The sequence below is a fragment of the Dendrobates tinctorius genome, unplaced genomic scaffold, assembly GCF_039654945.1.
Source record: "Dendrobates tinctorius isolate UK_male_01 unplaced genomic scaffold, ASM3965494v1 ptg000103l, whole genome shotgun sequence".
NCBI classification, from domain to species: Eukaryota; Metazoa; Chordata; class Amphibia; order Anura; family Dendrobatidae; genus Dendrobates; species Dendrobates tinctorius.
Window position 1 is genome coordinate 18436042 of NW_027361771.1, and position 278959 is coordinate 18715000.

Here is a 278959-nt window from a genome sequence, read left to right on the forward strand (position 1 = left end):
GATGTCGATGGATAAGAGGAACGTCGTGAGTTATACACTCATCTCTGCACAGGACTGCTGCACTACACACTTCCAGTTCGGACCTCTGAGCGGGTTGGGGTAATTGAAGAGCTACAGTGGCACGTAAAAGTTTGGGCACCCATGGTCAAAATTACTGTGATTGTGAACAGTTAAGCAAGTTGAAGATGAAATGATCTCTAAAAGGCCTGAAGTTAATGATGACACATTTCCTTTGCAATTTTGGCAAATATATATATTTACAGTGGTCTTAAAGTGTTTGCCCCCTTCATGATTTCATATTCTTTTGCATGTTTGTCACACTTAAATGTTTCATATAACCAAACAAACATAAATTTTAGACAAAGATAGCACAAGTAAACACAAAATATAGTTTAAAAATGAAAATCTCTATTATTATGGGAAAAAGAAATCCAAACCTACAGGGCCCTGTGTGAAAAAGTGATTGCCCCTAAACCTAATATCTTGTTGAGTCACCCTTAATATGAACACCTGTAATCAAGAGTTTGCAATAACGGGCAATGAGTCTTTTACAACACTCTAGTGGAATTTTAGCCCACTCACCTTTGCAAAATTGTTTTAATTCAGCCACATTGGAGGGTTTCCCAGCATGACCCACCTTTTTAAGGTGATGCCACAGCATTTCAATTGGATTAAGGTCAGGACTTTGAATACGCCACTTTTTTATAAGCCATTCAGAGGTGAACTTACTGTTGTGTTTTGAATCATTGTCCTGCTGCATAACCCAAGTGCATTTCAGCTTGAAGTTACAAACAGATAGCCGGACATTCACCTTCAGGATTTTTTGGTAGACTGCAGAATTGATGGCTCTATTTACCACAGCAAGTCTTCCAGGTCTTGATGCAGCAAAACAGCCCCAGGCCTATATACTACCACCACCATATCTTACTGTTGGTATAATTTTCCTTTTCTGAAATGCTGTGTTACTTCTATGCAAGATATAATGGGACAAACACCTTCCAAAAAGTTTTGACCTTTGTGTCGTCAGTCCACAGAATATTCTCCAAAAAGTCTTGGGGATCATCAAGATGTTTTCTGTCCAAAATGAGATGAGCCTTTATGTTATTATTGCTCTGCAGTGATTTTTGTCTTTGAACTCTGCCATGCAAGACCTTTTTGCCCAGTCTCTTTTTTTATGGTGAAGTTGAGGGAATGCCAGGGCCTAGTTGTGGCCAATACAAATGACTCTTGCGCACCCTGGTCTCCCGTCACATACCAAGAACATCCTTTAAACAGTGAACTTTCCTCTCTGCTCTTTGAACCTTCAGGGTCTCATCTGAGCTGCTGCAGACCATTTCCATACGATTATGTACAAACAGAGACATAGTCCAGTTGCAACTTAAAACATAGAATTTTACTTTTTCCTTTTCGTAGCACATCCTGTCAGACACAACATCAGCATAGGGTTCCATACAGTCCACATTCTCCACTTTCCCTGCACTTCTTCCTATGGTCTTCAGTACATGCCTGGGTCATACCGCCTCTTGTGGTAATGCAGTGTCCTCCCTGTTCAGACTCGCTATGCTCAAGAGTTCCCTCGTTTGTTTGGCCCTGGATACGAGAGCATCTGCTCATGCAGTTAACTGCCACATTGTAGAGCCACCTGCATCCCCATATTGTTGTGACCTTGCCTTTAGCCTCTGTTCCACCACTGCTGTCAGACTGCTAATAAGGCTGTACTTCTGGCCCACTGGGCCCTGGATGGCTGGGTTCCACACTTAAACGTTGTGTGGTCCCTGTATAGCCCGGGTTCTAATCCTACCCGAGCTGCCTGGGCCCCTGTCCCTACTGAACTAACCAGGAAACTATTTTGCCTTATCCACAGTGACCCCTCCTATGTTAACTATCTCCTATACTAGTTACCTATTCCCACTATACTATGTACCCCCATCTAGTGTTGTAACTGAGGTACTATGCTTTCCCTATTAAAACTGTACAAATAATAGCACTAGATAAAATACAGTAATAAATACATTACACAGCAGCCATATACATACAACATATATACGTGTGGTAAAAGGGGTGAGCCTGGTACACCCTTTACAAAGTCATAAACACTGACATTAACTGTGGCAAATGAGGACTGCAGTTCTTTAGATGTTGTGGAGTCTTTTGTGATCTCTTGAATGGGTGCAAAGCCTGCCAAAAATTAGAAGCAGAGTCACTCATACACCGTTGAAGACACAAACTGGATTGCCTCATTCAAATATTGTGAACAAAGTGTAGTTGTGGTACTCCTACACTCATAAAAACTCTGCACACATTGCAAAACCTGTCGAAGATTACAAGCATAGTCATCCAAACACCGTTCACTGCACCAACTAGAGTGCTTCATTCAAATACTCATATTAAGAAGCTGTAGTTGTGGTACTTCTACACTCATAAAGGCTCTGCGCACAAAAAATACGTAAGGAGGGTTACCTGTTGTGAACTATCTCAATTTGACTTCTGAGTCGGGTCTCCCTCTGGTGGTTACTGTGGGTAGTGGAGCTGGCCAAAGTCTGCCCCTGACGATGAGGATTGGAAATCAGGGGTTACAGATTGGAGTATTTAAGTGAGCAGGCTTCCTTCAATCCCTGCTGGTGATTAGTTTTCTTCCTGTGCTTTCTGAGGTCTGCTGTCTCCTGCCTGATCCTGCATTTTTCAGTTGTTTATTTGATAATCCTTTGCATCTGATCTGGTTTTGCCTCTTTCTGCTTTGCTGTGAGGGTTCAACGTGCTCCCTGCTGGGGCTGTGCTGGACCCCACTCCATATGTTACAGCTTTTGTCAGTTTGTTCATTCCCCTGTTATATTAGTCTCTTTTGCTTTGCTGCCAGTTCATACCAGAATGCTGATATAGTAGGGGAGAGGTCGTGAGACCTCAGTGTTTTTTTGTACATCAGACGTGTTGGATTTTTAGGGTTTTTGTGTGATAGCAGACAGTGTCTTTCCTTTCCTATCCTATCTAGTCAGTTTGGGCCCCATCATTTGCTCAGTCTATTTTCTGCCTGCATTTGTGTCTCATCTTGTCTCACCAACAATATATGTTTGGGGGCTATCTATTCTTTTGGGGGTCTGCTCTGGGGCGGTTTAGATTTCACCTTTCTTGCTTTAGGCTTAGTTAGCTCTCCGGCTGTGCCGAGGCGTCTAGGGCATCGTAGGTACGCCCCACGGCTACTGCTAGTTGTGTTGTTAAGATTAGGGGCCTGCAATCCACTAAGTTACCAACCTTTCTGGTTTCCTGGTGGCCTAGTCTATTCCTGCCATCCTCCTCAGTGACCTGTTCACAACAGTTATCTATACACCTTTGAAGGCGCCAGAAGTGCCTCATACAAATTTAAGAAAGTGTCATTGTGGTACTTCTACACTCATAAAGGCTCTGCACACAATGCAAAGCCAGAAAAATTTTAAGAGAAGGGTTATCCATACACCCTTGAAGGAACCAACTGGAGGGTCTCATTCAGATATTGAAAGTTAAAAACACTTTATGTGCAGCTGTCATCTGGTGGTGTGGAAAAAGTCGTGGCCAATCCAAGCTTTGTCCGTTTTTATCAGACTGATCATATTTTGTCTGTTATGACCATCACGGTGGCACTAAAAACCAGCTCAGACAAGAAGCTAGCGGCAGGGCAGCACAACACCTCCAAGGCTTTGAGACCCAATTGTTGAAGGTTGTAGAGGACTTAGGGAGTACGCTGGTGTTGTCAGCAAAGTATTGCTTGATCATATTTAAAAACTTTTCCCTGAGGGGCTGTGCGACAGGTGGAATAACCTGAGGGACTGTGCAGATGAAGGTAATAAACTGAAGGGCTGTGCAGATGGGGGGATGAAATGAGGGACTGTGCAGATTGTGGTTAATAAGCTGAGAAGCTCGGCTGATGGGTGAATAATTTGAGGAGATGTGCAGAGGGGGGAATAAAATGAGAGGCTGTGCAGAGGGGGGAAATAAACTGAGGAACTGGGCAGATGGGAGGAACAAACTGGAGTGAAAAAGTGCAGGTCATGGGCATGCCGGAAGAGCTAATACCACAGAAAGCCATGCAATTGACAGGGAAACGGGGAAAGCTGGACAGTGGCCGTAATGGTGTCCTCCTAACCAGGGTCTAACTACTTAAAGGAAGGACGTCAAATTCTGGAGCAGATATGGGCTGAATTAACTGAACTCTCCCCTCAACAGGTGGGGTCTATGATAGAACGATACTAGGACATTTTTGCTCGTCATGACAATGATTTCAGGTGTACCACAGCTATCACCCACAAGATCCCAACGGGAAACACTGCACCAATTAGGGAACGTCGATATCGACAAATTCCATCACAAATGTACCTGGAGGTGAAGGAGATGCTGGCGCATATGTTGTAGAATGGAGTTATCTGAGAGAGTCAAAGTCCGTGGGCTGCATCCATTGTCCTAGTACGAAAGAAGGACAGGACTTTGCACTTCTGCGTAGACTTAGACTATCAGAAACTGAACACCTGCACCGTGCGAGACTCGTACCCCCTCCCGAGAATTGAGGAGTCACTGTCTGCCCTTGGAAATGCAAAGTACTTTTCGTAGTTGGACCTGGCCAGTGGGTATTGGCAAGTGCCCATGTCAGAGCATGACAGGGTGAAGACAGCCTTCATACTGCCTATGGAGTTGTTTGAGTTCAACCAGATGCCCTTTGGCCTTACAAACGCCCCCTTGACCTTCCAGCGATTTATGGAGAGATGTTTAAACTTTGATGCTACCCTCATCTACTTGGATTATGTCATTGCCTATGCAGCCACGTTTGAGGAGCACCTGCAATGGCTGGAACAAGTGAAGAAGCATGGCCTGAAAGTGAAGCCCCAAAAGTATTACCTCTTTCGCAAACAGATTAAATATCTGGGGCATGTTGTATCTGCTGAAGGGGTAAGACCATCACATGAAAAGATAGCAGCGGTACAGGACAGGCCCACCCCGAAGACTGTAAAGGATGTCTGGGCTTTCTTGGGACTCACTGGATACTACCGACAATTCGTTAAGAACTTCACTTGCATTGTTAACCGACTGCTGGAGTTTTTGAAAGGAGTACCATCTGGTGCAAAAAATAGGACCATTCAGTGGGGAAACAGTCAGGAAGGAGCTTTACGAGCCTTAATGATGGCTCAAACTTAAGCACCCGTACTGGCTTATGCAGACTTCTCTTAACCTTTCATCCCTCACACCGATTGAAGTCTACATGGATTAGTAGCTGTGTTGTCACAAATGCAGGACAGGAAAGAACGAGTGATTGCTTATGCGAGCTGGTCCCTCCACGATTCCTAGCAAAATCCAGACCACTAGTTTTTTCAAGTTGGAACTGCTGGCGTTGGTGTGGGCAATGATTGAGAAATTTGCTGAGAATCTGTTTGGATCCAAAGTCCTAGTACGCACTGATAAAAATCCTTTAGCTCACATGGAAAATGCAAAACTAGGGGCCCTGGAGCCGCGATGGGTGGCCTGTATGGCTTAGTACTGATATAAGATCACTTATCGGAAAGGAGTTGAGAACACCAACGCCGACGCTCTATCCCAGGTGATGCATGAACGACCTAGACCTAACCAAGATGAAGAACTGGAAACTGAAGAGATCCCATTCCTTAATTCCGCAAGGATGTTGGTGGTCACGCAGGGACAGATCGAGGAGACGTCCAGAGGATGCACCCTGGGACAATCCCATGATGACTGGGTACAACTTCAGCAGAAAGATTGGCAACTCGCTCAGATAAGGCAACAGGTGGCTCTGGAACAACTTTCCAACCAAAAGGGAGAGGGACGTCCTGTCTTCGGGAACTCTGAAGATCCTTCCGCAATGGGAAAGGCTCCGACTGGAAGATGGTCTATTGTATCGAAAAGTCCAGCTGACCTGAGAATTGGGAGTCACCTGCCAAAGGGTGCTCCCTGAAACATTGCTTCACCAGGCAGCCACAGAGGCTCACAAAAGAGGGGTTCACTTCGGCCTGGAGAAGACGTTCCGGTGGAGCAGAAGTTAGTCTAGCATCTTCGCCTGAAAGCGGTGGTAGATGAGGCCTTTCGTTGTGCAGAAGTTGTGAGATAGCTAAATCTCCAGAACAGAGGGCACCTACGCAGACCATCGTGACTTTTGCTCCCTTAGAGGTCTTGATGATTGACTTCTTGACTATAAGCCTGGCTCACCTGGGATATTAATCTTTATTTTTATATAGCCCTAACATATTACGCAGCACTTTACACACATTATCATCACTGTCCCTGATGGGACTCACAATCTAACTTCCCTATCAATATGTCTTTGGAATGTGGGAGGAAACCTGAGTACCTGGAGGAAACCCACGCAAACACAGGGAGAACATACAAACTCCTTGCAGATGTTGTCCTTGGTGGGATTCAAACCCAGGGCTCCAGTGCTGCAAGGCTGCAGTGCTATCCACTGAGCCACTGTGCTTAACACAGAACCAGACTGCTGAGTTGGCGGTGCAAGCCATTTGCTGAGACTTCATTCAAGTGTATGGCTGTTCAAAGAGGATTCAATCTGACCAGGGCGCCTGTTTTGAGGGATGAGTGATGGAAGAACTGTATCGTCTGTATCAGATTGAGAAATCCCAGATGATACCTTTCCACCCCCAAGGAAATGGGGCCTGCGAAAGTTTCAATCGTATGTTGATTCAGATGCTAAGGATGCTAGAGGAAGACAGGAAAGTTCGCTGGCCTTAGTTTGTGGCTGAATTAGTTTCGATGTACAATAACCAAGTACATCAAACCACTAGATTTAGATACACTCCATACACCCTGCTGTTTGGCCGACAGGGGCGAGAGATTACTGAGCTGGAATTGGAACCAGAGGAGGACTATCCACGGACGGGGGTGTCCACCTGCATCTGTGGACATCGACATCGGTTGCAGACCTTACATCTCCTGGTGCAGACCAAGTTCCGGAAGCTTGCACATCCTGAGACAGCTCCCTTGCGAGGGACAGCTCTTAAGGCAGGGGACCGCATGTTGGTCCGAGACAAACGTCCTCAAGGCAAGTTGGAGTATTGGTGGGGAAAAGACCCCATATAAGGTGAAACACCGGATCGGAACCAAAGGTCCTGTTTATGTGATTCAACCTGAAGGGGAAGAAGGGGCTCCCACTTGAGTAGTGCATCAGAGCAAGCTACATCCTTGCTTGTCACAAGACCCCAACCAACCAGAAAGAGCACAAATTGCTCCTGAGCCACCCCCTTCTGCAGCTTTTGACTATGACAAGGAAGAGTTCTCTGACGCATCACCCATTGGCCCAGCAAAAGAACAGGAGCATAAGCTCCCAAAATGGCTACTCCATTGAACCTGGGTGCATTGCCACCCTCACCCATTCAACCTGACTCCACTACCCAACCTGACTCCACTACCCAACCTAACTTCACTACTCAAACTGGCTTACGCCGCACCAAACGGACAACAGCTGGAATGCCACACAACTGATATGAACAAGACCAATTTATTTGGCAGCGAATTATTCAAGAGATGGAAAAGTGTCAGCATTTCTTACAAGAACTCTTGCCCGTGGAATGGCGAGCAAAAGGAGAGGGGGGTGTAAGCACCTGCTTTGCGCCGGGTGCGGAACTGTCGGGGCTGTCTCCTCAGTTGTCTGGGGGAAAGCTTAGGGGACCGGACCTACACTTACATCCAGAAGCAGGGGTGTGGCTAAGCTAAAAAAGCCACAGCATGCACAGAAGCAGTCAGACTTGGCGGGAACTGACAGCACACAGCAGAGGGAAGTGAGGGCTCCAACCCTCGAGCAGCACAGGCCCACGCCCGAGCATCCCCACAACCACCCGCAGAGACTGTGCCCAGAGACGTGCAGCATGCCCGCTAGCCTCCACAGAGCAAGGTGCAGAAAGCTTCGGGCCCGTGAGTACTGTGTATGTGCTGCCTGAGAATGACCGGGAGTGCAACCGCTTTCTGTCCTCTGGCCTTCCACTCCACATTTGCTGAACCACATTGGGCTCAAGCAGTGCTGTAACCTGTATCCTCTCTGCCACACCCATATATGGACTAGGAGCTCAATGGACGATGTCAGAGAATAACCGCTGCCGCCAGAAATCACCGGATTAACCCCGCGCCAGCCGTTGTTGATACCGTCACTTGTCTTGCAACCTCACAGCCTGAGAACCGACTGGATAAGTGAACCCTACCCGAATTATTATTTCTACTGCATACGTTGTTCCTCCAACCAGTATACCCTTCACAGGGGCTAAGTGCCAGAATTGGCACATCTTAGAGATGCGCCATTTCTGGGGCGGCTGCAGGCTGGTATTTGTAACCGGGGGGGCAATACCCATGGCCCCTTCCCAGGGTATGAATATCAGCCCGCAGCTGTCTGCATAACCCTTACTGGCTATTAAAATAGGGGGACCTCTCCCAAAAAATGACATGGGGTCCCCCTATATTTTATAGCCAGAAAGGCAATGCAGACAGCTGCGGGCTGATATTCATAGCCTAGGAAGGTACTATGGATATTGCCCCCCCGGTTACAAATACCAGCCTGCAGCCGCCCCAGAAATGGTGCATCTCTAAGATGTGCCAATTCTGGCACTTAGCCCCTCTCTTCCTACTCCCGTGTAGCAATGGGATATGGGGTAATAAGGGGTTAATGTCACCTTGCTATTGTAAGGTGACATTAAAGGGGTTGTCCATTACTTTATATTAACCCCCCAATGTATCCCCCAGGGGCTGCTGTCACTCATCAAGAGTGACTGGGCTGTGGGCGGTGCTGCACTACACGTCGCAACCCAGTATGCCATTCCATCAACATTGCTGGGGCTGTGCTGGGGGGGTTACCGGGGCTGTGCGGGGTGTATGCTGGGGCTGTACGTGGGGGGTCTGCCGGGCTGTGCGGGGGGGTCTCCCAGGGCCGTGCGGGGGGGCCTGCCGGGGCTGTGTGGGGGGGTCTGTGGGCTGTTCGGGGGGGTCTGCAGGCTGTGTGTCTGTGCATGCGTTTGTATGTGTATGCAGGCATCGTCCAATGGGACTACAAGTCCCATCCGGCTAAGCTTGCTACACTAACAGCGAGTGACACATTAGCCAATGAAGGGACAGTAGTAGTCCCATCATCCGGCTAATGTGTTGAATGTTAAAAAGAAATTAAAAAATGACAGATACAGAACATACAACATACAGAACATACACATAACATACAACACGTAGCATAGAGTACATACATACCAATCACCTAATTCCCCGAATCCCTCATCTCCTTTAATAAAAATAAAATAATAAACCAACTTATACTTACCTTTCCACTGTAGTCCAGTTAATAACGAGGGTCCCATGACAATCTCCGGTGTAGAACACTGACATCGGGTGATGTCAGTGCTCTACAGGGGCTCCAGCGATGAAATGACAGGTGGAGGTAATCCTCCACTGTGTATCCCTCCGCCGCCGGGAAAGAGGTCCCGTAACCCTAACCCTAATTCTCACACAGCATTGCTGTAAAATGAGAGCCTGAACTCAAGTAACCTCAGTGATGCACTGCAGGAGGCATTGTCTCCTGTCAGTTCATCACTGGGAAGCCCTATAGAGCAGTGCCATCACCTGATGTCACTGTTCTATAGGGGAAATTGCTGTGGGACACTCGTTATTAATTGTACTGCGTCAGACAGGGAGTATACAGTTGGTTTATTTTTTTACTTTTTATTATAGGAGACCGAGGGCGTCGCTTGGATCTGGGCGTGCAATAAAAATATGAAAACTGTGTTGTGTTTTATTTCATTAAAATACTTTATTCTTATGTGTGTGTGTTTTTTAACCCTTTCAAAATATAAGATTAGTAATGGATAGGTGTCTTACTGATGCCTCTCCATTATTAACTGGGCTTAATGTCACCTTACAATAGCAACACGGGAGTGGGAAGAGAGGGGCTAAGTGCCAGAATTGGGGCATCTTATAGATGCGCCATTTCTGGGGCAGCTGCGGGTTGGTATTTGTAGCAGGGGGGAACAATATCCATGGCCCCTTCCTAGGCTATGAATATCAGCCTGCAGCTGTCTGCGTAGCCTTTCTGACTATAAAATATAGGGGGACCCCACGTCATTTTTTTTGTGGGGGTCCCCCTATTTTAATAGCCAGTAAAGGCTATGCAGACAGCTGGGGGCTGATAGTCATAGCCTGGGAAGGGGCCATTGGTATTACCCCCTTCCCAGGCTACAAATATTGGCCCCCAGCTGTCGGCTTTCCCCTTCTGGCGCAGAAAATTGCGCGTGAGCCCACAACATTTTTTTTTTAAATGAAACATATTGTTCATTAAGAAACATGGATATGGATATATCTATGGAAATATCTATTGATATATGTATGGATATACAGTCATGGCCAAAAGTATTGACACCCCTGCAATTCTGTCAGATAATATTCAGTTTCTTCCTGAAAATGATTGCAAACACAAATTCTTTGGTATTATTATCTTCATTTAATTTGTCTTAAATGAAAAAACACAAAATAGAATGAAGCAAAAAGCAAAACATTGATCATTTCACACAAAACTCCAAAAATGGGCCGGACAAAAGTATTGGCACCCTCAGCCTAATACTTGATTGCACAACCTTTAGCCAAAATAACTGCGACCAACCGCTTCCGGTAACCATCAATGAGTTTTTTACAATGCTCTGCTGGAATTTTAGACCATTCTTCTTTGGCAAACTACTCCAGGTCCCTGATATTTGAAGGGTGCCTTCTCCAAACTGCCATTTTTAGATCTCTCCACAAGTGTTCTATGGGATTCAGGTCTGGATTCATTGCTGGCCACCTTAGAAGTCTCCAGTGCTTCCTCTCAAACCATTTTCTAGTGCTTTTTGAAGTGTGTTTTGGGTTATTGTCCTGCTGGAAGACCCATGACCTCTGAGGTAGACCCAGCTTTCTCACACTGGGCTCTAAATTATGCTGCAAAATTTGTTGGTAGTCTTCTGACTTCATAATGCCATGCACACGGTCAAGCAGTCCCGTGCCAGAGGCAGCAAAGCAACCCCAAAACATCAGGGAACCTCCGCCATGTTTGACTGTAGGGACCGTGTACTTTTCTTTGAATGCCTCTTTTTTCTCCTGTAAACTCTATGTTGATGCTTTTGCCCTAAAAGCTCTACTTTTGTCTCATCTGACCAGAGAACATTCTTCCAAAATGTTTTAGGCTTTTTCAGGTAAGTTTTGGCAAACTCCAGCCTGGCTTTTTTATGTCTCGGGGTAAGAAGTGGAGTCTTCCTGGGTCTCCTACCATACAGTCCCCTTTCATTCAGATGCCGACGGATAGTACGGGTTGACACCGTTGTACCCTCGGACTGCAGGGCAGCTTGAACTTGTTTGGATGTTAGTGGAGGTTCTTTATCCAACATCCGCACAATCTTGCGTTGAAATCTCTTGCCAATTTTTCTTTTCCGGCCACATCTAGGGAGGTTAGCCACAGTGCCATGGGCTTTAAACTTCTTGATGACACTGCGCACGGTAGACACAGGAACATTAAGGTCTTTGGAGATGGACTTGTAGCCTTGAGATTGCTCATGCTTCCTCACAATTTGGTTTCTCAAGTCCTCAGACAGTTCTTTGGTCTTCTTTCTTTTCTCCATGCTCAATGTGGTACACACAAGGACACAGGACAGAGGTTGAGTCAACTTTAATCCATGTTAACTGGCTGCAAGTGTGATTTAGTTATTGCCAACACCTGTTAGGTGCCACAGGTAAGTTACAGGTGCTGTTAATTACACAAATTAGAGAAGCATCACATGATTTTTCGAACAGTGTCAATACTTTTGTCCACCCTCTTTTTTAAGTTTGGTGTGGAATTATATCCAATTTGGCTTTAGGACAATTCTTTTTGTGTTTTTTCATTTAAGACAAATTAAATGAAGATAATAATAACAAAGAATTTGTGTTTGCAATGATTTTCAGGAAGAAACTGAGTATTATCTGACAGAATCGCAGGGACATCAATACTTTTTGCCACAACTGTAATACACCACATAGTTCTCCACATAGTATAATGCACCCCATAGTCCTTCAAATTGTATAATGCACGTCCCATAGTCCTCCATATAATATAATGTGCCCCATAGTCCTCTATATAGGATAATGTGTCCCACAACACCCCATGTAGTATAATACACTCCCCATAGTCATCCATATAGTATAATCCACTCCTCATAGTCCACCATACAGCATAATATACTTCCCAAAGTCCTTCATATAGTATAATACACTTCCCGTTGTTCACCATATAGTATAATAAACTCCCTATAGTCCTCCATACAGTATAGTACACTCCCCATAGCCCTCCATATAGCTTAATACACTTTGCATATTCCTCCATACAGTATAATACACTCCCCATAGTCCTCCATGTACTATAATACACTCTCTATAGTATTCCATATAGTATAATGCACAGCCAATATTTTCGCTATAGTATAAATCACACCTCATAGTCCTCAATATAGTATAATGCATCCCATAGTCCTTCGTATAGTATAATGTACCTCCCATATTCCATTCCTCCATATAGTACAATGCACTCTTTATAGTATAATGCACCCCATAATCCTTCATATAGTATAATACATTCAACAAAGTCCTAGTTTAATGCAGCCAACCCATAGAGTATAGAGCAGCCCTGTGAGGCAGTGAGGTGTATCATATGCGAGGGTCAATATGTACCGTATTTTTTGAACTATAAGACGCACCGGACCATAAGACGCATCCCAAATTTTCAGAAGGAAAAAAATTAATGTGTCAAATGGGGGTCCGTCTTACAGTCTGAATTCAGCTCACCAGGGAAAATCAGTAGCGCTGATGGAGCGTAGTCACAGAGGGTGTTCGGTGGTCTGACAATATGAATCCCATCCCAGGCTGGTGCAGCAGGTTTTGCGGCGGTGCTCGAGGCTCTGCCAACATCTTGTGAAAGTCCAGAGGCCCCGCATATATATTGCTGCGATGCAGTGGCCTCCGGAAAATCCCATCCCAGGCTGGTGCAGCAGGTGTGGCGGTGGCTCCACCAATATCTGGTGAAAGCTCGGATGCCCCGCATATCCATTGTTGTGATGCGGTGGCCTCCGGGAAAATGACTGCCGGGGCAATGCATGCTCAGATTGAGATCCCGGCTACGATCTTATGCACCCAAGAGACACGGTGATGGATTTTGAACATGAACTGTATTGGCTGAAATCCGGCTGCTATACGGAGGATAACACTCCTGTATGTGAGTCTGAGAGTAAATACACTGTTTATGTTGAACTTTCTGTGGTACCTGCCTATCTGTTGCACTGCACCAACCCCGCTGCACTACAAGCCCCATAGAGTATCATGCAGTCCCCTATAGAGTATAATGCAGCCTCCTCATAGAGTATAATGCAGCCAACCCATAGAGTAAAATGCAGCCCCCTAATAGAGTATAATGCAGCCCTCCATAGCGTATAATAGAGCCCCCTAATAGCTTATAATGCAGCCCCCTCATAGAGTATAATGTAGCCACCCCACAGAGAATAATGCAGCCTCCCCTTAGAGTATAATGTAGTCACCCCATAGAGTTAAATGCAACCCCCCAAAGTATAATGCAGCCTCCCATAGAGTATAATACAGCCCTCCATAGAGTATAATGGAGCCCCCTAATAGAGTATAATGCAGCCCCCTCATAGAGTATAATGTAGCCACCCCATAGAGAATAATGCAGCTTCCCCATAGAGTATAATGCAGTCACCCCATAGAGATAAATGCAACCCCCAGAGTATAATGCAGCCTCCCATAGAGTATAATGCAGCCCCAATAGAGTATAATGCAGCACCACAGTCCTACAGTATTATGGCCACCACATACTCATTGATATATACAGTGGGTACAGAAAGTATTCAGACACCTATAAATTTTTCACTCTTTGTTTCATTGCAGTCATTTGGTAAATTCAAAAAAGTTCATTTTTTTCTCATTAATGTGCACTCTGCACCCCATCTTGATGCTCAATTGGGTTTAGGTAAGGGCTCTGGCTGGGCCAGTCAAGAGTGGTCATGGAGCTGCTCCAAAGCCACTCCTTTGCTATTTTAGCTGTGTGCTTAGGGTCATTGTCTTGTTAGAAGGTAAACTTTCGGCCAAGTCTGAGGTCCAAAGCACTCTGGAAGAGGTTTTCATCCAGTATCTCTCTGTACTTGGCCACATTCATGTTTTTTTCAGTTGCAACCAGTCGTCCTGTCCCTGCAGCTGAAAAACAACCCCATAGCATGATGCTGCCACCACCGTGTTTCACTGGTGGGATTGTATTGGGCAGGTGATGAGCAGTGACTGTTTTTTTCCACACATACCACACCACACCACACATACACATAATGCTAAGGCATTATCACCTAAAATTTCTAGTTTCGTCTTCATCAGACTAGAGAATCTTATTTCTCATAGTCTGAGAGTCCTTCATGTGTTTTTTAGCAATCTCTATGTGGGCTTTCATAAGTCTGGCACTGAGGAGAGGCTTCCGTCGGGCCACTCTGCCATAATGGCCCAACTGGTGGAGGGCTGCAGTGATAGTTGACTTTGTGGAGCTCAGCCACAGTGATCTTGGGGTTCTTCTTTACCTCTCTAACCAAGGCTCTTCTCTCAGTTTGGCTGGATGGCCAAGTCTAGGAAAACTTCTGGTAGTCCCAAACTTCTTCCATTTAAGGATTATGGAGGCCACTGTGCTCTTAAGATCTTTGAGTACTGCAGAAATTCTTTTGTAACCTTGGCCAGATGTGTGCCTTGCCACAATTCTGTCTCTGAGCTCCTTGGCCAGTTCCTTTGACCTCATGATTCTCATTTGGTCTAACATGCACTGTGAGCTGTGAGGTCTTATATAGACAGGTGTGTGCCTTTACAAATCAAGTCCTATCATTTTAATTAAACACAGTTGGACTCCAATGTAGGAGTAGAACCATCTCAAGGAGGGTCACAAGGAAATGGACAGCATGTGACTTAAGTATGAGTGTTTCAGCAAAGGGCCTGAAAACTTATGGCCAAGTGATATTTCAGTTTTTCTTTATTAATTAATTTGTAAAAATGTCTACATTTCTGTTTTTTTTCAGTCAAGATGGGGTGCAGAGTGTACATTATTATTATTATTACTATACATTTTATAGCGCCATTTATTCCATGGCGCTTTACATGTGAAAAGGGGCAAATATAGACAAGTACAATAAACATGAGCAATACAAGATACACATAAGTACAGAAGGAGAGAGGACCCTGCCTGCAAGGGCTCACAGTCTACAGGGGACAGGTCTCCCTTTTTCCCTGCTGCTCCCGTGTCTGCAGCACGTCTCTGCAGCTCCACTGTCCAGCACAGCATGGAGCACGATGAAGTGATGTCATCATGCTTCTCCAGCATCAGAGGCAGAGGGGGAATGATAGGATAGGGAATGTCACCTAACGCTTTCTCCTTCATCATTTTTTTCAACTGTATCGACATCTATGAGGCTGATACAGTTGAATGCAGGGTCGGGGAATGGCACTGGTGCCGGGCCTCCCTGACTCATAGGCCCCATAGCAGATGCATGGCTCTGAGGTAGCTGGGGCATAAGGCAAATGCCTAGTCTGCCTGCTCCTAACGCTGGCCCTGGCCTTAGACCATCTTCAGCCAGAAATCATGCAGGTGCATTTCCTATGGCTATTAGATCACTACGGTGTCACTATCACTAGAGGTTTAGACATTGTGCCCTAAAATGCCTCCACTATGCATTGGTTATACCGTGACCGTAGGGAAGTTTAGCAGTATTTTTTATAATATGATAGGTTCATTTGTATTTTTTGTCATTGGCTTCCTGTAAGTGAATAGCAATAGTAGTATACAATTTGCTATCTCTTAGTGGCGTTGCCTATACTGTATAAACATTTAGTAGTATAGAGGTATGCAGATTTACACTCATGCTAACGGCAATGTACCTCATACACTTGTATACTGTACATATGCCCTGGATTATTTATAAAGTAATTTCAACAAAAGGGCAAGTACTGTATATGGGAATGATGGGATTTTTGTAGCTCAAAGACACACTCCTTCTTCATTACAGATTAATTCTCTTCAAGGAAGTCCTCCTCCAGGGACAACAATGAGACCTTCCTGTATATTCAATGTAACTAAACAAATAGGAGACTGAGAGCAGTCTAGTTTTCATAGGAAAAAATATCTCTTTGAACAGTAAGGTAACAGCAGAATGTGTCCGTCTAGTGATTTCTTTAAGAACTTGATTGGAAAAGAAACAATAGAGTTCAGATCTTAATTTGGTTTGGCAAATTCTCCTATTTCCCTCTCCACACCCAAGAATCATCAAAGACTTGTACGTGGATGGAGACAACTTTCCAAATGTTTCCTTCCAGGCTGATGTTACTTCCAGCAAGTGGCCATACACAGGGAAGAGGGAGCAGTGACATCTGCCTTTCCTGCAATCATCTCTCTGTGTTATTCATTAGGAAACTTGGAGTCTACATTGGAGCAGAGGCTTTACTGATGAGAAGTCGTGCACATCAGCTTCACTAAGCCACATACAAAACCATTCATGGACTGAAAAGCAAAGAACACATGCCGAGCGTCAAGGTACTACGGACAATTGTATACTAATTCGAGATATGTAGCACACAAAATCAATGTGCAATTTCCATAAGTAAGGTTTGTAATTTCTATAAAATTGATTATTTAGTATTGGATTTGCAAATGGAAGAGGTAGTTCCTTCAGCTAATCCTGTATATTTATTGTACTCTGACAGGCCCTGAAGTCAGTGGGATTTCTCAGTGATCGTTTGGCTCAATATTGTCATGGTTTCTAATGTGAAGTTGTATGTACTGTAGTGAATTTTTGCTTGGGTCCATAGTGATGGTCTTTGATAGCTCATCATTTTTTCAATCTCAGTACATGTGTTACATGTTCATGTATTAATTGTACAGTCTGTAAAAAACAAAAATAGAGCAGCTCCTGAAGTTGGAGCTTGTGCACACTTTTTTAGGGGTTACAATTATAGAGCTGTGGTGCCCAAACCTTTTTGAATGATAAAAAAAAAATTCAACTCACCCCTGAGATGCTATTCCAATCCGGGAGGAGCACGGTGTCCTCACTGCTGTGCAGCGCTGAAGTTGATTGAGGAAAATAGAAATGGAGCCAGCTCAATACACTGGAAAAATGCACACATTTTTTTATTGGAAATCCTTTAAAAATTAAAGTGATGGAAAAAAATAAATTGGGCATCTCAGACAACAAAGCAATAAAGATGGGTGGTGTGTATAAAAAAGATCAATCCATACACGTTTCGATCTACATGGCTCTTGAACACTGGATCCAGTGATCAAGAGCCTTGTAGCTCGAAACTCATATGGATTGATCTCTGTTATACACACCACCCCTCTTTAATGCTTTGTTGTCTGAGATGCCCAACTTTTTTTCATCATTTTCATTTTTAAAGGATTTATAATAAAAAATGTTGTGCGTTTTTAATTTTTCTGGTGTGTTGAGCTGGCTCCATTTCTATCTTCCTCGCCCAAACTTATTTACCTTGAGAGCTAAATTCACCTCTCAAACATGGTCGCGAGCCACATCCAACCCTATTCTCCCCTCCCAGTAGTGACACCGAAAGCTCCCCATTATTGGTAAAATCACAGCAAAAGTTTCCCCACTGAAAGAACACTGAGACTTTATACCCCATTCCTTCCCTTACGTATAGTCAGGATACTTACAGCCAGGGGTTCCTCACCTTACCCACGTTCAGTATTCTTGCATTAGGAACTCTCACCACTATTGCAAGCCACTTCAAGCAGCCCTCTCACTGGCAATATCATCCTGTCTCTGGAATTACTATACTTATCCCCCCTATGCCCCCGGCAATGTATGCGCTCACAGATTTGCTCTTCTGTGTAGGGCTAACCACAAAGTCACCATCTGGAGTCCCGCTCTTCATGACTGTTTGCCAGGCCTGGTGTTAATGCACCAAGGTGGCAGACAGCCGTGAGCCCATGTAGATCCCGAGCCACAGATTGGGGACTCCTGTAGTAGAGAATAAAAATCTATGCAGTGCTCGCTTGCATTTATTGTTATTTATAAAACCAATTGAAAAGACTTAATAATATATCAAACTGTTCTCACCGTGTGTTAGCAATCTACGTTTACCAAGAAGGCACCCAGAATATACATTAAGTGGGTCTGATTCACCAGATGGAGGCGAAAAAATTATTCTTTTGGTCTTTGTTTTTTTTTTTACCTCTATGGAATAGAGTAGCACAGCTGTATGTTCTATTTCACATTCATCCATCTAACGTATACATCGTGCTTTTTATGACGCATATGTTAAATGAAAACCATTATAACCCACTCAGTGACATCTGTTAATTGTATATGCCTGCCAGAGCTTTCCAAATGTAATTCCTACCAATGGAAACCTTGGACTCACAATGCAAATAGCTGTGAAATGTAGACTAAATTACACCCTTGCAATGCCATGAGGATGAAACGTTATGACTGGATGGTTATTGTAGTTGAGCCTGGGTTTTGACTATTCGAATCTGTACCATGATCAGGAAAAAGTCATCAGTGTGACCACTGACTGTATACTTTATCACCAGGACAAGAGCTCATGATTTCTCAAAGTGTCTGTACAGAGCTCTTCTGATGACTTGCATTGTGAGACGTCATGTGTTGCAGGAGAGAATAAGGGTTCATTTACACAACATGATGCCTGTCGGCAGTTGACTGTGGAAACATGCCGACCTCGTTCCAGATGTGCACTGCGCGATTGCTCAGTGCGCATAGGCTGCCATTTTTTTCGGCAGCGCAAGTCCTGTTTACACAGGAGGACGTGCTGCCAAGAAGAATGATCTTTTATTCAGCACAAAAGATCATTTCACCCGACGAACAAGCATTTTACTCGTTTATCGGGTGTTTAGACAGCACAGTTATTGGGAAATGAGCATTCTTACGAACGCACTCTCACAATAATCATGCGATGTATTTGGCCTTTGCGCCTCTACTACACAGGACGTCACTTAGACTGAGGAATTTCTCTGGCAATGAGCTGTTGACAGCTTCCAATGACTAACAGCAGGATGATGACTGTAGATTGAATAAGTTTGTAGCTGTAATTTAGGTTTAGACCTCATCCACGTTTCCTTTTTCTCAATAACACACACAAACATTCTATCCATAGGTTGGTTTCAAATGTTTTGGCTTTTTGTGCCAATGGTCTGCAAAAAAAAATAATAAAGATATGTTAGAGTTGGGTCTGACTTGGCACCAAACTCAAACATTTCGGTGAATGAGTGCATAAGTCACAACCTAAAAAGTGCACTATCATCTCAGTATCTAAGCTGCTCCAGAATATTCAGGGTATAGAATGCTGATAGCAAATATTGCCTGATTGTTCTATTTTTTCACATGTTGGCAGTACTTTATCAGCAAATCACAGGTCTCGTATCTCTGACGGCAAACTGATTGTAGGGGGCACTGCAGCTTGCCCCCATTAATTAACTGTTATTGCCAAGGGAGGAAGCCATCATTTTCCTGACACCAAAGCTGCAGGAAAAATGAAGCTTTACATGACACCCATTAAAAACCGCGAGCCCTTCCTAGATTTAACCAATAATACAGAGCCAAAGCTTTTTTTTTTAAATTGCTCTAGATAATAGCAGGGACATCAAATTGACATACTGTATGCTGCAAGGTGTGTACCCCAGATATACTATATACCTATGCAGTTGTCTACATCAGCTATTGACTCAAATAGTGGAAAAATGCGTTATATTTTTATGCAGAATCCTACTATACTCCACGCACGTATCATTCATTTTTATTTTATATAAGCAGCAAAAGAAAAGGGAAACCCGAGTCTAAAAAATTCAAAACCCAAAATGCTCCACAAGGTACAGTACCACGTGTGTCCAGCAGGTGGTGTCAGATTTTGTATTGTATTCCACATTTTTTAGAGTTTGTTACAAAGCTGATTTATAGTATAACTTGTAACATTTTTTACGTGGTGCATGAATATGTGCCTATCTAAGGATTCCATATCTCTTAAATCTAGATGTTTATGGTGTATCTTACATACTTTTATCAGTTTTTCGTACATTTGGGTTTTTGGAAGTACTCGAATAAACTCTCTTCTGCATGAAACTCGCTCACTTATTGACAAGGGTCCGTATAACAGAATGAAATGATTAGTTGTGTAAGATGACTGTGTATGTAACACATGTCATAGCATTACCATTCAGGAAATGATCAGCTGCCAGCTGGAATCTCTGATTTAGTCCCACTTCATATTTCTTTTTAAGTCTTACAATATGTTTTTCTGGACATGAAAAGTGTAACTTTAGCTGAGGTTTGTCAATAGGATTGCAAGTTGAACTCAGGATAGACAACACCCTTTAAAGGTCAGACAAAATGAGATTACATATTCTAGGGCAGGATATCCAAATGAGATTAAAAGAGTGATCATGGCATGTACTGGAGAAGGGCAATTCCTAAAAGAGGAAGACCCAAAGTTGTTATATTCTTACAAAATAATGTTATAGATGTTAATAGGCGGATGTAGTCAAGATCTGACCAACATTCAGTTAATGATCCCCACAGGGCCGGTTTTAGACAAAGTGGGGCCCTAGGCAAAAGTTTAAAATGGGGCCCCAAATGCTGACATATTGCACATGACACAGAAGCATTTCGATTGTAGTTACATATTTTCAATTGTATTCAGGCCACTAAATGAGTGTGATCGACAATATTATTATTATTTACTATTATAGCGCCATTTATTCCATGGCGCTTTACATGTGAAAAGTGGTATACATAATAAACCGAGCAAAGTAATCTTAACCCCTTCCTGACATCTGACGTACTATCCCATCCATGGGACCCAGGCCCCTATGCCCATGGATGGGATAGTACATCATAGCGATCAGCGGCGCTCACGGGGGGAGCGCCGCTGATCGCGGCCGGGTGTCAGCAGATTATCACAGCTGACACCCGGCACTATGTGTCAGGAGTGGTTACAGACCGCCCCCGGCACGTTGCAGGAGTGGTTACAGACCGCCCCCGGCACGTTAACCCCTGGCACACTGCGATCAAACACAATCGCAGTGTACCGGAGGATCAGGGAAGCATCGGCAGGGAGGGGGCTCCCTCCATACTTCCCTGACACCCCCAGTGCAGCGCAATGTGCAGTGCTGCTGCTGGGGCCTCCTTCCCTGCAGGTCCCCGGATCCAATATGGTGGTGGGGACCTTCGGGAGCCTGCAGGGAGCCAGCATCCTCACTGTCTGCAGAGCGCAGGCATGAGGAAGCCTGCTTCAATGCCTCTGTCAGATAGCTGATCTATGATGTGACAGATCAGCGATCTGTCACATGACAGTGATGTCCCCCCCGGGACAGTATAATAAAGTTAAAAAAAAGTGTAAAAATAAATTATAAAAAAATCGCTAAATAAATTAAAAACAAAAAATATTCCCTAATAAATTCCTTTTTTTGAAATAAAAAAAAACAACAATAAAAGTACACATATTTAGTATCGCCGTGTCCGTAACGACCCACCCTATAAAACTGTTACATTAGTTAACCTCTTTAGCGAACCCCATAAAAAATAAAAATAAAAAACAAAGCAAAAAATAATGCTTTATTATCATACTGCCGGACAAAAAGAGGAATAACGCGCGATCAAAAATACAGATATAAATAACCATGGGACCGCTGAAAACGTCATCTTGACCCACAAAAAACGAGCTGCCAAACAGTGTCATTAGTGAAAAAATAAAAAAGTTATAGTTCGCAGAATAAAGCGATGCAAAAATAATTATTTTTTATATAAAATTGTTTTCATTGCATAAAAGCGCTAAAACATAAAAAAATGATATAAATGAGGCATCGCTGTAATCATACTGACCCAAAGAATAAAACCGCCTTATCAATTTTACCGCACGCAGAATGGTGTAAACGCACCCCCCAAAAGAAATTCTTGAAATGCTGGTGTCTGTTCATTCTGCGTCCCAAAAATCGGAATAAAAAGAGATCAAAGAATGTAACGTGCCCAAAAATGGTACCAATAAAAATGTCAACTCGTCCTGCAAAAAATAAGACCTCACATGACTCGGTGGGTCAAAATATGGAAAAATTATAGCTCTCAAAAGGGGGAGATGAAAAAACTATTTTTACAATAAAAAAGCGTCTTTTAGCGTAAGACAGCTGAAAAACATAAAAACCTGCCATAAATAGTAAATCAAACCCCATTTATCCCCCCCTTAGTTAGGGAAAAATAATAAGATTAAAAAAATGTATTTATTTCCATTATCCCATTAGGGTTAGCGTTAGGTTTAGGGCTAGGGTTAGCGCTATGGTTAGGGCTAGGGTTAGGGTTAGGGCTGAGATTAGGGTTAGAGGTGTGTTGGGGTTAGGGTTGGAGTTAGAATTGGGGGTTTCCACTGTTTGGGCACATCAGGTGCTCTCCAAACGCAACATGGCGTCTGATCTCAATTTCAGCCAATTCTGCGTTGAAAAAGTCAAATGGTGCTCCTTCCCTTCCAAGCTCTGCCATGCGCCCAAACAGTGTTTTACCCCCACATATGGGGTATCAGTCTACTCAGGACAAATTGCAAAACAACTTTTGGGGTCCAATTTCTCCTGTTACCCTTAGAAAAATAAAGCATTGGGGGCAAAAATATCATTTTTGTAGAAAAAAAATGATTTTTTTATTTTCACGCCCGCGTGTTACAAACTTTTGTGAAGCACTGGGGGGTTCAAAATGGGTCACTTGTGGGGGGTTTCCACTGTTTAGGTATATCAGGGGCTATCCAAAGGCAACATGACACCCACAGACCATTCCATCAAAGTCTGCATTCCAAAATGTCACTACTTCCCTTCCGAGCCCCGACGTGTGCCCATACAGTAGTTTTCTCCCACATATGGGGTATCAGCGTACTCAAGACAAATTGGACAACAACATTTGTGGTCCAATTTCACCTGTTACTCTTGGGAAAATAAAAAAATTGGGGACTTAAAGATCATGTTTGTGGAAAAAATATGATTTTTTTTATTTTCATGCCCAGGCGTTATAAACTTCTCTGAAGCCCTTGGGGGTTTAACGTGCTCACCACACATCTAGATAAGTTCCTTGGGGGGGTCTAGTTTCCAAAATGGTGTGATTTGTGGGGGGTTTCCACTGTTTAGGAACATCAGGGGCTTTCCAAACGCGGCATGGCGTCAAATCCCAATTCCAGCCAAAAAAGTCAAATGGCACTGCTTCCCTTCCGAGCTCTGCCATGTGCCCAAATAGTGGTTTACCCCCACATGTGGGGTATCAGCGTACTCAGGACAAATTGCCCAATAACTTCTAGGGTCCTGTTACCCTTGGGAAAATAAAAATTGGGGTGAAAAGACCATTTTTGTGGAAAAAATATGATTTTTTAATTGTACTGCTGTACGTTATAAACTTCTGTGTAGCCCTTGTGGGTCCAAAGTTCTCACCACATATCTAGATAAGTTCCTTGGAGGGTCTACTTTCCAAAATGGGGTCACTTGTGGGGTCTTCCACTGTTTAGGCACATCAGGGGCTCTCCAAACGTGACATGATGTCCGATCTGAATTCCAGCCAATTTTGCATTGAAAAAGTCAAACGGCGCTCCTTTCCTTCTGAGCTCTGCCATGCGCCGAAACAGTGGCTATCCCCCACATATCAGGTATCAGCATACTCAGGAGAAATTGCACAATAACTTTTGCAGTCCAATTTCTCCTCTTACCCTTGGTAAAATAAAAAAATTGGACCTGAAGAAATTTTTTTGTGAAAAAAGTTAAATGTTCATTTTTTTTTAAACATTCAAAAAATTTCTGTGAAGCACCTGAAGTGTTAATAAACTTTTTGAATGTGGTTTTGAGCACCTTGAGTGGTGCAGTTTTTAGAATAGTGCCACCACTTTTGGGTATTTTCTATCATATAGACCCCTCAAAGTGACTTCAAATGTGATGTGGTCCGTAATAATAAAATGGTGTTGCAAAAATGGGAAATCGCTGGTCAAATTTTAACCCTTATAACTTCCTAACAAAAAAAATTTTGGTTCCAAAATTGTGTTGATGTATAGTAAACATATGTGAAATGTTACTTATTAAGTTTTATGTATGCCATATCCCTGTGATTTAAGGGCATAAAAATTCAAAATTGGAAAATTGCGAAATTTTCAAAATTTTCGCCAAATTTCCATTTTTTTCACAAATAAGCGCAAGTTATATGAATGAAATTTTACCAATAACATGAAGTACACTATGTCTCGAATCAATGGGATCCATGGAAGCGTTTCTGAGTTATTACCTCAAAAAGGGACAGTGGTCAGAATTGTAAAAATTGGCCCGGTCATGAACATGCATACCACCCTTGGGCGTAAAGTGATTAAACAATACAAGTCACGAATGGAACAGGAGGAGAGAGGATATTGTTGTCGTTCCAAGCTTGTTACCCGGCTTTTTTCCACTGGCTGAGGAATAATGATGGGACAGAACAATCACTAATAGATCAATCTGTCCCCATACAGTATCATGTTATCAGCAGCACATCTACAGTTTACACCAGCGATGTGCTGCTGAGAACAATAATTTTTGTTCTGGCATAAACAATCCAGTCACTCAATGAATATGCAGCATTTTGCTTGTTCAGTATAATACACCCCATAGTCCTCCATATATTATAATGTGCACCACAGTCCTCCATATTGTAAAATGCACTCCCCATCATCCTCCATACAGTATAATATACTCCCTGTAGTCCTCCATATAGTATAATACACTCCCTATAGTCTTCCATATATTAAAATACACTCCTCAGTCCTCCATATAGTATTATACACTTCCCATAGTCCTCCATATAGTATAATACACTCTTTGTAGTCCTCTATATATTAAAATACACTGCTTAGTCCTCCATATAGTATAATACACTCCTCATAGTGCTCCATATAGTATTATACACTCCTCAGTCCTCCATATAGTATAATATACTCCTCAGTACTCCATATCGTATAATACACTCCTCATAGCCCTCCATATATGAAAGTACACTGCTTGGTCCTCCATATAGTATAATACACTTCTCATAGTTCTCCATATAGTATAATGCACCGCCATAGTCACCCATGTAGTAAAATTCACTTTTTGTAGTATGCACCCCATAGTTCTTCATATAGTATAATGCATTCTCCATAGTTCTCGATACAGTATAATGCAGCCCACATATAGTATGATGCAGCCACCCCATAGAGCATAATGCGGCCACCACAAAGAGTATAATGCAGCCACCCCACAGAGTATAATGTAACCTCCCACAGAATATAATGCCCTTCATATAGTATAATGCAGCCCCTGCATAGAATATATGGTATCCCCCTCATAGAGTATAATGCAGCCTCTCATAGAATATAATGCAGCCCCTCCATAGAATATAATGCAGCCCCCTTATATAGTATAATGTAGCCCCTCCAAAGAAACAATGCAGCCCTCCTCATATAGTATAATGCAGCCTCCTATAGAATATAATGTAGCCCCATAGAATACAATGTAGCCCCCTCATATAGTATAATGTAGCTCCCTCATAGAGTATGATGCAATCAACCCTCATAGAATGTAATAAATACAATACAGCCCCCATAGAATATAATGTAGCCCTTCAAAGAGTATGATGCAATCCTCAATCAGAATATAATACAGCCCCCCCATAGAATATAATGTAGCCCCCCCAAGAATGTCCCCACAGTCCAGTACTCACTCACTGATATATTTAAAAAAAACACACACAATCCTCTCCTCGTGTTCTGCTCTGCTCCAAGCCCAGCTCTGGTCTCAGCGGCGGCACACACTGGGTACACGATGAAGTGACGTCATCCCGCACCCGCAGTGTCAGAGGCAGAGGGGAATGATGGGAAAGGGAGCATCATCTGACACTCTCTCCTTCATCATTGCTTTGAACTGTACCGGCGTCATAGACGCCGGTATAGATTAATGTGATGCGGGGTGGGGGAGTCAGCGCTGGTGGCAGGCGGGCCCCCCTGACTCACGGGCCCATAGCGTGCCCCATAGTGGCTATGTGATGTGCCGCTATTAGCGGCATGCCACTGGCTGGGGACCCCTGGGGGAGCGGGGGCCCTAGGCAGCTGCCTGGTCTGCCTGCTGCTAACGCCGGCCCTGGATCTTCACCATAGCTCTACTCCATGGATTCTGGAACAGTGCTTTTCTTTTTCTTTTGTACTCTCTGTTCCAAAGTTATGCCCCACTGTAATAAAGATACACATTTTTAATTCAAACAACTGGGCATATACCACAGAAGCAGGGGCGGACACTGACACTGGAGGGCCCACCGATGCAAGAAGCTTGCTTGGGGCCCCTTCTTTTCGATACCAAACTTACAAAAGGTAAATACATATTTACAGATGGAGCAATTATTAACTTGATGTAGTCTCAGATGTGCAGTTTGATATACTGCGGATCTATATGTGAAGTAACTGTCACGTTGCAGCTCTGCAAGTAAATGCAAACTCCACTGGATGTCAGCAGAGTGGAGGTCTGCAATACAGCACAGAGCAGACCCACAGCACTGCAGCAAGGCTACCAACAGGTGGCAGCAGGATAGTCAAAAAAGCCGGATTAATATCCGAGAGTAACTGAGTACCAAGGGGAGTACCAATCTTAGTCAGAGCCAAGCTAGAAGGTCAATGGTGGCCAGAAGTAGAAATAACAGAAACAAGAGACAAAATCAGGTCAGAGCCAAAGCTGAATCAGATACCGGGAAATGCAAACACTAAGGGAGACACAGAGTCGGGGTGGGAGGAGAGGAATGAACAGACACGGGTGAAGTCAGCTAAACACAGTAGGACAAATCAGGGTATCACCAGAGTCAGCTACTCATGCCATAAGCAGAAAATATAACTGACACTGCCTGCAGTAAGCAGTGGAGAGAAATAGCAGTCCTGACACCAGAACGAGACAGAGAAAAGTTAACCCCTGACATGACCAGACCGGGAAAGAGGAATGCAGAACTCAATACTCAGCATGGATCATGACAGTAACCCTATTGAATGGAGATACTCTGCATGTGGAATGTGTGCCATTTCCTGCACAGACTCCACCTAAATGGGTGACCTGTCACTAGGGCAAGGCATGTAAGGGGCTGTTCAGTACTTTAATATTGATGGCCTATCTTTAGGATAGGTCATCAATATCAGATCAGTGCAGGTGTGACCCCCATTGATCAGCAACTGCCGATCAACTTCTCCCGAGACCAGCTGTTGCCAGAAGTGCTCAGTTGCGGAGCAGAAGAGTTCAGCTTCATCAAATATATAGTGTCCACAACTAGGTACTGCATATCCGCCTCTATTCAAATCAAAATGGGGGCATCTGCAGTACCCAGCCATGGCCACTATAAAGTTAACAGAGCTGTACTGTTCTACAACACCAAAAATCCACCGCTGCTGGCCATGTTCTTCTGTAGGTTGGGGTGCGGGCTGCCATCGTATGTAGCAGGGAGATGGCCCTGTGTATCCGATTGTTTGAGAATGACCCATCAATAATACAGAGAGGAGGACACTACACAGAATTGACAGGTGTTTCTTAAGCACAGGTGACACAATAATGAACTTTCCAATGATTGACCCTCCCTCCCTCTCTGGTCCCACGAACAGCTGCATCGGCTGCACAGGCAGTATGTCCACCCCTGCGAAGAAGCTATCTGTGGGCTTTAATTTTTTCTCCTTTGATACTGACCAATTAAAACAAGTCTGCACCCACAGAGGAGTTCTGTGACATATGCCTGTTATGAACTTGTACCTCCAAGTCTCGCCTGATGTCACTATTACATCGAAGGGATCACTCTGTACGGTTCTTCCCACTTGCATCAATGTGACGTACCACACCCAGACCGTAAAGTCTGTTTGACACAGAGGTATGGGGAGTGAGAAAATGTGGCCCACACTTTCTCAAAACCGTGTCAGGCTGAGAAGCCCCTTTCAATAGCCTCAGTAAAACAGAGCCCTGCCAGCCCGACTGGACTGCCACCAGTTCCTCATTAGATAAAAACCAGGTCTGATAACGGGATTATATCAGGCCAGAAACCTGCCCTGGTGGCATATGAAGTTAAAACAGAGAACACGGACGTGTGGAAATATGAATTGAGCTAAAAGAGCAGCCCAAGGTTAAATTATATATTTAATCACTTTAAGAGCACACAAGACAATACACTATATCCATAATGGTTATACATACACAATGGTCTAATATCCAAATATAGGATATTGTACAAAAAGTATAAGCATATAAAACATGTCAGTTACCTTCTTATATCTCCTTATGAAATCCTATCTGACTGGATAAAGCAGTGACACAGTGTGGGCCCTATAGGGGATGATCTTGTCATGGCCTGGATAGTAGATAAACTGCTGGAGGTGTGAGTTTTCACTTTGAAGCTGAGGAGGCTAGACCACCTGCTGATCCAGGTGTCCTGTTGCAACTACACATTATGAAGGAGAATTGTAATCTGACATTAAAATCACCCATATTCTTCACACCTCCCCCTTCAGAGGGCATGCTTGGGGGCAGCATTTTCTGGTGTTCCCCCGCCCGCCCGTCTGCAATCTCCCCTCATCGGGATAACCCATCGGTGTTTCCATTGCCCCTCTTGTGGCGAATGGCAAAGTGGTTCTGCTTGAGCGCATGGCTCCAACATAGCAGCCTCTCAATCTTTTTGGATATGGTGTGTAAGCTGCTGAGGGAGTTCCCACAGCGAATTGGCAACTGTACAATAAGAGCTACAGATGCTGCAGGGCGCACTCAATTGTGAGACATTATCTTTCCATCATGAAGTAGGGCACCTCCCTCAGCAGAAACTTCTGTCTCAGGAACAAAACAGGGTGTTCTTGGCCCATAGAGTTGACCTGGCTGAGCACAACACCGATGCCAAAGTCACTGGTGTCAATCTGTACTACAAATGACCGTGTGAAGTCGGCTGCTTGCAGTACTGAGAAGCTGGAAAGGATGATCTTCAGCACTCAGAAGGCCATTTCACAGTCATTTGTCAAATCGACTGCAAGGTGCAGCTTTTTCTTGATGAGACCTGTCAGGAGCTTCACCAGATTGCTATAGTGGGGGAAGAACCTCCTATAGTACCCGACGGTGCCTAGGAAGGATATCACTTGTTTTTTGGTCCAGTTGATGGGCCATAATGTGATGGCATCCAGCTTCCTTGGCTCCAGTTTCAGAGCTCCCCCCACCTACCCGGTGTCCCAGGTAGTGGATCTCACTCATGCCCAGCTGGCACTTTTCCGACTTAATGGTCAAGTCTGTCTGGGGGATTCACCCAAGCACCTGCACCAGATACTCTAGGTGATCCTCCCAGGTCACGATGAAGATGGCAATGTCATTCAGGTATGCCAACGTGTACACTTCAAGTCCCTTGAGCAGCAATTTCACCATCTGCTGAAAAGTGGCAGGGGCATTCTTCTTGCTAACTGGCATCACTGTGGACTCATTCAGTCCAAATAAGGTGAGAATGGCAGAGACTTCCTGTGCTTCGCTGGAATCTGCCAATTTCCCCTGGTCATATCCACGATGGTCCGGTACTTGGTCACAGCCAACTGATCGATCAGGGCATTGATGCTCGGCATGAGGTATGCATCATTGACTGTGACAGCATTGAACCCCCTGTAGTCCAGGTTGTCTTTCCTTTTTTGCGATTAGGATTATAGACATACAGGCAAGGCACAAGTAATACAGGATGTTTAGATTACCCCCAGCTTCAGCATCTCATCAGTCTACTAGTGCATTTGCTGTTGCACCACCAGGAAGACCCGATATGCTGAACGCCGGATTAGGGGGTGAACTCCCGTGTCCATTTGATGGATGTCCAACTCTGTCCTTCTGTGCTTGTTGCAGAACAAATCCTGGAAATGGTGTACGGTTGCCCATAGCTGGGACCATTGGTGCAACAAGAGCTGGTTGCAAACCTCCACATCCTCAATGGTGTCATCCACCCTAGCCTCTGTAAGCATATACAGGAGGGTCTCCGCCTCTCCCTCTTCTGGCAGGTTTCATGTGGCACAGACCTTCCATCATGATGTGCCTTCATCATGTTCATGTGGAAGGCCTTCCCCGGGCAAGGTCCAGGGAGACCATGTAAGTTGTGATGTTGAGACACTGGTGCACAAGGTACAAGCCTTCCCAGGCCATCTTAAGCTTGTCCAGGAGTATGGGGACCAGTACTCACATCTTGCGTTCCACCTGGTAGACCATCTCACAAGCATACTGGTTGTATCATCGATTCTGGGTGACCTGGGATCTTGTCCCAGAAATGCACAATGTACTTGATGACCAACACTCCAGGGGTGGCTAAGTCTCCTTCCCAGACCTTTTTCATCAGAGCCAAGGGCCCCCCACACACAGACATCACCCATACAGGAGCTCAAAGGAGGGAACCCCGTTGAGGCCTGTGGAACCTCCCAGGAGGCAAATAGCAGGTGTGGGAGACAACTCTCCCAGTGACACCCATGGGAGTCACCAAAAATCTTAAGCATTTGATCAGGGTGCCATTGAACCAGATGCTGCACTTGTATCTGCTTACAGTTGGACTCCATCAACTGTGGCATGAACTGCATGCACCAGTCAGTGAGCATTTTCTGGGGGAAACCCACTCAGGAGAAAATCTCCATTAAGGCGATGGCCACCTTGTTGGCCCGAATGGACATCAAAGCTACCACTTCCAGTGACCTGATGGCATATTCTACTACTGCCAGTACAAAGCATTTCCTGGAGCTACAGGGAGTGAACAGCGATCCAACAAGATCCACAGGCACCCTACTGAAAGGTTCTTCAATAATGGGCATAGTTACCAGTGGGACTTCAGAGCGTCACCGCACCTTCCACACCCTCTGACAGGTGTCACAAGAACAGCAGGCGGTAGTCACATTGGCCCCCACCTTTGGCCAGTAAAAATGCTGGGCTAGCCTAGCCTTAGTCTTCTGTAACCCACCACTCCAACCACATGTGACGAACCTGCAACTTGCAGCTCCATCTGATGTCACTATGATGTCAGAGGGATTACGCGATATGGTCTCCCCTCTATAGTACCCTCTGGAAATATGTAAGGTCTACTTTGCAGAGTTTTACACAGGGCACACTAGACAAAACACTATATACACAATAGTTATACATATACAGTGGTCACATATGCAAATACAGAATGTTGCACAATTGTAAGCTGGTGAAACATGTCAGTTACCAGTTTTATTTTCGACCATGTGTACTGGGCAGCATGCAAGAATGGGGTGCCAGTTGTGTCAACTTCTTTACAACATGTAACACAACATGCTGCTGTCTGAAGTGAGCAGCAAGCATGACATAAAGAGAGCAAGAGCACATGGTCATAGACAAGGAATTAACTACTTGGTGGGTCACTCCCTGTTCCACACCAGAGATGGTCCTAATCCCCCTCCCCTGGGTCATAACTTCCCTATGGAAGGTCATAGGGCAGAGATTTTGCCACCATCGGATCACTTTGAGACCTTTACGCTTGAAAACCAAACAGAACTTTGCTACCCAGCTTGTACTAACTGTTCTGTGTAACTCCCCACCTTGGGATGCTAGAACAGATCAACAAAACTTACATATGAATGGTAGACTCACCAAACCCTCACTGATGCACTACCTTTCATATATAAGTTTTTTTGAATTTTTTCTTATGTTAGAACAGATCAACACCCTAGAAGACGTTCGTCCCATTCCAGAGAATTTGAAAATGTAACCGGTATGTAGTTAGAACATGCAATAACTCCACATTCTCCTTAAATATTGTTATGAAATCCTAGCTGACTGGATGAAGCAGTTATGCACTGTGGGATCAACAGGGGGTCATCTTGACATGGCCTGGACACTAGCTAAACTAGCTAAACTAGGGGGTATGAGTTTTCACTTTGAAACTGAGGTGGCTGAACCACCAGCTGAGCCAGGTGTCCTGTTGCTGCTACATATTATGTAGAGGACTGTAATCTGCCATCAAATCCCCCATGTCCTTTACAATGCCCAATTAGTTAAAGACAAAGCGTGCATCTTCATCTCCAGTGGGCATTGAGGGAGCACAGAAGAAAAAGTAAAACTGTTACAGAATAAGGGGAGCAGCACCCTTTGGAACAGGTACTCAGTTTTAATTGAAGAAAAAAACAGTGAAAGGTCCTTTAAAGACCTTAATAGGAAAAATATCTACAAAGGTATGCCACAAGCATTAGCCTAATCTTATTAATATATTCATGTTATATATATATATACAGCTCTGGCAAAAACTAAGAGACTACCATATCAAAACCCTGTCATGGGCAACCCATTCTCCAGACCTGAACCCCATTGAAAACCTCTGGAAGGTAATCAAGAGGATGTTGGATAGTCACAAACCATCAAACAAAGAAGAACTGCTTACATTATTGCACCAGAAGCAGTGTGAAAGACTGGTGGCAAGCATGCCAAGACGCATGAAAACTGTTTTTAAAAATCATGGTTATTCCGCAAAATATTGATTTCTGAACTCTTTCTGAGTTAAAACATTAATATCGTTGTTTCTAAATTATTATGAACTTGTTTTCTTTGCATTATTTGAGGTTTGAAAGCAATGATTTATTTAAATTTTGATCATTTCTCCTTTTCAGAAAAAAAAGCAACATTTATTGTTTGGAAATTCGGCGACATGTTGTTAGAAGTTTGTAGACTAAAAGAACAATTTACATTTTACTCAAAAATATTCTTATAAAGAGAAAAATCAGACAAACTGAACATTTGGAAGTGGTCTCTTAATTTTTGCCAGAGCTGTGTATATGTTTATATATATGTATACTAGCTGTATAGCCCGGCATTGCCTGGGCATAGTAACCAACTGTGGTTAGTTATAACAAATTATAATGATTATATTGCACATAAAAACATTTCACATCATATATTCACCACTACAGATTTGCAACACAAATTAACTAAACGATTACCCAAGTATTGATAGTATTTTATTTTCAACTCATTCAAGAGCCTTTTGATAAACAACATGTGTATCTGTGTATCTAACCCTATCCTGTGTGATAATGTCTGCTGAGCTGTGTACCTAATCCTCTCCTGTGTGATACTAACTGCTGAGCAGTGTATCTAATACTAGCCTGTGTGATACCATCTGCTGAGCCGTGTATCTAACCCTATCCTGTGTGATACTGCCTGCTGAGCTGTGTATCTAACTCTATCCTGTGTGATACTGACTGCTGAGCCATTTACCTAATCCTCTCCTGTGTGTTACTGACTGCTCAGCCATGTATCTAATCCTATCCTGTGTGATACTGACTGCTGAGCCATGTGTCTAATCCTATCTTGTGTGATACTGACTGCTGAGCTGTGTATCTATTCCTATCCTGTGTGATACTGACTGCTGAGCTGTGTATCTAATCCTATCCTGTGTGATACTGACTGCTGAGCCGTGTGTCTAATCCTCTCCTGTGTGATACTGACTGCTGAGCTGTGTATCTATTCCTACCCTGTGTGATACTGACTGCTGAGCTGTGTATCTAATCCTATCCTGTGTGATACTGACTGTTGAGCTGTGTATCTAATCCTATCCTGTGTGATACTTACTGCTGAGCCGTGTGCCTAATCCTCTCCTGTGTGATACTGACTGCTGAGCTGTGTATCTAATCATATCCTGTGTGATACTGACTGCTGAGCCATGTATCTAATCCTATCCTGTGTGATACTGACTGCTGAGCAGTGTATCTAATCCTTTCCTGTGTGATACTGACTGCTGAGCCATGTATCTATTCCTATCCTGTGTTATACCGTCTGCTGAGCCATGTATCTAACCCTATCCTGTGTGATACTGACTGCTGAGCCGTGTACCTAATCCTATCCTATGTGATACTGACTGCTGAGCCGTGTATCTAATCCTACCTGTGTGATACTGACTGCAGAGCCGTGTATCTAATCCTATTCTGTGTGATACTGTCTGCTGAGCCATGTATCTAGTACTATTCTGTGTGATACTGACTGCTCAGCCGTGTATCTAATCCTATCCTGTGTAATACTGTCTGCTGAGCCGTGTATCTAATAATATTCTGTGTGATACTGTGTGCTGAGCTGTGTATCTAATCCTATCCTGTGTGATACTGTCTGCTGAGCCGTGTATCTAACCCTATCCTGTGTCATACTGACTGCTGAGCCGTGTACCTAATCCTATCATGTGTGATACTGACTGCTGAGCCGTGTATCTAATCCTATCCTGTATGATACTGACTGCAGAGCCGTGTATCTAATCCTATTCTGTGTGATACTGTCTGCTGAGCCATGTATCTAATACTGTTCTGTGAGATACTGACTGCTAAGCCATGTATCTAATCCTATCCTGTGTGATACTGACTGCTGAGCCGTGTATCTAATCCTATCCTGTGTGATACTGACTGCTCAGCTGTGTATCTAATCCTATCCTGTGTGATACTGACTGCTGAGCCATGTGTCTAATCCTATCCTGTGTGATACTGACTGCTGAGCCATGTGTCTAATCCTATCCTGTGTGATACTGTCTGCTGAGCTGTCTATCTAATACTATTCTGCGTGATACTGTCTGCTGAGCAGTGTATCTAATCCTATCCTGTGTGATACTGACTGCTGAGCCGTGTGTCTAATCCTCTCCTGTGTGATACTGACTGCTGAGCTGTGTATCTAATCCTATCCTGTGTGATACTGACTGCTGAGCCTTGTATCTAATCCTATCCTGTGTGATACTGACTGCTAAGCAGTGTATCTAATCCTATCCTGTGTGATACCGTCTGCTGAGCCGTGTATCTCTTCCTGTCCTGTGTGATACTGACTGCTGAGCCATGTACCTAATCCTATCCTGTGTGATACTGACTGCTGAGCCGTGTATCTAATCCTATCCTGTTTGATACTGACTGCTCAGCCGTGTATCTAATCCAATCCAGTGTGATACTGACTGCTGAGCCATGTGTCTAATCCTATCCTGTGTGATACTGTCTGCTGAGCCGTGTATCTAATCCTATTCTCTGTGATATTGTCTGCTGAGCCATGTATCTAAAGCTATTCTGTGTGATACTGTGTGCTGAGCTGTGTATCTAATCCTATCCTGTGTGATACTGACTGCTGAACCGTGTATCTATTCCTATCCTGTGTGATACTGACTGCTGAGCTGTGTATCTAATACTATCCTGTGTGATACTGACTGCTGAGCCATGTATCTAATCCTATCCTGTGTGATACTGACTGCTGAGCAGTGTATCTAATCCTTTCCTGTGTGATACTGACTGCTGAGCCATGTATCTATTCCTATCCTGTGTGATACCGTCTGCTGAGCCATGTATCTAACCCTATTCTGTGTGATACTGACTGCTGAGCCGTGTACCTAATCCTATCCTATGTGATACTGACTGCTGAGCCGTGTATCTAATCCTACCTGTGTGATACTGACTGCAGAGCCGTGTATCTAATCCTATTCTGTGTGATACTGTCTGCTGAGCCATGTATCTAGTACTATTCTGTGTGATACTGACTGCTCAGCCGTGTATCTAATCCTATCCTGTGTAATACTGTCTGCTGAGCCGTGTATCTAATAATATTCTGTGTGATACTGTGTGCTGAGCTGTGTATCTAATCTTATCCTGTGTGATACCGTCTGCTGAGCCGTGTATCTAACCCTATCCTGTGTCATACTGACTGCTGAGCCATGTACCTAATCCTATCCTGTGTGACACTGACTGCTGAGCCGTGTATCTAATCCTATCCTGTGTGATACTGACTGCAGAGCCGTGTATCTAATCCTATTCTGTGTGATACTGTCTGCTGAGCCATGTATCTAATACTGTTCTGTGAGATACTGACTGCTAAGCCATGTATCTAATCCTATCCTGTGTGATACTGACTGCTGAGCCGTGTATCTAATCCTATCCTGTGTGATACTGACTGCTGAGCTGTGTATCTAATCCTATCCTGTGTGATACTGACTGCTGAGCCATGTATCTAATCCTATCCTGTGTGATACTGACTGCTGAGCCATGTGTCTAATCCTATCCTGTGTGATACTGACTGCTGAGCTGTCTATCTAATACTATTCTGCGTGATACTGTCTGCTGAGCAGTGTATCTAATCCTATCCTGTGTGATACTGACTGCTGAGCCGTGTACCTAATCCTATCCTATGTGATACTGACTGCTGAGCCGTGTATCTAATCCTACCTGTGTGATACTGACTGCAGAGCCGTGTATCTAATCCTATTCTGTGTGATACTGTCTGCTGAGTCATGTATCTAGTACTATTCTGTGTGATACTGACTGCTCAGCCGTGTATCTAATCCTATCCTGTGTAATACTGTCTGCTGAGCCGTGTATCTAATAATATTCTGTGTGATACTGTGTGCTGAGCTGTGTATCTAATCCTATCCTGTGTGATACCGTCTGCTGAGCCGTGTATCTAACCCTATCCTGTGTCATACTGACTGCTGAGCCATGTACCTAATCCTATCCTGTGTGACACTGACTGCTGAGCCGTGTATCTAATCCTATCCTGTGTGATACTGACTGCAGAGCCGTGTATCTAATCCTATTCTGTGTGATACTGTCTGCTGAGCCATGTATCTAATACTGTTCTGTGAGATACTGACTGCTAAGCCATGTATCTAATCCTATCCTGTGTGATACTGACTGCTGAGCCGTGTATCTAATCCTATCCTGTGTGATACTGACTGCTCAGCTGTGTATGTAATCCTATCCTGTGTGATACTGACTGCTGAGCCATGTATCTAATCCTATCCTGTGTGATACTGACTGCTGAGCCATGTGTCTAATCCTATCCTGTGTGATACTGACTGCTGAGCTGTCTATCTAATACTATTCTGCGTGATACTGTCTGCTGAGCAGTGTATCTAATCCTATCCTGTGTGATACTGACTGCTGAGCCGTGTGTCTAATCCTCTCCTGTGTGATACTGACTGCTGAGCTGTGTATCTAATCCTATCCTGTGTGATACTGACTGCTGAGCAGTGTATCTAATCCTATCCTGTGTGATACCGTCTGCTGAGTCGTGTATCTAACACTATCCTGTGTGATACTGACTGCTGAGCCATGTACCTAATCCTGTCCTGTGTGATACTGACTGCTGAGCCGTGTATCTAATCCTATCCTGTGTGATACTGACTGCTGAGCCGTGTATCTAACCCTATCCTGTTTGATACTGACTGCTCAGCCGTGTATCTAATCCTATCCAGTGTGATATTGACTGCTGAGCCATGTGTCTAATCCTATCCTGTGTGATACTGTCTGCTGAGCCATGTATCTAATCCTATTCTCAGTGATACTGTCTGCTGAGCCATGTATCTAAAGCTATTCTGTGTGATACTGTGTGCTGAGCTGTGTATCTAATCCTATCCTGTGTGATACTGACTGCTGAGCCGTGTATCTCTTCCTATCCTGTGTGATACTGACTGCTGAGCTGTGTATCTAATCCTATCCTGTGTGATACTGACTGCTGAGCCGTGTATCTAATCCTATCCTGTGTGATACTGACTACTGAGCCGTGTGTCTAATCCTCTCCTGTGTGATACTGACTGCTGAGCTGTGTATCTAATCCTATCTTGTGTGATACTGACTGCTCAGCCGTGTATCTAGTCCTATCCTGTGTGATACTGACTGCTGAGCCGTGTATCTCTTCCTGTCCTGTGTGATACTGACTGCTGGGCTGTGTATCTAATCCTATTTTGTGCGATACTGTCTGCTGAGCTGTGTATCTAATAATATTCTGTGTGATACTGTGTGCTGAGCTGTGTATCTAATCCTATCCTGTGTGATACTGACTGCTGAGCTGTGTATCTAATCCTGTCCTGTGTGATACTGACTGCTGAGCCTTGTGTCTAATCCTCTCCTGTGTGATACTGACTGCTGAGCCGTGTATCTCTTCCTATCCTGTGTGATACTGACTTCTGAGCTGTGTATCTAATCCTATCCTGTGTGATACTGACTGCTGAGCTGTGTATCTAATCCTATCCTGTGTGATACTGGGCTCCCCCTGCAGTCTGTGTCAGAGGGTGGTCTGAGTTATCACGGTAATAAATTGTGTTATTTCCAGCTGTACAGAAGGATGATAACACCATAGAAATGATAAGAATAATAGGCAAAATTGTTTGGTGAATTGGAAAGCGCGGGGTTAAAATTTCACCTCACAACATAGCCTATGATGCTCTTGGGGTCCAGACGTGTGACTGTGCACAATTTTGTGGCTGTAGAAGCGATGGTGCATGTGCCAATCCTGGACATACACACATACACACACACATTGAGCTTTATATATTAGATATGTGTATATATATACACACATACACATATACACATGCAGAAGTTTGAGCACCCCTGGTCAAATTACCATACTGTTATTGTGAACAGTTGAGTAAGTTGAAGATGAAATGATCTCTACAAGGTCTAAAGATAAAGAAGACATGTTTCCTTTGTATTTGAGGCAAGAAGGTCAACTTTTACATTTGAAAAATTGCAAAAAGAAGATAGGCTGATGCAAAAGACTGGGCATGCATGGTTAGTACCAAGTAGCACCTCCTTTTGCAAGTGTCACAGCTTGTAAATGCTTTTTGTAGCCAGCCAAGAGTCTTTCCATTCTTCATTGAGGGATTATCATCCATTCTTCCTTTGAAAATGTTTCCAGTGCTGTGAGTTTCCTGGATCGTCTTGCATGCACTGCTATTTTAAGGTCTCGCCACAGATTTTCAATGATGTTCAGATCAGGGGACAGTGAGGGACATTGAAAAACCTTGAGCTTGTGCCAAGAGCGACTGTAGATTTGACACTAACGGGTCCCCTCTTTCCCACAGAGGATTGAGCCAGGCTAGGGCCTCACCAGATAGGTGTGACATGATGAAGGCCACTTTTACAGTCTGTTTAGAAAGGATCGTAAAAATCGGAGAGGAGGAGGGGTTTGTCTTTATGTAAAGTCTTGTCTAAAGTCCACTTTAAGGGAGGATATTAGAGAAGGGAATCAGGATGTCGAGTCCATATGGGTTGAAATACATGGAGGGAAAAATAGTAGCAAAATTCTCTTTGGGGTCTGTTACAAACCCCCAAATATAACAGAAATCATGGAAAGTTTACTACTAAGGCAGATAGATGAAGCTGCAACCCATAATGAGGTCCTTGTTATCGGGGACTTTAACTACCCGGATATTAACTGGGAAACAGAGACCTGCGAAACCCATAAAGGCAACAGGTTTCTGCTAATAACCAAGATAAATTATCTTTCACAATTGGTGCAGAATCCAACCAGAGGAGCAGCACTTTTAGACCTAATACTATCTAATAGACCTGACAGAATAACAAATCTGCAGGTTGTTGGGCATCTAGGAAATAGCGACCACAATATTGTACAGTTTCTCGCAAGGGGGACTTGTCAGGGAGTCAAAAAAAACACTGAACTTTAGGAAGGCAAAGTTTGACCAGCTTAGAGATGCCCTTAATCTGGTTGACTGGGACAATGTCCACAGAAATAAGAATACAGAAAATAAATGGGAAATGTTTAAGAACATCCTTAATAGACACTGTAAGCAGTTTATACCTTGTGGGAATAAAAGGACAAGAAATAGAAAAAACCCAATGTTGCTAAACAAAGAAGTAAGAGGGGCAATTAACAGTAAAAAGAAAGCATTTAACTCCTTCCTGACATCCGACGTACTATCCCGTCCATAGGACCCGAGCCCCTATGCCCATGGACGGGATAGTACGTCTACCGCGATCAGCGGCGCCCACGTGGTGAGCGCCGCTGATCGCGGCCGGGTGTCAGCTGATTATCACAGCTGACACCCGGCACAATGTGTCAGGGGCGGTCACGGACCGCCCCCGACACGTTAACCCCTTGCACACCGCGATCAAACACGACCGCGGTGTACCGGGAGTTAAAGGGAAGCATCGGCAGGGAGGGGGCTCCCTCCGTGCTTCCCTGAGCCCCCCACGGCAGCGCAATGTGCAGCGCTGCTGCGGGGGGCTCTTTCCCTACAGGCCTTCGGGGGCCTTCGGGGCCCTGCAGGAAGCTGGCTTCCTCAGTGCCTGCAAAGCCAGGCATGAGGAAGCCTTCGGCACTGCCTGTGACAGATTGCTGATCTGTCACAGTGATCTGTGATGTGACAGATCAGCGATCTGTCACAGGACAGTGATGGCCCACCTGGGACTATGTAATAAAGTAAAAAAAGAATAGAAAAAAAGTGTAAAAATAATTTTAAAAAAATCGCCAAATAAATTAGTAAAAAAAAAAAAAAATATTCCCCAATAAATTCATTTTTTGAAAATAAAAAAACCAAAACAATAAAAGTATACATATTAGGTATCGCCGTGTCCGTAACGACCCGCCCTATAAAACTGTCCCATTAGTTAACCCGTTTAGCGAACCCCTTAAAAAATAAAAATAAAAAACGAAGCAAAAAATAATGATTTATTATCATACCGCCAAACAAAAAGTGAAATAACGCGCGATCAAAAAGACGCATATAAATAGCCATGGTACCACTGAAAACGTCATCTTGTCCCACAAAAAACGAGCTGCCAGACAGCATCATCAGCGAAAAAATAAAAAAGTTATAGCTCGCAGAATAAAGCGATGCAAAAATAATTATTCTTTATATAAAATTGTTTTCATTGCATAAAACCGACAAAACATAAAAAAAGACCTAAATGAGGTATCACTGTAACCGTACTGACCCGAAGAATAAAACCGCTTTATCAATTTTACCGCACGCGGAACGGTGTAAACGCACTCCCCCAAAAGAAATTCATGAAACGCTGGTTTTTGTTCATTCTGCGTCCCAAAAATCAGAATAAAAAGCGATCAAAAAATGTCACGTGCCCGAAAATGATACCAATAAAAATGTCAACTCGTCCCGCAAAAAATAAGACCTCACATGACTCGGTGGGTCAAAATACGGAAAAATTATAGCTCTCAATATGTGGTGATGCAAAAACTATTTTTCCAATAAAAAGCGTCTTTTAGCGTGCGACAGCTGCCAAAAATAAAAACCGCCATAAATAGTAAATCAAACCCCCCGTTATCACCCCCTTAGTTAGGGAAAAATAATAAAATTAAAAAAATGTATTTATTTCCATTTTTCCATTAGGGTTAGGGTTAGGGCTAGGGCTAGGGTTAGGGTTAGGGCTAGGGTTAGGGTTAGGGTTAGGGCTAGGGTTAGGGCTTGGGTTAGGGCTAGGGTTAGGGCTGAGATTAGGGTTAGGGGTGTGTTGGGGTTCGGGTTGGAGTTAGAATTGGGGGTTTCCACTGTTTGGGCACATCAGGGGCTCTCCAAATGCAACATTGCGTCTGATCTCAATTCCAGCCAATTCTGAGTTGAAAAAGTCATATGGTGCTCCTTCCCTTCCAAGCTCTGCCATGCGCCCAAACAGTGTTTTACCCCCACATGTAGGGTATCAGCCTACTCAGGACAAATTGCAAAACAATTTTTGGGGTCCAATTTCTCCTGTTACCCTTGGGAAAATAAAAAATTGGGGGCAAAAATATCATTTTTGTGGAAAAAAATGATTTTTTTATTTTCACGTCCGAGCGTTATAAACTTCTGTGAAGCACTTGGGGGTTCAAAGTGCTCACCACACATCTAGATAAGTTCCGTGGGGGGGGTCTAGTGTCCAAAATGGGGTCACTTGTGGGGAGTTTCAATAGTTTAGGTACATCAGGGGCTCTCCAAACGCACATGACACCCGCAGACCATTCCATCAAAGTCTGCATTCCAAAATGGCACTGCTTCCCTTCCGAGCCCCGACGTGTGTCCATACAGTCGTTTCCTCCCACATATGGGGTGTCATGACAAATTGGACAACGACTTTTGGGGTTCAATTTCTCCTGTTACCCTTGGGAAAATGAAAAAATTGGGGACTAATTGATCATGTTTGTGGAAAAAATACGATTTTTTTTATTTTCATGCCCTGGCATTATAAACTTCTGTGAAGCCCTTGGGGGTTCAAAGTGCTCACCTCACATCTAGATAAGTTCCTTAGGGGGTCTAGTTTTCAAAATGGGGTCATTTGTGGGGGGTTTCCACTGTTTAGGTACATTAGGGGCTCTCCAAAGGCAACATGACACCCGCAGACCATTCCATCAATGTCTGCATTCCAAAACGTCACTACTTCCCTTCCGAGCCCCGACATGTGCCCATACAGTAGTTTTCTCCCACATATGGGGTATCAGCATACTCAGGACAAATTGGACAACAACTTTTGGGGTCCAATTTCTCCTGTTACCCTTGGGAAAATAAAAAAAATGGTGACTAAAAGATCATGTTTGTGGAAAAAATACGAATTTTTTATTTTCACGCCCGGGCGTTATAAACTTCTGTGAAGCACTGGGGGGTTCAAAGTGCTCACCACACATCTAGATAAGTTCCTTGGGGGGTCTAGTTTACAAAATGGTGTCATTTGTGGGGGGTTCATGCGCCCAAATAGTGGTTTACCCCCACATGTGTGGTATCAGCGTACTCAGGACAAATTGCACAATAACTATTAGGGTGCTGTTACCCTTGGAAAAATAAGAATTGAGGGTGAAAAGATCATTTTTGTGGAAAAAATATGATTTTTTAATTGTACGGCTTTATGTTATAAACTTCTGTGAAGCCCTTGGGGGTTCAAAGTTCTCACCACACATCTAGATAAGTTCCTTAGGGGGTCTAGTTTCCAAAATGGTGTCATTTGTGGGGGGTTTCCACTGTTTTGGTACATCAGGGGTTTTCCAATCGCGACATGATGTCCGATCTCAATTCCAGCCAAAAACGTCAAATGGCGCTGCTTCCCTTCCAAGCTCTGCCATGCGCCCAAATAGTGGTTTACCCCCACATGTGGGGTATCAGCATACTCAGGACAAATTGTATAATAACTTTTAGGGTCCTGATACCCTTGGGAAAATAAAAATTGGGGTGAAAAGATCATTTTTGTGGAAAAAATATGATTTTTTAATTGTACCGCTGTACGTTATAAACTTCTGTAAAGCCCTTGTGGGTTCAAAGTTCTCACCACATATCTATAAGTTCCTTGGGGGTTCTAGTTTCCAAAATGGGGTCACTTGTAGGGGGTTTCCACTGTTTAGGTACATCAGGGACTCTCCAAACGTGACATGGCGTCCGATCTGAATTCCAGCCAATTTTGCATTGAAAAAGTCAAACGGCGCTCCTTCCATTCTGAGCTCTGCCATGCGCCGAAACAGTCATTCCCCCCCACAAATCAGGTATCAGCGTACTCAGGACAAATTGCACAATAACTTTTGCAGTCCAATTTCTCCTGTTACCCTTGGTAAAATAAAAAAAATTGAACCTGAAATATTTTTTTGTGAAAAAAAGTTAGATGTTCATTTTTTTTTTAAATATTCAAAAAAATTCCTGTGACGCACCTAAAGGATTAATAAACTTTTTGAATGTGGTTTTGAACACCTTAAGGGGTGCAGTTTTTAGAATGGTGTCACTTTTGGGTATTTTCTATCATATAGACCCCTCAAAGTGGCTTCAAATGTGATGTGGTCCTAAAAATTAAATGGTGTTGTAAAAATGAGAAATCGCTGGTCAACTTTTAACCCTTATAACTTCCTAACAAAAAAAAATTTTGGTTCCAAAATTGTGCTGATGTAAAGTAAACATGTGGGAAATGTTAGTTATCAAGTTTTTTGTGTGCCGTATCTCTGTGATTTAAGGGCATAAAAATTCAAAGTTGGAAAATTGCGAAATTTTCAAAATTTTTGCCAAATTTCCGTTTTTTTCACAAATAAACGCAAGTTATTTGAATGAAATTTTACCACTAACATGAAGAACAATATGTCACGAGAAAACAATGTCAGAATCACTGGGATCCATGGAAGCGTTCCAGAGTTATGACCTCATAAAGGTACAGTGGTCAGAATTGTAAAAATTGGCCCTGTCATGAACGTGCAAACCACCCTTGGGGGTGAAGGGGTTAAACAACTAAAGCAGGATGGCACCATTGAAGCTCTAAAAAAGTATAGGGAGAAAAATAATTTATCAAAAAAGTGAATTAAAGCTGCCAAAAAGGAAACAGAGAAGCACATTGCTAAGGAGAGTAAAACTAATCCCAAGCTGTTCTTCAACTATATCAATAGTAAAAGAATCAAAAGTGAAAGTGTAGGCCCATTAAAAAATTGTGAGGAAAGTATGGTTGTAGATGATGAGGAAAAAGATAATATATTAAACACCTTCTTCTCCACGGTATTCACGGTGGAAAATGAAATGCTAGGTGAAATGCCAAGAGACAAAGAAAATCCTATGTTAAGGGTCACCAATCTAACCCAAGAAGAGGTGCAAAACTGGCTAAATAAGATTAAAATAGATAAATCTCCGAGGCCAGATGGGATACACCCACGAGTCCTAAGAGAACTAAGTAATGTAATAGACAAACCATTATTTCTTATATTTAGAGACTCCATAGCGAAGAGGTCTGTTCCACAGGACTGGCGCATAGCAAATGTGGTGCCAATATTCAAAAAGAGCTCTAAAAGTGAAACTGGAAATTACAGGCCAGTAATGTCATAGTCATGAAAATAAAGAAAACTCTTTGAATGAGAAGGTGTGTCCAAACTTTTGGTCTGTACTGTATTTATTAATGATCTGGTAGAAGGTTTACACAGTAAAATATCGATATTTGCAGATGATGCAAAACTATGTAAAGCGGTCAATACAAGAGAAGATAGTATTCTGCTACAGTTGGATCTGGATAAGTTGGGAACTTGGGCCGAAAGGTGGCAGATGTGGTTTAACAATGATAAATGTAAGGTTATACACATAGGAAGAAGGAATCAATATCACCATTACACACTCAACAGGAAACCATTGGGTAAATTTGACATGTAGAAGGACTTGGGGATTCTAGTTAATGATAAATGATGATGGTTAGATTGTATATGGAGTACTGTGTACAGTTTTGGGCACCGGTGCTCAGGAAGGATATACTGGAACTAGAGTGAGTGCAAAGGAGGGCAACAAAATTAATAAAGGGGATAGGTGAACTACGATACCCACAGAGATTAGCAAAATTAGGATTATTTAGTATAGAAAAAATATGACTGAGAGGCGATCTAATAACCATGTATACTGTAAGTATATAAAGGGACAATACAAATATCTCTCCGAGGATCTGTTTATACCAAGGAATGTGATGGTCACAAGGGGGCATTCTCTGCGTCTGGAGGAGAGAAGGTTTTTCCACCAGCATAGAAGAGGATTCTTTACTGTTAGGGCAGTGAGAATCTGGAAATCCTTGCCTGAGGAGGTGGTGATGGCGAACTCAGTCGACAAGTTCAAGATAGGCCTGGATGTCTTCCTGGAGTGTAACAATATTTTATCTTACAGTTATTAGGTGCTTTAGAAGCACGTAGATCTGGGGATTTATTCTGACGGAATATGGGCTGAACTGGATGGACAAAGGTCTTTTTTCGGCCTTGCTTACTATGTTACTATGTTACTATGTTGGCTCAGTCCAAGGTGAATTGATGAGCCAGGAGTTCGAAGTGCAACGTGCACTGGTTAATAAATCCCTGGGTGGGATCTCCGCCAAAGTGCGGAGGAGCCCACAGATGAATTCTGGAACTTGGTGCATAACTGGCTGCCTGGTGGGTCACTGTGGTGATAACTGCCACCTAAAAGGCTGTGGAAGCGGCCGGTACAGGCAGTGTATCGAGACAAGTATTCACAGACAGTAGATAGGTGTCATGTCCGCCACGTCCGCCATGTCTGTTATGCCGCAAGTTGCCTGGAGCAGTGTGCACGCGCGCCTTTCCTCATGACTGCACACTGTTGCTGGGTAACCATCCATCTCTGTCTGATTCTGCTATCCGCTGTACTCCTGGAACCCCTGATCATGTGACCTTTCCTATGTTCCAGCCCTGCTCTGGTTCTGCAATCCCCTGTATTCCTGGAAATCCCTGATCATGTGACCTTTCCTATGTTCCAGCCCTGCTCTGGTTCTGCAATCCGCTGTATTCCTGGATCTTCTGATCATGTGACCTGCTCTATGGTTCTACCCAGGCTGTTCTAGCGATTCTCTCTATGATCCTGGAGGATCTGAACCCAAAGTCCCTCCCTGGTCTTGACCCGGAAGTACTGGTGCTATGGTGCTATATCAGACCGCCCCTCCCTATGGTCAGGGCCTGAGTATTGTGTTGCTTCCCTGCATGGCTGCTTGGTCTGCTGGATCGCTCCCTCTATTCTGTGCCCCTGCACTCTGCCCTGTCGTTCGTCTCTGCCCCCGCTCTGTGCTTGTACACCGTCTCTTGTCCCGTGCCTTGTCTTATGTTTGTCCGTTGTGCCATGTTTTGTCCTTGTCCTGCTTGGACTTGTTGTCCTTCCGTTGTTCTCTGCCTTGCCTGTTTCTGTCTATGTTCCCCTCCGTGCTCCGCCCCCTGCGTTGCCTTGCCTTGTTTCTTGCTTGGCCTTGTCTTGTTGCTTCGTGTGCCCTTTGGATGCGCCTGGCCTTCCTAGCCTCCTGTTTGTACCTCAGCCGTGCCCGCCCTAGCCATGCCCGCCTGCTTGTGCCTCAGCCGTGCTCGTTGGTCAGTGACAGCTGTGTTGCCTGCTATGCCTCAGCCAGGTTCGCTGGAGTCTTGCCCGTCTGTCAGTGCTGCAGTCCATCCAGCTAGCCAGTACCCCAACCGTGCTCTCTGTGCTTCCTTGCACCTCACGCTGTTTCTGCACTGTGCTCTACGTGCTCTCTAAAAAACGTGCAGGTCCTCGCCTGCTACTTGGCATACCTCCCCGTGCTTCTGTAAAAGTATTCGCAGGCTTTGCCATGTACTCGCTCATGCCCTCTTGCACGCACATGCCCTAACCCTGGTCTTGAACCCTGACCCTGGTGTGCCCTTTGCATGCGCAGGACTCTGCCTTGAACCTGTTCTTGGCGTGTCCCTCTACACGCGCAGGCCTCCGTCCTTGTACCTGTCCCTGGCATGTCCCTCTACACGCGCAGGCCCCCGTCCTTGTATCTGTCCCTGACGTGCCCACAACACGCACAGGCTTCCATTCTTGAACCTGACCCTGGCGTGTCTCCTAGCACGTATCCTGCCTCATATCCTGGTTTGTCTGCCGGATTCCCGAAGTCTGCCGACCGCTGCCAGAGGTCCGGAACCAGATGACTACATCCTGATGCCTGGATCCTGTCAGTCCTTGCCAGTCTTCCGGAGTCCGATGCCTTCGCACCTGCCTTGGACCCTGGCGTGTCTTCTTGCACGCACTCTGCCTTGGACTCAGGCATGTTTCCTAGCACGCACCTTGTCTTGGACTCTAGCGTGTCCCAGCACGCACCCTTCCTAGGAATTCTGGTGTGACCCCTAACACGTACCCTGCCCTGGACTCCGGTATGTTTTCTGCATGTGTTATGTCTGGAACATTTGGCGTACCCTTGCACGCACCTTGCCGTGTTTCACCGTTTTTGCCCTGCACCTGATTCTCTGTTTTTGCCTTGTATCTGATTAAAGTGTGTAACCACTGTAGCGTTCCACCATGTGAGTGGACGGGGATTACCCACTTTGCAGATCTTGGAGGTAAACACTGGCACATTCAGGGTTAAAACGAGTCCTTTCGGTTTATTTGCTCCATAAACCTCACAGTAACAAAACACGGTTTCCAGCCTTCACAGCAGTCAAAAGCAACATAAACAGTCCTTAGCTGGGCTGTGTTCCCTCAGGTCCTGTGCACACAGGCCAGGGCAATATCCATAGCAGAGCTCTATCTGCAGCCGCAGACACAGGAAGGCTTCTCCTTCCTTAGAACACAGACCACTGTGTAGTGTCTCACCTGGACACATGGAAGTCTCTCCACACTCTGACAGACTCCCTCACACTCACTCACATGTGCTAAACACCTCAATTACATAGACGTGTAACCACATCCATAGGTGAGGTATGGATCACATGAGCTAGTCACAAGGTCAGGACCTCACCACAGGTCCTGAACATACACATATCTTCAGGCAAAATGGAGTACAGTCCGCACCCTCACCCAAAGGAGAGGCAATATGGGTAGCCAGACCCTCCCATCTCTCATAGCTACCCTCAACCTGGACCAAGTGCACTAAATGACATCTTTAGTGCTCATGTACACTATAGACAAAATACTCCGGGTTGCATCGCAGGGAGCATCCATCCATGTGAAATATACCTCCCATTAACCACGCAACCACCCGTCACACCACACCACGTTTGCTGAAGAGACCCTGTGAGCTCGCTTATGTTTCATATCCTGTTCGTCCTGTTGCCAGGCACTCAATGGTGAGCCGGCCGTCTGGTCCAGCTGCCGTGGTGGCTCATCCCCTTGGTCTTGCCCCTGACACTCCCTGTACAGGGGATGGGTTCTCACTAGGTCAGCTCGCCCTAGGTGGGTGGGTGCCACGGCCCAGAGGATCCACTTTAAGAAGACAAACGACTCAGCATAAGCTGATGCTCGTCACAATAGGAAAGAATCATTTCCTGCTGATCCTTCTGGTGTGAGACCTCCTGGTATAGGTCCGAGATGGAAGACGCCAGGGAGCCAGAGGATTCCATGGCCTGTGCAAACTGTAATGGGTTGGGTTGTGGAACCACTGTGCCTAAGTCCAATTAAGACCTAGAGGGGCATGACTAGGAGCCTCACCCAATCCGACCACGGACACACAGCAGCTAATGACTCCACAGTCCATGGAGAGACAAGGGAGGTGATCCAGGTGCTACTCCAGGACTGACCTTGGGTAGATGGAGGCTGACCCCTAGGAGTGGATAGCCTGAATGACCTGGGGAAATGTCCAACAGATGCAGACATGGGGAGATGTCAGGAATCGCAGGTGCAGACAGGACAGTCTAATGGACAGATGAGCACTGATGAGTGCAACTAACTGGGTTGACTGCCATTGAGGTGAGCAATGGCAGGTACGGCTGGCTCTGTTGCCATTGAGATGAGCACTGGCGGGTGCAGCAGGCTCTGCTGCCATTGAGGTGAGCACTGGCGGATGCAGCTGGCTCTGCTGCTGTTAAGGTGAGCACTGGCGGGTGCAGATGGCTCTGATACAAGTACAGGGACCTAAGAATTGACAAGCATGTTAGAAACAAACTCACAACATTGCACAGGCACCACCATGTTGAAGAAGACAGTTTAAATAGAAAGCGCACGCGCTCGAAGTACAGTGCTTGGAGACCTGCTAGTAGTGCATGCACTCCGGGCAGCAGCAGACTTGGAAGGGGCAGGGGGACAGGCGGTGAGTATGCTGATGTCTCTGCAGGGAGAGAGCGACTGCAGGCAGAGATGCGGGCGCTACAAAGGCAATCTTTTCTGTGTGCAGAATTCTTATCTGAAGTTCTACTTGCTCGGTGTCCACCCGAATGGCTTCGGAAAGCGGCCTGCCATCAACAGATGACACCAACAACAGATTCTGAAGCTGTTGAAACGGGACCTGATAAAGATCTACCACATCTTGCTGTATGAAATTCCCTGACACACTGGAATCCAGGTACGCCGTCTCAACAGACTGGGAGCCTCCACAAGTCATGAATATAGTCAGAATTAACTGTGGAGAGGAATTGCTTTTGCCTATGTTAGCCTCTCTTACCGGCCCTAGGCTTGAGAGTTTTCTGGCTTCTTGGGACAAGAACAAATGAGTTATCTGGTGTCTTCACAATAGAAGCACAAGCCTTTGGTTTGTTGAAGCTCCTGCTGTAGCTCTGCCAACTCCTCGCTGTCAACCTGCATAGGCTATAGAGAGGCTATGGCAATGAAAAGCTGAGGAATGAGTGGCTTTTGAAAGGACAGAGCGGCTTTCTTTCAAGTGTTGTCTCTCATGAGAACCGGATGTCTATTTTGATGGCCAGGGAAACTTGATCGTCTAGAGTAGTGGAAATGTCTCGACATGCTAGCTCATCCTTAATCCTTCTAGACAGTCCCTCCCAGAAGTCAGCTATCAGAGCCTTGTTGTTCTCGCTGAGTTCAGAAGCCAGGGTGCAGAACTAGATGGCATATTAGCCTACTGACTGACTGGCCTGGTGTAGTCATAGGAGGGATGAGGCAGCACAGGTTACTCTGCCTGGCTTATCAAATATCTTGCAGAACACCTCCAGGAAAGCCTGCAGATCCAAAATAATAGCATAGCCTCTTTCCCACAAGATGTTGAGCCATGCCAGGGCCTATTCTCCAAGAGAAGACATCAGGAAGGCTACTTTTGACCAATCAGAGGAGAACTAGTGACCCAGTAGTTCAAAGTGCAGTGAGCACTGCTTGATGAACTCTCAGCATTGCTTTGTATCCCTTTTGAAAAGTGATGATGTAGACAGACTGGGTCCAGAATCCGGGGCATGACTTGCAGACTGAATAGTCCCTGTCGAGGTTGCCACAGCTTGAACCGGAGCGGTTGCGGCAGCTGATGCCAGAGCGTCCAGGCAGGTGTTAACAGTCCATAGATAAGATAGGATCTTGTCTTGTCAGACAGAGCAGGCAGGATCATGAACAGGCAGGGCGAACAGGATTAGGTTCAGGGAGCACAGGGACAGGGACCTTACAACTTGGTAGCAGGAAACACACTGAATACTAAAACTGCAACGGCATTTAGTATTGGCAGAAAAGTACCGCTCACTAGAATGAAAAATGAGGTCTGAATGTGAAGCTAGCCTTTTTTGGGGAAAATGCTATAGAAGATTTAATTCCACATTGAAAGTGCATTATGATGATGGATGCTTTTTAATAATCATTGGAAATGCTAAAGTGATTAATAACACATGTAACACTTAAAGGGAACCTGTCAGATGCCCAAACCACAGGTAGTATGAATTACATGAATCAGAGCTTGGCTTCATGTTAGCATTCAGGAATATTTTTCTAAATTTCTCTGAAATATAGTCTGAAAAACCAGTCAGTGACTGTGGTGAGAAATGAGACTAGTCTGGCTCTGTCCCTGGCAGGCTTCTCCCCCCCAATGTTCTTGTTGATTGATAGATCTATTCCTTAAGTGTGCATTGCAACACCTGCGGCGATGTTGGAAGATGCCGGACTAGTCTTGTCTCCGGCTATGATCCCCAGCTGACTTTTTCAACTATATTTTCACTTTAATGTCGGGTCCTGATCAAGCAGGGTGGCAATGTCTGGCAAAAAGAGCAGCAGCACACAGTTCTGCACCCTGCCCTGGCCCTCAGGCTTATGTGTGGAGCTCAGCTGTACAGGGGCCTCAGCTCTCTCCCTGTAATTGCGGTGGGCTCTGGCAGTGTCCTGGCATTGGGTCAGCCGTGTTTTGTTATGGTCCGGCTGCACACACCGCGGAGCACGCTGCACACTCACCTTGCTTCTCACTGCTGGCGGGAAAATCTCTGATGCTGCGCGCGCTTTTACTTTTGACTTCCGGGTCAGGGTACCTGTCTGGTTCTTTTTGATTTCCCCCCGGACAATATAGGACGCAGCCTCGACAGTTCTTGACCCGGTTTAGTACAGGTACCCGCAGTCCGGTCTTCCCCCTTACACTTCAATACAAAAAATTAAACTCATATATTATGTAGAGTCATTACAAACAGAGTGATCTATTTCAAGTGTTTATTTCTGTTAATGTTGATGATTATGACTTACAGCCAATGAAAACCCAAAAGTCATTATCTCAGTAAATTAGAAAACTTTATTATAACACCAGCTTGAAAAATTATTTTAAAATCCGAAATGTTGGCCTACTGAAATGTATGTTCAGTAAATGCACTAAATACTTGGTCAGGGCTTCTTTTGCATCAATTGCTGCATCAGAAAACATGGCTCACCATAATCAGTGATGGTTTGGGAACTTCACACTAGACCTCAAGCAGCATAGATTCTGTGCCTCTCCACTCTTCCTCCAGAATCTGGGACCTTGATTTCCAAATTAAATGAAAAATTTGCTTTCATCTGAAAACAACACCTTGGACCACTGAGCAATTGTCCAGTTCTTTTTCTCCTTGGCCAATGTAAGAGGCTTCTGGCATTGTCTATTGGTCATGAGTGGCTTGACACAAGGCAACACTTGTAGCCCATGTCCTGAATATGTCTTTGCGTGATGGCTCTTGAAGCAATGACTCCAGCAGCAGTCCACTCCTTGTGAATCTCCCCAAAATTTTTGAATGGCCTTTTCTTAACAATCATTTCAAGGCTGCGGTTGTCCCGGTTGTTTGTGCCCCTTTTTTTACCACAGTTTTTCCTTCCTCTCAACTTTCCATTAATATGCTTGGCTACAGCACTCTGTGAACAGCTAGCTTCTTTAGCAATGACCTTTTGTGGCTTACTTTCCTTATACAGTGTGTCAATGACTGCCTTCTGAATGTCTGTCATGTCAGCAGTCTTCCCCATGATTGTGGAGCCTACTATAACAGACTAAGAAACCTTTTTAAACGCTTAGGAAGCCTTTTCAGTTTTTTTTTTTTTTTAATTATTCTAATTTACTGAGATAATGACTTTTGGGTTTTAATTGGCTGTAAGCCATAATCATCAACATTAGCAGAAATAAACACGTGAAATAGATCACTCTGTTTGTAATGACTCTATATAATATATGAGTTACACTTTTTGTATTGAAGAACCGAAATAAATGAACTTTTTGATGATATTCTAATTTTTTGAGAAGCACCTGCATATAAAAGTAATGTCCAGCCCGAAGGAAGGGTGGTCACACCCTTACATGCACTGAGTGCAGAAACCTGAAACTTAACCAAAAAATTAACTGTAGTATAAGTTGGTATGCATGCAAAATATAGAAGCATGTTCACACTGGCCGTTGAGCAGACAGAACCTAAGATAGAACCAAAATGAACATATACCCTACTGTAGGTAAATAAGTAAAAACAATTGTTCATATAAATAAAACAGTACTGGGTAAACACTTTCTTTGATAAAAAAAACAACTGTAAAAGTCAACCCAACAGCAAAAGAGGTGTACTCAAATCGGTTCTGATTCATGCTGGTTTGGGCAACTTGAATCAACTGACAGGTTCCCTTTAAAGAAGGACTCCCATAAAATTTTTATCCTATTTATATATTGCAGTCATCATATTATACAGCACTGTATACTTTCAATTGCTCATTTTGCCTTTTTACCCAGTAGGACCGGTTTTAGACAAATTGGGGCCCTAGACAAAATTCAAAGTGGGGCCCCCCATGTCAATATAAAACACGTACATGTTACACCGTTATCGGTGTCAACAGTGTTTTCAATCAGTGTGCCGTCTATGTGCCATCCATGTTGTTCCGGTATGGATAATGAAAATGAAATTACAAAGCTTCTCATATACTTTCCATGTTAAACATGGACAGCACACGTACAGCACACGGACCGCATGTTTGCACGGCCCCATAGACTTGTATTGACCCATGTCATCTGCGCTGCTGGGAAAACATGGACATGAGTGCAGCACCGTAAGTCAAATAGGGGACACGTGGCATCTCTGAAAAACATGATAGGTCGTGTGAAGGGGGCTGTACAGTCACATAATAGAAAACATTAGCAGAATAGTCATCTTTTTCTACATCTTACCTCACAAACCGCAGAATAAAAAGCGATAAAAAAAGTCCTACATGTCACGCAAACTACTCTTCTAAATCCCCTCTGGCTCCGAGGCCGATGATTCGGGGTCAATGATGGTTATTATTCACTTTGCAGCTATAATATAAGGTGATGCCACAAGACCCCTGCAGCCCACTGCTAAGACTGGTAGAGACCCCCTGAGCCACAAGACCACTGCAGCCCAGTGTTAAGACTGGCAGAGACCCCCAGAGCCACAAGACCACTGCAGCCCAGTGCTAAGACTGGTAGAGACCCCCAGAGCCACAAGACCCCTGCAGCCCAGTGCTAAGACTGGCAGAGACCTTTAGAGCCAAAAGACCACTGCAGCCCAGTGCTAAGACTGGCAGAGATCACCAGAGCCACAAGATCCCTGCAGCCCAGTGCTAAGACTGGCAGAGACCCCCAGAGCCACAAGACCACTGCAGTCCAGTGCTAAGACTGGCAGAGACCCCGGAGCCACAAGACCCCTGCAGCCCAGTGCTAAGACTGGCAGAGACCCCCAGAACATCAAGACCACTGCAGCCCAGTGCTAAGACTGGCAGAGACCCCCAGAACATCAAGACCACTGCAGCCCAGTGCTAAGGCTGGCAGAGACCCCCAGAGCCACAAGAATACTTAAGCCTAGTGCTGAGAATGGCAGAGACCCGCAGAGCCACAAGACCCCTGGACCCGCAGGGGGCTTATCATTTCATGCTAATTATTTTTACATTATCAGAAAACCCATTAAGAGACTGTTCACACACACCATTTTTGCTGTGGATTGATCTACAGTGTTGGCAGGAAATATTCAGTGTTTTTTAAGCCTTTTCACTTGCATTTTTATGTCCTATTAGTTTGAATAGGGAAAATAACGCTGCAGAAACTCTGAAAGATGACAGCAACAGATTTATAAAAAAAAGTCTTCTGGCCGCTCTCCGTGTCTGGCCGCTGTCTGTGTCTGGCTGCTGCACTGGGAAAGTGCGAAATAGTATAGTAGACTGCACTATTCCACACAATAGGATATTAAGCCCTGTCCACACTGCGCTTCTGCAGTGCGTCCGGGGGCTCTGCCTGAATCCCTCTAAAATAGGATTCACGTAAATCCCCAACGGAGCCACAGACGGCACTGACACAATCAGAGGTCAAATGAATTTGTTTTTTTTTTCTGAAATTGACTATTTTATTCTCTTAGGCAGAGTGCACACGATCAGGAATTGGCAGCGCTTTGGACGCAGCACATGTCCGCTGCCGGCTATTGAACGCATGTGACTCCACATGTGATCACTGAACCGTGCAGATTCACTGCATCTAGTACATTGTGCGGGTGAGATTCATCGCGTCTCCGCAAATAAATAGATATCTTGCGATCTGGAAAGACGCGTCTCATGTCCGTCTCCGCAGGTGAGCCGCGGCGTCTGTGCACACAGTGGGCATGGGATTTCTTGAGATCCCATCCAGTATGCTGTAACATCTGAGCGCTGCACAAGTATGCAGCTTCCAACCTGCAGCGTTTACTGATCATGTGCACCTACCCTCAGAGTCTGTTTGTGCTTTTTTGTCTAAAAATGTCCACTTTTCTGTGGCTGTTGGAACAGACACATCAAATATGAAATATATGAAATGTGAATAGCATAATGACTTTTGTAATCTAGAAAAAACATATGAGATACTTAGCACAAAATTTGGCCAAAAGATGTGAGCCCATTCACCAACGTCAAGGTGATCTCATTGAACGGGTCCACAGGCTGGGATGAAGGGGTGCCGCTGAGGGTGTTCGGTACTGCGGGTGTATGGTGCTGTGGGGGCTCTGCCAACATTTTGTGAAAGGCCAGAGCCCCCTCAGTTGCATGGTTTCCTATGGTGCGGACTCCAGGAAAATGGCTGCCTGGGGCGGTGCATGCACAGATGGAGATTTCAGCACCAAGATCTCGGAAGATGAGATTTCAGCACTGAGATCTCATTTCCCAAGATCTTGGTGCAGAGTTCTCCATCTGCGCATGTGCTGCCCCCGGCAGCCATCTTCCTAGGAGTCCACCGCATAGGAAACCATGCAACTGGCACGGTGGCTCAGTGATTAGTACAGCAGCCTTGCAGCGCTGGGGTCCTAGGTTCAAATCCCACCAGACAACATCTGCAAGGAGTTTGTATGTTCTCATCGTGTCTGCATTGGTTTCCTCCAACATCCAAAGATATATTAATAGGGAATTTAGATTGTGAGCCCTATTGGGGACAGTGCCACTAATATTTGTAAAGCAATGTGGAATTAATGGCGCTATATAAATGAGTAAAAATAAATAAATACAATAAAATGAGAGGTTTCTGGCCTTTCATAAAATGTCGGCAGAGCCCCCGCAGCAATGAACACCCGCAGTGGCATGCAGCACCAGACACCCGCGACAGCACGCCACACATCCAAAGACCCCTTATCCCAGCCTGCAGCAACACTCCACTCTTGCCCTTTCAGGCAACGACCCTGGGACCCCACTTCACCACAGCCATCACGCCCCGGTAAGCAATGACACATGGATTATATGAAGCTCCACCATTTTATTAAAACATTTTTTTCCTATTTTTCTCCTTAAAATTTGGGGTGCGTCTTATAATCCGGAGCATTTTATAATCCGCAAAATGCGATAAACTACTGATTCCTTTTAAGGCGACACTACAATTACAGTATATGCAGCAGATATAAACAGATGAATATATATACATGAACACACATAAAATATACTTTATAAATATAGAAACATGCACTATGTACTGTATATACACAATACAGACACATACAGTGTGCACAAGCACATATATAAAGCATATACACAGAAACATTCAGTTTATATACAGTATATACAGTATACTCATATACATATACAGTTTATATATATATGAGTCATCACTGCAAAAGTCCCTGGTGGGAGGAGCAACTGGGTCAGGAGTTGAAGAGGGGATGACTCATGCAGAAAAAAGAGACTTCCTGTTTCTACACAGAGCAGAGAAAAGAGAAGAATTGACTAGGTAGAAATGCTAAATGACCATTTATAAGTGTACAGTGCTACAGTTTTGTGAAAGTGTTAGCCCCGTCCTGATTTCCTATTCTTTCGCATGTTTGTCACACTTAAATTTTTCACATCACCAAATTTAAATATTAGACAGATAACACAAGTAGGTTTTTAAATGAAGGATCTTTATTATTATTAAGGGAAAAAGAAATCCAAACCTACAGAGCCCTGTGTGAAATAGTGATTACTAGAGTTGAGCGAAACGGGTCGAAAAAATTCAAAAGTCCCCGACTTTTGGCAAAGTCGGGTTTCATGAAACGAAACCCGACCCTAGGATGAGGTCGGCCACGAGGTCGGCGACTTACGCGCCAAAGTCGCGTTTCAAAAGTTTGTTTTGCGCTCTTTTTCAGCCAATCAGGATCCACGGACACTGTGGGCAACGTGATGACATAGGCACGGGTCACCACCATCTTTCAGAAGGGCATGCAAGTGATTGGCTTGCTTTGGTGGGAGTCACAGGGGGTATAAAAGGGCGTGCACGCCGACCGCCATCTTACTTCTGCCGATCTTAGTATAGGGAGAGGTTGCTGCTGATTCTGTAGGGAGAGCGTTAGGCAGGGAAGAAGACAAAAAAACTGCTTCTGCTGCTAGCGATTTGGCCTGCACAACACACCAGTCACTGTGTGTGCAGTGCAAGGGGAGGCTATATAGTGGTGTATCAGTGGTGTTGGTTGTTGGGCTGCCTTTTAAGGCTTCCTGACAGGCTGGCATTGCTGTTTACCCACTGCTCCGCAAACTGCTTTTTTAAAAGCAATCCCAATTTTTTTTTTTTTGTCCTGCTGAGAAGAAAAAAAAACTGCTTCTGCTGCTAGCAATTTGGCCTGCACAACACACCAGTCACTGTGTGTGCAGTGCAAGGGGAGGCTATATAGTGGTGTATCAGTGGTGTTGGTTGTTGGGCTGCCTTCTAAGGCTTCCTGACAGGCTGGCATTGCTGTTTACCCACTGCTCCGCAAACTGCTTTTTTAAAAGCAATCCAATCTCCCTTATCCTCTAGTCACTTTTGTCACAGCTGTGCCATCGAGCCTGTCACATAGCGCTCAGATATTCATTGGGCCTCACACAATCCAAAAGTGTCCAGTGTCCAAAAGTGTGTGCAGAGATTCAAAATCTCCCTTATCCTCTAGTCACTTTTGTCACAGCAGTGCCATCGAGCCTGTCACATAGCGCTCAGATATCAGTGGGCCTCACACAATCCAAAAGTGTCCAGTGTCCAAAAGTGTGTGCAGAGATTCAAAATCTCCCTTATCCTCTAGTCACTTTTGTCACAGCAGTGCCATCGAGCCTGTCACATAGCGCTCAGATATCAGTGGGCCTCACACAATCCAAAAGTGTCCAGTGTCCAAAAGTGTGTGCAGATATTCAAAATCTCCCTTATCCTCTAGTCACTTTTGTCACAGCAGTGCCATCGAGCCTGTCACATAGCGCTCAGATATCAGTGGGCCTCACACAATCCAAAAGTGTCCACTGTCCACAAGTATGTGCAGAAATTCAAAATCTCCCTTATCCTCTAGTCACTTTTGTCACAGCTGTGCAATCGAGCCTGTCACATAGCGCTCAGATATCACTGGGCCTCACACAATCCAAAAGTGTCCAGTGTCCAAAAGTGTGTGCAGATATTCAAAATCTCCCTTATCCTCTAGTCACTTTTGTCACAGCAGTGCCATCGAGCCTGTCACATAGCGCTCAGATATCAGTGGGCCTCACACAATCCAAAAGTGTCCAGTGTCCAAAAGTGTGTGCAGATATTCAAAATCTCCCTTATCCTCTAGTCACTTTTGTCACAGCAGTGCCATCGAGCCTGTCACATAGCGCTCAGATATCAGTGGGCCTCACACAATCCAAAAGTGTCCAGTGTCCAAAAGTGTGTGCAGATATTCAAAATCTCCCTTATCCTCTAGTCACTTTTGTCACAGCAGTGCCATCGAGCCTGTCACATAGCGCTCAGATATCAGTGGGCCTCACACAATCCAAAAGTGTCCAGTGTCCAAAATTGTGTGCAGATATTCAAAATCTCCCTTATCCTCTAGTCACTTTTGTCACAGCAGTGCCATCGAGCCTGTCACATAGCGCTCAGATATCAGTGGGCCTCACACAATCCAAAAGTGTCCAGTGTCCAAAAGTGTGTGCAGATATTCAAAATCTCCCTTATCCTCTAGTCACTTTTGTCACAGCAGTGCCATCGAGCCTGTCACATAGCGCTCAGATATCAGTGGGCCTCACACAATCCAAAAGTGTCCAGTGTCCAAAAGTGTGTGCAGATATTCAAAATCTCCCTTATCCTCTAGTCACTTTTGTCACAGCAGTGCCATCGAGCCTGTCACATAGCGCTCAGATATCAGTGGGCCTCACACAATCCAAAAGTGTCCAGTGTCCAAAAGTGTGTGCAGATATTCAAAATCTCCCTTATCCTCTAGTCACTTTTGTCACAGCAGTGCCATCGAGCCTGTCACATAGCGCTCAGATATCAGTGGGCCTCACACAATCCAAAAGTGTCCAGTGTCCAAAAGTGTGTGCAGATATTCAAAATCTCCCTTATCCTCTAGTCACTTTTGTCACAGCAGTGCCATCGAGCCTGTCACATAGCGATCAGATATCAGTGGACCTCACACAATCCAAAAGTGTCCAGTGTCCAAAAGTGTGTGCAGATATTCAAAATCTCCCTTATCCTCTAGTCACTTTTGTCACAGCAGTGCCATCGAGCCAGTGACATAGCGCTCAGATATCAGTGGGCCTCACACAATCCAAAAGTGTCCAGTGTCCAAAAGTGTGTGCAGATATTCAAAATCTCCCTTATCCTCTAGTCACTTTTGTCACAGCAGTGCCATCGAGCCTGTCACATAGCGCTCAGATATCACTGGGCCTCACACAATCCAAAAGTGTCCAGTGTCCAAAAGTGTGTGCAGATATTCAAAATCTCCCTTATCCTCTAGTCACTTTTGTCACAGCAGTGCCATCGAGCCTGTCACATAGCGCTCAGATATCAGTGGGCCTCACACAATCCAAAAGTGTCCAGTGTCCAAAAGTGTGTGCAGATATTCAAAATCTCCCTTATCCTCTAGTCACTTTTGTCACAGCAGTGCCATCGAGCCTGTCACATAGCGCTCAGATATCAGTGGGCCTCACCCAATCCAAAAGTGTCCAGTGTCCAAAAGTGTGTGCAGATATTCAAAATCTCCCTTATCCTCTAGTCACTTTTGTCACAGCAGTGCCATCGAGCCTGTCACATAGCGCTCAGATATCAGTGGGCCTCACACAATCCAAAAGTGTCCACTGTCCACAAGTGTGTGCAGAAATTCAAAATCTCCCCTGCCCTATAGACACCTTGTTTTACATTACTATATAGTTTGTTGGATTTTGTCTACATTTCTACCAAAAATGAGGAAGGCTGGTGGAAGAGGCCGTGGAATTGGGCGGGGGTTGGCAGCTGGTAATGATGGTGTTGGTGGTGGATCTGATGGTAGTGGCAAGAGCAAAATAGGACCGAATGCAGGAGGTGCTGACCCTGCGTCATCGTCTGGCTACATAAGGCCTCGAACGCTTAGTTTTCTAGGAGTTGGCAAACCGCTTTTAAAGCCAGAGCATCAGGAAAAAGTTTTGTCTTACATTGCTGACTCAGCCTCCAGCTCTATCGCCTCCTCTTCTTCAGTTGTAAAAAGTAAAAGCACTGAGTCGTCATTGGAGGCTCATGTTCATGAACCACACCTTTCCTTGTGTCCTTCACCCCAACCAAGATTGAAGGATGACGCAGGCCATACTACTGATTACTCCATGGAGCTGTTTTCACATACCATGCCTGGATTATCAAGTCAAATGGTGAATTACCCAGGCCAAGATGAATCTGACATGGAGTGCACTGATGCACAGCCGCTGATGGATGATTCTGCTGGTACATTCACTCAGAGCACTACATTGTCCTCGCAGTGTACAGAGCCAGATTCTGACCCTGATGAGACTCAGGTGCCCCTTCCCGCACACTATACCACCATACACGGTGACACAGAGGAAGGTGCACATGACATAGAAGAGGAGGTGATGGATGACCCAGTTGTTGACCCAGATTGGCATCCATTGGGGGAAGAGGGTGCTGCTTCCAATAGCTCAGATGAGGAGCATCCACAGCAGACATCGACATCGCAACAGCTGTTATCTGGCAGGCCCGGAGCACTCCAAAGACAGGTTCCAAACATCAAAAGAGTTGCTGGACAGCTTGTCCAGAGGGTCAAAAGATCACAGCGTGCTAGGCTGCAAAATGTCTGCCAAAGTAGGAAGAGTGCAGTGTGGCACTTTTTTGAACAAAATCCTCATGATCAGGCCAAGGTTATCTGTAAGAAGTGCGCAAAGACCTTTAGCCGAGGGAAAAATCTGAAAAATTTGAATACCAGTTGCATGCTTAGACATTTAACCAGCATGCACTTGCAAGTGTGGACACAACACCAAACCTCAAGTGCCACATGTGCAACTGATCACAACGAAGGTAGTCAGCAACGCTACATTGTTTCCCCCACTGTAAGCCCACCGGTTAGCACAGCAGCAAATGTTGAGGTGTCGGTGCAAGACCACAGCAGTCAGGGAATCCCACTGTTATATCAACGAAATACTGATTCTAGGCCATCAGAAAGAACACCAACTCCATCACCATCATCAACCCACTCTCAGTCCGCCCTGTCCACCGCTACTTCCACCATATGCAGCTCTCAAGTCCAGCTCACCCTCCCAGACACTATGAGTAGGTCAAGAAAGTACTCAGTCTCTCATCCGCGTACACTTGGATTGAACGCCCACATTGCCAAACTAATCTCGTTTGAGATGATGCCCTTTCGGTTGGTGGAAAGCACAGCTTTCCACGAACTCATGGCCTATGCAGTACCACGCTATGACCTACCCAGTCACCACTTCTTCTCTCGCAAAGCCATCCCAGCCCTCCACCATCATGTGAAAGACCGCATTGTCCATGCACTCAAGCAGTCAGTGAGCGGAAAGGTGCACCTCACAACTGATGCATGGTCCAGTCGGCATGGCCAGGGCCGTTACGAGTCCATCACTGCGCACTGGGTTAATGTGGTGGATGCAGGGTCCACAGGGGACAGCGGTGGTGGGACAGTGCTGCCTAGCCCACGGTATAGGAAACAGTTGGCTGTAGGCGTTCGACCCTCCTCCTCCTCCACCTCCTCCAGAAGCGAAAGCTCGTCCACAGAGCGCAGTCGTACGAGCACTCCATCTGCAGCTGCCACTGTTGCACACGATGTGTCCCCCTATCGAGCAGCTAGTGGAAAGCGTCAGCAGGCTGTGTTGCAGATGATGTGTTTGGGCGACAGACACACCGCCGAGGTGCTGGCCGAGTACTTGAAGCGACAAACTGAGTCATGGCTGGGCAGTGTACATCTTGAGGCAGGCAAGGTAGTTAGTGATAACGGGCGTAATTTTGTGGCAGCCATAGCCCTTTCAAAACTCAGCCACATACCTTGCTTGGCTCACACCTTGAACCTGGTGGTGCAGTGCTTCCTCAAAAATTATCCGGAGTTAACAGCCCTGCTCCAGAAGGTGCGAAGACTGTGCGCGCACATCCGCCGGTCACCTGTACACTCCGTTCGTATGCAGAAGCTGCAGCGATTGCTCCACCTTCCCAACCACCGCCTCATTATCTACATTGCAACAAGGTGGAACTCCACCCTGCACATGGTGGAGCGGCTGTGCGAGCAGAGGCAGGCCATAATGCATTTGTGGGAGGATACACGGCCAGGCACTTTGAGAGCAAACATGGAGTTGACAGGTGTGCAGTGGTCGAAGCTGAAAGACCTTTGTAAAGTCCTTCAGTGTTTTGAGGAATGCACACGGCTGGTAAGCGCAGACGACGCCATCCTGAGCATGAGCATCCCACTTATGCGTCTGCTCATGCAAACTTTGACGCACCTTAAGGAGCAGCGTCTGCAGCCAATGTTGATGAGGAGGAAGAGGAGGAGGGAATCCTTGATGACATTCAGCCATTGTCTGCTCAGGGACCTCTCCTGGACGAGGTGGAGGAAGAAGAGGAGGAGGAGGAGGATGATGGGGATGATTACTTAGGGGAGGAGGATGCATCTCGTGGGGCAAGTGAAAATGTTGGCGTGGCAAGGTCTGGTACAGGGTTTGTGCGTGACTGGAGGGATGTGGATTTGCCAGAAAGTGCTCCTCCACCCAGCACTCGCAGTGCATCATTGACACCGGGAACATTGACCCACATGTCAGATTATGCCTTGCGGATCCTAAAAAGGGACCCCCGCATTGCCAAAATGATGAACGATGACGACTACTGGTTGGCCAGCATCCTGGATCCACGCTATAAAGGCAAATTACAAAACATCATGCCACAGGAGAACCTTGACCTAATATTGGCTAATAAACAAGCAACTCTGGTAAATCGGTTGCTTGAGGCATTCCCAGCACACAGCAGCGGTGATGGTTCTCACACGAGCCGTACGGGCCGGGGGCAGCTTGGCAGAGGTGTTCGTGGTGCACACAGCAGAAGTGGCGTTGGAGACAGGGGTTTCATGACAATGTTGTGGACTGATTTTTCAAATACCGCTCACACAACTGGTAATACTGCATCGATGGAAAGTGACAGGAGACAGCAGTTGTCAACTATGGAAACAAACTACTTTTCCTCCCATATCGATGTTCTCCCACACAGGTCATTCCCCTTTGACTATTGGGCCGCTAAACTGGACACCTGGCCTGAATTGGCCCAATATGCCTTACAGGAGCTCGCTTGCCCAGCTGCAAGTGTGCTATCGGAAAGAGTCTTCAGTGCAGCTGGATCAATCCTGACAGAAAAAAGGACCCGTCTGTCAACCCAAAATGTGGATGATCTAACCTTCATTAAAATGAACCACGCATGGGTTTCCAAGGATTTTGTCCCACCTTCCCCTAATGACACATAGGGTGACAGAAAAATGGCTTGCTTTGGTCCACCTCTTCCTGGTACTTCACCTATTTCGCCTTTTGCATCAGCTGAATGTCCAACATCAACATATGCCACTTTCTAAAACTCCCTAACTGTGCTGCCTCCCCCCCCATGGCCGGGGTCACCACCTACCGCATGACACCGTGCGAGTGCCGTTGCCCTGGACAGGTGGGTAGGCCGACTCTTGGGCGCGGGCACTGGCACAGGGTCCCTCATAGTGCAATCAAGTGTCTCTGACGGTGGTGGTGGTGCACACCCGCCGTCAGACACACCGCTGTACTATGAGGGGCCCAGTGCCAGTACCGACGCCCATGAGTGGGCCCCCCTTGCTTGGGCAGGGCCCCAGCATTTGCAATCTTTACCTCTCCCTGCTCCTCCGCTGTGTAATCTGGGCCGTCAAATCCATACTGTGCCTGACACCATCTGAGCCTGCCTCATGCTGTATAGACATATATTTTGAATGTGTACGCTATCCATACATGTTATCCGGGGATACGGTACCCTTTCTAACCTTTGTGCAATGACGTGCAATCCATACTGGGCCTAACACCGTCTGAGCCTGCCTCATGCTGTATAGACATATATTTTGAATGTGTACGCTATCCATACATGTTATCCAGGGATACGGTACCCTTTCTAACCTTTGTGCAATGACGTGCAATCCATACTGGGCCTAACACCGTCTGAGCCTGCCTCATGCTGTATAGACATATATTTTGAATGTGTACGCTATCCATACATGTTATCCAGGGATACGGTACCCTTTCTAACCTTTGTGCAATCACGTGCAATCCATACTGGGCGTGAGAACGGCTGGCGAGCTGTTAAGCAAGCTACAGCACCTGTCCAGACAAGTACAGGGATTCCCTAGCGAGGAGACTTATTTGATTGTTTTCAATGTTGGGACAGCAATTTTTGGGGAGCACTATACTCTGGAGAATGATAGATGGGGCCCACCATACACTGGAACATTCCAAAGGTGGACATCAGACACTGGAGCAGCATTTACAGGGCCCATTATACACTAGAGCATTAGAAATGGGGCCCATTATGTTTGGAGCATTATTTGGGCCCATAAGACAGTGGAGCTTCATCCATGGGGACCAACATATACTGTAGCATTATGTGGAGCTCATCATATACTGTTTCAAACATTATATGGGACCAATGATTCTGTATGGAGAAATAGATGGGCCTCGTCATGAGATGTAAAAAGTGAGGTATTTTTCATTGTACTATACCGCTATTTCTCTGCCGTATCGGAGCATGATGAGTTGTGGTATGTGTTAAAGGGGCGCTCTTTCGCCCAGGGCACATGAAAACCTGGAGCCAGCCCTCCCCCCCCACAGTTTGTAGCCAAATAACCCCCATTTTTCAGTGAGTAACTTGTATTATGAAGTTAATTAAGGTTGACAAGCTTAAGAAAGAAGAATTGATGCTTTTGGCATTCAAATGGGCACTGTTGGTGTGTTTCCTGTCCTCCTCTCACTGCCGACTTTTATTCCCCATTGACTTACATTGGGTTTCGTGTTTCGGGACGACCCCGACTTTTCCCTATAATCGGACGATCTTGCTCGACCCGACTTTTGGAATAGTCGGGTTTCACGAAACGAAACGCGACCCTAAAAAACCAAAAGTCGCTCAACTCTAGTGATTACCCCCCCCTTAAAACATAAATTAACCGTGTTTAACACATCTTTGGAAAGCTGAGTTCAACTTGAGCCACAGGCTCCGGTGACTCCATGGGAAAAAAAAATTCTGTTCTTCATCTGTTTTGCAGGCCCTGGTTCCACAGGCAGATTGTACTGACAAATTGTACACCTCAGTGTATTTCTATATATTTGTATTCTAGATGGAGAATAAAAAATAATTTTTACATACTATAAAATTACTAAAAAAATGAAAAACATTTGATAACGAAAAAAATAAGGTAATTTTTAATACTTTTTTTTTAAATAATAAATATCACAAATCAGAAAATAACAGAAAAAATTGGTGTCCTTGTAATAGGAACGACCCGCACAACACTGATCAGATTATTTACCGGGAGCAGTAAATGACGTAAATAAATGTTGTGATTGATATTTTTTTCTCTTTTAAAAATGCAGCTATATTCAGAGAAGATTGTTGTTGTGCACGTTGGTGCATAAATCAAAAAACACAGTATTTCTGCAATGTGTGAACACGGCCTTAACAGACATAAAAAAGTCAGATGTCATATAATGAAGCTATATAAAGAAGAAAAAGTTCTGGATGCTATGACTATAAATGAATGAACAAAAAATAAATCTTCAGGTCCCAACTAGAGATGAGCGGGACACATCGATGACGATGGAGCAAGTTCAGAAAAGAGCGACCAGAATGGTGACTGGTCTGCAAACCCTGTCTTATGAGGAAAGGTTGCAGGATTTGGGAATGTTTAGTTTGCAAAAGAGAAGACTGAGAGGAGACTTAATAGCTGTCTACAAATATCTCAAGGGTTGTCACATTGTAGAAGGATCAACTTTATTCTCATTTGCACAAGGAAAGACAGAAGCAATGGGATGAAACTGAATGGGAGGAGACACAGATTAGATATTAGAAAAAACTTTTTGACAGTTAGAGTGATCAATGAGTGGAACAGGCTGCCACGAGAAGTGGTGAGTTCTCCTTCAATGGAAGTCTTCAAACAGAGGCTGGATAGACATCTGTCTGGGATGATTTAGTGAATCCTGCTTTGAGCAGGGGGTTGGACCAGATGGCCCAGGAGGTCCCTTCCAACTCTACCATTCTATGATTCTATGATTCTATGACGTTGCACCAGCTCTGGGTGATCAAAAACCATTCAGGGAATGCCAGAAGGTAAGGGTTTGTGGCCTCCTGTCCAGCCACCAGGTAGCACTAATCTAGACGGTAGACCCTAGTCCTGTGAACCGATCTGCTCATCTCTAGTCCTAACGGGATACAGCCCCAGGTGTCTTCTGAATGTCCCTCACTGCCACCATCCCTCTGCCATCTGCTCCTGCCAGGGGAGAAAGAAATGGGAAATTTGTGTGGACTGGGTTGTGGTTAAAATTGTCTTGGCGCGCTATGAACGCTATGTAATTTGTCCCTTCTTCTGTTCTTCAAACGTTGGGAGGTATGGTGTTGTATACTTTGTACTGATGATTACGATGATGGAATAAAGGAAGCAAAGCACAGATCAGATGGTTCTCATTAACATTTCTTCACCAGACATGTTTACATTGTGTTGTAGGTGGAACTGTTCAACTTTTTTCTGCATGGGTAAGACTAGAGAGAACTGTCCCATATTTTACCACTCTCCCTAAGAGCTCCTTCCCAGCCAAACAGCAATTTGAAGCCATTCCCTTCGAGTGTGCGATTTGCATTCAGTCCCTGACTCTCTTCTGTACATGTGTCTGCCTCAGTTCAGTTGCAGCCTGCCTGTGGAAAGGTAAGGTCCGGCTCCTACTGCTGCTAGATCTGTTCATTTGCGCAGAACATTAGTCATTCTTTGGTTATTGTTTTTGTTATAAAGCTGATTTATTTTTATTTGCAAAAAAATCATAATATTCATGCATGCTTTAGGGTTATGGACTAACTTTAGGCTAATTGTGTAAAGTGCGTGTACAATCAATCCTCAGAGTTAATAATAATAATAGAGTTAATAATTCGCCATGCTTTGGGCTATTATTTGTTGTTGCCTGAACATTTTCATATAATTGCATTGTATTATTAGCAATGAATACTTACCTATGGATCGTACAATACTTCCAACTTTAGGAAACAAAGGACAGCTGCAAACACCATATTCAGACCTTCTGAGCCCTTCTTTTATGAAGTGAGCAAATAAAATGTTGCACTTCTCCGTTGAGCATCTTTACGGAGTCTCTAGAAACCCACTACGTTAGCTCCCGAAACTGATCCACGTAGCGAGATGTTGTAGAGCGGAATGTGTCATCCGGAGCAAGTCTGCAGTGTAATATCGGAATGTGTTATGTATGGTTTCATATTGGTCTACCGGCATATTTACTACATTATCTGGCTTGAGAGATAGCATTGTGCACAAAAGCCAACTGCAAACTCAGGTCTGCTACATCTGCATAAGCTTTTAGTGGCTACAGTTATGTGCAACCACATATAGTTTAGGAGCGGATATTCCAAACACTGGATACAGCTCTTAAAAAATTCTTCGTTTTTATGCCCTTATTATAAACTTTGCTGGAATGTCTTCAATTGACTTGATAAGTTTGGATGCCATATTTTGCAAATCTACGATTGGACACGTTACGACTAGAGATGAGCGAATTTGTTTGGATTTTGTCCTCGAATCTGATTTTGACATATTCGGGCCGTATTCGAACAATATTCATGCCGAATATGTGTCTTATGATCGGTTCCGAACATATTCGGTAATTTCTACTCCCATTGACGCTAATGACGTTCGGCCGTGTTTGACAAATGTTAAAAAAAACAATATTTGATTCCGATCATATTCAGAACCGAGTCTGAACTATTTTGCTCACCTCTAGACTGTAAAATGTATTAATTGAGATTAGTTCCTACAGAGGACTTTACTGCTACTCTACCTTGTTGTCATTGTATGGCAGAGGCATTTTCTTGCTATGTCATCTGAGGTCTATAGTGTACATCTGTTTGCTATGTCTGAGCTGTACTGTCAGATGGTAACTACTATTCTTAAGAACAGATTTGACTTTTAAACTATAAATTTACAATGTGCTGTAAATGTACATGCATTTTGCTTTGTCTGGCTTTTCATCTATCTATATATCTATCTATCTATCTATCTATCTATCCTGTCATCTATAGATATTTTCTTATTTTCTTTTGTCTTTTTTATTTAAAAAAGATAGCTAGATGACAGATTTATAGATAGATAGAACGAATGAGATAGATAGCTAGATAGATAGATAATACATAGATAGATACAGTGGGGAAAAAAAGTATTTAGTCAGTCAGCAATAGTGCAAGTTCCACCACTTAAAAAGATGAGAGGCGTCTGTAATTTACATCATAGGTAGACCTCAACTATGGGAGACAAACTGAGAAAAAAAAATCCAGAAAATCACATTGTCTGTTTTTTTTTCATTTTATTTGCATATTATGGTGGAAAATAAGTATTTGGTCAGAAACAAAATTTCATCTCAATACTTTGTGATATATCCTTTGTTGGCAATGACAGAGGTCAAACGTTTTCTGTAAGTCTTCACAAGGTTGCCACACACTGTTGTTGGTATGTTGGCCCATTCCTCCATGCAGATCTCCTCTAGAGCAGTGATGTTTTTGGCTTTTCGCTTGGCAACACGGACTTTCAACTCCCTCCAAAGGTTTTCTATAGGGTTGAGATCTGGAGACTGGCTAGGCCACTCCAGGACCTTGAAATGCTTCTTACGAAGCCACTCCTTCGTTGCCCTGGCGGTGTGCTTTGGATCATTGTCATGTTGAAAGACCCAGCCACGTTTCATCTTCAATGCCCTTGCTGATGGAAGGAGGTTTGCACTCAAAATCTCACGATACATGGCCCCATTCATTCTTTCATGTACCCGGATCAGTCGTCCTGGCCCCTTTGCAGAGAAACAGCCCCAAAGCATGATGTTTCCACCACCATGCTTTACAGTAGGTATGGTGTTTGATGGATGCAACTCAGTATTCTTTTTCCTCCAAACACGACAAGTTGTGTTTCTACCAAACAGTTCCAGTTTGGTTTCATCAGACCATAGGACATTCTCCCAAAACTCCTCTGGATCATCCAAATGCTCTCTAGCAAACTTCAGACGGGCCCGGACATGTACAGGCTTAAGCAGTGGGACACATCTGGCACTGCAGGATCTGAGTCCATGGTGGCGTAGTGTGTTACTTATGGTAGGCCTTGTTACATTGGTCCCAGCTCTCTGCAGTTCATTCACTAGGTCCCCCCGCGTGGTTCTGGGATTTTTGCTCACCGTTCTTGTGATCATTCTGACCCCACGGGGTGGGATTTTGCGTGGAGCACCAGATCGAGGGAGATTATCAGTGGTCTTGTATGTCTTCCATTTTCTAATTATTGCTCCCACAGTTGATTTCTTCACTCCAAGCTGGTTGGCTATTGCAGATTCAGTCTTCCCAGCCTGGTGCAGGGCTACAATTTTGTTTCTGGTGTCCTTTGACAGCTCTTTGGTCTTCACCATAGTGGAGTTTGGAGTCAGACTGTTTGAGGGTGTGCACAGGTGTCTTTTTATACTGATAACAAGTTTAAACAGGTGCCATTACTACAGGTAATGAGTGGAGGAAAGAGGAGACTCTTAAAGAAGAAGTTACAGGTCTGTGAGAGCCAGAAATCTTGATTGCTTGTTTCTGACCAAATACTTATTTTCCACCATAATATGCAAATAAAATGAAAAAAAAACAGACAATGTGATTTTCTGGATTTTTTTTTCTCAGTTTGTCTCCCAAAGTTGAGGTCTACCTATGATGTAAATTACAGACGCCTCTCATCTTTTTAAGTGGTGGAACTTGCACTATTGCTGACTGACTAAATACTTTTTTTCCCCACTGTATATACAGTAGAGAGCTAGATAGATAGTAGATACATAGATAGATATGTGATAGATGATAGATAGATAATAGATAGATAGATTGATAGATAGATAGATAGATAGATAGATTGATAGATAGATACATAATGTGGATAGATAGATAGATAGATACATATCAATAGAAAAAGGGAACAGCACAATACTTTACGGATGCAGAGCCCCCAGGCAAACTGTCTATTCATTGCCCCAAATACATACAAGTTTCAAAAACGAAGTCAGCACTCCATATTCTTGATAAAAAAAATGTGCAGGATCTATTCAAGGCTTGAGAAAGGCTCAGTTAGAGCCGAAACGTCACCCAGCCCAGACATGTGGGTTGAATAAATCCGGCACATTTTTTTTTAATCAAGAATATGGAGTGCTGCCTTCGCTTTTGAAACTTGTTAGATAGATAGATAGTAGATACATAGATTGAAAGTAGATACATATGGGATAGATAGGTAGATAGATAGATAGATAGATAGATATGAGATAGATAGATAGATATGAAATAGATAGATAGATAGATTGATAGATAGATAGATAGATTCAGTAGATAGATAGATAGATAGATAGATAGATACAGTAGATAGATATATATGGGATAGATAGATAGATAGATGATAGATAGATAGATACAGTAGATAGATAGATAGATGATAGATAGATAGATAGATAGATAGATAGATAGATAGATATGGGACAGATAGATATATATGGGATAGATAGATAGATAGATAGATAGATAGATAGATAGATAGATAGATAGATAGATAGATAGATAGATATGGGATAGATAGATAGATGTACTCCAAAAAACAGTCAAGTAAAAAAAAGACTTTTTCACCCATATTGTGGTTGTGGTGTTTTGGTTCCAAGCACAATACTGAACCTTCCTGGAGCTGACATGCTGCCCCTTCACTATAGAAGAATGAGTCTGTTTTCTTCTCTTGAATGGTTGAGGAGGACTGCCTTTTTCCCAGACTGTATACATCGGACATTTTGGTAATTGTCTAGGACCTGCACCCGTAGTTATTATATAGAAGTGCTGCTTTAATTCTGTCCACATATAGATAGTTTTCTTTATTTCTGTTAACACTTTAGGGGCCTCAGCATCACTGTGCCCAATGGGTCTCACAATCTAGATTCCCTATCAGTATGTTTTTGGAGCGCGGGAGGAAATTGAGGAAACCCACGCGCACACGGGGACAATATACAAGCACCTTGCAGATGTTCTTGGTGGGATTTAAACCTAGGACTGCAAGGCTACATTGTTAACCACTGAGCCACCGTACTGCCCAATAATGTGCGTCTTCTATTCTAATAATGTATCTGCTCAAAGATTTCTTATTGTAAAGATTCACTATTTTCTGGGAATTTTTGCAAGTTCTTCATACAATATTCAGACATGTTAATATTTTAGTTCACAAAATGAATCCATTGGAGAATTACCCTATAGGGTAGAATTGTGTTTCTGTGCCTATCTCCAATGTACAGCAATGCAGATGAACACCCGGTCTATTGTTTCCCCAGACAAAGTGCTATATGGTAAATTGGGAGTAGAGGCTGCGGCTGGTACAGCAGCTTACAGCTTCCCAGTCCCATCCATCTGAGTGACCTATAGTGCTAGGTACAGTCACAACCTAATATACATCACTGTGTCCGGTAACCAATATAGGGGATGTGGTGCTACATGGAGTGCTGTGGCCCCATCACCTTCAGCCGGCTTATTGGCAGTGGTGTAGGAGCCCTACCCTTACCGATCAAGTATTCATGTCTTATCAATGACAAGCTGTGGAAATTCCTTTAAATGTTGCTTCATATACAGTACATACTATCCTTTGAATTACCGTATGTACGTGTCCATGTGTGCTTCACATGCTATTAGTAAATGGAAGCTTTTTATTATACACTACAATGTCTCTGATTTGGTGTAACTGTCTCTCCATGGATCATTTTGCAAAATTCATTTTTAAATCCTGTTACAATTGAACATTGTATTAAGGCTACTTTCACACTTGCGATTTTTGCTGCGCTTTTTTTGCTCACACAAACACATGAAAAAAACGCATCATGCGTTTGTGTGCGTTTTTTGCGGGTTTTGGTGCATTTTTTTAAAAAATGCATGCGTTTTTTGCGCATATGTGCGCATTACAATGCGCACGTATGCGCACCCATAGACCTTAATGGGTGTTTTGCTGTAAAAAAAAGCATGCATTTTTTGGGGGCAAGTCGGATGCACAAAAAATGCAACAGGATGCATTTTGTGCGCCCAAGCGCACACTGCAAAAAAACGCATGCGCATACAAACGCGTACATGCGCATATGTATGCGCACATATGCACACCCATGTTAAAGTATAGGGGAAAAAATGCATGCTTTTTTTGCGCTATAAAGCAGCGCAAAAAAACGCAAGTGTGAAACCAGCCTAATACATTTTTTTTTAACATTTTATTGTATTCAATCTCAAGAGGCTAGAGAATCTTTTTACCCCATAGATTTTGATACTTTAATAATGGTCTCCAATTGGACGTTCTTCACTAACTGCCAAAAATGTCTGTAGAGCTCTATGGAATTAATGGCATTGTATACAGGTGCTTCTCACAAAATTACAATATCACAAAAATTTAATTTATTTCAGTTCTTGAATACAAAAAGTGAAATTCATATATTATATAGAGTCATTACAAACAGAGTGATGTAGTTCACGTGTTTATTTCTGTTAATGTTGATGATTATGGCTTACAGCCAGTGAAAACCCAAAAGTCATTATCTCAGTAAATTAGAATACTTTGTACCACTAGCTTGAAAAATGATTGTAAAATCTGAAACATTGGCCTACTAAAATGTATGTTCAGTTAATAGCACTCAATACTTGGTCGGGGCTCCTTTTGCATCAATTCCTGAATTAATGCGGAGTGGCATGGAGGCGATCAGTCTGTGGCACTGCTGAGGTGTTATGGAAGCCCAGGTCACTTTGATAGAAGCCTTCAGCTCGTCTGCATAGTTTGGTCTGGTGTCTGTCATCTTCCTCTTAACAAAACGCCATAGATTCTCTATGGGGTTAAGGTCAGGTGGGTTTGCTGACCAATCAAGCACAGTGATACTGTTGTTTGTAAACCAGGTATTGGTACTTTTGGCAGTGTGGACAGGTGCCAAGTCCTGCTGGAGAATGAAATTTCCATCTCCAAAAAGCTTGTTGGCAGAGGGAAGCATGAAGTGCTCTAAAATTTCCTGGTAGATGGCTGCGCTAACTTTGGTCTTGATAAAACACGGTGGACCTACACCATCAGATGACAAGGCTCCCCAAACCATTCACTCTTCCTCCAGACTCTGGGACCTTGATTTCCAAATGAAATGCAAAATTTACTTTCATCTGAAAACAACACCTTGGATCACTGAGTAACAATCCAGTTCTTTTTCTCCTTGGACCAGGTTAGATACTTCTGGTGTTGTTTATTGTTCATGAGTAGCTTGACACAAGGAATGCAACACTTGTAGCCCATGTCCTGGATACATCTGTGTGCGGTGACTCTTGAAGCAATGAGTCCAGCAGCAGTCCATTCCTTTTGAATCTTCCACAAATTTTTGAATTGCCTTTTCTTAACAATCCTTTCAAGGCTACAGTTATCCCAGTTGCTTGTGCACCTTTTTCTATCACACTTTTTCCGTCCACTCAACTTTCCGTTAATATTCTTGGATACATCACTTTGTGAGCAGCCAGCTTCTTTATCAATTGACCTTTTGTAGCTTACCCTCCTTGTGGAGTGTGCCAATCGCTGCCTTCTGGACATCTATCAAGTTTGCAGTCTTCCCCATGATTGTGGAGCCTACTGAAACAGACTAAGGGACCTTTTTAAACGCTTAGGAAGCCTTTGCAGGTGTTTTTTATTAATTCTAATTTTCTGTGATAATTACTTCTGGGTTATCATTGGCTGTAAGCCATAATCATCAACATTTGCAGAAATAAATACTTCAAATAGAGCACTCTGTTTGTCATGACTCTATATAATATATGAGTTTCACCTTTTGTATTGAAGAACTAAAATAAATTAACAATTTGAAGATATTCTAATGATGTGAAAAACACCTGTATCTGTGAGTTGCAGTTTTGAAAAAAAGCTGCAGGGACACAAGTTGGATACCTCAGCTTGCCAGCATGTTGGAGATTTGTTGTAGAAAGACCAACAACTATAAATCAAGTCAGTTAACTTTGATTGGGTTTTTTATCTCCCTGCAGCATGTGCATTGATTTCAGCATGTCTCATTCAAATGAACTGGACAATCACCAATATTTCTGCAACAAATCTACCTTATGTGAATATACCCTTACATATACCGTAACATCTTCCAGTTGCAACATAGGTCATGATGTCCATTATTGATCATTCCCTTCTAAAGCTTAGTTCAGAATGGTTGACTTACATCTGGTGCTCATTACTTTGTTACATTATTCTAATACTGATATAGTAATATTTTTCCTGAGGAAACAATGATAACTAAAGTTTACAATGGACTGGAATCATTTAAATTGCTGGGAATTCAGCTCTTCAATCCTTTTAACTAGGTGAACTTAGAGAACTACCATTTAACACCACTGACTAGTCTTGAATTATCAAGTTAGAGGTTCTTAAGAAAATAATGCCAGCTATGATTGCTTACTTACTAACATTCAAATTTGGTAAACCATGGATATGTAAGTCTCATCCTAACGACCACTTCCAGAATGTCAAAAACCATGTGAGTATGCCCACATTTGGAAGGAGTTTACTTAATTCTTATCCATTCTTAAACTTTGCTACCACGGGCGGTCAGGTGAGGAAAATCTCCAGGAGTGGACCATCTGGATTGTGGCACCGAGGGGACCCCGTGCGAGCCGCCAGGTAGAGCCGACCCCTATACAGAGATCGTTAGGAGCAGGCCCAGGGGTTCGGGTAACACGATAGCCAGTACCAAGAGGGGCGGCTCAGAACAGACTGGAGTAGGACCATGGGACTGTAGAAGACAGGACCAGAGTAGGATTGCTGGACTGGAGCACAGATGGCAGAACACAGCAGGGACACCGGAGTAGGACTGCAGGACTGGAGCACAGAGAGCAGGACAGAGCAGGAACACGGAAGGCAGGACTGGAGTAGGGCTGCAGGACTGGAGTACAGATGGCAGAATGGGGCAGGAACACCGGAGCAGGACTGCAGGACTGAAGCACAGACTGCAGGACGGAGTAGGAACACGGAAAGCAGGACTGGAGTAGGACTGCAGGACTGGAGTACAGAGACAAGCGAGTGTACGATGGAACAGGGGCCCAGTGTACTAACAAACACAAAGATCAGGCGCCTCCATCAAAGAAGGTCGGCCTGATATACCCCTGCCTGGTCTGACATTGGTCTGGTGGTGCTTCCGTGTCAGGGCACCGCCGGCGCACAAGTGACAGGAGAGAGGAGCGGCCATGGCCTACGGCGCATGTGGATTGCATGCAGAGACGCCGACAGCCACAGACCTATCAGAAGGGAAGGCTGACAAACGGCGGGGGACTGCGGCGCGGGAGCGGAGGCCGGGTGAGTATACAGCAGCGGCATGACAGACTTGAACATGCTATAATTGAACATGATTGTTCCCAAAACTAGATAATCATCCTGGCAATTTAAAAACTGGTGGCATCTATGTGGTTTATCATAAGTAAGCCAAATTCAAACTAGCAGTGGGGTCAACAGATATATGCTAGTTTATCAAGTGAATACATTAATCAAGCACATAAATGCGATGGCTAGATTGCATAAAGCTCTTTGGTGCTTGTTTGCCAATGTTTCGTGTTTTTTCCTATTATGATTTACATTAAAAAAGGAAAACTTGAATTTTTTCATTTTTATATTTGTCACTTTGGCTATTATAACCTCATTAGAGGTTGTATATGATTAAAGGTAACAAATCTGTACACAGCAGCATACAATCCACAATTTACCATAGGTGATATCACAGCTCCCAACACATGATCCACCAGTTTTATTTATTTATTTATTTTAATGGCCTTTGACTCAATCTCGAACCAAGGCAACTTAAAGGGAATCTGTCACCTAGTTTTGGCCGGCTATTTAAATGAGGTGTGTCCGGTCCGATGGGCGGTGTTTTTGATCTTTGACACCTCCCCATCCTTGGCCGCTGTCCGCAGTTTTTTCATGAATAGGAGTAGGTGTCTGCCATCTTTCGCGCGTGCGCTAAGCATTCTTGGCTCGCACACGCACAGTATGCTTTGCCCAACTGCGGGCAAAGCCGAAAAGCCTTACTGCACATGCGCCGGTTAACTAGGCCCCGGAACACAGCAAAATACTTCCGTGCTTAGCGCATGCGCGAAAGATGGTGGACACCTACTCCTATTCATGAAAAAACTGCGGACGGTGGCTAAGGATGGGGAGGCGGCAAAGATCCGAAACACCAACCATCGGACCGGACAGACCTCATTTAAATAGCCCGCCAAAACCAGGTGACAGATTCCCTTTAATGGATAAACAATTTGTAGGAAGATGAATCTTGTGCAAGCCTAGATAGGTCTATTAGGGTCTTTTCCACCATTATTTTGATAGTATCAAGCCAACCAGTTCCTGGTCTTCGATCTTGTTCTTTCTATTCTTCCGAACATGATGTCCTTCACCAGTGATTGCTCTCTTCGTATGATGTGTCTAAGATAGGCAAGTCGTAGCTTAGCGATCCTTGTTTCAAGTGACACGTGTGGCTTAATTTGTTTCAAAATTGATTTGTTTGTTCTTGCCATTCATGGCATTAATAACATGCTTCTCCAGCATCACATTTTGAAGGCATTGATTCTTCTTCTGTCTTGTTTAATATTGTCAAAGTTTTGCATCCATATGTTACCACAGAAAAGAGAAGACTATGTACGAGCCATGTCTTTGCTGCCTGTGAAATGTTCCTTGATTTAAAGAATTTGTCCATTGACTTCAATGTTGATTTTTCCATAGCTATTCTCTTATTGACTTCCGGTGTCATCGCTGCATCTTGACTGATTATTGATCCGAGTAGGTTAAAGTCTTTTACAACTTCCAGTTCATCGCTATCTATCTCAAATGTGCACCTTTCAGTAGTCAATATCTTTGTCTTTTTTTGTGTTGCGTCCCATGTTTGAGCTCTCCATCTAGACACTCCCTAATAAGTTCTTAATTCCATCAATGCTTGTTGCTATCAATATTTATCGTCTGCATATTTAAGACTGTTGTTGATTTGTCCACATATTTTGATTCCTTCTTCTTTTTTGACAAATCCAGCTTTTCTGAAAATAGCTTCTGCATATAAATTGAAGAGAAATGGTAGCAGGTTGCAGCCTTGTCTGACTCTTTGCTCTACTTAGAACCATGCAATGTTGCCGTGTTCCATTCATACTGTTGCTTCTTGGTTGATGTAAGCGTTACAAATGATGCTGATCAGATGGCTCAGCACACGCATATCATTCATGGTATTCCAAAGTTTCTGGTGATTAAAGCTGGTTTCACATTTGCGTCTGTGCGCGCAGTGTTTGATCCGCATAGATCCGCATGCGTCATGCATACATATATTTAACATGGTGAACGCAGGGACATGCGCTTGCATGTTTTCACTTGCGGATGCGCACTTATGTGTCGTTTCTCGGTCTGCGGTGGTGTCCGGCAAACGCAACATGTTGCATTTTTGGAGGCATCAAAAATCTGTCAAATATTTGCAGGCATGCGCATGCGGATGAGTGCGTCCAAAAAATGGATTACTGTCTATGGGAACGCTTGCATACGCATGTGTTTGATACACATGCATTATTCAAAATACATATAGAAATCCCATGAGGCACGCCCATTTTTGTCTGATGTCATATCGAACGCATGCGCATAAACAACGCAAACACTTACAAATGCATGAACACGCAGCGGTTTTTCCCATCATGCGTAAGATGATGCGCATAAAAAACGCTGCGTAAACATGCGTTTTGCATGCGTTTTTGCATGCACTTGCTGATGTGGATGATACGCTGCAGACTCAAACGCTAATGTGAACTTAGTCTAACACAGTCAAACACTTTGCTATAGTCGACGAAGAAGAAATAGATCTCCTTTTTGTAATCTTTGGCTTTACATTATCTATCTAATGTTAGCAATCACATCTCTTGTTCCTCTGCCTTTTCTGAATCCTGTTTGTTCCTGTGGCAGCATTTTATCAAAGTAAAGCTGTAGCCATAGTTTCTTCAGTACTATTTTGCTGGCATGTGGTATGTGCGTAATGGTCAGATAGTTTCCACATTCCGTGGCATCTCCCTTCTTTGGAATAGGAAAGAACACCAATCTAGTCCAGTCCTTGGGCCATTTACCAGTTGTCCATATCTGTTAATGGAGGCATGTGATAACATCAACTCCGGCTTTACAAGACTTTATGAGCTTTATTGGAATATTGTCACATCCAGGCTCTTTATTGTTTGACAGAAGTTTTATCACAGCAATGACTTTATCTTTCAGGGTGTTCAGAATGTTTGGCTCTCTATTTTTTCCAGTTTCAGTTTCTTCCCATATCACTGAGTCGTTCTTGTAGAGGTGCTCTGTGTACTCCTTCCATCTTTCCTTCATTTGTTCTGGCTCATTTAGTTTGTTCCTATTGGCGCCTTTCAACATGCTTACTTTTGATGAAACTTTTGTCTTATCTCTTTGAGCCTTTGGGCTGCCTTCTCCGTCTTGCCCTTCAGATGTTTGGTTTCTATCTTTATGCATATTTTTTGGTATTGAAGTTGTTTGCTCGAATGGCTCTCTTTAGTATTTTTACTGATGCTGCCAGCCTCCTGCCTTTTACCTTTTGCTTTTGCCATTCTTCTTTAATTGGATGATCTTTATTGTCTCTTGTGTCAACTATGGCTGGTGGGGGTCTTTTCTGCCTCTTATTTATTGTCTTACTGGTTTCTTCAGTTATACTACTCTTTATATGGGTACATAACTTCTCATGCTTTCTTTCTTTCATCCATGTCCAGTGACTTAAATCAGTTGAACAGACCATTAAAAAAAACTTCAGGTAGTTTGGTCAAATCAAAGTTGTAAGGCTGGTTTCACATTTGCGTTTTTTAGCGCTGGAAAAAAACGCATACCTGCGCATGCGTTTTTTCCCCTATATTTAACATGGGTGCGCATACCTGCGCGCTGGTAAGCGCACGTATGCGATTTTCATGCGCTGCGTTTTTTTGGGGTGTGCGTTTGTATTTTCCAGACGCAGCATGTTGCATTTTTTGGCCCTGCAAAAAAGCGCATGCGCACGTATGCGCACGTTTTGCGCTAAAATTGGCCATTATAGCCTATGGATGCGCATATGTGCGCACTGGCATGCTCATGTATGCGTTTTTTTGCACATGCGTTTTTTTTTTACCATTAGTTTAGACAATGGGATTTAGGGGTTTGGGTAAAGTTAGGGTTAGTTAAGGGGGTTTAGGGTTAAGGTTAGGGTTAGGGTCAGGGTTAGGGTCAGGGTTAGGGTTAAGTATGGTTTGTTTAAGGGTTAGGGTCAGGGTTAGGGTCAGGGTTAGGGTTAAGTATGGTTTGGTTAAGGGTTAGGGTTAGGGTTAGGGTCAGGGTTAGGGTTAGGGTTAGGGTCAGGGTTAGGGTTAAGGTTAGGGTTAGGGTCAGGGTTAGGGTCAGGGTTAGGGTTAAGTATGGTTTGGTTAAGGGTTAGGGTCAGGGTTAGGGTCAGGGTTAGGGTTAAGTATGGTTTGGTTAAGGGTTAGGGTTAGGGTCAGGGTTAGGGTTAGGGTTAGGGTCAGGGTTAGGGTTAGGGTTAGGGTCAGGGTTAGGGTCAGGGTTAGGGTTAAGTATGGTTTGGTTAAGGGTTAGGGTCAGGGTTAGGGTCAGGGTTAGGGTTAAGTATGGTTTGGTTAAGGGTTAGGGTCAGGGTTAGGGTCAGGGTTAGGGTTAAGTATGGTTTGGTTAAGGGTTAGGGTTAGGGTTAGGGTCAGGGTTAGGGTTAGGCTTAGGGTTAGGGTTAGGGTCAGGGTTAGGGTTAGGGTTAGGGTCAGGGTTAAGGTCAGGGTTAGGGTTAGTTAGGATTTAGGGTTTGGGTTAGGGTTAAGTATGGTTTGGTTAAGGGTTAGGGTCAGGGTTAGGGTTAGGGTTAGGGTCAGGGTTAAGGTCAGGGTTAGGGTTAGTTAGGGTTTAGGGTTTGGGTTAGGGTTAAGTATGGTTTGGTTAAGGGTTAGGGTCAGGGTTAGGGTTAGGGTTAGGGTCAGGGTTAGGGTTAAGGGTTAGGGTCAGGGTTAGGGTTAGTAAAGTCATGGTTTGGGTTAGTGTGAGGGGCCACCTAATGTTGGAAAAAAACGCAAACGCGGTAAAAACGCACTAAAAACGCATACAAACGCTTAAAAACGCTGCGTTTTTTTCATGCATGCTCATAAAAATGCTTGAAAAAAACGCAGCAGTTGTATGCTTTTGTATGCGTTTTTTTCAATGCGTTTTTTTGCGGGAAAAACGCGCTGCAAAAAAAAGCAAGTGTGAAACTAGCCTAAACAGCCTATTGTCTAATCTGTTGGCACGGCTTTAATGTTTAATGTCAAAAATTCATGATCTGTTCCACAGTTAGCTCCTGCCTTTGTTTTCATAATTTTTAAGATCGACTAACTCTATTATTGGTGAAAACATGTAGTCAATCTGATTCTTATAGGCCCTATTTGGTGATGTCCATGTGTGGAGACTTCTTTGTGATTTTGGAAGGTGTTCCTCCATTTGCAATAGTTGATATCCCAGCTCCTCTTTCCCTTTAAAAAGACCTTTGTAACTAGATGCTTTAATAGAAAGGAAAGGGTCTGAAAAATCAGAATATGGAAAAAATAAAAACAACAATAAATAAATTAGAAAAAAATAAATGTTTTTATGTGTTGCTATCTGGCATTATTATAATGGCGTGATACATTCCCTATTAATACATAGGTTAGGATCTAAACCATGTAATGGCAATTTCAAATCTTTTCTTCATTAACATTCATCTTTGTTGAGGTTTTTGAATGATTCACACTTCTGTTTAATATTCTTTTATTTTTCTTTCTTCATCACAACCCACATAGAACAGAGAGTTGAATTCTAAGAAATGTATCAAAAAAGTTCTTATATCTCATAGCCGTCAAGCTGACAAGAGCAAATATTAACAGCTCAATTTTATGTAGATTATGCCATTATATGAAATGTAGATAGAATTTTTAAACTATTTCCCTATATTCAAATCCAAACATAAAATAGTGATTTGAAAGATCCTTGAATGCGTAACATCTAACCTAAATCCAGCATTTACATTAGTCACATCAACTGTAGAATTAATTACTGAGTCACGATTCTATGAGAGAATGTCATCTAATTTAAGTCTATGACAATTTACTATCATTACATAATCTGATCTTTCTACACTGCCATAAAATTGAACATTTTCCATTTACTAGTGCTATTACTTTTTTCTTGATAGCTTCCTATCATATATTTAACTGGCTATTGCAACATGCATTTTTAAAAGTAAATATGTATTAGCTGATAGTAAGGTAATCTGATATAATATACCTCCACTATAAGTTGCCATTTTATTGGGGGCAATATATTCAGCTACTGTGAAGCTAGTCACTACTCAATGTGACGCTAGTCACAGCTCACAGACCTACTGTGAGGCAGGATAATCAAGAGGTCCAGCTGGTGTCAGTACCAAGAGGGCTCGTAATAGACAAAGGGAAAATACAAAAACGTAGTCAAGTAACAGCCGAGGTCAGCAAAACGACAAAAAGAGGACTGAGAAATCCTCCAAAAATTATTTAAAAAAACACCAGAAAAAAGGCAGAGATGCTTATCTGCCCAAGCCTCCAAACAATTGCACTGGACCCAATTAAAGATGGCAGCAACACAGGAGCAACAATACCGATGAAATAAATACTCTCAGCCTACCAATCCTCGGAGGGTTGTTTGGTATATTAGTGCACAAAAAATAATCTGTATATGACGCTGTTCACATACAGGTAATGCAGAGCATCTGGCTTACAGCCTATTAGTGACGCCCATACTTTTAAATCAGGTGGGCTGCCCAGTGCTAACCAAAATGCGTCCTGTTGTGAATTCTCTTCTGAGTCGGGGCTCCCTCTGGTGGTTACTGTGGGTAGTGGAGCTGGCCGGATTGACAGAGGTCTGCCACCTGATGATGATTGGAGATCTGGGGTTACTAATTGGGAGTATTTAAGTGAGCAGGCTTCCCTCAATTGTTGCTGGTGATTAGTTCTTCCTGTGCAACTTGAGGTCTGCTGTCTCCTGCCTGATCCTGCATTTTTCAGTTAAGTTGTTCATTTGCTAATCCTTTGCCTCTGATTTGGTTTTGCCTCTTTCTACTTTGATGCACTGGTTCTGCGTGCTCCCTGCTTGTGTCAGTTTGTTCAGTCCCCTCTTATATTAGTCTTTTTTGCTTTGCTGCCAGTTTAAGCCAGAATGCTGATATAGTAGGGGAGAGGTCGTGAGACCTCAGGGTTTTTTGTACATCAGACGTGTTGGATTTTTTAAGGTTTTTGCATGATTGCAGACAGTGTCTTTCTTTTCCTATCCTATCTAGACAGTTTGGGCCCCATCCTTTGCTCAGTCTATTTTCTGCCTGTGTTTGTCTCTCATCTGATCTCACCGACAATATATGTTTGGGGGCTATCTATTTCTTTGGGGTTCTACTCCGGGGCAGTTTAGATTTCACCTTTCTTTCCTTATACCTATTTAGTTCTCCGGCTGTGTCGAGGCGTCTAGGGCATCCTAGATACGCTCCACGGCTACTGTTAGTTGTGTTGTTAGGATTTGGGGTCTGCAATTTTCTAAGTGACCAACCTTTCTGGTTTCCTGGTGGCCTAGCTATTCCTGCCGTCCTCCTCGGTGACTTGTTCATAACAGCATCCCGTGTGAACAGACGCCACAGTTTACAGAGCCATCTGGGGCCAACTGCACTCTGAAAGATACAGTGCAAATAACACATATAAATATATGTGAGGTATTAGTTGATATTAGGGCCAAAATATGGAAGCTCGCAACCCACATCAAGGGTCCTCAGACTTACGTGTCTTATCACTAAACAGCGAAAACACAAAAAGAGCACTTAGAAATCCTCCAAAAATTATTCAAAAACACCAGAAAAAAGGCAGAGATGTTTACCTGCCCAGGCATCCAAATAAATGTGCTATCAGGGTGGAGTGGACCCAATTAAAGATGGCGGCAACACAGGTGCAACAATACTGATACTGATGAAACAACCACTCTCAGCCTACCAATCCATGGAGGGGGTGGCTGTTTGGTATATTAGTGCACAATAAATAATCTGTATGCGGTGTTGTTCACATACAGGTAATTCAGAGCATCTGGCTTACAGCCTATTAGTGACGCCCATACATTTAGATCAGGCGAGCTGCCCAGTGCTAGCCAAAATGCATCCCATGTGAACAGACGCCACATTTTACAGAGCCATCAGCATTTACATAATGCTCTTCAATTAGTTACATCAACTGTAGAATTAATTACTGAGTCACGATTCTATGAGAGAATGTCATCTAATTTAAGTCAATGACAATTTATTATTTCTATATACTGGTCTTTCTACACTGCCATAAAATTAAACATTTTCCATATACTAGTGCTATTACTTTCTCCTTGACAGCTTCCTATCATATATTTAACTGGCTATTGCAACATGCATTTTTTAAAGTAAATATGTATTAGCCAATAGAAAGGTAATCTGATATAATATACCTCCCCTTTAAGTTGCCTTTTATTGTGGGCAATATATTCAGCTACAGTGATGCCAGTTACTACTCAATGTGAAGTTAGTCACTACTCACAGACCTAATGTGAGGCAGGATAGTCAAGTGGTCCGGCTGGTGTCAGTACAAGGAGGGCTCATAATAGACAAAGGGAAAATACAAAAGTGTAGTCAGGTAACAGTCCGAGGACAAAGCGCCAGGATGGTAACAGATCAAGACAAAGAGGTAAATCAAGCAGATGGTCAAAGGTAAATATCAGTTCTGCAACAGAGATCAGAATACAACTCAGATTACAGAGCAAACACACACATCACTTGAGCAAAGCTACATTTGGCAATGGTTTCACCATTGTTAGAGTACTAAATAGCCCTGTAATCACACAGAACAAATGACACCTGGAGAACATCCTATAGACCCAGCCAGATGGGATTGCTGAGCTGTCAATCACAATACTCAAACCTTTTCCTCAGATTGAGTGGTAGAGCTGTCACTCACAATCCTGACAGCTCAAAAAGCCCTTGATCCCATAAGGTAGCGGAACTGTCATTCTCAAAGTTAATAGGACACAGTGAGTGGTAGAATTGTGACAGCTACATATTCTATAATACATTTTAAATTGTTGTATATAGGTTTTCATATTTTAAATCGGTCCCAGACATAAATCTGTTATGTTCATATCTGAATACTCTCCTACAATTTCTGCAACTTCAGAGTGCTGAATTTCAGTTGTATCTGTTGTAATCAACTTTTTGCTGTGAGCCTTGGGTGGAGCTGCTCCCTATTTAAAACCCCCAGCAACTAATTCTGGTTGCCAGATATCGTTTGTTACTGCCCTGGTCCATTGCTTTGTCTAATCCTCGTAACTTTCGCTTGTTTTTCTTTTATCTGATTGCCTCACAATTCTGTCACTTGCTTTGATTTCCTGATGAGGACCAGACTTGATGACAATCCTCTGTCCCAGCTTATTTCTCTGGCTACCAGTCTCTCTGTGGATGTAACTCAGGAGACACAGCATAACTCAAAATCACTATAAAGGCATCAAAAGGTGAAGGCTAAGGCTATCCTGGGATCTTCTAAAGTGACTTGTGCAAAGTATTTCCATGGAAGTCTTATTATAAGCTGTCAGGTGAAGAGAGCTATATTTCAAAACATAAATCTTAATGACGCACAATGATGCCACTATGACATGTAGCAGAAATGCCCCTCAGATTGTGCAGAACCATGTTCAAGCTTTGCTGGCATCGAATTTGATGCAAAAATCAGGAGCAATTAGAAATAACTTGCACTTTCACTTTAGCGCCATTCCAAACAGAGGTCCTCATTTCTTCTTGTGACATAGCATTAAAACTATTAAAAAATGACTAAAAAAACTAAAATGGGTAAGAACCCAATTAATCCATTGAAACATTTTGTAATTGCAAATAGTTATTCTGAAGCAAATTATCCATCCATTTGTGAGCAATGGCAGATCCCCACCAGTCAGAAGAATGAAGCGGCAGAAACATTTTGTATAGTGCCTTAACTCCTGTAAAGCAACCATGTGTATACAGCTTTGTATACATCTCATATAATAATTCTTTAAAATTCCTTGTGTTCCGGCACCGTCTCTGCTTCTTCCTAGCCCCAACTGATTGCAAAGTCAAAAAGAGAACATAGAAGAGCAAAATACAGTAAGAAGGCTGAAAGGAGTTGCCCAGTTTCAGAATAAAATAATCTTAAGGCCTGTTTCACACTTCAGTTATTTGTGTAAGTTAAAATCTGCCAAAAAGGCAGAAAGCGGATCCGTTCCTAACTGTTGTGAACGGATGCCACCGGATCCGTTTTTTTGACGAGTCCGCCGAATGAAGAATTTTAAAGGAACCGCTGCCCGGGAAGGAGAGAGAGAGAGAGAGAGAGAGAGATTTTTTTTCTCTGTCCGCCAGAAATGATTTCAGGGTTAAATTTCCTCCTGACTTCATTCCTCCGGGCATGCGCTCTATAAAAATGTGGATCCTGCAGTACAAAAAATGTTACATGGTCCGTCCAGGCATCTCGGCGGACACAAAAAAATTGACGGATCCGCAAACAAACGGATGCAACGGATGGCCATCCGTCAAGATCCGCCGGTAATGCAAGTCAATGGGGAAAAAAACAGATCCGCCAAAAAAAAGTTGGATCCGTTTTTTTGCAAAAACGGCGGATTTTGACTGATGGTCAAAAACGGAAGTGTGAAACAGGCCTAAGACATGATCTGTTTAAAAACAAGAAACTCAGTATGCTAACTCTATGCTAACTAAATCTATCTACTTTTCCTCATTAGTCTTTGTTGACATGTTGGCACCGGGTACATTACAAATACAGCATGTGACCGATACAGCCAATTACTGGGCGCAATACTGTAGAGGAGAAAATCCTGCACCGCTGCAACACCTGAGCCCCAATATCCACTACGTATGATTACCTCGTCAAATACACCGCCCTTACGGATTCAAGGGTGCCAACCCATATACACAATTGCATAAATCCGTATACTGAAGAGAAAAAAGGGTGGCACTCACCGTTTCTAAAATCCAATCTTTATGGTAACAAATTAAAACTTCTTCAGCAGGGGGGTAGAACGGGAAGAAAAAGTCTGACGACGGCCGTTTCCCTTCGAGTGCGAAACTGCCGTCCGACTTTTTCTTCCTGTTCTACCGCCCTGCTGAAGAAGTTTTAATTTGTTACCATAAAGATTGGATTTTAGAAACGGTGAGTGCCACCCTTTTTTCTCTTCAGTATATGGAACTACTGGGAGCAGCATTATATTTAGGCCCAACCCAATAAATCAAGAGACGTAAATCTACGAAAAAATTGAAGTATATATATAGTAGCTCATAAATTCTGCTTTGAAACTGAATCTTTCAAACTCTATTTTCTGTTTATTTCTCAGACTTTCTTATCTTTAAAATTTCCCCAAATATTAAGGGGTTATTTGGGAATAGAAAACAAATTTATTTTTTTTCCAAAAAAACACCATTCTTGTCTGATGACTGCATTGCAATGCCTCCCTATAGATGTGGATATACCTATGCTGCAAAACCAAACACAGTCTATGGCCGGGATCAGACATGCGAGAAACTCGGGCGAGTCTAGCATCTTAATACCCAGCAGTATTAAGATGCGAGACTCGCAAGAGTTTCTCGCATGTGTTCAAAGGCTGGGGTCAGACTTGTGAGAAACTTAGGTGAGTCTCGCATGTTAATACCCGGCACTGCCGCCGGCACTCGTGAGTGGAGCGTACGGTGCAGCCACACGCTCCGCTCCCGAGTGCAGGTGGCAGTGCCGGGTATTATGATGCGAGACTCGTCCAAGTTTCTCACAAGTCTGACCCCAGCCTTTGAACAAGACTAGCATATGCCTGGATATAATCAAGAATATTCTAAGTTTACTGACAACAAGCAGCAAGCAGAAATGCTTCCGAGCCAGATTTTTTTTTAGTTTTAGCCCCAGATCTTGATAAATAATGTAAGTAATGACTTGGCTAGTAACAATCACTAAAAGTACAAGGTGCCACTAGATGCATGGAAGGAACACTATGAAGCACATGCAAAAAAGACCATGGCATATGACTAGTGCACACATATAAAAAATTGGTCATTTGAGAAAGATTTTTCATTATCTGGTATGGTGCTTCTAAAATATTATACCATTCTAAATTTATACACATGGTTTCTATAATTGTGAGAAATATATTTCCTCTTTTGCCCATTTGGTAGGATTGTAAAGAGACATTCCTGCAGGCTTTCACATGGATAGCTCATAACTTATTTCAAGAAGCAGAGGTCACAAAAGTCAATTGTTCCCCCTTTTATAATTACTGTTCCAGTGAGGCTGCTAGAGGGGGAAGATTTGTTACTGTGTGATGAGGGCGTCTTCATGTGGACGGGGAGGGCCTGTAGCTATGGAGGGTGGGGTTGTTGCTACAGAGGGCATGTTTGGAGTAGAGTAGGAGGTTACGACTAGTTCTCATTTCAATGCCATAACACCCCCCCCTTGGATGTTTTGTTCAGAATATCTAGAAAACTGTGCAAACTAGTGGCAGAAAGTAAATTACTTATTGTCATAATTCTGTAGCCCATATATGTACTGAGATTATGTGAAAAGCCCGGACAAACCCTTTAACGGTCGTGCCCCGCTATTCAGTTTGTTGGACATTTCTATATTGTGCAGTGCACTTCGCTACAATTGCAGGAAGATCTCTGTTAGTTTTTTTTCCACTTCTTACTTTGTTAAATACACTCGTTTGCCTCAGCTTTGGTCTTAGATTCATTTTATCCCACGCAATCAGATTCCATAGTACCCACATTATTGTTACACCTGCCCAGGACTCTGAACAAAGGCACTACAGGATCCAGCCAGCCCATGTAGCAAAGATGGCAACACAGTTGCAAACTACCAGACAGCCAGTCACAGCCTACCAATTAATGGAGGGGTGACTGCTATGTTTGCACAATATTGGCCTGTATAGGGTTCTATTCACATGCAGAGAATGCATAGTGTCTGGTTCACAGCCTATTAGTCACATCCATACTATTCGATTAGGTGGGCTGGCCAGCACTCTCAATGAATCCCATGTGAACACCCCTGTATGCAAGACCCAACTTGCTGGGCTGGCTGCATCCTGAAAAATAAAGTGTACAAAATACATATAAATATGTGAAGTATTGGTTTAATATTTTGGCCAAGATATGCAAGCTCGCAACCCAACGTCAAGGGTCCTCACACTTGCGAGTCCTATCACAAAACCAATAACAAAGCCACAAAAGATGACTAAAAATCCTCAAAAAATTCAAAAAACACGGCTGAAAAAGGGGCAGCACCTCCCTGTCATGCGCTGCTTGCAAGCATGAAGCAGTTGCTGGCAGTGGAGCAGGACTGTTAGGCGTCAGATTCCTGACACTGCACAGCAGGAATCCAGAGCCAGACATCCAGCGGTCTCCCATTCTCCTCCGACCGCTCCGTGTGCTGCTCAGACTCGCTCTGACAGCCTGGATGTTGCTGCCACCTCTGGTGCAGTAATGGTAGCGCAACCTGCTCTGCAGGGAACCACTCCAGAGGCTAAGTCCTTGTGCCGTGCTACTGGTCATGCCCGCAAGGTGACCTCTCACTGGAGAGCAGGGGTCACATGCTCAGGTCCTGCGTCGGATCTGATTGGTCCTTTCCAGGGTACTGGAAGGTCCCGGAAGCGCATGGCTATAAAAAGCCTGCATGGCGGCTCGGCCATGCACTAGTGTAGACTCAGATTGACATGTGTGTATGATGATGGATGCATGGACTGGTGACTGACTTATTATGAAGCCCCTTCCCTCTGACATTACAGATGGTGACAGTATGTTGGTTTAGTCAGCGCCAGGTTGTGGCAAGCTACACGCCACTGTGCTTACCACACCTACACCTGCGTCCGTCGGTGTCCGGCTCCTCCGGCACCGTCATTCAGCGGCTATCCTTACTGCAGCGCTGCAGTAGCAGTATCTATTGGCGATTGCGGCTGCAATGCCACCTGCTGGTTTCCTGTGAGGCTAACAGGGCCAGCATCTGTCTCTTATTTTTTTTTAATCTTTTCTGATAGGAGCCATGCATACCAGGAACGGGATGGGGCCAATCATACCAGAATAAGGATGGGACCAATCATACCAGAAACGGGATGGGGCCAATCGTAGCAGGATGCCCAAAAGAAATGAATTAATTATCATTGCCTTCCACACCCATGGGTGTGGAAGGCAGTGAATATTCACTTCTCTTTAGCAGCAGGCACAGGAGTTAACCAAAGCCGCCAGCTCTTGCGTCTGCGAAACCGCTTCCCCACCTTCCCACCACAGCCAGAGCTGGTACATCCTGACTATAAGACGCACCCCCCATTTTCCTCCACATTTTGGGAGGAAAAAAGTGCGTCTTATAGTCCGAAAAATATGGTTCCTTTCTTTCTCGAAGAATTCTGAGTAGATTCAAGCATATTTGAGGTTTTTAGAAAGTTTTGTTATACAGTACTGTACTTTAAGAAAAACCCATACACATTAGCCTTAGGGGAGCCAAAACCACTGATATCGATGGGTTTGACAGACCGTCTAATGTGTATGTGTATGGGGGTCACAGAGAGATGATTGTTGGGTGAGATAATGATCTGGCATGTCAAATTTCAGACTGTCAATCCTTTTGTTTTTCGTGACATAAGCCACCACCAGAGATGTCTGGCAGATCTCCCATAGAGTACACTAGAATAATCAGCAGGGTAAGTGTACCTATCTATAGGAAAGATGGCCAAGATAGCCTCCGTCTGTAAGATCTGCTAAACCACACATGCTTTCTGGTGGCTTTACAGTAGAATAATAATGTGGATAAATATATCAAATAAAAACCAATTATTATCTTTTAGTTGTAATCTGCATATAATAATTAATTCTAAACTTTGTAAGGACCTTGAAAGGAACAGAAGGAATGGTTTTCTAAACTTCATTCAGCATGTACTTATGTTATACTGTATATTATCCATCATTACAATGTATAACTTTGCAATGATAGAAGCTATTAACTTAGTAATGTATGTCTTCTAATGTGAGTGCGAAGTCATAAAATGGTTAACACTAGTCTTCTTCCAGGATCTATGTTGTCTTTATTCTTATCGCTTGGTAACTTGATAACTGACAAGAAAAGTCTTAAAAACTAGTTATCTTGAGCAGAACCTGTTACAACAGTATTCCACAGGATATGCCATAAATGTCTAGTACAATGTCAAGTGCAAGTTCCACTTCTGGTATCTTCAACTTTCTTGAGAACAGATGCAAGAATGTTGTACGTGTTTTTCTTTTCTTATGCTTAACATATCACGTTATACATCTCTGGGATACGTTTGGTTTAGGGGCAAGTTAATGGGGCTCTTGGAGAATTAGAAAAATTAAAGATAATGTTATTAAGGAAAAAAATCCTAAATGCATTTAATTAGGAAATCATACTTGTTTCTTCAAGAAAAATGATCACGGTAGTACTTTAACCTTGCTGTTCTGTTCAGGTCTTCTATACACTTATAAAGTTCTGGTCATTTTTGACCGGACCTACGAAAGTCTTGATTTTTAGCTAATTTAAGTGTTTTATTTGAATAGCTGTGGCATTATTATACTGTATGTGAACATGGTTGTTCATAAACAAATCAAAAATGAAATCTAAAGCTTATTTTTTATTTTTTTCTTGTCAAAAAATGTTACATGGCCTTATTGCAATATTCAGGCATATTGCACATTTGCACATAAAAAGATATTCTTTATATAACTGAAAATATAAAAACATCAAGCTATGTAAATATATATAAAAAAATAATAAAAATAAAAAGTTCATTTTTTTCTATATAAAATCCTAGAATCATAGAATGGTAGAGTTGGAATGGACCTCCTGGGTCATCTGGTCCAACCCCCTGCTCAAAGCAGGATTCGCTAAATCATCTCAGACAGATGTCTGTCCAACCACTGTTTGAAGACTTCCATGGAAGGAGAACTCACCACCTCTTGTGGCTGCCTGTTCCACTCATTGATCACACTCCTTACTGTCAAAAAGTTTTTTCTAATATGTAATCTGTGTCTCCTTCTATTCAGTTTCATCCCATTGCTTCTAGTCTTTCCTTGTGCAAATGAAAATAAAGATGATCCTTCTACAATGTGACAGCCCTTGAGATATTTGTAGACAGTTATTAAGTCTCCTCTCAGTCTTTTTTGCAAGCTAACCATTCCCAAATCCTGTAACCATTACTCATAGGACATGGTTTGCAGAACGGTCATCGTTCTGGTCACTTTTCTCTGAACTTGCTCCAGTTTGTTGATGTCTTTTTTAAAATGTGGTGCCCAAAACTTGACACAGTATCCCAGATGAAGTCTGACCAAAGAGAAGTAGAGGGCAATAATGACTTTACGTAATTTAGACCGTATGCTTCTGTTAATACATCCCAGAATTGAATGAGCCCCTTTTGCAGCTGCATCACACTGTTGACTCATGTTAAGTTCATGATCTATTAGTATACCCAAGTCTTTATCACATGTGCTGTTGCTTAGCCCTATTCCTCCCATTCTGTATATGCTTTCTTCAGTTTTATTGCCCAGATGTAGTACTTTGCATTTTTCCCTGTTAAAATCCATTCTGTTAGTTGCTGACTACTGCTCCAGTTTATTTATATCTTTTTGAATCCTCTCTCTCTCTTCTTTAGTATTTTAGCTATCCCTCCTAGCTTTACCTCATCAGCAAATTTATTCAGTGTACCCACAATTCCTTCATCTAAATCATTGATAAAGATGTTGAACAATACAGGGCCCAGGACAGAACCCTGTGGTACCCCACTTGAGACATTCTTCCAACTGGATGATTTACAACCACTCTTTGGGTCCAATCACTAAGCCAGTTATGAATCCACCTAACAGTTGCCTTGTCCATTCCATACTAAGTAATTTTTTCAAGAATGGTGTGAGATACTTTGTCAAGTGCTTTGCTGAAGTCAAGATATACTATATCTACAGCATTTCCCTGATCCACCCAGTCAGTGATTCTGCCATAGAAGGAATTTCAGTTAGTCTGACATGACTTATTAGTTACAAACCCAGGCTGACTCTGCTTGATCACTTCATTCTTATTCAGGTACTTAAATACATGTTGTTTAATAATTTGTTCTTGGTATAGAAGTCAGACTCACTGGCCTATAGTTCCCTGGGTCCACCTTGTTTCCCTTTTTGAAGATATGAACAACATTTGCTCTTCTCCAGTCTTCTAGGACTTCTGTTCACCAAGAATTTTCAAATTTCTTCTGTTATCTCCTTCAGTACTTTTGGGTGTATTTCATCTGGACCCGGAGACTTGAATTCATTTATGTTAGCTAAGTGTTTCTCCACTATCTTTCTGTTTATAGATATCCTGGATTATTCTATTCCTTTAATAGGACAGTGAAGATCAGTTGATGTTATATTTCCTTTCTGAGAGAAAACAGATACAAAATAGGAATTTAAAAGTTTGGCCTTCTCAAGATCCTTTCTTACCATTTCATAATTTTCATCCTATAAAAATCCTATAGCATCTTTGCTTTTCTTTTGCTTTTGACATATCCCCCAAATCCTTTTTTATTGCTTTTGAAGTTTCTTGCAAGCCTTAATTCATTGTCAGCTTTAATAATCTGATTCGTACCCTGCAGGTTCTGCAGACAGCGTTATATTATTCTTTAGATATGTCTCCCTCTTTCTATTTGATAAACATGTCTTTCTGCCTTTTTAGCATGTGTTTAAGTTCTGTGTTCATCCATCCTTGTTTCCTTAAATGCTTCGTATTATTCCCTCTTTTGCAATTGTTAACGATTGTGCTTTGAGAATCTCATTTTTCAAGATTCCCCATCCTTCCTGGACATTTTTATCCTTAAGGATATCCAGCCATTGGATCCCTCCGATTCTCTTTCTGAGTCCCTTAAAATCTGCCTTTCTGAAATCTAACCTTGAAGTTTGAGTCTTCACAGCTCTTCCTCCTCTAGTTATCCAAAATTTTAAAATAGTATGGTTGTTACCTCCTATGGTCCCAGTCACTCTTACCTCCTCAACCATTTCCTCCCTGCTTATAAGGATTAGATCCAAAGTAGCAGATCAACTTGTTTTTTCCCCTACCTTTTGGAAGATAAAGTTGTCAGCGAGAGAGGATAAGAATTTGCTTGACCTGTTAGTTTTGCCTGAGAGAGATTCCAAACAAATGTCTGGATAGCTGAAATCTCCCATAACCACTATGTCATATTTTTTGGAGTACTTGGCCATTTGATGCATAAAGTGTTCATCCACATCTTCAGCTTGCACAGGCAGCCTGTAGTAAATGACTACAAAGATGTCCTTTCCGCTGTTCTCTCCTTGTATTCTTATCCAAACAGTTTCCACAGAACTCCCAGTCTCTGAAGCTTCAATATCTGTGTAGATATAAGCTTTTCTAAAGGCCCCATTACACACAACGATGTCCCAGCGATCCCACCAACGATCCAACATGGATGGGATCGCTGGGACATAGACAGACTCACCAGCGATCAGGACCAGTGAGCAAGCTGGTATCTAGGGTAAACAGCGGGTAACTAAGAGCCGCGTGGCTCTTGGCTATCCGCTGTTTACCCTAGATACCAGCGTGCACGGTATACAAGAGCCACGTGGCTCTTAGTTACCCGCTGTTTAGCCTAGATACCAGCATGCAGCGTCACTGATCTTTGGTCTCCCGCTGCCACACGCAGCGATGAATGGGCTGACCATGACAGGGTTTGATGTGGTGGTCTCTTATTTTTTGTCAGAGCTGTAAGTTGTAGCCTTCTAGCCCAATCATGTGTATCGTCCCACCAAGTTTCAGTGATTCCAATGACATCATATTTCTTCTTCTGTGTTAGTAGTTCCAATCATTCTTCTTTGTTGCCCATGCTTTGTGCGTTTGTATAGAAACATTTTAGTTTGTGATTGGTTTCTCTTCCTCCAATATTTTTATTATTTAGATTTTTTTGTTTTTGTTCTTCCTTTCCATTTATAATAGCAGAATTCTCAATAGCATTTGTCAGGTGTGTGGCTTTTTCTGGCCTTTTGCTTCCCTTCCCGCATTGTTCTAGTTTAAAGCTCTCCTAATGAGTGTAGCAAGGCGATTTCCAAATACATGTTTTCCAGTCTTCGTAAGGTGCAACCCATGTCTAGCAAGCGGTCCATCGTATAGGTAATTCTCTCCGTGATCCAGAAATCTAAATCTTTGCTGACGGCACCATCGACATAGCGAATAAGGTTCACATTGCTAAAATTAATGTTTGCATTCGTCACAAGTATAATATACATGTCTTTTGCATAAGTACTTTGCACAATTGCAACATATCACACTTGTTTTCTGATTACTTGATGTTGGACAGAAGGTGCATCATGTCTGTTTTAGGCTGGTTGCATTGCTGATGGAAGCCGTTGTGTTATGATTGAGTCACCGTAGGAGGCAAAAACAGAAATGCTAGCTAAGTCCTGAAAACCAGAGAAGTTGGCAACTATCAGATTGCAGACCCCTGAACCTATCAACACAACTAGCAGTAGCCATGGGGGGTTCCTACGATGACCTAGACCCCTCGATCACAGCCGGAGAGATACATAGGCCTAAAGAAGGAAAGGGGAAATCTAACTGCCCCAGAGCAGACCCCAAAGCAATAGGCAGCCCCCCACATATAATGACGGTGAAGCAAGATGAAAACACTTACACAGACAGAAAGACAGGCTGAGCAAAGACGGGGCCCAAAAACTACCAAGATAGGAACGGATAGGAAGGCTGCTGTCTGCAATCTGCCAAAACCCTATCAGGGACAAAAGCCAACAAACTGATATAAAAATGGCCCTGAAGCAACTAAGCTTCAAAAACTAAATCAGCGCTCAGGTACATTCAGAAGACAGAGCTCAAGGAACACTGCACACTCCAGCAGGGAGTGGCAGAATCCAAAAAGCAAGAAAAACAAAAACAAATCTTAAATGCAAAAGGCAAAAACAGAAAACTTAGCTTTAGGAGAGCAGGAATCAGACTGGTGTCCAAGAGTCCACAGAGAAATCACCCGCAGGGCAGAAAGGGCGTAGGCTGCCTTAAATCCAGTCAGTGACTCCACTCAGCCAATCGTCTTCATTAGTCCCAGGTGTCTGATAATCAGGCTCACTACCTTCCTTCACTAGAATAGGGAGTTCACCAGGCCTCAGTGACGGAGGGGAAAATGAACTCACAACAGTACCCCCCCTTGAGGAGGGGTCACCGAACCCTCAACAACGCTACCAGGGCGATCAGGGTGAGCCCGATGAAAGGCACGCACCAATCTTTTGGCATGAATATCAGAGGCAGAGACCCAGGAATTATCCTCCTGACCATAACCCTTCCACTTAACCAAATACTGGAGTCTCCGTCTAGCCAGACGGGAATCCAGAATTTTCTCTACCTCATATTCCAAGTTACCTTCAACCAATACAGGGTCCGGAGGTGCCACCTCAGGCACAACTGGCTCAACAAACCTCTTCAACAAGGACTTATGGAACATATTATGGATCTTAAATGTGACAGGAAGAGCCAAACGAAAAGAGACCGGATTAATAATCTCCAAAATCTTGTAAGGTCCAATAAATCTAGGCTTAAACTTAGGAGAAGCCACCTTCATAGCAATATTTTTTGATGATAACCACACCATATCACCAATCTTAAACTGTGGACCAATGGTCCTATGTCGATTGCAAAACCGCTGGGCCTTTTCCTGGGAGAGAGATAACTTATCCACCACTTGGTCCCAGATCTGGTGCATTCTCTCCACCACAGTGTCAACACCTGGGCAGGCAGAAGGCTCCACCTGCCCTGAAGAAAATCGAGGGTGAAAACCAAAGTTACAAAAAAAAGGTGACATCAAAGTGGCAGAACTAGCTCTATTATTTAAAGCAAATTCGGCCAAGGGCAAAAATGAAACCCAATCATCCTGATCAGCGGAAATAAAACATCTCAAATACGACTCCAAGGTCTGGTTTGTTCTCTCTGTCTGCCCATTGGTCTGAGGGTGAAAAGCAGAGGAGAAGGACAACTGAATTCCCAACTTGGAACAGAACATCCTCCAAAATTTAGACACAAATTGAACTCCTCTGTCAGATACAATGTTCTCAGGAATCCCGTGCAAGCGAACCACCTGTTGCAAAAACAGAGGCACCAACTCCGAGGAAGATGGCAACTTAGGGAGTGGTACAAGATGAACCATCTTAGAGAACCTATCACAAATCTCCAAATAACAGTCATTCTTTGAGAGACCGGCATATCAGAGATGAAATCCATTGAAATATGGGTCCATGGCCTCCTGGGGACCGGCAAAGGCATCAACAATCCACTAGAGCGAGAACAAGATTTAGACCGGGAGCAAGTCCCACAGGACTGCACAAAATTCCTGACATCATGAGACAAGGTGGGCCACCAAAAAGAGCGACTCACCAGATCTCTAGTACCAAAAATACCTGGATGACCAGCCAATACAGAGCAATGAACTTCAGACATCACTCTCTTCTTCCACTGGTCAGGAACATACAACTTTCCACTGGGGCAACGCTCAGGTTTGTCCTCCTGGAACTCTTGCAGAGCAAGTCTCAAATCAGGCGAGATGGCAGAAAGAACTACTCCTTCGCCTAAGATGGTGGCAGGCTTGGTCACCACAGGAAAATCAGCAAAGAAACTCCTAGAGAGGGCGTCTGCCTTGACATTCTTAGTTCCAGGAAGGAAAGAGACCACAAAATCAAAACGTGTAAAAAACAAGGCCCACCTAGCCTGTCTAGGGTTCAAGCGTTTAGCCGACTCTAGGTAAATCAAATTTTTGTGGTCAGTGAGGACCACAACTTGATGTTTGGCTCCCTCCAACCAATGTCTCCACTCCTCAAATGCCCATTTCATGGCCAACAGTTCCCGATTCCCCACATCATAGTTACGTTCAGATGAAGAGAACTTACGGGAAAAGAAAGCACAGGGATTCATTTTGGATGTTACCGGATCCTTTTGGGACAACACCGCTCCTGCACCAATCTCAGAAGCATCCACCTCCACCTGGAACGGGAGTGAGACATCAGGTTGCCGCAGAACCGGGGCGGAGGTAAATCTACGCTTCAGCTCCTGAAAGGAAGCAACCGCCTCCGGAGACCAATTCAACACATCCGCACCCTTCCTGGTCAGGTCAGTCAATGGTTTGGCAATACTAGAAAATTTTGCTATAAATTTCCGATAAAAATTAGCAAAACCCAAAAACTTCTGGAGGGCCTTCAAAGAAGTGGGCTGAACCCAATCATAAATGGCCTGTACCTTGGCCGGGTCCATTTCAATAGTTGACGGAGACAAAATAAATCCCAAAAAAGAAATTCTCTGTACTCCAAAAAGGCATTTTGATCCTTTGACATACAGAGAATTCTCTCTCAAGATCCGGAAAACAGTCCGAACGGAACACAGTCCGAACATGTTCCACATGAGAATCCCAATCCTTGGAGAAGATCAAAATATCATCCAGATAGATAATCAAAAATTTATCGACAAAGTCTCGGAAAATATCATTCATGAAGCACTGGAAGACAGAAGGGGCATTAGTGAGCCCAAAAGGCATCACCAGGTACTCAAAATGTCCCTCCGGAGTATTAAACGCCGTCTTCCATTCATCCCCCTGCTTAATGCGGATAAGATTATACGCCCCCCTGAGGTCCAGCTTGGTAAACCAGCAAGCACCTCTGACTCTAGAGAATAGATCTGAAATCAGGGGTAACGGATACTGATATTTAATAGTAATTTTATTGAGGGCACGATAATCAATACAAGGCCTTAAAGAACCATCCTTCTTGGCCACAAAAAAAAAAACGGCACCTAAGGGTGAAGAGGATGGTCTAATATGACCCTTCTCCAACGCCTCCTTAATATAGGACCGCATAGCCTCGTGCTCGGGTACAGATAAATTGAAGAGCCGACCCTTAGGAAATTTACACCCCAGGTTTAGTTCAATTGCACAGTCATAACTCCTATGAGGAGGCAAGGACGCAGACTCATTCTCACTAAATACATCATAGTAGTCTGCCAAATAGTCAGGAACCTCATGCGACTGAGGAGAGGTGGAAAAAACCAGAGCCTCACTAAAGGTACACCGGCAACCCCAACTCACCACAGACACAGACTTCCAATCCAAAACTGGATTATGAATCTGCAACCAGGGAAACCCCAGAACAACGGCATCATGCAGACCATGCAACACCAAAAATCTGCAATTTTCTTGGTGGTCTGGGGCGACCCGCATGACCAACTGGGTCCAAAACTGAGGTTTATTTTTAGCCAGAGGGGTAGCATCAATCCCCCTCAAAGGGATAGGCGTCTGCAGAGGTGTCAACGTAAATCCACAACGTTTAGCAAAATCCAAGTCCATTAGGTTTAGCGCAGCTCCCGAATCCACAAAAGCCTTGGCGGAAAATGTGGACAGGGAACAGATCAGAGTAATCGCCAAAAGAAACTTAGGCTGAACCCCACCAACAGAAAAAGTGTGTGCAAAGCGTTTTTCACGTTTAGGACAAACAGAAATAACATGTGAGGCATCTCCACAGAAAAAACACAGCTTATTACGCCTTCTGAATTCCTGACGTTGCGCCTTAGACAAAACTCTATCACATTGCATAGGTTCAGACGTCTGTTCAACCGGTGGCAACACCTCTCGTGTAATCCTGCGTTCACGTAAACGCCGATCAACCTGAATGGCTAAAGACATAGAATCGTCCAAACCAGAGGGAACAGGAAATCCCACCATAGTATCTTTTACGGCTTCTGACAAACCCTTCCGAAAGAGAGCAGCCAAGGCACTATCATTCCAGGTAGTAAGGACTGCCCACTTTCGGAACTTTTGACAGTACAACTCTGCAGATTCTTGACCCTGGTTCAATGCTAACAGGGTCTTTTCAGCCTGGTCAATAGCATTAGGTTCATCGTACAGCAACCCCAAGGCTTGAAAAAATGCGTTCACATTAGTCAGGATAGGGTCATCTGGTTTCAAAGAAAACGCCCAATCCTGGGGATCGCTGCGCAGCAAAGAGATAACAATTTTAACCTGCTGCGTGGGACTCCCTGACGAGTTAGGCTTCAAAGCAAAAAATAATTTACAATTATTTTTGAAACTCAAAAATTTAGATCGATCCCCAAAAAATACATCAGGTGTGGGGATCTTTGGTTCAACAGCATGTGAATGAGCAAGATAGGCGGAAATTCCTCGCACTTCAGCAGCGAGCTGCTCCACACGATCAGACACTTGCTTTATCTCCATTGAGAGAAAAAAAATTCCCCCTACGGCCTCAGAGATATAGAGGAAAGAATATACACTTTTTTTTTTTTTTTAAACACAATTCTTTCCTGCTATTGAGTACCCCAGGATCTGCGGTTGGGCGGGTGATTCTGTTATGATTGAGTCACCGTAGGAGGCAAAAACAGAAATGCTAGCTAAGTCCTGAAAACCAGAGAAGTTGGCAACTATCAGATTGCAGACCCCTGAACCTATCAACACAACTAGCAGTAGCCGTGGGGGGTTCCTACGATGACCTAGACCCCTCGATCACAGCCGGAGAGATACATAGGCCTAAAGAAGGAAAGGGGAAATCTAACTGCCCCAGAGCAGACCCCAAAGCAATAGGCAGCCCCCCACATATAATGACGGTGAAGCAAGATGAAAACACTTACACAGACAGAAAGACAGGCTGAGCAAAGACGGGGCCCAAAAACTACCTAGATAGGAACGGATAGGAAGGCTGCTGTCTGCAATCTGCCAAAACCCTATCAGGGACAAAAGCCAACAAGCTGATATAAAAATGGCCCTGAAGCAACTAAGCTTCAAAAACTAAATCAGCGCTCAGGTACATTCAGAAGACAGAGCTCAAGGAACACTGCACACTCCAGCAGGGAGTGGCAGAATCCAAAAAGCAAGAAAAACAAAAAAAAATATTAAATGCAAAAGGCAAAAACAGAAAACTTAGCTTTAGGAATCAGACTGGTGTCCAAGAGTCCACAGAGAAATCACCCGCAGGGCAGAAAGGGCGTAGGCTGCCTTAAATCCAGTCAGTGACTCCACTCAGCCAATCGTCTTCATTAGTCCCAGGTGTCTGATAATCAGGCTCACTACCTTCCTTCACTAGAATAGGGAGTTCACCAGGCCTCAGTGACGGAGGGGAAAATGAACTCACAACACCGTTGGTTCACTTTCTTTAGCATGATGTTGGATCCTGTTGACAATGGCTGCCGCTCCATCATCTCTGGTTGTTACTTTTCTTTCTTCGATATATGGGCTAACCAGTGATTTTCCCAACTCCTCTATAAAAATTATTCTTTTATATAATTTATTTTTGTTCCAATTTGGGTTTATTTGACACCAGACCACAAATGGATTGCATGCATCTCTCTGTGTTCTCTCCAGCTGTAATAAAAGTGAAGTAAGGGCCCCGTCACACATAGCAACTCACCAGCGATCCCAACAACGATATGATCTCATCAGGATTGCTGGTGTGTCGCTACATGATCGCTGGTGAGCTACCAAACAGGCAGCTTCACCAGTGATCAGGACAGCAACATGCGGGTAACTAGCGATGCACGTCGCTTAGTTACCCACAGTGTACATTAGATACCAGCGTGCTGGTGCAGGGAGCTGGTAACCAAGGTACAAATCGGGTTTCTAAGCGCCGCGCGGCGCTTAGAAACCCGATGTATACCTTGGTAACCAGCTCCCTACACCAGCGCTCTGGTATCTAACGTACACATCGGGTTTATAAGCGCCCCATGGCACTTAGAAACCTGATGTTTACCTTGGTTACTAGCTCCAGCGTCGCTGATCGCTGGTCTCCCGCATGCCACACGCAGCGATGCGTGCTGGCCAGCGGGAGACCAACGATGAAAAAAATGTCCTGGCCATTCCAGGACGATCAGCGATACCCGGCAAGGGGGCCGGTCGCTGATAAGTGTCACACACAGCGATCTCACTGGTGAGATCGTTGTTGCATCACAAAACTTGTGACTCAGCAGCGATCCCGCTAGCATGATCACTATGTGTGACTGGGCCCTAAAGGGGGTTTTACACATAGCGATATCGCTAGCGATATCGCTATAACGTCACCGATCCAAACAGAGGCTGGACAGACATCTGACTGGGATGATTTAGCGAATCCTGCTTTGAGCAGGGGGTTGGACCAGATGGCCCAGGAGGTCCCTTCCAACTCTACGATTCTATGATTCTATATCGCTAGCGATATCGCTATGTGTGATACTTACCTCCGACCGGCTCCCCCGCTGTCCATCGCTGATCGCGCGAGAATGTCAGGCTCCATTTCTCGTCGTCAGCTTCCTGCTGTGATGACGTGCTACGCGTGGAGGCGGGCGGGAGGACGTCAGGATCGCTGTGTGTGAAAGGTGAGTATCGTGCGCTGCGTCGCTGCTGCACTGCTGTGAGATCTGCCTGTTTGGCAGCTCACTAGCGATCATTTAGCGATGCACCAGCGATCTTGACCGGGTCGGATCGCTGGTCGGATCGCTGGTGCATCGCTAAATGTACAGGGGCCTTAACTGTATAGACTAGTATGGTAATTGTCTACTGATAAGATCAGAGAAAAAAACACCATTTAGCTCAGATAGCCCACAGTAAAACAAGCACATTTGTCAGAGAGAATTTATTAGTGCTCTTTTCAGGTCAGCATTGCACCGTAATAGAATCTGCTAACACAAGGAAAATAAGAAAATCTTTTCATTTACAATGTGAAATGTTGACAACAGAATTTAACTATTTCTATATGAACATCAGAGTAAATAAGATTCAGCGGAAAAATTTTGCACATAGCTACCTTATTTTTTGGATTATAAGATGCTCCGGATTATAAGACGCACCCCCAATTTTGAGGAGGAAAATAGGAAAAAATTATTTTTTTTAATAAAATGGTGGTGCTTCTTATAATCCATGTGTCTTATTGCTTACCAGGGGTGGAGACTGTGGTGATGTGGGGTCCCAGGTTCGCTGTTGGAGGAGGCAGGAGTGGGGTTATTCTGCAGCTTGGGATGAGGGGGTGTTCTGATGTGCGGCGCACCGCTGCGGGTGTCTGGTGCTGCAGAGGTGTCTGACAATGCAGGAGTGTCCATCGGTGCTGCCCGGCGGTGCTACGGGGGTGTCTGGCACTGAGGGGGTGTCCGGCAGTGCTGCTGTGGGTGCCCGGCGGTGCTACGGGGGTGTCCGGCACTGAGGGGGTGTCTGGTGGTGCTGCAGTGGGTGCCCGGCGATACTACAGGGGTGTCTGGCTCTGCGAGGTGTCCAGCGTGCTGTACAGTGCTGCTGCGGGTGTTTCCGATGCTGCGGGGGGTTTCTGCTGACATTTTGGGAAAGACCATAGCCCCCTGCCGCAGTTCCATGGTTTCCTGTGCGTTGGACTCCAGGAAAATGGCCACCGCGGGCAGTGCATGCGCAGATGGAGATCTCGACACCAAGATCTCGGGAGATGAGATCTCAGTGCTGAGGTAAGAAGACGTTGCTCACACTGCTGACCACCCTACCTTTCTGATCTAAACCAGGGGTGCTGAGGTAAGAAGAGACTGCTCACTTTGCTGTCCAACCTCTCTTTCTGGTTTAATTCTGGAGATACCAGGGGTGCTTAGGTAAGGGTTGCCTGTACCTCAGTTCACACTATCTATCTGAATGCTGAGCTTTACAGTGTGTGGTATAGGTTGTTTCCAGGTCACAGCAACGGAGCGTCCTACTGCACATGCTCGCAGGCACTTGTCAAATTAACATGATAGGATGGGTTTTTATCAGTATAACAAGACAATAGCCATCTTAATGTACTTCATTACCTTCATATACAAAATGATTGTGATTTGCTAATTAAAAGGTATTTACTGGAATTTATTAATAATGACACTTTCTTTCTTTTCAATCCCGCTAAGGAATGATACATCTGTGCACCCTTCTATAATATCCTTTATCTTGAGATTTTATTTCATGGGATATCAGAAAGGTATTATAATTTTGCCTCCTGATGCTCTGCATGGCAGTCAATTCATCTTAAATTCACTTAGTCACAATAAACCACAAAATAGGTGACCAAGAGGTCAGAAAGCTAGACATTACTGCCAAGAAATGAAATCTCCACAGAGGGGTAAAAGGACGAGATTTTCCCCGGGAGCCTGGCCCCTTTCTCCTCAGTACGGCCCAGTAATAATCGCTAACAAACGCCTATTCACTCTCTTCTGATTCGTGTCCCCTTTTTTTTTTTCTTTCCATAGAAAACCTCAGCGCTAACTATGTGTCATCTGTAACTCAGCCTCAAGCTGCAGGCTGGTATTCAAAGCCACAAGCACACAGCATTTCCTCTTGGTGTTCCTGCCGAGCACAAACTGGATCGAGACAAAATACATGTTTTGTTGACTAAGAACCCTCGGGATTTGTCATACCATGGATTACAGATTTTCACGGTAGGTTCAAATTTTAATGCTTGCTTGTAAATCTGAATTGTTACACGTCTATTAGCTTTTAAGATTGTTGGCGTTTAGCTCTACAGACGTCTTGTGGAATAATTACGCCTTCTGCTAAAATAAGAACTTGTAAAGTTTTACGGTAACAGATTTACAGTCCCTCTATCGAGAAGCCAACAAAGAACATTGCAATTTGGCATGAAACAACAATATATATTGTAATCCTGCAAACAAAACCACATGGTTCATATACTCGAATCGCTGTACTGTATTGGCCGGCATATAATAAGAGCAATATATTATATCGCGGAATAATGATTAGAATAAGGTGCCTGAAATAATAATAATCCTTAATTAGGGAAATAAATATGAAAGCAGAGAATTGGTGGATATTGGTCTGATTGAATGTATTACTGCATGTAACGTTGTATCGGAGGATATTCAGAGACGTGGACCGGTCTGATTGAATGTGTGACTGCATATGGAGCTTAATTCATATGCTGCCCACAAAATGATATAGTATCAAATAACTGTTATCATACATGCATACACTTAAACAATCAAGTCTGTATATGAAGATGTTTAATACATTGATAAGGGTAGTTTGTCATGTTTTTTTAGGAAGTTTTTTCTTTTATTTTTGCATAATATTTTTATATAATAATATAATATATTATATCATATATAATAATAATATTTCATATTCTGATAAAAAGAGCTGTAAAATAAGGTTAAATATTTTTAATTTGTTTTACCATAAAAATACCATATCTAATTATTAAATATTATTTACAACTGTTAAGATTTACTGACTAGCAAAATTGCTAGTAGAGATATAGATATAGTATAGAGATGCAGAAGATAGATAAATGATAGATAGATAGATATGGGATAGATAGATAGATAGATAGACAGATATGGGATAGATAGATAGATGATAGATTGATAGATGATAGATAGATAGCTAGATATGGGATAGATAGATGATAGATAGATAGATGATAGATTGATAGACAGATAGATAGAGAGATAGATATAGAGATAGATAGATGATAGATAGATAGATAGATAGATATGAAATAGATAGATAGATAATAGATAGATGATAGATAGATATGAGATAGATAGATAATAGATAGATAGATAGTAGATAGATGGTAGATAGATAGATAGATATGGGATCGATAGGTAGATGATAGATAGATATGAGATAGATAGATAGATAGATAGATAAATAGATAGATAAATAGATAGATAGATAGATGGTAGATAGATAGATAGTAGATAGATAGATAAATAGATAGATGATAGATAGATAGATAGATAGTAGATAGATAGATGATAGATAGATAGATAGATATGAGATAGATAGATAGATAGATGATAGATAGATAGATAGATAGATAGATATGGGATAGATAGATAGATAGATAGATAGATAGATATGGGATAGATAGATAGATAGATAGATATGGGATAGATAGATAGATGATAGATAGATAGATAGATAGATAGATAGATAGATAGATAGATAGATAATAGATTGATAGATAGATGATAGATAGATAGATAGATGATAGATAGATGATAGATAGATAATAGATAGATGGTAGATAGATAGATGATAGATAATAGATAGATAGACATGAGATAGATAGATAGATAGATAATAGATAGATAGATAGACATGAGATAGATAGATAATAGATAGATAGATAGATAGATAGACATGCGATAGATAGATAGATAGATAGATAGATAATAGATAGATATATACTGTAGATGATAGATAGATATGAGATAGATAGGTAGATAGAGAGATATGGCATAGATAGATAGATAGATAGATGATAGATAGATAGATACATAGATGATAGATAGATAGATAGATAGATAGATAGATAGATAGATAGATAGATAGATAGATAGATAAATAAATAGATAGATTAGGAAAACGGTAGCAGTCTACAGTAGGGTGTAATTTCAATTCAGATCTCAACCTTCCACAAGGTTCCAGGAGGAGCTGAGACATTGCTGTTGGATATTATGCACTAATAAAGGATCCTTATTTTTTCCACAAGTTGGAGGAGAACTGTCATTTTTTGGGATTTTAGATAGATAAATAGACGTATGATAAATTAGATCTAACTGGTTACAAATAACTTTCTGAATATGGAGTTTCATTGTGCTTTGATACCGAGATTCTGTATTTTAGACACATTTTTTGTGGTATGTTGGAAGTATGCATTTGAATCAGAAAAAAAATACTCCGACAGAAATGATGTTATTTAGATAAAGCGTAATGGGTGAAACATATGTCATATTCGTATTTGACATATGTTTGTGCATATTTCTATTTGAATCTGTTTTCTTAAGGTATCAAAACAGCATAATCTGCTGCGCCTTTTTAACCTTAAAAAAGGAAGCTAAACATATCCATTTTTTTCTTCTTTCTTTTTTACATTAAATTTATAGCTGATATATGCAAATATTTTGACTTATGATTTTTTGTCCGTTTTTTATCAGTTTTCTCCAAACACCAGTCATTAACCCTCTCCTGTCCCCTCTAAAATAAATGTCACTTTTTTAATCAGATGCAGTGTATATGTTAAAAAACTGACATGCTTTAAAAAGCAGCTTTTTTTTCTTACACTATAAAAATGCATAGCTTTAGCAGATTGCAAAGACATGGTGTGAAACTGGTCTTACATTCTATATTCCCATTGTTTGAGACGTCTCATGTGGTTTTATATGGGCCTATAGTATCACTTCTATTTTAGAAAAATGAATTTATTGTTAATGAATCCTCAATTCATTTCTAGAAGCTAAGTTTGCAATTTGCCATCATGTGTCAGAGCCAGGTGCCATGATTTTTCCATAGATATACAGGTCAATCCATTACTTTCATATATACAGTGGATATGGAAAGTATTCAGACCCCTTTCAATTTTTCGCTCTTTGTTTCATTGCAGCCATTTGGTAAATTCAAAAAAGTTCATATTTTTTCTCATTATTGTACACTCTGCACCCCATCCTGGTTGAAAAAAAATACAGAAATGTAGAAATTTGTTTTATTAAAAAGAAGAACTGAACTATCACATGGTCATAAGTATTCAGACCCTTTGCTCAGCATTGAGTAGAAGCATCCTTTTGAGCTAGTACAGCCATGAGTCTTCTTGGGAATGATGCATCAAGTTTTTCACACCTGGATTTGGGGATCCCCTGCCATTCTTCCTTGCGGATCCTCTCCAGTTCCGTCAGGTTGGATGGTGAATGTTGGTGGACAGTCATTTTCAGGTCTCTCCAGAGATGCTCAATTGGGTTTAGGTCAGGCCTCTGGCTGGGCCACTCACGAATGGTCACAGAGGTTAGGGTTATTGTTTTGTTCAGCCAAGTCTGAGGTCCAGAGCACTCTGGAAGAGGTTTTCATTAAGGATATCTCTGTACTTGGCCGCATTCAAGTTTCCTTCAAATGCAACCAGTCATTATGTCCCTGCAGCTGAAAAACCCCTCCATAGAGTGATGCTGCCAGCACCATGTTTCACTGTTGGGATTGTATTGGGCAGGTGATGAGCAGTGCCTGGTTTTCTCCACACAAACCACTTGTGGAGCTCAGCCACAGTGATCTTGGGGTTCTTCTTTACCTCTCTCACCAAGGCTCTTCTCCCACAATTGCTCAGTTTGGCTGGATGGCCAGGTCTAAGAAGACTTCTGGTGGTCCCAAACTTCTTCGATTTAAGGATTATGAGCTTGAGGAAAATAGGTTTATTGAATTTACCAAATGGATGCAATGAAACAAAGAGTGAAAAATTTAAAGGGGTCTGAACTGTAGACCCCTGTACACTGACCCCATCTACACTGTAGATGTATAGTCCATATTTTATTAACGGATTCAATAAAATTACCCTAAACAGAAAGGAAAAATGCTATCTGAAAAAATGTAAATCTAAATACAGTAAATTCAGAAAAAAATCCTTTTTCCCTGCAAGATTCAGCATTAGAACTACATTTGTACATCACTGCAAAGGGGGATGAGCAGAGCAGCTGGATCAGAAGTTGAACAAAGAGGTAACTCATGCACGGAAAAGAGACCTACTTCTCCTACATAGAGTTTAGAAAGATTCAGTTGATGTCATAGACCTAAAGGGAGAGAGAAGAATTAACTGGGTATAAAGGCAAAATGAGCAATTGTAAGTACACAGTGCTATATAATATGATGATTGCAGCATATTAAGATGATAAAAACTTTGATGGGAGAGCTTCTTTAACCCCTTTCTGACATAGGGCATAATAGTACGCTGATATAAGACTCCCCCTGTTTCCAGGCACATGTCAGCTGATATGTGCCCACAACAGCCAAGGGTGGAATTGCGATCCAACCTCGGCTGTTAACCAGTTAATTGCCACTGTCAATCTCTGACAGCGGTATTTAACTCACGCTTACTGGAAGCACATCACTAAACCCGTCCATCGGTGACCCCACCACTTGATCGCAGGTCACCGATGGGTCAGCATGACAACGAGAGGTCTCCAGCAGACCTCTATGGTTGTCATAACCAAATTGCAAGTGAGCATTTCTGCTACACACTGGCGATCTGATCATTATTATTTTTATTATATATTTTAATAGCGCCATTTATTTACATGAGAAAGGGGCAAATATAGACAAGTACAATAAAGTACAAGTACAATAAACATGAGCAATACAAGGCACACACAGGAACAGAAGGAGAGAGGACCCTACCCGTGAGGGCTCAGAGTCTACAGGGGATGGGTGAGGATACACTAGGTGAGGGTAGAGTTGGTTGTGCGGCGGTTCAGTAGACTGAGGATCATTGCAGGTTGTAGGCTTTACAGAAGAGGTGGGTCTTCAGGTTCCTTTTGAAGGTTTCCATGGTAGCTGAAAGTACAGAGTTCCAGAGTATAGGAGAAGCAAGGGAGAAGTCTTGTACGCGGTTGTGGGAAGAAGAGATAAGAGGGGAGTAGAGAAGGATATTTTGAGAGGATCGAACGTTGCGTGTAAGGTAAGTACCATGTCACAGATGTATGGAGGAGACAGGTTGTTGACGGCTTTGTATGTCATAGTTAGGGTTTTTAACTGGAGCCTCTGGACAATAAGAAACGAGTGAAGGGTTTGGCAGAGAGGAGAGGCTGGGGAGTAACAGGGAGATAGGAGGATTAGTCTGGCAGCAGAGTGAAGGATGGATTGGAGTGGTGCAAGAGTGGTAGAGGGGAGGCCAAAGAGTAGGAGGTTGCATTAGGCGAGGCGGGAGATGATGAGGGCAAGCACTAGCATTTTTGCAGTTTCTTGGTCAAGGAATGTACAAATCCAGGAAATATTTTGAGTTGGAGTCAGCAGGAGGAGGCAAGGGCTTGGATATGTGGCTTGAAAGAGAAGGCAGAGTCGAGGATCACCCCGAGACACCGAACATGAGGGACTGGGGAAAGTGAGCAGCCACTGACATTGATGGATAGGTCTGTTGGAGGGGTAGAGTGAGATCAGAGAAAGATTATGAAATCTGTTTTATCCATGTTCAGTTTCAGATAGCGAGCAGAAAAGGAAGCTGAAATAGTGGACAGACATTGTGGTATTTTGGTCAGTAGGGAGGTGATGTCAGGTCCAGATAGGTAGATCTGTGTGTCGTTGGCATAGAGATGATACTGCAAACCGTGGGATTCTATGAGCTGTCCCAGGCCAAAGGAGTAGAGGGAGAAGAGTAGGGGTCCTAGAACTGAGCTTTGGGGAACAACGACAGATAAGGGGAGAGGTGGGGAGGTGGTGTGGGAGAGGGAGACACTGAATGTCCGGTCTGTTAGATATGACGAGATCCAGGATAGGGACAAATCTGTGATGCCAAGAGATGAGAGAATCTGTAATAGGAGGGAATGGTCCGCAGTATCAAAGGCAGAAGACAGATCCAGGAGAAGGAGGACAGAGTAGTGTTGCTTGCTCTTGGCGGTTAGTAGGTCTTTGGTGACTTTAGTTAGGGCAGGTTCAGTTGAGTGATGTGGCCCGAAACCAGATTGTAAGTGGTCAAAGAGGGAGCAGGGGGAGAGGTGGGAGGACAGTTCAAGATGGACATGCTGTTCCAGTAGTTTTGAAGCAAAAGGGAGAAGAGATATTGGGCAATAGCTGGACACAGAGGATGGGTCGAGGGAGGGCTTTTTGAGGATGGGTGTGATTGAGGCATGTTTGAAGGATGAGGGGAATACACCATTTCTAAGTGAAAGGTTGAAGAGATGTGTTAGGGTTGGGATGAAGACTGTGGCGAGGTTAGAGCTGAGGTGGGATGGGAGCGAGTCAAGCGTGCAAGTGGTGAGATGTGATCTTGACATAAGGGTGGAGAGCTGATCTTCTGTCATGGTGGAGAAGCTGGTTTTGGAAGACCAAGGCTGAGCAGATAAGAGGAGGGGCATTGGGGGCTGCGGGTTAAAGCTTTCTCTGATGTTATCGATCTTCTGCTTAAAGAAAGAGGATATGAGAGATGAGAAGTAAACTTGTTTTGCGGCAGTGAGCAGGGGCTTGAAGCTGGCAAGGGACTGTTTGTATGCAGTAAAGAGCTTGGCAGAGCGTGATCTCTTCCATCTCCGCTCAGCAACCCTGGAAGCCCATCTCAGTTCTTTGGTCAGGCTGGTTAGCCAGGGTTGTCTGTTGATTGTACAAGCTTTGCTGTGCATGAGGGCGGCAGCCTAATCAAGTGATGCTGTTATTGTGGTGTTATAAAAAGTGGCAGCAGCATCTGTGTCATGTAAGGAGGCTAAGTCTGTAAGAGAGAGAAGGGACTCAGAGAGTGATTGTAAATTGAGGTGTTTGAGATATCTGTGAGGGTGAGTGAGTTTGTGGAGTCAGGGATGTGGACTAGGAGAGGAGAAGGAATAGAATGTCAGTAGGTTGTGCTCAGACAGGGGGAGGGGTGAGTTAGTGAGATTAGTAAGGGAACAGAGGCGGGTGAAGATAACCCAGGGTGTGGCCATCTTTGTGAGTGGCCGTGGAGGATCATTGAGTGAGGCTGAAAGAGGCAGTCAGTGATAAAAATTTAGAGGCAGCTGATGTGGAAGTGTCAATGGGGATGTTGAAGTCACCTATGATGATAGTGGGGATGTAAGCAGTAAGGAAATGAAGTAGCCAGATGGTGAAGTGGTCGAGAAAGGTGGAGATGGCCAGTTCTTGGGGTCAGTAGATGACAACCAGCTGGAGGTTGGAGGGGGAGTAGATGCGGATGGAGTGCACCTCAAACGAGGGAAGAGTAGTGTTGAGCGATACCTTCCAATATCGGGAAATATCGGATCGGATTGGATCGGACCGATACCCCAAAAATATCGGGTATCGCCGATTCCGATACCGGAAACCCATGCAAGTCAATGGGGCACAAATATTGGAATGAAAATAAACCCTGTCTTTCCTTGCACATCCAGTTCGGGAGGGGGGAAGAGTGTGGGCGGTGCGTGGGCAGAGACTGTGCGTGTGTGTGTGCGTGCGGGGTCTGTACGGGCCTCTCAGAGGTCTGAGCGGGCCTGCCGGGGGTCTGTGCGATGCCTGCTACAATGACAGTGATTGACATGTTAGCCAATGATGGGACAGTAGTTGTCCCATCATCCGGCTAATGTGTTGAATGTAAAAAAAACCATACATACTACATACATACTACATATATACAACATTCATACAACATACATACATACTACATACTACATACATACTTCATATATGCTACATTCATACAACATACATACATGCTACATACATACTACATTCATACAACATACATACATACTACATAATACATACACATACTACATATATACTACATTCATACAACATACATACATACATACTACATACTGTATATACTACATTCATACAACATACATACAAACATACATTTTACATACATACTACATATATACTACATTCATACAACATACATACATACATACTACATACATACTACATATATACTACATTCATACAACATATATACATACTACATAATACATACATACTACATATATACTACATTCATACAACATACGTACTACATATATACTACATTCATACAACATACATATATTCTACATACATACTTCATATATACTACATTCATGCAACATACATACATACTACATATATACTACATTCATACAACATACACACATACATATATACTACATTCATACAACATACACACATACATATTACATACATACTACATATGTACTACATTCATACAACATACATGCATACTACATTCATGCAACATACACACATACATAGTACATAGTGCATACATACTACATACATACAACATACATAAAACATGCTACATACATACAACATACATACTACATACATACTACATACAATACATTCATACATTCACACAATACATACATATAGACATACAGTACATATAACATAGAGTACATACTCACCATCACTTGTCACTTTGATCCCCGAAGCCAGTGTCATCTATAAAAAATATTAAAATAACAAGCAACCAATATACTCTCTGATCCGCAGAAATCCACGAGTGTCCCACGACGATCTCCCGTGGAGAACAGCAGCATCAGCTGATGCGACCACTCTCTAGGAGCTGGAGGATTACAATGACGGGATGTAGGTATCCTTCCGCACTGTATTCCTCCGCCACTGTAAAAAAATAGTCCCTAGTTTCACTTTTGGCATTGCTGTGTGAGAAAGTTCCCACGCAGCCTTTGCCATAAAGTGAGACCAGTGAACTATAGTAACCTCTCAGTGATGCACTGCAGGGAGATCGTCGTGGGACACTCACGGATTTCTGCGGATCAGGGAGTATATTGGTTGTTTGTTATTTTAATATTTTTTACAGGGAGATGACACTGGCTTCGGGGATCAAAGTGACAAGTGATGGTGAGTATGTTCTCTATGTTATATGTACTGTATGTCTATATGTATGTATTGTATGAATGTATGAATGTATTGTATGTAGTATGTCTGTAGTATGTCTGTAGTATGTATGTAGTATGTATGTTGTATGTATGTTGCATGTTGTATGTATGTTGTATGTATGTAGTAAGTATGTAGTATGTAGTATGCAGTATGTATGTATATTGCATGAATGTAGTATATATGTAGTATGTATGTATGTTGTATGAATGTAGTATATATGTAGTATGTATGTAGTATGTATATATGTATGTATGTTGTATGAATGTAGTATTTATGTAGTATGTATGTATTATGTAGTATACATGTATGCTGTATGAATGTAGTATATATGTAGTATGTATGTATGTTGTATGAATGTAGTATATATGAAGTATGTATGTAGTATGTATGTATGTTGTATGAATATTGTATATATGTAGTATGTATGTAGTATGTATGTTTTTTTTTTTACATTCAATACATTAGCCAGATGATGGGACTACTACTGTCCCATCATTGGCTAATGTGTCAATCACTGTCATTGTAGCAGGCATAGCCCGATGGGACTTATAGTCCCATCAGACGATGTATGCACACGCACACAACCCCCGGCAGGCCCGTACAGACCCCCGGCAGCCCGCACAGACCCCCGGCAGGCCCGTACAGACCCCCGGCAGCCCGCACAGACCCCCGGCAGGCCCACACAGACCCCCGGCAGCCCTCACAGACCCCCGGCAGGCCCATACAGAACCCCGGCAGGCCCGCACAGACCGCACATCATGATGACATCATTTCAGCAGCCAATCACAGCCATGCCATTAGATAACATGGCTAGCACAACTGGCTCATTGCATTATGGGAACTTCCTATTCCAGTATTCGATATTGTAAAAATATCGGAACTCGGTATCGGAACTCCGATACAGCGAATATCGGCCGATACCTGATATTTGCAGTATCGAAATGCTCAACACTATTGAAGAGTAGTGGAGGGTGGTAGCAGAATTGGGGTAAAGGAGCAGGTATCGGACATGAGCAAGCCAGCTCCTCCACCACGTGTGTTGCTGGGGCGAGGGGTGTGAGAGAGATTGAATCTGCTGTAAGAAAGGGCAGAAGGAGAGGCTAAGTCAGAGGGGGTAAGTTAGGTTTCAGTTATGCCAAGGAAGGAGAGCTTGCAGGTGATAAAGAGGTCATGGATATATGACAGTTTGTTGCAGACAGAGCATGTGTTCCATAAAGCTCCACGTAGGAGGACCAATGGAGTAGGGGCTGGATGAATGGATATGAGGTTATCATGGTTGCAAAAACGTGTAGAGGATCATGGTAGGGTGTTAGAAATGAGTGTGGGGATATGTTGAGGAGGGCAAGGATTTAGGGATACATCGCCAGCAAGGATTTACGGATACAATCGCCAGCAAGGATTTAGGGATACAATCGCCAGCAAGGAGTAGCAGACAGAGCGTTAGAAGGTGGGAGTAGGATAGGACATGATGTGGCCGCGTGTACCTTGAGAAAAAGTATTGTGTGTGGGGGAACAGTTCTGAAGAGGAGGTGTGATGGTTGTGGAGGATGGAGGGGGAAATGACTAGTTCCTTACTAGGTTGGGGGATTATAGGAGATAGTAAAAAATTACAGTAGTATGGGGGTGAAAGTGAAAAGAAACTAAAACATTGTAGTAGTTTTCTATTTCATTACCATACAGTCAATTCCAGTCCAATTCTAGTCTAATTCAAAGTAGTGCAATTAGAAATCTGTAATTTGAAAGATGCCTGGATCAGACTCACATCTGGATCAGACGCATGACTCAGAATCTGATCATAGCTTGTGTGTAGCACAAGTGATCAAAGTACTGTAGCTTCTCGTCTTCCATGGAGACTATTGAAGCATGCAAAAAGTAAAAAAAATGTTTTTAATAATATTAAAAAATAAAAGTTCTAATCAGCCCCCTTTCGCCCCATCTAATATATACTTTCCTTGTAATGTCTTCACATCTAGATCCATCCAGATGTGTCCAGAACCCAGAATTTCAAGTGGTGGAAGTTCGCCGACTGCCAAATTAGGACACCCAAGTGATGGGTGTCTCAATATGGAAACTGCTGGTGGTACCAGTCTCTTGTGCGGTACCACGAGCAGAACACCGTCGCACCACACACACTGTCTACGCCGTACGCACCACACACACATACAAATACACACTGTATACACCGTATGCACCACATACACACTATATATGCTGCAAGCACCACACACACTGTATATGCTGTACGCAGCCTCTTGCGCGTTACCACCAGCGGAACACCGTCGCGAACACGCCGCCGCCGGGATCAGCCGAATGATTCACTGAGAGCAGTCAAGGGGGAGAGCACATGGGGTACACAGGTCAAAGAAGAGATCACATGAGAGGAGGAGACAGCAGATGGGGGAGAGAGAAAGTGCACAGGGGTGAGAGAGACAGAGCACAGGGGGGAGACAGCTTAAACGGGACAGCACATGAGGGGAGAACACAGCACAGGAAGGAGAGAGACAGTAGACAAGAGTTATAGCACATAAGGTAGACAAGTCAAAGAAGAGAGCACAGACGGGAGAAGTCAGCACATGGGGAAAGAGAGAGTGGATAGGTGGGTGAGCGGGGGAAGAGATTCTCAACGCTGCAAAGCCTGCCCCCATCATGACATTACCGCCCTCCCGATGCAATAGCATCGGGCTTCCATCTAGTTCATAATAAAACAATTTAAAAAAAATCAAACATACACATATTTGGTATCGCCACATTCAGAATCGACCGGTCTATCAAAAAGAAAAAGAATTAACCCGATGGTTAAACAGCGTAACAAGAAAAAATGTAAAAACACCGGAATTACCTTTTTTAGGTCGCCGCAACATTGCATTAAAATGCAATAACGGGCGATCACAAGATCATATCTTCACCAAAATGGTATCATTAAAAATGTCAGCTCGGAATGCAAAAAATAAGCCCTCAGCCAGCGCCAGATAAGATTTCCAGGTGTCGGAAAATGGCGCAATTTTTTTTTAAACATAATAGGGAAAAAAATCCTTCTTTAATCCCATATGGCCATCAAGCTGGTTCCCTAGATCAACAGCTGGTTGTAGAATATCTACTTCCCATAACCTATAACACAGGTCTACAAAAAAAATCTTTGTATTGTCCCTCCATGTATTTGTACACTGTAATAAGATCGACCCTAAAACCAATGTTTTTCCAAGATGAATAACCCCAAATGTATTAACCTGTCTTGGTACTGCAGTTCACCTATTTCCTTAAAAACCTTAGCCACTATTCTCTAGTTCAACTATGCCTTGCTATAGACTGGATGCCAAAATTGTACCCTGTAAGCTAAGTGTGGCCACACTCTTCACTTGAACAGAGGCAAAACTATGTTCCTGTCATGAACATTTATGACTCTTTTAATGCATCCCATGATTTTATTTGCCTTGGCAGCAGATGTCTGGCACAGGTTGCTAAAGTTGAGTTTGTTGGGAACCCAAACAGTCAAGATATTTTCAGTGACTGTTATGCCCAGTGTTTTCTCATTTGTTACATTATTGTTCATTTTATTTTCTCCGCCAAAGCACATGACCTTTCATTTATACATATTAAACTTCAATTGCCATTAATTAATTATCCTCCTCTGTGTTGATTAGTTGCACAGTTTAGTATCATATGCAAATATTGAAATTCTACACTGTATACATGCTACACAATCATTAATGTGTGGAAAAGAAGAGGGCCCAATACTTATCCCTGTTGTACATAACTTTGACCCAATCAGTGTGTGTTTCAATAACCATCTACAATTTCCTATTAATGAGTCAGATGTTAACCCAATTACACATATTTTCCCCTAGTCCTCTTGCTCTCATTTTATGTATTAACCTTTTTGTGGTACTGTATCAAATTCCTTTGAATAGTAGACATCATCTTCCGCCTCAAACAAAAAAACAAAAGCAATGAATTTGAATGTAAGTTGGTGTGCATATAGCATGTAGGTGCATGTTCATACTAGCACTAAAGAGATAAAACCTAAGATAAGAACAAAATGAACAAATACCCTGCGATTAATAAATAAATAGCAATAGTACGTGGAAATAATATAGGGCACTTAGTTAACATAATTCTGATTAAAAAACAGTAAAAGCCATCTCACCACGTCACAGTGACCCTATTTGGGATGTTACTAACCTCCAGTATTAAAACCTTACCATGTAATAATGTTTATATGAATAAGGGCTGAGAAGGACTGAGGCCCCTACCAATGGACACCCAGCAGTTGGGAACTATATAAACATGATGTCCAGCTCAAAGAAAAGTGAGGCCATGTCCTTATTTGCACAGAGTTAGGACCATCCTAAATAGGGTCACTGTCTCATGGTGGGATGGCTTTTACATTTTTTTAATCAAAATTATGTTAACCACATAGCCTATATTTTTCATGCAGTATTGCTATTTATTTACTGCAGGGCATTTGCCCATTTTGCTAGCATCCACAGCCTTACCTGGTTCAGACTGGTACTAACCCTCTTATAACTGCTTATCAGTTTAATTTGACAAGACAGATAACTTTTAACCCCATGTTGATGTTTGGTTATGGGGTCATTTTTTATTAGGAAAACCCAGGACAGCATCTCTTAGGAAATTTTTGTTCAAAAGTTGAGGTTATACGTATAGGCCTATAGTTTACGGGCTCAATTTTGGACTCCTTTTTGAATTTGGCCCCCATTTACTATGTGCCAGTTTTCTGATATAGACTTATTTATTTTTGAATCCTTAAATATTAGAAATAATAGTCTGTTCTATCACAGTACTTAATTATTGCAGTACTCAGAGGTGTATGCCATCCATGCGCATTGATTTGTCTATTGATTTTCTTTTTGAGGTAGTGCAGTACTTCCTGCTGGGTTATGCAGGTTACATTTAATGGACAATTTATGGTATCTCTGATTGTGTCATGTCATGTGTCATGGGATTTTCTTGTGTAAATACTGTAGAGAAGAAGGAGTTTAATAGATTGGTCTTTCCTTCATCCTCTTCCACCATTTCTCTCAGACTCAAAAATTATAGTGTTTGTCCCCTTAAAAATAATGTATTACTGTTTAGTTAGTTAAAGAATACTCTTGGATTATTCTTACCTTCTTTGTTAATGAAATTTGCATTTTACGCAGTTTATTTTTCTCCCTATAATTGTAGTACCAATAAACTTGGCACTCAGAACTGTATAAAGGTATACCAGATTTATTGGCAATCCACAAATTAACGTTTTGGTCTATTTTGACCTTCATATGTGTGAAAACATACAAAAACAGTAATAAATGACAAAATAAAAAATAAAAAGTAACATAAATAGATACGCCATATATAAGTTAATTATCAATGCAGGATACAGCAATATTGCATCAAAATAATTTTTCAGAAATGTGAGAAATTAAATTCTTCCAAAAGTACACATTATGACAATGAATATAGGTAGGTCAAACGGATATCATAAGGGATCTGGAGCGAGGTCCCACAAGACTATATCACAATGGAAGCCTGTCCAAAAAGAGACAGAGTTAGTAATGGTTGCAATACTGTCAATAAATTAGACTTCCAAACTGGATTTAGAAGCAATATTGAAAGATGGAAGTAATATGTCCACTAAATGGGAAGGAAAAATGTGTTATTATGTCCTAATGCAGAATTATGGAAAAGCGTACTACTGTAGAATCAAATGAACAAATAGAGCTGTACCTTTAAAGGCCCTTTTACATTTAGCGATGCACCAGCGATCCAACCAGCGATCCGACCCGGTCAGGATCGCTGGTGCATCGCTAAATGATCGCTAGTGAGCTTTCATACAGAAAGATCTCACAGCGATGCAGCAGCGACGCAGCGCACGATACTTACCATTCACACACAGCGATCCTGCGTCCTCCCGCCCGCGTCCAGCGTCGCTCGTCGTCACAGCAGGAAGTCTCAGCAGGAAGCGCCCGACGAGAAATGGAGCCGGACATTCTCGCGCGATCAGCGATGGACAGCGGGGGAGCCGGTCGCTGGTAAGTATCACACATAGCGATATCGCTAGCAATATCGCTATAACGTCACAAAACCAGTGACGTTTTAGCGATATTGCTAGCGATATCGCTTAGTGTAAAACCCCCTTAAGAGTGGAACAATGTACCGTATAGGGTAAAAGACTGACAGTCTTAAGGCAAAAAATGACAAAAATCTGTAACGTACTGGGTAAGTAAAATGAGATACCTGATTGCCATACGGGAACTGCTGATCATCAGAGAAAATAGAGTTGTGTAGAGGTGCAATCTAAATTGCTGCAGAATGGCGTCATTGGATAATGTCAGTGGCCATCTTAACTAGGCGGTGCACTGGACATGACCTGGGAAAGCGGTGTTGTGTAGGCAGGGGGTGTAGTAAGCTGCGTCACGTGATGTGGCGGCAGCCAGGTCCTTCAGAGAGGGGAGGATACCCATGTGATGTCAGATGATGGGTGGGGAAGGTTTTCTCCTCCATATTAATTTAACACTATGGTAGTAATACCCAGCAGAGCTGAAAATAATTATGAGGATGGCGATGGGCGGGATTGCGCCACATGAACTTTAACTTTGACCATGCGCTGTTAATGTATGTGTGGAAGGCTGTCAGTGAATCTATTTGTCTGTATCAAATGCAGAAAATGTAGTCAATAAATCTAGTGTCATTTGAGTGCCAAGTTTATTGATACTATTGGATTACAGGTTGGAACCCTATTTGGGCACCGGAGTCGCTCACCAGAAGTGCCGTATATCCCTTTTCTCCTTATAATTATGTAATGCCTGATTACTCCCCTTGGTTTAGATCGTTAAATGTTTTCCTTTTGTCAATTAGTGTGCCTCTTGCAGCTCTTTTTAGCCATAGTTGTTTTCTCCTATTTCTAGCTTATTTTTTTCCCATTGTTCACAGCTTCTATTCAGGATGCTTATAAAAGTGTCCCATTTGCTATGGGTACTTTTGTATCTCAGGACATTGTCCCAGTTTATGACACTAAGATCATCTCTTAGCCAATAGAATTTAGCCTTCTTGAAGCTTACTAGTTTTCTAGCCCCTCTATTAAATATCACAGCAAAGGATGAGTAAAACTTATTTTTGTTTATCACTATTTCTAAAGTGATCTCAAATGTCTACATTTTATATACCCTGGCATTTTGGTTAAAATTAGGTGTAAAACTGCCCCTCCTCTTGTTGAATCCCGCATCACTTGTAATTGTAATTGTCCTTTATTGTTATGAAAAATGTCACACCAGTAACTCATATGCCTCATCTGTGCTGCCATATTCACAATGGTCACCATGCAGAGTCTCCTCACATCAGGTTGGCTTGCTGAGGTTTGCTTCTTGCAGCACTCCCCTGCATGGCTGCTACAGCATTATGCTTTCATTTGGTCTTAGGGGCATGGCCAGTCTTTGCAGGAATTTAACCCTGCTGTGTCCTGCAAAGATCTGGCTCCCTGGCCTATCCCATGCAAACAAGCACTATATTAGGAAGCTCCTCTCATCACTCCTTGCTCGTTTGTTTGGTTCCTACCATGTAGTCCAGATTCAAGCTCTTCTCTGTATTCTGCTTCCTGTTACCAACCTGGCTAATTTTACCGTCCTGCCTGACCTCTCTGCTCCTGACCTCGGCTATACCTTCTTATCCTGTGCTCTGACCTTGAACCCTCTGACCATGTTTTGTCTGTGACCTCCTATTCTGCGTACCTGTGCCTCTGACCCTACTGTCAGCTGCTGCAGTCTGAGGGACTGCCCTGGAGTAGAATCTAGTGACTACCTGCGGCCAAGCCTAATCTCATCACCAAAGGCTCTCGTAAAAACCTGGTAGTAATTTAGTCATGTCCCTCCAGGGTAAGCACGGCCCGTGGCGCAGTGGGTCCACACCCTCCAGCGTTACAAGTAACCTTTACTGGACCTAAAGGTTTCTGCTCCCTAATTTATATTACAGTACTTGAAGTAAATAATAATTACTTTACCCTAATTTGTTGCCTCATCTATTTGGCATTATGAGGATTTTTTCTACTGCTTCAACTATACTTGTAGACTTATTTTATTATTTTTTCTCTCTCTGATTATTTCCACCCATAAGCACTCTACATTTTCATTGTCCTCATATATATTATTATGCTGTTTTAGGGAAGGTTTCATATATAAGCAAACCACCCCCCTTGCTTATTTGTACAGTCAGTCATGAACAGACTATAACCCTGTAAATTAATAGCCCAGTTATAGCTGTCATCTAGCCATGCCTCTGTTTATCTCCACTATATCACATTTTATTCCAACATTTTTCTAACTGCTCTATTTTGTTGGTGAGGCACTTTATGTATTGCTCTGTACCTACAGTGGGTACAGAAAGTATTCAGTCCCCTTTAAATTTTTCACTCTTTGTTTCATTGCAGCCATTTGGAAAATTCAAAAAAGTTCATTTTTTTTTCTCATTAATGTACAATCTGCACCCCAACTTGACTGAAAAAAAAACAGAAATGTAGAAATGTTTGCAAATTTATTAAAAAAGAAAAACTGAAATATCATGTGGTCGTAAGTATTCAGACCCTTTGCTCAGTATTGAGTAGAAGCACCCTTTTAGCCTAGTACAGCCATGAGTCTTCTTGGGAATGATGCAACAAGTTTTTCACACCTGGATTTGGGGATCCTCTGCCATTCTTCCTTGCAGATCCTCTCCAGTTCCGTCAGGTTGGATGGTGAAGGTTGGTGGACAGCAATTTTCAGGTCTCTCCAGAGATGCTCAATTGGGTTTAGGTCAGGGCTCTGGCTGGGCCAATCAAGAATGGTCACAGAGTTGTTCTGAAGCCACTCCTTTGCTAATTTAGCTGTGTGCTTAGGGTCATTGTCTTTTTGGAACGTGAACCTTCGGCCAAGTCTGAGATCCAGAGCACTCTGGAAGAGGTTTTCATCCAGGATATCTCTGTTCTTGGCAGCATTCATGTTTCCATCAATTGCAACCAGTCGTCCTGTCCCTGCAGCTGAAAAACACTCCCATAGCATGATGCTGCCACCACCATATTTCACTTTTGGGATTGTATTGGGCAGGTGAGGTGCAGTGCCTGGATTTCTCCACACATAGCACTTAGAATTATCACCAGAAAGTTCTATCTTCATCTCATCAGAACAGAGAATCTTATTTCTCATAGTCTGGGAGTCCATCATGTGTTTTTTTTAGCAAACTCTATGCGGGCTTTCATATGCCTGGCGCTGAGGAGAGGCTTCCGTCGGGCCACTCTGCCATAAAGGCCAGACTGGTGGAGGGCTGCAGTGATTGTTGACTTTGTGGAACTTTCTCCCATCTCCCTACCAGTTTGGCTGGACGTCCAGGTCTAGGAAGTCTTCTAGTGGTACCAAACTTCTTCCATTTAAGGATTATGGAGGCCACTGTGCTCTTTGGAACCTTGATTACTGCAGAAATTATTTTGTAACCTTGGCCAATTCTGTCTCTGAGCTCCTTGGCCAATTCCTTTGATATCATGATTCTCATTTGGTCTCACATGCACTGTGAGCTGTGAGGTCTTATATAGACAGGTGTGTGTGCCTTTACAGATCAAGTCCTATCAGTTTAAATAAACACAGCTGGACTCCAATGAAGGAGTAGAACCATCTTAAGGAGGATCACAAGGAAATGGACAGCATGTGACTTACGGTAAATATGAGTGTCTGAGCAAAGGGTCTGAATACTTATGACCATGTTATATTTTAGTTTTTGATTTTAAATACATTTTCAACAATTTCTACATTTCTGTTTTTTTTCAGTCAAGTTGGGGTGCAGAGTGTACATTAATGAGAAAAAAATGAACTTTTTTGAATTTACTGAATGGATGCAATGAAACAAAGAGTGAAAAATTTAAAGGGGTCTGAATACTTTCCGTACCCACTGTATTTTCCGCTTCTCTGTAATAACTATTCTAACTACTTCCCCCTCCATGTTCATTCTGAACGCCCAGGTCACAAGCTGCACTATCCTCTCCTGCGCAGTAATTATTCTTCCCAGAGTCCCTAGTTTAAACACTCCTCCAACTTGCTAGCTATTTTTCCCCCCAGCACAGCTACACAATGTCCATGGAGGTGTAGTCCATCCCTACCATAAAGCCCATAGTCAACAGAGAAGTCAGCCTTATTCTTCAGGAACCTAAAATTCTCTTTCCTATATCTATTGCTGAGCCACTTATTTACCCTCCTAGTCTCCCATTACCCCACTGGGGTGGCACATGATACAAGTAGTATTTCAGAGAATACTACCTTTGAGGTTAAGCTTACAGTATAATTCAGTGAAACCATTTTTAATCTTTGCCATTGATGCCAATGTGCACCATGACCACTGGGTCCTCATCAGCCCCTCCCAGTAATCTATTAACCTGATCCGCAATGTGTCAAACTTGAGTCCCAGGAAGAGAGTACACTGTTCAAACATCCAAACCTTGGTGACAGATTGCCTTGTCTGTTTCCCAAATAAATGACTCCCCTACTACCTTCACCTGTCTGGCCTGCCTTGCACTGTTTTCCCCTTTACTAGTGCAGACACTCCCACGGCTTACTGAGTCTGGCTGTTCAATGATTGAAAAAATGTAGCAAGATGTACATTAGATTACATTGTGTATAATGGAGCTAATTTTAGTCATAAGGATTGCAAAAATACAGGAAAACATACAAATAAAAAGATCCGCGACCTGGAAAAAATGGACCTTCATTTTCATACAATGTAAAATAAAAATGTACAGTATACTGTCTAAAAGGAGAAACTACCTTTGTTGCCCACAGCAACTAATCAAAGTCTAGCTCTCATTTTTTAAACATCTCTGATAAAATGAAAGTTGCTCTGTGATTGGTTGCTATGGACAAAAAAGACGTAGGACAGTACATATAGGGAAATATATCTGGAACAGTTACAGAATTAAAGGATGGAGGAATGGAAACCTAAACACAGGATGGAGGGGACAGAGAAGAATGACTTTTGTTGATAATATACTAGAAGCAGTGCACCGCACCATGTTACTGTCAGCTCTTCCTCAGGAGCCATTAGCAGACCACAGAACAGTTTGGAGGGGTTGCTAATGTTATCAGTACATGGAGAGCAGCACGCCTGGAAAAGAAGTAGGTTATTGTGAGAAATGTAGTCTACATTGGTCACATGTCAGACAGCACTTAAGCACGGCCTGCTTCACACTGAGCAGACAGACGCAGTTATAGAGGAGAAAAAGAAGAAATTAGCCAGTGGGTATCTGAAGGCATGGCTGGGGTTACTTTAGCGTTATTAGACTACAGGAAGTTTGGAAAAAATAAAATATTCTGGAATAATACCTTTAAGACAAACCACACTGTGACGGGATGGGTGGTGGAACTACTGTGCAGAGGACCAAGGAAAGCCTGGAGCAGCATAACTAGGTGCCTCACCAAATCCAACCTCGGATACAGGGCGGATACAACACTACTGTGATCCGAGGAGAGACAAAAGAGGTGGGACTAGGTGCTATACCAGGACTTACCTAGGGTATATTGTAGCTGACTCCCAAGGAACGGGTAGCAAGGATGGCCTGGAGGAAGGAATAGTAGATGCAGGAAGGCACTGTAGGAACACAGGAACCATGGATACAGACTGGATCTGCTGTTGTACAGATACGTACTCGCAGGTATGTGCAGGACTGACCATTGAACAGGTGAGCACTGGCAGGTGCAGACTGAACTGGTTGATCTAGAGTTGAGCTCTGGCAGATGCCTGTGGTACTGACTGATGTAAAAATATGCACTGGCAGGTGTGTGCAGGTCCGGCTGATGTAGAGATAAGCATTGGCAGGTGCGTATGGAACCGTCTGATATTGAGATGAGCACTCGCAAGTGCGGACTGGTAGACAGGCAGGCGGACTTGGCTGATAGACAGGCAGACAGGCACGGCTGGTACCCATGGAGGTGGGCACAGCTGATAGACAGGCAGGTATGCAGGAATACGAGCACTGAGAAATGAGAAGATTTTTTAGGAACAAAGTTACTACATAGCACAGGCACCTCCCTTTGGGTGGAGGAGCCTTAGATAATGAGTGTCTCTCAGCCATTTTCTGGGGACACTTCAGGATGGCATGTGCTGCTCGTTTAAGAGGACAGGACTGCATGCTCCGTAAGCACATTGACCGGGGATCTGCGTGTGGTGCGCGAACCCAGTTATCGGCAGCCGGTGCGGGAAGTATGGGAGAGAGGCCGCAGTGGTGATTAAGTCAACATCTTTGCAGGGAAAGAGGTCAGAAGGCAAAGATGCCATCGCTGCACACACTATAGATAAAGCTCTAGGAACACTTTTAAAATGCTTTCTTGTCCTTTTCTGCAATACAGCCTCTAATTCCCTAAAAAAATGGATAAAATTTACAAGCTCACGACGGATTCTCCTTTAACTCATTCTGCAGCCAGAAGTGGATTGTGCAATTTAGAGGCTGTAGAAGTGCAACATTTTTAGTGCAACCCAGTTGTAAAAATTATTTTTTTTGCCCTAAAATTATGCATTTAAGTAAAAAGGAAAAATGCTTAAGGTGTCCATATTTTGTTTTACTCTTAACTGCCTTGGAAAGATCAATTGACATGTATGTACTTTATGTATATATGTTAAAGGGAACCTGTCACCAGGTTTTTATCATATAAAGTAAGGCCAGCACCTGTAAGCCCTTTATGTCAACATTGTAGAATGTTATCTATATGTTTCCAATGCGCTCTCCATAAAACAAAAAATAGCTTTTATTATACTCATCTATGGGGTGGTCCAATCTAATGGATGTCGCTATTCTTGATCTGGCTCCTCCTCTCTTCTTGCTTCGTGTAGATAACCACGTTCTACCTCATCCACACAGTGTGATTGGCATTTCGCTTCTGCGCACGTGCAGTTCTCTGCCCTATCGAAGGCAGAACAAAGTATTGTAGTATGCATGCGCCGGTTCTCTTTAGCCTTTTCCCTCGCATGTGCATTACAGTACTTTGCTCTACCCTCGGCAGGGTAGAGAAGTACGTTTGCACAGGGGAGGACACTGAGAACACTGTGTGGATGACTTGGAATGCATCATCCATATGAATCAAGAAGAGAGGAGGCTCCAGATCAAGAACAGCTATGCCCATTCGACCGGACCACGCCGTAGGTGAATATAATAAAAGCTGTTTTTATTTTATGGAGAGCGCATTGGGAATGTATAGACAACATTCTAGAATGCTGTATATGAAGAATTACAGGTGCTGGCCCTACTTTATATGGGATATACCTGGTGACAGCTTCATCCTCCAGTCCCTACTAAATCTACTACTATAAATATGTACGCTATTACATGTACAATGTTTAGTAAGCATGAGGAAGCCGCAGGACAGGACTATGATACAAATCTAAACATGTTCCTAGACCTAACCAGGCCAACCAGAAGATAAATCCTGCTTTGTTCTCTATGCTGCTAGGGGCCTTTACTAAGCTCTGGATGCAGAGCTGATTTTGACTGATTACACTTCGAAACCTGTTAGTGCTTAATATTAATACTGTGTATATAAATACAGTGTGGCCAGTTTTATAGTGCCGGTCCCCATAAAAGCACGTGTTAAAGTGATTGTATCATTTTGGCAACAAACCTATCTTCAAATTAAAGATGCGGATCCAGTTGCAAAACTCTACCGTAGAAACCTATCTGCAGTTGCACTCTTTTAAATGAGCTGACATCCATGTAATATTTTGGTCTTAGATATAGAATTAAATGATATGCTTATATATTATATATGGATTGTATTTAACTAATTTGTGTTTTTTCTTTGCCCAGTTTAATTAGATTTGGACCCAATAAAGAAGTTGCATAAATTCACACCTTAAACTTGATGGAATCAAAATGATGGAGCAGCCTATCAAAGATATACTTTTGGGTTCTCCAAAGTCTTCGGACCCTATGATGGTGGAGAAGCGTGCCAATGACTGCATCATTACAACTATTCCAAGAGTAAATGAAACCCAACTAACCGCAGCGACTGGCGGAGCAGAGCTATCTTGCTATCGTTGCACTATCCCTTTCGGAGTGGTTATTCTAATAGCAGGCATTGTAGTTACAGCTGTGGCTTATAGTTTCAACTCTCATGGATCCATTATCTCTGTCTTTGGGCTGGTCCTACTTTCTTCTGGACTCCTTCTGGTCTGCTCCAGTGCGTTGTGCTGGAAAATTAGGCAACGGAAAAAGAGAGCTAAAAGGAGAGAGAGCCAGACAGCATTAGTGGCAAACCAAAGGAGTTTATTTGCTTAATGGTGGAGGACATCTTGAATAATGTGGTCTTAAACTGGTATGCATCAGTTGGACAGATTGGACATTTTTTAAACAATTGAGCTTTGGCATTTAATTGTGCATTGAGCTGAAGTTGTGATGAGTATGATGGGGTTCATTTTGACATTTAGGGTCAGTGTATTTCTCATACAGTTCCTGAAATTGTGCCATGCTGATTGGTTATTATGAGGACTTCTGATTATAATAGCAATATTTGGTTGGTCGATTCAAACTATCTTTATTGCACCTATTCTGTAACCAGAACAGGAATGTTAATGTTATGTACATACTTGCATTTTTTTTTTCTATCCAGTGTTATACTCACTGCTCCTCAATGGGAGCATTTCTTGCCCAATAGTTGTCCATTTTTGCTGGAAAAATCGGACACACAGATTAAGTTTACTTTGTTTTGTTAGGCAGGTTGTGTTATTAAGTCATTCTTTTAATGTGGATTATAGTAAAGTAGCAGCAGTCGTCATGTTTTTGGATGTTGACTCCTCTGTTATAACTCAAGCCACATTAAACTGAAATCAATAAGGGGAACTGCACATGAATAATGTAATAATAGTGGTAAAGATGTTAGAAGCCTATTAGAAGTATCATTGGATTAACAATTACAGCCTAATGAGTGATTCATGTCTAATTTGCACAAAATATACTTACAGACACTAGTCATAATAATTATATTAAGCCTAGAGTGATACACGGTATTAAACATGAATAGATATTATCGGCACAGGAATATACTTCTGAAGTGTATTAAACTCAGCTACGAGGCTTTGGCAATATACGCATACTATTCTAATATTATAAAAATATTCTAAGTAAAAGCAAGCCAGACACAGAAGAGATATTTCAGGCAGAATCTAATATATTATGATGTCCCAACTTCTTTTTATTTCCAGTTGCCACCTAACGGCAAGATAATTTCTTCAACAAGTTGCCAGGCAAATTGTGACTTTCAGTTAATAATTTCCAAGTGCAAATGTTAAAAGCAAGAACCAGAAAACTTCAGGTTGTAGGTAATCCCCATGTAGATGCTTCTTCTCTATTGTCATTATTTTACAAAACCTGTAAATCGGTAAATTTTGAAGACATTTCAGCATAATCGTACTGTATTATAACAAGGATATAGGCTGTGGAAGGAAAATAGAAAAATTAGTATGAGTTAATATGGGTCCAACCCAAAACTTCAGCCTCCCCCCCCGCCCTCGTTCCTCTACTAGAGCTGTTCCTTTGAAAGGAATGTATGCTATGATGGGGTAAGATGAACCATATAGTAGGATTGATTATTCAATCACCTCCTTTTCCATTCTGCCCCTTTACCTACGGCATTTTCAAATTGACACGTGAGTAATTTTTTCAAAATTTATAGAAAATTGGTATTATAGTCCTACGGTAAAGACTTGGACGAATTCTCCATAGTGTCATATTTTATGGGTGAATCAAATATACAGTTAGGGCCATATATATTTGGACAGAGACAACATTTTTCTAATTTTGGTTCTAGACATTACCACAATGAATTTTAAACAAAACAATTCAGATGCAGTTGAAGTTCAGACTTTCAGCTTTCATTTGAGGGTATCCACATTAAAATTGGATGAAGGGTTTAGGAGTTTCAGCTCCTTAAGGCAAGTTTCACACTAGCGTTTATTCGACGCAGCGCACGGCGCTGCTAAGCCCCGCCCCCTGCCGGCTCCATTTCCACCCCATCCGGTCATCGCCGCCTACTATCGCACATGGACGCTTGCGATCTGAGAACCCTATCTTTAGCATAGGGTGCGCAGATCGTGCGCTGGCCATGCGCTAGTAGGATTTTGGCATGCACTGCGCACTTTTGAAGGTGCGCCCGTGCGCACCGAACGCAGCATGTTGCATTTCGGCATGCACGGCGCACCTTCAAAAGTGCGAAACTAGCCTAACATTTGCCAACTTGTTTTTAAAGGGACCAAAAGTAATTGGACAATTGACTCCAAGGCTATTTCATAGACAGGTGTGGGCAATCCCTTTGTTATTTAATTCTCAATTAAGCAGATAAAAGGCCTGGAGTTGATTTTAGGAGTGCTGCTTGCATTTGGAAGGTTTTGCTGTGAAGGAAATATGCGGTCAAAGGAGCTCTCCATGCAGGTGAAACAAGCCATCCTCAAGCTGCAAAAACAGAAAAAACCCATCCGAGAAATTGCTACAACACTAGGAGTGGCAAAATCTACAGTTTGGTACATCCTGAGAAAGAAAGAAAGCACTGGTGAACTCATCAATGCAAAAAGACCTGGGTGCCCACGGAAGACAACAGTGGTGGATGATCGCAGAATAATCTCCATAGTGAAGAGAAACCCCTTCACAACAGCCAACCAAGTGAACAACACTCTCCAGGAGGTAGGCATATCAATATCCAAATCTACCATAAAGAGAAGACTGCATGAAAGTAAATACAGAGGGTTCACTGCAAGGTGCAAGCCACTCATAAGCATCAAGAATCAAAAGGCTAGACTGGACTTTGCTAAAAGACATCTAAGAAAGCTAGCACAGTTCTGGAAGAACATTCTTTGGACAGATGAAACCAAGATCAACCTCTACCAGAATGATGGAAAGAGAAAAGTATGGCAAAGGCGTGGTACAGCTCATGATCCAAAGCATACCACATCATCTGTAAAACATGGCAGAGGCAGTGTGATGGCTTGGGCATGCATGGCTGTCAGTGGCACTGGGTCACTAGTGTTTATTGATGATGTGACACAGGACAGTAGCAGCCGAATGAATTCTGAGGTATTCAGAGCCATACTGAGTGCTCAGATCCAGCCAAATGCAGCCAAACTGATTGGTTGTCATTTCATACTACAGATGTACAATGACCCAAAACATAAAGCCAAACAACCCAGGAGTTTATTAAAGCAAAGAAGTGGAATATTCTTGAATGGCCAAGTCAGTCAACTGATCACAACCCAATTGAGCATGCATTTCACTTGTTAAAGACTAAACGTCAGACACAAAGGCCCACAAGCAAACAGCAACTGAAAACCACCGCAGTGAAGGCCTGGCAGAGCATCAAAAAGGAGGAAACACAGCGTCTGGTGATGTCCATGAATTCATGACTTCAGACAGTCATTGCCATCAAAGAGTTTTCAATCAAGTACTAGAAATGAACATTTTATTTACAATTATTTAATCTGCCTAATTACTTTTGGTCCCTTTAAAAACAGGGTGGCAGATGTTAAGGAGCTGAAACTCATAAACTCTTCATCCAATTTTAATGTGGATACCCTCAAATGAAAGCTGAAAGTCTGAACTTCAACGGCATCTGAATTGTTTTGTTTAAAATTCATTGTGGTAATGTCTAGAACCAAAATTAGAAAAGTGTTATCTCTGTGCAAATATATATGGACCTAACTGTAGTTCACTCTGCAAGACAGCAGACATTTAGTTAATATTGTAAAATTATTTTTAATTAATTTTATCTGAAAAAACCTATGAATGTCCCTAGTTTCCATGTAACCCAACTTGTACACGATTTTCAAAGCTAATGAAAATACAGTACTGTCATTTTATTGACTTCTAAAGGGGAAACGGTTAACGTTAGAAAGTTTGAGCATTTGTATTCTATTTAAAGGGGATCTGTCAGTAAGATAAACCCTCCTAACCTGTCTATATGGGCACGAAGGTCATAGAAAGCTGAATATAATGATACCTTGATATCTGCGATCTGAGGTCTTATGCCACGGAAATCTGTGTTTTTCTTAATATGCTGTTAAGATCAATAGCCTGGACACAGATCTACATGTGAATATGCCTCCAAAGCTTTTTTTAAATGAAAGGAGCCTTAATAGTGTGAGACATGTAATGACTGACTGTCTACTTTCCCGATCTACATATCACACTGGTATTGCTCCCTTTTATTTATATTAAACTCTGGAAACAGACTCTCTGGAAGATCTGTCATGCATTAGATCTTAACAGTTCATTTACATAATAAGAACATAGATTTCTCTGGAATAAGACATTGAATCACAGATATCAATGTATTTTTGTAATCAACTTTCTATGACCTACATGCCCATGTAGATGGCTTAGGAAGGTTGAACCTACTGACAGATTCCCTTTAATAGGTATAACTTGAAGCTCCATAGCCCCTAATACAAAACATTTCAAGGGCCTCCCCAAGCATCATGTGGTGTCCTACTATGTAGTAAGGAGGCCATTAGGCTTTATGCGGGCCTCCTCAAGCATCATGTGGTGTCCTACTATGTAGTAAGGAGGCCATTAGGCTTTATATGAGTCTCCAAATGCATCATGGGGTGTCTTCCTATGTAGTAATGAGACCATAAGACTTTATGTGGACCTCACCAAGCATCATGTGGTGACCTACTATGTAGTAAGGAGTCCTTGTTATCTAACAATTTTGGTCCAAGAGTAGAATGCCTTTAAACCTGCTCTTTGCAATATCTGTACATGGGATATATTATGAATTGTACATAACAAGCTTTATTTCTCACTTGTAGAAACTCCCTTAAACCCTATAAAAACACCCAGTGATGACATATCTGGCAAATATTATAATTGCTTTTCTGTTTCCGCAATTAAACTTATTGAAACGTTCAGCTTTGCAGATAATGAAAACTGTATCTTGGAAATTCAATGACGGATGAAATGTCCGTAGCTGTAGCAATTATTCCATGAGACTAAATGTGCAACAAAACTACGGTAATCTAGTGTCTGAAACATAGGTCTGAAATCAAATCTTGGATGTCAGTACTTCATTGTGCTGCGGTGAATGATATTGGTGGTACTTGTAGATTTTTTTTTTTACTCATGTTGTATTTACAGTGTATTTAGATGGCTAATGGTAATTCTGTTTGTCTTAAATTTGATTTATACTTAAATGTGTCACCTTTTGTAAATTAACGATAAATTTATTCAACCTAGCACTTTTTGGTCTGTTTTTGTATGAGATGTATGTTTTATTAAAAAATAGTGCTGCTATTAAAGCTGTGTTTTTTGTTCGGAATTAATGCATTTAAAATCTTTTCTTTGCAGGTTACCTTGTTGGTAATTTTAGAGGATTTTGTAGCAAATTTTGCTGTAATGCGTATTAAAAATTATGACATGATCTTCATATGATCCATGTGGATTATACATGCATTTCAACCCCTTCAGTATTGGGCGATTTTCCATTTTTCGCTTTCTCCTCCCCTTCTTCCAAGAGCTGTAACTTTTTTATTTTTCCAGCCATATAACTGTATGAGGGCTTGTTTTTCTCGGGATGAGCTGTACTTTTCAATGACACCATTCATTCTGCTACATAGTGTACTGGAAAACTGGAAAAAAAAATTCCATGTGAGGTGAAATTTCAAAAAAAAAGTGCAATTCAGCAATGGTTTTTGTGGTTCTTTATTTACCATGCTCAATACATGATAAAACTGACCTGGCAATATGACTCTCTAGGTCAGTACGACTATGAAGATACCATACATATATAGTTTCCATTAATTGGTAAAAAATTTCAGAAACTTGTAAAAAAAAAAAAAAAAATTTGCTTTTGTCCCCATTTTCCGAGTACCTGTAACATTCTCTTTTATTGGGATCTGTGATGGCTTACTTTTATTGCCCTGAGCTGAGGTTTTCATTGGTACTGTTTTGACATAGATATGCGGTTTTGATTTTATTGCAATGTTGCAGTGACCAAAAAATTGTAATTTTGGCATTTTGTTTTTTTCTCATTACACTGTTTACCATACAGATTGAGTTATTTTATTTTTTGATAGATCGGACATTTCTGAGCATGGTGATACCAAATATGTGTATTTTTTGGTGTTATTTTTTTATGGGACAAATGGGGGCGATTTGAACTTTTGTGTTTTTTTATACTATTAATATTTTTTAAAACTTTTTTTTATACTGTATTTATTAGTCCCCTTAGCAGACTTGAAGATATGATCGTCCGATCGCGTGTGCTATGTATGGCAAGATCATGTTCTCCTTTGAATGCTGGCCACAGGCCGGCGGTCACAGGAATAGGGTGATTACAAGCACAGGTGGTCTTCCGCAGACCTCTGGATTTGATCACAGCCCTTTGGTGCCACGTGGCGAGCACACCGATGGGTGGGATCAATGACACGCTTCCTGTCTTCACGTGTTAAATACCGCTATCTGTGATTGACAGCGCTATTTAACTGGTTAACGGTTCCACCTGTGGCTGTTAACATCAGCCATCAAGTGAGGGGAAAGATCCAGGTTCACACACTGAGCCTGCATCTCTCCCCTCACTTGATGGCAGGGACACAGCGGATGTCATGAAGGAGTTAATGCAAATGTCACCAGGTTTCCGCAGAATAAATTGTCATGAAACTGGATTGAATTCTACATCAATGGTTAATTTCTTTCCACATCATGTGGAGAAGATCTGAGTTGAAAATCCACAGTGCACTCACTTGTTGTGAACATACCTTAATGGCTGTGACTTTTTTAAATTCTGCATTGAGCTAATATTACTTTTTTATATATATTTTTGATAAAGTTCTTCAATAGGAGCTATGATAATAAATATTTTATATGTTTTGTTTGTCTGAATTCCCATTTGTGTCATGTCTGAAATAGAGGGCTAAGTTGGCCCTTTTATTCCTGATCCTCTTTTTAATTCAATGATAGTCTACCTATATGCAAATGGGTTTATATGCTGTAGAAGATGACCCAACCATCGTTAAAAGACCCTGGTTTTTTGGATGCTATCATATATGTTTTTAGGTGTTAAAAATCTGCTCAAGATTCCTTTAGCCACAAATAATGTATTTTTACAAAAGAACCTTGTAGGAGGAAACAAAGCCCAGTCCATTTTTGTCCTGGGTAGCAAAGTCCAACTTATGATGAGTTGCCGCTATGTGAAATTTTGGGCTCCATCTTTTATGTGTCTGCCACAGGAAAGGCCCTACCTTAGTAGCCAAGATGCATGAACATCCTTCTGATTAGCAAGCTATAAGAATTGGTCAGCTAAAAGACAGTAGTGGTAATCATGGAAAAAATGCTGCTTTTGTAAAGTCTTTCCTATAACCAAACATGAATCCTGCGGCTCTAGAGGAAAAAATAAACTCAAAGGAAGTTCTCACTGTCATATCGCTTGTTCAAAAGAACAATTACATCCGACTTTCAACACAGCAATATCCACAGGTTGCTCAGCTTGATGTGCAATATGAAATCAACAGGGATTTGTATGATCATGTGAAGACTGGTTAACTGTTTCCCTACAAAAATATAAATCTAGGAGAGCTACACTCATACCGTAGAGCTAGTTTATAAATTTGGTCAGCAACGTGCCAGGACTTTGTTTCCTCGGTGTTCATACTATAAATGTATAAAGAAAACACCACTACTGAACAATCCCTTATTAATGATTGCAGGGATTTGAGAATAAGGGCTCATACCCATTTGCGAGAAAAACAGACGAGTTCAATCCGCTAAAAAAATCAGATGGCGCTTTGACCAATCTTATTCAATGGGTGACATCTCATCTGCGATTTTTTTCTCAGCTCAAATCGGACTCGTATCTTTGACAAGACTCGTTAATGCAAGTCAATAGATGCGAGAAAAAAATCGCACAGCACTCGCACCATGCATATGCCATCCATTTTTTACAAATACCTTACCCTTCTGTGGCATAGAACACTGTAAATGATTGTAGAATAATAGTTTCAGAGAAAAAAACGCATTGCATACGGATTGCAAATGCATGTTCCACTTAAAAAATCCCATGCTACTTGCATTGTACATGACACTCGTCCGTTTTTTCGGTCCTGATATCGGAACGTTTTTTTACTCACATATGGGTATGAGCCCTTATACTAGGGCCGCTCCTCTGTAGTCAGTGTTTCTTTTTGCTCTCAATGTGATAGATGCTTCTGTGGAGCCCCTGAGGCTCACTCGCCACAGAGGTACTGCACCTCCTCCTGAGGTGTGGTATCCCACCATCCAGGTAAGGTGGAGACTCCTGACCACACTCCAACACCCGCACCCCACACCACAAGGTAGTGTAGCAAAGCACCTTCGGCAGCTCTCTGCTTGGAGTGTAGCATAGCACCCCTTGGTGGCTCCCTGCTTGGAACACGAAACGTGCTGGGAGGTGGGTGGAGTTGATTTTGCACTAAAAGAGTGGGAAGAGTGGGGCAGAGAGGTCAATTATGGAGGAAGTCAGTTGTTGAGGGAAGAGGGAGAAGAAGATCTCCGGAGAGAGGGATAGATGGATGGAAGTGCTGCAGCAGATCCAAGTGACCTGGGTCTGCTGGCACGGGAAAGGAAGAGAGAGAGAGCAACATAGACTGAAAGACTGATTTTCCATAGAAAGAAAGATTAGTATGGAACGTGATGAGTTAAAGGGAACAGACGACTTGGGTTAGAAGAGGACCCTTCCTAGAAGTTCCAAGCGCAAGGCCAGGGGCCCGGACCCCGAGGTTGTATGGATTCTAATGGTCCTGCAGCAGACACCGGAGGAATAGAAGTAGTGACCGCTTTATTCTCACACAAGACTTGGGGGCACAACAGCAACTGGATAGTGAGCCGGGACTTAGTAGCAAGGAGTCCCCGAAGCAGGCTACAGCTGTCTACCGTACAAGTAGAGTTCATAAGAACATCGGACAGGAGGAACTCTAGTGTAACTCAGTACTAGGAGTACTTCATTTAAAGGCGCTATAAGAGGAGACGTTCAGAAAGGCACATGTTGTCAGAGTGTTGGAAAGGAGTATTCCATCTGGCCTGGAGGTTGACTGAGTCCCTGACCCGGAGGACATGGCAAGGAGGCAGGCACCTGTTTGTACAACAGACTGTGAGTAAAGCTTTGGAAATACATGCCCTGGTGTCCTCCACTTACTCCCTGCGCCAACCTGCCCAGCACTGCTACCTCATTTGCGCCTGACACTACACCATCTACGTGTCACTTCACCTACACTGCCCTGGGACTACAGCCTTGCCTGTGGAGGGCTATAACATCATTGCTGCACCACACCATCTGTCCCAGAGGATCTGTCTGCAGCGTCGGCTTACATCTCTATTGCCGAACACCACAGGTGGCATCACGAATCACTTATAAACTTTCACCACCACAAGCACACTGAAACAACTCCATTTACAATGGGCGCCCAGGGCCATGGACCAGGTCCCAGCTGCCGTGACATCTCCCATTAAAGCTCATCGGGCCCAGTGCCGAGTACCCCACGGCCCTGGGAGGGCGACACATTTCTGGCGTCACGAACAGGATTACGAGACCCGATGCCATCAGGTTATGTGTGCCTAAGATGTACCGTATTTTTCGGACTATAAGACGCACCGGACCATAAGACGCACCCCAATTTTCAGTAGGAAAATAGGGAAAAAAAAATAATGTGTCAAATGGGGGTCCGTCTTACAGTCCGAATTCAGCTTACCTGGGAAGGGATCCGGCACAGGTGGAGAAGTAGTCACAGGGGTCATTCAGTGGTCCAGGCTCGTGCAGTGGCGTCTCTGTGCTGGGGCAGCTGCGCTGGGGTAGGGGCAGCTGTGCTGGGGCAGGGGCAGCTGTGCTGGGGCAGGGGCAGCTGTGCTGGGGCAGGGGCAGCAGTGCTGAGGTAGGGGCAGCTGTGCTGGGGCTGGGGCAGGTGGGCTCTGCGGTGGTGGCAGCGGGCGGCGCTCTGCGGTGCGGTGGTGGCAGCGGGCTGTGCTCCGGTGCAGGGGCGGCGGGTCCGCCGGCATTTCTTCGCAGCCCGGAGGCCTCCGCACTTCCCTTGCTGGCCGTCGCCATGTTGCGGTGGCCTCCTGGAGCATGGACACCGGAAAGATGGCCGCCGTCCGGGGATGGCGCATGCGCGGGATCAGATCTCGTCCCAAGATCTCGGGGGACGAGATTCAAATCTTGGCAACGAGATCTCGTCCCCTGAGATCTCGGGACGAGATCTGAAGCTGTGCATGCGCCATCCCTGGACCGGCGGCCATCTTCCTGGCGTCCATGCTCCCAGAGGCCACCGCAACATGGCGGCAGCCAGCAAGGGAAGTGCGGAGGCCTCCGGGCTGTGAAGAAATGCCGGCGGACCCGCCGCCCCTGCACCGGAGCACAGCCTGCTGCCACTACCGCACGTAGAGCGCCGCCCGCTGCCACCACCGCACCGCAGAGCCCCGCCCGCTGCCACCAGCCACAAGGTTAGTACCGTGTATTGCGACCATAAGACGCACCCCCCACTTTCCCCAAAATTTTTGGGGAAAAAAGTGCGTCTTATGGTCGGAAAAATACGGTAAATCTTTGAAATGTGCCGAAGACCCAATTTAATAGACTGTGAAATGAACGCTAAAAATGGCCGCCGGTGCGGTGAAGAAGGGCGTGACAATATGGGTGGTCCTAAGAAAAGAGCGTGGACTGTCCTTGGTCTCCCCTGTCTGAACTTCTATGCGACAGCAACATGGCCCACCCCCGAGGGGTTCGCATACTGGCTTGGTATGGAGGAGTAGGAAGAAGACGCCGCCCTCGGAAGGAGGGACGAGAGCCAGTGGCGGGAAAAGAGCCGAGGCAGGAAGAAGAATGCCAGAACGCCATATTGGAAGGAGAAGGGAGGAGGCCTGCGGAGCGTGAGGAGGTTGAGCTGAATCTCCCCGGCGCAATGGCTGAAGGCTCTGACCTGGCTTCCAGGATGGACTGTCAACAGCTGGAGCAGGAGATTGCCCTGTTGACTCACGAACTGAGGCTGAAGCAGGAGGCGCTCTGGAGGAAGGAGTGGCAGCCCGCCTTGGAGGGGCCTACACCCGCGGTACCCCAGTCACCGGTACCCGCCATCGCTGCACCGGATCTCCCCCAGGCAAACCCTGTAGAGCCTACAACTGCTGCAATACCACCGGCAGCATCCCCTGCAATCTCTCTGTTGCCACCGCTGCAGTGTGAGACGCTGGGAGCTGAAGCGGAGGAAAAGGAGCTCCCGCCTGGACCTGGCGCGGCCGCACAGGTCCCACTGGAGATCCCTGCGGACCCGGAGCCGCCATCTGCCCCACCACCACCGGCATCTGGGCCCGCTACCCCTGTGGATACCCCTGCAACTGCCCACCGTCTCAGGCCTGCACTGGAACTGCAACACCGCCAGGAAGCACCAGGTATGCTCGTCAGCCGTGAAGTTAGGGAAGCCACTGGGTGCCCGCCGGCTACAGTAGCCGGACAGGTGGTGCTGGACTTGGTTTGGGACCAGGATATCAGTCCCCGGGGGGAAGCACCTGAACCCCTGATGGTGGTGCCGCGGTCCACAGTGGGCAGGGGCCGGTCCCGGGAAGAGGAGGAGGAAACGAGCGCCCGATGCCAGGAGACCATCTGCCAGCTGGCAGCCGAGCAGCGGTAGAGAGAACAGCGGAGGTTGGCTGTGCTGGGCCCTGATCTGGACCGCAAGGAGAAAGCCCGTGCTGGTCACTATGGGTCCCGGGACTTGGCAGGATGGGGCCAGGTCGTTAATGTGAACCATAAGCGGGGGTTTGGCTTCATCACAGACCCCACACGGATCTCCGACCTGTTCTTTAGCCGGAGAGATGTGGAGTCTCACCTCCGGAAGGGACACCCTGCTCGAGACCTGCAACCAGGGGAATATGTGACCTTCACCCGGCATGAAGGGCTTCGTGGCTGGTACGCTTTAAACGTATGCCGGATACCAGAGGATTTCCTCGCCACCTTTAAGAAGGAAAAGGCCTGCACTTCCCCGGTACTTCCCACCGTGATCACCAAAACTGTGTTGGTACCCACGCCTGTGAGCCAAGCTACGTCTGTACCAATCCAGCATCCCTTGGTACAAATCATTACCCCTGCTGTACCTTAGGCAGCAGCTGTCTCCAGAATTCCTACCGAGGATCAGCGATTCATCAACCCATCTGGACACCCAGAGCATCTCCCCTGGAAGCAGCCCAAGCAATCAGCTTCCAGAACCCCAGGAGGGGATAACTAGCCATGATGTTGATTTAGACTAACTTTTGTTACCCAGGAGGGTATTAGTGCTTGTTTTTTCTATTTTGGTTATCATGTTTTTTTTGTTTTCCTGTTTTTTTCCATTGGATCCAGTTGTTGTCCAGTTTGATTGGCAGCCGTTCACTTGAACTGTGGAGATCATGGACGCTGAGTGATCCAGAACTCCTAATGTAAATAGTTTGCACCTCTTTAGGTGCTCTCTCTTGGTTTTACATATGAAACTTCCCTTGGAACAAGGACTACCTCGATATAGGGACTTTTCCAGACATGATGGCCGGTCCAATGTCTACTATTTGCACTTATTAATAATGCTTAGTATTTCTGAACCAGAAACTAGAAAGTGATAGTGTGTAGTGAAAGTATTAATGACAGATTTCATAGGGTTTAATTGAGAAAATAATATAGTGAATGTTTTACCATATTTGAATAAAGATGTGAGAATTGAACAAAAATATGCAGATGATGAATCAGACACCAGCAGTTGTCACTTAAGGGTAAGAAGAAGAAAAGTAGAAAATGTGAAAGATAACAGAAAAGAAATGTGTTGCTAGAAAAAGTGTTCTGATAGTGAATTTGCTTCCATAGCACTTTAAATTAGGTAGCATAACTTTCAATATTGATAGACAGTTAAATTGTTTGTAATGTTCAAGAAACAGTGCCTCCCACATTGGGAAGTTTAGTATAAGATATGTTCATTATGCAATATAAAAAATTTGTATGTTCCTGTATTGTCAACTTTGTTTCCCTTGCAGCCCGCAGACGTGCTGTGTTTAACGGGGGTATGTGGCGCCCCTGAGGCTCAGTCGCCACAGAGGTACTGCACCTCCTCCTGAGGTGTGGTATCCCACCATCTAGGTAAGGTGGAGACTCCTGACCACACTCCAACACCCGCACCCCACACCACAAAGTAGTGTAGCAAAGCACCTTCGGCGGCTGCCTGCTTGGAGTGTAGCATAGCACCCCTTGGTGGCTCCCTGCTTGGAACACGAAACGTGCTGGGAGGTGGGTGGAGTTGAGTTTGCACTAAAAGAGTGGGAAGAGTGGGGCAGAGAGGTCAGTTGTGGAGGAAGTCAGTTGTGGAGGGAAGAGGGAGAAGATCCCCGGAGAGAGGGATAGATGGATGGAAGTGCTGCAGCAGATCCAAGTGACCTGGGTCTGCTGGCACAGGAAAGGAAGAGAAAGAGAGCAACATAGACTGAAAGCCTGATTTTCCATAGAAAGAAAGATTAGTATGGAACGTGAGGAGTAAAAGGGAACAGAGGACGTGGGTTAGAAGAGGACCCTTCCTAGAAGTTCCCAGCGCAAGGCTGGGGCCCGGTCCCCGAGGTCGTATGGATACTAATAGTCCTGCAGCAGACACCGGAGGAATAGAAGTAGTGACCGCTTTATTCTCACACAAGACTTGGGGGCACAACAGCAACTGGATAGTGAGCCGGGACTTAGTAGCAAGGAGTCCCCGAAGCAGGCTACAGCTGTCTGCCATACAAGTAGAGTTCATAAGAACATCGGACAGGAGGAACTCCAGTGTAACTCAATACTAGGAGTACTTCATTTAAAGGCGCTATAAGAGGAGACGTTCAGAAAGGCACATGTTGGCAGAGTGTTGGAAAGGAGTATTTCATCTGGCCTGGAGATTGACTGAATCCCTGACCCGGAGGACACGGCACGGAGGCAAGCACCTGTTTTCACAACAGACTGTGAGTAAAGCTTTGGAAATACATGCCCTGGTGTCCTCCACTTATTCCCTGCGCCAATCTGCCCAGCACTGCTACCTCCTTTGCGCCTGACACTACACCATCTAAATCACTTCACCTACACTGCCCTGGGACTACAGCCTTGCCTGTGGAGGGCTATAACATCATTGCTGCACCACACCATCTGTCCCAGAGGATCTGTCTGCAGCATCGGCTTACATCTCTATTGCCGACCACCACAGGTGGCGTCACGAATCACTTATAAACTTTCACCACCACAAGCACACTGAAACAACTCCATTTACAATGGGCGCCCAGGGCCACTGGCCGGGTCCCAGCTGCCGTGACATCTCCCATTGAAGCTCATCGGGCCCGGTGCCGAGTACACCACGGCCTTGGGAGGGCGACCCACTTCCGACTATCAGCTGCTGATTGGCTACAGCGCTCATGTGATCTAAGCACACTACTGGGGGACACAATGCTAACTATGGAGGAGCAGCACCTGTCCAGGAGGTGAGTATCTTTTTTTATGGCCGTTTTTACTTCCTTCGGCCCACTACTAAGATGTTTTCCAATAGTGGATAACCCTACTAAAAAAAAACATCTGTCGTAAATGCTCTAGCACGTTCATCGTAAATCTTAGTTTAAATAGATTGGTCACATCTGGAGCAATCACATGTACGTTTCCATCAGAAAAGAATACTCGAAGACCTTTGGAGAATTCGAGCATCTCTATAAAGGAGCTGTGGGAAATCCGGAGATGAGTAGATATTTTTTTTTTTTGGACCTGTTTGTGACAAGAAGGTCTGAACAAGCCAAGGAAGGGCCCACTTAATGCTTGCACACTTCCAACTGAACTACACTTGAAAGTTATAAGTTTGGGTGAAGCCGGTAACCGATAAACCAATAAATATATGTTTTTTGATGCCACAAGATGTTCCACTCAATGTCTTTACTCAGTGAGTAGGGTGGGACGATCTACTTTTACAGTCAGGAAAATTATAAAGAGAAGGGTGATCTGAGTGACTAGGTGAGAAAAGAAGCAACCACATAAAAGACAATCTGGTTGGCAAAAATGGAAGTCATGGATCCACATTGTGATATAGAAACAGAAGACAGGTAACATCTGGAGTTAAAACATCTATGCTCACTAGGCAAAGTGTTATCGAGACATAGGCTATGTTCACACGTTGTGTTTTTGATGCATTTTCTCCACAGGCAAAACCTGCTCTCTTGGCAGTAAAGACTAACTGCAGCATTTTTTGGAGTGTTTTTGCTGTGCTTTTTACTGCGTTTTTGTCAGGAAACATATGATTTTTGTGCAAGCTGATAATGTTTAGTGCATAAAAAATAATCTGATTCCACTTCCTCAGGTTTTGGCACCAAAAAACGCAGCAAAACTTGCATTTTTGCAGAATTTTTTCACTACCCATTGCTTTCAGATGATGAGAAATGCTGCAAAAATGCTGAAAGAAGTGACATGCTGCATTTTGCAACAATATAACTCTTTGAAAAAACAGTCAGAAAAAAGCAAACAAGGAATATACAAGTCTCATAGACTTTGCTGGTACTGTGAAATGCAGCTGAAAAGTTGCATAAAAATGCCATTAAAAAATGCTGTAAAAATGTAACGTGTAAATATAGCTTTACGGTATGTAGAAATTTGTGAGCACAGTCAATTACATATTTCCAGTATGCTTAGACCACAGCTGAGGTTACATTTGTAACATAAAACTCATAATAATAAAACGAGTAGATGAAATCTGCCTGCTGGGTGTGAATGATGGATGAGGAAGTATCAGGCCATTATAATGAGTTAAGTTAGGTATGAAAAGACCTTTCAGTTTGCCTGATGTTATCTTGGAGCACAGCTTAATAAAATATTCTCCATAAATTATGCTAAAGAACAAGCAGAGACCATTTATATTTGAAATGTGGAGGGGTCTACACAATAAGTGCTACTAATTTAGGATCATTGACTTCCCTTTTACACATTTGAACATCTGTCACATTTTTGGGGAAAACACAAATCACTTTTTCCGTCAATCATTTAGTCATCTGCTTAGTTCGACGGGTATGTGTTCGGTCTTGTTGAATCTGTCCTCCGTAAGGGTTTCTGCTTGAACATCTCATTCATAGTCTCCTCCTCTCTCCCTGTCCATTGTCTTTAGACATACCCATTCTACCAATGTCAACTTTTTTTTATTCATCATGCTTTATCCTGCTGTATAAAGTGGGCTATTGTCATTCTTATTTTGTTAGTGTTAATGTTAAAAATGTTAAAATGTAAAAAATTTAATTAAAAAAAATGTGATGTGTTAAAATGCGCAACCCAGAAATCTAGAATTCCATATACCCATCTGGAATTGTATTCTATGAAGGATCTGGAGGCATATACAGATAAATTCTGGGTGCATCTGGAGATTTGAGGGCACATCGGTGAATTGATAAATATCTCCGATGCCAGTGTTTTAAAATAGGACTTGCTATACATGTAGAAGGTTGGATGGGGGGAGAGCGGAGCAGAGCGGTGTATTTAAAGCCACTGTTTGCGTTGCTACATTGCTCTGTTACCAGACACTATAATAAAATGTCTTGCATCAGAGGAAAGTTGACAACACATTTTGTTACATTCATAGCTCCAACTTAATCACGACAGGAAGCTTTCCTGCTGCTGGGAGAACATATTGCGTCACTAGGAACACCTGACACGGCTATCCAATGTCAATCACTTTGCTTAAGGTCATTAAAAATATTAGGGTGTCCACTTACAACATAAAGCCTGTGCATGAGTGACAATTAACAGGAAACACATAGCATGATAAATAATTGAACAGGTGGATTAAAGAAAAAGGGATTCCTAGTTATAGCACTGCCAGAACAGGAGTTAGCTTTAGTAGTGTACAGTTTAGGTGTTTTGAGGGACTGGGTGCTACAGCTGTTGACTAAGGTTTCCTAGCGCGGTCTAAAGCCTAGTCTGGTTGATGTATGCTGGTCACAGTGACGTTGGAGGGGGAATGGAATTTCATGTTATTTGCGTTATGTTTATTGCGGTTGCTACTTGGTTGTGAGTTTAACCTCTTCAAGTACATTCATTCTTGGCCTGCCCAGAACTTCATCCAGCCGACTAAGCCAGGAATGTCAGATATTTAGGTGGCCGGTTTTGGCAGGTTAATATAACAGCCCTCTTTTAACCCCTTCACCCCCAAGGGTGGTTTGCACGTTCATGACCGGGCCAATTTTTACAATTCTGACCACTGTACCTTTATGAGGTCATAACTCTCGAACGCTTCCATGGATACCGGTGATTCTGACATTGTTTTCTCGTGACATATTGTACTTCATGTTTGTGGTAACATTTCGTTCAAATAACTTACGTTTATTTGTGAGAAAAACGGAAATTTGGCGAAAATTTTGAAAATTTCGCAATTTTCCAACTTTGAATTTTTATGCCCTTAAATCACAGAGATACGGCACACAAAAAACTTGATAACTAACATTTCCCACATGTTTACTTTACATCAGCACAATTTTGGAACCAAAATTTTTTTTTGTTAGGAAGTTATAAGGGTTAAAAGTTGACCAGCGATTTCTCATTTTTACAACACCATTTTATTTTTAGGACCACATCACATTTGAAGCCACTTTGAGGGGTCTATATGATAGAAAATACCCAAAAGTGACACCATTCTAAAAACTGCACCCCTTAAGGTGCTCAAAACCACATTCAAGAAGTTTATTAACCCTTTAGGTGCGTCACAGGAATTTTTTTGAATATTTAAAAAAAAATGAACATCTAACTTTTTTTCATAAAAAAAATACTTCAGGTTCAATTTTTTTTATTTTACCAAGGGTAACAGGAGAAATTGAACTGCAAAAGTTATTGTGCAATTTGTCCTGAGTACGCAGATACCTGATATGTGGGGGGGAACGACTGTTTCGGCGCATGGCAGAGCTCAGAATGGAAGGAGCGCCGTTTGACTTTTTCAATGCAAAATTGGCTGGAATTCAGATTGGACGCCATGTCACGTTTGGAGAGTCCCTGATGTACCTAAACAGTGAAAACCCCCTACAAGTGACCCCATTTTGGAAACTAGACCCCCCAAGGAACTTATCTAGATATGTGGTGAGAACTTTGAACCCACAAGGGCTTTACAGAAGTTTATAACGTACAGCGGTACAATTAAAAAATCATATTTTTTCCACAAAAATGATCTTTTCACCCCAATTTTTATTTTCCCAAGGGTAGCAGGACCCTAAAAGTTATTGTGCAATTTGTCCTGAGTACGCTGATACCCCACATATGGGGGTAAACCACTATTTGGGCGCATGGCAGAGCTCGGAAGGGAAGCAGCGCCATTTGACGTTTTTGGCTGGAATTGAGATCGAACACCATGTCGCGTTTGGAAAACCCCTGATGTACCAAAACAGTGGAAACCCCCCACAAATGACACCATTTTGGAAAATAGACCCCCTAAGGAACTCATCTAGATGTGTGGTGAGAACTTTGAACCACCATGGGCTTCACAGAAGTTTATAACATAAAGCCATACAATTAAAAAATCATATTTTTTCAACAAAAATGATCTTTTCACCCTCAATTCTTATTTTTCCAAGGGTAACAGGACCCTAAAAGTTATTGTGCAATTTGTCCTGAGTACGCTGATACCCCACATGTGGGGGTAAACCACTATTTGGGCGCATGGCAGAGCTCGGAAGGGAAGCAGCGCCATTTGACGTTTTTGGCTGGAATTGAGATCGGACACCATGTCGCGTTTGGAAAACCCCTGATGTACCAAAACAGTGGAAACCCCCCACAAATGACACCATTTTGGAAACTAGACCCCCTAAGGAACTTATCTAGATATGTGGTGAGAACTTTGAACCCCCATGGGCTTCACAGAAGTTTATAACATAAAGCCATACAATTAAAAAATCATATTTTTTCCACAAAAATGATCTTTTCACCCTCAATTCTTATTTTTCCAAGGGTAACAGGACCCTAAAAGTTATTGTGCAATTTGTCCTGAGTACGCTGATACCCCACATGTGGGGGTAAACCACTATTTGGGCGCATGGCAGAGCTCGGAAGGGAAGCAGCGCCATTTGACGTTTTTGGCTGGAATTGAGATCGGACACCATGTCGTGTTTGGAAAACTCCTGATGTACCAAAACAGTGGAACCCCCCCACAAATGACACCATTTTGGAAACTAGACCCCCTAAGGAACTTATCTAGATGTGTGGTGAGCACTTTGACCCCCCCAGTGCTTCACAGAAGTTTACAACGCCCGGGCGTGAAAATAAAAAATTCGTATTTTTTCCACAAACATGATCTTTTAGTCACCATTTTTTTATTTTCCCAAGGGTACCAGGAGAAATTGGACCCCAAAAGTTGTTGTCCAATTTGTCCTGAGTATGCTGATACCCCATATGTGGGAGAAAACTACTGTATGGGCACACGTCGGGGCTCGGAAGGGAAGTAGTGACGTTTTGGAATGCAGACTTTGATGGAATGGTCTGCGGGTGTCATGTTGCCTTTGGAGAGCCCCTAATGTACCTAAACAGTGGAAACCCCCCACAAATGACACCATTTTGTAAACTAGACCCCCCAAGGAACTTATCTAGATGTGTGGTGAGCACTTTGACCCCCCCAGTGCTTCACAGAAGTTTACAACGCCCGGGCGTGAAAATAAAAAATTCGTATTTTTTCCACAAACATGATCTTTTAGTCACCATTTTTTTATTTTCCCAAGGGTACCAGGAGAAATTGGACCCCAAAAGTTGTTGTCCAATTTGTCCTGAGTACGCTGCTACCCCATATGTGGGAGAAAACTACTGTATGGGCACACGTCGGGGCTCGGAAGGGAAGTAGTGACGTTTTGGAATGCAGACTTTGATGGAATGGTCTGCGGGTGTCATGTTGCCTTTGGAGAGCCCCTAATGTACCTAAACAGTGGAAACCCCCCACAAATGACACCATTTTGTAAACTAGACCCCCCAAGGAACTTATCTAGATGTGTGGTGAGCACTTTGACCCCCCAGTGCTTCACAGAAGTTTACAACGCCCGGGCGTGAAAATAAAAAATTCGTATTTTTTCCACAAACATGATCTTTTAGTCACCATTTTTTTATTTTCCCAAGGGTACCAGGAGAAATTGGACCCCAAAAGTTGTTGTCCAATTTGTCTTGAGTACGCTGCTACCCCATATGTGGGAGAAAACTACTGTATGGGCACACGTCGGGGCTCGGAAGGGAAGTAGTGACGTTTTGGAATGCAGACTTTGATGGAATGGTCTGCGGGTGTCATGTTGCCTTTGGAGAGCCCCTAATGTACCTAAACAGTGGAAACCCCCCACAAATGACACCATTTTGTAAACTAGACCCCCCAAGGAACTTATCTAGATGTGTGGTGAGCACTTTGACCCCCCAGTGCTTCACAGAAGTTTACAACGCCCGGGCGTGAAAATAAAAAATTCGTATTTTTTCCACAAACATGATCTTTTAGTCACCATTTTTTTATTTTCCCAAGGGTACCAGGAGAAATTGGACCCCAAAAGTTGTTGTCCAATTTGTCCTGAGTACGCTGCTACCCCATATGTGGGAGAAAACTACTGTATGGGCACACGTCGGGGCTCGGAAGGGAAGTAGTGACGTTTTGGAATGCAGACTTTGATGGAATGGTCTGCGGGTGTCATGTTGCCTTTGGAGAGCCCCTAATGTACCTAAACAGTGGAAACCCCCCACAAATGACACCATTTTGTAAACTAGACCCCCTAAGGAACTTATCTATATGTGAGGTGAGCACTTTGACCCCCCAGTGCTTCACAGAAGTTTACAACGCCCGGGCGTGAAAATAAAAAATTCGTATTTTTTCCACAAACATGATCTTTTAGTCACCATTTTTTTATTTTCCCAAGGGTACCAGGAGAAATTGGACCCCAAAAGTTGTTGTCCAATTTGTCCTGAGTATGCTGACACCCCATATGTGGGAGAAAACTACTGTATGGACACACGTCGGGGCTCGGAAGGGAAGCAGTGACGTTTTGGAATGCAGACTTTGATGGAATGGTCTGCGGGTGTCATGTGCGTTTGGAGAGCCCCTGATGTACCTAAACTATTGAAACTCCCCACAAGTGACCCCATTTTGGACACTAGACCCCCCACGGAACTTATCTAGATGTGTGGTGAGCACTTTGAACCCCCAAGTGCTTCACAGAAGTTTATAACACTCGGATGTGAAAATAAAAAAATCATTTTTTTCCACAAAAATGATATTTTTGCCCCCAATTTTTTATTTTCCTAATGGTAACAGGAGAAATTGGACCCCAAAAATTGTTTTGCAATTTGTCCTGAGTAGGCTGCTACCCTACATGTGGGGGTAAAACACTGTTTGGGCGCATAGCAGAGCTTGGAAGGGAAGGAGCACCATTTGACTTTTTCAACTCAGAATTGGCTGGAATTGAGATCAGACGCCATGTTGCATTTGGAGAGCCCCTGATGTGCCCAAACAGTGGAAACCCCCAATTCTAACTCCAACCCGAACCCCAACACGCCCCTAACCCTAGCCCTAACCCTAGCCCTAACCCTAGCCCTAACCCTAGCCCTAACCCTACCCCAACCCTACCCCAACACACCCCTAGCCCTAACCCTAGCCCTAACCCTAATGGAAAAATGGAAATAAATACATTTTTTTTATTTTATTATTTTTCCCTAACTAAGGGGGTGATAACGGGGGGTTTGATTTACTATTTATGGCGGTTTTTATGTTTGGCGGCTGTCGCACGCTAAAAGACGCTTTTTATTGTAAAAATAGTTTTTGCATCACCACATATTGAGAGCTATAATTTTTCCTTATTTTGACCCACCGAGTCATGTGAGGTCTTATTTTTTGCGGGACGAGTTGACGTTTTTATTGGTACCATTTTCGGGCACGTGAAATTTTTTGATCGCTTTTTATTCCGATTTTTGGGACGCAGAATGAACAAAAACCAGCGTTTCATGAATTTCTTTTGGGGGGGGTGCGTTTACACCGTTCCGCGTGCGGTAAAATTGATAAAGCAGTTTTATTCTTCGGGTCAGTACGGTTACAGCGATACCTCATTTAGGTCGTTTTTTTATGTTTTTGTCGGTTTTATGCAATGAAAACTATTTTATATAAAAAATAATTATTTTTGCATCGCTTTATTCTGCGAGTTATAACTTTTTTATTTTTTCGCTGATGATGCTGTGTGGCAGCTTGTTTTTTGCGGGACAAGATGACGTTTTCAGCGGTACCATGGATATTTATATGCGTCTTTTTGATCGCGCGTTATTGCACTTTTTGTTTGGCGGTATGATAATAAATCATTATTTTTTGCTTCGTTTTTTATTTTTATTTTTTAAGGGGTTCGCTAAAGGGGTTAACTAATGGGACAGTTTTATAGGGCAGGTCGTTACGGACGCGGCGATACCTAATATGTGTACTTTTATTGTTTTTTTTTATTATTATTTTCAAAAAATGAATTTATTGGGGACTATTTTTTTTTTTTTTTACTAATTTATTTGGCGATTTTTTTAAATTTATTTTTACACTTTTTTTTATTTTTTTTTTAACTTTATTACATAGTCCCAGGTGGGACATCACTGTCCTGTGACAGATCGCTGATCTGTCACATCACAGATCACTGTGACAGATCAGCAATCTGTCACAGGCAGTGCACAAGGCTTCCTCATGCCTGCGCTTTGCAGGCACTGAGGAAGCCAGCTTCCCCAGGCCCCCGAAGGCCCCCGTCGCCATCTTGGATTCGGGGGCCTGGAGGAAAGGAGCCCCCCGCAGCAGCGCTGCACATTGCGCTGCCGTGGGGGGCTCAGGGAAGCACGGAGGGAGCCCCCTCCCTGCCGATGCTTCCCTTTAACCCCCGGTACACCGCGATCATGTTTGATCGCGGTGTGCAAGGGGTTAACGTGTCGGGGGCGGTCAGCTGTGATAATCAGCTGACACCCGGCCGCGATCAGCGGCGCTCACCACGTGGGCGCCGCTGATCGCGGTAGACGTACTATCCCGTCCCCGGTCATACGGGCCCGGGTACCGTGGACGGGATAGTACGTCTCATGTCAGGAAGGGGTTAACCAATATATAGTGAGAGTAAGATAGATAGATAGATAGATAGATAGATACTGTAGATAGTAGATAAATAGATAGATTGACAAATAGAATAAAATCACTAACCGTTCAAATTCATTACAATAGCAACAAGCGCCATGATTGTAGAGCATTAAAAAAAACAGGGAAAAAAAGGGCAAAATGGACATCATTTCACACAAAACCCTGAAAATGGGCTGGTCGAAGCTGTTGGCACCCTCAACTTAATATTAGGTTGCACACCCTTTGGAATAAATAACTGCAATCAATCACTTCCTATACCCATCAACAAGCTTCTTACATCTCTCAAATGGAATTTTGGACCATTCTTTTGCATGCTTCTTCGGGTCTCTCAAGTTTGAACGGTGCCTTTTCCCAACCGCAATTTTAAGATCTCTCCACAGGTGTTCTATGGAATTTAGATCTGGACTCAATGCTTTTCACTTCAGAACTCTACAGCTCTTTGTTTCAATCCTTTTCTAGTTGTTCTTAAAGTATTTTTGGAGGATTTGACCTGCTGAAAGGCCCTTGACCTAGGGAGCAAACCCAGTTTTCTGACACTGGGCACTACATTGCGACTCAAAATCCTTTGTTAATCTTCAGATTTCATGACGCCTTGTACACAGTCAAGGCAACCATTGCCAGAGCCAACAAAACAACCCCAAAACATTTTTTAACCCCCACCATATTTGACTGTAGGTATTGTGCTCTTTTTTGTGAGCCTCATTCCATTTTTGGAAAACAATAGAATGATGTTCTTTACCAAAAAGCTCTATCTTTGTCTGTCCTCAAGATGCTTTTCCAGAAGGATTTTGGCTTACGTACATTTTGACAAATTGCAGTCTAGCTTTTTTATGTCTGTGTTAACAGTGAGGTCCTCTTTGCCGTGTTTTTTTATGCCAGTCAAATGTCGATGGACAGTTTGCGATGACACTGATGCACCCTGAGTCTGCAGTACAGCTTGAATTTCTTTCCATCACCAATTTTTCTATTTCGCCCACATCCAAGGAGATTAGCTACAGTGCCATGGATTGCAAACCTCTTGATTATGCCTGCACACCGTTTTTACAAAGGGACATCAAGATCTCTGGAGATGGACTTGTTACCTAGAGATTGGTGATGTTTTTCAACAATTTTGGTTCTCAAGTCCACAGACAGTTCTCTTACCTTTCTTTTCTCAAAGCTTAGTGTGGCACAAACAGACACACAATGCAAAGATTGAGTCAACATCAGGTTTGATTTTCATATTGCTCACACCTGTTACCTGCCACAGATGAATTTAAATGAGCATCACATGCTTGAAACAAAGTTGTTTGCCCACAATTTTGAAAGGTGCCCACAATTTTGTCTGGCCCATTTTTGGCGTTTTGCGTGAAATTTTGCCCAATGTGCCTTTTTTGTACAATATATATTGTAGGGATTGTAATCGCTCAGGTGCAACGTTTGGCAATCAGGAGGCACGTTCCTTTTCAAAGTCACGGGGTTTATTGCTTCACAAACCCAAAAAACAGAACAGAACAAAAATTATTGGAATTTCACATGTTTTGTTATACACATATTTATTTCCAAATAGAGACAGCGACGCTGATGTCTGTGGAATTAACAGCGTTATAAGAGTAGGTAAATTGAAGAAATAATGCAGAAGGGGTTGTTTTTATTTTATTTTTTATCACATACGCAGCCTTTTGAAATCTATATATATAAAACTGAATGCATTGAATGTAAGTGTGTATGTGTGTATCACCAACCAATCACAAAGCATCTTTCATTTCACCAGAGCTGTTTAAAAGGAGCTGAGATGTGATTGGCTGCTATGAGCAACAGTCTTCCCACTCCATGACAACACCTCAGCAGACATTGTCTGGGTGGGAGAAATCTAGCATCCCCGGGAACATAAGCTCCTAGCCATTGTCTTCCCCCCAGAAAGGAGCAGAGAGCACATGACAGAAATGAATTACCCCCTCCCGTGCTCATATACCCATAACACATTCTCCATCCCATAGGCACATCTTCCCCAGGGTCTCTTAAAGGGATCATTGGTATGGAAGTTAGGGCAATTCCCCTAAGCACTCTGGTTCTGACCCCAGGCCCCTCTTAAAGAGATCCCTGGTAAAAGTTAGGGCAACTCCACTCAGCATTCTGGCTCTGAACCCAGGCTCTCTTAAAGGGATCTCCTGTAGGAAAGTTAGGGTAAATCCCTCAGCGCTCTGATTCTGACCCCAGGATTCTATTAAAGGGATCATTGGTATGCAATTCTGACCAAATCCACTCAGTGCTCTGGTTCTGATCCCAGGCTCTCTTAAAGGAATCTCCTGTATGGAAGTTAGGGCAATTCCACTCAGCACTCTGGTTCTGACCCCAGTCTCTCTTAAATGGATCATTGGTATGGAACTTAGGGCAATTCCACTCAGCGCTCTGGTTTTGACCCCAGGCCCCTCTTAAAGGGATCCCCGGTATGGAAATGAGGGCAAATCCACTCTGCGCTTTGGTACTGACCCCAGGCCTCTCTTATTATTATTATTATTATTATTATTATTTATTGTTATAGCGCCATTTATTCCATGGCGCTTTACATGTGAGGGGGGTATACATAAAAACAAGTACAATAGTCTTAAACAATACAAGTCATAACTGGTACAGGAGGAGAGAGGACCCTGCCCGCGAGGGCTCACAATCTTCAAGGGATGGGTGATAATACAGTAGGCGAGGGTAGAGCTGGTCGTGCAGCGGTTTGGTCGATCGGTGGTTACTGCAGGTTATAGGCTTGTCGGAAGAGGTGGGTCTTCAGGCTCTTTTTGAAGGTTTCGATGGTAGGTGAGAGTCTGATATGTTGTGGTAGAGAGTTCCAGAGTAGGGGAGATGCGCGAGAGAAATCTTGTATGCGATTGTGGGAAGAGGAGATAAGAGGGGAGTAGAGAAGGAGATCTTGTGAGGATCGGAGGTTGCGTGCAGGAAAGTACCGGGAGACGAGGTCACAGATGTATGGAGGAGACAAGTTGTGGATGGCTTTGTATGTCATGGTTAGGGTTTTGTAATGGAGTCTCTGGGCAATTGGGAGCCAGTGAAGGGATTGACAGAGGGGAGAAGCTGGGGAATAGCGGGGGGACAGGTGGATTAGTCGGGCAGCAGAGTTTAGAATAGATTGGAGGGGTGCGAGAGTGTTTGAGGGGAGGCCGCAGAGCATGAGGTTGCAGTAGTCAAGGCGAGAGATGATGAGGGCATGGACTAGGGTTTTTGCAGATTCTTGGGTGAGGAATGAACGGATGCGTGAAATATTTTTGAGTTGAAGTCGGCAGGAAGTGGAAAGGGTTTGGATATGTGGTTTGAAGGAGAGATCAGCATCAAGGATTACTCCGAGGCAGCGAGCTTGTGGGACTGGGGAGAGTGGGCAGTCATTTACTGTAATTGATAGGTTCGTAGGGGGGGTCACGTGAGATGGGGGAAAGATGATGAATTCTGTTTTGTCCATGTTGAGTTTCAGATATCTAGTGGAGAAGAAGGATGAAATAGTGGACAGACATTGAGGGATTCTGGTTAGTAGGGAGGTGATATCTGGTCCAGAGATGTAGATCTGTGTGTCATCAGCATAAAGATGATACTGAAAGCCATGAGATTCTATGAGCTGTCCCAGGCCAAAGGTGTAAATAGAGAACAGCAGGGGCCCTAGGACTGAACCTTGTGGGACTCCGACAGATAGGGGTCGAGGTGAGGAGGTGGTGTGTGAGTGGGAGACGCTGAATGTCCGGTCTGTTAGGTATGATGAGATCCAGGAGAGGGCCAAGTCTGTGATGCCGAGGGATGAGAGGGTCTGTAATAATAGGGAATGGTCCACTGTGTCAAAGGCAGCCGACAGGTCCAGGAGGAGGAGGACAGAGTAGTGTCGCTTGCTCTTGGCAGTTAAGAGGTCATTGGTGACCTTAGTAAGGGCAGTTTCAGTGGAGTGGTGTGACCGGAAGCCAGATTGTAAGCGGTCGAAGAGGGAGCAAGAAGAGAGATGGGAGGACAGTTCAAGGTAGACGTGTTGTTCCAGTAGCTTGGAGGCGTATGGGAGAAGTGATATAGGGCGATAGCTAGATACAGAGGATGGGTCAAGAGAGGGCTTTTTGAGGATAGGTGTGATGGAGGCATGTTTAAAGCTTGAGGGGAAAACACCAGTTGTTAGTGATAGGTTGAAGAGATGGGTTAGGGTTGGGATGAAGACTGTGGTGAGGTTTGGGATGAAGTGGGATGGGATCGGGTCGAGTGCACAGGTGGTGAGATGTGATCTTGAGAGTAGAGTGGAGAGTCGATCTTCTGTAATGGTGGAGAAGTTGGTTTTGAAGGTGGAGGGCTGGGAAGTCGGGAGGAAGGGCTCTGGGGGTTGTTGACCAAAACTGTCCCTGATGTTATCAATTTTCTGCTTGAAAAATGAGGCAAAGTCTTCAGCTGAGATGAGTGGGGAGGGAGGAGGTGCTGGGGGGCGGAGGAGAGAATTGAAGGTGTTGAATAACTGTTTAGGGTTGTGAGACAGGGAGGATATGAGAGATGAGAAGTAGGTTTGTTTAGCTGTGGCGAGTGTGGTCTTGAAAGTAGTGAGGGACTGTTTGAATGCGATGAAATGCTCGTTGGAGTGGGATCTTTTCCATCTGCGCTCAGCAGCCCTGGAAGCTCGCCTCAGCTCTTTGGTCAGGCTGGTGTGCCAGGGCTGTCTGTTGATTTTGCGAGTTTTGGTATGTGTAAGTGGGGCAGCGGATTCCAAAGCTACAGCTATTGTGGTGTTATATAGAGCGGCAGCGTCATCCGCATTGTGTAAGGAACTTATATCTGTAAGAGGGAGGAGGGATTCGGAGAATGAGTGTAGGTCAAGGTGTTTAAGATTCCTGCGAGGGTGTGAAAGTTTGTGGGGTGGGGATTGTAGACATGGAGTGAAGAGGGAAGAGAATGTGAGCAGGTTGTGGTCAGAGAGAGGAAGAGGTGAGTTAGAGAGGTTAGATAGGGAGCAGAGGCGGGTGAAGATGAGGTCCAGTGTGTGGCCATCTTTGTGAGTGGCTGTAGAAGACCATTGAGTGAGGCCGAAGGAGGAAGTGAGAGATAGAAGTTTAGTGGCAGCTGAGAGGGAAGTGTCAATGGGGATGTTGAAGTCGCCCATGATGATAGTAGGGATGTCCGCGGAAAGGAAATGAAGTAACCAGGTGGTGAAGTGGTCAAAGAAGGTGGTGGCTGGCCCTGGGGGGCGGTAGATGACAGCCAGTTGGAGGTTGGAGGGGGAGTAGATGCGCACAGAGTGCACCTCAAAGGAAGGGAGGGTAACAGAGGGTGGCAGTGGGATTGGGGTGAAGGAGCAGGTATCTGACAGGAGAAAACCAACTCCTCCACCATGTTTGCTGCTGGGGCGGGGGGTGTGAGAAAGGTGGAAGCCGCCATACGAAAGTGCAGCAGGAGAGGCTGTGTCAGAAGGGGTGAGCCAGGTTTCGGTGATGGCGAGGAAGGAGAGTTTGGTAGTAACGAAAAGATCATGGATGTAGGAAAGCTTGTTGCAGACAGAGCGAGCGTTCCACAGAGCTCCTGTTAGTGGGACTGGGGAAGCGGGGGCTGGGTGAATGGGTATAAGGTTGGAGAGGTTACGGAAGGTTGTGATAGAGCGTGGATGGGAGGTAGAAATGACTGTGGGAATGTGGTGAGGAGGACCAGGATTTGGAGAGATATCACCAGCAGTGAGAAGGAGCAGAGAAAGTGTTAGCAGGTGGGAGCAGGAGAGGGCATGAGGGGGCTGTCTGTGTTTGGAGACAGAGGATTGTATGTTAAGGAACAGTTTTGAGGCGGAGGTGAGGTGGATGGGGAGGATTGAAGAAGAGATGAACAGTTCCTTACTAGGAGTAGGGATTAGGGGAATTAGCAGATAGTGAAGGATTATCTCTTAAAGGGATCTCTGGTATGGAAGTTAGGGTAAATCCCTCAGTGCTCTGATTCTCACCCCAAGCTTCTATTAAAGGGATCATTGGTATGGAAGTCAGGGCAAATCCAATCAGCGCTTTGGTTCTGATGCCAGGCCTCTCTTAAAGGGATCCATTGTATGGAAGTTAGGACCGTTCCACTCAGCGCTCTGGTTCTGACCCCAGGCTGACAGGATGATGTGGGATATTTGGAGGAGTAGTTCAGTGGTTCTGGCTGACGGGATGATGTAGGATATTAGGGGGAGTATTCCGGTGGCTCTGGCTGACGGGATGATGTGGGATATTAGGGGTAGTAGTCCAGCAGCTCTGGCTGATGGGATGATGTGGGAAATTAGGGGTAGTAGTCCGGTGGCTCTGGCTGACGGGATAATGAGGAATATTAGTGGTAGTAGTCCAGTGGCTGTGATGGGATGATGTGGGATATTAGTGGTAGTTGTCCGGTGGCTCTGGCTGATGGGATGATGTGGGATAATAGGGGTGGTAGTCTGATGGCTTTGACGGGTTGATGTGGAATATTAGGGGTAGTAGTTCGGTGGATCTGGCTGATGGCATGATGTGGGATAATAGGGGTGGTAGTCTGATGGCTTTGACGGGATTATGTGGAATATTAGGGGTAGTAGTCCAGTGGGTCTGGCTGGCGGGACGATGTGGGATATTAGGGGTAGTAGTCCTGTAACTCTGGCTGACGGAATGATGTGGGATATTATAGTGAATGTGGCTATGTGGGCGGGGGTCTACACTCAGCTTTATATATATATATATATATATATATATAGATATAATCATTACAATTTGTTAGAACTAACCGTAGTTAGTTTACTATGCCCAGGCAACGCCGGGCTCTTCAGCTAGTATATATTTATATATATATATATATATATATATATATATATATATATATGTAGCGGACATCCGCAGTAACATGCATGTAACCATCCTCGACCAATTCTCATAAATTAATAAACAAGCAGAAGAATTAGCTGTGTAGAAAGGCAAAATGAGCAATTGTAAGCAAGCACCCGGTGCTGTGTTATATGATTACTGCAATATATTAAGAGAATGAAAACTTCGATGGGAGGAGTGCTTCTTTCAGTAACAAATAAAGCATCAATTAAAAGAACCAAAATGTTTAGAATTATTTTTAGTCTAGATAAAATGGACAAAATCAATGATGATACGGCCTGTAAGTTGCAGCACTAACCGACACATCTGATATTGTAAATTGAATATCAAAAGTACAACACGAAGCTCCTGAACTATATTACCTATATTACAGAACTTATGTGGACTTGCTTTTTTTGTTTTGTTTGTTTTCTCACCTTATTCTTCATGTATGACTTTTTAAAAAGTTGCAACACTTGGAAAACCTCCACTCCAATCTCCCTCTGGTGTATTTTTCAATATGGAGTCCTACACAGGACTCCATCTCTGCTGTATTTTTCAATATGCTAGAATTTGGGTGCAAATTTATTTCCTTTTTACTCAATATGGGACTTCTGACAACAAAAAGTTGCAAAAACAGCTAAAAAGAGATGGGCGAACCCAAACAGTAAAGTTCAGGGCCCGTACTGAACATCTACTGTACATTCATGGACCTTGAACAGAGACTTCTCCAGGAAGCACCCTGAACATTGGCTGTTTCCTACTCTGTCATCTGTGTGACAACATGATAAACACCGTTGGCTCTGATTGGTGGTAAGTTAGTTTCCGCTGGTCAGAGATCTGCCGTTCCCACGCTGTCACATGACAGTGTGAGCCACCAGCTCAGAACGGCGGTAAAAAGGTTTCCACAGGTCACAGTCATGGACTGATGAGAGAGTACTATTTTCATAAGCGTATGCCTGCTGCCGCTGATAACAACAAGAGCAGGTGCCGCTGACGGGAGCATTCATCAGCCAGTACCTGTGCTATAAATAAATATAATTTTTTTTTTATAATGACGTGGAGCCTCTTCTCTTTGATAATCAGTCCAGGAAAAAATGACAACTACAGGCTGCAGCACTCAGCTGTCAACTTTATCATGGCTAGAGATGGGCGAACCCGAAGACTAAAGTTCGGCATCCGTACCGAACACCTGCTCGGGCACAGACACCGAACACAGACTTCACCAGGAAGTCTGTGTTACTGTTTGGGTCCAGCTGCCCAAACACCAGGTGTTTATCGTACTGTCATGCGCATGGCAGCACGGCAAACACAGCTTCTGATCAGTGGTGAAGTCAGAGAGCCGCGGTTCTCACGCTGTCAAAAGACAGTGGGAGCACTCAGCTGTGATCGGAGGTATAAAGCTTACCTCCGGTCACTGGTGTCAGCTGATCGGACTACTGATCCCATCATCCAACACCTGCTGCCGCTAATTGCAGTGAGAGCGGCGGATGTGAATATTCATTAGCCGCTTCTGCTCTGTAAATAAATATTTTAAAAAAACGGCGTGGGTTCCCCTGTAGTTTTGCTAGCCAACCAGGCAAAACTCACAGCTGGTGGCTGCAACCCTCAGCTGTCAGCTTCAGCAAGGCTAGTTATCAAGAACAGAGGGGCCCCCACACTGTTTTTTTAATTATTTAAATAAATATTTAAAAAAAAATGCCGTGGGGTTCCCCCCATTTTTGACAGCCAACCTTGCTAAAGCAGACAGATGGGGGGCTGGTTTTCTCAGGATGGTAAGGGGCCATGGATATTGCCCCCCTCAGCCTAAAAATTGCAGCCTGCACCTGCCCAGAAAAGGCACCTTTTCTGGTGCTTTGCTGGCATTTCCCACTTGCCCTGTAGCGGTGGCAAGAGGGGTTCATATTTGTGGGGTTAATGTCACGTTTGTGTTGTCAGGTGACATCAAGCCCACGTCTTAGTAATGGAGAGGCATCTATAAGACACCTATCCATTACTAATCCTATAGTTATATGGTAAATAAAGACACAGCCAGAATTAAGTCCTTTATTTGAAATAACACTAAACACAGTTTTCCATTGTTATTTAAATGCCTAATTCCAGCGAAGCCCTTCTTCTCCTGCAATAACAGTAAATTAAAAAAAACAACAATATACTATACCTGTTCGTCTTTCTGTCCCATGCCGTAATCCATGTCAGGGGGATAAACAGTTTTCAACCTGGACATTGCCAAGATGCGTCCATCCAGGCTGAGAACCACTGGTGACTGAACTGCTGCAAGTGCAGCCTCAGAAACCGGTGGTGATGTCATAGAGGTTACGTCTGGTCACTGAGGCTCCGTTCAAAACCGGGCTGAACTGTGATGACCTCGGTGAGATTCCCACTAGCACAGTGAGAAAAACTCTCACGGTGCTAGTGGGGATCATAGAATCGTAGAGTTGGAAGGGACCACCTGGGTCATCTGGTCCAACTCCCTGCTCAAAGCATGATTCGCTAAATCATCCCAGACAGATGTCTGTCCAGCCTCTGTTTGAAGACTTCTATTGAAGGAGAACTCACCACCTCTCGTGGCAGCCTGTTCCACTCATTGATCACTCTAACAGTCAAAAAGTTTTTTCTAATATGTGTCTCCTCCCATTCAGTTTCACCTCATTGCTTCTAGTCTTTCCTTGTGCAAATGAGAATAAAGATGATCCTTCTACAATGTGACAGCCCTTGAGATATTTGTAGACAGCTATTTAGTCTCCTCTCAGTCTTCTCTTCTGCAAGCTAAGCATTTCCAAATCATGCAACCTTTCCTCATAAGACAGAGTTTGCAGACCGGTTACCATTCTGGTCGCTCTTTTCTGAACTTGCTCCAGTTTGTTGATGTCTTTTTTAAAATGTAGCGCCCAAAACTGGACACAGTGTTCCCGATGAGGTCTGACCAAAGAGGAGTAGAGGGAAATAATGACTTCACGTGATCTAGACTGTATGCTTTTGTTAATACATCCTAGAATTGCATCTGCCTTTTTTGCTGCTGCATCACACTGTTGTCTCATATTCAGTCTGTGATCTATTAGTATACCCAAGTCTTTTTCACATGTGCTGTTGCTTAGCCCTATTCCTCCCATTCTGTATATGCTTTTTTCATTTTTTTGCCCAGATGTACTACTTTGCATTTTTCCCTGTTAAAAACCATTCTGTTAGTTGCTGCCCACTGCTCCATTTTATTAATATCTTTTTGAATCCTCTCTCTCTCTCTCTATCCCTCCTAGCTTTGTGTCATCAGCAAATTTAATCAGTTTACCTTCAAATCCTTCATCGAAATTGTTGATTAAGATGTTGAATAATACAGGGCCCAGGACAGAGCCCTGTTGTACCCCACTTGAGACATTCTTCCAACTGGATGTGCAGCCATTTACGACCACTCTTTGGGTCTGATCACTAAGCCAGTTATGCATCCACCTAACAGTTGCCTTGTCCATTCCGTACCTAGTCATTTTTTCAATAAGGATTGTGTGAGATACTTTGTCAAATGCTTTGCTGAAGTCAAGATATACTATATCTACAGCATTTCCCTGATCCACCCAATCAGTGATTCCATCATAGAAGGAAATTAAGTTAGTCTGACATGTCTTATTAGTTACAAACCCATGCTGACTATTTAATGACTTCATTCTTATCCAGGTACTGACATACATGTTGTTTAATAATTTGTTCAAAGATCTTTCCTGGTATAGAAGTCAGACTCACCAGCCTATAGTTGCCTGGGTCCACCTTCTTCCCCTTTTTGAAGATAGGAACAACATTTACTCTTCTCCAGTCTTCTGGGACTTCTCCTGTTCTCCAAGAATTTTCAAAGATTATGGAGAGGGGTTCAAAAATTTCTTCTGCTATCTCCTTCAGTACTCTGGGGTGTAATTCATCTGGACCTGGAGACTTGAATTCATTTAGGTTAGCTAAGTGTTTCCTCACTATCTTTCTGTTTATAGATATCCTGGATTCTTCTGTTTCCTTAATAGGACAGTGAAGAACAGTTGATGTTACATTTCCTTTCGGAGAGAAAACAGATGCAAAATAGGAATTTAAAAATTAAGCCATCTCAACATCCTGTCTTACCATTTCATAATTTTCATCCTGTAAAATCTGAAATCTAACCTTGACATCTGAGTCTTCACAGGTCTTCCTCCTCTAGTTATCCAAAATTCTAAAACAGCATGGTCGCTACTCGTAGGGTCCCAGCCACTTTTACCTCCTCAACCATTTCCTCCCTGTTTTAAAGATTAGATCCAAGGTAGCAGATCCCCTTGTTTTCTCCCCTACCTTTTGGAAGATAAAGTTGTCAGCAAGAGAGGATAAGAATTTCTTTGACCTGTTAGTTTTGCCTGAGAGGGATTCCCAACAAATGTCTGGATAGTTGAAATCTCCCATGACAACTATGTCATATTTTTTGGAGAACTTGGCCATTTGACGCATAAAGAGTTCATCCATATCTTCAGCTTGCACAGGCGGCCTGTAGTATATGCCTACAATGGTGTCCTTTCCATTGTTCTGTCCTTTTATTCTTACCCAAACCGTTTCCACAGAACTCCCAGTCTCTGAAGCTTCAATCTCTGTGCAGATATACGCGTTTCTAACATACAGTGCGACACCTCCTCCTCGTTTATCAAGTCTGCTTCTTGCAAATAAGTTGTATCCTTCTAGCCTTGTATTCCAATCATGTCCCACCAAGTTTCAGTGATTCCAATGACATCATATTTCTTTCCCTGTATTAGTAGTTCCAATTCTCCTTTGTTGTGAGTTCATTTTTGCCTTCACTATTGAGGTCTGATGAACTCCCTCCTCTGGTGAAGGAAGGTAGTGAGGCTGATTACCAAACACCTGGGCAGCTAGATGATGACTGGGTGGCTGGAATTGAGGACTGGATATAAGGCTGCCGACGCCCTTCTTCCTGGCTGGTGATTTTCCTGCTGGATTCTTGGAGACCAGTCTGATTCCTGCGTCTCAAAGCTAAGTTTTTCTGCTCTGCTTTGTACTCTTCAGTTTTGTTTTTGTTTTGCCTTGTTTTTTGGGAGTTCTGCCATCCCCGGCCGGGGGTGAGCTGAATTCCATTTTTGTCTCTGATCTATTGATCTTTTGCTCTGTCTTCAGAATATACCTGAGTGCTGATATAGTCTTTTGAAGCCTAGCGACTTCAGGGCCTGTTTTTCCAATCAGTCGGTTGGCCCATTTTGATAGGGTTTTTGCGGATGGCAGACAGCAGCTTTCCTATCCTGTCCAATGTAGTTAGCTTGGGCCCCATCATTTGCTCAACCTATCTTTCTATCTGTGTTAGTGTTTTCATCTTGCTTCACCGTCATTATATCTTGCCTATTGCTTTGGGGTCTGCTCTGGGGCAGTTTAGTTTTTCCCCTTTCTGTCTTTAGGCTATGTAGTTCTCCGGCTGTGATCGAGGGGTCTAGGGCACCGTAGGAACCCCCCACGGCTACTGCTAGTTGTTGTGGATAGGTTCAAGGGTCTGCAATACGATAGCTGTCAACTTCTCTGGTTTTTCTGGACTTAGCTGGTATTTTGTTTTTTCCTCCTTCGGTGACTCATCATAACACTGCTTGCTTGTTGCCCATGCTTTGTGTAGTAGTATAGAAACATTTTAGTTTGTGATTGGTTTCTCTTTCTCCAATATTTTTATTATTTAGATTTTTTCATCTTTGTTCTTTCCTCCCACTTCTAATACCAGATATCTCAATAGCATTTGCCAGGTGTATTGCGTTTTCTGGCCTTTTGCTTCCCTTCCCACATTGTTCTAGTTTAAAGCTCTCCTGGTGAGTGTAGCAAGGCAACGTCCAAATACATGTTTTCCAGTCTTCGTAAGGTACACCCCATCTCTAGCAAGTAGTCCATCGTATAGGTAATTCACTCCGTGATCCAGAAATCCAAATACTTGCTGACGGCACCATCGACGTAGCCAGTTGTTCACCTGCAGAATCTTATTCCACCTCCTTGTTCCATGGCCATCCACTGAGAGGATGGAAGAGAAGACAACCTGCTCTCTCAGTTCTTTCACTTTCTTGCCTAAGTTTTCAAAGTCACTGCAGATGGTTTCCAGGTCATTTCTTGCTGTGTCATTTGTCCCCTCATCTATTAGCAGGAATGGGTAGTCATCTGTAGGTCTGAAGAGTAGAGTTGAGTGAAACGGGTTGGTCAAATTCATAAGTTGCCGACTTACACTGAAGTCGGGTTTCATGAAACGAAGCCTGACCATAGCTTGAGGTCGGCCACGATGTCGGCGACCAGAGCGCCAAAGTCGCATTTCAAATGATGCTTCAGCCAATAATGGAGGACACACACTGTGGGCAACGCGATGACATGGGTATCGGTCACCACCATCTTTGAGAAGGGCATGCAAGTGATTGGCTTGCTTTGTGTGGTGTCACAGGGGCTATAAAAGGGCGTGCACGCCGACCGCCATCTTACTTCTGCCGATATTACCATTAGGGAGAGGTTGCAGCTGCTGATTCTGAATAAGGGAGAGCGTTAGGCAGGGAAGATGTTGCGAGCTCATTTTCGGGTTTGCCTCTGGCTTCTGGTGAGGGTTATGGAGCTGGCTGTGCTGACAGAGGAGTAGTGAGTTCTCTATCTGGACTCCCTCTGTTGGTGAAGGGAGGTAATGAAGCTGATCTAAATGGCAGAGACCGGCCACCTGAGGAAGAGGACTGCGATTGGACATCAGGAGTTTCTGATTGGATTTAAGGCAGCTGACTCCCTAGTTTCTTGCTGGTGATTTTTCCTGACTGTGGCTCCTGGTTTCCAGTTTGGTTCCTGCCTTCCTAAGGCTGTTTTCTCTGCTATTGTTCATATGAGTTTTTGTCTGGTTTACTTAGTTTTTGTGTTCAGCCAGCCCTGGCTGGGACTGGGCTGAATCCCCATTTTGTCTCTGATCAGTTGATCTCTTTTGCTCTGTCTTCAGAATATACCTGAGTGCTGATATAGTGATTTGAAGTCTAGCGACTTCAGGGCCTTTTTCTATCAGACGTGTTGGACAATTTTTTTGGCAGGGATTTTTGCGTGATTGCAGACAGCAGCTTTTCTTTCCTGTCCTTTCTAGTTAGCGAGGACCCCATCGTTTGCTCAGCCTATCTTTCTATCTGTGTCTGTGTTTTCATCTTGTTTCACCGACAATACATGTTGGGGGCTGTCTATTGCTTTGGGGTCTGCTCTGGGGCAGTTTAGATTTTCCCTTTCTTTCTTTAGGCTTATTTAGTTCTCCGGCCGTGACGAGACGTCTAGGACCACCGTAGGCACTCTCCACGGCTACTGCTAGTTGTTGCGGATAGGATCAGGGGTTTGCAATCCGCTAGTTACCAACCTCTCCGGTTTTCTGGGCTTAGCTTGCTTTTTGTTTTTTCCTCCTCAGTGACTCATTCATAACAGAAGAAGAGCAAAAAAACTGCTTCTGCTGTTAGCGATTTCCACTGTACAACACAACAGTTTGTGTGCAGTGACAGGGGAGGCTATATTTTTTGTGCATCAGCTCTGTTGGTTATTAGGCTGCCTTATAAGGTTCCCTGATAGCTGCATTGCTGTTTGCACACTGCTGTGCAAACTGCTTTTTTAAAGGCAAAAATAATTTTCTTCCTCTTTTCTGCAGTTACCAAACGTTCATTTTTCCACACTTTTGCGTGCAGCAGTCCTGCTTATTAGGCTGCGTGCTGCCATACTTGGACTGAGAGCATCATTGTCAGCCTCCTAAAATCTCTAGGGAGATTCAAATTCTCCCCAATACTATATACACCTTATACTTTGTCATACACCAGCCAATTTCAGCCTGTTAAATTGAGGTGTAATCTATAGTGGGCCTGAGATAATAGTTCAGCCTCCTAAAATCTCTAGGGAGCTTCCAGTTCTCCCCAATACTATATACACCTTGGACTTTGTCATACACCAGCCAATTTCAGCCTGTTAAATTGAGGTGTAATCTATAGTGGGCCTGAGATAATAGTTCAGCCTCCTATAATCTCTAGGGAGATTCAAATTCTCCACAATACTATATACACCTTGTACTTTGTCATACACCAGCCAATTTCAGCCTGCTAAATTGAGGTGTAATCTATAGTGGGCCTGAGATAATAGTTCAGCCTCCTAAAATCTCTAGGGAGCTTCCAATTCTCCACAATACTATATACACCTTGTACTTTGTCATACACCAGCCAATTTCAGCCTGTTAAATTGAGGTGTAATCTATAGTGGGCCTGAGATATTAGTTCAGCCTCCTAAAATCTCTAGGGAGATTCAAATTCTCCACAATACTATATACACCTTGTACACCAGCCAATTTCAGCCTGTTAAATTGAGATGTAATCTATATTGGGCCTGAGATAATAGTTCAGCCTCCTAAAATCTCTAGGGAGCTTCCAATTCTCCACAATACTATATACACCTTATACTTTGTCATACACCAGCCAATTTCAGCCTGTTAAATTGAGGTGTAATCTATAGTGGGCCTGAGATAATAGTTCAGCCTCCTAAAATCTCTAGGGAGATTCAAAGATTCAAATTCTCCCCAATACTATATACACCTTGTACTTTGTCATACACCAGCCAATTTCAGCCTGTTAAATTGAGGTGTAATCTATATTGGGCCTGAGATAATAGTTCAGCCTCCTAAAATCTCTAGGGAGATTCAAATTCTCCACAACACTATATACACCTTGTACCTTGTTTTACAGTACCATATAGCTGGTGGTATTTTGGGTACATTTTTCCAAAAATGAGGAAGTATGGTGGAAGAGGCCATGGAAGTGGGTGGGGGTTGCCAGCTGGTACTGATGGTGGTGGCGGTGCATCTGCTGGTAGTGGCAAAAGCACAATAGCACCTAAGGCAGGAGGTGTTGAGCCTGTGTCATCGTCTGGCTCCACAAAGCCTCGAAAGCTCCCTTTTCTGGGAGTAGGTAAACGGCTTTTAAAGCCGGTGTTGTGAACTCATTTTCTGGTTTACCTCTGGCTTCTGGTGAGTGTGGTGGAGCTGGCTGTGTTGACAGAGGAGTCGTGAGTTCTCCATCCGGGCTCCCTCTAGTGGTGACAGTAGGTAATGAAGCTGATCTAAATGGCAGAGACCTGCCACCTGAGGAGGAGGACTGTGAGTGGACATCAGGAGTCTCTGACTGGATTTAAAACAACCGACTCCCTAATTTTGTGCTTGTGATTTTTTCCTGCCCTGAGGTTCTGGTTTCCAGTTCTGTTCCTGCCTTCTCAAGCTAAGTGTGCTCTGCTATTTTTCACATGAGATTTGGTCTGGTTTACTCAGTTTTTGTGGTCAGCCAGCCTCTGCTGGGGCTGAGCTGAATTTCCATTCTTAGGTCTCTGTTTATGCCAGTTTGCTTTTTGTCCCTGATGAGATTGGTCTCTTTTTGCTCTGTCTTCAGAATATTCCAGAGCGCTGATATAGGGAATTGAAGTCTAGCGACTTCAGGGTTTTTGTAATCAGAAAGTGTTGGACATTTTTTGGCAGGGTTTTGTGTGTGATTGCAGACAGCATCTTTCCTTTCCTGTCCTTTCTAGTTAGTGTGGGCCCCATCGTTTGCTCAGCCTATTTTTCTATCTGTGTTTGTGTTTTCATCTTGTCTCACCGACAATACATGTTTGGGGGCTGTCTATTGCTTTGGGGTCTGCTCTGGGGCAGTTTAGATTTCCCCTTTTTTTGCTTTAGGCTAATTTAGTTCTCTGGCTGTGATGAGGCATCTGGGATCATCGTAGGTATGCTCCACGGCTACTGCTAGTTGTGTGGATAGGATCAGGGGTCTGCAATCCGCTTAGTTACCAACTTCTCTGGTTTTCTGTGGCTTAGCTTGTTTTTGTTTTTCCTCCTCGGTGACTCATTCATAACAGAATCACCAGCCATACCGCAGATTCTAGGGTACTCAACAGCAGGAAAGAAAAAAAGCGTCAGAATTTTTTTAATGTATTTTTTCCTCTTTTTCTCTGGGGCCGTAGGAGGATTTTTTCCTTATTGGAGATTAAGCAATTGTCTGATCGTGTTGAGCAGCTTGCTGCTGAATTGCGGGGAATTTCCGCCTATCTCGCTCAGTCACATGCTGTTGAACCAAAAATCCCTACTCCTGATGTGTTTTCTGGGGATCGGTCTAAATTTTTGAATTTTAAGAATAATTGTAAATTATTTCTTGCCTTGAAGCCTAACTCATCGGGGAGCTCTGTGCAGCAGGTTAAAATTGTCATCTCCTTGCTGCGCGGCGATCCCCAGGATTTGGCGTTTTCTTTGACACCTGAAAATCCTATTCTGACTAATATGGATGCATTTTTTCAAGCCTTGGGGTTGTTGTATGATGAACCTAATGCTATTGATCAAGCTGAAAAAGCCCTATTGGCATTGAACCAGGGTCAGGATTCTGCAGTTATACTGTCAAAAATTCTGAAAGTGGGCGGTCATTACTACATGGAATGATGGTGCCTAGGCAGCTCTCTTTCGCAAGGGTTTATCAGAAGCCGTAAAGGATATTATGGTGGGATTTCCTGTTCCCTCTGGTCTTGACGATTCTATGTCATTAACCATTCAAGTTGATCGGCGTTTACGTGAACGTAAAACTACACAAGAGGTATTGCTTTCTTTTCAACAAATGTCTGAACCTATGCAATGTGATAGAGTTTTGTCTAGGGTGCAACGTCAGGAGTATAGAAGGCGTAATAAGCTGTGTTTTTTCTGTGGAGATGCCTCTCATATTATTTCTGTCTGCCCTAAACGAGAGAAACTTTTTGCACACACATTTACTGTGGGTGGCGTACAACCTAAGTTTCTTTTGGCAATTACTCTGATCTGCTCCTTATCCACATTTTCAGCTAAGGCTTTTGAGGATTCAGGAGCAGCTTTGAATCTGATGGATTTGGATTTTGCTAAACGGTGTGGTTTTCCCATGATACCTCTGCGGACGCCTATTCCTTTGAGGGGTATTGATGCTACTCCTTTGGCGGAGAATTAACCTCAGTTTTGGACCCAGGTGATAATGCGGGTCGCCCCAGACCACCAAGAAAATTGTAGATTTTTGGTACTGTATAATTTGCATGATACTATTGTTCTGGGTTTTCCCTGGTTGCAAATACATAAACCAGTTTTGGATTGGAAATCTGTGTCTGTGGTGAGTTGGGGCTGTCGGTGACACTCCTGTTTTCTCCACCTCTCCCCAGTGTCATGATGTTCCTGACTATTTGGCTGATTTTTATGATGTATTTAGTGAGAGTAAGTCTGCGTCCCTGCCTCCTCATAGGAGTTATGACTGTGCAATTGAGTTGAGGCCTGGGTGTAAATTTCCCAAGGGTCGGCTTTTCAACTTATCTGTACCTGAACACGAGGCTATGCGATCTTATAATAAAGAGTCGTTGGAGAAGGGTCATATTAGACCATCCTCTTCACCCTTAGGTGCTGAGTTTTTTTTTGTGGCTAAGAAAGATGGTTCATTAAGGCCTTGTATTGACTATCGTTCCCTTTACAAGATTACGGTTAAATATCAGTATCCGTTACCCCTGATTTCTGATTTATTCTCCAGAGTTAAAGGTGCCTGCTGGTTTACTAAGCTTGACCTCAGGGGGGCGTATAATCTTATTCGCATCAAGCATGGGGATGAATGGAAGATGGCGTTTAATACTCCGGAGGGACATTTTGAGTACCTGGTGATGCCTTTTGGGCTCACTAATGCCCCTTATGTCTTCCATTCCTTCATGAATGATATTTTTGGGACTTTGTGGATAAGTTTTTGATCATCTATTTGGATGATATTCTGATCTTTTCCAGTGATTGGGATTCTCATGTGGAACATGTTCGGACTGTGTTCCGGATTTTGAGGGAGAATTCCCTGTATGTTAAGGGATCGAAATGCCTTTTTGGTGTACAGAGGATTTCATTTTTGGGATTTATTTTGTCTCCGTCAACTATTGAAATGGACCTGGCAAAGGTACAGGCCATTTATGATTGGGTTCAGCCCACTTCTTTGAAGGCTCTCCAGAAGTTTTTGGGTATTGCTAATTTTTATCGTAAATTTATAGCTAATTTTTCTGGTATTGCCAAGCCACTGACTGATATGACCAAGAAGGGCGCTGATGTGCTGAATTGGTTTCCAGAGGCTGTTTTGGCATTTCAGGAGCTGAAACAGAGGTTCACTTCTGCTCCGGTTTACGGCAGCCTGATGTCTCACTTCCATTTCAGGTAGAGGTAGATGCTTCGGAGATTGGTGCAGGAGCTGTTTTGTCCCAAAAAGATCCAGTGACTTCTAAAATGAATCCCTGTGCCTTCTTTTCCCATAAGTTCTCCCCATCTGAACGCAACTATGATGTGGGGAATCGGGAATTGTTGGCCATGAAGTGGGCATTCGAGGAGTGGAGACATTGGTTGGAAGGAGCTAGACATCAAGTTGTGGTTCTCACTGACCACAAGAATTTGATTTACCTGGAGTCGGCCAAATGCTTGCATCCTAGACAGGCTAGGTGGGCCTTGTTTTTCACGCGTTTTGATTTTGTGGCCTCCTTTCTTCCGGGCACTAAGAATGTTAAGGCAGACGCCCTTTCTAGGAGTTTCTTTGCTCATTCTCCTATTGTGACCAAACCTATTATCATCCTAGGTGATCAATGGCTTCCATTTGTTATGGACATCGACTCACAATGAGATGCAGTGGTGGTTTATCATCAGCTTTCACGGTTTTCCTACTCACAGACGTGTGACATTCCTGCCCACATTTTTAAATGTGTCCTCTCATGCCAATCCAATAGAATCGCCTACGGCCTGTGGCTTCTGTCTTTTGCACTCCAACGTTACCTGACAGATCATGATAGGCAGTGAGGACCATGTCTACATCTCTCCCTGTGATCACAATTTGATGGAGATGAGTAATGGTGATGGGATCCACGATACTGCGATACAGCAAACCTTTCTTCACAAGAACTGTTTTCGCTGTCTCCACAGACAAAGTAATTGAGGGTCAGCATTGCCTCTGAGAATTCTCCCAGTAGTTTTTCACGTGATTAGTAATTCCAAAATTTCTGCAATCACTCGACTTTCCGTCTGTACTTATATCCATCTCGTTTCCTCTTGCGGAGAGTCTGGACTGTCTTACTGAGACTGAAATATATATGAAGATTGTAAAATACCTCAACAGTGTATACTCGTGTACGCTTCGAATACATTACCCTTTTTCTACTTTTTAGATTCTTGTCTAATCCATACTGAGGCTGTGAGTGTCTTTGTCGGACTACGGAAATATACACAGAGATTTTTAATGTTTAAACTATGCTATATATACGAGGTATCCAGTGATACTGTACCCTTTCTCAGCTTTCTACAATCTTGCCGAATCCATACTGTGCCTGAGACCGTCTGAGTCTGTCTCCTGATATATAGACAGAGATTTTTAATGTGTAAACTATGCTACATATATACCTGTTATCCAGTGATACTGTACCCTTTCTCAACTTTCTACTATCTTGTCGAATCCATACTGGGCCTGAGACCGTCTAAGTCTGCCTCCTGATATATAGACATAGATTTTTAATGTGTAAACTATGCTACATATATACCTGTTATCCGGTGATACTGTACCCTTTCTCAACAATCCTGTCGAATCCATACTGGGCCTGAGACCATCTGAGTCTGACTCCTGATATATAGACATAGATTTTTAATGTGTAAACTATGCTATATATACCTGTTATCCGGTGATACTGTACCCTTCCTCAACTTTCTACAATCGTGTCGAATCCATACTGGGCCTGAGACTGTCTGAGTCTGCCTCCTGATATATAGACATCGATTTTTAATGTGCAAACTTTGCTACATATATACCTGTTATCCGGTGATACTGTACCCTTTCTCAACTTTCTACAATCTTGTCGAATGAGTCTGCCTCCCGATTAGAGATGAGCGGTGTTCGAGTCGACCTCTTCGCCAAGTTCAAATTCCAGCTGTTTTGGGCGGTGTTCGAGCCGTTCGTCGAAGTCGAACACTTTGCTTAAAATTCGGCTGTTCAAGGTTCCATTCGAGAGCGGTTCGTTCACCAAAAGCGTAACTTTATTTTCACATTAGTAATGGTTTTAAATGTTAATAAACAGTTTCATAGTAGGCATAGTTTCATAGGCATAGTAGCGGTGTCTGGTAGCCAGCTGTGTAGTGCACCTGTAAAGAGCTACACCGTGTGTGCTTCTAATAATTTTTTACCGAATCTTGTCCAGAAAATCCTTTGGGCCTTGTAGCACTGTCTGCTACTCAGCAGAGGAGCCCACCCGTGAACCTAGCCATGCCGCCTGTTTATGAAAGAACCAGTTTTTGACTGCATTTAGTCCAGTTAATACTTTGGGCCTAGTAACTGTGTCTGCTACTCAGCAGAGTAGCCCACCCGTGAACCAAGCTGTGCCACCTGTTTATGTAAGAACCATATTTTAACTCCATTTAGCCCAGTGAATACTTTGGGCCTAGTACCTGTGTCCACTGCTCAGCAGAGGAGCCCACCCGTGAACCTAGCTATGCCACCTGTTTATGTAAGCACTGTCTGCTACTCAGCAGAGTTACCCACCCGTGAACCAAGCTATGCCGCCTGTTTATGTAAGAACTGCGTGCTACTCAGCAGAGGAGCCCAGCTGTTAAGCAAGCTACAGCACCTGTGGTTTGGACAATTAATTTTTTCACATTCTTTCTGGAATGCCGGTTAGGCCTAATTCCGGAATTCCGGTTGACCTGCACTTACTGGGAAATCCTCATTTGCGGGGAAGAATTGGAATCCCAGATCCCCATCACTAATAAGGTTCAGTGGGTTATCCGTACCTGTAAGCGACACATGCTGGTCCTTTCAGTGTAGCGCGCATGCAGCCCTGGACATGTAACGGCATGAAAGACATGTTATTGCTCGATCTTGCGTGCCAGAGCCTCATGTGTCCCTCTAGTAAGCTGGACGCGGACCGCGGGGTCATGCCGGAGTCTCGTTCATTAACGGAATTAAGCTGACAAATCGCTAGCACAACTAAAAACGGCCATGCACCACCACCCACAGAATCAACAAAGCTTGCAATCTGTCCATCTTTTCCGTGGCTTGCATGGTTGAGGTTGCCGTGTGGAGTCCAATTAAGCCGCAGGCTCCACTCCTGGTGGTGCCCTTCTGGACATTCCTTTAAGGTTCAGCTTTGCAACCATACTGCCCCCGGAAACCAAACACTTTGCCTTCATGGACGCTGTTCGGAGGGTCGTGGAGATAACGCCGCCCGATCGGCAGTTGGCATAATTTATGGTGGGAAGTCCAACGGTATATGATCGTCTTCGATTTTAGAATTTTAGATTTTTTTTTATTTTAGATTTTTAGTCCAGCCTTTCTTGACTTTATAAGGGCATGGCATGCCTATATCTGTGTCTCCTCCTCCTCCTTTTACTCCTCCACTTCTTTTCTATATGTAGCTGCCCTTTTCCATATGTTATTTTTGTCTTCTGAGCATTGTGTCTGCTTTGGGACACCTTTTAAGGTGTTTTGTAATTGTTTTCTATGTGTTTGTATGTGTTTGTGTTTGCCTGACATTGTTTTCAATGGGGCTCGATGGTGTTCGTCGAACGTTCGACGAACATTCGATGAACTTGCCTACTCCTGATATATAGACGTACATTTTTAATGTTTAAACTATGCTATATATACCTGGTATCTGGTGATACTGTACCCTTTCTGCCAGGAAGTCCTCCTCCACCCACCACTCTAAGTGTATCGTTGACACCTGGAACATTGGCCCACATGTGTGATTATTTCTTGCGGATCTTCTTTTTATATTGTGGTGTGATCCATCCTGAGCATGTGAGAGTCTGTCGGTTACTACTGCAATTTATATGTAGATTTAAAAATTACCCCAACACTGTATACAGCTCTACGCTTGTGATACATTACCCATTTACTGCTTTTTATATTCTGGTCTAATCCAAACTGACCAAGTGAGAGTCTGTTTCTGACTGTGGAAATAAATACTGAAATTGACAATGACCCCTACACTGTGTACAGCTGAACGCTTCAGATCCATTACCGTTTTACGGCTTTTTATATTGTGTTGTAATCCATACTGAGCCTGAGAGCGTCTGTGTCTGCCTCCTGAAATATATATGTAGATTTGGAATGTTTAAAGTATACTATATATACCTGGTATCTGATGATACTGTACCCTTTTTCTACTTTTTATATACTTGTCTAATTCATACTGAGCCTGTGAGCGTCTCTGTGTCACTCATGAAATATATAGGGAGATTGACAATTATCCTTTGACTGTATAGAGCTGTACGCTTCTGATACAGTACCATATATCTGATGTTATTTTGGGTACATTTTCTCCAAAATTTGGAAGTATGGTGGAAGAGGCTGTGGACGTGGGCATGGGGGGGCCAGCTGGTACTGATGGTGGTGGTGCATCTGCTGGTAGTGGCAAAGCACAATAGCAGCTAAGCAGTAGGTGTTGAGCTTGCATCATGGTCTGGCTCCCGAACGCCTGGAAGGCTACCTTTTCTGGGAGTAGGTTAACTGCTTTTAAAGTCGGAGCATCAGGAACTGTTTTTGGCTTACATTGCCGAAACAGACTCCAGAAAATATGCCCTCCTCTTCTGAAGTTTCAAAAAATGCATGCACTGAATCATCAAGTGCTGGCTCCTGGTCAGGAAGAACCCCTTTCCTTGTGTCCTTCACCCCCACCAAAAGTGAATGATGCAGCAGGCCACACTTCACATTAGTCCATGTAGCTCTGTCCCACATACCATGCCTGGGTTATCAAGTCAAATCGTGAATTCCCCAGTCCAAGATGAATCTGACATGGAGTGTGGGTAGCCAGCCAGGGCAGTGGGGTTAATCGGTACCGGGCCGGTGTCTCAGAGGGATGTGTCACGGTGGTGGTGACCCGGTCTGTGGCCCTGAGCGTCCATGCAAAGGGGTGAATAACGTTTATAGTTGAATGATACGTGACTTTCTGATCAGATTGACCAGCGCTGCATTGTCGCTTCTCTGGGACAGATGTTGTGGTGCAGCTAAGGCCTGTTTCACACTTCAGTTTTTTGCAATCAGTCACAATCCGCCAGGTTTTGAAAAAAAACGGATCCTCAATTTTCTTTTGAGGATCCGTTTTTTTCCCCATTGACTTCCATTAATGGCGGATTGTGACGGATTGCCATTCGTTGCATCCGTTTTTTTTGAGGATCCGCCAAAAGTTGCTGTCCGTCACCATCCTCAAAGATTTGAAAACGGAGCTTGCAACGTTTTTTTCTCTGGCGTATCCTCCAGACACTCATTTAACCTGCAATTCTTTCTGGGTGCCGGACAAAAAAAAAAAAAATCTCTCTCTCTCTCTCTCTCTCCTTTTCCAGGCTGCAATTCCTTCAAAATTCTTCATTTTGCGGGTCCGTAAAAAAAACGGACGGGTGGCATCCGTTGTCATCAGTACTAAAACGGATCCGCCATCCGTCCTTTTGGCGGACTTTGACTGATGCAAAAAGCTGAAGTGTGAAAGAGGCCTAAGATGTATAAGCCCTGCACAGGTAGGGCCGTAGTCGCAGGGCAGATGAAAGAGTTGGTAGATGGTGTGCAGTGCTGGATGTAGCAGAGCCATGCGCCAGGCACAGGAGAAAGATGACAGACACAGTCGTGCAGTTCCTTTACCTGTACTTGGTAAGTGCCGTCCAGGACCCAGAGTACAGATGGGGAAGGAGTTGGTCAGCCTAGAAGCAAATTAGGAATTCTCTATCTGCAGATAGGTAGTGTGGCCTCCATTCTAGCACTTATCTGAGGTACTCGCAGTACTGAGTTCACTAAAGTTCCCCCTGTTGACTCTCTTATGAAACTTTCTTGTATGGCAGGTAGCCGTAGCCTTTTCCTTCTGGCTCCCACACGTCGCTGCTGGGGCCTCTGAGCCTTAGTTGGGAACAGAGCATTTACAGCTGCTACTTCCTCCGGTTTCTGCTGCAGGACCGTCAGTATCCCATAACTTCCCTCCTCCCGACCACAGAGAGCAGCTTCTCAGCAGTCAGGTTCAGAGCTCTCCCTGCTGGTCTGGAGTGGGAACTGTGTTGTGTGTTGGTTTAACTGCTAGAGAGATCCTTCGTTGCTCCAAAGCATGACATCACACTCCCTAGGAGGAAGGTAATGCCACTGTGGCGACCGTACTCTTTGGGGGCGCCACAAGTGCACTGATGCCAAGCCACTGCTAGATGATTCTGCTGGTACATTGACCCAGACCACTACATTCCCCTCGCACTCTACATAGCCAGAATCTGACCCTGATGAAACTTAGGTTCCCCTTCCTGCATATTATGCCACCTTACACGGTGACAAAGAGGAAAATGCAGATGAAAGTGCAGGTTCCTTGAGCAGATGGGGGGCATACTCATGGGCGACGGCACTGGCACAGGGCCGCTCATAGTACGCAAAAGTGTCTCTGCCGGCGGGAGGGGCCGTCAGACACACCGCTGTACTATGAGGGGCCCTGCGCCAGTGCCGTCGCCAACGAGTGGGCCCCCCCTGCTTGCTCAGGATCACAGCACTTGCAAAGTTGAAATACTTACCTCTCCCTGCTCCACCGCCGTGACGTCTTCCGTGTTTCCTGACAGTGACATTCTGGTCAGAGAGCCCGATGACATCACGTCTGTATGCCCTCTGCCTAAACAGTCCAAATTCAGAGAGATGATGATGGGGACGATGAGGAGTTGAGACTAGTACAGGGACTCCCTAGTGAGGAGACTTATTTAATTGTTTTAAAGGTTGGGAGCAATTTTTGGGGAGCACTATACTCTGGAGAATGATATATGGGACCCACCATACACTGTAGCATTCCAAAGGTGGACATCAGACACTGGAACAGCATTTACAGGGCCCATTATACACTGGAGCATTAGAAATGGGGCCCATTATATATGGAGCATTATTTGGGCCCATAAGACAGTGGAGTTTCATCCATGGGGACCAACATATACTGTAGCATTATGTGGAGCTCATCATATACTGTATGGAACATTATATGGGACCAATGATTCTGTATGGAGAAATATATGGGCCTCATTACTCTGTATAGCGCACTATGCGGTGGCCATAATACTGTATGGAGTAATATACTGTCCGTTTTTGGAGCTATTGGAGAATTTAAAATGGATATCAGTCATGTGATGTAAGAAGTGAAGTATTTTTCATTGTACTGTACCGCTATTTTTCTGCCGTATCAGAGGATCATGAATTGTGGCATGTGTTAAAGGAGCCCATTGACACTCTTTGGTCCTGGGCCCACGAAAATCTGGAGCCAGCCCTACGCCCCACAACTTTAGCCAAATAACCCCCAGTTTTCAATGCCTAACTATTATTGTAAAGTAAATTAAGGATGACAAGCTTAAGTAATAAGAATTGATGTTTTTGGCAATAAAACGGGCACTGTAGGTGTGTTTCCTGTCCTCCACTCACTGCCGACTTTTCTTCCCCATTGACTTGCATTTGGTTTTGTGTTTCAGTCGGCCTTCGACTTTTCACGATAATCGGCCGATTTCGTTCGACCCGACTTTTGCGAAAGTCGGGTCTCATGAAACCCGACTCGACCCGAAAAAAGGCAAAGTCGCTCATCTCTACTGAAGATTCCTGATATCTTGTCAGACACATCTTTAATTTTTGCACCTGGAAGACAGCACATTTCTCTTGAAGATGTATCCAGTCTGCAGATAGCGGCCTCTGTTCCTCTAAACAGAGAATCCCCCATGACCACCACTCACCATTTCTTCTTCACAACAATTTTCTTTCTCCATCCAGGAGGATTCTGAAGGCGTACAAGGTTGCTGTTTGTGGGCAAAGTCTTATCCTGATGTATTTCTTCATCGTCCTGCTTCGTGAGAGCCTGATTCTGGTTCCTGAGCAGTATGGGTGCTGACTGCCTCCTGATCCTCCTGCTTCTCTTGGTTCCAAGCTTCCATTCCTCTCTTTCTTCAGGTGCACTTCGAATTTCTTCTCTTTCTGTAACATGAAGAGATAATTCTGCTCTGTCTAAGAACGCTTCACCTTCCTTAATGATCTTCAATGTAGCTAACCTCTCTTCGAGATTTTGCAACTTTTCCTCCAACATCGACATAATCTTGCATTTGTGGCATGTGAAGTTTGGCATTTCCACTGGTAAGTCTGTGAACTTGTAGCAAGAGATGCAGCTCACCAAATGACTCCTGGCCTCTTCCATATTGAGATTTCAAAATGATGACATTGCCACTGTCTACCTGCCTTGTGATTTTGCCACTGTCTCCCTGCCTTGTGTCTCTGCCATTGCCTGCCCTGTGTCTCAGCCTTGCCTGTCTGCCCAGTATCTTTACCCTGTCTGTCAGCCCTGTGTCTCTGCCATTGCCAGTCTGCCCTGTGTCTTAGCCTTGCCTGTCTGTCCAGCATCTCTGCCCTGTCTGTCAGCCCTGTGACTCTGCCTTGCCTGCCTGCCTTGTGTCTCTGCTGTACCTGCCAGCCTTGTGTCCACCACTCTCATTTCTGTCCTTCCTCTCTTTCAGCATCAAGCCCCTGCCAGCCCCAGGTTCTCCCGGTCCATCTTGCCTCCTGTAGTCCTCTGCTCTTGGTACCTACCGGCTCATAACCATACTCCACCCTCATCTTGGTCTTTCTCCTTATCTTTCTTGTGTTGCCCTAAGTCACCCCTTTGGCTCCCGCTGTTTTGGTTCCATCTCCCTTGGACCTGTCCCTAACACTCCCTGCATAGGGGGTGGTCTTCACCTGGTCCACTTGCCCGCAGGGGCTCTGGAGCCACAACTTAGAGGATCCACTTTCTGGTTTCTCCCTAGAACCCTTACAAAAGCACAGTTATACTCACCTTTACACCTAATCAACTGAAGCCCATATCACCTGTAAAAGACAGAAAATAATAAACAACCATAATACTCACCTTTATGCCTAATTCACTGATGCCCATGTCCCCTGTAAAAGAAGAAAAATAATAAACAACCATAATATCTCTCACCTGTCCGATGTAAAGATTATATGTAAGCAGGTGCAGGAATGTAGTAACGCAGGGATTGCAGAAGAAGGCTGTATAGCAATATTATTTAATTTCTTAACAAAAGGGATGGCAATAGTCCCCTCACAGGGAGTTAATAAACAATGAGCGGTGTACAATAAACAAGGGTGTAAAAGGTTAACTCGACACTCTGATATTTAAATGGCACTTATCTTAGTTTTCTCTGGTCCTTATCCACATACAGTCTGATGGGAGGTGGAGTACCAGTGACGGCTGGTGTTGTGTCCTCAAAAGAATTCCAACAAAGCACGGTACAGCTTCTGGCGGCAACGGGCAGTCACTGGTTTTGCCCGCTGAGCCCCTAGTCCATAAATCTGTGCAGCCAAAGTGGGGAGTACTGCAGGAGTCTTTGCACAACTGATGTGCTGCCGCGCATATGTCAGCAATGGGGAATGCACCTCAGGGTCCTGCTTATGGCACCCGCTCCTCCGCGAGAGCACTGCACTCTGCTTAGCTGGGCACACAGCGCTCAGTACACTCACTGGCTTTATGGAGTGTACGTGAGAGATCTGCCGTGACTCAGCTCTGCGCTGTCTCTCACACTGAATTCTTTCCCGTGTTTCCTGTACACTGCCTGGCTTAGCCATGCCCCCTCTCCCCGGGTCATGGAACCTGTCTGCTCCCCCATTCTTTTCCCTTGGCAACACTGGATGCAGCCTCAACAGTTCAGGACCCAGCATGATGCAGGTACCCGCAGCACGGTCTTCCTCCTTACATATACATATCAGTTCCACGAAGATCCGGATGATTTGGATAGTGATCACATTAGTGATGCGACCACTATCTTCCCTAACCAGCTCACACTGAGGCAGGAGAGTTAATCATGCTCTTGCAGTGTGCATCGCTGATGTCACATGAGAAAGGGCACCGGAGTTCAAAGCTGATGAACCCTGGTAACCTCATTTATGGCATCATTTGCTGTGTGAGAACATTCTGCGTGAGAATATCCATGGGTTCGACCATCACAGTAGCTAAACAGTTAAACACTAATAAGGAACATTTTTTACTTTGTTCCAAATTCATTAATTGCATTTCATTTTCAAGAATTTGGTGCCAAAAACAGCCATTAATACCACATTACAAACAGGAAAATTACTTAAAAAAACAAGCTTTATTCTCAATGCATTTCTTGGTCGAATGGACGTCTTCCTCTACCACAATTCTTCACCAGCAGCACAGTACGCTTGCATTTCTCCTTATGGTAAGCTATTGTTCTTGTTTTATTGGTTTACTGCAAACTGCAAAAAGTTTGTAAAGGATGCTTATAAACCTAAATTGCATTGGTTGATGAATAATTTTGATTGCAATTAAGTTTTCTAAGTAATTTGTTAGAAATATTCACATTATGCATAGCTTTGAACTGCCGTATACTAATAAACCAGGCTGCATTCTTAAGTGGGATATTATCATGCTGCTTTTAAGCTGGGAAAGTCTTCCTGCTGATATAAAAAGGGTATTCTGAACACCAAGTGGCCCCTTAAAGTTAGAAGAGTTCTGATGGGAGTAGATAGATTTTTCACAATAGTCTGGCTCACCCTTCCTGAAATCCCTGCCAGTGTCGTTCCCAGCTATTGTGATTCATAAGGAGCCAACACTTAAGCAGAAACTGTTATGCTGTAAAGGAATATTGTAGCCATTCTGTGAAAACAAAAGGATTACAAAAAGTGCGAAAACAGAAAAATGAACCAATGTAATGTAGAGGGTGCATATATTTTGTGTGCGTGACAAGTAGTCTGCAATCTGAGTACCATAAATGTACCATAAGACCATTGTATCAAAAATACAGTGTAAGTTAAAGGGAGTTTGTTTCCCTAAACAGACAGTATAAACTAAGCACATGGTCCTGTATGAGATAAAAAAAAATAGTATCTTGCCGGCAGTGCTTGACTCAGACAAGCATGCACTGTCAGTCACCAGTGACGGAGACGGGATCATGGAAAAGCAGTGGGCAAAAGGCTGTATTGTGTCATTGACCATGTGGGACCTAGTGGTGTGGAAGATATCAGACACCACATGTGCCAAAAATGCTTTTAAAGAGACCGCACCAGGGACCACGCAGAAGAAGACTGCAGCAAGATTACATGTCAGGACATGTGAGTATAATATTTAACCCCTACCTGGTACTGTACAATCCAGAAAAATCCTATTTTTTTGTAAACTTTGAGGCAAATTTAATTTGCATTGAACAGATTCACTCATCTCTATTTAAGGATAGCCTTAGGAGCAAACAGCAAAAATTTATATTCTTACAAGAAGAAAGAAGCTGTACTATATTAACTATTAAAATCTATTTAAGCTCCATTATAGTTTGGAATGCCTTCTACTATATTAGCAATTTTACAGGAAAGAAAGTAATGCTCTATTGAATGTTATTACCAATACTAATTCTGTGATATTGTGTTCCTCGGGGAGGAACTATATGGAACACACTACCAAACTTAAAGAGGTTATTCACTACTTTAACTTTGATGACCTATCCTTATGACACCCAGCTCCCACGCTAATCAGCTGCTCTCAGTGCTGACGGCTGATGGAAGTGCTCACTTATGGAGCTGCGTCGTCTACTGATAGTGGCCACGGCCAGGTACTGCGCATCCGCCCCCTATTCAAATGAATGCTCACATGGCCCTGCTGTTTACATGCAGCCCTATGGAAAACTTCTAGGGAGGATGCAACATGGTCATGGAATTATAGTGAAATATTCAATGAACACATGGATATGATAATATAGTGTCCACTTAATTTGGGGCATTATGTCCCAAATTCATCAAGACTGACACTTGGGGCTCCATTCTTGATAAACAGTGAGCTGGAGTAAAATTAAATTTTGTGGCATAAATTAGAATTAAGTTACTGGGCTGCCAGGCCTTACCCTCCCTAGCTCTGACCACTTTTCATAAAGTTGGTGCAGCTGTCTGGGACTGGTGCAAAAATGCCAAAAGATGTAAATCTATGAGTTGTGCAAACATTTTGCAACATTTCAAGCAGTTTTATGCCAACAATTTGTTTAAACCTACTTGATGAATTGGAGCCCTGGAAAATCAGTCGTAAAACAGATTCCAAAGAGCAACACATATCTGCATCCTGATACAGGTGCTTCTCACAAAATTAGAATATCATCAAAAAATTAATTTATTTCATTTCTTCAGTGCAAAAAGTGAAACTCATATATTATATAGTCATTAGAGACCTAAAGCAGCTTGGATTGTCTGTCCCTCCACTCTTCCTCCAGACTCTGGGACCTTGATTTCCAAGGTCTAGTGTCAAGTTTCCACAACCAATGATGGTTTCGGGAGCCATGTCATCTGCTGGTGTAGATCCACTGTGTTTTAGCAAGACCAAAGTCAGCGCAGCCGTCTACCAGGAAATTTTAGATCACTTCATTTTTCCCTCTGCTGACAAGCTTTTTAGAGTTCGAAATTTCATTCTGTCCTCACTGCGAAAAGTACCAATACCTGGTTTAAAAACAACAGTATCGCTGTGCTTGATTGGCCAGCAAACTCGCCTGACCTTAACCCCACCAGACCCAACAATGCAGGTGAGCTAAAGGCTGCTATCAAAGCAACCTGGGCTTCCATAACACCTCAGCAGTACCACAGACTGATCACCTCCATGCCACTCCGCATTGATGCAGTAATTGATGCAGAAGGAGCCCCGACCAAGTATTGAGTGCATTTACTGAACATACATTTCAGTGGGCCAACATTTCGGATTTCAAAATCATTTTTTCAAGCTGGTGTTATAAATTATTCTAATTTACTGAGATAATGACTTTTGGGTTTTCATTGGCTGTAAGCCATAATCATCAACATTAACAGAAATAAACACATGAAATAAATCACTCTGTTTGTAATGACTCTATATAATATATGAGTTTCACTTTTTGGATTGAACAACTGGAATAAATTAACTTTTTGATGATATTCTAATGTTGTGAGATGCATCTGTATATGTTCCCTATATAGTATGCATAAATGTATAGATGCTGTAAATGTATTTATGGAAGAAAGTCAATTGCATTGTCTGAAGTCTGAGGAAATTTAGTATTACACAAAGCCTCCTTAACCCCTTTCCTTCTTTGGACGTAATATTCCGTCCATGTGCCCTGGGCCCTAATTACCATGGACGGAATATTACGTCATAGCGATAAGCGGCGCCCACGTGGTGAGCGCTGCTTATCGCGGCCGGGTGTCAGCTAATTATCATAGCTGACACCTGGAACAATGTGTCAGGGGCGGTCATGGACCACCCCCGACACGTTAACCCCTTGTACACCGCAATCAAACACGATCACGGTGTACCGGGGGTTAAAGGGAAGCATCGGCAGAGAGGGGGCTCCCTCCGTGCTTCCCTGAGCCCCCCACGGCAGCGCAATGTGCTGCACTGCTGTGGGGGGCTCCTTTCCTGCAGGTCCTCGGATCCAATATGGCGACGGGGACCTTCGGGGGCCTGCAGGAAGCAGAGCGCAGGCATGAGGAAGAATGCAGCAGTGCCTGTGACAGATCGCTGATCTGTCACAGCGATCTGTGATGTAACAGATCAGCGATCTGTCACATGACAGTTATGTCCCCCCTGGGACATTGTAATAAAGTAAAAAAAGAAAAAAAAAGTGTAAAAATAATTTTAAAAAAAATCGCTAAATAAATTAAAAAAAAGAAATATTCCTCAATAAATTCATTTTTTGGAAATAAAAAAAAAACTTTAAAAGTACACATATTTGGTATCACCGCGTCCGTAACGACCCGTCCTATAAAACTGTCCCATTAGTTAACCCCTTAAGCGAACCCCTTAAAAAAAAAAAAAAAAAAACTAAGCAAAAAATAATGATTTATTATCATACCGCCGAACAAAAAGTGCAATAGCGCGCGAACAAAAAGACGCATATAAATATCCATGGTACCGCTGAAAACGTCATCTTGTTCCGCAAAAAATGAGCCTTCATACAGCATCATCAGCAAAAAAATTAAAAAGTTATAGCTCGCAGAATAAAGCGATGCAAAAATAATTATTTTTTATATAAAATTGTTTTCATCGCATAAAAGCGCTAAAACATAAAAAAACAACATAAATGAGGTATTGCTGTAACCGTACTGACCCGAAGAAGAAAACCGCTTTATCAATTTTATCACACACGGAACGGCGTAAACACACCCCCCAAAAGAAATTCATGAAACGCTGTTTTTTGTAAATTCTGCGTCCCAAAAAACAAAATAAAAAGCGATCAAAAAATGTCACATGCCCGAGCATGGTACCAATAAAAGCGTCAACTCGTCCTGCAAAAAATAAGACCTCACATGTGGGTCAAAATATGGAAAAATTATAGCTCTCAATATGGTGATGCAAAAACTATTTTACAATAAAAAGCGTCTTTTAGCGTGTGACAGCTGCCAAATATAAATACCGCCATAAATAGTAAATCAAACCCCCCGTTATCACCCCCTTAGTTAGGGAAAAATAATAAAATTAAAAAAATGTATTTATTTCCATTTTCCCATTAGGGTTAGGGCTAGGGCTAGGTTAGGGCTAGGGTTAGGGTTAGGGGTGTGTTGGGGTTAGGGTTGGAGTTAGAATTGGGGGTTTCCACTATTTGCGCACATCAGGTGCTCTCCAAACGCAACATGGCGTCTGATCTCAATTCCAGCCAATTCTGCGTTGAAAGAGTCAAATGGTGCTCCTTCCCTTCCAAGCTCTGCCTTGCACCCAAACAGTGTTTTACCCCCTCATATGGGGTATCAGCCTACTCAGGACAATTTGCAAAACAACTTTTGGGGTCCTATTTCTCCTGTTGCCCTTAGGAAAATAAAAAATTGGGGGCAAAAATATCATTTTTGTGGAAAAAAAATATGATTTTTTTATTTTCACGCCTGGGCGTTATAAACTTCTGTGAAGCACTTGGGGGTTCAAAGTTCTCACCACACATCTAGATAAGTTCCTTGGGGGGTCTAGTTTCCAAAATGGTGTCAATTGTGGGGGGATTTCACTGTTTTGGTACATCAGGGGCTTTCCAAACGCGACATGGTGTCCGATCTCAATTCCAGCCAAAAAAGTAAAATGGCGCTGCTTCCCTTCCGAGCTCTGCCATGTGCCCAAATAGTCATTTACACCCACACATGGGGTATCAGTGTACTCAGGACAAATTGCACAATAATTTTTAGGGTCCTGTTACCCTTGGGAAAAAAAAAAATGGGGGTGAAAAGATCATTTTGTGGAAAAAATATGATTTTTTAATTGTACCGCTGTACGTTATAAACTTTTGTGAAGCCCTTGTGGGTTCAAAGTTCTCACCACATATCTAGATAAGTTCCTTGGGGGCTCTAGTTTCCAAAATGGGGTCACTTGTGGGGCGTTTCCACTGTTTAGGTACATCAGGGGCTCTCCAAACGTGACATGGCATCCGATCTGAATTCCAGCCAATTTTGCATTGTAAAAGTCAAACGGCGCTCCTTCGCTTCTGAGGTCTGCCATGCGCCGAAACAGTCGTTCCCCCCCACATATCAGGTATCAGCGTACTCAGGACAAATTGCACAATAATTTTTGCAGTCCAATTTCTCCTGTTACCCTTGGTAAAATAAAAAAAATTGAACCTGAAGTATTTTTTTAGTGAAAAAAAGTTAAATGTTCATTTTTTTTAAATATTCAAAAAATTCCTGTGAAGCACCTGAAGGGTTAATAAACTTCTTGAATGTGGTTTTGAGCACCTTAAGGGGTGCAGTTTTTAGAATGGTGTCACTTTTGGGTATTTTCTATCATATAGACCCTTCAAAGTGACTTCAAATGTGATGTGGTCCGTAAAAATAAAATGGTGTTGCAAAAATGAGAAATCGCTGGTCAACTTTTAACCCTTATAACTTCCTAACGAAAAAAATTTTGGTTCCAAAATTGTGCTTATGTAAAGTAACCATGTGGGAAATGTTACTTATTAAGTTTTTTGTGTGCTATATCTCTGTGATTTAAGGGCATAAAAATTCAAAGTTGGAAAATTGCGAAATTTTCAAAATTTTTGGCAAATTTCCATTTTTTCACAAATAAACGCAAGTTATATGAATGAAATTTTACCACTAGCATGCAGATCACCGGGATCCATGCAAGCATTCCAGAGTTATGGCCTCATAAAGGGACAGTGGTCAGAATTGTAAAAATTGGCCCGGGAGTTAACATGCAAACCACCCTTGGTAGTGAAGGGGTTAAGGAAGTCTCTATCCATCACAATGTAACCAATGCTCATGCTGAGTCTTACATTTTCAGAATGTAGTATCCTGATCTATGTTAATTTCTAATAATTTAGTTGATCCAATCATTGCCATTTTCTCTCATTTTACTGTGTAGTGATTGAACACCTGTATTAAAAATTCTTGGCTAGTTCTAAGCCTCAAATATGTGATTATAGTTAGAGGCTTTCCTGTAAAACTAGTCCATGACATTATTTCCTTGTGAACTTCATCCACCTGTCACACTGGGGTTTTGGTGGGATGCCAGAAAGTACAGGAAATAATAGGCAGCAGGATACTGGTGTATGTCAATAGCCCTGACCCTCCCATTCCTGCACATGAATACGTCTAGAGGCAGCAAGTCGTCACAGACATGTATGGGTGGGATGCAAAAATATTAAAATAACATATAAATGAACCACAGAAACCTTAGAGGATGGGAAGCAGGTAAGTGGCTGATGATTTAAACCTGTTCTGCAGCTGATAACATCTACAATTATTTGTGACACTCATCTTTTGGTTCTTGACCAGATTAATTTTAGTGAATGGAAATTACAGTATGATCGGTTATTATAATCAATAACACCAGGTACAGACCTACATTTCATTGTAGCACTTACAGCAGGCTTACTGTGTAAGTCTCTGAAAAGACGTATTCCCCGTCGGAAGATCCCCTATGTAACGAATGAAAACAGAGACACAGGTGGTGAAGTTCACATTTGTTTATTTTTTGAGTGGAACCTCGACCACGATCTGGGGGTTCTGAAGGGGGCATTACTAGCGAGCCCCAGGTATTCGTAGTAAGACCCCTCAAACAGGATCTGAATGGAGTACCGGGAGGACACAGGTGATACCTCCAGTTAGACTCTAGACACGTGGCAGCTGTCACAGCGAGACAAACATGTAACCAGAATATACAGGTGTGATAGAGCTGACCGGTGGGAGCCGGGTATATGGGTGAAAGCTGACACTGCGGTGACTGAATAATCTCGGGTATCCAAGTGGAAGCTGACTCCAATCGTACTGGCGTAGTGCAGAGGTTCGGATTGCAGAGAGGCGGGATAAGGCGGAACTGAAATGGCCGGTACAACCGTCATCCTGGATAGCCAAATAACAGGTCACTGATGTTCTGTGGAAACAAACAGTGTAAGCAGAGTACTAGGTGGAATACTGCAGAAGCGCAGACAGAGCAGGCACAGAACCGGAACTAGAAACAGTAGATACTCATTTTTCCAGCGCCCTCCCTATAGCAATAGAAATAGCAATCAGTGTGCTACCATTGGTTAACTTCTTTTGAAAAATGTGCGCTGTCTCTTTAAGAGACCTAGAGAGCACGCGCACATTATCTTAATCTCATACCAGGGGATGTGCTGGCTGCACGCCAGGAAGCAGGGGCAGCAGCAGGACAGCAGGCAACGGATTGAGAGCAAGGGCCCTCATAGCATGAGGACCGGAACCCCACCGAGGGTCTCGCTGAGGTACAGGCACAGATGTAACACCCTATAATCAGACAGATAGAGACACTGTGGATGCAGTTTGGCCTGTGATCCGGCAATGTCAACTTTCTAGATGTGCATAAAAGCATGCTCCACCACAGTTTTATGCACTTCTGAAAAAAAGGACATCGCTGAAAAGAGGTAACTCTGCTGCTTCATTATAGTGAATGGATCCTTTGTGGGTTTCATCTGAATCACATCACATGGAGATTTAGATGGAAACCCGAAAGTAAGTGCTCAGCTTAGAGCACAGGATAAATGTGATCCCAAACGTTTTGCAAAATGTTCCCAATGAAAGCTTACACAAAAAAACCCCACTCAAGTCTGTCATCTGTCAATGGTAATATATGGGGCTTTCATGTTACTAGTAGCACAAAGGTTCTAGAAAAACGAAATGGCTCCCAAATCCAAATGCCCCCCTCCCTTTTGAGCCCCACAGTGTGCCTAAACATTTCGAGTCCACATGTTTGGCATTTCTGTAGCAATGAGAGTCCACCTAATTAATGGTTGCGTGTCTCCAGAAGCATAAGCTGGGCATAATGTACTGGTCACTACAATGTACTAGTCACTACAATGCACTGGTCACTACAACAACAGTTTGCAATTTTCGCTTGGCAACATCAACTGCTACTTGTTGTTGGAGAACACCCGTGCCGTGGAGTCAGAATCATCACTATACCGGAAGATAAGTTCCCAAAGGGAATGAATTAAAACAATCCAAAATACATATATGATGAGCAAAAAATAACATCTATTCATGAAATATACAAACACAACCACCAGAAATAAAGCTGGAGGAAAAAACGTTGCGTAGCCCTAAAAAATTTTTTAAAGATAAAAAATCTTTATTGATGAAATATAGTTAAAAAATATAATAATATATTAAATGCAAATGCTAATCAAGCTTGTGGAACTCAAAACAGTGCAAAACACTGGAATAAATCATGCAAATGAGTAATGGCAAAGAAGCACACCTGTAGTTCAGACCAGAAAATCAAAAAAGTTTTTTAGAAAAATGTTTCAATACATAAAATTAATGAATACACATAATATCCACATATTAAAGTGCATAGTGTAAAAAATATCATTTAAACAGTGGAAAAATATTAAATCTCACATAATGAAAACATTATAATTAGAACAGATATCTGGCACCTGAACCGCAGATTATAACATGTGTAGTCTAATCCAAAACGCTGTAGAGCCTTTAATGAATTCTAGGTAAAGGATATATCTCCTACAATAAAGTGCTTGCGTGCACATAAATAACAATAATGAGATACTATAAACCAAAAGAAATGAAAAAGCAGCAACCAAAAAATATAGTGCAAATGAATGTGTATCTGAAATGAAGTGCTTGCGTGCATATAACTATAATACCTTCTGTCAAATGAAGAGCACAAGAAAAAAAAAACTGCACTAATATTTTTTTAAAGGTGCTTTTAAGGTATAAAATGCGCACATGCACATAAAACAATGGTGCTTAAACTATGACGCAAAAGGAGATTAGCAGCAATAAAGTGCGGTTATACCTGAAAGTGCTTCAATGCAGGAATGCCCAGTGTGCGCTCCAACCCCGACAGCACCATTTTGCTAAATGCTTCCTAAATGATTCCCCCATAGAGGAAGAGGAAGCATTTAGCGAAATGGCGCTGTCAGGGTTGGAGCGCACACCAGGCATTCCTGCATTGAAGCACTTTCAGGTATAACCGCACTTTATTGCTGCTAATATCTTTTTGCCTCATAGTTTAAGCACCATTGTTTTATGTGCATGTGCCCATTTTATACCTTAAAAGCACCCTTAAAAAATATTAGTGGAGTTTTTTTTTTGTCTTGTGCTCTTCATTTGACAGAAGGTATTATACTTATGTGCACGCAAGCACCTCTTTTCAGATACATCTTCATTTGCACTACATTTTTTGGTTGCTGCTTTTTCATTTCTTTTTGGTTTATGGTATCTCATTATTGTTATTTATGTGCACGCAAGCACTTTATTGTAGGACATATATCCTTTACCTAGAATTAATTTTGGATTAACCTACACATGTTATAATTTGCGATATTTGTTCTAATTATAATGTTTTCATTATGTGAGATTTAATATTTTTTCACTGTTTAAATGATTTTTTTTGCACTATGCACTTTAATATGTGGATATTATGTGATGTGTATTCATTAATTTCATGTATCGAAAAATTGTTCTAAAAAACTTTTTTGATTTTCTGGTCTGAACTACAGGTGTGCTTCTTTGCCATTACTCATTTGCATGATTTATTCCGGTGTTTTGCACTCTTTTGAGTTCCACAAGCTTGATTAGCATTTGCATTTAATATATTATTATATTTTTTAACTATATTTCATCAATAAAGATTTTTATCTTTAAAATTTTTTGGGGGGCTACGCAACGTTTTTTCCTCCAGCTTTATTTCTGGTGGTTGTGTTTGAAAATTCCCAAAGGGGTATAACTTCCAAAATGATGTCACTTGATGGGGGATTATGCTCTTTTGCACTTAGAGACTCTGTATTTGGAATCCGCAAACTATTCTTGTAAAATCTGGACTTCTGGAGGCAAATAGAACTTTGTGCTTCCAGAGTCTCGCCGTGTGGCTAAGCAGTACTGTGGCTAAGCAGTACTGTACAGTCACATATAGGATATTTCTACATTCAGCAGAAATTGTGGGGTAAATTTTGGTGGAATTTTTGCCCATTTCCCAGTGTGAAAATGTAAAATTTGGGGCTAAAACTAAATTTTGGTGGTAGAGATATAATGATTTTTTTCTTCACTGCCCAATGGTAAAAAGTTCTGTGACACACCTATGGTGTCAATATGATGACTGCACCTGTAAATTAATTCATTCAGAGGAGTAAAATGGTGTCTCTTATGGGGGAGTTCTGCTGTTTTGGAACCTCAGGAGCTCTGCCAATGTGACATGACACCCTCAAACCAGTCCAGCAAAATCTGAACTTCAATATGGCGCTTCTTCCCTTCTGAGCTATGCACTGTGCTGCAAAAGTAGTTTTCAACCACATATGAGATATCGGCGTACTAAGGAGAAATTGCACAACAAATTTTGGTTTCCATTTCTCCTGTTACCTTTCTGAAAATAAAAAGTTTGGGGAGAAAATAACATTTTTGTTTTTACAGCTTTACATTATAAACTTCCGTGAAGCACCAGGGGTTTTATGGTGCTCAACATATATCTAGATACATTCCTTGCGGGGTCAATTTTCCAAAATGGCTTCAATTGGCTCTACAAAATGCAACATTACATCTGCAGACCATTCCATCAAAGTTTGCATTACAAAACATCGCTCATTATTTTCTGAGCCCTGCCATGCGCCCAAACAGTAGCTTTCCCCCACATATTGGATATCTGCGCACTCAGGATAAATTGCACAACAAATTTTAGTGTTCATTTTATCCTGTTACCTTGAAAAATTAAAACAATTGGGACTACAAAGACATTTTTTGGGAAAAAATTTGATTTTTGTATTTTCACGGCTCTACGTTATAAACTTCTGTGAAGCACCTGGGGGTTCAAGGTGCTCGACAAATATCTAGATAAGTTCTCTGAGGCATCTAGTTTCCAAAATGGTGTCACTTGTGGGGAGTTTCCACTGTTTAGGCACATGAGGGATACTCCAGACGTGACATAGCGTCCTTAAATTATTCCGGCATATTTTGCATGCAAAAAGTCAAATGGTGCTCCTTTCCTTCCAAGCCCTGCTGTGAGCCCAAACAGTAGTTTTCCTCCAGATATTTGATATCTGCATACTCAAGAAAAATTGCACAACAAGTTTTGTGGTCCATTTTTTCCAGTTACCCCTGCAAAAAGAAAAAAAATGGGTCTAAATTAAATTTTTTGTCAAAAAAAGTTAAAATGTTAAATGTTTTTTTTTCACATTCCAAAAATTTCCGTGAAGCACCTGATGGCTTAATAAACATTGTGAATGTGGTTTTGAGCACCTTGAGGGGTTCAATTTTTAGAATGATATTACTTTTTATATTGTGTCATATAGACTCCTCAAAGTCACTTCCAATGTAACATGGTCTCTTAAAAAAATGGTTTTGTGAATTTTGGTGGCAAAATGAGAAATTGCTTGTCATTGTCACCGTTTCATCCTTATAACTTCCAAAAAAATAAATAAATTTTGTTTCAAGAATTGTGCTGATGTAAATAAGACATGTGGGAAATGTTATTTATGAACTATTTTGAGAGACAAAACTCTCTGGCTTAAGGGCATAAAAATTTAAAATTTGAAAATTGCTGAATTTTCAAACTTTTAGTCAAATATCCATTTTTTCACAAATAAACGCAAGTCATATCAAAGAAATGTTATCATTATCATGAATTACAATATGTCCTGAAAAACAACTTCAGAATCAGTGTGATCTGTTGAAGCTTCCCAGAGTTATCGCCACATAAATTGACAGTGGTCAGAATTATAAAATTTGGCTTGGTCATGAAGGTGAAAGCAGGCTTGGGGGGGTAAAGCGGTTATGCATAGATGGTACTGTGTAGACACTGATTTTAAGGTAGGCACTATATATAGTATACATGTATTGTTGCTGGATTTCCCCGTAAACAGCCAATATCATTAGCAGTACGGTACTTTGAAAATTCACTACAATTTCAAAAAACTTTGCATAAATCAATATTTGGGAAAATAAAGATTTAAATATGTATTATTACAGAAAAATGCCTTTTTCCCATTTATGTTCTGGAAACATGATAGCAACTCGTTTTCATCAACTATGGGCAGTACGATGGCTCAGTGGTTTACACTGTTGCTTTGTAGACCTGGGTTCATATCACACCAAGGACAACATGTGCAAGAAGTTTACATGTTCTCCCCATGTTTGCTTGACTACAGGTTCTCTGGTTTCCTCCCACGCTTCAAAGACATACTGATAGGGAATTTAGATTGTGAGCCCCAATGGGAACAGTGATGATAATGTCTGTAAAGCACTGTGGAATATGGTAATATGATGGTCAGAGCCAGCTCCATGTTTTCATGAGCCCCGGGCGAAGGAGTCTCAGCGGGCCCCTTTAACAAATATCATAATTTATGATGCACAAATACGGCAGAGAAATATACCGTATTTTTCGGACCATAAGGCTGGTTTCACATTAGCGTTTTTTAGGGCGGCGCATCATGCGCATGCGCCCCTATGTTTAACATGGTGGGCGCATGGTCTAGCGTTTGCATGCGTTTTCATGCGCACAAATTTTTTTGTTGTGTGCGCCTAGGCGCGCCTGATGCAACCCGTTGCATTTTTGGGTCCGTCCAACGGCGTAGAAAAAAAAGGAATGCGCACGCTTGCTCATGGAATGCGACAAAATAACGCATTACAGTCTATGAGAATGCAGGCGTGTGCATGGACATGCGCACGCCTGCGATTGAAATCGCATGCGTTTTAAGAGTTAACATGGCTAGAAACTGGTTAAAATGCATGCGCCTAAAATACGCAAATGCATGCAAAATGCATGATGCGTTTTTGCATGCGTTTCTATTGCACACAAAGCGCAGCGGTAAAAAATGATAATGTGAAAGTAGCCTAAGAAGCACTTTTTCCCAAAATTTTTTGGGGAAAATGGGTGTGCGTCTTATGGTCGCAATATACTGACAAATCCTGTGGCAGCGGCGGTCTCGGTGTCAGCGATCCCGATGCAGCCTCCCTTCCCAGGCTGGTGTGGCAGTGGCTGGGCTCTATTGTGCGGTAGCGTCAGGGCTCTGTGGTGTGGTGGCAGCGGAACCACAGTGAGCTGCTTGCGTATTGCAGATTCAGTCTTCCCAGTCTGGTGCAGGGATACAATTTTATTTCTGGTGTCCTTCGACAGGTCTTTGGTCTTCACTATAGTGGAGTTTGGAGTGTGACTGTTTGAGGTTGTGGACAGGTGTCCTTTAGGCCTCTTTCACAAGTCAGTGTTTCCGGTACGTGTAGTGACAGTTTTCTCACGTGCTGGAGACACTGACACACGTACACCCATTTAAATGAATGGGTCTATGCACATGTCAGCGTGTTTTCACGGACCGTGTGTCCATGTGCAAAATACGCTGACATGTCCGTTTTAACACGAACACAAGGCCCGCATCACATGCTGCACACGTGCACATGGAGAACAGTTCACACTGTCCTCCATGCTCACGGACGGCCGCCGAAGAAGAAGCGCTACTGTAAGCATTGTTCCCCTGCGGCTGGTGCTGAACGCGGCTGTCATTATTCTCTCCTGCTCTGCCTGCAATAGCGACTAGGAGAGCAGAATGAATGAAAACCTGACGTAGGGTCCCCCTCAGTTTGTAAACCAACCAGACGAAAATTACAGCTGCTCTCGACTGTAAACTACTGTAGAATGAATGGAAGCCCTCAGCTGTCAGCTTCATCAAGGTTGGTTCTCAAGAATAGAGGGGTCCCCACGCTGTTTTTTTAATTATTTAAATAAATAATTAAAAAAAACGGCATGGGGTCCTCCCTATTTTTGACAACCACCTGACTAAAGCTGACAGCCGAGGGCTGATATTATCGAGCTGGTAAGGGGCCATTGATCTTGTCCCCCAACAGCCTAAAAACAGCAGCCCTCAGCTGCCCAGAAAAGGCGCATCTATTAGATGCGTATATTCTGGAGTTTTGCCCGGTTCTTCCCACTTGCCCTGTAGCGGTGGCAAGTGGGGTAATAAGGGATTAATTCCACCTTTCTATTGTAAGGTGACATTAAGCCCGAATTAGTAATGGGGAGGTGTCAATAAGACACCTCTGTATTACTAATCCTATAGTAATTAAAGGGGTAAATAAACACACACACAATAAGAGCAAATTTTTTTTACGAAAGAATACACTACACACAGTTTTAAAATCTTTATTACACTGCTATTTCCATTGCGACGCCATCGATCTCCTGTAAAAAAGGTGAAAATAATAGAGCAACAATATACATTACCTGTCCAGCGCTCAGTCATGTCCTATGGCGTAAATCCATCTCAGGGGGTTAATCAGTTTACAGGCGGAGCGCTGCTAATACAGCCACTCCCTACTGTAAACTACTGTAGAATGAATGGAAACAGAGCGCAGACTGTGTTGAACGGAGACGTCACCGCTAGTTACTGAGCATGCGCCGGCTGCTTCCATTCATTCTACAGTAGTTTACAGTCAGGAGTGGCTGTAAGTTTCGACTGGTAGGTTCACAAACTGAGGGGGATCCCACGTCCGGTTTTCATTCATTCTGCTCTCCTGCTCGCTTTTACTGTAGCGCTTCTTCCCGGCGGCCATCCGTGTGGTCCAGATGTGGCACACAGTAGCCACACGTGTGCCACATGAAGGTACCATGTATCCACATGGACACGGATAGCTCCGGTACTGTTTTTTCTGGTATCGGAATTATCTGGATGTGTGAAACTGGCCTTATACTGATACCAAGTTCAAACAGGTGCCAATACTACAGGTAAAGAGTGGAGGACAGAGGCGCCTCTTAAAGTAGAAGTTACAGGTCTGTGAGAGCCAGAAATCTTGCATATTTTTAGGTGACCAAATACTTATTTTCCACCACAATTTGAAAAATAAATCTTTCCAAATCAGGCAAGATGATTTTCTGGATTTGTTTTCTCATTTTGACTCTCATAGTTGTGGTCTACTTATGATGTCAACTTGCACAATTGTAGGATGACTAAATACTTTTTTCCCCACTGTATAGGATGGGCCCCACATATTGCTCCATACAGAATAGGCCCCATACAATGCTCCATTACAGTATATGATGGGCCCCATATAATGCTCGATTAGATGATGAACCCTATGTACTGCTCCATACAGAATGGACCCCATATAATGCTCCATAAAGTATATAATGGGCCCCATATAATGCTCCAGTATATGATGGGCCCTATATATTGCTTCAAACAGAATGGGCCCCATATAATGCTCCATTTATTATGGTCTCCATATAAAGCTCCAGTATATGCTGGGCCCCATATAATGCTTCATATATAATGGGCCCCATATGATGTTCTAGAATATGATGGGCCCCATATAATGCTCAATATATAATGGGCCCCATATAATGCTCCAATGTGTGATGGGCCCCATATGATACTCCAGTATATGATGGCCTCCGTATAATGCTCCAAACATAAAAAAATGAAAAAAATAAAATACTCACTTCTCCTCGCTGGCCGCTGCTCTACTCTAGACTCCTCAAAGTCTCTTTCTACCGGCTCTCTGCAATGTGACTGTTCAGGCAGTGGGTACACACTAGTCATGTCATCATGCCTTCTGACCTGAACATCACAGTCACCGAAGATGCAGCAGCGAAGGAACAGGGAGAGGTATCGCAAGTGTCGGGGCCCTGAACAAGCGAGGGGGCACTAGCCCTGGCACAGGCATCTGGCCCCCATAGAGCTCTGATGTCCCCGATGGTGAGTGGGCCCCCCTGTCTGCTAAGGGCCTTGGCACTTTCCTGGGTGCACTGGGTGCTGAAACCGGCCCTAATAATATGTTAGCATAATAAGTAATAAATAACTATGTCAGGAAAACAAAATAATTAGAGATTGAGCACATGAAAGTGAAAGGCACACATGCTGTCTTTTTCTTAAAAGCCACCTAAAGTGAGAAATACTCTTTAATGACTCATTTTACTTTTAGCACCATTGATTCCTATGGAAAGCACAGTTACCCTGAAGGAACAGTTACCCTGAAGGAAAATGTAGATCAGTCACCAGGATTTCTCCACTGCACGAAATTGATCTCAAGCCTTGTTTGGTGCTGTGGTTTCCCATTCAGGCTCAGCCACTGCGATACTGGGATAACTGCTCAGCACAGACTTTGGTCCCAGCACCTTGCCCAGGCTCGTGCTGCATGTGTAGTTACAGCTAGCCCTCCACCTAAGCCTATGGTGACTACTACTAGTTTACATGTGCAGCGCTGTGCTCTGGAGCCCAAGTCCAGATTTCACTCTACTGAGCATGTCCATGATATCAAGCCTTCCTATTGGTGTTTGGGCGTCAGGTGCTCTGGTGATGTGACAGCTTCAGATTGGTCCACAGGCAAGGTCCTGTCTATCTGGACTTGAGCAAGGTGTAAAAGACTCTCAATGGTGCACGCCTGTGCGCTAGTATCTTGTGTGTTTGGTGTTTACTTTATCACCCTGTGTACAAGTGTGCTGCTAATAGCACTGCGAGTGTTGGTCTACTGTAGACAGGCAGTGTAGGGTGGGAACTCCCGCTAGAACTTAGCATCTTCATCGGGCATCCTCAGGAACTCGTGCTGAAGCACACCTTGTGTCAGAGCAGGGTCAACCACCAGCTTAGTCTTCCCTATATGCTTGTGCAGTCTAACAGGGTATAGTCCTTTCTGCTTTGCTTCATAGTACCGCTCTGTGGTGTAACAGAGCTTGTTACTTTGCGCTCTGTGCACAGTGAGTGACATTTAACTTAGTGTGCTTTAAGTGTTTTCTCGCAGCTTTGCTCCGCCATTGTGCTAGCTGTGCTTTCTCCATCACCGCACAGTGGACCCCGGGTTGCGAAGTCACCTTATTATTATTTCTTATTTGATGCGTTCCGCCAATCCTAACAACCATTGTGTGTCCTTGACAGCTTCTCTGTGCCTGGCTCTGCTTGATTAATAATCTCTCCCTTTGCGGTTTTCAGAGAAAAACATATATACAATTTGGAAGGCTATTTCTGTTTCATGCTACCTGCGGAATAACACAGGACAACACTTCAGAGATGTAGGGATGGGGTTAAGGGTGGTTTGATTCACACATGACAGATATTATTGTAATTTTCTCTGCACCAAGACAGATTTCTGCATGTTCTGCATCACTTAACATGAATTTGAATGTGTAAAAAATGGGGCAGCACGATGACTCAGTGGGGGGGCACTGGTGTCCTGGGTTCAAATCCCACCAAGGACAACATCTGCAAGGAGTTTGTATGTTCTCCCCATGTTTGTGTGGGTTTCCTCCGGGTACTCGGGTTTTCTCTCACACTCCAAAGACATACTGATAGGGAATTTAGATTGTGAGCCCCATCGGGGACAGTGATGATAATATCTGTAAATTGCTGCAGAATAAGATAGCGCTATATAAGCAAAGCATAATGAATAAGAAAAATTATTCATGGATTAGATTTCCTGGTGATTACTACCGTTGTTGGCATGGAGAAGTGTAGACATTAAGGGCCTGAGGCATCAAAGGTTTCATCACATAATTTTGGCATAATAGCTTTAAAAAGTCGCAAAATTTAAGCGTAACCCAGAGCTGCACGTTAATGTTGCAACTTTTGGCATCTTCATGCCAGTTTCTCTCAGCTCTGCCTAAATGGGTGGAGCTTGGGTGGAACAGGATCATGGAGAGCGCCACTCATCAACTTCATGAGGAGCAGTGGCATTTCCTACTCCATAAATCTTACTTCAGCTTGGGGTGAGTAGGATTGGTGTGGAGGCGAACACAGAGGTGCAAGCCACTCATCCGACACTCCCACACATCTTCTCATCAAGGCTATCGTGAGCTATGGTGTTCTTGATGCATCGGGCCTGTGGAAAGTCAGCCCACTCAGCTGCTCCCCATGGTAGACACAGGAACACTTAAGGTTAAAGCCTCTGGGTGGTTTATTACTTCATAAACCATACAGTCAAAATAGTAACAAAAGCAGCCTTTCTGGCACAAATGAAAACAAAAAGTCCATACAAAGTCCTTCCCAGCATGGCTCCTGCCTTATGGGAAAAACAGGCATGGCATCTCTCACTGGAGCTTCAGCCTGAATGCTTCCTTGGCTGGACTTTTAACTCCTTCCAAGCACACCCTTGAGGAGATATGGCAAGTTGACAACCCGCCCATCTCTTACCTACTCACCGAAACCCAGACCCTAGAAAGGACTGATTTACGCCCAGCACATATCATGCCGGAGGGTAACTTATGAGTTTCACATCACGCAGGATAACAACCTTTGTGACACATATCTCCCCTCATATACGGCGCCAGTGACCGTTACAGGCCCTAAATTTAATGTTTTCTGATATCATCTAAAGTTCAGTCGGCTAAATATATTCTATAATACCTCACATAACATGAATTGGAATAGGCATACACCTTCCATGTTACAATTCAGCTATGATGAAGTGGATAAATTAAAAAGTATAATAGAAAGAAGGCTATGGCCTGCAGAGAAGCAAGTGGAGTCCCATCACCCTATGGACCCCTGTTCAGCAGAATAACTAGCCTTGATGATAGAGAAGGAAGTAGGGTCCATTTCAATCTTTGGAACCCTGTTTAGCAGAATACCTACAAGGTGGAATGCTTATCCGACTTTGCCGTTATTAAAATGAAAACTTGGTATATTAGGCAGTAAACAATAGGCATGTATACATACTGCATAGACATAGCGGATTCGCTCAGGTTAGACAGCATTCCTTGAGAGGAAACTATGTGTCCTGGATTTACTCCTGACAGATGAGAATGCATAGCTTTTATAAATGAAATTGAAAGTGTGCCACAGGAAAAGAAACTTTATTTCCGGGGTGTGGAGCCAAGCCAGAATGCAGGAATGTCATATTGGAATGGTAATCCTTTCATGCTCGCTGGCTGTTCCTAAAGGAAACGTTTTTGTTTGTAAGCAACTGCCCTTACGAACCATCCTCCCATCCTGACTATTGACCCAAGTCGTTTTTGGGAGCTGCGTCACCCTTCCAGTTCTTTCACACGTTATGTCCATCCGGTCACATGGAATGGGTAGTCGGCATAGGAGGAACGACACATTTTAATCACTTGGAAAAAAATAAGGGTTGTAAATAAAAATAGGGGATCAAAGACCTAGAACATTTCAAAGGGAAAAATGAGTAAGTTCACCTTTCCAGGAGCGATGCTGTGGAATGATCATGTGAGATGAAGAGGAATGTCACTTGCTGTCAGTGGACGCGTTGCTTGCGCTTCTAGGCTTTCTCTTCATTGGATTACACATATAGCTCTAGGAAAATATCAAATAGCTTCCACCACGCTTTAAGACCGCAGCAGCACATGGAATAGCTCGGAATTCTTTTAATGAGATTTCTATTTCTCTTTATAAAGTAAACATAGAACAATGAAATGCGAAACACACATTATAAATATAGGATGGCGCATCTGAGCTTATTATCTTCCACTCTCCCGTAATAGTAGATTTGCAAAGTCCCAGATATGAGCTCTAGGGAAAGCGCTGCTTGTTATACCCTAGCTAAAGTCCTCAGGTCAGTGCCAGCACAGCTTTTGGCATAATCACTCTTGCCAGTAAACATTTTGCGGAATTTATGAATTTAAAGGGAACCTGTCAACTTAGAAATGTTGTGCAATCTTTCTTATAGAGCAGAAGAAGCCGAGCTGATTGATATCTATTATTTGGGAACCTATTCAGCATCAGGTCAGGGTCTCACAACTATAGATTTTCTCATCTGAGAGAATCAGATCGATTATGCTGATGAGACTCCAATCAAATTCTGATACCAGTTTGACCAAGGTGTTGGCTTAGTATGATCTGATTCTCTCCGATAAGAGAACCATAGCACACTTTGAGGAGAAGGTGGAGAACGAAATTTCTCCATTGTTTGAGTTTGCAGAAATCGGACTGCACTCAGATGTCATCCAAGTGCAGTCTAATGTTTTCCATGCACCCATAGACTTGAATGGGTGAGTGTCTTTCGATGTCAGAGTGGAAACACAGCATGCTAAGATTTTCTTTCACAGACAGATTCTACCAAAAAAAAAATCAGTCATCATCAGCACTGGCCCATTGAATAACATTAGTTCAAGTGTTTGCCAATAAAATATTGGAAAGCACTCATCCGATTTATGTGCTCACGTGACCGTGGCCTTAGTTGTGTTTTATTCATTGAAATCTCAGTTCATTGTAGCCTTAGCAGTCCAGTGGGCAGTGCTAATCATTGATTGACTGGTATTGAGATTTAAAATCAATACAGTAGGCCATTGTAACTTGAAACGACATTCAACATATAAGGCCAGACTGTCAATGTGCAGCATGATTAACTGGAAGATCCAGTGAATCAGCATTAGCAATTCACCGGTAAGTCACCTGTATTACTGCCTCTCTACAGTACCTTGGAGTAACACATGTTCTCTTCTGCTCTTTATCTGTGACAGTATGAGCTGCTCTTTTGGACACTAGGTGGGGATTAATTTTTTGGTACACTGTGTCGGACTGGGATGCCGAGGGCCCACTAGTAACCAGGTCCAGGGCCCCACATTTCAGCTACATGTAAATGTGACATAATCCTCAGTCACAAACTTATATAACAATGAACTGGGTAGTTTGTTACATGAATAAGATGCTGTCATTGTCTGTACATAGTGATTCAAGTATATTGTACCAAGTACTGCTCATATAAGAGGGTGGTGGCCACTCTGGCACTGCGGCCCACCGGAAGATTCTCCTGTTCTCCTGTGGGCCAGTCCAAGCCTAGTGGGTACTGCCCACAATGTAGAAGGTAAAAGAAGAATATCCTATCTTCAATGTAGAATGTAATTTACAGCTTTCACCAGTTTTCAAGACATGACATTGATATATAAGAACTCGTGTTATCTATTTTACTTATATGCATAATTCTGTTTATCTTTATAGTCTGTTATTTTTGGTTACCATTTTGGAATCAAATAATTGTAACATCCCTGCCGGCATCACTGCATGGCTTCCCATTCCCCACCAGGCAGATACACCGACTTACTCACCACTCCAGGCCATGCGGTAAGTTATTTCCTCTGCTTGCTGTTTGCTGTGAGCTCCATGCCCGCTGCTTGCTGTGTGCTTACATCCTGTCTGTATTCTTAGGGCAGCTGTGCCTGCCCTTCCTGATTCTTATAGAGACAGTGTGTCTAGAGCCTTTTGCTAAGAGGCAACTGCTACTTAAGGCAGCTCCACCAATGGGAAGATGCCTGAGCAACAATCTCTTTCAGTCTGTGCTCAACTACAGAGTTGCCAGGTCTTGTCCTGTTTTTGTTCTTGTTTCTGTCACTCTGGGGGCTGTATAACCAGGCCTTGACGTGACGTGATTTGTTTCTGCCATCGTGGGAGCTGAGTTTCCAGGTCTGATTTCTGAATCCTAATCCTGTACCTGTGTCTGTCTGAATTAGGACCTATTCCTGTACCTGTTTATATCCTAGTCTGGATCCTTCTCTAACCTGTTGTGTCTGTTCCTGTCCCTATTCCTTACACTTGCAGTGTCTGAACCTGCTTCTATCTCTAAAGATCTGCAGTGTCTGTACTGACACATCTAAGAAAAACCTGAAATATCTGAAACAGCACCAACTTCTATTCTGTTGTCACTCTCTACACAACGTTAGTGATCTTTGTGTACACTTGCTACTATTTTTGTAAAAAAACTGTATTAATCTGGTCCTATCTGTTCTATTCCGCACCTGCAGCTCTGCATGTGTTCCGCATCTGCGGCACTGCATGTGTTACGCACCTTTGGCACTGCATGTGTTCTACAACTGTGGCTCTGTTTGTGTTCCGCACCTGCGGCTCTGCATCTGTTTCGCACCTGTGGCTCCTTGTTTGAGTAGTATTTGTTTGTGTTCCAGTCCTTCCTGAAAATGCTCCTAGTCTGAATTGGGTCCTACCAATCCCTAAATTCCAGTCATACCTGCCTGTGTCCCAGTCCTTCCAAAAACAGTTCCTGTCCGTCCAGTCTGATCTGGGTCCTACCCGTCCCAGTATCCCACTTGTACCTGCCTGTGTTCTAGTCCTTCCTGAAACTTTTCCTGTCCCTCCAGTCTGAACTGTGCCCACTTGCCTGCCAGAGTGTCATCCCGTGCCCGCCTGCCTGCCAGATTGTCACACGTGTCTGCCAGTACTTGCATGTCTATAAATCAGCTGAGCCCAACAGTATATGTACAGTACTTGCCTTCACCTGTTACAGTGTTCTGTCACCAGTGGGATCAGCTGATACTGCCAGACGCTGCCCTGGAGTGGTACCTGGCAGCTACCTGCCACACAAGCCTGAAATCACCACAAGAGACTCCAGTGAACACCAAGGTAGCTGCTTAGTCGCACCCTTTCAGGGTAAGTGTGGCTTGTGGCAACCTTTCATATACCCTAACTCTTAATAAGGGTTTGTGCAGACAAATGTTATCAGTCCGATTATGCTAATTAGGCTATGATTAGAGTTTGATCAGAGTGGGATCAGATTTTCTCAGAAACGGAGAGATGTCATCCAAATGTGTTCGGATGCTTTTCACACACCCTTAAACATAAATGGGCAAATACCATTCGATTCTCAGAAGAAAAATTGAATATGTGCACAGCCCCATAAAATAACATTGGGATAAGTGCTAGCCGTCAAAACCAGAGATAGCACTTGTCTGAGTTATACTGTCGTCTGCATGAACCCTATCATTTTTCTAATATACTTTCTTTACCTGTGCTTCTCCTATGAGTGCATGTTGGTAAGAGTTACGTAATCCTTTGTTGACATGCAAGCACTGCTTCCTGTCAGTTACGTCAAATCTGGCCCTCGTCTGGGCACAGGATTTGGGCAGGATGCATAAAGCACGTCACTCTGCTCCTGATGGAGGCAGAGCAGCCTTTGGATTATTGACAGCTTGTCTGAGTGTGCAGACTGAGATCTGTCTTCACGGATTCTGCCGTTGCTTCGGACAAATGGAAATTGGAATCATTAGAAAGAAAATTGCAGCATTTTTCGAATTGAAGGGTCGCCACTCCAAACCATTGTCAGGATCAGTGCAGAGGACAGTGAAGTCTGTCATGTAAGCATGCATGGTCAGACACCGTGTCAATAATTTAAAGGCAAATAAGCTACTCTACCTCCATTAGAAGCAGAGAGACGTGCTCTTCTCATGCCACTAAAATTCTGTGCCATGATGAGGGGTCGATCTGGAGTAGCAGACAGGAAACCATGCCTGCATGCCATCAAAGGATTACATGACCCATGCCAAGATGCGCTCATAGAAGAAGGTAATGAAAGTATATTAGTAAAACGATTGCTTTGAAGAGTTAAGATATATGAAAGGGGGTGAATTTTAGTGGAAACCTTCTTTAAAGTACCCATGTATTTGGCCCATCAAAGTATTGAGTTGTTCTGTAAACTCAACTTTCTGTCTAGAGTACTGGTTCACATGGGCACTTGAAGTAGGCGTTACGACAACTACTGTATAATTAGTAGGAAAGTCTAGGGAATATCTAGTTTTGCAACAATATATTTTCTCTTTCCAGTGCATGAAGAATGAAGCAACTTTGCAAAAAGGTATTCTTAAACATTGGCTACCAGTTCGTTCTTGCAGTACCTGTACAAAGATCCATTAGAATCCATTAAAAACGGGTGAAAAAATTGAAGACATTGTTTGTCCTTCAGCGTTCCATCCATTTTACGTTGGTTTTTGATTGAGCCATTGTTAAGAGTTAATGCATGCAAAATGCTCAGACAGTCTACCTCCATCAGTTTTGAAAATCGACGAGGTAGAAACGAAAGCAACGAGGATGCAAAATGTTTGAAAACGGATGACACACGAGAGATTAACAGTCTATGTTACACAGATGTAAAAATAGACACGGATATGTAAATGTAGCCTAATGCTAATCCTTAATCTTCTAGGTATTTTTATTTTCATAAAAGTTATAAAAAAACTTTTCTAAAATTATTGTAACTTACTGTATTTTATAAAACACCCTTTTTTCCCCCAAATTTGAGGAGAAAATGGGGTTGCATTTTAAAATCCGATGGGAGACTAAATATTGGTAGACAGGATCTCAATCTTCCCATGTACTGCCTTCGGTAGTCATTTTCCTGAAGCCCACAGCAGGGAAATTTTTGAACCCCTCTCCATAATCTTTGAAAATTCTTGGAGAACAGGAGAAGTGCCAGAAGACTGGAGAAGAGCAAATGTTGTTCCTCTCTTCAAAAAGGGGAAGAAGGTGGACCCAGGCAACTATAGGCCGGTGAGTCTGACTTCTATACCAGGAAAGATCTTTGAACAAATTATTAAACAACATGTATGTCAATACCTGGATAAGAATGAAGTGATTAAACAGAGTCAGCATGGGTTTGTAACTAATAAGTCATGTCAGACTAACTTAATTTCCTTCTATGATGGTATCACTGATTGGGTGGATCAAGGAAATGCTGTAGATATAGTATATCTTGACTTCAGCAAAGCATTTGACAAAGTCTCTCATACAATCCTTATTGAAAAAATGACTAAGTATGGAATGGACAAGGCAACTGTTAGGTGGATTCATAACTGGCTTAGTGATCGGACCCAAAGAGTGGTCGTAAATGGCTGCACATCCAGTTGGAAGAATGTCTCAAGTGGGGTACCACAGGGCTCTGTCCTGGGCCCTGTATTGTTCAACATCTTTATCAATGATTTAGATGAAGGAATTGAGGGTAAACTGATTATATTTGCTGATGACACAAAGCTAGGAGGGATGGCTAATACTAGAGAAGAGAGAGAGAGGATTCAAAAAGATATAAATAAACTGGAGAAGTGGGCAGCAACTAACAGAATGGTTTTTAACAGGGAGAAATGCAAAGTACTACATCTGGGCAATAAAAATGAAAAAAGCAGATATAGAATGGGAGGAATAGGGCTAAGTGACAGCACATGTGAAAAAGAATTGGGTATACTAATAGATCACAGACTGAATATGAGTCAACAGTGTGATGCAGCAGCAAAAAAGGCAAATGCAATTCTAGGATGTATTAACAGAAGCATACAGTCTAGATTACGTGAAGTCATTATTTCCCTCTACTCCTCTTTGGTCAGACCTCATCTGGAATATTGTGTCCAGTTTTGGGCACCACATTTTAAAAAAGACATCAACAAACTGGAGCAAGTTCAGAAAAGAGCGACCAGAATGGTGACCGGTCTGCAAACCCTGTCTTATGAGGAAAGGTTGCAGGATTTGGGAATGTTTAGTTTGCAAAAGAGAAGACTGAGAGGAGACTTAATAGCTGTCTACAAATATCTAAAGGGCTGTCACATTGTAGAAGGATCAACTTTATTCTCATTTGCACAAGGAAAGACTAGAAGCAATGGGATGAAACTGAATGGGAGGAGACACAGATTAGATATTAGAAAAAACTTTTCGACAGTTAGAGTGATCAATGAGTGGAACAGGCTGCCACGAGAAGTGGTGAGTTCTCCTTCAATGGAAGTCTTCAAACAGAGGCTGTACAGACATCTGACTGGGATGATTTAGCGAATCCTGCTTTGAGCAGGGGGTTGGACCAGATGGCCCAGGAGGTCCCTTCCAACTCTACGATTCTATGATTCTATGAAATCAATGGGAAAGGGGACTCCACTCACCAGCGACAACATCTTACGGGAGCCCAGGGCTTGCAGTCTTCCCCTAGTCCCAGTCCAGAGCCCACAACATCTCCCCACTCCTGCTGTCGCTGGCCTCCTGAAGCAGTGACTCTATCTCTAGTGACCCCGCTCTACCACTTTTGCTTTCCAGTAAGCTACTGTTAAAATGGACAACAAGACACACCACCATTTTAGTTTAAAAAAATATTTTTCTTATTTTTCACTTAAAAATTTGGGGTGCGTCTTATAGTCCATAAAACATGGTTACTAACTGTCTATTGGTTTTTGGAAAAAAGTTGATGTCTGTACTTGACTATTTTCAGCAGTCCCATATACAATCAATGGAGCGGAGGCAAGAATGTGCGTTCCCTGCACCATTCCTACAAGACATTTCAGAGTCCTGTTCATGGGATTATTGGGTTGTCTTATGGGTGAAGAATATTCTCTTGTTGCAAATAAATGGTTCGATCTGTGTCATTTTGCCAATGTATTTATATAAAAAGGTTACTTAGCAAGTTGGTAAAGTTAACTTGTAGCAGCAGATAGCTGAATCCCAGTCTTTGTTGGTCTTCTCTCCGCATGCTGCACTTTGCCCCCCCCCCAGCTAGTCTATTGTACTAGATTTCCATAAGTGTGAAATTGTTTCCATTTCATGCTTCTGCATTCCAGCAGCCTGTGACATTTTCTGTTGCTCTGAGGATCTATGAGGTAGTATTATGGTCTTGAGTGTCAAAAAATAGTATTAAATTCAAAGAACATCTTGTAACATAGCAATGTCTAATATTAGGAACTTAAAGAAGCACTCCCACAAAACTTTTTGTTGGCAACGGATTATTCAGGATACTCTCCAAGCATGTGACAACAGAGCTTCTTTATTCAGGAACAAACAGGAACAATATACTTAATAGATTAGGAGTAAATCATTTGTGTGTCTCTATCTGTGCATCATCTACAGCAGGCTGCTTCTCTCAAACACAGACACAGGAAATACAGTCACATGCTATCCCTGTGTGAGCCTCTGGGAGTTTTTTTGTTCTAACGCTATAAACAGCATACAAATCTGTTGTGAGTTCATTTTTCCCTTCACCGTTGAGGTCTGATGAACTCCCTCCTCTGGTGAAGGAAGGTAGTGAGGCTGATTACCAAACACCTGGGCAGCTAGATGATGACTGGGTGGCTGGAATTGAGGACTGGATATAAGGCAGCCGACGCCCTTCTGCCTTGCTGGTAATCCTGCTGGATTCTTGGAGACCAGTCTGATTCCTGCGTCTCAAAGCTAAGTTTTTCTGCTCTGCTTTGTACACTTCAGTTTTGTTTTTGTTTTGCCTTGTTTTTTTGGGAGTTCTGCCATCCCCGGCCGGGGGTGAGCTGAATTCCATTTTTGTCTCTGATCTGTTGATCTTTTGCTCTGTCTTCAGAATATACCTGAGTGCTGATTTAGTCTTTTGAAGCCTAGCGACTTCAGGGCCTGTTTTTCCTATCAGTCGGTTGGCACATTTTGGATAGGGTTTTTGCGGATGGCAGACAGCAGCTTTCCTATCCTGTCCTATTTTAGTTAGCTTGGGCCCCATCATTTGCTCAACCTATCTTTCTATCTGTGTTAGTGTTTTCATCTTTCTTCACCGTCATTATATGTTGGGGGCTGCCTATTGCTTTGGGGTCTGCTCTGGGGCAGTTTAGTTTTTCCCCTTTCTGTCTTTAGGCTATGTAGTTCTCCGGCTGTGATCGAGGGGTCTAGGGCACCGTAGGAACCCCCCACGGCTACTGCTAGTTGTTGTGGATAGGTTCAGGGGTCTGCAATCCGTTAGCTGCCAAACTCTCTGGTTTTTCTGGACTTAGCTAGTATTTTGTTTTTTCCTCCTTCGGTGACTCATCATAACACAAATCTATAACTAGAGTTGAGCGATACCGTCCGATACTTCAAAGTATCGTATCGGATGGTATCGGCCGATCTTTAAAAAAAGTATCGGTATCGCCGATTCCGATACCGGAAGTCCCATTCAAGTCTATGGGACTTCCGGTATCGGAATAAGAAAAACCCTTTCCTGCCCTTGTACAGCCTCTCTGGGGTCTGTACGGGCCTTTCGGGGGGCTGTGCCGGCCTGCCAGCGGGTCTGTGCAGGCTCCGGTGGTCTGTGCCGGCCTGCCGGTGGTCTGTGCCGGCCTGCCGGGGGGCTGTGCCGGCCTGCCGGGGGGCTGTGCAGGCTCCGGGGGGCTGTGCCGGCCTGCCGGGGGGCTGTGCCGGCCTGCCGGGGGGCTGTGCCGGCCTGCCGGTGGTCTGTGCAGGCTCCGGGGGTCTGTGCAGGCATCGTCCGATGGGACTACAAGTCCCATCGGGCGATGCCTGCTACCATGACAGTGATTGACACATTAGCCAATGATGGGACAGTAGTAGTCCCATCATCCGGCTAATGTGTTGAATGTAAAAAAAAAAAAAAAAAAAAAAAAAAAAATTACATGCTACATACATACAACATGCATACTACATACATGCTACATTCATACTACATACTACATACATGCTACATTCATACTACATAAATACTACATGCAACATACATACTACATGCATGCTACATACATACTGCATGCTACATACATAACACATATATACTACATACATACTACATGCATGCTACATGCATGCTACATGCTACATACATAACACATATATACTACATGCATGCTACATACATACTACATGCTACATACTACATATATACTACATGCATGCTACATACTACATGCTACATACATACTACATATATACTACATGCATGCTACATACATACTGCATGCTACATGCATGCTACATACATACTACATACATGCTACATACATACTACATAAATACTACATGCAACATACATACTACATGCATGCTACATACATACTGCATGCTACATACATACCACATATATACTACATACATACTACATGCATGCTACATGCATGCTACATGCTACATACATAACACATATATACTACATGCATGCTACATACATACTACATGCTACATACTACATATATACTACATGCATGCTACATACTACATGCTACATACATACTACATATATACTACATGCATGCTACATACATACTGCATGCTACATGCATGCTACATACATACTACATACATGCTACATACATACTACATATATACTACATACATACTACATACATACTACATGCATGCTACATGCATGCTACATACATACTACATATATACTACATGCATGCTACATACATACTACATGCATGCTACATACATACTACATGCTACATACATACCACATATATACTACATACATACAATACATTCATACAATACATACATAGACATACAGTACATATAACATAGAGTAACATACTTACCAATACTTGTCACATTGTTCCCCGAAGCCATTGTCTTTTCCGGGATAAATATTAACATAACAAACCACAAAAATACTCACCCACGATCCGAAGCAGTCCACGAGTGTGTCCCACGACGATCTTGGGTAGAGAACTGCAGCATCAGATGATGCTGCCGTTCTCTACGGGCTGCAGGAATCCAATGACGGAAGGTAGGTATCCTTCCGCACTGTATTCCTCCGCCACTTAAAAAAAAAAAAGTCCCTAGTCTCACTTTATGCCATTGCTGTGTGGGAAATTCCCACACAGCAATGGCATAAAGTGAGACTAGGGACTTTTTTTTTTTAAGTGGCGGAGGAATACAGTGCGGAAGGATACCTATCTTCCGTCATTGGATTCCTGCAGCCCGTAGAGAACGGCAGCAACAGCTGATGCTGCAGTTCTCTACCCAAGATCGTCGTGGGACACACTCGTGGACTGCTTCGGATCGTGGGTGAGTATTTTTGTGGTTTGTTATGTTAATATTTATCCCGGAAAAGACAATGGCTTCGGGGAACAATGTGACAAGTATTGGTAAGTATGTTACTCTATGTTATATGTACTGTATGTCTATGTATGTATTGTATGAATGTATTGTATGTATGTAGTATATATGTGGTATGTATGTAGCATGTAGTATGTATGTAGCATGCATGTAGCATGCATGTAGTATGTATGTAGCATGCATGTAGTATGTATGTAGCATGCATGTAGTATGTATGTAGTATGTATGTAGCATGCAGTATGTATGTAGCATGTATGTAGTATGTATGTAGTATATATGTAGTATGTATGTAGCATGTAGTATGTATGTAGCATGCATGTAGTATATATGTAGTATGTATGTAGCATGCATGTAGTATGTATGTAGTATGTATGTAGTATGTATGTAGCATGCAGGATGTATGTAGTATGTATGTAGTATGTATGTAGCATGCATGTAGCATGCATGTAGTATGTATGTAGTATGTATGTAGCATGCAGTATGTATGTAGCATGTATGTAGTATGTATGTAGTATATATGTAGTATGTATGTAGCATGCATGTAGTATGTATGTAGTATGTATGTAGCATGCAGTATGTATGTAGCATGTATGTAGTATGTATGTAGTATATATGTAGTATGTATGTAGCATGTAGTATGTATGTAGCATGCATGTAGTATGTATGTAGTATTTTTTTTTTTTTTTTTTAACATTTAACACATTAGCCGGATGATGGGACTACTACTGTCCCATCATTGGCTAATGTGTCAATCACTGTCATGGTAGCAGGCATCGCCCGATGGGACTTGTAGTCCCATCGGACGATGCTTGCACAGACCCCCGGACATCAGCACAGCCCCCCGGCAGGCCGGCACAGCCCCCCGGCAGGCCGGTACAGACCCCCACAGGGTGCACAGACCACCGGCAGGCCGGCACAGCCCCCCGGCAGGCCGGTACAGACCCCGGGCAGTCCACACAGCCCCCCGGCAGGCCGGCACAGCCCCCCGGCAGGCCGGCAGAGACCCCCGGAAGGCCCGAAATGACGGCGCATCATGATGCGCACACACCGCGCATCATGATGACGTCAGGCCGTCAATCAACTGAACTTCCGATTCCGATGCCGAATTCCGATATTGAAAAAATATCGGAAGTCGGTATCGGAATTCCGATACAGCAAGTATCGGCCGATACCCGATACTTGCGGTATCGGAATGCTCAACACTATCTATAACTAATCAAAATAGATTGGGCCTAGAAAAAGAACGGCACTTCCAAACTATAACAGAATCAGAGGAGATACCAGAAGCTAGATGCCATAAAATGAATATTCTTTATTGCGACATATGTTAGAATAAAATCATGTTAAAAGATATACACATCCATGAATTGCCCACCAAGCCCATATGCCCAAAATAAGCATCAAATGCGCATTAATCAAAACCACAGAGATGTTAAAGGCAAAATGCCATGTTAGTGAAATAAAAGGCTGTGCCAACAGTTATTGAAGAAGTTGCATCAAGTATTTCATTTAAAGTAAATACTGTCCAAAAAGTATGAAGCAACTACTTATAAAGATGCACCCATGGGTAAGTAAGATATAAGAAGTAATGCAAAGTGCCATAGTGCATCAAAACATGCTACTCCAAAGACCTAAAATGCAACAATACGTGGATGCCTAATACATGCCTGTTATGGTGCAGCAGTGTTGACTGCAAGGAGATTTGATAGGATAAAGTGCAAGAGTGCATGTATGGTTGCTGAAATAAAATCAATCCCCACAGAGTCTCCACTGAGGCACCAATCACAGATACAAGAGAAAAGATCATGAGAGCATGAAGACACTAAGTAAATAGAAACGGGCATATGACCTGAATAGGGCAGTGCAGAAGATCCCCGATGTGCATTTCGCATGAACTTCTTTGAAGGGGTAGTTCTGTGAACATTTTCTATTTACTTAGGATGAACGACAGTTCTCAGTGATACTCAGATATCACTTGAGTATTTGGGTGCTCGGATCTGCTTGAGCCGGTGCTCAAATTTGAAACTCGAGTCCCCACCCTGCCACTGGGTGGCCGTATGACATCATCAGGGGTTATCAACCCCTTTCCAATGTTGGGCATAAAAGTATGCCCACGTCGGACTCTCTCCCTTTGACGTGGGCTCCGGCGGTGAGCCCACATCTTTCTCGGGAAAGTCAGCTGTTTTGAACAGCTGACATGTGCCCGAAACAGCGGTGGATGGAATCGTGATCCTCCCATGGCTATTAACCCATTAAATGCCGCTGTCAAACGCTTACAGCGGCATTTACCAGCAATCGCGCCGGAAATCCGTCCACCGGTGACCCCTGTCACGTGATTGCAGGTCACTGGTGGGTTGGCATGACAACCAGAGGTCTCCTAGAGACCTCTATGGTTGTCACTGCCAGCTTGCTATGAGCACCACCTGGTGGTCGGCGTTCATAGAAAGTGAGCAATTCTACTACATAGAGGTGACCTGATCATCGCCTGTATGTAGCAGAGCCGATCAGGCTATGGCAGCTTCTAGCATCCCATGGAGACTATTGAAGCATGCCAAAAGTAAAAAAAGTTTTTCAAAATATTAGAAAAATAAAAAAAATAAAAGTTCAAATCACCCCCTTTTGCCCCATTTAAAATGAAACAATAAAATATCAAACCTACACATATTTGGTATTGCCGCGTTCAGAAGCACCCAATCTAACAATAAAAAAGGATTAACCTGATTGCTAAACGGCGTAGCGGAAAAAAGTCAAAATGCCAGAATTACGTTTTTTTTGGTTGCCACGACATTGCATTAAAATGCAATAACGGGCGATCAAAAGATAATATCTGCACCAAAATGGTAAAATTAAAAACGTCAGTTTAGTTTGCAAAAAATAAGCCCTCACCTAACCAGAAATCATGATATATGGAGACGCCAAGGGTATCGATAAATGGCGCACAGGTTTGGTGTCTATGTACTCGCAATGACATGGAGAATCATAATGGAAGGTCAGTTTCGCATTTAGTGAACATAGTAAAAAAGCCAAACAAAAAACAAGTGTGGGTTTGCACTTTTTTTGCAATTTCACCGTACTTGGAATTTTTTTCCCGTTTTCTAGTACACAACATTGTAAAACCAATGGTGTTGTTCAGAAGTAAAACTCGTCCCACAAAAAACAAGCCCTCACACGGCCATATTGACCAAAAATAAAAAAGTTATGGCTCTGGAAAGAAGGGGAGCAAAAAATGAAAATGCAAAACCAAAAATATTTCAGGTCATGAAGGTTTTAAAGGACAGGCTGGGAACACGGACGCTATTGCACAGCTCAGGGACAGTTCTTATTGGAGGGATAGAGTGCTTGTCATGCGCTATGTTTGCACTGTTGAACGAATCAGAGTCCTCTAGCATTGATACTGGTGCTGATTCTGAAGTTTAATACTAATAGCCCATGTGAGGGTTATATCTATGCTTTTCTGTTCTTGTCTCAGATATATTTTGCATTTAGTCTAAAAAGGAACAGTTGGAGGAGCAGGAGAATGGCAGAATACAGTCTATAGGCATAGCTTAAGTCCGTTGCTAAATATATATCTGCTGCACGTGACCACTTTTTTGAGGGGTGAAAAAATTTACTATGTTTTTATCCATAAAGTATGATGTGTTTTGTGGTACATTTCTGTAGCATGTAACACTCTAAAAAAGTGTTGAACATGTTTTCTGGATTCAATTACTTATCCATACAGTATTACATGCTTTGTGGTACTTTTCTATGTTATATAATACTTCCCCAAAAAATCATTGAAAAATTTGTTTGGATTCAGTTACTCATTAATACAGTATTACCAGCTCTGTAGTACGTTTTGGTGGTAAATAACACTGCAAAAAGGTGTAAAAATGTTCTTGCTTCAATTACTCATTCATAGACAATTACATGCGTTGTGGTACAATTTTGTGGTATATAAAACTCAAAAAAATCTTCCAAAAATTGTTCAGGATTCAATTACTCATCTATACAGTATTATGTTCTTTGTGGTACATTTTGATGGCATATAACACTACAAAAAGAGCTGCAATTTTTTTTTTTGTTTCAGTTACTCATCCCTAGAGTATTACCGCATATACTCGAGTATAAGCCGACCCGAGTATAAGCCGACCCCCTAATTTTGCCACAAAAAACTGGGAGAACTTATTGACTCGAGTATAAGCCTAGGGTGGGAAATGCTCCATAGATTATTCCCCCATATGGTGTCCCCAGAAGAAGCTCCATAGATTGTTCCCTTATATGGTGTCCCCAGAAGAAGCTCCATAGATTATTCCCCCATATGCTGCCCCCCCATAAGAAGCTCCATAGATTGTTCCCCCATACGCTGACCCCATAAGAAGCTCCATAGATTGTTCCCCCATATACTGACCCCAGAGGAAGCTCCAGATTATTCCCCCATATGCTGCCCCCATAAGAAGCTCCATAGATTGTTCCCCCATATGCTGACCCCAGAAGAAGCTCCATAGATTATTCCCCCATATGCTGCTTCCATGCTGCTGCTGCATGTAAAAATAAAAAAATGACATACTCACATCTTCGTCGCTGGGTGTCAGGTGCCGGTGTCACTGCTGGCACCTGAGATACTCACGTGTCCTGCGCCCATGGCTGCTCACCGCTATCTGCCACGTCATCAGTCAGTGACGTTCAGACTGCAGGGGGCGCGATGCGCACTAACCACGTCCCTGCGCCCTCTGCTGTCTGAAGTCACTGACCGATGACAGACAGCAGCAAGCAGCCATGTGGTACTTGTGGTACTACTCATTAAAACTCATGAATATGCGCATATTCATGAGTTTTAATGAGCGGCACCATGTGACCGCTGAAGGCAGGAAGAGAGAGCACGGGGAGAAGCTGGGGGCTCAAGACACAGCGTCAGGATGGGTAAGTATGAGCTGACTCCCCCGCCCCCCTCCCCCTCCGACCCCCTTTGTATATGACTCGAATATAAGACGAGAGGGGGACTTTCAGCCCAATTTTTTGGGCTGAAAATCTCGGCTTATATTCGAGTATATACGGTACATCCTTTGTGGTACATTTCTGTGGTATGTAACACTCCAAAAAAGTGTTGGAAATTTTTTTGGATGCAATTTCTCATGCATACGGTATTACATGCTCTGTGGTACATTTTGGTTGTATATAATACTACAAAAATGAGTTTTAACACTTTTCTGGAGTCAGTTACTCATCCAAAAAGTATTTGAAGGAGGAGTATCTGCTTTGAAGGAGGTAGGTGAGAGGGGGAAGTATAGATGGATCCATTGCTATAACTAGAAACCAGTGGATGCCGTACCTGGTGATTGTAGCTGACGGAGAAAAAAAAATTGATCAAACATTGCGATCCATTATCCAAGGTGGCTGCCTTTGTGTGGCCAAGAAAGGTTGTACTCTGGGCAACTTACTATCACCAAGTTTAATTTGTCAACCCAAAGTCACTAGTACATGGCTAACCACCAAGGAGTTTTACAGGTGTGGTGGGAACAGATAGTGTGCATATAAATTGAAAACAAACACGTCAATTTCTTTTCACACCGCAGTTCTGCGCACTTTTTTAAATCTCACATCAACTTTGAGTCACATCATCATCCAATAGGGATAAAGCATCTAAATGATCAAGTTCCCTTCCACATAGTGAGACCGTTCCAATTTATTTATTATATGCCTTGTCTTTATGTCATGGTTGGTCCCTCCTGTGAGAGGGTAAAAGAGCTGTTCACGGCCAAATGAGGATTGTTTGGTATTATAATTCCTCTGTGACACCTATCATGGTATCTGCTATTGAGATTAACCCTTTATAATAAGAACCCCCAGATGATTTCCTGAACAAGGGGTTAAGGGGTACTTAAGCTGGTATGTAGACTATTGTGTTGTATTAAAGTCTGCCACATGGATCAGTATACACAGAAAGTACTGTAGCAATGATATGTTAGGTCAATTTCTGATGCGGACCCATTGTTATGCTACGTGGTAGGTGTTACCTAGTATTATAGTATAAGGTTGACATAGGCCTGATATTTAACCAACAATATTGGAAATCAGGCATTATTTGCTAGCTAACACAACATTGTGTGACTGATTAACGGCCGATTGGGCAAACTGCAATATTGTGATACTGGGCATTATCAGCTATTATTGGAGGAAACTATATGGTGTAGTTGACATAGGCCTGGTGGTTAAATTGCAGTATTGTGATACTGGGCATTAGTATTGGATCCAATTTTGCTGTCATCTGATTGAGATTTTATGACAGGCACGTCTGGTTGCAACTATGTGGCTGACCTGTGACATAGTAAGCTTGAATCCTTCCATTCCACATCATGTAGCGATTGAAAAAATGCAATATTTTCTCCTCAGCTCCTATCCTGATAATCTAAGATCATTCCTCATTTCTGCGATCAATTTTCTTTTGACACACAATTATTTTTCTTTTGACAAAAAGTTTTTTCTGTAGAAGTGTGGAGTCAACATGGGAGGTAAATTCTCTCCCTCCCTAGCAAATTTGGTGGTGGCTGTGTTTGAAGAGCAATACGTTTTTCATGAAAATAATGTTTTCAAAATAAAATCAAATTTTACGGACCCTATATCGATGACCTGATATTTATCTGGCTGGGTGACGAAAAAGATGCCATTCTTTTTGTAGAATATTTAAATCAAAATTCTTTAAACTTAAAATGTACTTTGTGTCATTAAAAAAAACTGACATTAATTATTTTGCTGTCACCTTTAAAGGTATAGAGGATTAAATAATGGTGTTGCCATATCGTAAAGATACAGATACTAACTCCATATTGGAGGCTACATCCTGTCACCCGACACGTTACTAAAAATATTCCTGTGGGTGAGCTGATCAGAACAAAACGAAATTGTTCGGACAATGACTTGTATAATCAGGAGGCTGCTAAAGTCATATCTAGATTGCATCAAAGGGGTTACCCGACCTGGAGTTTGACAAGGCTAGAAAAATAGTGGAAAGAATTTATAGAAAAACTCTTCCATCAAATAACAAAAATAACTACATAATAATAGCATTCCAGGTCAATCAATGAAGAACGGAAATATTACTTTTTCAACAAATTTTTCACTCCAATTTAAGGAAATAACAAAGGTTAGAAAAAAAATGTCCCCTTACAATATAAAGATGATGTCACTGACACGCCCACCAGGGCCGTGGGGTATTCGGAACCTGGTCAGACAATTCTTTGGGAAAGTCATGGGGCCGTGACCCGACCCTGTGGCCCTGGCTGTGCCATAAAATGGGGAATATGTATATGGGATTAATGTGACGCCACCTGTGGCGTTCGGTAACGGATGGCCGACGCTGCTAATGGAGACCGCTGGGGCTGATGGTGACGCAGCTGGGATGGTTCGGCTCCACACAGGTGGAGCTGGGCCCCAGAGCCACCGGTTCTGTTTATGTCAGGCTTTGTATACCTTGTAGTTTTCTTTTCCTTTACTTGATGGTTGATAGTACAGACTGGGGCACTGGTAACAGATCGTGATGGAGAGCCAGGCAGCCTGGAAGCAATTTTGGATACACCTGGCCTGGTCGGTACAGAGCCTTTACTTCTGCACCGTCCTCCCTTTTTCCTTGCTGCCTAACAGCTCACCCTCCTGCTGCTAACTAACTGTCTCTTTCTGTTTTTAAAACAAACTGTTGCCCGCATAGCAACCAGCTTGAGCCTATCACAGGTGCTGCTCCTTTATGTCGGCTCCAGGCTTTGGTATGCTGCTGTGCTGCAGGGTATTAGATCGGGCCAAGAGACCTACAGTCCCCTGCCCTCCAGATTTAGCTGCCGGGACTTCAGTACCCATGCAACCACGGACTCCGGTATCTGGTTCCTAGCGCTCAGCTCTGGGGCTAGTTTAATCACAGCTCCACTCCCCAGGTTCTGCTCGACTTCTCTCCTACTGACACCTGGTAAGGAGACCCCTCCTTGCTTCTAGGCTTGACATTACTCCCTGTGTGAGAGGCAATGCCACTTTGGCAACTGGACTCCTGGGGTGCCACATCATGCTCCACAATAACATCAGATTTATGGCAAAAAAAGCCCCCACTTTGGCTAGTATTCTGTCTCCGAGTAACTTTGTCAATGCTGACTCCAATCCTTCTCTAACTTGGCTCTCTTTCAGTGGTTTCTTTGGTTGTCGCAATACACAGTGTGTTTCTTGCAGCCACGCAATCAAAAGTAAAATTTTTTCCTCGGTAGTAATGAAAAAAAGTTTTTCAATTAAGGGTTTTATCATTTACTTATCATACCCCAGGCATCATTTACTTAAAAGAGTGTGTGGCTTGTGATATTCAATACGTAGGCTGTACTGTAGGACCACTGAAGAAATGTATAAGGAGACATTTATCTGATACCGTGAACCCGGAGGCATTAAATGTCTCTTCTGTTTCTAAACATTTTATCACCTGTCACAACTGAGATACAAAAAATTTTACATCTTTGAGTATCGAAAGGGTGAAAAAATCAGCACGGGGTGGTAATTTCCAATGCAAATTGTTAAACCGAGAGTCATTTTGGATCTTTAAATTGTGCTCAAGGGTCCCATTAGGTCTGAACATTAGGCAAGATCTCATCCTGCAGTACAATTAATGTTCTCTGACCAAGTCTCTTTCTATATAATTTTGTTAGGGTACAATTTTTATACCATATGACTGGCAATAATTAATGTAACGTTTCTGGCTTATCCTGATAGATATTATGTTTGTTTATTAATGATACATTGTTTTTATGTGTATACTACTTATTTACAGATGTCCAAGGAGGATTAAGTCAGGGCACTGACTAGTTAATCTGAACTAATCAACTTGTCTTACCACTCCCTTTGACTTTCCAGTATGCATATGTCTGTCTGTTACTCTGAGATGTAATCCATGATTAAGACCGTGTAGGTCGAAACATGTAGGATTTTCCTTGCACTGGGATTGCCCATATCTGCACACTGGAGAAATTACACAGCTGTCACCAATTGCCAAAGATCACAACCGAGGGGGTTGTACTTAAATCACCGACACTGTTATCTTTTTGTCATAAACAGTACCCTCCTCCCCAATATAGTCCGAACGGCTACGGAATTGACCTAGAATTAACGACGGAGGCTGTGGCTGTTTCCACTAAGGCCAGTTATTGTGAAAGTAACAGTGAGCTTATGGTATATAGACCTATGATTCCTATGCATGCAATATGTGTATATACCCCCGATACAGTCATGGCTAACTCCTCGATAATCCAAGAACTACTAGCTGCCAACACCAATCATTTTTATACAGGCTGACTGGATGTCTGGTTCTGATAGCGTATACTTTTGGAGTGCAGTTTACAGAACAAAATGAACAAAACTATTACATTTTATATTTAATGCAGAATGATAGGCAGTGTTTATAAAAAATATGCAAAATATTTTACAAAGGGGACAAAATAATGCAGTATATACAATTACACAAAATAACAGAATTAACAAGAAACTCACTAGGCTGATCACAGAGATGATTCAGCTTAGCGAAGGAGAGCGCTTCGATTGAAAAATATTCAGTGACAGGAATCATGTATACACTGATATGTATCTCTGTACATGAACACAGATCAAAATTCACCTTGACCTTTTATCAGCATCTGAGATACACCCACACACATACCTTTGCTGACCTCATGTGGGCCGGGTTGCGCGATGTTCTCAGCCCTTCAGGATTTTATGAAATGCCCAACATTAACAATATCTTCCCTCCAGAAAATCTTCCCACCATATTTTTTAATGGGATTTTACCTTTCCATAGATAGTAAACATGGCATGCCTGTTGTCAGCCACTATTGATTTTGGGCTTATAGGCAAATGTCACAGTGATGAAAAAATATGCATATACTTCCCCGATTAGTCCAAAAGTTGAAAATGTATATCCCATCACTATCAGATCTATATGAACTACGTTATCCATGGTCTTCTGTCTGTGGGGAAGTTTTTTCACCATAGCAGTTTCATCCTGGAGAGGCAATAGCAACTTCATCCTAGAGAGACAATAGGTATCCTGTCTTAATTACCTGTCCCATCTATAAATCTCCATCTCCCTCACAATAGACATCCTCTTTGGCACTGCAGGGGTCCTTTGCTTCAAAAGGAGCTGCCTGCATTTTAATTAGGTTTGCCATTTCCCAACTGCGTAATTTCCGACTTCCTCATGTCTATTGCAATTCTAAGAGTCTTAGAATGCAAGCTCTTTTTCATACTGCAATTTTTGTGTGAGAGGAGGGGAGATGTGTGTGCTCGCTAACCAGTGACTGTAGGGATCTTAGTATTGTTTATGGTACTCCCAAAAGGCATTGAAACATTTTTCTATTTTCAATTACTTACCCATATACTATAATGTGGTCTGTGGTACATTTCAGTGTTATATAACACTCTCAAAAAGTGTTGAAAATTTTTTATGTGTTAAATTACTTATCTATATACTATTATGTGGTCTGTGGTTCATTTTGGTGTTATATATCAGTCCAAAAAAGCGTTGAAACATTTTTCTGGATTCGATTACTCATCCATATACTGCTACATGCTCTGTGGTACATTTCAATGGCATATTACACTCCAAAAAAGTGTTTAAACATTTTTGAGGATTCAATTACTCATGTTTATACTATTATATGGTGTGTGGTACATTTCTGTGTTATAGTACAAGAACAGTACAATTAAGGTTGAAATTTTTTTCTGTATTCAATTACTCAACCATATACTCTTTTGTTATCTGTGGTACATTTTGATGTTTTATAACAGTCCAAAAAAGTTTTGAAAAAAATTTCAACCTCATCCATATACTTTTAAGTGGTCTGTGGTACATTTTGATGATATGTAACACTCCCAAAATGCATTGAAACGTTTTTATGCATTCAGTTTCTCATCCATATACTATTACATGGTCTGTGGTACATTTCGGTGTTATACATCAGTCCAAAAAAGAGTTAATTTTTTTTGGTGTTTAATTGCTCATCCATATAATGTCATGTATTTTGTGGTACATTTTGGTGGCATATACACTCAAAAAAAAGCATTGAAAACATTTTCTGCATTTATTTACTCATCAACATTGTCACGACTCTGTTGTTGGGTGTCCCAGGACAAGGGGCTCCTTCCTTGTCTCTAACGCTAGGGGCACCCTAGCTCACCCTGTTTCCTGGATTACTTCTGATGGTGAAGACGCCGGGGCCCAGTACCATGAACTAACTCCTGAATCTGCCCTCAGTCTGTACCATTTGCCTACCCAGGGAAGAGGTGAGTAGTAGTGTACTGTAATACACCACCTAGACTGACAAGGTAATATGAACAAGGAAAAAGGAAAATACCTATCATACAAATGTATACATATAAACAACAAAGTTAAACATCTAGGCATGGAAGATGGGGTTAAACCAAGGTAGGAGAAGAAAGGGAATTATCACACACTCAAAACCAAGCAACAGTCACAGATAAATCCACCAAACGCCTTCTCCAATAACAACCACCAACAACCTCAGAGTCCTGCAGCATAAGCTAGCTTGGAAAATGACTGCTAGCCTGAGACCAGGTTATATAGGAGATGTGAGTGACTAACAGTGCACAGCTGAGAGCGTTAATGCAGGAAAGCTTCTAGGAGCTCTTAACTGAGCAGATTAACCTCTGCACTGCTAAAATAAACTTACACTGCTTTGTTGTGAGTTCATTTTCCCCTTCGTCACTGAGGTCTGGTGAACTCCCTATTCTGGTAAAGGAAGGTAATGAGCCTGATTATCAGGCACCTGAGCCTAATGAGGATGACTGGCTGAGTGGAGTCACGGACTGGATATAAGGCTGCCGACGCCCTTCTGCCCTGCGGGTGATTTCTCTGTGGACTTCTAGGACACCAGTCTGATTCCTGCTCCTCTAAAGCTAAGTTTCCTGCTTCGCCTGTTAGCATTTGTGTTTTGTTTTTGTTTTCCTTGCTTTTCTGGATTCTGCCATTCCCTGCTGGGGTGAGCTAATCTCCTTTTGCCGGTTGCTCTGTCTTCAGAATATTCCTGAGTACTGACATAGCTTTTTGAAGCCTAGCGTCTTCAGGGCCTTTTTCACTGTCAGTCTGTTGGCTCTTATTTTCATAGGGTTTTTCACGGATTGCAGACAGCAGCCTTCCTGTCCTTTCCTATTCAGTTAGCTTGGGCCCCGTCTTTGCTCAGTCTATCTTTCTGTCTGTGTTAGTGTTTTCATCTTGCTTCACCGTCATTATATGTTGGGGGCTGCCTTTTGCTTTGGGGTCTGCTCTGGGGCAGTTTAGATTTCCCCTTTCTTTAGGCCTATTTAATTCTCCGGCTGTGATCGAGGGGTCTAGGGCATCGTAGGAACCCCCCACGGCTACCGCTAGTTGTGTTGATAGGTTCAGGGGTCTGCAATCCGATAGCTGCCAACCTCTCTGGTTTTCTGGACTTAGCTAGCATTTCTGTTTTTGCCTCCTATGGTGACTCAATCATAACAGAATCACCCGCCATACCGCAGATCCTAGGGTACTCAATAGCAGGAAAGAATTGTGTTTTAAAAAAAAAAAAAGAGTGTGTATATTCTTTCCTCTATATCTCTGAGGCCGTAGGGGGAATTTTTTGTTTTCTCTCAATGGAGATAAAGCAATTGTCTGATCATGTGGAGCAGCTCGCTGCGGAAGTGCGGGGAATTTCCGCCTACCTTGCTCATTCGCATGCTGTTGAACCAAAGCTCCCTACACCTGATGTATTTTTTGGGGATCGATCTAAATTTTTGAGTTTCAAAAATAATTGTAAATTATTTTTTGCCTTGAAGCCTAACTCGTCAGGGAGCTCCGCGCAGCAGGTTAAAATTGTCATCTCTTTGCTGCGTGGCGATCCCCAGGATTGGGCGTTTTCTTTGAAACCAGATGATCCTATTCTGACTAATGTGAACGCATTCTTTCAAGCTTTGGGGTTGTTGTATGATGAAGCTAATGCTATTGATCAGGCTGAAAAGACCCTGTTGGCAATGAACCAGGGTCGAGATTCTGCAGAGTTGTATTGTCAAAAGTTCCAAAAGTGGGCGGTCCTTACTACCTGGAATGATAATGCCTTGGCTGCTCTCTTTCGGAAGGGTTTGTCAGAAGCCGTAAAAGATACTATGGTGGTATTTCCTGTTTCCTCTGGTCTGGACGATTCTATGTCATTAGCCATTCAGGTTGATAGGCGCTTACGTGAATGCAGGATTGCACGAGAGGTGTGGCCACCGGTTGAACAGACATCTGAACCTATGCAATGTGATAGAGTTTTGTCTAAGGCGCAATGTCAGGAGTTCAGAAGGCGTAATAAGCTGTGTTTTTTCTGTGGCGATGCCTCGCATATTATTTCTGTTTGTCCTAAACGAGAGAAACGCTTTGCACACACGTTTTCTGTTGGTGGTGTTCAACCTAAGTTTCTTCTGGCAATTACTCTGATCTGCTCCCTGTCCACATTTTCCGCCAAGGCTTTTGTGGATTCGGGAGCAGCGCTAAACCTAATGGACTTGGATTTTGCTAAACGTTGTGGATTTCCGATGACACCTCTGCAGACGCCTATCCCTTTGAGGGGGATTGATGCTACTCCTTTGGCTAAAAATAAACCTCAGTTTTGGACCCAGGTGGTAATGCGGGTCGCCCCAGACCATCAAGAAAATTGCAGATTTTTGGTGTTGCATGGTCTGCATGATGCCGTTGTTCTGGGGTTTCCCTGGTTGCAAATTCATAATCCAGTTTTGGATTGGAAATCTGTGTTTGTGGTGAGTTGGGGTTGTCGGTGTGCCTTTAGTGAGGCTCCGGTTTTTTCCACCTCTCCTCAGTCGCATGATGTTCCTGACTATTTGGCGGACTTTTATGATGTATTTAGTGAGAATGAGTCTGCATCCTTGCCTCCTCATAGGAGTTATGACTGTGCAATTGAACTAAGCCCGGGGTGTAAATTTCCCAAGGGTCGGCTCTTCAATTTATCTGTACCCGAGCACGAGGCTATGCGGTCCTATATTAAGGAGGCGTTGGAGAAGGGTCATATTAGACCATCCTCTTCACCCTTAGGTGCCGTTTTTTTTTTGTGGCCAAAAAGGATGGTTCTTTAAGGCCTTGTATTGATTATCGTGCCCTCAATAAAATTACTATTAAATATCAGTATCCGTTACCCCTGATTTCAGATCTATTCTCTAGAGTTAGAGGTGCTTGCTGGTTTACCAAGCTTGACCTCAGGGGGGCGTATAATCTTATCCGCATTAAGCAGGGGGATGAATGGAAGACGGCGTTTAATACTCCGGAGGGACATTTTGAGTACCTGGTGATGCCTTTTGGGCTCACTAATGCCCCTTCTGTCTTCCAGTGCTTCATGAACGATATTTTCCGAGACTTTGTCGATAAATTTTTGATCATCTATCTGGATGATATTTTGATCTTCTCCAAGGATTGGGATTCTCACGTGGAACATATTCGGACTGTGTTCCGGATCTTGAGGGAGAATTCCCTGTATGTCAAAGGATCGAAATGCCTTTTTGGAGTACAGAGGATTTCATTTTTGGGATTTATTTTGTCTCCGTCAACTATTGAAATGGACCCGGCCAAGGTACAGGCCATTTATGATTGGGTTCAGCCCACTTCTTTGAAGGCCCTCCAGAAGTTTTTGGGTTTTACTAATTTTTATCGGAAATTTATTGCAAAATTTTCTAGTATTGCCAAGCCATTGACTGATCTGACTAAGAAGGGTGCTGATGTGTTGAATTGGTCTCCGGAGGCTGTTGCTTCCTTTCAGGAGCTGAAGCGAAGATTTACCTCCTCCCCGGTTTTGCGGCAACCTGATGTCTCACTCCCATTCCAGGTAGAGGTGGATGCTTCTGAGATTGGTGCAGGAGCTGTTTTGTCCCAAAAGGATCCTGTAACATCTAAAATGAATCCCTGTGCTTTCTTTTCCCGAAAGTTCTCTCCATCTGAACGTAACTATGATGTGGGAAATCGGGAACTGTTGGCCATGAAATGGGCATTTGAGGAGTGGAGACATTGGTTGGAGGGAGCTAAACATCAAGTTGTGGTCCTCACTGACCACAAGAATTTGATTTACCTAGAGTCGGCTAAACGCTTGAACCCTAGATAGGCTAGGTGGGCCTTGTTTTTTACATGTTTTGATTTTGTGGTCTCTTTTCTTCCTGGAACTAAGAATGTCAAGGCAGACGCCCTCTCTAGGAGTTTCTTTGCTGATTATCCTGTGGTGACCAAGCCTGCTACCATCTTAGGCGAAGGGGTAGTTCTTTCTGCCATCTCGCCCGATTTGAGACTTGCTCTGCAAGAGTTCCAGGAGGACAAACCTGACCGTTGTCCCAGTGGAAAGTTGTATGTTCCTGACCAGTGGAAGAAGAGAGTGATGTCTGAAGTTCATTGCTCTGCATTGGCTGGTCATCCTGGTATTTTTCGAACTAGAGATCTGGCGAGTCGCTCTTTTTGGTGGCCCACCTTGTCTCATGATGTCAGGAATTTTGTGCAGTCCTGTGGGACTTGCTCTCGGTCTAAATCTTGTTCTCGCTCTAGTGGGTTGTTGATGCCTTTGCCGGTCCCCAGGAGGCCATGGACCCATATTTCAATGGATTTCATCTCTGATATGCCGGTCTCTCAAAGAATGACTGTTATTTGGGTGATTTGTGATAGGTTCTCTAAGATGGTTCATCTTGTACCACTCCAAAAGTTGCCATCTTCCTCTGAGTTGGTGCCCCTGTTTTTGCAACAGGTGGTTCGCTTACACGGGATTCCTGAGAACATTGTATCTGACAGAGGAGTTCAGTTTGTGTCTAGATTTTGGAGGACCTTCTGTTCCAAGCTGGGAATTCAGTTGTCCTTCTCCTCTGCTTTTCACCCTCAGACCAATGGGCAGACAGAGAGAACAAACCAGACCTTGGAGTCGTATTTGAGATGTTTTATTTCCGCTGATCAGGATGATTGGGTTTCATTTTTGCCCTTGGCCGAATTTGCTTTAAATAATAGAGCTAGTTCTGCCACTTTGATGTCACCTTTTTTTTGTAACTTTGGGTTTCATCCTCGATTTTCTTCAGGGCAGGTGGAGCCTTCTGCCTGCCCAGGTGTTGACACTGTGGTGGAGAGAATGCACCAGATCTGGGACCAAGTGGTGGATAAGTTATCTCTCTCCCAGGAAAAGGCCCAGCGGTTTTCCAATCGACATAGGACCATTGGTCCCCAGTTTAAGATTGGTGATATGGTGTGGTTATCATCAAAAAATATTGCTATGAAGGTGGCTTCTCCTAAGTTTAAGCCTAGATTTATTGGACCTTACAAGATTTTGGAGATTATTAATCCGGTCTCTTTTCGTTTGGCTCTTCCTGTCACATTTAAAATCCATAATGTGTTCCATAAGTCCTTGTTGAAGAGGTTTGTTGAACCAGTTGTTCCTGGGGTGGCACCTCCAGACCCTGTATTGGTTGAAGGTAACATGGAATATGAGGTAGAGAAAATACTGGATTCCTGTCTGACTAGGCGGAGACTCCAGTATTTGGTTAAGTGGAAGGGTTATGGTCAGGAGGATAATTCCTGGGTCTCTGCCTCTGATATTCATGCCAAAAGATTGCTGCGTGCCTTTCATCGGGCTCACCCTGATCGCCCTGGTGGTGTGGTTGAGGGTTCGGTGACCCCTCCTCAAGGGGGAGGTACTGTTGTGAGTTCATTTTCCCCTTCGTCACTGAGGTCTGGTGAACTCCCTATTCTGGTAAAGGAAGGTAATGAGCCTGATTATCAGGCACCTGAACCTAATGAGGATGACTGGCTGAGTGGAGTCACGGACTGGATATAAGGCTGCCGACGCCCTTCTGCCCTGCGGGTGATTTCTCTGTGGACTTCTAGGACACCAGTCTGATTCCTGCTCCTCTAAAGCTAAGTTTCCTGCTTCGCCTGTTAGCATTTGTGTTTTGTTTTTGTTTTCCTTGCTTTTCTGGATTCTGCCATTCCATGCTGGGGTGAACTAATCTCCTTTTGCCGGTTGCTCTGTCTTCAGAATATTCCTGAGTACTGACATAGCTTTTTGAAGCCTAGCGTCTTCAGGGCATTTTTCACTGTCAGTCTGTTGGCTCTTATTTTCATAGGGTTTTTCACGGATTGCAGACAGCAGCCTTCCTGTCCTTTCCTATTCAGTTAGCTTGGGCCCTGTCTTTGCTCAGTCTATCTTTCTGTCTGTGTTAGTGTTTTCATCTTGCTTCACCGTCATTATATGTTGGGGGCTGCCTTTTGCTTTGGGGTCTGCTCTGGGGCAGTTTAGATTTCCCCTTTCTTTAGGCCTATTTAATTCTCCGGCTGTGATCGAGGGGTCTAGGGCATCGTAGGAACCCCCCACGGCTACCGCTAGTTGTGTTGATAGGTTCAGGGCTCTGCAATCCGATAGCTGCCAACCTCTCTGGTTTTCTGGACTTAGCTAGCATTTCTGTTTTTGCCTCCTATGGTGACTCAATCATAACAGAATCACCCACCATACCGCAGATCCTAGGGTGACTCAATCATAACACTGCTTCATATGAAGGTGAAGTGCTTCTAATCAGTGCAGGAGTAGGAGAAATCAGACTCTGCATTCTTCTGGCTCATCTCTGTTGGGGTAAACCCATAACACATAAGCTATTACATGTTCTGTGGCACATTTCAATGGCATATAACACTCCAAAAAAGCACTGAAACTTTTTTCTGGATTCAATTACTTATCCATACAGTATTACGTACTCTGAGGTACAATTTTGTTTTATATAACATTAAAAAAAGGTTTGAAAAATTTGTCTATATTCAATTAGTCAACCATAAAGTATTTGGTGCTTTCTTTTACATTTTGGTGGTACTTAAGACTCCAAAAAAGCACTAAAAAATTGGTCTGAATTCAATTAGTCATCCATATAGTACTTGGTGCTTTCTGTGACATTTCAGTGGTATAAAAAACTTCAAACAAGCTTTGAAATATTTGTATGTATTCAAATAGTCATGCATAGAGTTCTATGTGTTCTCTGTTAGAAATGAGCAAATCCGTGGATGTTCGGGTTCTCTGTTTTGACTTACATAAAGTAAAAAGTTCATTAGCAGCTTACAAATTTCACACACAAAGCATGGGGCAGAGTAGCCTTATATTAACAGCTTACATATTTCACCCACAGAGCATATGGCATAGTACACCTACATTAGCATCTTACCAAATTCACCCACAGAGCATGGGGCACACTACCCTTACATTATCAGCTTAGAACTTTCACCAACAAAGCATGGGGCAGAGTACCCCTACATTAACATAATTTTTTATTGTGCAACAGCTCTACACACAGAACATTTTAACAGCCACAAAATTACATTGTGGGATATGGCGGGTTGTGTCACGTTTAGCAACAGAATTCTTTTAAATTTAATATGCAGACAGCTTAATTTCACCACCTCAAATTGACACGGTGGGAAATTGCGTGCTGAATCACGTTTGTAACAGAATTTTCCTTTTAATAATATTTTAATAATGTGTATGAGCACTACAGACAGCTTAATTTCACCTCCACAAAACTACAATGTGGGATAAAGCGTGCTGAATCATGTTAACAACAGCCAAAAAAAATATTTTTTTACTGTGCAACAGCTCTACACACAAAGCAATATCAACGCCACAAAATTTCACCGTGGGATAGGACTGGGTGTATCACGTTTAGCAACAGAATTTTTTTAATCTGCATGAGCTATGCAGACACTTGCATTTCACTGACACTAAATGATAAAGTGATATATGGCGGGCTATATCACCTTATCACCTTTAGCAACTAGTGTTGAGCATTCCGATACTGCAAATATTGGGTATCGGCCGATATTTGTGGTATCGGAGTTCCGATACTGAGTTCCGATATTTTTACAATATCGAATACCGGAATCGGAAGTTCCCATAATGCAAAGAGCCAGTTGAGGATCCTAGGAAGTGTGGGCACATCCTGTTAGGCATTCTGAAATGATGTCATCATGATGCATTATAATGGAGTATGGGCGGTGTGCAGGCGGAGACTGCGTGTCTGTGTGCGCGGGCAGGGTCTGTGCGCAACCATGTGGGGTCTGTGCAGGCATGCCGGGGGTCTGTATGGGTCTGCCGGGGGTCTGTGTGGGCCTGCCGGGGGTCTCTGCGGGCCTGCCGGGGGTCTCTGTGGGCTGCCGGGGGTCTGTGCGGGCTGCCGAGGGTCTGTCAGGGGTTCAGTGTGTGTGCAGGCATCGTCCGATGGGACTACAAGTCCCATCGGGCTATGCCTGTTACAATGACAGTGATTGACACATTAGCCAATGATGGGATAGTAGTAGTCCCATCATCCGGCTAATGTGTTGAATGTAAAAAAAAAACACAAACATACATACTACATACATACTACATACATACAACATACTACACACACCATACATACTACATACAATACATTCATACATTCATACAATGCATACATATAGACATACAGTACATATAACATAGAGTACATACTCACCATCATGTGTCACTTTGATCCCCGAAGACAGTGTCATCTGTAAAAAATATTATAATAAAAAACAACCAATATACTCCCTGATCCACAGAAATCCACGAGTGTCCCACGATGATCTCCCCTATAGAACAGTGACATCTATAGGACCTTCAGTGACACACTGACAGGAGACAATGGCTCCTGCAGTGCATCACTGAGAGGTTACTATAGTTCACTGGTCTCAGTTTATGGCAAAAGCTTTGTGGGAACTTTCTCACACAGCAATGTCAAAAGTGACACTAGAGACTATTTTTTTACAGTGGCGGAGGAATACAGTGCGGAAGGACACCTTCCTCCCGTCATTGTATTCCTGGAGCCCCTAGAGAGCGGTTGCATCAGCTGATGCTGCTGTTCTCCACGGGAGATTGTCGAGGGACACTCGTGGATTTCTCACCGAGAGGCCCGTACAGACCCCGCACACATAGACACGCACAGTCTCCGCCCACGCACCGCCCACACTCTTCCCCCCTCCCAAACTGGATGTGCAAGGAAAGAAAGGGTTTATTTTCATTCCGATATTTGTGTCCTATTGACTTGCATTGGTTTCCGGTATCGGAATCGGCGATACCCGATATATTTTTGGGGTATCGGTCCGATCCAATCCGATCCGATATTTCCCGATATCGGAAGGTATCGCTCAACACTATTAGCAACAGATTATTTTTTTTAAATTTGCATGAGCTATGCAGACAGTTTAATTTCACCACCACAAAATTGCAATGTGGGAGATGACATGCTGAATCACGTTAGCAGCAGGCAAAAAAATTATAGTGGGCTGTATCACGTTTAGCAACACAATTTTTTTTTTGTTTAATGTGCATGAGCTATGCAGACAGTTGCATTTCACAGACACTAAATGACAAGGTGATATATGGCGTGCTGAATCACGTTGGCAACTGCAAAAAAAAAAATTATTTACTGTGCAACAGCTCTACACACAGAACAATTTCATGGCCATAAAATTACAATGTGAGATATGGTGGGCTGTATCACGCTAGCAACAGATTTTTTTTTATCTGCATGAGCTATGCAGACAGTTGAATTTCGCCATCGAAAAATGAGAAGGTGAGATATGGCATGCTGAATCATGGTAGCAACTACCTACCCCTCCCCCAATTTATTTTTCCTGGCCAACAGATCAAATCACAGAACAATGTCACTGTCACGAAATTATAAGGAGACATATGCCTTGCTGTATCACATTTAGCAACTGACAAAACAAGATTTAGAAAGGTCTACTTGTGCATGGAGCACAATAGAAGCAGTGCACAACAAACGTGCCCTGCTGTAATGTCAATTTCACAGCCACTCAGGACACTAGCTATTTAAATTATTTGACTTAGAAATAATCACCTAGCAAACCAGTTAAAATCTATCAGCACCCAGGACCAAAATTGCGCTAAAACAAGATGTCTGCCCTTTATATAGAGAGGGACATGTTATTTCAGCAGCCAATGGCACAAGCTGTTGTGTCAGGACATTGTGGATGTTTCCTGTGCCCTGATTGGCTAGCCACAGTGTGCACATATAAAGTTGGAAATTTTTTTTTACAAGGACACCGCTCATCTATCTTCATCCAACACGTGCCCACGCTCATCGTACACCACCACTGTCCTAGCCAAAGTGCTAAAAATACTTTAGTGACAACACAAATATTTTCCTGCACTTTTACCGAATGTTACCGTTTTTTCACGATTTTATGAAAATCTGCTCATGTTTCCCATCACCAATTTGAATGTGCCCTATTTGTGCCGAATTTATTTTCGCCGATCGTTTTTCAAACATTTTTGTTCATCTCTAGCTACACTCACTCTGTGATTTACAGTCTCTGTTCCAAACAAACTGCATGTCACAAGCACACTAACTATATGCTACACATTTTTTACACAAACACACAAACTGAATGTTATATACACATATATACATACTGTATGTAATCTACACACACTCCATGTTAGACACACAAGTACTCCATGCTTTCCAAATATGCACTGTATGTTATATACAGACACTCTATGCTACACAGTGCATGTTACAGACACACACTGTACAATACATACACATAGACACACTGCATGTTGCACACACATTCCATAAAACACACATTGCATGTTTTGCACACGCAGAAGCACACTGCATGTAAGGCTGGATTCACTCAATCATTAGTGATAGGCGGGCCCGTGGATGTTCGGGTCCTTTTGGTTCGGCCGAATATTCTAAATAAAAGGTTGATTCGGGTACCAGAACAGTACCTGAACTCAAAGCCAAACCTGAACCTGAAATCCATTCAGATGATTGGGTGTCCCGAATACCTAGTGTTTCCCACGCTGTCATCTGTGTGAAAGCACGAGAAACACCGGCTCTGATCGGCGGTAAGTTCGCTACCACCTGTCAGAGTGCTGCGGTTCTCATGTAGTCATAAAGATGACAGCGTGTGACCATCAGTAAAAAGGTTACCGCTAGAGTTGAGCGTCTTTTGTTTTTTTAGGGTCGAGTTTCGTTTCATGAAACCCAACTTTTCCAAAAGTCGGGTCGAGCAAAATCGGCCGACTATAGGGAAAAGTCGGGGGTCTGACTGAAACACGAAACCCAATGTAAGTCAATGGGGAATTAAAGTCGGCAGTGAGAGGAGGACAGGAAACACACCTACAGTGCCCATTTGAATGCCAGTCCGCACAGCCCACCGGCAGGCCGGCACAGACCCCCGGCAGGCCGGCAGAGACCCCCGGAAGGCCCGTACAGACCCCCGAGAGGCTGTACAAGGGCAGGAAAGGGTTTTTCCAATTCTGATACCGGAAGTCTCATAGACTTGAATGGGACTTCCGGTATCGGAATCGGCGATACCGATACTTTTTTTAAAGATCGGCCGATCCATTCCGATCCGATATTTTGAAGTATCGGACGGTATCGCTCAACTCTAGTCACTATAGGACAGGGGAGATGTAGAATTTCTGAACACACTTGTGGACACTAGAGTTGAGCGACTTTTGGTTTTTTAGGGTCGCGTTTCGTTTCGTGAAACCCGACTTTTCCAAAAGTCGGGTCGAGCAAGATCGTCCGATTATAGGGAAAAGTCGGGGTCTGACCGAAACACGAAACCCAATGTAAGTCAATGGGGAATTAAAGTCGGCAGTGGGAGGAGGACAGGAAACACACCTACAGTGCCCATTTGAATGCCAAAAGCATCAATTCTTATTACTTAAGCTTGTCAACCTTAATTTACTTCATAATACTAGTTACGCACTGAAAAATGGGTGTTATTTGGCTACAGTTGTGGGGGGGTAGGGCTGGCTCCAGGTTTTCGTGGGCCCAGGGCCAAAGAGCGCCCCTTTATCACATACCACAACTCATGATGCTCCGATACGGCAGAGAAATTGCAGTATAGTACAATGAAAAATACTTCACTTCTTACATCTCATGACTGATATCCATTTTAAATTCTCCAATACCTCCAAAAACGGACAGTATATAACTCCATACAGTATTATGGCCAGCGCTTAGTGCGCTATACAGAGTAATGAGGCCCATATATTTCTCCATACGGAATCATTATTCCCATATAATGTTTCAAACCGTGTATAATGAGCTCCACATAATGCTATAGTATATGTTGGTCCCAATGGATGAAGCTCCACTGTCTTATGGGCCCAAATAATGCTCCATATATAATGGGCCCCATTTCTACTGCTCTAGTGTATAATGGGCCCTGTAAATGCTGCTCCAGTGTCTGATGTCCACCTTTGGAATGCTCCAGTGTATGGTGGGCCCCATATATCATTCACCAGAGTATAATGCTCCCCAAAAATTGCTGTCCCAACATTGAAAACAATTACATAAGTCTCCTTGCTAGGGAGATGTCGTCCCCATCTTCCATCTCACTGCACTTGGGTGTTTAGGCCCTCCCACCGGCAGAGACACTTTTGCGTACTATGCGGTGCCCTGTGCCAGTGCCATCGCCCATGAGTATGCCCCCCCACCTGCTCAAGGAACCTGCACTTTCATCTGCACCTTCCTCTTTGTCACCGTGTAAGGTGGTATAGCATGTGGCAAGGGGAACCTGAGTTTTCTCTGTGTCAGATTCTGGCAGTGTAGAGTGCGAGGGGAATGTAGTGGTCTGGGTCAATGCACCAGCAGCATCATCCAGCAGTGGCTGGGCCTCAGTGCACTTGTGGTGTCCCCAAGAGTACGGTCGCCACTGTGGCATTACCTTCCTCCTAGGGAGTGTGTTGTCAAGCTTGGGAGCAACGAAGGATCTTTCTAGCAGTGAAACCAACACACAACACATTTCCCACTCCAGGCTAGCAGGGAGACCTCTGAACCTGACCTGACTGCTGAGGAGCTGCTCTCTGTGGTCGGGAGGAGGTAATTTAGGGCACTCTGTGCAGGGAAGGAGAAGTGTGTGGACGTGAGAAGGGGAGCTGGAGGATGAGCAGAGTTAAGGCTCACTCCTAGCTGGAGCGCATGGTCCCGATTCCGGTCTCCGAGTTTGTAGGGACACTGACGTTCCTGCAGCAGAAACCGGGGGAAGTAGCAGCTATAAATGCTCCGTACCCAACTAAGGCTCGGAGGCCCCAGCATCGACGTGTGGGATCCAGAAGGAAAAGGCTACAGCTGTCTGCCATACAAGTAAAGTCTGAGGAACATCTGTTAGACAGGAGGCGCTTCAGTGAACCACGGTCCTGTGAGTGCTTCCCCCACAAGCGCTAGAAAGGAGACGTTCAGGAAGGTACATGTTGGCGGAGTGTTGGAAGGGAGCTTTCCATTTTGGTCCCGGAGGTTGACTGAGGTCCTGACCCGGAGGACACAGCACGGAGGCAGGCATCTATGTAACCTGCAGACTGTGAGTAAAGCTTTGGAACTGCACGCTCTGGTGTCCTACAGTTATTCCAGCACTGCTACATCTGGGTACCAGCACCTACACCGCCTGTGCCTTTCCCCCATCACTACATCTACACTTTCCTGGGACTCCAGCTCCACCTGTGGGGAGCTTCACCATCTTTGCTGCACAACACCATCAGTCCCAGAGGACCTGCATGCAGCGTCAGCCTAACATCTATGTTGCCGAACACCACAGGTGGCGTCAAACTATATAAATTCTTTACCATTATACCACGCCATTTACATGGGCGCCCAGGGCAATCGTCCGGGTCACCGCTGCTGTGACACATCCCACTGACACCGGCCCGGTACCGAGTACCCCACAGCCCTGGGAGGGCGACCCATATGCCGACTGCTGATCGGACGGCGTTATTCCCACGAACCTCCAAACAGCATCCATGAAGGCAAAGTTTTTGGTTTGCGGAGGCAGTATGATTGCAAAGCTGAACCTTAAAGGAATGTCCAAAAGGGCACCACCAGGAGTGGAGCCTGTGGCTTAATTGGAGTCCACCCGGGAAACCACAACCATGCCACCTAAAGAAAAGATGCACACTTTGAAAGCTTTGTTGATTCTGTGTGTGGTGTGGTATGTGTGTTTGTAGTTGTGCTAGCGATTTCTCAGCTTTATTCCATTAACAACTGAGACTCCGGCATGACCCCGCAGTACGCGTCAAGCTTACTAGAGGGATAAGCGAGGCTCTGGCACGTGAGATCGAGCAATAACAGGTCTAGCATTCCCGTACATGTCCAGGGCTGCATGCACGCTACACTGAAAGGACCAGCTTTTGTCGCTTACAGGTGCAGATAACCTGCTGAACTCCGTTAGCAATGGGGATCTGGGATTCAGATTATTCCCTGCGAACGATGATTTCCCAGTAAGTTCAGGTCAACCGCAATTCCGGAGTTAGGCCTAACCGTCATTCCTGAAAAAATTACGTGTCCAAACCACAGGTGCTGTAGCTTGCTTAACAGCTCGGCAGCCGTTCTCAGGCCCAGTATGGATTCAACAACATTGTAGAAAGTTGATAAAGGGTACAGTTTCACCGGATAACACATATATATGTAGCCTAGTTTATACATTAAAAATATATGTCTATTGATCAGGAGGCAGACTCAGATGTTCTCAGGCCCAGTATGGATTTGACCAGATTGTACAAAGTTGAGAAAGGGTACTTTATCATTGGATAGCAGGTATATATAGCATAGTTTAAACATGTAAAATCTCCGTGTTCTCAGTATGGATTACACAGCAATCTAAAAAGTGGAAAAAAGGAAATGCATTTGAGGCGTACACAACTATATACTTTTGGTGTTATTTTTAAATCTTCATATATATTTCTGTCTCGGTAATACAGTCCAGCCTCTCCGCAATAGGAAATGAGATGCATACAATTACTGACATAAAGGCTAGTGATTGCAGAAATCTAGGAATTACTATTCATGGGAAAAACTTCCCTCACAATTCTCATAGGCGATGCTGACCCTCAATTAATTTGTGTGTTGAGACCGTGAAAACATTTTTTGTGAATAAAGTCTTGCTGTATCGCACTTCCGTTGATTCCATCACTGTTACTCATCTCAATCCAATTTTTATCACAGGGAGCGATGTAAACATGGTGCTCACTAGCTATCATGATCAGACTGTCACGTAACTTTGGAGTGCAAAAGACAGAAGCCACAGGCCGTAGGCGATTCTATTTGATTGGCATGAGAGGGCACATTTTAAAATGTGCGACGGAATGTCACACGTTTAAGAGTAGGAAAACTGTGAAAGCTGATGATAAACCACCACTGCATGTCATTGTGAGTCGACGTCCTTATAAAATGGAAGCCATTGATCATCTGGAGCTAGAGCTCGGCCAGCAGGACAGAGCATAGCTACATCTTAACCATCATCTTTCAGTTTAATCAATTTGTAGTGGCACTCCCAGGGAAGGATTTGACAGCCCAGACTACACAGCGGAGGAGCAGGGAGAGGTAAACATTGCAAATGCTGGGGCCCTGCCCAAGCAAGGGGGGCACACTCGTGGGTGTTGGTACTGGCACTGGGCCCCTCATAGTACGGCGGTGTGTCTGACGGCGGGTGTGCACCACCACCGTCAGAGACACTTGATTGCACTATGAGGGACCCTGTGCCAGTGCCCGCGCCCAAGAGTCGGCCTACCCACCTGTCCAGGGCAACGGCACTCGCACGGTTTCGTGTGCTAGGTGGTGACCCCGGCCATGGGGGGGCAGCCCAGTTAGGGCGGTTTACAAAGTGGCATATGTTGATGTGGGACATGCAGCTGCTGCAAAAGGCAAAATAGGTCAAGTTCGCGGAATAGGAGGAGGACCAAAGCAAGCCATTTTTCTGGCAACCTATGTGTCATCAAGGGAAGGTGGGACAACATCCTTTGAAACCCATGCATGGTTCATTTTAATGAAGGTTAGATCATCCACATTTTGGGTAGACAGACGGGTCCTTTTTTCTGTCAGGATTGATCCAGCTGCACTGAAGACTCTTTCCGATAGCACACTTGCAGCTGGGCAAGCGAGCTCCTGTAAGGCATATTGTGCCAATTCAGGCCAGGTGTCCAGTTTAGCAGCCCAATAGTCAAAGGGGAATGACCTGTGCGGGAGAACATCGATATGGGAGGAAAAGTAGTTTGTAACCATAGATGACAACTGCTGTCTCCTGTCACTTTCCATCAATGCAGTATTACCAGTTGTGTGAGCGGTACTTGAAAAATCAGTCCACAACATTGTCATGAAACCCCTGTCTCCAACGCCACTTCTGCTGTGTGCACCACGAACACCTCTGCCAAGCTGCCCCCAGCCCGTACGGCTTGTGTGAGAACCATCACCGCTGCTGTGTGCTGGGAATGACTCAACCAACCGGTTTACCAGAGTTGCTTGTTTACTAGCTAATATTAGGTCAAGGTTCTCGTGTGGCATGATGTTTTGTAATTTGCCTTTATAGCGTGGATCAAGGATGCTGGCCAACCAGTAGTCGTCATCGTTCATCATTTTGGCAATGCGGGGGTCCCTTTTTAGGATCTGCAAGGCATAATCTGACATGTGGGCCAATGTTCCCGGTGTTAATGATGCACTGCGAGTGCTGGTTGGAGGAGCACTTTCTGGCAAATCCACATCCCTCCAGTCACGCACAAACCCTGTACCAGACCTTGCCACGCCAACATTTTCACTTGCCCCACGAGATGCATCCTCCTCCCCTAAGTAATCATCCCCATCCTCCTCCTCCTCCTCCTCTTCTTCCTCCACCTCGTCCAGGAGAGGTCCCTGAGCAGACAATGGCTGAATGTCATCAAGGATTCCCTCCTCCTCTTCCTCCTCATCAACATTGGCTGCAGAAGCCTGCTCCTTAAGGTGCGTCAAAGTTTGCATGAGCAGACGCATAAGTGGGATGCTCATGCTTAGGATGGCATCGTCTGCGCTTACCAGCTGTGTGCATTCCTCAAAACACTGAAGGACTTTACAGCGGTCTTTCAGCTTCGACCACTGCACACCTGTCAACTCCATGTCTGCTCTCAAAGTGCCTGGCCGTGTATCCTCCCACAAATGCATTATGGCCTGCCTCTGCTCGCACAGCCGCTCCACCATGTGCAGGGTGGAGTTCCACCTTGTTGCAATGTCGATAATGAGGCGGTGGTTGGGAAGGTGGAGCAATCGCTGCAGCTTCTGCATACGAACGGAGTGTACAGGCGACCGGCGGATGTGCGCGCACAGTCTTCGCACCTTCTGGAGCAGGGCTGTTAACTCCGGATAATTTTTGAGGAAGCACTGCACCACCAGGTTCAAGGTGTGAGCCAAGCAAGGTATGTGGCTGAGTTTTGAAAGGGCTATGGCTGCCACAAAATTACGGCCGTTATCACTAACTACCTTGCCTGCCTCAAGATGTACACTGCCCAGCCATGACTCAGTTTGTCGCTTCAAGTACTCGGCCAGCACCTCGGCGGTGTGTCTGTCGCCCAAACACATCATCTGCAACACAGCCTGCTGACGCTTTCCACTAGCTGCTCGATAGGGGGACACCTCGTGTGCAACAGTGGCAGCTGCAGATGGAGTGCTCGTACGACTGCGCTCTGTGGACGAGCTTTCGCTTCTGGAGGAGGAGGAGGAGGAGGGTCGAACGCCTACAGCCAACTGTTTCCTATACCGTGGGCTAGGCAGCACTGTCCCACCACCGCTGTCCCCTGTGGACCCTGCATCCACCACATTAACCCAGTGCGCAGTGATGGACACGTAACGGCCCTGGCCATGCCGACTGGACCATGCATCAGTTGTGAGGTGCACCTTTCCGCTCACTGACTGCTTGAGTGCATGGACAATGCGGTCTTTCACATGATGGTGGAGGGCTGGGATGGCTTTGTGAGAGAAGAAGTGGCGACTGGGTAGGTCATAGCGTGGTACTGCATAGGCCATGAGTTCGCGGAAAGCTGAGCTTTCCACCAACCGAAAGGGCATCATCTCAAACGAGATTAGTTTGGCAATGTGGGCGTTCAAACCCAGTGTACGCGGATGAGAGACTGAGTACTTTCTTGACCTACTCATAGTGTCTGGGAGGGTGAGCTGGACTTGAGAGCTGCATATGGTGGAAGTAGCGGTGGACAGGGCGGACAGAGAGAGGGTTGATGATGGTGATGGAGTTGGTGTTCTTTCTGATGGCCTAGAATCAGTCTTTCGTTGATATAACAGTGGGATTCCCTGACTGCTTTGGCCTTGCAACGACACCTCAACATTTGCTGCTGTGCTAACCGGTGGGCTTACAGTGGAGGAAACAATGTAGCGTTGCTGACTATCTTGGTTGTGATCAGTTGCACATGTGGCACTTGAGATTTGGTGTTGTGTCCACGCTTGCAAGTGCATGGTGTTTAAATGTCTAAGCATGCAACTGGTATTCAAATTTTTCAGATTTTTCCCTCGGCTAAAGGTCTTTGCGCACTTCTTACAGATAACCTTGGCCTGATCATGAGGATTTTGTTCAAAAAAGTGCCACACTGCACTCTTCCTACTTTGGCAGACATTTTGCGGCCTAGCACGCTGTGATCTTTTGACCCTCTGGACAAGCTGTCCAGCAACTCTTTTGATTTTTGGAACCTGTCTTTGGAGTGCTCCGGGCCTGCCAGATAACAGCTGTTGCGATGTCGATGTCTGCTGTGGATGCTCCTCACCTGAGCTATTGGAAGCATCACCCTCTTCCCCCAATGGATGCCAATCTGGGTCAACAACTTGGTCATCCATCACCTCCTCTTCAATGTCATGTGCACCTTCCTCTGTGTCACCGTGTATGGTGGTATAGTGTGCGGGAAGGGGCACCTGAGTCTCATCAGGGTCAGAATCTGGCTCTGTACACTGCGAGGACAATGTAGTGCTCTGAGTGAATGTACCAGCAGAATCATCCATCAGCGGCTGTGCATCAGTGCACTCCATGTCAGATTCATCTTGGCCTGGGTAATTCACCATTTGACTTGATAATCCAGGCATGGTATGTGAAAACAGCTCCATGGAGTAATCAGTAGTATGCCCTGCGTCATCCTTCAATCTTGGTTGGGGTGAAGGCACAAGGAAAGGTGTGGTTCATGAACATGAGCCTCCAATGACGACTCAGTGCTTTTACTTTTTACAACTGAAGAAGAGGAGGCGATAGAGCTGGAGGCTGAGTCAGCAATGTAAGACAAAACTTTTTCCTGATGCTCTGGCTTTAAAAGCGGTTTGCCAACTCCTAGAAAACTAAGCATTCGAAGCCTTATGGAGCCAGACGATGACGCAGGCTCAACACCTCCTGCATTCGGTCCTATTTTGCTCTTGCCACTACCATCAGATCCACCACCAACACCATCATTACCAGCTGCCAACCCCCGCCCAATTCCACGGCCTCTTCCACCAGCCTTCCTCATTTTTGGTAGAAATGTAGACAAAATCCAACAAACTATATAGTAATGTAAAACAAGGTACAAGGTGTCTATAGGACAGGGGAGATTTTGAATTTCTGCTCACACTAGTGGACACTGGACACTTTTGGATTGTGTGAGGCCCACTGAATATCTGAGCGCTAAGTCACAGGCTCGATGGCACAGCTGTGACCAAAGTGACTAGAGGATAAGTGAGATTTTGAATTTCTGCAGACACTTGTGGACACTGGACACTTTTGGATTGTGTGAGGCCCACTGAATATCTGAGCGCTATGTCACAGGCTCGATGGCACAGCTGTGACCAAAGTGACTAGAGGATAAGTGAGATTTTGAATTTCTGCAGACACTTGTTGACCCTGGACACTTTTGCATTGTGTGAGGCCCACTGAATATCTGAGCGCTATGTCACAGGCTCGATGGCACAGCTGTGACCAAAGTGACTAGAGGATAAGTGAGATTTTGAATTTCTGCTCACACTAGTGGACACTGGACACTTTTGGATTGTGTGAGGCCCACTGAATATCTGAGCGCTATGTCACAGGCTCGATGGCACAGCTGTGACCAAAGTGACTAGAGGATAAGTGAGATTTTGAATTTCTGCAGACACTTGTGGACACTGGACACTTTTGGATTGTGTGAGGCCCACTGAATATCTGAGCGCTATGTCACAGTGCCAGTGCCCGCGCCCAAGAGTCGGCCTACCCACCTGTCCAGGGCAACGGCACTCGCACGGTTTCGTGTGCTAGGTGGTGACCCCGGCCATGGGGGGGCAGCCCAGTTAGGGCGGTTTACAAAGTGGCATATGTTGATGTGGGACATGCAGCTGCTGCAAAAGGCAAAATAGGTCAAGTTCGCGGAATAGGAGGAGGACCAAAGCAAGCCATTTTTCTGGCAACCTATGTGTCATCAAGGGAAGGTGGGACAAAATCCTTTGAAACCCATGCATGGTTCATTTTAATGAAGGTTAGATCATCCACATTTTGGGTAGACAGACGGGTCCTTTTTTCTGTCAGGATTGATCCAGCTGCACTGAAGTCTCTTTCCGATAGCACACTTGCAGCTGGGCAAGCGAGCTCCTGTAAGGCATATTGTGCCAATTCAGGCCAGGTGTCCAGTTTAGCAGCCCAATAGTCAAAGGGGAATGACCTGTGCGGGAGAACATCGATATGGGAGGAAAAGTAGTTTGTAACCATAGATGACAACTGCTGTCTCCTGTCACTTTCCATCGATGCAGTATTACCAGTTGTGTGAGCGGTACTTGAAAAATCAGTCCACAACATTGTCATGAAACCCCTGTCTCCAACGCCACTTCTGCTGTGTGCACCACGAACACCTCTGCCAAGCTGCCCCCAGCCCGTACGGCTTGTGTGAGAACCATCACTGCTGCTGTGTGCTGGGAATGACTCAACCAACCGGTTTACCAGAGTTGCTTGTTTACTAGCTAATATTAGGTCAAGGTTCTCGTGTGGCATGATGTTTTGTAATTTGCCTTTATAGCGTGGATCAAGGATGCTGGCCAACCAGTAGTCGTCATCGTTCATCATTTTGGCAATGCGGGGGTCCCTTTTTAGGATCTGCAAGGCATAATCTGACATGTGGGCCAATGTTCCCGGTGTTAATGATGCACTGCGAGTGCTGGTTGGAGGAGCACTTTCTGGCAAATCCACATCCCTCCAGTCATGCACAAACCCTGTACCAGACCTTGCCACGCCAACATTTTCACTTGCCCCACGAGATGCATCCTCCTCCCCTAAGTAATCATCCCCATCATCCTCCTCCACCTCCTCTTCTTCCTCCACCTCGTCCAGGAGAGGTCCCTGAGCAGACAATGGCTGAATGTCATCAAGGATTCCCTCCTCCTCTTCCTCCTCGTCAACATTGGCTGCAGAAGCCTGCTCCTTAAGGTGCGTCAAAGTTTGCATGAGCAGACGCATAAGTGGGATGCTCATGCTTAGGATGGCGTCGTCTGCGCTTACCAGCCATGTGCATTCCTCAAAACACTGAAGGACTTTACAGAGGTCTTTCAGCTTCGACCACTGCACACCTGTCAACTCCATGTCTGATCTCAAAGTGCCTGGCCGTGTATCCTCCCACAAATGCATTATGGCCTGCCTCTGTTCGCACAGCCGCTCAACCATGTGCAGGGTGGAGTTACACCTTGTTGCAATGTCGATAATGAGGCGGTGGTTGGGAAGGTGAAGCAATCACTGCAGCTTCTGCATACGAATCGAGTGTACAGGCGACCGGCGGATGTGCGCGCACAGTCTTCGCACCTTCTGGAGCAGGGCTATTAACTCCAGATAATTGTTGAGGAAGCACTGCACCACCAGGTTCAAGGTGTGAGCCAAGCAAGGTATGTGGCTGAGTTTTGAAAGGGCTATGGCTGCCACAAAATTACGGCCGTTATCACTAACTACCTTGCCTGCCTCAAGATGTATACTGCCCAGCCATGACTCAGTTTGTCGCTGAAAGTACTCGGCCAGCACCTCCGCGGTGTGTCTCGCCCATACACATCATCTGCAACACAGCCTGCTGACGCTTTCCACTAGCTGCTCGATAGGGGGACAACTCGTGTGCAACAGTGGCAGCTGCAGATGGAGTGCTCATACGACTGCGCTCTGTGGACGAGCTTTCGCTTCTGGAGGAGGAGGAGGGGGAGGGTCGAACGCCTACAGCCAACTGTTTCCTATACCGTGGGCTAGGCAGCACTGTCCCACCACCGCTGTCCCCTGTGGACCCTGCATCCACCACAGTAACCCAGTGCGCAGTGATGGACACGTAACGGTCCTGGCCATGCCGACTGGACCATGCATCTGTTGTGAGGTGCACTTTTCCACTCACTGACTGCTTGAGTGCATGGACAATGCGGTCTTTCACATGAAATGAAATTCCCACACAGCTTTTACCATAAAGTGAGACTAGGGACTTTTTTTTTTTAAGTGGCGGAGGAATACAGTGTGGAAGGATACCTACCTTCCGTCATTGGATTCCTGCAGCCCGTAGAGAGCGGCAGCATCAGCTGATGCTGCAGTTCTCTACCCAAGATCGTCGTGGGACTCACTCGTGGACTGCTTCGGATCATGGGTGAGTATTTTTGTGGTTTGTTATGTTTATATTTATTCCGTAGACGACAATGGCTTCGGGGAACAATGTGACAAGTATTGGTAAGTATGTTACTCTATGTTATATGTACTGTATGTCTATGTATGTATTGTATGAATGTATTGTATGTAGCATGCATGTAGTATGTATGTAGTATGTATGTAGCATGTAGTATGTATGTAGCATGCATGAAGTATGTATGTAGCATGCATTTAGCATGTAGTATATATGTAGCATATATGTAGTATGTATGTAGTATGTATGTAGTATATATGTAGCATGTAGTATGTATGTAGCATGCATGTAGTATGTATGTAGCATGCATGTAATATGTATGTAGCATGTAGTATGTATGTAGCATGCATGTAGTATATATATATAGTATGTATGTAGTATATATGTAGCATGTAGTATGTATGTAGCATGCATGTAGTATGTATGTAGTATGTATGTAGCATGCATGTAGTATGTATGTAGTATGTATGTAGCATGTAGTATGTATGTAGCATGCATGTAGTATATATGTAGTATGTATGTAGTATATATGTAGCATGTAGTATGTATGTAGCATGCATGTAGTATGTATGTAGTATGTATGTAGCATGTAGTATGTATGTAGCATGTATGTAGTATGTATGTGGCATGCATGTAGTATGTATGTAGCATGCATGCAGTATGTATGTAGCATGCATGTAGTATATATGTAGTATGTATGTAGCATGTAGTATGTATGATGCATATATGTAGTATGTAGTATGTATGTAGCATGTAGTATGTATCATGCATATATGTAGTATGTATGTAGTATGTATGTAGTATATATGTAGCATGTAGTATGTATGTAGTATGTATGTAGCATGTAGCATGTATGTAGCATGCATGTAGTATATATATAGTATGTATGTAGTATGTATGTAGTATGTATGTAGCATGTATGTAGCATGCATGTAGTATATATGTAGCATGTAGTATGTATGTAGCATGTAGTATGTATGTAGCATGCATGTAGTATATATGTACTATGTATGTAGCATGTAGTATGTATGTAGCATGCATGTAGTATGTATGTATGTAGTATTTTTTTTTTTTTTTTACATTTAACACATTAGCCGGATGATGGGACTATTACTGTCCCATCATTGGCTAATGTGTCAATCACTGTCATGGTAGCAGGCATCGCCCGATGGGACTTGTAGTCCCATCGGACGATGCCTGCACAGACCCCCGGACATCAGCACAGCCCCCCGGCAGGCCGGCACAGCCCCCCCGGCAGGCCGGTACAGACCCCCACAAGGTGCACAGACCCCGGGCAGTCCGCACAGCCCACCGGCAGGCCGGCACAGACCCCCGGCAGGCCGGCAGAGACCCCCGGAAGGCCCGTACAGACCCCCGAGAGGCTGTACAAGGGCAGGAAAGGGTTTTTCCAATTCTGATACCGGAAGTCTCATAGACTTGAATGGGACTTCCGGTATTGGCATCGGCGATACCGATACTTTTTTAAAGATCGGCCGATCCATTCCGATCCGATATTTTGAAGTATCGGACGGTATCGCTCAACTCTAGTCACTATAGGACAGGGGAGATGTAGAATTTCTGAACACACTTGTGGACACTAGTGTTGAGCGACTTTTGGTTTTTTAGGGTCGCGTTTCGTTTCGTGAAGCCCGACTTTTCCAAAAGTCGGGTCGAGCAAGATCGTCCGATTATAGGGAAAAGTCGGGGTCGTACCGAAACACGAAACCCAATGTAAGTCAATGGGGAATAAAAGTCGGCAGTGAGAGGAGGACAGGAAACACACCAACAGTGCCCATTTGAATGCCAAAAGCATCAATTCTTCTTACTTAAGCTTGTCAACCTTAATTAACTTCATAATACAAGTTACGCACTGAAAAATGGGGGTTATTTGGCTACAGTTGTGGGGGGGGGAGGGCTGGCTCCAGGTTTTCATGTGCCCTGGGCGAAAGAGCGCCCCTTTAACACATACCACAACTCATCATGCTCCGATACGGCAGAGAAATAGCGGTATTGTACAATGAAAAATACTTCACTTTTTACATCTCATGACGAGGCCCATCTATTTCTCCATACAGAATCATTGGTCCCATATAATGTTTGAAACAGTATATGATGAGCTCCACATAATGCTACAGTATATGTTGGTCCCCATGGATGAAGCTCCACTGTCTTATGGGCCCAAATAATGCTCCAAACATAATGGGCCCCATTTCTAATGCTCTAGTGTATAATGGGCCCTGTAAATGCTGCTCCAGTGTCTGATGTCCACCTTTGGAATGTTCCAGTGTATGGTGGGCCCCATCTATCATTCTCCAGAGTATAGTGCTCCCCAAAAATTGCTGTCCCAACAATGAAAACAATCAAATAAGTCTCCTCGCTAGGGAATCCCTGTACTTGTCTGGACTCCTCGTCGTCCCCATCTTCCATCTCACTGCACAGTATTTCAATTTTGCAAGTGCTGTGATCCTGAGCAAGCAGGGGGGGCCCACTCGTTGGCGACGGCACTGGCACAGGGCCCCTGATAGTACGGTGGTGTGTCTGATGGCGGGTGGGCCGAACCTGCACTTTCATCTGCAGCTTCCTCTTTGTCACCGTGTAAGATGGAACTGTATATGGGAAGGGTAACCTGAGTTTCATCAGGGTCAGATTCAGGCCGTGTAGCGTGCGAGGGGAATGTAGTGGTCTGGGTCAATGTACCAGCAGATTCATCGAGCAGTGGCTGGGCATCAGTGCACTTGTGTCGCCCCCAGGAGTACGGTCGCCACAGTGGCATTACCTTCTTCCTAGGGAGTGTGATGTCATGCTTGGGAGCAACGAAGGATCTCTCTAGCAGGTTAACTGATTGGGCGGCGTTATTCCCACGAGTCATGACCCTCCAAACAGCGTTCATGAAGGCAAAGTGTTTGTTTTACATGGGCAGTATGGTTGCAAAGCTGAACCTTAAAGGAATGACCAGAAGGGCACCACCAGGAGTGGAGCCTACGGTTAAATTCGACTCCACCTGGGAAACCTCAACCATGCCAGCTACAGAACAGATGCACACATTGCAAGCTTAATTCCGTTAACGAACGAGACTCCGTCATGCCCCGCGGTCCGAGTCCGGCTTACTAGAGGGACACGTGAGGCTCTGGCACATGAGATTGGCCAATAACTGGTGTGTCATGCCCTTACATGTCTGTGGCTGCATGTGCGCTACACTGAAAAGGCCAGCGTTTGTCGCTTACAGGTGCAGATAACCCGCTGAACAACGTTAGTAATGGGGATCACTGATTACAATTATTACCCGCGAACAATGATTTCCCAGTAAGTGCAGGTCAACCGCAGTTCCGGAATTAGGCCTAACCGTCATTCCTGAAAAAATGAAAAACTTACGTATGCAAACCACAGGTGCTGTAGCTTGCTTAACAGCTCGCCAGCCGTTCTCACGCCCAGTATGGATTACACGTGATTGCACAAAGGTGAGAAAGGGTACCGTATCCCCAGATAACATGTATGGATAGCGTACACATTCAAAATATATGTCTATACATCAGGAGGCAGGCTCAGACGGTGTTAGGCCCAGTATGGATTGCACGTGATTGCACAAAGGTTAGAAAGGGTACCGTATCCCCAGATAACATGTATGGATAGCGTACACATTCAAAATATATGTCTATACATCAGGAGGCAGGCTCAGACGGTGTTAGGCCCAGTATGGATTGCACGTGATTGCACAAAGGTTAGAAAGGGTACCGTATCCCCAGATAACATGTATGGATAGCGTACACATTCAAAATATATGTCTATACATCAGGAGGCAGGCTCAGACGGTGTTAGGCCCAGTATGGATTGCACGTGATTGCACAAAGTTTAGAAAGGGTACCGTATCCCCAGATAACATGTATGGATAGCGTACACATTCAAAATATATGTCTATACATCAGGAGGCAGGCTCAGACGGTGTTAGGCCCAGTATGGATTGCACGTGATTGCACAAAGGTGAGAAATGGTACCGTATCCCCAGATAACATGTATGGATAGCGTACACATTCAAAATATATGTCTATACATCAGGAGGCAGGCTCAAACGGTGTCAGGCACAGTATGGATTTGACGGCCCAGACTACACAGCGGAGGAGCAGGGAGAGGTAAAGATTGCAAATGCTGGGGCCCTGCCCAAGCAAGGGGGGCCCACTCGTGGGCGTCGGTACTGGCACTGGGCCCCTCATAGTACGGCGGTGTGTCTGACGGCGGGTGTGCACCACCACCGTCAGAGACACTTGATTGCACTATGAGGGACCCTGTGCCAGTGCCCGCGCCCAAGAGTCGGCCTACCCACCTGTCCAGGGCAACGGCACTTGCACGGTGTCGTGCGCTAGGTGGTGACCCCGGCCATGGGGGGAGGCAGCACAGTTAGGGAGTTTTAGAAAGTGGCATATGTTGATGTTGGACATTCAGCTGATGCAAAAGGTGAAATAGGTCAAGTCCCAGGAAGAGGTGGACCAAAGCAAGCCATTTTTCTGTCACCCTATGTGTCATCAGGGGAAGGTGGGACAAAATCCTTGGAAACCCATGCGTGGTTCATTTTAATGAAGGTTAGATCATCCACATTTTGGGTTGACAGACGGGTCCTTTTTTCTGTCAGGATTGATCCAGCTGCACTGAAGACTCTTTCCGATAGCACACTTGCAGCTGGACAAGCGAGCTCCTGTAAGGCATATTGTGCCAATTCAGGCCAGGTGTCCAGTTTAGCGGCCCAATAGTCAAAGGGGAATGACCTGTGTGGGAGAACATCGATATGGGAGGAAAAGTAGTTTGTAACCATAGATGACAACTGCTGTCTCCTGTCACTTTCCATCGATGCAGTATTACCAGTTGTGTGAGCGGTAATTGAAAAATCAGTCCACAACATTGTCATGAAACCCTGTACCAGACCTTGCCACGCCAACATTTTCACTTGCCCCACGAGATGCATCCTCCTCCCCTAAGTAATCATCCCCATCATCCTCCTCCTCCTCCTCCTCTTCTTCCTCCACCTCGTCCAGGAGAGGTCCCTGAGCAGGCAATGGCTGAATGTCATCAAGGATTCCCTCCTCCTCTTCCTCCTCATCAACATTGGCTGCAGAAGCCTGCTCCTTAAGGTGCGTCAAAGTTTGCATGAGCAGACGCATAAGTGGGATGCTCATGCTTAGGATGGCATCGTCTGCGCTTACCAGCTGTGTGCATTCCTCAAAACACTGAAGGACTTTACAGAGGTCTTTCAGCTTCGACCACTGCACACCTGTCAACTCCATGTCTGCTCTCAAAGTGCCTGGCCGTGTATCCTCCCACAAATGCATTATGGCCTGCCTCTGCTCGCACAGCCGCTCCACCATGTGCAGGGTGGAGTTCCACCTTGTTGCAATGTCGATAATGAGGCGGTGGTTGGGAAGGTGGAGCAATCGCTGCAGCTTCTGCATACGAACGGAGTGTACAGGCGACCGGCGGATGTGCGCGCACAGTCTTCGCACGTTCTGGAGCAGGGCTGTTAACTCCGGATAATTTTTGAGGAAGCACTGCACCACCAGGTTCAAGGTGTGAGCCAAGCAAGGTATGTGGCTGAGTTTTGAAAGGGCTATGGCTGCCACAAAATTACGGCCGTTATCACTAACTACCTTGCCTGCCTCAAGATGTACACTGCCCAGCCATGACTCAGTTTGTCGCTTCAAGTACTCGGCCAGCACCTCGGCGGTGTGTCTGTCGCCCAAACACATCATCTGCAACACAGCCTGCTGACGCTTTCCACTAGCTGCTCGATAGGGGGACACCTCGTGTGCAACAGTGGCAGCTGCAGATGGAGTGCTCGTACGACTGCGCTCTGTGGACGAGCTTTCGCTTCTGGAGGAGGAGGAGGAGGAGGGTCGAACGCCTACAGCCAACTGTTTCCTATACCGTGGGCTAGGCAGCACTGTCCCACCACCGCTGTCCCCTGTGGACCCTGCATCCACCACATTAACCCAGTGCGCAGTGATGGACACGTAACGGCCCTGGCCATGCCGACTGGACCATGCATCAGTTGTGAGGTGCACCTTTCCGCTCACTGACTGCTTGAGTGCATGGACAATGCGGTCTTTCACATGATGGTGGAGGGCTGGGATGGCTTTGTGAGAGAAGAAGTGGCGACTGGGTAGGTCATAGCGTGGTACTGCATAGGCCATGAGTTCGCGGAAAGCTGAGCTTTCCACCAACCGAAAGGGCATCATCTCAAACGAGATTAGTTTGGCAATGTGGGCGTTCAAACCCAGTGTACGCGGATGAGAGACTGAGTACTTTCTTGACCTACTCATAGTGTCTGGGAGGGTGAGCTGGACTTGAGAGCTGCATATGGTGGAAGTAGCGGTGGACAGGGCGGACAGAGAGAGGGTTGATGATGGTGATGGAGTTGGTGTTCTTTCTGATGGCCTAGAATCAGTCTTTCATTGATATAACAGTGGGATTCCCTGACTGCTTTGGCCTTGCAACGACACCTCAACATTTGCTGCTGTGCTAACCGGTGGGCTTACAGTGGAGGAAACAATGTAGCGTTGCTGACTATCTTGGTTGTGATCAGTTGCACATGTGGCACTTGAGATTTGGTGTTGTGTCCACGCTTGCAAGTGCATGGTGTTTAAATGTCTAAGCATGCAACTGGTATTCAAATTTTTCAGATTTTTCCCTCGGCTAAAGGTCTTTGCGCACTTCTTACAGATAACCTTGGCCTGATCATGAGGATTTTGTTAAAAAAAGTGCCACACTGCACTCTTCCTACTTTGGCAGACATTTTGCGGCCTAGCACGCTGTGATCTTTTGACCCTCTGGACAAGCTGTCCAGCAACTCTTTTGATTTTTGGAACCTGTCTTTGGAGTGCTCCGGGCCTGCCAGATAACAGCTGTTGCGATGTCGATGTCTGCTGTGGATGCTCCTCACCTGAGCTATTGGAAGCAGCACCCTCTTCCCCCAATGGATGCCAATCTGGGTCAACAACTTGGTCATCCATCACCTCCTCTTCAATGTCATGTGCACCTTCCTCTGTGTCACCGTGTATGGTGGTATAGTGTGCGGGAAGGGGCACCTGAGTCTCATCAGGGTCAGAATCTGGCTCTGTACACTGCGAGGACAATGTAGTGCTCTGAGTGAATGTACCAGCAGAATCATCCATCAGCGGCTGTGCATCAGTGCACTCCATGTCAGATTCATCTTGGCCTGGGTAATTCACCATTTGACTTGATAATCCAGGCATGGTATGTGAAAACAGCTCCATGGAGTAATCAGTAGTATGCCCTGCGTCATCCTTCAATCTTGGTTGGGGTGAAGGCACAAGGAAAGGTGTGGTTCATGAACATGAGCCTCCAATGACGACTCAGTGCTTTTACTTTTTACAACTGAAGAAGAGGAGGCGATAGAGCTGGAGGCTGAGTCAGCAATGTAAGACAAAACTTTTTCCTGATGCTCTGGCTTTAAAAGCGGTTTGCCAACTCCTAGAAAACTAAGCATTCGAAGCCTTATGGAGCCAGACGATGACGCAGGCTCAACACCTCCTGCATTCGGTCCTATTTTGCTCTTGCCACTACCATCAGATCCACCACCAACACCATCATTACTAGCTGCCAACCCCCGCCCAATTCCACGGCCTCTTCCACCAGCCTTCCTCATTTTTGGTAGAAATGTAGACAAAATCCAACAAACTATATAGTAATGTAAAACAAGGTACAAGGTGTCTATAGGACAGGGGAGATTTTGAATTTCTGCTCACACTAGTGGACACTGGACACTTTTGGATTGTGTGAGGCCCATTGAATATCTGAGCGCTAAGTCACAGGCTCGATGGCACAGCTGTGACCAAAGTGACTAGAGGATAAGTGAGATTTTGAATTTCTGCAGACACTTTTGGACACTGGACACTTTTGGATTGTGTGAGGCCCACTGAATATCTGAGCGCTATGTCACAGGCTCGATGGCACAGCTGTGACCAAAGTGACTAGAGGATAAGTGAGATTTTGAATTTCTGCAGACACTTGTTGACCCTGGACACTTTTGGATTGTGTGAGGCCCACTGAATATCTGAGCGCTATGTCACAGGCTCGATGGCACAGCTGTGACCAAAGTGACTAGAGGATAAGTGAGATTTTGAATTTCTGCTCACACTAGTGGACACTGGACACTTTTGGATTGTGTGAGGCCCACTGAATATCTGAGCGCTATGTCACAGGCTCGATGGCACAGCTGTGACCAAAGTGACTAGAGGATAAGTGAGATTTTGAATTTCTGCAGACACTTGTGGACACTGGACACTTTTGGATTGTGTGAGGCCCACTGAATATCTGAGCGCTATGTCACAGGCTCGATGGCACAGCTGTGACCAAAGTGACTAGAGGATAAGTGAGATTTTGAATTTCTGCTCACACTTGTGGACACTGGACACTTTTGGATTGTGTGAGGCCCACTGAATATCTGAGCGCTATGTCACAGGCTCGATGGCACAGCTGTGACCAAAGTGACTAGAGGATAAGTGAGATTTTGAATTTCTGCAGACACTTGTTGACCCTGGACACTTTTGGATTGTGTGAGGCCCACTGAATATCTGAGCGCTATGTCACAGGCTCGATGGCACAGCTGTGACCAAAGTGACTAGAGGATAAGTGAGATTTTGAATTTCTGCTCACACTAGTGGACACTGGACACTTTTGGATTCTGTGAGGCCCACTGAATATCTGAGCGCTATGTCACAGGCTCGATGGCACAGCTGTGACCAAAGTGACTAGAGGATAAGTGAGATTTTGAATTTCTGCAGACACTTGTGGACCCTGGACACTTTTGGATTGTGTGAGGCCCACTGAATATCTGAGCGCTATGTCACAGGCTCGATGGCACAGCTGTGACCAAAGTGACTAGAGGATAAGTGAGATTTTGAATTTCTGCTCACACTAGTGGACACTGGACACTTTTGGATTGTGTGAGGACCACTGAATATCTGAGCGCTATGTCACAGGCTCGATGGCACAGCTGTGACCAAAGTGACTAGAGGATAAGTGAGATTTTGAATTTCTGCAGACACTTGTGGACCCTGGACACTTTTGGATTGTGTGAGGCCCACTGAATATCTGAGCGCTATGTCACAGGCTCGATGGCACAGCTGTGACCAAAGTGACTAGAGGATAAGTGAGATTTTGAATTTCTGCAGACACTTGTGGACACTGGACACTTTTGGATTGTGTGAGGCCCACTGAATATCTGAGCGCTATGTCACAGGCTCGATGGCACAGCTGTGACCAAAGTGACTAGAGGATAAGTGAGATTTTGAATTTCTGCTCACACTAGTGGACACTGGACACTTTTGGATTGTGTGAGGCCCACTGAATATCTGAGCGCTATGTCACAGGCTCGATGGCACAGCTGTGACCAAAGTGACTAGAGGATAAGTGAGATTTTGAATTTCTGCTCACACTAGTGGACACTGGACACTTTTGGATTGTGTGAGGCCCACTGAATATCTGAGCGCTATGTCACAGGCTCGATGGCACAGCTGTGACCAAAGTGACTAGAGGATAAGTGAGATTTTGAATTTCTGCAGACACTGGACACTTTTGGATTGTGTGAGGCCCACTGAATATCTGAGCGCTATGTCACAGGCTCGATGGCACAGCTGTGACCAAAGTGACTAGAGGATAAGTGAGATTTTGAATTTCTGCAGACACTTGTGGACACTGGACACTTTTGGATTGTGTGAGGCCCACTGAATATCTGAGCGCTATGTCACAGGCTCGATGGCACAGCTGTGACCAAAGTGACTAGAGGATAAGTGAGATTTTGAATTTCTGCAGACACTTGTGGACACTGGACACTTTTGGATTGTGTGAGGCCCACTGAATATCTGAGCGCTATGTCACAGGCTCGATGGCACAGCTGTGACCAAAGTGACTAGAGGATAAGTGAGATTTTGAATTTCTGCTCACACTAGTGGACACTGGACACTTTTGGATTGTGTGAGGCCCACTGAATATCTGAGCGCTATGTCACAGGCTCGATGGCACAGCTGTGACCAAAGTGACTAGAGGATAAGTGAGATTTTGAATTTCTGCAGACACTTGTGGACACTGGACACTTTTGGATTGTGAGAGGCCCACTGAATATCTGAGCGCTATGTTACAGGCTCGATGGCACAGCTGTGACCAAAGTGACTAGAGGATAAGTGAGATTTTGAATTTCTGCAGACACTTGTGGACACTGGACACTTTTGGATTGTGTGAGGGCCACTGAATATAACAGCGCTATGTCACAGGCAGAAATTGGCTAGTGTATCACAAACTACAAGGTGTATGTAGAATTGGGCAGAGTAGGAATCTCCCTAGAGTGCAGGTCTGTAAGAACGGAACATGTCCTCGACTTATTCTCACAGAGTGACACAGATAGCTTCACTGTACACCGCTGTATGGTGTGAAAAAATGCACGCTCAGTACCTCAGCAGGACAAAAAAAAAATTGGGATTGCTTTTAAAAAAGCAGTTTGCAGAGCAGTGGGTAAACAGCAATGCAGCTGTCAGGAAGCCTTAGAAGGCAGCCCAACAACCAACACCACTGATACACCACAATATAGCCTCCCCTTGCACTGCACACACAGTGACTGGTGTGTTGTACAGGCACAATCGCTAGCAGCAGAAGCAGTTTTTTTTTCTTCTTCCCTGCCTAACACTCTCCCTACAGAATCAGCAGCAACCTCTCCCTATGCTAAGATCGGCAGAAGTAAGATGGTGGTCGGCGTGCACGCCCTTTTATACCCCCTGTGACGCCCACCAAAGCAAGCCAATCACTTGCATGCCCTTCTGAAAGATGGTGGTGACCCGTGCCTATGTCATCACGTTGCCCACAGTGTCCGTGGATCCTGATTGGCTGAAAAAGAGCGCAAAACAAACTTTTGAAACGCGACTTTGGCGCGTAAGTCGCCGACTTTGTGGCCGACCTCATCCTAGGGTGGGGTTTCGTTTCATGAAACCCGACTTTGCCAAAAGTCGGCGACTTTTGAAATTTTTCGACCCGTTTCGCTCAACTCTAGTGGACACTGTTGGATTGTGTGAGACCCAGTGAATATCACACCGCTATGTCACAGGCTCAATGTCGTAGGTGTGAAAAATGTCACTATAGGACAGGGGAGATGTAGAATTTCTGACAACACTTGTGGACTCTGTTGGATTGTGTGAGGCCCAGTGAATATCACACCGCTATGTCACAGTCTCAATGTCGCAGGTGTGAAAAATGTCACTATAGGACAGGGGAGATGTAGAATTTCTGAACACACTTGTGGACACTGTTGGATTGTGTGAGGCCCAGTGAATATCACACCGCTATGTCACAGTCTCAATGTCGCAGGTGTGAAAAATGTCACTATAGGACAGGGGAGATTTAGAATTTCTGAACACACTTGTGGACACTGTTGGATTGTGTGAGGCCCAGTGAATATCACACCGCTATGTCACAGGCTCAATGTCGCAGGTGTGAAAAATGTCACTATAGGACAGGGGAGATGTAGAATTTCTGAACACACTTGTGGACACTGTTGGATTGTGTGAGGCCCAGTGAATATCACACCGCTATGTCACAGGCTCAATGTCGCAGGTGTGAAAAATGCCACTATAGGACAGGGGAGATGTAGAATTTCTGAACACACTTGTGGACACTGTTGGATTGTGTGAGGCCCAGTGAATATCATACCGCTATGTCACAGGCTCAATGTCGCAGGTGTGAAAAATGTCACTATAGGACAGGGGAGATGTAGAATTTTTGAACACACTTGTGGACACTGTTGGATTGTGTGAGTCCCAGTGAATATCACACCGCTATGTCACAGGCAGAAATTGGCTAGTGTATGACAAACTACAAGGTGTATATAGAATTGGGCAGAATAGGAATCTCCCTAGAGTGTAGGTCTGTAAGAACGGAACAAGTCCTCGACTTATCCTTACAGAGTCACACACAGATAGCTTCACTGTGGCCATGATAACAGCCGTTACACGGTACTGAGAGAGGAGCGTGCATGTACACCGCTGTCCGGTGTCCGTAAAATTGTCAAGCTCCGTGTTTTATAAGTATACAGACTGACACACGCTGTCTCTCTATAGTTTTGAATGTGATCAAACAGCAAATATACTTAACTGTTTGAAAACCAGACAAAACTAGAAGGTGGAGGTATGTAAGAACGGAACATGTCCTCGACTTATCCTTACAGAGTCACACACAGATAGCTTCACTGTGGCCGTGATAACAGCCGCTACACGGTACTGTGTGAGGAGAGTACACCGCTGTATGGTGTGAAAAAATGCACGTTCAGTACCTCACCAGGACAAAAAAAATTTGGATTGCTTTTAAAAAAGCAGTTTGCAGAGCAGTGGGAAAACAGCAATGCAGCTATCAGGAAGCCTTATAAGGCAGCCTAACAACCAACACAGCTGATCCAGCAAAATATAGCCTCCACATGCACTGCACACACAGTGACTGGTGTGTTGTACAGGCAAAATTGCTAGCAGCAGAAGCAGTTTTTGGTGTCTTCTTCCCTGCCTATCGCTCTCCCTACAGAATCAGCAGCAGCAGCAGCTCTCCCTATTCTGAGATCAGCATGAGTAACATGGCAGTCGGCGTGCACGCCCTTTTATACCCCCTGTGACGCCCCCAAAGCAAGCCAATCACTTGCATGCCCTTCTCAAAGATGGTGGTGACTAGAGTTGAGCGATACCAGCCGATACTTGAAAATATCGGATCGGAATGGATCGGCCGATCTTAAAAAAAAGTATCGGTATCGCCGATTCCGATACCGGGAACCAATGCAAGTCAATGGGGCCAAAATATCGGAATTAAAAAAAACCCTTTCTTTCCTTGTAGGTTAATTCTACATGAAGAAAAACAACTAAGAATAATGTAGAATGTATTGTGGGAGGTGGAGGAGACATTAAAGCCATAGAGGTTTAGCCCAATCAAATGGAATAGCAGGAATTAAACTTTTTTTTTAAAGATGTTAGGAGTTACAAAGATATTGACTATGTTAGCCTCATTTATATTTTGCCAGACATGTATGTCTTCTTCTTCTTTCTTCTTTCTTCTTCTTTCTTATTCTTCTTCCTTTTTTTACCTTCTTCTTCTTCTTCTTATTCCTTTTTTTACATTCTTCTTCTTCTTCTTCCTTTTTTTACATTCTTCTACTTCCTTTTTTTACATTCTTCTTCTTCTTCCTTTTTTTACATTCTTCTTCTTATTCCTTTTTTTACATTCTTCTTCTTCTTCCTTTTTTAAATTCTTCTACTTCCTTTTTTTACATTCTTCTTTTTCTTCTTCTTCTTCCTTTTCTTACATTCTTCATATTCTTCTTATTCAACAATTATTATTCTACATATTCATCTTCTTCATCTTCTTCCTATTCTTCTTCATCATATTCTTGTTTGTGTCAGGCATTCCTGTAGTTGTTATCTAGAAAAGTTAGAAGTTTACACCTTCCGTTCTGCCTGTCACAAAAGATTTACAACAGGATTTGTCCGCGTTCAGTTTGGCCTGCAGCAGCAGGCCTTTTCCAGGGGCACCACGAGGAGGAACGGACTCACCCCCATACACTGCTTAGTCTTCTTCTGCTTATAAATAAGATAATATCATTTGCTCATAGTATTAGTCTTATGCTTAATGTTCTTCTGCTTTTTTTTTTTATGCTTCTTTGTCTTCTCTCTCTTGTTGTTCTGCATCTTGGTGGTTGTCTTCCTGTTCTTTGTCCTCTTGAACCAGCTGACGGTACTGGCACCCGGAGGGGCAGCAGAAGGAACAAGAGCCAATGGCACTACCGAGGACCAGCTAACGGTGCTGGAACCCGGTTACTAAGCAGGAGGTACCTGTGCTACAAAGCACTACCAAGGACCAGCAGACGTTGCCGGAACTCGGATACCGAGATGGAGGCACCTAGGCCAAAGGCTCTGATGAGAACCAGCTGACGGTGCTGGAACCCGGAGGGGTATCAGCAGTTACCCCTGAAAAGCAAAGTTGGCATGCCGCAAGCTGGCCGCAGTTACCGAATCACACAGTCCTACAGGGGGTGCTTGTCCTTCTGGCACTATGGAACAAGCCTTTCTTACCAGAACCCGCAGTCCACATAGGAAGCACCTAAACTGCTGGCACCCTAGCCTCGGCTAACCCAACCGCAACACGACATGGCAACTTGGGGTGGCAAACTGACATTGACACTTCCCGGAAACAGCAGGCAGGGCTGGAACCAAGCTGGGCAGGAGGGAGTACCCGTGCCAAAGTCAGTTATGAGCAGCAACTGGCGATGTTGGAGCCCAGGACAAGCACTTAGCAGGCTGAGGCCTGATGTGCTGTCAATTGGGAGGCAGCAGGACAGATTGCCATCAAAACAGCAGGGGAACAGCTGACGTTACTGAACCCCACAAACACAGGAGCTAGTGTTTTACTCTGTGAAGACGGCACTTCCGAGCAACAACTGGCTGTGTTGAAGCCCAGGGACAAGCACGGAGCAGGCTGAGGCTGCATTGAAGAAATTTTAAGATCGGTTGTAGACTACTAATTTGAACCAAGCTCCACTTAGGCCTGTGGCTTCACTGATTTTCGTATTTCCCCTGTCCTCCAACCCTGCCAGTTACAGCTCCGAAGTGGCTTCTGCACAATCCACACTTGTTCCTGTGTTACAGGTGTTCAGTCCGGTCAGTTAATCCCCTGATGTGTGTCCGGCAATGTCGCCTGCTCTGTCCACATTCCCATAATGGGAATGTGGACAGAGCAGGCGACATTGCCGGACACACATCAGGGGATAAACTGACCGGACTGAACACCTGTAACACAGGAACAAGTGTGGATTGTGCAGACGCCACTTCGGAGCTGTAACTGGCAGGGTTGGAGGACAGGGGAAATACGAGAGACAGTGGAGCCACAGGCCTAATTGGAGCACGGTTAAAAATCAGTAGTGGTACGACTGTGTAGGCAGCAGGAGACTTTGCCATCCACACAGCAGGGGATCAGCTGACATTACTGAACCCCACTGAGACACGGGAGCAAGTATCTCTTTCCGTGTGGACGGCACTTCCGAACTACAACTGGCTGTGTTGAAGCCCAGGAAATAGGAGGGTGTAGGCAGAGGCCTACTGTATTTTGAATGAGTTTACAGCAGGAGAGACTGCCATCCACACAGCAGGGGATCAGCTGACGTTACTGAACCCCACTGAGACACGGGAGCAAGTATCTCTTTCCGTGTGGATGGCACTTCCGAACTACAACTGGCTGTGTTGAAGCCCAGGAAATAGGAGGGTGTAGGCAGAGGCCTACTGTATTTTGAATGAGTTTACAGCAGGAGAGACTGCCATCCACACAGCAGGGGATCAGCTGACATTACTGAACCCCACTGAGACACGGGAGCAAGTATCTCTTTCCGTGTGGACGGCACTTCCGAACTACAACTGGCTGTGTTGAAGCCCAGGAAATAGGAGGGTGTAGGCAGAGGCCTACTGTATTTTGAATGAGGTGACAGCAGGAGAGACTGCCATCCACACAGCAGGGGATCAGCTGACATTACTGAACCCCACTGAGACACGGGAGCAAGTATCTCTTTCCGTGTGGACGGCACTTCCGAACTACAACTGGCTGTGTTGAAGCCCAGGAAATAGGAGGGTGTAGGCAGAGGCCTACTGTCTTTGTAATGCGGAGACAGCAGGAGAGACTGCCATCTCCACAGCAGGGGATCAGCTGGCAATGATGAACCCCACTAACACTTGAACGAATGTGTTTGGCTCTGTGGAGACGACACTTCTGAACACCAACTGACGCTGTTGGAGCCCAGGATTAGGCGAGGAGCAGGCTGTGGCCTACTGGATTTTGGCAGGTGAAGGCAGCAGGAGACTTGCCATCTCCACAGCAGGGGAACAGCTGGCAGTGCTGAACCCCACTAACACTCTAACGAAGGTGTTTGGCTCTGTGGAGACGACACTTCTGAACACCAACTGACGCTGTTGGAGCCCAGGATTAGGCGAGGAGCAGGCTGGGGCCTACTGGATTTTGGCAGGTGAAGGCAGCAGGAGACTTGCCATCTCCACAGCAGGGGAACAGCTGGCAGTGCTGAACCCCACTAACACTCTAACGAAGGTGTTTGGCTCTGTGGAGACGACACTTCTGAACACCAACTGACGCTGTTGGAGCCCAGGATTAGGCGAGGAGCAGGCTGGGGCCTACTGGATTTTGGCAGGTGAAGGCAGCAGGAGACTTGCCATCTCCACAGCAGGGGAACAGCTGGCAGTGCTGAACCCCACTAACACTCGAACGAATGTGTTTGGCTCTGTGGAGACGACACTTCTGAACACCAACTGACGCTGTTGGAGCCCAGGATTAGGCGAGGAGCAGGCTGGGGCCTACTGGATTTTGGCAGGTGAAGGCAGCAGGAGACTTGCCATCTCCACAGCAGGGGAACAGCTGGCAGTGCTGAACCCCACTAACACTCTAACGAAGGTGTTTGGCTCTGTGGAGACGACACTTCTGAACACCAACTGACGCTGTTGGAGCCCAGGATTAGGCGAGGAGCAGGCTGGGGCCTACTGGATTTTGGCAGGTGAAGGCAGCAGGAGACTTGCCATCTCCACAGCAGGGGAACAGCTGGCAGTGCTGAACCCCACTAACACTCGAACGAATGTGTTTGGCTCTGTGGAGACGACACTTCTGAACACCAACTGACGCTGTTGGAGCCCAGGATTAGGCGAGGAGCAGGCTGGGGCCTACTGGATTTTGGCAGGTGAAGGCAGCAGGAGACTTGCCATCTCCACAGCAGGGGAACAGCTGGCAGTGCTGAACCCCACTAACACTCTAACGAAGGTGTTTGGCTCTGTGGAGACGACACTTCTGAACACCAACTGACGCTGTTGGAGCCCAGGATTAGGCGAGGAGCAGGCTGGGGCCTACTGGATTTTGGCAGGTGAAGGCAGCAGGAGACTTGCCATCTCCACAGCAGGGGAACAGCTGGCAGTGCTGAACCCCACTAACACTCTAACGAAGGTGTTTGGCTCTGTGGAGACGACACTTCTGAACACCAACTGACGCTGTTGGAGCCCAGGATTAGGCGAGGAGCAGGCTGGGGCCTACTGGATTTTGGCAGGTGAAGGCAGCAGGAGACTTGCCATCTCCACAGCAGGGGAACAGCTGGCAGTGCTGAACCCCACTAACACTCGAACGAATGTGTTTGGCTCTGTGGAGACGACACTTCTGACCACCATCTGACGCTGTTGGAGCCCAGGATTAGGCGAGGAGCAGGCTGGGGCCTACTGGATTTTGGCAGGTGAAGGCAGCAGGAGACTTGCCATCTCCACAGCAGGGGAACAGCTGGCAGTGCTGAACCCCACTAACACTCTAACGAATGTGTTTGGCTCTGTGGAGACGACACTTCTGAACACCAACTGACGCTGTTGGAGCCCAGGATTAGGCGAGGAGCAGGCTGGGGCCTACTGGATTTTGGCAGGTGAAGGCAGCAGGAGACTTGCCATCTCCACAGCAGGGGAACAGCTGGCAGTGCTGAACCCCACTAACACTCGAACGAATGTGTTTGGCTCTGTGGAGACGACACTTCTGAACACCAACTGACGCTGTTGGAGCCCAGGATTAGGCGAGGAGCAGGCTGGGGCCTACTGGATTTTGGCAGGTGAAGGCAGCAGGAGACTTGCCATCTCCACAGCAGGGGAACAGCTGGCAGTGCTGAACCCCACTAACACTCGAACGAATGTGTTTGGCTCTGTGGAGACGACACTTCTGAACACCAACTGACGCTGTTGGAGCCCAGGATTAGGCGAGGAGCAGGCTGGGGCCTACTGGATTTTGGCAGGTGAAGGCAGCAGGAGACTTGCCATCTCCACAGCAGGGGAACAGCTGGCAGTGCTGAACCCCACTAACACTCGAACGAATGTGTTTGGCTCTGTGGAGACGACACTTCTGAACACCAACTGACGCTGTTGGAGCCCAGGATTACGCATGCCGCATGCAGAGGCCAATGGGCAGTGGTTTTTATGGAGGTTGTGGACTACTACTGATTCTAACCATGCTCCACTTAGGCCTCTGGCTCCACTGTCTCTACTATTTACCCTGGCCTCCAACCCCGCCAGCTACATCTCTGAAGTGGCGTCAGCACAATCTACACTTGTTCCTGTGTTACTGGTGCTCAGTCCCGTCAGTTGATCCCCTGATGTTTGTCCGGCAAGTTCGCCAGCTCTGTCCTCATTCCCACTACTGGTTATGGGAATGTGGACAGAGCAGGAGACCTTGCCGGACACACATCAGGGGATAAACTGATGGGACTGAGCCACAGGAACACAGGAACAAGTGTAGATTGTGCTGACGCCACTTCAGAGATGTAGATGGCGGGGTTGGAGGTCAGGGGAAATAGTAGAGACAGTGGAGCCAGAGACCTAAGTTGGGCACGGTTAAAAATCAGTATTGGTTTGAATGTTGATGGAGCTGGTGACTTTGCCGTCCACACAGCAGGGGATCAGCTGGCATTACTGAACCCCACTAACACAGGAGCTAGTGTGTTTCTCTGTGCAGACGACACATCTGAGCGACAACTGGCTGTGTTGAAGCAAAGGGATTATAGTTCAGGTGGTAGAAAAATGAACACACCAGCAGACCTGGATACAGTTGCCAACCACTAATTTAGTCTGTAAGAGGAATAGCAAAGTCTTTGGAGATCCAGGCCTTGTTCATTTTCAGAAAAGTCAGCCGGTCAACATTATCGGAAGATAGTCGCGTGCGACGGTCTGTTAGTACACCACCTGCGGCACTAAAGACACGTTCCGATAATACACTGGCAGCAGGGCAAGCCAGCACCTCCAATGCATACTGGCTAAGCTCTGGCCATGTATCCAGCTTAGAGACCCAAAACTTGAAGGGGGAAGAGCCATCTGGGAGTACAGCGACAGGGCAAGACATGTAGTCTGACACCATCTGACGGAAGCGTTGCCTCCTGCTGACTCGAGGCGTCGCTGATGGTGTAGACAATTGTGGTGGACACACAAAACTTTGCCACATTTGGGCCATAGTGGTCTTGCCTTGTGCTGCGGCGCTGCCTCTGCTCCCTCTTTGTGCAGAGTTTCCTCCACTGCCTCGACGCACAGAGCTGCTTTGTAAAGCACTAGCAACAATGCTGTCGGGTGGAATGGAAAACATTATGGACTGCACCAGTGACTCTTCGTACTCCCGCATTTTACGCTCCCGGTTCAACGTTGGTATGAGCCTTTGTACGCTGTCCCGGTAGTGAGGATCTAGGAGGGTGTACACCCAATAATCAGCCGAGACGAGAATGTGGGCGATGCGGCGGTCGTTTCTCAGGCACTGCAGCATGAAATCAACCATGTGCTGCAGACTCCCAACTGCCAAAGAACCGCTGTCCTCTGTTTGAGGCGTGACCTCGGCCTGCTCTGCATCACCCCACCCTCGCTGTACATACTGAGTAGAGGTTTGTGTACCTCCCTCCTCTGGAGAGATGTCTTCCTCCTCCATCGACTCCTCCTCATCCTCCTCACAAAGTGTCCCCTGCCTAGGCCTTTGTGAGGAAACACGTAGCGCAGACTGTCCAGAAGCAGATGGCATTTGGGACTCCTCATCCTCCACCTCTTCTGAAACCTCATCCCTTAGTGCTTGCAGTGTTTGTTGAAGCAGGCAGATAAGGGGGACAGTCATGCTGACTAGTGCATCATCTGCACTCGCCATCCGCGTGGATTCATCGAAGGCACGCAAAACGAGGCAGATGTCCTTCATAGAGGCCCACTCAATGGTGCTGAAGTGTGAACGGCGCACAGTGCGACTTGTTTGCGCCTGATGCAGCTGGTACTCCATGACTGCTGCCTGCTGCTCACACAACCGCTCCAACATATGTAACGTTGAATTCCACCGGGTGGGTAGGTCACATATGATGCGATGTTCCGGAAGGCCAAATCGTCGCTGCAGAGCAGCGAGGCGCGATCTTGCCGTGCTGGAACGTCGCAAGTGAGCGCACTCTATGCGGACCTTGTGCAACAGTGCAGCAAGATCCGGATAGTCCCTCAGAAAGCTCTGCACGACCAAGTTAAGAACATGTGCCAGACATGGGATGTGTGTGAGGTTGCCTAGGCCAAGAGCTGCCACCAGATTTCGGCCATTGTCACACACTACCAAGCCCGGCTGGAGATTCGCTGGCCCAAACCACACATCGCTCTCCAGCTTGATAGCATTCCAGAGCTCCTGCGCTGTGTGGCTTCGATTCCCCAAAGAAATTAATTTGAGTACAGCCTGTTGACGTTTGGCCACGGCTGCGCTCATATCGGTCGTAACAGGCTCCTGCTCTGCTGTTTCTGAGGAACTTGAGTAGGAGGAGGAGTCTATGTGTACAGACTGGAGTCCTGCAATCCGTGGCGTTGGAAGAACACGTACAGCGCCACTCTCCAGATCCGTACCCGGCTCCACAACATTGACCCAGTGGGCAGTGAGGGAAAGGTATCGTCCCTGTCCATGGTTACTGGTCCACACATCGGTGGTCAGGTGGACCTTGCTACTAACGGCGTTTAGTAGCGCATGTTTTATTTTGCCCTCAACATGTTTCTGCAGGGCAGGGACGGCTCGCCTGCTGAAATAAAAGTGGCTGGGCACGTTGTATTGGGGGACTGCCAATGCCATTAAGTCCCGGAAGGTGTCAGTGTCCACCAGCCTGAATGACAGCATTTCAACTGCCAGAAGTTTGGCAATGCCAGCATTCAGAGACTGTGCTCGGGGATGGTTTGCCGAGTAAGGGCGCCTTTTATCCCATGCCTGTGCTACCGATGGCTGTGATGGATGGGAACGTGCTGCTATGGGTGTAATCTGACAGGGTCTCCGGACAACAGTGGCAGAGGTTCTTCCTTGGCGATCCTGTGAGGAAGCCGAACCAGCAGTGTGTGAGCTGGAGGAAGAGGGCCCAACACGAACTGAAGAGGTGGTAGGTGGTGCTGTACGTTGGCCTACGTCTTCAGGGTGTCTCTGCAACTCCAACTCGTGCTTGGTGCGCACATGTTTCCACATATTTGTGGTATTGAGGTTGCTGACATTTCTCCCTCTTTTGACTCTCTGATGACACAGCTTGCATTTGACAAAGCAAATGTCATCTGCAACTGTGTCAAAAAAGGACCACGCACTGCAACTCTTGTGAGCGCCCGGTTTGCCTTTGGAAGGAGGAATGCTCCTAACGGGTGCCGAAGTGGAGGGTACAGGCAACCAAGTCTTCCCCCTCCCTCTGCCTCCTGTTTTGGCCGGTAGGGGAATCTCTTCTTTCGAGCTGCTCCCACCACCTTCCTGTTGCTCACGCCATGATGGGTCAAGGACCTCATCATCTTCCCTCCCTCCTCAAACAGCTGCTTCTCCGGGGTTGTCTCGCCAGCACCGTACGCACCAGAAAGTGGCAACTGAGTCTCGTCATCATCTGATGCGTACTGAGGTGTGCTGACCATAGGCACTGGCCCACTCGCCTCTTCAGATTCAGAGGGACAAAGAAGTTGCGCATCACTGCATACTCCCTCTTCTTCACATTCAGGAATGCTGCTTGGCTGGCCCCCTCTTTCCAAGCCAACAGATTCCGAGAACAGAAGTAGAGACTGTGATGGCTCCTGTCCATGTCTCTCTGACTGCCTGGGCACTTTGGCAGGTGGTGAAGAGACAGATGGTTGCTCTTCGGTGCTCTGACCCTGAGAGGATGCGGAAGTAATTGAAGTCGATGCGTTAGCTGCCATCCATCCGACAACGGCTTCAATTTGTTCCTCCCGCAGCAGTGGGGTACGTTGAGGTCCTACAAAGCTGCGCATAAAGGACTGTTGCCTGCTAAAACTGGGGGATGCTGATCCACTGGTGCCCGCAGCAGGCCCAGAATCCCCACGTCCTCTACCTGTAGAATCCCCACGTCCTCTCCCTGCAGAATCCCCACGTCCTCTCCCTGCTGAAACTCCACACCCACGCCCACGCCCACGCGCCTTACTCCCTGCCTTCTTCATCTTGCAAGACTGCTTAAGATAGGCAAAAAAGTACAAAGGGGGGCCTTAGTGTGCTTATTCCTGAACAGCTGGTTACAGGTACAAGAAACACTAATTTTATGAAGTGTGTGTGTGTGTGGACTAGACTTTAATAGGAGCTGATGTGGCCTACACAAGTTCAAAATGTAGTGTTTGGTGAACTTTTTTTGTGGTTTCTTTGTTGGAAACAAACTCAAAGTATGTGAACAAAGAATTGAAACTGATAGTATCACCAACTTTTTGGAGCTATTACAATGCAGGCAGGTAACCTACAATGCAAAAGATGAGGCTCCAAAAAAATTGGGTAATACTAATCTGGCTGCGCCGGCACGGCACAAGCCAGAAAAAAAGGCTCCTCTATCTACTCCTATATAGTGTTTGCAACCAACCAATGTTGATGGATACGGATGGATGCACACTAATAGGAGAAGAAACAATGAGCTGCACTCAAAGACAAATATGTGTGAGGCAGTGACGCACGTTGAGCGTCCTACAACCAGACGTAGCTGCAGGACACTCTACTCAGCGTGAGCTGCACTCACACACAGTCAGAGACCTCTCAGATAGCTGTCAACAGTGCAGCTAAGTGGGCACTGGCACTGACAGGCTGCAGAAAGGCTCCGCTGTGTACTCCTTTATAGTGTTTGCAACCACCGTAGATGGAGACGGATGGATGCACACTAATAGAAGAAAAAATGAGCTGCACTCAAATAAAAATATGTGTGAGGCACTGATGCACGCTGAGCGTCCTACAGCCAGACGTAGCTGCAGGACACACTACTCAGCGTGAGCTGCACTCACACACAGTCAGAGACCTCTCAGACAGCCGTGAACAGTGCAGCAAAGTGGACACTAGCACTGAAAGGCTGCAGAAAGGCTCCGCTGTCTACTACTAGTGTTTGCAACCAACGTATATGGATACGGATGGAAGCACACTAGATTGAAATTATGTAAAAAATGCAGCTCAAAAAATAAAAGATGTATGAGGCAGCAGTGATCACACTGGGTGTCCTACAGCCTGACGTGGCTGCAGGACCCACTCCACAGCGTGAGCTGCACTCACACAGCCCTTGCAGACAGCTGTGAACACTGCTGCTAGGGCAAAGAAGGCTACAGTGGTGGTTTATGTAGCCTGGGTAAAGCACTAGATGTTTGGTGGAATCGCTATTTCAAACTGTCCCTCACAGTCTTCTACAGCAGCCTGTCCCTAACTGAATTCACAGCAGAGTGACCAGAAATGGCGGCTGCGGTGGCTTTTATAGTGCATCATGACATCATTTCGGCAGACAATCACAGCCATGCCAATAGTTAACATGCCTACATGCCTAACAGGATGTGCCCACACTTCGGAGGATTCCCATTGGCTTAATCAAAGCAAGCAGGCTCATAGCATGATGGGAACTTCCTATTCCGATTCCGATTCCGGAATCCGATATGACAAAAGTATCGGAACTAAGTATCGGAATTCCGATACCGCTAATATCGGCCGATACCCGATACTTGCGGTATCGGAATGCTCAACACTAGTGGTGACCCCTGCCTATGTCATCACGTTGACCACAGTGTCCGTGGATCCTGATTGGCTGAAAAAGGGTGGAAAACAAACTTTTGAAACGCGACTTTGGCGCTAAAGTCGCCGAGCTCGTGGCCGACCTCACTCTAGGGTCGGGTTTCGTTTCATGATACTCGACTTTACCAAAAGTCGGTGACTTTTGAAATTTTTTGACCCGTTTCGCTAAACTCAAGTTACCGCCAGACACAGGCATTGGCTGATGAGAGTACTACTCTCATTATCATATGCCTGGTCTCGCTAATATCAGCGAGAGTAGGCATATGATGATGAGAGTATTCATCTGCCCGCACCTGTGCAATAAATTATTAAAAGAAAAAAATGACATGGGGTCCTTCTGTTTTTGGTATCCAGTGCAGGCAAAACCGACAACAAAGGGCTGCAGGCTTCAGCTGTCAGCATTATCTTGGCTGGTTATGAAAAAAAGAGGTGTCTCCATGCCATTTTTTTAAATAATTTAAATAAGTAATTAACCCTAGAACGCATACCTGGGGCCTCGCAGGCCTGCTAGGTTAATTGCTTTCCATTTTCTCCAAAATTACTTTAGTTAGAATTCTGAAACTCTAGGTATTCCTCAGGTATATAGTTGTTAGTAATTTCCAGTTGTTCATATATTTTTATGTTACAGGTAGAGTTGAGCATTCCGATACCGCAAGTATCGGGTATCGGCCGATACTTGCTGTATCGGAATTCCGATACCGACATCCGATATTTTTTCAATATCGGGCATCGGAATCGGAAGTTCAAAGTTGATTGACAGCCGAAATGACGTCATCATGATGCGCGGTGTGTGCGCATCATGATGCGCTGTCATTTCGGGCCTTCCGGGGGGTCTGTAGCGGCCTGCCGGGGGGCTGTGCCGGCCTGCCGGGGGGCTGTGTGGACTGCCCGGGGTCTGTACCGGCCTGCCAGGGGCTGTGCCGGCCTGCCGGTGGTCTGTGCACCCTGTGGGGGTCTGTACCAGCCTGCCGGGGGGCTGTGCCGGCCTGCCGGGGGGCTGTGCTGATGTCCGGGGCTCTGTGCAGGCATCGTCCGATGGGACTACAAGTCCCATCGGGCGATGCCTGCTACCATGACAGTGATTGACACATTAGCCAATGATGGGACAGTAGTAGTCCCATCATCCGGCTAATGTGTTAAATGTTAAAAAAAAAAAAAAATACTACATACATACTACATACATACTACATGCATGCTACATACATACCACATATATACTACATGCATGCTACATACATACTACATGCTACATGCATGCTACATACATACTACATGCTACATACATACTACATACATACTACATGCATGCTACATACATACTACATGCATGCTACATGCTACATACATACTACATATATACTACATGCATGCTACATACATACTACATGCTACATACATACTACATGCATGCTACATACATACTACATGCTACATACATACTACATATATACTACATGCATGCTACATACATACTACATGCTACATGCATGCTACATACATGCTACATGCTACATACATACTACATACATACTACATGCATGCTACATACATACTACATGCATGCTACATGCTACATACATACTACATATATACTACATGCATGCTACATACATACTACATGCTACATACATACTACATACTTACTACATGCATGCTACATACATACTACATGCTACATACATACTACATATATACTACATGCATGCTACATACATACTACATGCTACATGCATGCTACATACATACTACATGCTACATACATACCACATATATACTACATGCATGCTACATACATACTACATGCTACATGCATACTACATGCTACATACATACTACATACATACTACATGCATGCTACATACATACTACATACATACTACATGCATGCTACATACATACTACATACATACTACATGCATGCTACATACATACTACATGCTACATACATACTACATATATACTACATGCATGCTACATACATACTACATGCTACATACATACTACATATATACTACATGCATGCTACATACATACTACATGCTACATACATACTACATATATACTACATGCATGCCACATACATACTACATGCTACATACATACCACATATATACTACATGCATGCTACATACATACTACATGCTACATGCATACTACATGCTACATACATACTACATACATACTACATGCATGCTACATACATACTACATACATACTACATGCATGCTACATACATACTACATACATACTACATGCATGCTACATACATACTACATACATACTACATACATACTACATACATGCTACATACATACTACATGCTACATACATACTACATATATACTACATGCATGCTACATACATACTACATGCTACATACATACTACATATATACTACATGCATGCTACATACATACTACATGCTACATACATACTACATACATACTACATATATACTACATGCATGCTGCATACATACTACATGCTACATACATACTACATGCTACATACATACCACATATATACTACATGCATGCTACATACATACTACATGCTACATACATACTACATACATACTACATATATACTACATGCATGCTACATACATACTACATGCTACATACATACTACATACATGCTACATACATACTACATACATGCTACATACATACTACATACATGCTACATACAATACATTCATACAATACATACATAGACATACAGTACATATAACATAGAGTAACATACTTACCAATACTTGTCACATTGTTCCCCGAAGCCATTGTCTTTTACGGAATAAATATTAACATAACAAACCACAAAAATACTCACCCATGATCCGAAGCAGTCCACGAGTGTGTCCCACGACGATCATGGGTAGAGAACTGCAGCATCAGTTGCACAGCCCCCCGGCAGGCCGGCACAGCCCCCCGGCAGGCCGGTTCAGACCCCGGGCAGTCCGCACAGCCCACCGGCAGGCCAGCACAGCCCCCCGGCAGGCCGGCAGAGACCCCCGGAAGGCCCGTACAGACCCCCGAGAGGCTGTACAAGGGCAGGAAAGGGTTTTTCCAATTCCGATACCGGAAGTCTCATAGACTTGAATGGGACTTCCGGTATCGGCATCGGCGATACCGATACTTTTTTTAAAGATCGGCCGATCCATTCCGATCCGATATTTTGAAGTATCGGACGGTATCGCTCAACTCTAGTTACAGGCATTTCGGTATAACAACTCTTTTTTGGCAATACCACATATTCACATACCTGGGGCCTATTAGGCCTGTACTTGGTTTACATGTGATCCTCAGTCTTTTTGTCTTTACTGTTGCTGTGGAAGACTTTGTCTTTATGACTCAGTATCTATGACTCTGCTGTTGCTGTGAAGATTGTGGATTCTGCCTGACTACATGGTCATGTGATCTTGGGAAGGAGGCTCCCACATTTTCTGGATGTTCTGCAAGCTATTATGGGATGAATGGTCTGATTTACTGTGGCAAAGAAGTTAATGCTCCAGTCCAGAAAGACCTATGTTCTGACATAGTAAAAACACTTGCTGTACCAATTTTCAATTCTGGAAAAAATATAACAATGGACAACTACTTTACCAATCTTTAACTGGGCAAATTTTTGCTTCAGAAACAACTAACACTTGTTGGTACTATGAAGCCAAACCGCCGAGAAATTCCTCCAATCATGAAGCACAATCCACTCAAACACTTTATGAGAGTGTCTTTGGTTTCTGCAATCAAGCGACAATGGTGTCTTATAAAGCAAAGAGAGAAAAATCCGTGATATTACTGAGTACCATGCATCATGATTGAAGTATTGACACCAATGACAGGAAACAGAAGCCAGAAATCATCCTGCATTATAATAAAACTAAAGGAGGTGTGGACAAGATGGATGAAATGATTGGAGAGTATTCGTGCAGAGGCAGACAAAACGTTGGCCTGTAGTCATTTTTTCTAATATGTATCTGGTAGGGAGACGCCGCCACTACATGCTGCCAGGTATATATCTATTTATTTTAAGAATCCCTTTATAGTATACCTGATATGCTTTATTTACCTCACTGTGAGTATATACGTGACTGCGGGGTTATCATTAATTGGGCTCCTTTTCCATTATTTAGGTGAAATAGACTATATTTAATTTTTTATTACCTGGCACTTAAAAACTTTTACAACTTTCATCAGCATACTATACTGTCTAATAACTCTGGCATTATATCACCTTATATACCCTATATTGGATGGCTATATTTAAGAACAGTTCTTATTATAATTGGGCATATAACTGACCCTTGATAGCCTCACCTGTGTGTATATATAGATATTTTGTGATGTGAATTTATTTTGCCATATGAATTGTATATGTTGATCTATTGATTTGAGGTGGTCTCCTTTTGGAGACATCCTTTTGTATGTCTGTTTTTTAAAAATATTGAAATAAATTTAATTTTAATAATGGATCTCTTCTATCTGGAGTTTATTTACTCTGGTTTTTGATATACATTCTTGTTTGAAGTGTCATTGATTTTTTCTAGGACAAATTGGAATATTTTTTTCTAATATGCTTGATGTGTCAGCCAGCAATACCTATATTATTTATAGTGAAATTCATCCAAAATTCCATGCCAACAGGAAGGACAAGAGACATCTATTCTTGATGGAACTTTGCTATGAACTTTTAATGCCTGCAATGATGGAGCGAAACAACTTGCCAAGGCAAACTACGGAAGCTATGATCCGATGTGGTATACATTTTCAGGAACATCCAGAGCCAAGAGAAAAAAAAGAAAGTGTTGTTATATTTATCCAGCAAAGAAGGAAAGGAAATCTGAGCGTATCTGTACTACTTGTGGACAAAATGTCGGAACATTCTTCCGAACAGATAACATGTGAAATTTGTTGGGGTCATCAGTAGATTAAAAAAAATGGCTTGGGGTCCCCCATTTTTGACAATCAGCCAACCTAAAGCAGGCAGGTAGGAGCTGGTTTTCTCCGACAGGGTAGGGGCCATGGAACACCTCACTCTTCACCAGAGCCCCTGGTGCTGTGGTTAGGATTGGCTCGCAAAGGACACCTGGTGCTATATAAGGGCAGGCCTTGAACACATGGCAGCTAACCCCTAAGAGACAGGTAGCTGCCTGGTAGGAGAGCACAGCTAACACAGGTAGGCTCAGCATGAACACAGAAACCACAGGAATGGCTGGTAAACAGATAGACACTGGTAGGTGCAGGCTGGTACACAAATAGGTACTGGCAGGTGCAGGCTGGTGTGTAGATGGGCATGGCAGGTACAGGCTGGTATACAGATGGGTATAGCATGTGCAGATTGGTATACGGATAGGCATGGAGGTGCAGGCTGGAGGACACAAGAAAGGATAGAGAGAAATGAGGCAAGAACAAGCAGATATGGGCAGACACTAGTGGGATTAGCGAGAACTGGCAGGTACTAGCAAACTGGGGACCTGAGAACTAGCAAGCATGCTGGGAACAGACTAACCACATTGTACAAGTAATTCCATTCAGGTGGAGTTGCCTAAAGAAATAAGTGTATCCCAGCCATTGGCTGGGGACAGTACAGGATGGTTCCTTTAAGAGGGAGGGAGAATGCTCGTGTCCTAAGCACAATGCCCTCAGATCTGCACATGATGCGCAGACCCTAGGCAGCAGCCAGAGAAGGAGAAGGAGGAAGTGCAGGACGGGGCCATTGCTGTGAATAAGTCAGCATCCCTGCCGGGGGAGGGGAGAAGCATGCAGGGATGCCGAAGCTACACATTTATGGATCTCGCTCTGCATGTTTCAAGAGGTACATGAGGAGCTCGTGTGTAGTGATGCCCAAATATCTGAGCAGCCATGGTCTGTAGAAGGCAATGGAAGGTAACAGTAATTAGTGTCTCAAGAGGTGGATGATGTTGAGACACAGTTGCTAATAAGTGATGCTGTTAAGCCTACAAGTCAAGAGGACCAGAGGATGGAAGCTCTCATTACCTCTCATTACCCAACCTGGTAAGTTGCCATTCAGAATGAGGCCACCAGTGCAGAGGGGGATGGATCCAAAGTACTGAAATATGCAGTAAAAGGCAGTGGAATGGCCAGAGGGACAAGGTGGGCAACTGTTCCCCAGAGTACCCACATGCATAAAGTTCCCAGGCAAAGGGTTAGATATTCCCCAGTCTGGAGCTTTTGTAAAGTAAATGCAGATGCCAGATGCTAAACGAATGGTCACTTGCAACCTGTGCAAAACCAAGATCAGCAAAGGCCTGACCACTACCAGAGTGCTCTGGCACATGTCATCCAAGCACTAAACTAAGTGGGCCTGGGCCACAATCAATGTCTGCAGGTGACAGCACAGCCTCTTCCCCTGTGCTATGTGCTCGCCAACCACCTGTCCATGATCCAGGTGCAGATGCCTCCCACTCTGCACCTGGCCTTGCACATTCGCAGCCACCATCAGCAACCATGTCTACTTTTTTGTCCCAGTGCAGCATTACGCTGTCCCTACCACAGCCTTGGGACACAAGCTGAAATATGCAACCACCCCCCCACAGGCCCAAACAGTAAATGGCCACTTTTCCAGACTGCTTGCCTTTGAAATGTTGATATTTAGGCTTTTGGACACTGAAGTTTTCCACAACCTCATGGCAGCGGCCATCCCTCGGTACTCATTCCCCAGCCCCTACTATTTCTCCAAGTGTGCTCTCTCTGCATTACACAAGCAAGTGTCCCATAATATTAGCAGTGCCCTAACTGTGGAAACATGGGGGACAGTGGGTTCTCTTGTCTGCTGGCTCGGCTGTCATTAGAAAAACTGCATGGACCAGGGCTCATACAACTGAACGCCTGCTCTTTTTCCCATGGGCACAAAACTACTCAGACAACACAGGGTGAGGGTAAAATAGTGTGGTCATAATTTATTGAACAACCAACAAGCAATGACATATTGAAAAGTGCCATCAAAATACCCAAAGTGCAAAATTACAAAGTCTCACCTTTCCATTGACTCAACGAAATTAGAGCATCTTCCAGAACTGACTACCCCCACCAGTGGCACCCCACTTTTGATGGACACACACAGAGAGGAGGTAATAACAAGCTTAGGAAGCTGACAGTTCATTGAGGTGGCTGGAGGGTCACAACCTGGCTTCTCTGAAAGTCTCCATGGAGCCAGGTGATCGGTGGGTCCCAATCCTGGCTTCCCTAAACATATCCATGGGTTCATTAATGGTCAATGGAGCATATTTCTATTCTTTGAGCTGGGGCCGTGGTCCCCTAAGTTGACTTCTTGTAGAAAGTCAAATCTGTGTTCCTCTTGATGGAGCTATGTTGTCCTGGCTGTTGCTCTGGCAAGTCACTTGACTCTTCTAGCTGAACAATAGAAATCCCTTTTTATATCCACCCAGGTCATCATCCACAGGTCAGGGGGAAGGTACAATGTCTTTAACTCTCATTGTTTGAGTGTTTAAACAATCTGCCTAGTTCATCCTTCTCTGTTGTTGCAGGTAATCAAATTAGCTTTCCTGGAATAATGTGTAATAAGCAGACATCTATTGTTTCATGACCCTGCATCCCTGGCCTACAGAGATAACAGATAATAAGTTACATCAACTCGAGTGTCAAAATTCAGACAACATAACAATAGTCCATGTTTCTTGACCAACAAAAGAGAGACATATGAATTCTAAAGTCAACATAAAGATAATAGCCTATGTCTCCTAGGCTACTTTAATCATCATTTGGATGATTAAGATTAAATGCTGTGTCGTCACACTCACCAACGCAGTGACTGGGAAGGCCCACTTGACAACCATCACGTGGACAAGTGCATGCTGCCAGGGATGCTACATTTCCTTGACGGCACACTGAGTGAACCTTATGGAGGCAGGGACCGAGTCGGTCCCTGGGACCTCACACATGCTGCCGATGCCTAGAACTGCGGGCCCTAGTTTCATTACAGCTTCCCTCACCTCCTATGCCAGTTCCTGCCACCCCTCCTTATCCTCATCCTCAGTCTCAGAATAATCATCCATATCTATCAAAAGCAGAAAGTACTGCAGCAGTGATTTGGTGAAGCGGCCACAGGGTGTGATGAAACTAATTTGTTTAGGTGTCAAAGAGCATTCTGCCACAGAGTTGTTGAAAGGTCTAAAAGACCAGGAAGACTTGTGGCTATTGCTGCTGAAATTACAACCAAGCAGGGTTGTGTGTGCTTTCTGAAAACCTATCCAAATTTGCCAGAGTAACTTGTGAAGGTTTGCAGCGTGTGCTCCTTTTCCACAATAATTACATGTTTCACCAGGAATCTGTCTTCATCAGGGAAAGAGGCTTAATGTTTATGTCAGATTCCTGGTGAAACATGTTTGGGAGGCTTTAGGTGTTACTAGCTTCAGTCAGTCTGTGTTATTGGCAACAATATTAGGGAGCAGTTGATAGCGGTTGCACCAAGCTAATACTTATCAATACTCACTAGTGTGGGATATAGTGAGTTACTATATTATGAGCATAGGGAAAAAAAAGGAGTTATAACCCGATGTCCCCTCATACACAATGGCTCTCGTATCTTTTAATCTTATGCTTTAAATAGTTCATTAAAAATCAATTTTCAACTGTCTTTAGTTTGTGATCAGTTGCCTTCATTGGCAAATTGTATTTAATGTTAATGACCTATAGTGACTGGTGGACAGCAATTTTGTCTGTCTCCTTTTCCACAAGTCACCTACAGCTGCTGACAGTCTGACAGCACTCCAATAGTGCTTGCGAGTGCCACCTCATCGACTGGTGGGAGACCTTACTACGAGCTGGAATTCAACATTACATATTATATCACAAAACTCAAGATAAAAAGCGGACGGCACCGCTGTTACCGTGTGACTTCAAATGATGTGCGGCATACAGAAGCCCAGCAGCTGGGAATCTCGGGTGCCAGACCTGGAAACAGTCAATCCTGGGAATCCAAGCAAAGAGAAAAGGTCGCACTCATCGAGATGGAAGTTTCACTGATTTATTGACATATCATGAACATGTCAAGTTGGGGGAGTGACATAAGGAGTGCAAGAAAGGCTGACAACGGCCGTTTTGCGCTGCTCGAGCGCTTGACCCGTTGAAGCGCTCGAGCAGAGCGAAACGGCCGTTGTCAGCCTTTCTTGCACTCCTTATGTCACTCCCCCGACTTGACATGTTCATGATATGTCAATAAATCAGTGAAACTTCCATCTTGATGAGTGCAACCTTTTCTCTTTGCTTGGATTCAACATTACATATGTTGAGAAGGCTTTGTGAGCATAAGAGGGCAGTAGTTGAATACCAGCTACAACAAGCCCATCGTCCTTCCAGTCAGCATCCGCACATAACAACCGACGAAAGGGAATGGATGTCTGACATCTGTGCAGTATTCCAAAAAGTTTGAGGACTCAACAAAGATCACCATCTTTGATGTCATGATCAGTGTAACCATCCTGCTTCTGTGTCTACTAAAACACTTGCTAATCACAATTAAAGATGAAGTTTTGTAATCGGACCAGCTGGAGAAGGAGGAAGAAAGTACACAGGGTGATACCGCCAACCTCTTCTCATCTTCTCAACATGGATTGGGTGATAATGAGGAGGAGGAGGAACATGAGATGGTATCCTGCACTACTCACCTATTCTGCATGGATGGCCTGGGGAGGAGGAGGAGGAGAAGGAGGGAGAGTGAGGAGATGGAGAGTCGTCCTCATGTTGTCGACAGGGAAATCTTGCCTGTTGGGAGTCTGGCACACATGGCTGACCTTATGGCTCGCTGCCTTTCCCATGATCTTCGTGTTATACGCATTTTGGCCAACACTGATTACTGGTTGTTCACCCTTCTCTACCCACACTACAAGGAGAAATTTCCATCTCTCCTTCTGGTGGTGGAGAGAGTTAGTAAAATGGTGCAATGCCAGAAGGCCCTAGCTGAACAAAGTTCAGAGGTCAGAATTCTTTGGACAATCGAAGAGTAGAGAATAGGGAAACACACACACCAGGTCCAAAAGAGGTAGGGGAAAACTATCAATGCTCTGGAATAGTTTCATTAGACACTCCTATTGTCCATGCCCTAAACTCTGACAAGGTAGGAAAAGTTTTGAAAGATGGTGAAGGAGTGTGACGGATTTCACAGGGTTAGGGGTGTCAACTTCGCTCACCTCGTGGGAGGGGAGAGAAGGACCCAGCAGGGATCGGCTGTCTTGCACCACCATTGGCCCCAGGTCAGTCAAGGAACTGCACCAAGGTCAAATAGTGGCCGAAAAGGCTTCCCTTATAGGTACGAGCTATTGAGGCACTCCAAGTGAGGGGGGATATATATGACCAGTCCAAGCTGGGGATGTATATATAAAAACCACCTGGCCATCACTGCCAGAGTTCCTCACTACAACAGTACAGTCTGCTGCCACCAGTTCCTTGTTTGAAATAAGCCCCGTTCGTCAACAGACTTATATCAGGTCAGAAACCAACCCAGATATCGTATAATAACCAACGTAGCGTGTGGACATGGGGATTCATGTACTCGAGATACAGTAAATGAGCAGCCCAAAATTAATTTTATATTTAATTGCCAAAAGGCACACTAGAGATATACAGGCATATATTTACAGAACAATATACAGGTATACAGTCAAGAGTGTAGTACAAGGGTAGTGGTATAGATAGGTTGCAATTACCATGCTATGTAGCATGTGACCACAGGGAGGCGCTGATGGTTCACAGGTCCAAATCTTAGTTGCAGGCTTTCCTGGCCATGTCTGATAATGGATTCTCCTGCCAGTAGAAGAAAACTAAGCTCAAAATGAGGAGCTGCCTCTCTCCTCCCATATCTGAGAGTATAATTTTCTCTCCAGAACCGTGGAGGCTCATAACTTTCTGCCCGAAGTTATGAATGGAACAGCAGCGGTGCTGGATTCTGCTGGATTTAATCTGAGTGGGGAGAACAAATATGCCTACCATATGTAATTCCTGGTAGCTATGCTTCATAACTCCTTAACACAGGGGTGTACAGGTGGCTGCCGGGCACTGTGCGTGGGGGAAGTAACGCCGGTGTTGAGAATGTGCTCGGCTAGGCTCAGAGATATTACATTCTGTTATTATAGGTCGTTTTCCAGATTCAATACCTCAGAACTTGCTGTGGCCTGTGGTGCTAGAGTTAGACAAAGGAATCCAGTTTGGCTGTAGCTGCAATAGACATCACACCCTTATGCTAATTGCTAGCCACAGATCATCAAAGGGATTGTTCCTGAAGTTTAATTAAAGGAAAACAATGATCCTGTGGAATCCCAAGGGTGGGGGTACATTTCAGGAATGGAAAGAGATCTCTGTCATCCCTCACAATGAGTTCTTAGCTGACCCTACCAGCATCCTTGGTGACTCCTCTGTGCAGTACAGCTACTGGATATCAAAGCTGGACATGTGGCATGAACATTCCCTCTAAGTTTTGTAGCTGCTGGCTTGCCTTGCCGCTAGTGTTTTGTCTGAGCGGGTTTTTAGTGTTGCCGGGGCATAATAACTGATAGGTGCATGTGCCTGTCAACTGAAAATGCTAACATGCTGACTCAAATCAAAATGAACAAGGCCTGGACTGGCCTTGACTTAACAACCACACCAAATGACAGCAGCGGAACATAAAGTCAACTAAAATGTTCCTTTTTTCTGGTGTGTTCCCATACACTCATTCCCACCAAAATAAAGGTATATATTTCTTGTTTTCTAATATTTTGGGTCCTCCTCCTCATGATCCAACCCTCGCTCTTAATATTTCCAGGGTGTGTATGATGCCCTACTACATAATTTTTACAGGATGTTCTTCTACTTTTTGTCAGCCCTTGCACCTAGTTCTTAGGCTTTATGAATAAATACACTAAATACCTATGAAAATAAAAAAAACGGGCCTCCTGAAGAAGTTCCCACGAAACGTGCATTGGGGCAGCAGGGATCACCTACACTGACTTACTAGTAAGTTCATCTTGTTACTTAATCTTTCTTATGTGCCTGTATTGACTCACTTTAGGAGTAACTTATCCTTAGTAGCCTGTTGTTATTAATAGAAGCACATCTACGTATAACAATCAAGTACTGTGTGTAGTATCACTTTGTTTTGATCCCTGCACAATTTCCAGACAGCCACTGTGCTTTATATAAATTTGCTTATATTATGTCTATTTAATAAAAAATTGAAACAAAGAAGTATTTCATGACTAATAAAATCTTTGGGTTTCTTATCCCTTTTATGAATAGGTTTTATTACTCTAAAGCTAGCTGCTGTAGAAGGGATAGTTTAGCATTAGAGGCATATAGGCAGGATTTATTGCCCTACAGTCCTTGCTGGTGCAAGATAAACTCAAAAGTCCTCTTTAGGGCTACATCTATTATTTTCTCTATTAATACTGCTGTTACCTGCATTGATTGTAGGGAGAGTTGCTTGAAGAGGGATAGTATAGTATTAGAGGCATGGTTTATTGTCTTCCACTCCTTTCATAGGTCTACTGTTGCAGCAATCTTAAAACAAAAGTCCTTTTCATGGCTCCATATTTTATTCTCCCAAATAATACCGTAAAGTTTGCATGCATTTATTATCTAACTAATATAAACTGCACAAGATGTGTGACCAGGGCAAATTGTGGCTGATGTGGGAGCCAGTCTAGTAGACTAACTCTTTTTAAAATTGTCACCAAAAATGTTCTGAGGCTGTCCTCTACATCTCTTCCAGGGTGTATTGCAATCCCTACCCTAAGTTTTTGCTAGGCCTTGCACTAAGTGCATAGGATTTAGCAGTATAGGAGTCATACGCTTTTAATTTTTCTCTCTGGACATGAGTCTCTAAGAAAATGGCCAAGGACAGTGACTCACCATGCACTTCCTGTGAGCATAGGTCCTCCTGTTTGTAGCTGGTCCACTGCCAGTCACTCTGTTCAACTAAACTGTTCTGACCCTCTGCTCTTCTCTATTTACAGTGAATGCGGCCTTCTCCATACCATGATTGTTTTGGCGTGTTTCTTCAATTTTTAGTACAGCAATGGTGGTAAGATCTTTACTTTCCACATAGTCTTCACACAGCATGTCAACAGATTTGGTTTCATTCAAGTCAAGTTCTTGATTTTTTTTAACTTCTTGATCTATTTCTCATTGTCTCATGTTAGTATCATCTGATGGAGTGTTCCTTCTGTTCACATGAATATCTTCCACAGTCCACAAACTGACAGCTTCTTTCCATGAATTCATTGACAAATTCTGCCTTTTGCACAATCATTTTAAAATTCTGAGTCCATCCTCTATGTGTCTTCCTGAGTGTATTGCAATCCCTCCTTTACATTTTGTCTAGGTCTTGCACTTAATCCATAGGC

At 44.0% G+C, this 278959-nt stretch overlaps 1 protein-coding gene across 3 annotated transcripts; it reads left to right on the forward strand.

The window, feature by feature from the left end:
• The first annotated feature begins 66876 nt into the window (after positions 1-66876).
• TMEM100 (transmembrane protein 100) lies at positions 66877-203494 on the forward strand. Of its 3 annotated transcripts, XM_073588109.1 has the most exons (5): positions 66877-66985; positions 103651-103839; positions 199970-200092; positions 201267-201409; positions 202580-203491. In XM_073588109.1, exons 2-5 carry the CDS (start codon positions 103820-103822, stop codon positions 202591-202593), a joined length of 300 nt encoding a protein of 99 aa, XP_073444210.1. In that variant the 5' UTR covers positions 66877-66985; positions 103651-103819; the 3' UTR covers positions 202594-203491. The 3 variants fall into 3 exon arrangements, with proteins under 3 accessions (XP_073444210.1, XP_073444209.1, XP_073444211.1); XM_073588110.1 differs by lacking the exons at positions 66877-66985; positions 103651-103839 and adding an exon at positions 185211-185318 and having other exon boundaries at positions 202580-203494; XM_073588108.1 differs by lacking the exons at positions 199970-200092; positions 201267-201409; positions 202580-203491 and adding an exon at positions 126573-132066.
• The last annotated feature ends 75465 nt before the right edge of the window (positions 203495-278959 follow it).

Bases quoted from the DNA above. Each gene is read 5' to 3' on its own strand.
- TMEM100 (XM_073588108.1), top strand. From the start codon at position 126,639: ATGATGGAGCAGCCTATCAAAGATATACTTTTGGGTTCTCCAAAGTCT.